Source organism: Gopherus flavomarginatus, chromosome 1, assembly GCF_025201925.1.
Source record: "Gopherus flavomarginatus isolate rGopFla2 chromosome 1, rGopFla2.mat.asm, whole genome shotgun sequence".
NCBI classification, from domain to species: domain Eukaryota; kingdom Metazoa; phylum Chordata; order Testudines; family Testudinidae; genus Gopherus; species Gopherus flavomarginatus.
In genome coordinates, this window is record NC_066617.1 from 135,476,613 (window position 1) to 135,764,970 (window position 288,358).

General features: G+C 45.0%; 2 protein-coding genes across 7 annotated transcripts in view; both read left to right on the top strand.

Moving 5' to 3' along the window:
* Window positions 1–1,100: 1,100 nt before the first annotated feature.
* ETV6 (ETS variant transcription factor 6) lies at window positions 1,101–183,192 on the top strand. Of its 6 annotated transcripts, none has more exons than XM_050966087.1 (8): window positions 1,101–1,553; window positions 61,725–61,854; window positions 142,415–142,579; window positions 146,887–147,021; window positions 153,692–154,237; window positions 175,048–175,190; window positions 177,222–177,322; window positions 179,050–183,192. In XM_050966087.1, exons 1-8 carry the CDS (start codon window positions 1,521–1,523, stop codon window positions 179,153–179,155), a joined length of 1,359 nt encoding a protein of 452 aa, XP_050822044.1. In that variant the 5' UTR covers window positions 1,101–1,520; the 3' UTR covers window positions 179,156–183,192. The 6 variants fall into 6 exon arrangements, with proteins under 6 accessions (XP_050822044.1, XP_050822054.1, XP_050822083.1 ...); XM_050966097.1 differs by having other exon boundaries at window positions 61,728–61,854; XM_050966106.1 differs by lacking the exon at window positions 1,101–1,553 and adding an exon at window positions 1,581–1,622.
* A 98,743-nt stretch (window positions 183,193–281,935) lies between these two features.
* BCL2L14 (BCL2 like 14) overlaps window positions 281,936–288,358 on the top strand; it is a 24,723-nt gene continuing 18,300 nt past the window's right edge. Inside the window, exon 1 of the mRNA XM_050966304.1 lies at window positions 281,936–282,178. The gene's annotated coding sequence lies outside the window, so the exon portion shown is untranslated. The remainder of the gene's footprint in view (window positions 282,179–288,358) is intronic.

The window sequence follows — 288,358 nt, forward strand, 5'->3', positions numbered from 1 at the left end:
ATACCAGACCCCATTTTTCGATGAGCTGGGAATAGGGCTTTGAATATCAGACTAGCCCTGGTGAGTTGAGGACATTAAACTCTTTCCCACCTCTCTCTTCTCTTAATCTCTTTGATTTTGCAATCAAATGGAAAACATTTATTTTAACATCTTGTATTGCCATTATGCTTCATTTAAAGACTCACTTGCAAGCCAGCAGCCGATTCTTTAAAATGAACAGCCCTGAAACCTAACCCATGCCCAAAGGCAGTTTAGTTCTCTCCTTTGGGAAGGGGAGTGTTACTATCCATTCTTTTTCTTATGCTAAATACATATTTTCTGGTAAGGAACTTTTCCACCTCTGATTTACTGCATAATTTCCTCTCTTCTTCCCCCCTCTGTCTCTTTGGCTAAAGGATTCTTTTCTTGTCTTATCCGCTCTGTCTCTTCACTGCCCCTTCATGCTTTTGTCTCCTGTGTGTACCTCTCTGCCCAGATTTCCCTGTGTGCAGTTTGTAACCCGAGCTCCCATTTCCTGGTAGATTTTCTTAAAGAGGCAACGTTCGGCAAGCAGAACAAAGCCTATTGTTTTATTTCCTCAAATCTTTTTGATCCTCACGTTGTGATCCATTTTCTTCTTTAGCCCCCGCTCCTCCTACACACACTTTACCGTTGTTAACGGTGTGTAATTTTTGAGGGGGTTGGAGAGGGCTAGTCACAATTCTGCAGTTATTGGAGCAAAGATCGATGTAACATTTCCAAGCCTGACTCTCCCCTCCACGCAGATGTTTCTGGGTTTAAATTTTAACAGATCTTCGGGCAATGGACTATCAATAAAAACAATCTGTTTATTTCCTTCTTCTATTATCCCATTTTCTTGTTTCCTGGTCTGTTTGTTCTGTCTGCACCAGGTTTGAGAACATAACTATTAAACTCCCTCTCCCTTTTCTAGTTTCACCATCAATTTGGACACCCTTTTGTGTCAGCAGATTCCCCCCTTTCTTTCTCCCTCTACCATGCCCTGCATTTATTTCCCTGTTGCCTGACGGTAACATGAGCTTTTATTTCCTGGTGGCAGGGCTCCTTTAAGAGGCAGAGCTCAGTGCTGGGAATTCACGTCAGTTTCAGCCCTGAAACTCTGAAGATCAATGAGCAAAGAGCTTTCTCTCAGTTCTGTCTTTCAGTTTCTCTCTTCCAGGAAGGAAAACATTCACGGAGAGGGGGAGAGAGCGAGAAAACCAGCCTCACCCTTCAGATCTCAAAACATAACACCGGCAAATTAAATCAAACATATTCACCCCTTCCTTCAAAGGGAAAAAAAAACAGCAAGCAAACATCTCAACAAAACTATGCGGGCTGCCTGTCTCAGGGACAGATCTGCAGGATCTTTGGGGTTATTTGGAAAGATGGTTGGAGTAACTTCTCCTTAAATGATTACGTCTGTCTGTGAAGGATTTCTGGGTTGGGGAGAGGAAAGGAAAGTGGAAAAAAACTGAGAACTTCCTGATCTCTCTCTCCTTTCCCCCCCCTTTCTGTGAGACATGTCTGAGGCTCCTGCTCAGTGTTGCATCAAGGTAAAAACCCATTTTCCCATTTTGAAACCTGCCTAGATCCAGACAATGTTTGCAGCGTGGAAGATTGCAGTGATTATATTTCTAACTGATCTCTCTTTGGGGAAGGGCGTGTGAACCGGGTTTGGGGGGAAAGATGCAGCCTGTTTTTGCTCTTGTGCGATACCTTTTAGTTTAACCTTGCTATCTATTTCCTTTGCTTCTTCTTTAAATAGACAATTCAATCCTTGGCATAAGCGAGCCGGGAAGTCAAGCTTGTCTTGTTTGTTTGCTGGTTGAGTTTTGGCAGTAAATACTCAGGGATTACTGGTTAAACCTGGTGTTTGTCTGTCCGTGAACACGAAGAGAGAATGTGAACTTTTTGTGCTTTTAGGAGGCGGGGGGCGAAAGAAAGGTCTCCTGCAGAAATGTAAATAGAAACATTTGCTGTATGAAAATGATAGTTTAGCATGATCAGGAAAGACCTGTTTTCTTAGACTATAGTAACTTACCGCAAATTTGAGCACATTGCGCTTGTCTTAGTGTTTGATATGCAAACGCCCTACATATGGTATCTTCACGGCGTGCAAAATGTACTAATTTTCAAAAGCTGATCGGTGAGGGTTTATTTATTTCGCCAGGCGTGCACGGCATCTTTACAACTATAAACAAGTCTCAAACTATCTTGATTTCCAGTGCACGAAGTGGGTAACTAGCACCGCAGTTTGGCCGTCAGGAATGTCGTTCTGTATTTGTGGATACGGGAGGTGGGTCACCCAGGGTAGAGGTAGTTGAGAGTTGGAGGCGTGATTTTCGTTGTTGGTGGATGGTTTAAATTAATACCTGGTACCTGGCCCCTTACAGTTTGGAGATCCTGGGTTTTGTTGTTGATGCTGCTGCTGTTCTAAAGTTTGTAGGAAGTTTGCTGTGGTGGAAGGGATGCAGTATTTGTATTTCCACAAGCAGTGGGTTGGTGCTGTTTTTTAATCAACTGATTTGTGGCTCTCATCTATGAACATGTAAGGGCAGTGTTGTGAGAGCAGAGTGCAGCACACTCTGCCTTGTGAGGGGCCTGAGCAGTGGGTTTCTTTGTGACTTGGCCTATTGAACATGCTACATGGTGAAGTTTCCCATTTTAAGTTGGAGGCGGTATAAAGCTGAGAGTAGAAAAAATAAAGTTTCCTCTCTTGTCCAGAACTTTCCTAGTCAGCAGATCCATATAGATAATGATTTCTGTTCAATTACCTCTCCTCCAATTTATGTTTTAATAAGTTTTTTTCTTCTTAAGGAGTCATTTTGTTTCACTCACAAGCTGGATAGGAATGTGTTCAGAAACATTTTATGATAATCTATGGGTAGAAAGAAATGGTGATTGCCAAAGCATTTGAAAGGTGGAACAGCCAGCAATAAAAAGTTATTTATCCCACTGAAAACAATGGAACCCTTTTTGTCCTGTATGTTTGCACATTTATGATGATAGTCCTGGATTCTGTGCAAGACAACTAGAATTTGAAAACTTCTGGGCTAAGTTCTTTTTCTGGGTAAACTAATTTCATCACAATGTTCTGTGAAGTCCTGTGGCACAAAGAATGTAGTTTATTTGACTTTTCATGACGTGGATAGGCAAACTAGATAATAGGGTTTTGTGTGTTTTAATAGTATGGCAAAACATTTTGATGCAGGGAAAATCTGTACTACTAACTAAGCCTACCAAGTACTACTAACATTGATTTTTCTAACAAATCCCATAAAAACATTATATATGCTTACTGGAGATGAGATCACAAACTACTATACCAAAAACAAGAGTGCTGCAAAGTAGCTCATTACTTTGTGTTAGAAATGGGGCATCTTCCAAATAAAGGAGGCTTGCTCATGCTTCCACATAAGTCAGTGACAAAAGTCTAACTGATTTACGATACAGCGTGCTTGGTCCCCACATATTACTTGTATATTTCTTACTCCATCATGCTAATAGTGAAAATATGGAAGTGTTTCATTATCTTAAAGGGATGTCATCAAATTGATTTTTTTTAAAGTGACTCATTTTAAAAAGTCCTCTTTAAATACCATGGCCTGAATTTTTGAAAAGACCCTTAACATTTTTATGAGTGTTTTTCTGCTCTCACATTGACACTGACAAGGATCTCATTAGCAAGAGAGAAACTGGTTGCTGTACAGGGGAAGCCCTAAGTCCAGCTATACACAGAGTGCTGTCACATGCACACAATAAACAACATGGAAAAAAAAAGAGATTTTTTTTGGCTGACTTCTCTGTTTATAATCATTTTTAGTTATTCCTCTTAAGTACTGAAGAGGAACTTTTCAGACAGAAATGTGAATTTCAAATAGATGATATTCCTTTAAAAGTCAAACCATTCTGGATAATTTTTCTCTTCATTTGATTGTTTACCGTCACTGTCTTTGGACATTTGTTTAATTCAGAATAGATTCAAAGTTAATCGTACATCAGTAACTGGAATCAAAAGAACATCTCTAAATGATGGTGTAACCATTCCAGTGCGATCCATTATTTCACTGTAGCACGATGCCAGATTGCAGTGTGGAGTGTTTACTCAACAGCATATAAGCAAGCATTACATTGTATTACAAGTCTTCTGCGACACTGTCTTGTACCTTGCTGCTGTAAACAGCAAATGTTTCAATGTTGAATTGTCTGCCTGGCAAAGGCATTTCATTAGGAACCTATGAACTGGAAGCAGTGTTGTTTATAGCTATAAGTATTTTGTTAGGGCTTTTCCCTCCCCCAATAAGGAGCAAGTCAGCATGCAATAAATTCCACAGCAACTAGTGTGGTGAACCATGGACAGCCAGAAAGAAGGGAGTGAAGGAAAGTGCTTTGTTTGTAGCTGAGACGTCTTACCTCACCAGAAAAGCACTATAAGAAGATTTAGGAAGGACTTCTGGGGATGAAGTTCTGGTATTACAGTGTTTGCTTGTCTGCTCTCAATCAATACAAATTCACAGTAATATCTCTCTCAAATGGCTGTTTGGGGGCATGCGCATATACTTATATATTGATACATTTTTGGTTTGCTGCAAGTGTGTGTGTGTGTGTATTTATAAAAATTTATTCTCTGGGAGGGGAAAAAATGAATGCTATGGCCCTGATCCTGCAAACATTGATGCACTTGCTTAATATGCTACATTGAGTAATCCAATTAACACTGGTCGAGTAGGAAGGCAATCAAGGTGAGCATGAACATAGGAGTTTGCAGGATCTTGGCCTAAGTCAGCGATGTCATTGAGAAAGTAAGATTTCAGGAAACACACAGTTAAGGTCAAACCCTTCATGTTTACTGTGTTTATGCTTTAAAAATCTGGCCTCTCTGTATCATTTTAAATTTGCAATTTATATATCAAGACTGGGAATCAGGAGATCTGTGTTTCTTCACCTGACTCCACTTCTGTAACCTTGGGAAAGTCACTCCACTGCCCTGTGCCTCAGTTTTCCCATCTGTAAAATGAGAATAATGATATTTTTCTTTGTAAGGTGCTTTGAGCAAAGTATAATTAAGATACAGTACAGAACACATTGTATTCAAACTTGTCTTGATTATTTTTTTAAAGATTGAGTGGCCTTTAAAGTTATAAATGTTTAACATTGAGTGGCCTAAAGCTTGTTATGGTCTCAAGTTTGAGATGAACTCAGCTTCTCTATGAACTCTTGAGATGGCCCAGTGTTCTAAGTCACTCGCTGTGAATCGATCTAAAAAGACAAATGAGAAAGATTCAACTTGCTGAACTTATACATTCATTAATTTAAAAATACAGAATTTCTTCCTTACAAACATAGATTCATAGACTCTAGGACTGGAAGAGACCTCGAGAGGTCATCAAGTCCAGTCCCCTGCCCTCATGGCAGGACCAAATACTGTCTAGACCATCCCTGATAGACATTTATCTAACCTACTCTTAAATATCTCCAGAGATGGAGATTCCACAACCTCCCTAGGCAATTTATTCCAGTGTTTAACTACCCTGACAGTTAGGAACTTTTTCCTGATGTCTAACCTAAATCTCCCTTGCTGCAGTTTAAGCCCATTGCTTCTTGTTGTATCATTAGAGGCTAAGGTGAACAAGTTTTCTCCCTCCTCCTGATGACACCCTTTTAGATACCTGAAAACTGCTATCATGTCCCAACTAAGTCTTCTCTTTTCCAAACTAAGTAAACCCAATTCTTTCAGCCTTCCTTCATAGGTCATGTTCTCAAGACCTTTAATCATTCTTGTTGCTCTTCTCTGGACCCTCTCCAATTTCTCCACATCTTTCTTGAAATGCGGTGCCCAGAACTGGACACAATACTCCAGTTGAGGCCTAACCAGCGCAAAGTAAAGCGGAAGAATGACTTCTCGTGTCTTGTTTACAACACACCTGTTAATGCATCCCAGAATCACGTTTGCTTTTTTTAGCAACGGTATCACACTGTTGACTCATATTTAGCTTGTGGTCCACTATGACCCCTAGATCTCTTTCTGCCATACTCCTTCCTAAACAGTCTCTTCCCATTCTGTATGTGTGAAACTGATTGTTCCTTCCTAAGTGGAGCACTTTGCATTTGTCTTTATTGAACTTCATCCAGTTTTCCTCAGACCATTTCTCCAATTTGTCCAGATCATTTTGAATTTTGACCCTGTCTTCCAAAGCAGTTGCAATCCCTCCCAGTTTGGTATCCCAGTTTGTCTTTAACTGAGACAACCTTAACTCCCAGGTGTTCTGAGCTAACACGTTTTTAGTAAAATTACTTTGCCTTTATGTTTTCTATATACAGAGTTTGAAGCTCTCTATGTATATTAATAAGTTAACCCTGGCAACCCCTGGCCCCCAAAGTAGGTAGGTATTACTACAGATAGGGAAACTGAGGTGTATTGAAATTAGAAGTATCTTGTGCAAGGCCACACCGCAAATCTGTTGCAGGGCCAGGAATGGAAATCACATGTCTGAGCAGCCTCTTTCGTAGTGTTGCCAGTTCTTGCAATTGTACTGTGAATCTAGTGATATTTGGTGTTTTACTTAAATTCCCAGCTCCAGGAATTATTTGATTCTGTGAGAATCAGGCTCTCCTGTTTGTGGATAGGAGCCTAAAACAATGACCTAAGCACACCAGAAAGAATCAAAAAGCAGAAGAACCCAGAATGTATTATTTATTTTAATGTTTTTATTAAAAAAATAAACTCTCCTGACTTTTAAGCCAATCTAATGATTTTGGGGAGTCCGACTCAATTTTTGAACACTTGGGTTGGAGATTCTGCCAGTTTTATCCACAAAACTGTTTTTCATCCCTTTTTAACAAGACTTTGGTCTCAGAAGTATCTGGTACCTACAAGTGTAACTAGAGTTGCCAACGTTTTAATTGCATAAAACCAAACACCTCTGCCCTGAGACCTCACCCCTGCCCTGCCCATTCTTCATTTGTCGCTCACTCTCCCCCACCCTCACTCACTTTCACCGGCTGGGGCAGGCGGTTGGGGTGCAGGAGGGGTGAGGACTCTGGCTGGAGGTGCAGGCTCTGGGGTGGGTCCAGGGATGAGGGGTTTGGAGTGTGGGAGAGGGCTAGGGTTGCCAACTTTCTAAGCACAAAACTGAATACCTTAGCCCTGTCCCTCCCCTGAGGCCCCGTCCCCTGCTCACTACGTTCTCTCCCCCCCTCCCCAGTGGCTCGCTCTCCCCCACCTTCACTCACTTTCACAGGGCTGGAGCAGGAGGTTGAAGTGTGGGAGGGGGTGAGGGCTCTAACTGGGGGTGTGGGCTCCAGGGTGGGGCCAGAAACGAGGGGTTCAAGGTGTGGGAAGGAGATCTGGGCTGGGGCAGGGAGTTGGTGTGCATGAGGGCATATGGGCTCTGGGCTGAGGGTGTGGGCTCTGGGGTGGGGCCAGGAACGGCGTCAGGGTTTTTAGCGCCCTAGGCTGGGGTCCTTCTGCGCTCCTGGTTATTGGCGGCAATTCTGCAGCGGGGGGCGGTCCTTCCACACTCCCGGTCTTCAGGGCACTTCGGCAGTGGGTCCCGGAGCGAGTGAAGGGCCTGCCACAGAATTGCCGCCGCCGACCCAGAGCACAGAAGGACCCCCCGCTGCCGAATTGCCGCTGAGGACGGCAAAATGCCGCCCTCCCAAATCGTGGCGCCCTAGGCAACCACCTAGGTCACCTAAATGGAAGCGCCAGCCCTGGGTGGGGCTGGAGATGAGGAGTTTGGGTTGCAGGAGGGTGCTCTGGGCTAGGGTCAAGAGGTTTGGAAGATGGGAGCGGGATCAGGGCTGAGGCAGGGGGTTGGGGTCCAGGGGTGGTCAGGCTCTGGCTGGGCATGCAGGCTCTGGGGTGGGCCCAGGGTTGAGGGATTTGGGGTGCAAGAGGGGGCTCTGGGTTTGGGGGGTCAGGGCTGTGGTAGGGTGTTGGGGCATGGGCTTACCTCAGGCAGCTCCTGGTCAGCAGTGCTGCGGGTCTAAGGCAGGCTACCTGTGTGTCCTGGCACCGCACTGTGCCTTGAAGTGGCCAACAGGTCTGGTTCCTAGGCAGGGGGGATGGGGATGCCAGGAGGCTCTGTGCTGCTCTCGCTCATGGTCACTGCCCCCCCGCCCCAGCTCCCATTGGCAGTGGTTCTCGCCCAATGGGAGTATGGAGCCAGTGCTTGGGGCAGGGACAGCACGCGGACCCCTGTGCCCTCTCTCCCACCGCCTAGGAGCCGGACCTGCTGGCCACTTCTGGGGTGCAGCGTGGTGCCAGGACGAGCAGGGACTAGCCTGCCTTAGACCCGCAGAACTGCCAACCAGACTTTTAAAATGGCCCGTTCAGTGGTGTTGACCAGAGCCGCCAGGGTCCCTTTTCAACTGGGTATTCTGGTTGAAAACCACACGCCTGGCAACAGATAAAATGCTTCCCAGGATTTTGCGGGCCAAACTGCTCTTGGTTTGAATTATCTTAAAAATCCAAATGAAAGTTTCTCTTTGCTGTTTTTCAAGGTCCAGCCTGTTAAGCTTGCAGATTAGAGTTTGTTCAAACCTGACTTGTGGTGTATATCTCATTGATGCTTAAAACGCAAGCTAGTTCCAAAGGCCACACTCTACTGCAGCTTTCTGCAAGTAACATTTCACACAGATATTCATCTTGGATGTTGTTGTATACTGTGTTGATTGATATAGGCCCTGATCCTGGAATGAACTGTATATGGCTCTCATGCCTGAATGAAGCCCCATTTATGTCAATACAGATCCTCAAAGGTGTGGAGCTTCACCTGAGAGATGCTTGTTTTAGGTCTGGAGCTAATTTATAATGATAAGAGGAGAGACTGTGTTTTAAATTTTAAATACAAGGGATCAGCGTAAAGGCTGTGCTGTCTACCTGAGTTTTGCTTTCCCAGATATCTTTTTCAGTGCTTTACTTCTATTTCATCAGAGCCTTTTTTTTTCTTTTGGGGAAGGAACTTCCATTTTTTTCTCCCCAGTTTGATGATGAACCTTGTAAATTTCATACCCTGCAACTATTCAGGTTGATGCCGGCAGAATCCTGCCACCCTTAACCAAGGCTGACTCTTTACTTGGGGAAGATATACCCCTTAATTTGTACTGGGAAACTTCTCTATTAAATGTGCTGATTCGTCTCACCTTGATGCCAATCAGAAAACTCCCATTAAGATCAGTGGATGCAGGATCAAACCACAAGAGACCAGACTTTAGAAATGCAAAGGTTTTTAACACCCGATTAATCACTTAACTAATTAGCACTAGCAAAATTAATCCTCATGAATCAAAATTTTGCTAATACTGTCCCAATTACACATTGGTCATTACTATTCACTATATATCCTTATAGGTTAAGTCAGTTTCCTGGGAGGCAACACAATCAAATAGCCATCCCAATCTAGCATGGCCCAATTACATGGAAGTCACTGTAATGGTAATTTGCATTTATATAGCACCCTGTGTCTCAAATAAGTTACATAGCTACATTGCCCTGGGGGAGCGGGAGGGGGGGAGAGAGGGAGACAGCCAAACAATGCATAGGTAATTAGAATGATTATAAGTAGAGATGAAATCTACTGTTACACTGTGGTAAACTCCATCTCTTACAAAATGCAGTAAGGGTTCTTTAATACCTATATTGAAGAGAACTTCAGTTTTTAAGGTCTTCTATGAAAAACTCACCTAAACTTCATGGCACTCTGCCTATCTCGAAGAAGAGTTGAGCCAACATTTTGCCTAGCCAAGAATGTGGTTCCTAGGAGGTTAAAAATCCATTTTGTCCATAGTTTAAGGCCAGAAGGGACCAGTAGATCATCTAGTCTGACCTCCTGTATAACACAGCATGTTAGTTACCCCAGTATTGAGCACAAAACTTGGATTAAACTAAAGCATTTCAGGCCTCAGAAAACAAAACTGTTGTGTGCCACAGGCACAGAACAGGAGAGATTGAGGTGCCACCAGTGCCCAAGTAAAAATAAAAGTAGCTACTGATTTTGGGTGCCTCAGTTTTTGGGTATTTTAGATTTATGTCTCAAGTTGGGCACCCAAAATTTAAGCCATTCAAAATTAGTGATCACTTCTGGAAATATTGACCTTGACATCTCTGTGCCTCCGTTTTTTCATCCGTGAAATGGGGATAATACCCACCTCCATGGGGGTGTTTTGAGGCTTAACTAAATACGATGTGCAATACATCATGTATGAGCAGATCATTTATTGAGACAGCCAGTGGCATAGAAGCTCTCTGATCTGTGCCCATTCCTCTCCATCATGTGGCCTCTAGGGAGGTGTCTCTTCTTTGCTTCATTTTACAATGTCCTAGACCTCTTAAAATGATTGTGATGTTTGCAAGAAATTAAATTTCCTTTCTTCCCACCCTCATGCAATCACATGCAGAACTCAATAAGGTTGAATAGATTTTACTGAAATTTTTCCAGAAATGTCACCCCTGGGTGGAGACCCACCGTGGAAAACTTCAGACTTAATGGAGTCTGTTTGAGAAAGTTATGATCAATCATAGGACAGGGGCTTATAATGGATTTTGCGTTTCAACCTATAGCTATTACTGCTTTTCTAATATAATAGACAAGGTGAAGTAATATCTTTTATTGGACCAACTCCTATTGGTGAGACAGATGTGCTTTCGAGCTAATGTAGCTCGAAGTTGGTCCAATAAAAGACATTACCTCACTCACCTTATCTCTCTAATATCCTGGGACCAGGACGGCTACAACTACATTGCATATTTCTAATATAATGGTACTTAACTCCAAGGGGCATTTTGGCTGGGGTACTGCAGCTGTAGGTGTTTCTTCATAAACATGGTTTTCTAAAGATTATTCCCTGTCACACCCCTTTGCTGCTTTGTTCCTTTGCTTCTCAGTTGTCACAGTGTTTTGAAAGTATTACCATGGTAAAGACAATGTGTGTTTTCTAAGAGGTCAAATCAGGGGCAAGAAAGAGAAACAGAGATGCTCACAGTGGTATCACATGGAAGATTTATACATGAAAAGCGGGTAGGTGGCCCTTTAAATTGGGCCACGTCCAGACTAGGAATTAAAATCGATTTTAGATACGCAACTTCAGCTACGAGAATAACGTAGCTGAAGTCGAATTTCTAAAATCGAGGTACTCACCAGTCTGGACGGGGCGGCATCGATGTCCGCGGCTCTCCGCGTCGATTCCGGAACTCCGTTCGGATTGATGGAGTTCCGGAATCGATGTAAGCGCGCTCGGGGATCGATACACCGCGTCCAGACTAGACGCGATATATCGATCCCCGAGCAATCGATTTTAACCCGCCGATGCCGCGGGTTAGTCTGGACGAGGGCTTGGATAAAGCTACATGGAATGCTGTGAGGAGTGGCACAGTGTGTGCCTTAGGCCACGTCCAGACTAGGAATTAAAATCGATTTTAGATACGCAACTTCAGCTACGAGAATAACGTAGCTGAAGTCGAATTTCTAAAATCGAGGTACTCACCAGTCTGGACGGGGCGGCATCGATGTCCGCGGCTCTCCGCGTCGATTCCGGAACTCCGTTCGGATTGATGGAGTTCCGGAATCGATGTAAGCGCGCTCGGGGATCGATACACCGCGTCCAGACTAGACGCGATATATCGATCCCCGAGCAATCGATTTTAACCCGCCGATGCCGCGGGTTAGTCTGGACGAGGGCTTAGAGAGTTATCCTGTACCTAGTAGGCATTAGAATGGCTCTGCTTAAATACTTCCTGACTGTCACACAGTTGACTTGTGGTGTTTATTTAGTGGATCCTGTAGTTGGATTTAGTGAGTGTAGTTTTTCTCTAGGGTTTTCCAGAGTTCTAATTCACCTTTCCCTCAGCTAAATTATTTGGTTTTCTCTCTCCATTTTTTTCCCTGGCGTCCTTTAAGATATTGCTTGATTTAGGCTGCACCTATCCTGGGCCAGAAGAAGAGGTCGGAAACACTGCTTATTTGTATTGTAATAATGCCCCTGGGCACCAATGAAGGATCAGGATGCATTTTGCTAGGTGCTGTGAAAACAGAAAGTGAGAAGACAATCCCTGCCCCAAATTGCTCACAGTGTCTAGGCTACGACAGGAAGCAGCAGTCAGTGAGATTATCAACCAGGGTAAAGGAAGGAGGAAGTAAGAGTAAAGAGAGAAAGTTGTAGTATACGCTAAGCAGAGGTGTGTCCAGCTCAAATTTTGAAACCAATTCAGCTGGCTAATTAACATGAAGCCACATTGGGCCAGATTTTCAACAGAGCTCAGGGCCAGATTTCCAAGGGCTCAGTGCCAACAGTCGAGGTGAGATTTTTCAGAATTGTTCAGCTACCCTGTAGGCACCTAAATAAGTGGCTGTATTTTCAAAAACTGTCAGCAGCTTTTGCTGTGATACCTACTGCCAGATTTTCAAAAGGCATCGACACCTGATGTGCTCAGCCCTTTTGGAAATCGGGCCACTGAGGTGCCTAAATTGAAGATGGTCTGTCTTAAAAATCTGGCCCAGAGTAGTTCAAAAATTAAATAAAATTCTAACCTAGGATGGCACCAAGGCAAGAACATAACTTTTCTATAGGACTTCTTCAGAAGGTACCATTTTCCATATGTAGATGTTTGGACCATTCTATTAAAATGTAATAAAAATATTACTGCTATAGATGGATATATAAAGAATCTCATTGTCTACTAAATACTGTAGGTTTTAAGAATACTTCCTATGGAACACAAATGATTTTATCTGTATTAAATTATATAGGATTTTCAATAAGGACAGTTTCCAAACTCAGCTGAAACTTGATTTGACCCAATCTGCATTGGTTGGCTAAATGGAGCATAATGCCTATCATCTTACTGTTTTGGATTTCCATGTTAAAATACTGCGGTATACTGACAGGATTGTAAGATAGATAGGTATTATGTGTGGACAGGATACCAAACCATGTTACAGAACTACAATAAAACCAACCCCAAACATTCAAAAATCGTAAGTCAGACTTCAAAAATAACAAGATTGGCTCAAAGAAAAATAGTAAAACGTTGGTTATTTTTATTTGCTTTTGGTTTCTGAGATCTTTGAGTGCACCAGGGTCACAATTTGAAGCTGTTCTCTGCAACTGAGTGCTATAAACTTCCATTAAAAAAGGGTAATCTGAAATTCTTCTCTAATCATATGACTCCAGGATCTGGGGCTCTAGGAAAAGCACTAGATATTGAGAGATTCACGATAAAATCTATGAATTGGCAAGACTGAAACTATGACAAATTCTCCAATTGGCAGGATTATACTCTGGGATGCTTTTAGCCCATTATTTGTAACCCACATGCCTTTTTCTTCCTGTAAAAATAGGACAATGTAAGGAAGGCCTAGATTACTCACATGAGTGTTGTGAGTCTCATTTCATTAAAATATGTAAATTGCTTTGAGAGCCTCCAGTAGAAGTTGCACAGTATCAGAGAGGTATTATGGAGAAACTCTTCCTGCTTTTTAGGAATTTTATTAGAGATATGTGCCAGGAATCCTCCCCTCAAAGGAAGTGATCCTTTTTTTCTGTCTTATTAGGATAGGAAAATGCTACAGCATGTTCTCTCCAGCCTGTTTCATGATATGGGATTAAACCCACACATGACTGAATGCTGAGTTTTACTTCACTTACATGGCTGTCAATGCCTCATTCTGTGTGAGGAAGCCAGGACTTTTGCAATTGTCAAGGGATTCGGAATGGCTGAGTGGGTGATGGGGATTGGGAAGCAGGAGGTGCTGTGTGGGGTGAGGGAGGCGCTGAAGTTGCGTATCTTAGATCGATTCCCCCACCCCCACAGTGTAGACCAGGCCTAAGACCCCACGGGAGACTGCTAGCTATTATACTGGAGGTGAGAAGGGCATGCAGGGGCTTGACCCTAGTTGTTTTCTCTAGGGAAGGGGAGTTTCCCATTCCTGCTAACAGTCCTAGGATGACAACTGGAGTACTAGCTCCCAGGGGTGGGTGCTTACTAACCCAGGAATGACTGGGCAAAGGTATGGCAATATTTTTCTCATTTGATTACAAAGGTTGTTGTGTCACCATCAACTGACTTCAGCAAATGGAGACTTTGGGAGAGGATCCAGGGAGAAGCATGGGAGAGGCCTGACAGGAGAGAGGGTTTCACACTTTCAAATGTTTAATGGCAAATGGCCTGAGTTACATGCTGTATGTTGCATTGTATTACCTCTGTCAGGGATCACCTGATCAAATGCACGGGTAATTTGACTCCTTGATCCAGACCTGATTTGAAAAGTCTGGGAGCTGAAAGGACTTTCACTGTCCAAGTCTTGCAGTGCACTCAGTGAAGAGCTAGTGCAAACATATGTGCACGCTGATACTCTTATCCTCTGAGATGCAGGGGAATCTAACTTGAGATGCATCCTTCAGATACGCATGGGAGAAACAGGGAAGTGTGCAGAGGATTCCAGAAGCACCTGGGAGGGAATTGTCCCTTTGGAGGCTCCAGAGGCTATGGGAAGGAGGTGCACAGTTCTCTCTTCTCTGCTACAGCGGGCAGCAAGCTGCCCCTTCTGTCACTGGCTTGGCAGAGCAGAGCTCCCCCACAGTTCACCCTCCTCCTTGGTGGGAACAAGGAGAACTTCCTCTCCTGTTTGGTCTACTTTAACCACCAGTTAAGAATTCGCCTTGCAACCTGGAGCCAAATTTCAGATAATGGCTCATGCAGTCCTGAATGAGTTTTTGGGTGAAGAAAAGAGAAAATTCCACACACTAAAAAGCTTGTCCAGAGGCCTCATAGGAGTAATCTCACTAAAACTGTTACTCAGCACTTAACCCTCCATCTTGGTCCCAAGCAAGCATCTGCCTGCATTCTTGGTCTCTCATTATTTGTAACTAGCAAGAGCTCTGAGTGAGAATGTGAATATTTTAAGAAGTCTAGTCTATTAGGCAGTGGACTAGAAGGAGGCTAGTTTTTATGGTGTACTTCTTCAGGTTCAAGAAAGGGAGTGAAAATAAACCCTTCAGGGATTACATGGAAGGGGAATTCCAGTTTAGCCTTTGAAAAAGCAGAAGTTGTCTGGTATTGAGGAAGAGGCATTGTTCACTTCCAGGAGCCATATTTGGGTTGAAGTATGCCTTTCCAAAGGCCTTTGAGTTCCCATTGCTATTAATTTGAAATGTGTTCCTGAACTCTTCAGCGCTAGCCCTCTTATGTACATGATAAATGGGAAGACAAAAGCTGGTATGGAAAATGACCTGTCTGAGAAATGAAGGAGATTGTATTTGTTGTAGCTCTTTTTCCTTTAGCTACTTTTCCCTCGCACTCCCCTCCCTCCAAAGTCTGTGTGCAGTGAACTGATGCACAGCTATGCTCCCTGTAATATTAGCCCCATGATCTTCCACCAGTTGTCATGCAGCTTCTCACCTGAAGTATACAGTTGTGCCCTGACTTATGTTTTCAGAGCAGGGCACTGAAGTTGCTGCTTTCACCGTCTGGCCATGAGTGGCAAGAGGTAATTGAGCTACTTTGTTCAGTAGCAACTGCTCCATTTGCTGAGACCTTTGGGCAGAGCTCCCATGGTGAAAAGTTAACAAGAGCGCTTTTGTCCCCCTTTATTTTATCCTTTATACTCAATTCCCATTTTGAATCCCAGCCATGGGAATCTTGTGCCTCATTCCTGCTGGGCTGAGGCAGGAGAGAGAATATGAGCATCACAGAAGTTACGCGGTCACTTGACGGAAGGGGCATTTTGCTGATTCAGCACCCACATTATTTAGATATGCAGTCTAGGACACAATCCTAAACCTAGCACAAGCCTCCTTGTTCAAGATCAGTTAATATAGTTCTAATGGATAGAAAAGAATAGACTGTGATTTTACCTAGGCACCTTTAATACAGAGTGTTAACCTGCTTCCTGTATGAGGTACTTATATGGCCGCCATTACCATGGTAACAGAGCACCACACCATCTTTCATATACTTATTATCACAATACCCTGGTGGGTAGGGAAGTGCTATTAATCTCTTCTCACAGGTGGGGAACAGATTGATTGAGGGTATGTCCACACAGCAACCAGACAGCTGCCTGTGCCAGCTGCCTTGGGCTCAGGCTGTGGGGCTGTTTCATTGCTGTGTAGACTTCTGGACTTGTGCTGGAATCCAGGCTCTGGGACCCTGTGAGGTGGGAAGGTCCTGGAAGCCTACCTACCAGTGAAACAGCCCCACAGCCGGAGCTGGGTCGGCTGGCAGGGGTCAGCCACAGGTGTCTAGTTGCTGTGTAAACATACCCGTGAGTGATTTGCCTGAGGTCACACAGAGACTTTAACCCATGTCTTCCAAGTCCTAAGCTGGTGTGCTGCCCTAACCACTGGACCATCCTCCTCCCTTTCTACTTAGCTATATCCTTTTAATGTGCAACAACTCCAATACCAGTGCTGAAGTGACCGTAGGCAAAACAGCAAATGTCCATGTTTAGCCGTAGCTCAGATGCTATCTTGGGTCTGAGAACCTGTCTTATTGGGAGAGAGAACACTGGTCAAAAGTTACCCCATATATTTTGAAAAAGGGCCAGGCTATCTTTTAACTGCCACCTTAACAGTCCCCATAAAATGGCTAGCATGGTGTAGAAAGGAGGGCTTCTCCAGTAGTGCCTCTTCTTCGGAATACTTACTGTGGGTAGAAAAATTATTCATTCTAAGATGTATAATAAACTAATAGTGACCATGGCTGGGGGGATAACCTTGAATAGAAGAGTGTAGTCTTATTTTCACTATAGGAGCTAGGACTATTCAGTAGACCTTGACCACTTATGGGATGGTCTTCATCCTATGATGCATCCCAGATAATAGATAAAATCTACCAGAGCTGAAGATGCACATGCTAAATGAATTGTCTCCCTGAAATAGGCATTGGAGTTCTCCCTTAGACACCAGAGAGAGAAAGGTGGGGCCTGTGCTATTTATGATAGTCTGGGGGAAGTGGTGGTAACAGAGAGATAAGGCATTAGTTCATTGGCCCACTACTTTATTCAGCAGACTCCAGACCTGCTGATTTTCACTGGTTCAGAGATCATCTGTGCTTTGCCAACTACGCCATGAAGTTTATTATTGATAGTGCCAGCTGCAGCAGAGAACAAACTACTGAACAGCTCTCTCATCTTGCCTGGGCTCATTTGGGTTTCCTCCCCTGGTACTCACTCACCAGCACCTGCTTTGCAGAGTAGACCTCAAGTAGTTGTCCCACTGTGGCGACAACTCTGAAATACTAAAGCCCCCATTACCACAGTATCAAAAGCACCTAACATTCTTTTAATGTATTTATTGTCACTACACCTCTGTGAAGTAGGGGACGTATTGTTAATTATCCCCCTAGGTACCTTAGAGTCCATCACCATTTTCTTTTCTTTTCTTTTTTTTTAGGTTGAATGATATCATGAGGTGAAAATATTCAAACAGCAGGGAGGTTGTTCCGATAGCTTCTAGACCAGAGGTTCCCAAACTGTAGTGTAGGGTACAACAATGATCTACAGAGTGTGTGTTTGTCTGTGGATGCTCAATTGGTCATGTGTGCTGGCTCTCCTATTTGTCTCCCATTGCTAGTTTAAAGAAGCTTTTCCTAATTATAATTTACCATGTAAGCAATTATTGTGGCTGACACAAGGCTTATTCAGTAGTGAACGGGAAGAGAGGTGGGTCCATGACATAATGAATGAGAACATCAACCAGACAGTCTCTCTGTTGGGATGTCGTCCATATTGTGCAAAGAGAGAAAACCCTCTTCACCCAGAGTTGGATCCTGCCCTGACTTACACATTGGGTATGTCTACACTGCAATAAAAACCCCTTGATAACACCGAGTCTCAGAGGCCAGGTCAGGTGACTCGGGCTCAGGCCACAGGGATAAAAATTTCAGTGTAGATGTTCAGGCTCAGGTTGGAGGCCAGGCTCTGAAACCCACCCTCCCCGTGGGGTCTCAGAGCATGGCTCCACCCCGAGCCTGAACATCTACCCTGAAATTTTTAGCTCCCAAGCCCAAGTCAGCTGACCCAGGCCAGCCGTGACTGTGCCACAGGTGTTGTACTGGAGTGTAGGTATCCTCATAGACTGAAGTCAATGGGTTGCTCAGGGCAGGGCCTGGCTCCCAATGCATGTTTAAAGCTGAGCATGGAAGTACAATTTTTATTCATATATTTAAAAAAGATTGTGGGAACATTCGGAAGGTAGGCTGCTAGAAACCAGAGGGGAAAAAGCTCCATTTTGGTTGCTGTACATGTAAAATCTACAAGCCAGAACAGGACCAGCCCTAGCATTTTTGACAGGTCAGTAAAACATTGTCACCAAGCCCCCAATATTACTTGCCCCACCCTCCTCAAAAATTAATTGATTAATCCTCCATTCTTTTGAACTAGATTAGGTAATCATGTGTCCCTGAAAACTGGGGAAGTTCTTGTTTTCAGAGCTTACCCCTGTCAGAAGTGTCCTGTCCTGGTTTTTGCAAGCCCCAACAGATTGGTCACCTGAAGAAGTGGCAGTTGGTCACCAGCTGAGCTGCTGAAATTGATAGGGGGTTGGGTGAACACCATGCATGTCATGTAATAAGAACACAGGATATAAAGCTAGAAGCTTCTTCCGGGATCACTGAGTTCAAGCCCCTGGTATGGCAGACAACCTTGTCGAGTAACTCCATAACGTTGACCCCCTGACCTCCATACAACTTCCTAGTCAGCACCCCCATACAACCCATCCTTCCCCACATGCAGTCAAATCCATATTTAGTCTGAAACTCCAGGTACTGTTACAAGTGCTGAGCCTGTAGACTGCTCAGATCCATACATAGATGGCTACTGATCCAAATAGGGATCTGGTGTCTGTACTTCTTTTTACCTGTCCTGAGCCACAGGTGAGAATGGGATTGTGGCACGTTATGCGGGAGGGTTAGGAAGGAGGACAAAAGGAGCAAGAGGGAGGAGACCCAAAGGACTGAGAGTCAATGGAATGTAGAAATTAATGGGTATGGCAGAGGGAGAGTGATATATAAGGAAGGGAAGAGTAGTTAGCTAGGAAGGCAAATGCAAGCTGTTGAGTCCACTGTGGATACCTCTATGCAAAGCTTAATGAGTTTATATAGTGCTCAGATATTAAAGTGATGGGCTCCCTAGAAATATCATTGAAAAAGAGAGAAATATTCTGTAAGAAATGATCATTTAGAAGCTGACCAGTATGGGCCAGGCCTTTTGATCTGTTTCTTTTGTTGTTGTTTTCCTCAGCAGCAGAAACCTGACACTGTAAGTTTGAGGAGAAATGATTTTTTTAGAAATGTTTGGGCCTTTATGATGACCCTTATCCCAACCGTTCAGAAAGTGTACATGGGCTTTCCTGTTCCTGACTCTGCTTCTTGACCCTGACCTCCTTTGGCGTAAAATGCTTTGATCTGTTCTGTTTCTAATGACCTTAGTCTCTCTTCAGAGTTTCTCCAGATCTGGCTGCTGAAGAGCATGAAAAATAATCAGATCCTTAATGGATTCAAATGCCACATGCCGTTTTCAGCCACATACTCCCTGTTAGCTCTTAAGAGACCTGTCAGTACAGCCTCATGCAACAATGTGTGAATTTATCATTAGTGAACCATGGCAATAAATTTTCTGCTGTGGATTCTTGGCCTGAATCGCCTGCAAAAAGTCCATTGAGCCACGAAGCTGTGCTATGCCCAGGATTTTGTGATCTTCTGTGTTACTGAGAAATCTCCTTGGCATTTCACACTTCTGGATAAAAAAAATTACAAGAGCTTCCGTGCTTCAGGTCCTTAGAATGTAAGCTCTTTGGGGCAGGGCCTCTCTTTAGTTATGTGCGTTCAGTACCTAGTACAATAGGGATCGGGGCTGCTATGCTCAACTGGGGTGCCAACCATAAGAGACTGGCAGGCTTCAGGATGGAATGTCCCCTAGTGTATTATTACACTGACACACATCCTGCATTTATTTTGTATTCTAAACACCTCCTTGGGGAAACCTGGCCGCTATCAGTGAGATGCTAATGGGCTAGATGGAGCATTGCTGTGTTCTGGCATGGTCCTTCATTTTAGTGTTGCTGAATAACTGCAATGAGCAGGTACTACAGTGGAGGTGTCAGTTCAGGCTTTCCCATATTACCCCATCAGTGTGTCTTGACTCTGCCCTGGAGGGCGCCTGACTAGATTTGATGGTTCCAACTCTATGCCCATGCAATCCTTGGCTTCACTTTACAGATTGCCAATAGTCAGGGCCATGAAAGAAGGAATAGTATTTGTTGGGTTGGTGATATTTACTTTTCCATGTAGACCAGTTAAGGAGGTAGCCAGGTGAAACCACCAAGAGTTTTCTCTCAAACACACTTTACCAGTAAGCGTTCATAGAACCCAGTATATATAAAGCTTTGCTTCTATGCAAGTGAAGCATCTATCTGCTCACGCTTGCTTTATTTAAATTCAGATGGCAGGCAACTGAAACTGAAAGGTGAACTGCCAAAAGAACAAATAAAGCCGAAATAGAGAGTGTGTATATGTATGTGTACACACACCCTTTGCCAAACTGTTAAATACATCTAATGCAGCAGTGTAGCAATTCAATAATGTGGAAACTCAGACTCGTGGTGAGTGATTGTCTTCCATTAATGGATTGAAATGGAGCCTGCATGGAAATACACTATTAATTTTAAGCATCAGAAAGCATAGTAAGAGGACGATACACACCTATCAATGATGTGAGCAATAGAATGTGCCAAGTCAAACCTATCAGCTTTAACCATATGGCTTAACACTGAGCTGCAGATGGGCAGCATTTGGTTCTGCCAAGTTAATAGCTGGGTTGCTCAAGTAGTACATAATAGCCATATCCTACAAGAGGTCAAGCATCTTCTACTTCCTGTTGGTTTCAGTGGAAGCTGAGCACTTTTCAGGAGGCAATCCACACCATGCAGGAGAGCACCCAAATCATCCAAGCAACACTGCTGCTTGCTGAAACGGAAAACAAGCTATCCATGCACAGTACCTCTCCTTCCCTCCCAGAATCTTTAAGGAACTGATATGGTGTGGTGTCTTTTTTTTTTTTTTTTTAATTTAACCTAGATATAGCCTAGGTCAGGGGTTCTCAAACTAGGGGTCGGGTCCCCTCAGGGGGTCATGAGGTTATTACATGGGGGGTCATGAGCTGTCAGCCTCCATCCCAAATCCTGCTTTGCCTCCAGCATTTATAATGGTGTTAAATATATTTTAAAGTGTTTTTAATGTATAAGGGACTGATATGTCAGCCTCCACCCCAAATCCTGCTTTGCCTCCAGCATTTATAATGGTGTTAAATATATTTTAAAGTGTTTTTAATGTATAAGGGACTGATATGGTGTGGTGTCTTTTTTTTTTTTAATTTAACCCAGATATAACCTAGGTCAGGGGTTCTCAAACTGGGGGTCGGGTCCCCTCAGGGGGTCACAAGGTTATTGCATGGGGGGTCATGAGCTGTCAGCCTCCACCCCAAATCCTGCTTTGCCTCCAGCATTTATAATGGTGTTAAATATATTTTAAAGTGTTTTTAATGTATGGGTGGGGGTTACACTCAGAGGCTTGCTATGTAAAAAGGGTCATCAGTACAAAAGTTTGAGAACCACTGTCCTAGGTTAATGGTAGAAGCCACAGATTATTGGCATCCAATTTCTGTTTGTCCTGCATAAGTGAGTTTTCCCGGTTTGGCTCTTTGTGGACATATGTCCACAAAAGCTACACACACAACTAGCAGTAATCACCACTTTTGCATTACGGTCTTGTCTGAGGGGACATCTATGCTGCAAGTGGAGGTGTCAGACGTTCTAAGTATGTACTCAGGCAGCTAGTCCCTCCCACTGCTGCAGCCATGCTGCTATTTTTAGCACGCTAACTCAATCACAGCTAGCAGGTGTACACCTACCTGAGCTGGGAGTTACACCTCCATCCTGCCTCAGCGGTCACTAGGTTCAGTTTTAAAACTGGATAGATTCTAAGAGGACAGACTCTTCTTTGGCTGTTCCAAAGTCTGAGTTAGAAAACTGAGACAGTGCATCCACTATCAAAACATGGTTACAAAAATCCAGGAGAATTCTTGAGCGATGCATACGACTCAGGGGCATGATGTTTCTCGGCACTAAAGTAAATTAGCTTTAATATTCCATAGAAACAGAATGTGTAAAGTAAAGCATTCAGCAGACAGGACATAAGTTTTCATGTACAAATTGATCTCTGAACCCTTGTGTATGCATAACACCACACTCTGCAGCTACATGATCACAGATTGTATCTCAGGTACTGCAGAATGTCGTTCATTCCCCTAGCCTCTAATATGCTAGCCTATAGCATAAACACCTGTCTAATTTTAGGCTGTTGATCTGACACTCAGGATTTTGGAATGTGCTACAATCAGTGGTGCCACAACCTTAAAAGTGGTGGTGAGCATACCGAATCCCAATAGGATGCAAAGTCCTCCTGTTATCTGAGTCACAAAGTAGGAGCTCAACTAAAGTCCTGGTTTAAAAACCAATCTCCCCCACAAAAAAACCTGCTTTATTTTGTGTCATTTTTTTTCAAGTAGAAGAGAGATTTGGAAGTGACAGTGTTCTATAGAAATGTGATTGTAAGTTGGCAGTGTTTTGGACCATTCATGGAAAATACTTATTTTTAATAGGCATGTGGGTGTCAGCTGAAAGGATAATCTCAGCCTTTTTGATTTCCCATTGCTGGCAGGTTTGTATAGCAGCTGCCCCAGGGGAAGAGACAATGCACAGATCCCAGTACGCAATAAGTAGTAGACTACTTGCATGGCTGGGTCATTAACTTCCTTCCCTCCATTTCTTGAGCTTGAGTCCTACTGTTGTGCATTGTTTGCCAATTATACAAGTTTGGGGATCATTAGGGACCTTGAAGTCCATGTACTTTTCCAGATGGAAGTCTTTTTTTGTACTAAGGCTGCTCCGTTTCTCTCTTGGTTAATTAAGTGCCTTGCTTTCCATTTGCCTGTTGGCTGTAACTCTTCTCCCATTTCCTTCCCTCTCTTTTGAGAGAAAAAGGCCCTGCTATTCCTGGCTTGCACCAGGTCTATTACTAGACTCTCTCCCTGTTATTTGTGGGAGCAAAACAGAAGTAGAAAGTGACTCACTGTAGTGCAGCTGGGCCAAAAATAGTTTGCAGGGGCTCACAAGTGGGATGCTTCTTTATTGCAGCACTGTGTATTCTGCCAGAGCCCCAGTAGCCGTGGTGGAGGTCTGTGTGTGAGAGAAGTCAGGAAAATGCTGCTCAAGGACCAATTCATAGTAAGCAGGGGGCATGGTATTGTGATTTGAGTAGGGGACCTGGAAATCAAGACTCTAGGGTCTGGTGTCTCCTGGGCTCACTTGTGGTGTGACCTTATCCTGATGTCTCTTCACCACTCTCTGCCTCAGCTTACCTCTGTAACATGATGTATTCTTATTTCCTACTTAACAGGTAGGAATTACTGCCATCTGATTTATAGTCCCTGAAATCAGATCCAATCCTGCTTTTGAAGATTCTCTCCTTTTTCCCTACAAGGACTGCTCCTTGAGCTTAGGCAGGGTAGGAGTTCTAATGCCACAGGAAAAGCAATCACTGATCATTCGCAGTTGTTGCTGTGAAGGAGAGGTTGCTGGCTGGGTCGGTGTTTGCAAGGAAACCATTTCTTCCTTCTTCTCTTTGGGCCAATAATTGCCAAGCTTCTCAGAAGCGCAAGTGAGAGCTCAGGTTAGTTTGTTAAGCTGAAGGATATGGATAGTATTATTTTCTTGTTGCATGGAGAATGTGTAAGTTTGACTCCTTGTATGTCAGGCTGATGCTGTACCAGGGTGAGCTGATGAACTGATGTGCTTAGGTTTGCTTTCTCTTTCTAAAAATACCTCTTGATTGTGCCCTTTATAGCTAATTATAGAAGAATATTTGTCACAGGGTACACTCACCGCTGGGGCGCCTCCTCGTGGCTATTAAACACAAGGTCCAAAGAGGGGTCAGATGTGTTGGTGAGGTGCGGAATAGGATGTAACACTCTAACTAAATTGTACCCACAAATCCCAATATATTGACCACAATCCTGAGTAGCCAGATATTTCTGCTGAAATGCTGACATTTAAATTATCATCATTAGGATTCAGAGTCAACACATTATGGAAACACTTCTTGCCTCTCCCAGCTATTGTTTCAGTGGCTGATTCAAGAAGACATCATCATGTTAGTTCATGTGTGGAAAGGTATTTTCACAACTATAAAAACTATGAATTTAATTTTCATTTTAATGAAAGCTTAAAATCTGCAGAATCTCTCCCATCAACGTTGTACACAGTACCAGAGAGAACAGACTCAACCTAACAATCTATCACTTGCATTACTGCTGGACATGAAACAGGGGCAGTTAACTAGGGTGAGGGTCAAGAACTGAGAACCCAGAGGCATTTCTCATCTGTCTGCCAAGGTCATTTCATAGCTAAATAGATGGAAAGGCCAGAAGAGACTATCAGAAGTCATGAGAGGAGTCTACTGTCACTCCTTATTAATCACTGCTTCACCTATGAAATGTTACCTCTTCTTATCTTATTTGATATGGGGAGGGCTGGCCAGCATTTTTTGTGGGCAAAATTTTCTTGTCACAAAATGTGGTTTTGTCAAAATCACTATTTTCTGTGGGGAAATGTTCATTTCAATTTCATGTTTTGGCTTTCCCCAATTGAGAAAATGAAAATTAAAAATGCCATTTCAAAAAGTTGAATCATTTCATTTTGATTAAAAGTGTCCACACTTTTTTGTTCTTGACACTTCAGATTCAGAACTTTTTGGAGTTTTTCAGTCCATGACATTTTGGATATTTCAACTCTGGGATCAGAAATTCATTCTGAAATGTCAAAATTTCCCATGGGGCAAAAATTCTTCTTCCCAACGAGCTCTACAGACAGGCACTAACACTGGGCAATAGTTACTTTCCATTACTTACTTATCACCTGCCAAACAAAAAGCTTCGGCCAAGGCCTGCTGAAGTCAATGGGAGCCTTTCCATTGGCTACAATTGGCTTTGGATCAGTCCCAGAAAACACCATTATCTGATCATCTTTGCTCAATGACTGAGTCTTGAAAATGGCTCCCCTCCTTCCTTGCATGCAGAAGTTACTTTCAATTTTAACTTCAGAGAGAAGTAACTTAAGAATAAAAAGAATAAAAATAATTTCTCATATTTCAGCCAGGGAGCAATGATGATAGCCTCACATGCTGTCCTATCAGCAGGGAGGAATTATTAAACTAAAAGTACAACACACACACATTAGCCTTGAGGGTCACATTGAGCAAGTCAGACATTCTACAGATTTTAAGCTTCCATTAAAATGAAAATTAAGTTCATAGTCTTTATAGTTGTGAAAATACCCTTCCATCCATGAACTTATGTCTTCTTGGGTCAGGCACTAAAGCAATAGCTCAGAGACGTGTGAAGTGTTTCCATAGTGTGTTGACTCTGGATCCTAATGATGATAATTTAAGTGTCAGCATTTCAGCAGAAATATTTGGCTACTCAGGTCACTGTGGGCAATATTTGGGACTGTGGCTAGCATAGGTATGTCTCCTCTAGCTGGGAACTACACCCCCAGCTAGACATACCTTCAGACAGCATGGAACATCATCAAGTAAACAGCTAAACTTGATCTTAAACATATTTTTCCCATTTGTTTGCAATTCTCTTGTACCTTTTTCTTTGGTCACAGACCAGAGACCTGATTCTCTACTGCCTTATACCTTGTGCGGTCATTAATGCTTATATAAAGTGGATGTAAAATAGTGAGATCAGAATGGTTTCATTTTACACCCATTTTGCCCAGGTGTGAATAAATACCCAAGGTTTAACACAGTGGAGAATGGGCTCCAGTGTTGTACCTGAAAGTGGATTCCAGTATGTGAGTTTTGGTTATCTGAGGCTGTAGTGTACTTTACATTAGCCTTAGCAAGAAATGGAGACACCCCTGCAGATTTGTTTTGTTTTTGTTTTAATATAAAAAGAAACATCTAGACTAAAAATGTGACTTAGAGTTAATTTCATAAATACGCATTTTAAAACAACCACTTCTAGAACTTCGTAGTTATCCAAACATCTGAAAGGAGAATTGATTTTTAATAAGAAAAACACATATCAGAGTATGAAAATCTTCCATTAGGATTCCAGTGCCCAACTTAACTTGGCCCTGGTGCCCCACACAGCTCTGCCAATGCCCCTCAAATATGTTCTATAACAGCTTTTGCTGTATCCGTACAGGAGCTTCACTCAGCTCTGTCAATGTACAGGAGCTCTGAACTTTAGCACCCAATCCAAATTCAGTCTTGTGCCCCCATTCTCTGTTCCCTGTTTTCTAGGTTGAGATAGTCGATCTTGACTCATAGGTGTGGAATTTAGGGATGCTTTCCAAGTGGTGGCAGCTTTTGATACAAAATCAGGATCCACCAAAGGCCAGCTGAGTCATGTAGTGATGGAGTTGGAGCTGCTACCTGCCACTGGCGCTGCTGGATTTGCTTATCCTCCTAGGATATTATATATTATTGGACTCATCTTTGATTTAGATTAGTTCAAGTCATTTTATTGGGTGATCTGTACATAGATCCATTACATGAGAAAAGGGGAAGGCAGGGGGAATCAGCACCATGGGGGGGAGGGGATTCTATGTCAGGCCTTAGGGTCAATTTCCTCTTTCTCTTCCCTACCACTCCATGAATTCCACATGAATCTAGATGCAAGTTTGAAGCTTCTCTGAGGCTTTATAGAGTTGAGGGGCAGGGAGGGGTAAGGAGAGGAAAACTGAACTGGCCCAGGAGCTCCCTTTGAACATTTTGCCATTAGACAATGAGGGTAGGAGAGCTTCCTGAAAGTGTGGAAGTGCAGAGGAGAGAGACTAAGGGCTTGTCTACATCACAAAGTTGCAGCGCTGGTGAGGGGGTTACAGCGCTGCAACTTAGGAGGTGTACACATCTGCAGGGCATCACCAGCGCTGCAACTCCCTGTTTGCAGCGCTGGCTGTACTCCTGTTTTGTCTCGGGTGTAGAGGATCCAGCGCTGGTGATCCAGCGCTGGTAATCAAGTGTAGACACTTACCAGCGCTTTTCTTGACCTCCGTGGAATAAGCAGGTATCCCAGCATACCTGAGGAAGCCTCTCCGTCAAGCAGGTCTCTTTCCCTGCGGTTTTCAGGGGGGTCCGGGGAACGCGAGAGCAAACCGCGGGGAAGCTGGTCTCCTTCCCCGGTTTGCTCTTGCGTTCCCCGAACCCCCAGTGCAAGCAGTTCTCCTTCCCTGCGGTTTGCTCTCGCGTTCCCCGAACCCCCAAGCAAGCAGGTCTCCTTCCCTGCGGTTTGCTCTCGCGTTCCCCGAACCCCCGAGCAAGCAGGTCTCCTTCCCTGCGGTTTGCTCTCGCGTTCCCCGAACCCCCGAGCAAGCAGTTCTCCTTCCCTGTGGTTTGCTCTCGCGTTCCCCGAACCCCCGTGCAAGCAGGTCTCCTTCCCTGCGGTTTGCAGAGGGGTTCGGGGAACGCGAGAGCAAACCGCGGGGAAGCTGGTCTCCTTCCCCGGTTTGCTCTCGTGTTCCCCGAACCCCTGTGCAAGCAGGTCTCCTTCCCTGCGGTTTGCATGGGGGTTCGGGGAACGCGAGAGCAAACCGCGGGGAAGCTGGTCTCCTTCCCCGGTTTGCTCTCGCTTTCCCCGAACCCCCCTTGAAGCCGCCCAACAGCGCTGCAGTGTGGCCACATCTAACACCACTTGCAGCGCTGGTTGCTGTAAGTGTGGCCACTCTGCAGCGCTGGCCCTATACAGCTGTACTAATACAGCTGTAACAACCAGCGCTGCAAAATTGTAGATGTAGACATACCCTAAGATAATATCTGTATGGTGAATTCAGAAAGGTGTGGGGATGGCTCCCTTCAAATGTCTCCTATTGTGTGTCATTCATGGGGCCCTGCTCCCCTGGGAGGGCCAGCCAGGAACTATCCCAACGAAAATGTGTGGCATGTAGGGTTTGCCATGCCAGATCAGATCGGGGCTCCATCAGCTCCTGGATCTTACCTCCAGCTCTGTGCCATATCAGATACTTCAGAGGAAGGTGAAATTCCCTGCCATAAAACACCAGGTCAGTTGTGAAATGGTGTATGTGAGGCAGGGAATTCCCCCCCAGTCACTGGTAGCAATCAGTTTATGTCTTGAAAGATTATGGGGCTTGACACAGCCTAATAGCCATTCCCTCCTTTTTTCTCCCCTGTTGCTCCCCCCATGGGTGGAAGAGAAATACTCCCTTCAACTATCCCCCCACATGGCAAGGTCAAAGGGAGATTAGATAATCCAGTCCATTCACTGGGCCCAAATAGCAGCTGGTTTCTCCTCCTAGTGATTATCTGGGAGATGCCCTGACTGCTGCTTGGGCTGCCCAGCTGCGAGGGGAGGATAGGAAGCGAAGCTGATGAGCCATACAGCTGCTGCATTGAGGGACGCTGCGTACTGAGCTGTAACTGGGCCCAGATCCCCCGACAAGGCCAGATCCAAGACAAAGTTCTAGTCATTAGCAGCCCTGGTCTCTCAGAGCAAAGCATTTAAGTAGGTGAGTAGCCCCACTGACATCCTTATTCCTTGCTGAGCAGCATCGCCAGAAATGTTTGCTAAATTCTGATCACAGAACTACACCTGGGCAAACTTGTAGTAGGATTACACAGGGTGTCACTGAGGAAGGAACTGGAAAATAAAAATTTGGTCGACAGAACCTGATACATGGGATGGAGGGGAGGAAAACAAACACCACCGCCAGCCCCCCTAAATTGACAGGACTGTCAGATTCTATGCTGAGCTGTGTTGAAATTTAAATCCTGGAGCTCTGAGTAGATGTTGAAAGAGACAAAAAGAGAAACACTAACGGACACTCACCGACTAAAAACTCTACCACAGCTACACAAAAAGACCCCATTAATCATGCCAGGAATATTTAAAGCACCTTTGTTTTTGTTTTTTTTAAACTGATGATTATTTCAATACATTTTCCTGCCTCTCTTCAGAAGAGAGCCTCAATATTTGCAGTTGCTCTGGCACAACATTTTTCACGATTATACTAAGAGGCAGGCTTAGGTCAGCAGAGGGAAGCTGCTTTAATGAATCCAAAGGTTTGTCAGCCAGACTAGCTTTTGTACTAGTACCAATAGGCTGTGCCAACAAAATGATCCCCTCCAGAGATTTCAAGTCATGGGCTGTTTGTGGGATTAGGATAGAGAGGGAAGAGAGTTACAACTCCATTTTCTACTTGAGTTCATATCATTTATGCTGCAAGTCACTAGAAGATTCCTTCCCTTTCCTCCACCCCACCACCAGATTTTTGGGATCCATACAATGGTCTTGATCCTGCATCATAAAAGTTAATGGGAAGTTTGCCATTGACTTAAATAGGAATAGGTCCAAAGTGTACGCTTGCATGGGGACTTAGTCAGATGGGACTACTTGTGAGAGAATGAGAGAATGAATGAATTTCAGGCTCAGATGCCTAGAGGATTTTCTTTTCTTTTCTTTCCCTGCTGGATAGACCCAGGGTTTTGTGAGCAGCAAATTCATTCTCAAAATTAGGACTCAATCCTGCTTGCATTGTAATCAGTGGGAATTTTGCTACTGTTTTTGGTAGGAGTAGGATTGGTCCCTTAAGGAAGAAACGGTGATTTGCTCTTGTGTATGGATTTAAGGTTTATTTAAAAAAATATTTATTTTCTAACATTAGGGAGTAATGCATGATAGTTGTAGCAGGGGTCTCTGAGATAGAATGACATGACCAACTGTGCCCCAGACTTTTTATCTGGTGAGGTGGTTGTACTTTCTGTGCCTCTGTTTCCTCTTGTATCACAGAAGGGATAAAGTACTCATATACTCAGGGGAATGCTGGGAGGCTTTAATTAATTTAGATCTGTGAAGTATTTAGCAATCCTCAGATGTAATGTTCCATGTACTGTAAGTGCAGAGTATTAGCAATAATATGACATTATTTTGTATTTATTTGTTAAACGGGATCATTTAGTTTCGAGGGTGGAGGGAGTTTAGAAAGAGGTGAAGAGGCATGTGAGAAAAGAAAAGTGAAGAGAAAGGAGGTAGATGGTTGAAAGATCAGAGAAAGAGACCAGAACCTACCCACAGCCATCAGGGTTTGTGGAGATGCCATCAAATTGAGAAGCATCAAGCTATCATTGAGCCTCCTTTTTAACTTGATGAACAAAAAATGTTTAATAATTAGCAAGTAAAATAATAAGCTCCCTGCCTTCCTTGTAGTCTTTAGCCAGATACCCAGAATAATTAAAATAAAGAAATATGGAATTTCCCATGTTCTGAGGGAACTACTTTGATTTTGGGAGTGGACTGATGGAAATGTAGAGTCCAGAAAGGATTGCTCACCCTTGCAGTGCATCAAGAGGTCTAGTTCACCACATAACAGGGCATCGCTGAAGAAGGGAAAAGAAATGCATGTCAGGAACGGTCTTGATAATACTTAGTCCTGCCATGAGTGCAGGGGACTGGACTAGATAACCTCTGAAGGTCCCTCCCTGTCCTATGATTCTGTGATTCCTAAAGTAACAAGACATTTGTGATACAAGTTGAGGAGAAACAGGGTGACTCAAGTTTGAGACTTACACTTTGTCTTTAGTTCACCCCATCATGCCCAGATAATTGCAGTACACATGGTTTGTATCAAAGCTCCAATGAACTTTCATAACCAGATGATCAGGATCTTGCACAACACACTTGGTGTCAGGTTTTGCTACAGCTCAGGCTTGGTCCATCTAAAGTTCTGCTGAGTTTTGTGCACCTGCTGTCAAACTTGTACTAAGCTTTGACCTACCATGGCTTGAGTGTCTTACGGTTTTGGGTTGAAATCATGCAAAAGCTCTGGTTAAATGTGATTTTGACCAGAGATGGGCCTAAACAAAAGTCCTTGATCTGAATGCTCCCAGACTTGGAGCTTTGATATCCAGATCTGCTTAGAACTTTTAATGGAAAAAGTTGGCTCTCTCTTCCCTCCCCATCTTTATGTAAATAAAAAATTATTAAGGGTGTTTTGCTTACAACAAAAAAGACCAAGCATTGAAAGATGAATTTGCTGGGAAAGTTGTGATTGAATCTTGAATCACCCAGCTCTCCTCAGTGTCCATCACAAGGTTCATGTTACCAAAAAAACTAGGAAAACAGGGAATGCAATGGGATTGAACATGCTGTGCGACCTTAGCTATGGGGTTCACCCCCAACTGAAAGCTAAGAGGCGATACATTACCCTTTCTGCTTCTGCAAAGTTAGACACACCAATGGCCCAGTTCTGCAAACACACATGTACAAGAGTCGTTCCACTGAGTTCGAGAAGATTACTCACGTGTCTACTCAAGTGATTTTCTATAAAAAGAAGTATAAAAAAATATACATGTGATTTAAATAACCTACTCTACATAGGCCTGAACCAAAACCCAATGAAGTCAATGGGAAGACTTCCACTGATCTTAGTGGGCACTGGAATCTGTTCCATATTGCCTATATTGAGAGTCATACGTCTCCTTTTCCAAACCAGGGTAAATGGCACTATTCAAGTCTCTTTTTACACCAGTGCAGCCAGGGCCAGCTCCAGTGTTTTTGCCGCCCCAAGTGGGGTGGGGAAAAAACAAACAAACAAAAAACCAACCCGCGATTGGCGGCAGCTCTACCCCGCTGCTTCATTCTTCAGTGGCAATTTGGCAGCAGGTCCTTCCCTCCGAGAGGGACTGAGAGACCCGCTGCCGAATTGCCACCAAAGAGCCGGATGTGCCGCCCCTTTCTGTTGGCCGCCCCAAGCATCTGCTTGCTGTGCTGGTGCCTGGAGCCGGCCCTGAGTGCAGCTTGTCTGCTTTAGGGTTTTACCGCAGTGCAGTTTCATCATTGTAGCTACCCATAGTAACCTAGTAAGGAGGGCTTTAAACTAGGTTCGACGGGGACAGGTAAGCAAACCCCACAGGTAAGTGGGGAACAAGACCTGGGAGATGGGTTGGAAACAGGAGGGAGCATGGGCTATAATGGCAGAGAGAAAGGAGGGTCAGAGCAAAGCTGGGAGAAAAGATCAAACCAGTATCTTAGATGCCTATATACAAATGCAAGAACTATGGATAATAAGCAAGAAGAACTGGAAGTGCTAATAAATAAATACAACTATGACATTGTTGGCATTACTGAAACTTGGTGGGATAATACACACGACTGGAATGTTGGTGTGGATGGGTATAGTTTGCTCAGGAAGGATAGACAGGGGAAAAAGGGAGGAGGTGTTGCCTTATATATTAAAAATGTACACACTTGGACTGAGGTGGAGATGGACATAGGAGACGGAAGTGTTGAGAGCCTCTGGGTTAGGCTAAAAGGGGTAAAAAACATGGGTGATGTCGTGCTGGGAGTCTACTACAGGCCACCTAATCAGGTGGAAGAGGTGGATGAGGCTTTTTTCAAACAACTAACAAAATCATCCAAAGCCCAAGATTTGGTGGTGATGGGGGACTTCAACTATCCAGATATATGTTGGGAAAATAACACCGCGGGGCACAGACTATCCAATAAGTTCCTGGACTGCATTGCAGACAACTTTTTATTTCAGAAAGTTGAAAAAGGTACTAGGGGGGAAGCTGTTCTAGACTCGATTTTAACAAATAGGGAGGAACTTGTTGAGAATTTGAAAGTAGAAGGAAGCTTGGGTGAAAGTGATCATGAAATCATAGAGTTTGCAATTCTAAGGAAGGGTAGAAGGGAGTACAGCAAAATAGAGACAATGGATTTCAGGAAGGCGGATTTTGGTAAGCTCAGAGAGCTGATAGGTAAGGTCCCATGGGAATCAAGACTGAGGGGAAAAACAACTGAGGAGAGTTGGCAGTTTTTCAAAGGGACGCTATTAAGGGCCCAAAAGCAAGCTATTCCGATGGTTAGGAAAGATAGAAAATGTGGCAAAAGACCACCTTGGCTTAACCACGAGATCTTGCGTGACCTACAAAATAAAAAGGCCTCATATAAAAAATGGAAACTAGGTCAGATTACAAAGGATGAATATAGGCAAATAACACAGGAATGCAGAGGCAAGATTAGAAAGGCAAAGGCACAAAATGAGCTCAAACTAGCTATGGGAATAAAGGGAAACAAGAAGACTTTTTATCAGTACATTAGAAGCAAGAGGAAGACCAAGGACAGGGTAGGCCCACTGCTCAGTGAGGAGGGGGAAACAGTAACGGGAGACTTGGAAATGGCAGAGCTGCTTAATGACTTCTTTGTTTCGGTCTTCAGTGAGAAGTCTGAAGGAATGTCCAATATAGTGAATGCTTACGGGAAGAGGGTAGGTTTAGAAGATAAAATAAAAAAAGAGCAAGTAAAAAATCACTTAGAAAAGCTAGATGCCTGCAAGTCACCAGGGCCTGATGAAATGCATCCTAGAATACTCAAGGAGTTAATAGAGGAGGTATCTGAGCCTCTAGCTATTATCTTTGGGAAATCATGGGAGACGGGGGAGATTCCAGAAGACTGGAAAAGGGCAAATATAGTGCCCATCTATAAAAAGGGAAATAAAAACAACCCAGGAAACTACAGACCAGTGAGTTTAACTTCTGTGCCAGGGAAGATAATGGAGCAAGTAATTAAAGAAATCATCTGCAAACACTTGGAAGGTGGTAAGGTGATAGGGAATAGCCAGCATGGATTTGTAAAGAACAAATCATGTCAAACTAATCTGATAGCATTCTTTGATAGGATAACGAGCCTTGTGGATAAGGGAGAAGCGGTGGAAGTGATATACCTAGACTTTAGTAAGGCATTTGATACGGTCTCGCATGATATTCTTATAGATAAACTAGGAAAGTACAATTTAGATGGGGCTACTATAAGGTGGGTGCATAACTGGCTGGATAACCGTACTCAGAGAGTAGTTATTAATGGCTCCCAATCCTGCTGGAAAGGTATAACAAGTGGGGTTCCGCAGGGGTCTGTTTTGGGATCAGCTCTGTTCAATATCTTCATCAACAATTTAGATGTTGGCATAGAAAGTATGCTTATTAAGTTTGCGGACGATACCAAACTGGGAGGGATTGCAACTGCTTTGGAGGACAGGATCAAAATTCAAAATGATCTGAACAAATTGGAGAAATGGTCTGAGGTAAACAGGATGAAGTTCAATAAAGATAAATGCAAAGTGCTCCACTTAGGAAGGAACAATCAGTTTCACACATACAGAATGGGAAGAGACTGTCTAGGAAGGAGTATGGCAGAAAGAGATCTAGGGGTCACAGTGGACCACAAGCTTAATATGAGTCAACAGTGTGATACTGTTGCAAAAAAAAGCAAACGTGATTCTGGGATGCATTAGCAGGTGTCTTGTAAACAAGACATGAGAAGTCATTCTTCCGCTTTACTCTGTGCTGGTTAGGCCTCAACTGGAGTATTGTGTCCAGTTCTGGGCACCGCATTTCAAGAAAGATGTGGAGAAATTGGAGAGGGTCCAGCGAAGAGTAACAAGAATGATTAAAGGTCTTGAGAACATGACCTATGAAGGAAGGCTGAAAGAATTGGGTTTGTTTAGTTTGGAAAAGAGAAGACTGAGAGGGGACATGATAGCAGTTTTCAGGTCTCTAAAAGGGTATCATCAGGAGGAGGGAGAAAACTTGTTCACCTTAGCCTCCGATGATAGAACAAGAGGCAATGGGCTTAAACTGCAGCAAGGGAGATTTATGTTGGACATTAGGAAAAAGTTCCTAACTGTCAGGGTAGTTAAAAACTGGAATAGATTGCCTAGGGAAGTTGTGGAATCTCCGTCTCTGGAGATATTTAAGAGTAGGTTAGATAAATGTCTATTAGGGATGGTCTAGACAGTATTTGGTCCTGCCATGAGGGCAGGGGACTGGACTCGATGACCTCTCGAGGTCCCTTCCAGTCCTAGAGTCTATGAGTCTATAGCACTAAAACTCCAGTATAGACAAGCCCATAGTATGGACTCAAGCCAATACCCTGATCCTCCAATCAGATCTGTGTAGGTGGACCACTGTGCCTTGCTGACTTCAGTGGGACTACAAGTGTTCAGGGATCCACTCCCATGGATCTGATTGCAGGAATGGGGCTCCATGTGAGCAAGAGTGCACGGATTGCTCTCTTTTAAGGGATGAACTTGGTGGGGATTTTGGGATACTGCCCAGCCAATTCTAAGCACTGGAAATATTTCTGTGATCCTAGGGCAGACCTTCCCAGTTTCACATTTTGATAGCTGCCCTATTTATGGAGACATTTATAAGGCAGCTACAGGAAAAGGTTTCATTAGCACCATCTCCTCCTCACACTATCACAGAAGCAGCAAAACACAGTAAATTAGGTCTAATCGTCATGAAAGTTTGCATGTTCATAGGGCAACAAAAATGATTAGGGGTATGTAACAGCTGCTGGATGAGGAGAGATTAATAAAACAGACTTTTCAGCTTGAAAAAGAGATGACCAAGGGGGAATATGACAGAGGTCTATAAAATCATGACTGGTGTGGAGAAAGTAAATAAGGAAGTGTTATTTACTGCTTCTTATAACACAAGAATTAGAGGCCATCAAATGAAATGAATAGGCAGCAGGGTTAAAACAAACAAAAGGAAGTATTTCTTCACACAACGCACAGCCAACCTGTGGAACTCTTTGCCAGAAGATGTTGTGAAGGCCAAGACTATAACAGGGTTCAAATAAGAAATAGATAAATTCGTGAAGGATAGGTCCATCAATGGCTATTAGCCAGGGTGGAAAGGGATGGTGTCCCTAGCCTCTGTTTGTCAGAAGCCAGGAATGAGAGACAGGAAAAGGTTCACTTGATGATTATATGTTCATTCCTTCTGGGGCATCTGACATTGGCCACTGTCAGAAGACAGGATAGTGGAGTAGATGGACCTTGGGTGTGACCCAGTATGGCCGTTCTTAAGTTCTATGTCCTATGAACAGGCTTTGAGTGAACCCTGAGGCTGTGATTTTCAGACTTCCCTGAAATTCAATAGGAGTCATGCATTCCCTTAGGCTTCTTTGACTATCCCACCCTGAAGCTTTGTAATCATTTTCTTCATTACATTTTTTACTTGTAACTTTCACTGTTTCTGCTGCATTCAGGGGAGCCTGCATTATACAAGTAGGTAAATAGGAGGGGCAGATTTACCATCCCTAAACCATTCATTATTTTCTATACCTCTATCACATCTCCTGTTCTTTTCTTCAGAACTAGACAGTCCCATTTTTTTCCTACCTCTCCTCATACAGAAGTCTCTGTTTCCTTCACCCATCTCTGGACCCTACTAGATCTGCTATTTCTTTTTTGGAGCTAGGGTGACCAGAACTAACCACAGTCTTGTCGGTTTTCATTGGGTTGTCTACAGTGATGTTAAGGTCATTTTCCAGAGGTCTTATAGCTAATTTAAAGTCCAGCACTGTGTAACTTTAGTTCAGGTTACTCCTTCCGAAGTGCAGTGCCTAGCTTTTGTCAACGTTGTAGTTCATGTGCCATCATGCTTCTCGTTCAAGTGCTATTATTCTGGCTAGGTCCATCTGAAGTTCTCTACATTCTTTATTCCTGACTAACCTTAAATATTTTGTGTCCTCTGAAGATTTTGCCCCCTCATTGTTCACCCTCATTTCCAGATTAAATATATTAAATGACACTGGGTCCAGTACGGTTTCTTCGGAAACCCTATTGCTAACCTTCCACCATCTTGAAAACTTCCTGTTCATTCCTATTGTCTTGTTAAGAATTTGGCCCAAAAGAACTAAATGGTGGTGGTGCCTTTAATTTATAATTCCACCCAGTGATCCCTTGCCTGAATGCTCATATACTTTTAAATTAGGCCCCATAAACACGTTTCAAAATAGTGTTTAAATGTGAGCAGGTCAAACTCACTTGCCAAGTAAGCCACATTCTAACACAGCTCTATCAAAGCCTGACCCAAAACCACTCTGAGCAGGGTTAGATGACATGGTGATAGAAATGCCTGAGCTGCGTCTACACCACAGCTTCTACCTTTGGTACCTTCAGTGAACCTGCTATGTCAGTAAATTGCAGGTCCCATTTTTGCCAGTGTAGACGAGGCTTTAAAGATCCTGGCCCCATCTGTAATATGATTTGCTTTACCAGCATGGAGGGGCCCAGACCACTATCTGGATCCCAGCAATCCCAAACTTTGGGGAACTGGGACTTCCACAGAGCTAGTTTTGCCATGGCCTCAACCTGAAATCCTCCAAATAAAGTTAAATGACAATGGAACAAAAAAAATGCCTGAGCCATGTTGACACAATAGTTTCTATCTGCAGAGCTGTGCTGGTGATGAACTGGGGATCCCATTTTTGTAGGCTGCCTGTCCAACCTTATTTTTCAAACATTGAAGACTTTTTATGGTTTGCCTCTGCCTAATTTTTTCTTGAAATCTTGCAGGAAGTTCAGCTTGCTGTGTCCACTGATAGCAGCTGAAGTATCAGGATCCAAACGAATATATTGACTACTTAGGTGTGTCATTTTAAATGAGCACAACATTACCGTGTTTTTATTTCAGAACAGCGTGACTTAGTGCACAGAGCACTGGTCTGGGACATGTTTTTTCCCCCAGCTCTGCCACTGGCCTGCTGGGTGACTTTGGGCAAGTCACTTTACAACTCTGTACCTCGGTTTCTCCATTTTTAAAATGAGGATAATGATACTTACCGGTTGCAAAATGCTTTGCGATCTATGGATTAAATGTGCTGTATAAGAGGGAGGTATTTTGTGACTGGTTGCATTTGTGCTTAAAATCTGTCCAAAAGTGCCATAAACTTAACTGAGGTAAAAGGGATGTTTTGCATTAAGCTCTCATTTCAATTATCTTTGTGAGAAAACGAAAGTGGGAGGCTGGTAGTACTGGCTAAAAACACTTCAGGCGTAATGAGAGCAACTGTGGCCCAAGCTTCCCACTTTACAGCTCTGTCAATGACTTGCAGCTGCCAGGTAGCTTTACCAGTGCGGTACAATACACTGCATCCTGACCTGCAGCACATCCTGTTCTTCCAGTCATTTGGCTTCTCTAGGACAGAGACTGCCGGTTATGCTGCATTGTGCCAAATTGCATAGTGTCTTTTGTGTGTGGATAAGTGAGGACTAGGAGAAAACATTTTTCTTGTGGCCTGGGTCTCCAGAACTGGGAGGCCAGTGTGTTAACTCATTGCATCAGCAAGGCCCCCTAGTTCTGCACGTCGTTTACAGGAGTACAGACTCCTGGTTTACAGAGTTGAAAGCATCTGATTCTGTAAAAGCAGACTGGGTTTCTAGACCTGGAGGTAATTGAAATTATCCCAGGGCAACTTTAATCAGCAGATAATTCATTGCCTTGATATATTTTCTGATCCCAGCATCGCTCAAGCTGACCTGTGACAATTGTTTTCTTAGCTCAATTGAGCAAAGTTACTGCTTTGAGGCCAGGAGGTCCTCTGTTCAAAACCAGGCTCCCCCATCTCTGCAGCTATTACACATGTGCTCTGACTGCTAATGTTAATTCACCCTCTATCCTGAACCCTGCAACATCTGTTCAGCTAAATTTTCATCCCACTAGTAGGAAAATAATTCTGCTGTGCAAAAGGGGAGAGAGAACTGGGAGCAAAGGATGTGTCGTTCTGAGAGTGCAAGTTGCTTCTTGCTTCAGATCCTTTATTTTATACTGAATTTAACTGCCATTTAGAATGAGAAGGTTGCTTTCAGCAACGAGCAGTCCATAAACCACCTCTGTTTCCTGCTGATTTCATGTTTCACTAGGAAAGACATTGCACAGGAATCGAGATAGGATTGACTAATGAGCATGGGCGTTTGTGGAACAACCACACTGGAGACAGGCTCATTCTCTCTCTCTCCCTCTCCCTTTCTCCCAACTCACTCTGAAGAGAGCTAGCTACAACTCATCTTCTAACAATAGGCCTGCCCTGAGTCCTTCTCTTGTGCCACAGTTTTGCCCTGTTCTGAAACTGCCGTGTCTCTGAAAATTCATTAAGAGCTCTATGACCCAGATGTTTGTGTGGTGACACTGAAGCAGCTGTCACTGCTTTAAAAGAAATACTTGGCAATATTTCTTCCAAAGACCTGCTAGTTCTTCCTGGGAAACCATGGGAAGCATTTTTTAATAGAGAAAATTGTGCATAGGCATAATGTTTACTAGACTTCTCTTCCCTCGTTTTTTAATGATGGGAGGTGTTTGCATGCAAACAGGATTTCTGTGTCTTAAGAGTCCATCTGCTTCCACTCCACCTGAAATCTTAACCCACTGCACAGAACAGCATGGAAATTTCAACAGCAGCTCTCTATGAAGAGAAGTCCTGAGTAATTGTCCCTACGGTGACGAGATTAAGAGTATTCAAGGCTCGTTTGGTCTATGGTTCGAGCACTTTCAAAGGGACAAACCACGTTCAGGTTGTTCACAGATCTATTTTCAGTCGAACCTGAAGAAACAGGCTAAAGTTCAACTAGAACTGAGGGATCTACAAAGGTGAGGGAAATGAATTGAATTGCTAACAATGAAAGTCAACCTAAGAATTAATTTCTGTAAGGTTTTCCATTGACTTCAATTGGCTTTGGATCAGATCCTATGTGCTTGGTGAGTGGGAGCTACTCAGGGACATAAGGGGACGGCTCTTTATACAAGTGCCTTTAGAGGTACTCATTTGTGTAGTTGAACAAGCTAGGGCTGAGCCAAACACAAACTTTGTATCTGGAGCTGAACTTTTCCAGAGCTTCAGCTCTCATTTTGGTTGGGACTCATCTCTAGAGCAGAGAGGTGACCATCTCAGACTTAAGCCTGGAGAACAAGAAGTTACATCAGAAAAGCAGTGCCCGTATCGGCACTAATGCATGTTCTCAGCCTTCAGGGCTTATGTTGGCTTTCTATGTGCTTTTTGCAAAGCACTGTATACACCAATAGTGCAAATAAAAGTAATGTGTGTGTGTGTCCCTGGTAAAGTCACACACGTAAATTTATGTAAAGATATGCAAATTAGGCCTGGCATTCTGGCCCCTTGTAAGTTGCCAATGCAGCCATTGTTTTTACACCACTGCCCTAAGTAAACAAAGATCTTGTTTTCATGCTGTCCCTGTACATCTGTGGCTGTGACTTGAATGGTGGGTGGGAATCTGAGTACTTGCCTCTTTAATTATCTGATTGGCATTAATGAGCTAACTAGATACACAAGTGAGCTGTCAGGTTCTTTAAGAACACTAGGTATGTCTTGAGTGCAGCTGGGAATGAACCTCCCAGCCCACATGGACTGACATGTTAGCTTTGCATGAGCTAGTGCACTAAAAATAGCAGTGTGCATGTTGTGGCACAGGCTAGCCACTCAAGTACAAACTTCCCCAACCCCTTGGGTCCCATACTCAGGTGGCTAACCCATGCTGCCGCCGGGGCTGCTACATCCACACTGCTATTTTCAGTGCGCTAGCTCACACAGAGCTAGTGTGTGTCTGTCTGTCTAGGAAGGGGAGCACGCTCCCAACTGCCGTGTAGACATACCCTTTGAGGGTATATATCTAAAGTAGGAAAACAGGTTTTTATTTTAAAATGTGTTCACCATGATCAGCTAGCACGTGTTAAAGTACTCTTTGCCCTGTCTAGGCCAGGGTTTTAAAACGTGTTAGCTAAACTGTATTAACTATCATATTTTTAAAGCGCTCTTTTGTCCTAATTTAGATTTACCCTAAGTGTCTCATAAGAGTTTGAGATCCCGTTTTAACCAGAGTAACTTGATAGTCAATTAATTAACATGGTTATAAATGCTACTCCAGACACTCTCCAACATTTGGTTTAGGCGCACACACTTGTGGTTTATTTTATGGCTAAAGCCCCATCCACTAGAGTATCCCCTAGGGTAAATTACAAATGTTTGTGTCCTGGAACACAATGTTTGTGTGGAGTAGCTACACTAGCATGAACAGTCGTGTTAGTTAATTTGAGTTAATTGGCAATCAGTTAATTACATTTACTACAGGACCACAAACTCTAGTCCAGTCAAACCCTAAAGTAAATATGAGATTGTCAGATTTCCTCCTCACAGTTTGATGGAAGGGTAGAAATCCTTTAACAAGGCCTCATGCATCACACAAACAGGGAAGAATTTTGCCAACCTTACTCATGGTGATTGGTTTCAATAGGGCTACTCCTGATTAGCAAGGGTGTCAGAATATGTGCCTTGGACCAGTTAGAAGGATGACGATGGCTGGGCAGTGGATTGAAGGACTGGGGGAATCCTTGTTTAAATACGGGTTCAGAAGAAACTGGCATTAATGGAACCACTGGCTGAAAAGAGAGTCTCCGGACCCTGGACTTATGATTGCCTTCATTTGAGTGACTAATTTTGCTGGAAAAAATAGAATCAAATCCTTTAAAAGACCGTATTCCTTCTCATATTTTGAAGTGCCCCACATGTCCAGAACAATGAACAGGAAAAGTGTGGGCTTTATTTGGTAGAATCCAATGGGATGTTTGGAGTTGCAGCTGACCTGTAGTAACTTGAATTAATTGATTGCCACTTAACTAAGGCCTGGTCCACACTACGCTGTTAAACCGATTTTAACAGCGTTAAATCGATTTAACACTGCACCCATCCACACTACACTGCTCTTTATATCGATTTAAAGGGCTCTTTAAATTGATTTCTGTACTCCTACAAAACGAGAGGAGTAACGCTAAAATCGATATTACTATATCGATTTAGGGTTAGTGTGGACGCAAATCGACATTATTGGCCTCATTCTTTTACAGTAGCTACCCACAGTGCACCGCTCCAGAAATCGACGCTAGCCTCGGACCACGGATGCACACCACCGAATTAATGTGCCTAGTGTGGACGCGCACAATCGACTTTATAATATCTGTTTTATAAAATCGGTTTAAGCTAATTCGAATTTATCCTGTAGTGTAGACGTACCCTAACATGACTGTTTGTGCTAGTGTAGACACTGCACATATGTTTGCTCCAGGACACAAACATTTGTAGTTTACCCTCATTCATTTTTAAGCCCTCCTGCTGTGCTTAAGGCTTTGTGATCCCACGATGAGAACCAAATGCAAATAAATGAATAAATTATAAGGCTGTTGTTTTACAGGCTTTTCAAAGTTAAAATGAGATGGTTGCTCACTTTGTTGCATGTGGAGGCCAAGTGTATCGCACACAGCAGGGGCTCCGCATCCCTCCATTCTCCCTGCTTCCCCCACTTGGCTTCCTAAACTCCCTGTGTGCCACCCTCCCATCCTGCCAGGAACTCCCTGCAGTGCCTCCCATGACCTCCTTCATGCTAGGGGCGCTCTCTGCCCTCCCTTCCCACCGCTGTCAGGATCCTCCATTATCTGGCTATGCCTGGGGCTGTGTGTGCCCATTTCCCCCTCCCCATTACTTGCCCCCAGCATCCTAGCAGTATGCCTGCGCTATGGAGACTATACCAGCATAGCTATGTCGGCGTAGCCTATAGTGTAGACACAGCCTATGCTGACAGAAGGAGTTTTTCTGTCAGTGTAGGACCACAGCCTCCCCAAAGAATGTTAACTACATTTACGGGAGCCCTGATCCGACTGGTAGTGAAGACATAACCTGAGAAAACGCGACTAATAAGAGGAGTTTTCACATACCTTTCAGCATGGCTTCCTGATCACCGTGCTTCAGGCAGTCCTTTTAACTAAAATTATCAATGTATTTGTTTTGTATATAGCTGTGTATATAATATCTGTGTGTGTGTGTGCATGCATGCGTGTGTGTGTGTGCATGCGCATAAAGATAGATAGATTAGACTGTGAGATCCAGTGGAACCTCAGAGTTACGAACACCAGATTTATGAACTGACTGGTCAGCCACGCACTTCATTTGGAACCAGAAGTACACAATCAGGCAGCAGCAGAGACAGAAAAGATCAAAATATAGAAAAGTAATACTGTACAGTATTGTGGTAAACGTAAACCACCAAAAATAAAGGAAAAGTTTAAAAAAAGAGTTGACAAGGTAAGCAGTTTCTGTGCTTGTTTCATTTAAATTAAGATGGTTAAAAGCAACATTTTTCTTCTACATAGTAAAGTTTCAAAGCTGTATTAAGTCAGTGTTCAGCTGTAAACTTTTGAAAGAACAACCATAACATTTTGTTGAGTTATGAACATTTCAGAGTTACGAACAACCTCCATTCCCGAGGTGTTCATAACTGAGGTTCTGCTATATCTGATCTTAGACCTGTCACTGGAAAAGGACTTATCCCATCCTGGGCCTTAGAACAGTGTAATTTTATGGAGGGAAGTTCTAAATTTCGGTGGGGCTAAAAGGAAACCTTTCAAAAAATGATAGCTACTTGGAAGCCACTCAGAGGTTTGTAGTGTTAAAATCATAGAGGCATAGGGTTAGAAGGGACCGCAAGGGTCATCTAGTTTAATCCCCTGCCAAGATGCAGGATTTGTTGGGTCTAAACCATCCAAGACGAATGTCTATCCAGCCTCCTTTTGAAAACCTCCATTGAAGGAGCTTCCATGACCTCCCTAGGCAGTCTATTTAATTGTGGAGATGGATTAGTAGGCAGCAGGCAGATGAGGAGCCATGGTCATTGGTGCATGATATGATGAGTGCAACCGATCACAGATATCACCATCTCTAAGTGATTGTGTGTGTGTGTAAGTACTTCTCTCTGATCCACACTGCAAATTTTTATTGCATATTCTCCTAGGCACCTCCACTCCCATCAGTGGAATGTCTGCATATTAAACTAGTGCAGAAGAGGCTCTAAATATCCAGAATGGGGAGGAGAGGTTTGTGTAAGTTGGTTAGGAGAATTATGCTCTTAAAGCCCAACCATTATTCACAGAGGCCCAGACTGTGAACCCTTTATTCTAGGGTTGCCAACAGTCCCTTATTACAAGGAACATCCCTTACTTGTTCATCTCTGTACAACAAGATTGTGAGTTGCAGAGTGCATCAAAAAAACCCCTGGGTGAATGTAGGTGCTGCTGCATTATATTATTTATTAATAAATGATAATATCTGGAGGAAGGGTGGGGTGGAGCTGTTAAGAAAACAGTTCATTTTTGAAATATGATGTTAGCAGCCCTACTTTATTCTCACTGATGAGCACTTACTTAAGTGAGTACTATTGACACAAATGGGATTACTTGAGTGAATAACTGTTCACCAGAGTGAGTACAGGGTTCACAGTTTGGCATATCCAAGGCTCCGGTCCAGAAAATATTTATCCTTGTGTTTATATGACTGTGAGCTGTCCCAATATTCACCACATGTCCATGGTTGCCGTCGTGCAATTGTGTGTAAGGACTGGAGCATAGCCTGTAAAGCACCTTGGGGTCTTTCCAGCTGACAGACTCTATATAAACATTATTACCCTGCCCTGCTGAGGTAGGTAAAGTCCAAATCTTTGGGAAAAAAAACTATTGCCAAAGAAGCAGGTGTGTCAGTTCAAAGTGGCCCACGAGGAGCAGCTATAAGCTTGTACTTTGCCCATTTACTGAGGGTTTTATCTGATCCTTGGTTATACAACCTGATGAAAATGAACATTTACTGTGGCAGTTCCTGCATAGCCTAATATGTAGGCTACTTCCTGAAACACTGAGCCATCTCTGTGATGGCCTGTGAGTATTTTGGGTGCTCCTACCACAGGGGTCAGCAACCTATGGCACGTGTGCCAAAGGCGGCACATGAGCTGATTTTCAGTGGCACTCTGCTGCTGGCGTGGGGTTCCGTCCGCCAGCCCCGCTCAGCCTGGCCTGCCTGGATGGACGGAACCCTGGTGCCAGCAGTGGGCTGAGTGGGGCTGGCGGCGGGGATCCCGGCTGGCAGGGGCCGGCGGACGGAGCCCTACACTGGCAGTGGGCTGAGTGGCTTAGCCTGCTGCCGGCCTGGCCCGGCCGCCGGCCCCACTCAGCCTGCTGCCAGTCTGGGGTTCCATCCACTGGCCCCTGTAAATGTAAAATGTATTACTGGCACACGAAACCTTAAATTACAGGGAATAAATGAAGACTTGGCATACCACTTCTGAAAGGTTGCCGACCCCTGTCCTACCAGCTAGAGAACTGATTGATGGGCCTGAGTATTCAAGGGGAAGGTGTGCTATTGATGCCAGTATAGATAACAGCACTTGAGTAAATTGTGGGTACCCACTGCCCTATGGGTAGGGTGGATAGTTTGATACATTTAGTTGTGTTCATTTCCTTAAACTTTTTCAGAGATGATTGGGAATTGGAATTTCCATTCCATTAGAAATTCCATCATCTTGAAGGGGGGAAAAAATCAATCTGCCTCAGAAAAAAAGCTGAAATTTCCCACAAGATGAAATGTTTTCAAAAATGTTGTTTCGGCTCAGTTGAAACATTTTGCCTCATTTTCACCCTTACGATTTTTGATTTTTTAAAATAATATAAAATAAATTTCAAAACCAAACATTATTTGAAAATAAAAAATCATCCCGTTGTATTCCAAACACTTTGAAACAGAATGGAAGGATATTATCAAAATGCTTTGTTTTGAACCCCTCCCCCTGAAAATTTCTGTTCTGACAAAACAGCATTTTCCAATGGAAAAGCATGCAGCTGCAAAAGTTTTGACCAGTTCTACTTTTCTCAGAGTCCTAATAATAGGTTTGTGGGTGGGCAGTTGTGATTGATCAGTGATTGTTTGTGCACTGCTTTGAAAATGTGCAGAGCTATGTAACTGTTTAGGTATTATTTTGGCACTGGAAGCAATGCAAACATATCCAGATATAGTAGCATGGTCTTGGTCATGTGTTATTTCATGTCTGTGTGCATAGGGAAGGCAGCATGGTCTAGTGCAGAGGGAACTAGAACTAGGTTTACACTACAAGCTAGGGATGTGATTCCCTGCTCATGGAGACATACTCCTGCAAGTCCTTATCTGAGCTAATGCACTAAAAATAGCAGTGTAGCCATGAGCAGTGGCAGCAAAGGCATGGTTAGCTGCCTCAAGTACAAACCTGCCTCAACCCTGTGGGTAAGTACTCAAGGCAGCTAGCCTGTGTGTCTCCTGGCACTGCCTGTGCTACTGTGGCTATGCTACAGCACCACACCCTTAGCTCGTAGTGTAGACACATCCTGAGGGTCAGGAGACCTACATTCTGTTTTATGGCTCTGCCACTGACCTGTATGACCTTGGGCAAGTCACTTTCTCTCTGTGCCTCTGTTTCCACTCCTGTCCTTTGCCTGCCGTATCTATTTAGATTGTAAGCAGTTTGAGACAGGGAATGTCGTTCGCTGTGTGTTTGCACAATGCAACCCTGGCCTTTGCTGGGGCCTCTAGGTGCTCCCATGATGCAAATAATTAATATAAATTAAAGCAAATAATTATATTAAATAATCTCTTGTCCTTGGATATTTGCAAAATGTTGGGGAGGTTCTGGTTGTTTTTGGTAGTGTATTCCCACTGCTGATCTTTGGAACTCTACCACTAAACTTTATTTCTTATTTACTTGCTGTTATTCTGGCATTTTGAAGGGCTCTGTGGAAAGAAAGCAGCATAAAATCACACAACCAGTTTGGCGGGTCCTGTTCAGACAGGACTCATGCTAGGAGAACTCATGTGCCTTTGTTGCCAGCTTCAAAAAAAAAACAACAAAAAATCCAACTAATATGCACATAGTGAGAACTTCAGACCACTAAGTGTAAGCAGTGCCACATGGCAGGCCATGGAGTTGCAAGAGATAATCTGATGCCTGCTAGATCTACCATGTGTCTCTGAAAATTGGTAATGTTCCCGTTTTCACTTGTCCCAGTAACTGTTGGTTGTGGGGGGAAAAGGGGATATTTTGTAAGGTTTTCTTTTTTACCTCCTGTGAAAGTCTAACAGGTCAGCTCAGTTTATGTATTAAACAGCCCTTGCTTGATTTGGTTGCTTTGATCGATGCCCCCTCTGTCTACACTAGCAGAACGCTATGCTGGTTTTTAAAGCAGTTTTGCTACCACAGTTTAGTCATGTAAAGAAAAACGCCTTTATAACTAGATCTCTGCAATCACATCACTCTGGGGAGCATTGTAGTATGTCCATCCTGGCTCCTACAGCTGGGAAGGGAGAGGATTCTGTAACTTGACCATAGCACTCTACACAGTGTTGAGGGCAGGGCCGTCCTTATGCATAGGCAGAATAGGCAGCCGCGTAGGGCCTCACACTGCCTGGGGGGATCCACTCTGCAGGCAGCCCAGACAGTGTAGAAGCAGGGCTGCTGAGTCCTAGAGAGAGCCGAATGCAGCACAGTCTGAGGAATGGGATTGGCTGCTGGGGTGAGGGTATGCTTACACGTTAATAAAACACCCTTGCCTGGCCTGTGTCAGCTGACTCAGGCTCACAGAGCTCGGGCTGCAGGGCTGTAAAATTGATGTGTAGATGTTGGGCTTGGGTGGGAGCATGGTCTCTGAAACCCCTGTGAGCCTGAGTCAGCTGACATGCGCCAGTCGTGGGTATTTCATTGCAGAGTAGACATACCTGTAGTCTGCAGGCAAATCCTGCTGCTCTGTTGTCTCTCCAATGATTTGAGTCAATTACATAATACTCTTTATTTCTAATGTGCCTACTCGCCATAGCGTTCTGGGGTGTTGTATGTACATCATAAGAACAATCATTTAAAATAGGCATTAAAAATGCAAAATGACAAGCCACCCACTAAGACCTTTAGATTGCATGTACTTGTCATCTATCTTGATTAATTTTATTTGTTAAATTCAGCTTTTCCCTCCTCTTTCATCCTTTGGTTTCCAGAACAACAGCCACCCAGCTTTAATTTGTGGTCAGTTGGATAGGGAGGAAAGATGGCCTTGTGGTAAAGCACTGGAGTGGGATTCAGGCAATCTGGTTTCAATTCCTGGCTCCCAAGCTTGTGAAGGATAACTGCATTTATGAGGCAAAACTTCCATCCAGCAGGAGGTCTTATTGTCCAAAATGGTGGGCTCTTTCCATGGTTTTGGATTCACTGTGATCCTGGAGTGCCCACTTGTCAAAATGAGCACAGGACAAGCAGAGTGAAACTTCAGAGCTTCTTTTTTTGCCAGGGGCAAAGTCACAGCACATCTACAGAACAAAATACCAATAACTTGGGAATTAAAAACAGAAAGGGAAAAGAAGCAATAAAAAAATCAGGGCAATGAAATCCAAGTGTACAGGAAAAAGTAGGAGAGAAGGAGAATAGTTAAATGGATACTTTGTACTTGTTCATGCAATTATCTCAAATCACTCTAAGCTCTTTTGCAGCCTTCCTTGGACACATTACTTATTATCCTCATTTTACAGATGAGGGAATTGAGGCACAGAATGGTGAAGTGAGTTGACCAAGGTGTCCCTGTGAGTAAGTGGCAGAGACAGGAATAGAACCATATGTCCTGATGCCAACTTCAGTCCTTTGGCTCTAACATGATCCTTTTCCTTTTGTCCTCTCACTGTTCCTATTTTTTCCCTGGCTGCAGCGCTACTCTTTCATTTGCTTTTCTGTATAGCAGCTTCTGCTCTGCTTCCTGGCTCAGACCTGCTCTGCAACATTACAGAAGATGATCCACTTTCCCCCTCTTCCATTTCCAAGGGCTGGGAGTGCCCATGGAATTCCCAAAGTGAATAAGGGCTGCGTGGGATGTACCATGTCACATGGACAGGTAATACCTGGAAGGCATCTCTCATTTTCAGAGCAATTGGGAAACAATCGCTAATAGTGATCCTCCTTACAAAACAAAATATTCAACCTGCTCGGTTCATTACTTGTTAGCTTCAGGCAGGAACACTGCAGATTTGTTACTAGTAATGGTCAAGTCATTAGCACATGCAGCATTAATGGAGGAGAAAGCATCGGATAAAGAGTCATCTCTTGACCATGTTTACATCCCTGAAGCACAGACCAGGTTGTTGAATTCAGTTCCTGCTCTCCTTTTGTCATATATACCTGCTAGAAAGGTTGTATGGAAAGGAAGCATCAGCCTCTTTTCAAAGACAGAAGAAAGAAAATCTTTTTTCCTTGTAAAACAGGAGTTCTGTGCCAGACCCGACCGCCTGTGTAAACATACAACATACATATTTGAAGATCCTTAATGTCCTGCCAAGATCCACAGTCCTGAGCTGGAGGGAACCACCTGTTATGGGAAATAAAGATTTTACTTTGTCTCAGGCTCTTGTCCAAGTTGTTAACATTACTTAGAAAAAGTAAACAGTTACAAATTATTGATACATTGATCTGGAAAGGATTAATTTACTTCTCGATTGCTTTCTCATTGCAGTAGTTTACTAACTGATTATTTATATGATACAGAATAATAAAGGTTAGGCCTGGAGGGACCCTGTGAACATCAGCAAGGCCAGTATTCCCTATGCCTAGTACAAATCACCCCATGCCAGTTCCTCCTGTGTATCATATTTTAGCCACTTCCCTTGATGTCCCTCGACCTCTCTCAGTGGCTCTTCCTCTGTTATTCCAGTATCTTACTACTAGGGCACTTTTCCTGTTTTCTTATGTAAACTTGCCATTCTTCAAATACATTCTAGATCAACTTCCAATGTGTCTTTCCCCTCCTTTATTATTATTTGCTTTTGGCAATGTCTAGAGATCTGTCATATTTCTCTTTTTTTAGTTGTTCCTTTAATCTTTACTTGCAAGACAGGACCTTCTGACTTTTATGATGCTTGTCCTTTTCTTTGTATTTTCTCTTCTATTTTTTATCCTTCTCAGAATGAAGAGCCCATCATATCATCTGCAGTATTCCAAGTGAAACCTCACCAATTGTCTTCATTTCCTCTTATCTTCACAATTTTTTCAGGCCTCATTGCCCTCATGTTGTTCTTGTTGAGATAGATGGCTAATTAGTGCTAACCATGAAGGGGAGGCCATAACTGATGTTCCATATAGATTCTGTATGGTAGAGGAGGTCAGTGCTAGGACAGTCTTCCCTTGGAGTTTCTTCTGCTGGGATTTCTGATGGGCAAGTAACCTTACTAATCCTTCTGATGTTTTCTGATGGCAAACAAACAATTTTCTATGTCATTTCTGGACTAGCTTATCAAGAAAGTTTTGGATAATTGCATTTTGAGATAGACCTTTGTGGATATGGGATATGTATGTGTGTGTCTATCTTTATTTAGTCTATTCAGCTCTCATGGACACCTAAATGGATCTATCCATTCTCATGCCTTGCCTCGTAGCCATTCTCTTTCAAGCTGGGGAGGACAAGATTCAACTCCCTCTGGAAAGTCTCTATGATATTTTAAAAAATTGATCAGAGGAGTTGCTGTTGAAGAATGCATAGCACACTTTGTGATGGAGTGTGTTACCGTCACAGTGTTTGCAGCTCAGGGGGTATGAGATTAGGCCCGAGGCATATGTCTAGCGTTCATCATGATTTTCCCAGGACTGTCTCAATTTTGGTTGGCTGTCCTTCATCCTGCAAACTATGGCTGGAGCCCAAAGAGTCATAAAATATTGTCATGGCCAAGGTAACAGCAGCAAGTCAATGCCATTTTTTCCTGGAGAGTAAACTTTTAAAGATGGCATCCCAATATGGGGTAAAACCTGGATCCATAGACTTGGCAACCACACTATTTATGGACTGTTTTATTTAAGAAAATGCCACAATGGCACTCACAGCTCGATTCCCTAGTTTTAAAAGTTCATCTAAATATCCACCCTCAACCCCCTTGCTTATCAGTGTTCTTATTGCCTGTTGCGAGTGTTAGCTGTCCTTTGTGGAGGGCATAAGAGCCTGTTCAACTATTTTTCTCGTGTTGTCTGGGTCTGGGATGGATTTGTGTGTGACTGACCATAAACAGCTTTACTTTAATTCCTTATGGCACTTACTTTGAATTTTGGGTGTGCCAGACTTTGCAAAAGATAATTGCTGTATTTCATGGTGCAAGTTGTTTTCAAATAGATATGCATATACGTGCTCATCAACCGGAGAGCCAACTTAAGAGATTTTGGGGAGATGGGGTGAGGAGCCAATTTGGGTGATTCTGCTAGGAAACAAACCTGTAGGCCAAGCTCAGATTTCACTTCCACTGGTGTTAATCTGGAGGAATTCCATTGCCTTAGTGGAGTTACTCCAGATTCACACAGATATAACTGAGATCAGAATGTGGCCATTCAACGCTACTGAGAAGGGTCCCACATTTCAGAATTTCTTAGGTTAGTGGCAATTCAGGGGGTGCATTTCAGCCTGTTCTGGCTCTCCATTTGGTTTCCAGCAGCTAGTTAGTGTCAAAAGATGCTAAAAACATATGAAATACTTTCCTAAGATTACTCTTCCATGTAAGATATAGCTGTAGCTGCCACACGGATATTATGTGATTGCTAATAAGATGGGATATATCCACATGACAATGTCTAAGATGTGGGCCACACTATGAAAACGTTTGTGGACCCCTGCTCTGGAGTAATCGGCACTGTAACTTAACTTTTTTCAAAGAAGTTATTCCTCCCTCCAGTAAAAGTAAAGAAAGCCCCTCCAACACTTGCTGAAATTTAATTATGATGTTAGTCCTGTGGATGCTTTGGGCATGCAGTAACATTGCATGTTTGTACTGGAGTGAAGATTGAAATGTAGCAGAGTGAAACCACTGTGTGCCGCTGTCTCATTTGTGACATGGTGGGGAAGGAGTCGTTGGGTGCAGCCCCACATTAGCTTGAGATTTGTGTAGCTCCTCAGACACTGTGATGCCAATCCTTCTCTCTGTCTTCGCAGCTCGGTTTCACGGCCTTCAGAAATTTTACAGTGAAACCATGTATACATGACTGCAATTAACATTAATCGGCATTCAGGGTTTGATTCCCATGCATGCAGGCGAGATTGCATAATCACCTTATGGCAGTAGTTCCTCCACTTTGCAGAGAGCAAGGATAGGAAAAAAATACTAAGAAATCTCTCTCCATCCTGCAGCTGTCCACGCCTGTTCTTTTACTGTACTGCCCTCTCTATGTGCAGCCCTCTCTCCCTGCCACCATCTGAGCCATTTCCCCCTCTGTAGATTACACCTTAAAACCTTCATTTCCCCCACGCCAGATTACAGTTAATGATCTGTGGTCATCCATTCTGCAGGGGTTTGCTGGCATAGCTATGACAGTCAGGAGTGTGAAAAAACCACACATAGCTGTGCTGGCAAAACCCCCAGTGTTGACGCAACTGTGCTGACAGAAGAGTGCTCCTGTTGGCTTAGCTGCTGTTGTTTGGAGAGGCAGTGTGCTATGCCGACACGCCTTCTGTCAGCATAAGCTCTGCCTACAGTAGGGGGCTGTGCTGGCATAGCTGTACTGGCAAAGCATTTGTATTGTAAACAAGGCATCTATCTCTGAAGCCTTTTTTGATACGTTGTGTTATGGACACTATAGGAATTGGGTATTTAGGAACATAGGAATGACCATGCTGCATCAGACCAATGGTCCACCTACCTCAGCATCCTGTCTGACAGCAGCCGGTAACAAATGGTTCAGAGGAAGGTGCAAGAACCTCTGTTCCCCCTGCCCTGCCCAATAATGGACACATTTTGCAGTTACATGCCTATCGAACGAAGCTGGGGGAAGAGAGAGTTTCTTTTTTAAGCTTGTCTCTGTCACCAGCAGAAGTTGGTTCAATAAAAGGTATTACCTCACCCACCTTGTCTCTCTCATATCTTGGGACTGACATGGCAACCGCTATACTACATACTTTTCTTTTAAACATCAGGCAGATGAATCCTGTTACCTTCTGCCTTGATACATTAGGGCCACTTGGCCTGTTCACAACTACCTTTCGCCTTGTGTAGTCATCAGTGCAAAATGGGTGTAAAATACTACCATTCTGATTCTGTGGTCTTGTACATCCCTTTGCACAAGGTGCAGTGCTACAGTTTTCTGGAGCTATCTCCCTTAGAAATTTTGCACTGGATAGTTAGCATATCTGTAGATAATACTCATACTATTCATATAAATGACCTTTTTAGAATTATACTGAGCTCTTTGCCTCAATAATATCTTGTAGTTTTACCTTGTATTTTCCCCTCACAGTATTTCTCTGTCCTTCTCTCCCACATATTGGCAATAGTCTCAGAGGGAAGCAACATTTGTGTGTGTGTGTGTGTGTGCTTTAGCTAGTTAGTGTCTTAGTTCGTATTTGCTAATTTGAGCCATTTTTGCAGTGCTCAGACAATAATGCAACCGTATCACGGCATTTTTGACAACATCATTGACCTCCGTTGGCTGCGTTTTCACAACACTTGAATGCATTAATATTGCTGTCTGTAGCATTTTAATATAATTAGAACAGTGGCTGTAATCATCTGGGGAAAAGCATTCACCCCCTCCTGCGTTGAACTGCAGCACCTCTGGTTTTCATTTGCCTGGGAAATCGCTGTAGCAGGGAATGAGAGGTGAGGGCAGGGCTCTCTTGCCCTAGTGCTTGGAGATTCAGATTCAGTCCAAAGGGAGGAGGTAGGGAGGAACTGAACTCCATGAAATCACTAAGGTCACTGAAACAATCTCTGCTGTCTGTGTTCAGGAAATGAGATGCTAATCTTTTCCCAGGGCTTCTTTGCATAAGGTCCATTCCAGAGAGCTATGTTTATTTTAATTTCTCTAATTACTGGCAGTATGCTGATTATGCTGCTGTAGATTTCTTGTGAATTGCTACAGTAATGGGATCAAAAATGTGCATGAGTCCACCATGGAAATTAACAAGGAGATAGAAATTGGGAGGTGGGGGAGATTTAATTCGCCCTCCAGTGCTGCAGAGTTCCTGCTTCCTTGTTGCAGGGCCTAATCTTCCTCCCTGCATGTAGTCAGAGAACATGGTCTATGGGCCTGATTCAAAGCCCATTGAAGTCAATGGATGTTATTCTGTTGACTTCAGTGGACATGGAATCAAACCCCATGTGCAGGGGCAGGGCTTGGAAAATTTTACCCAATCCTACACTTGCTCACCAGGCTAAAATCCACTGGTCCCCTAGAGCCATGCCCGCTCCTGCACAGTCTCCCCCTACTCAGGTAATCTCTGCTGCTTGGGCCCAGTGTCCCTGGTCTCTTGTTGGCTGAACTTTGTCTTCAATTAATGCCACTCTCCATGCAGAAATCTATCAGGTCGTGCTGCACCACACACAAAAGAGGTCAATGAATGCGGGATATGCTCCACCATCAACAAATAACCTATTTATACTGTTCACTTTACTAATCCTCGGCCGGGTTGCCAGTGTAGCATTGGTGAGGCCTCCCCACATGCAGCATCCTCTGCTGGGCTTGGTTGCTCCCCGCACTTCCTTCCCAGGTGGTAGCATCTCCCCTCACTCAGTGCCTCCTGTTCTATGGGATGGATGTGATGGCCTCCCAGTGCATGTACTCCTCCCAGCAGCCACCCAAGCAACAACTGCCATTCCCACCCCCAAGAGAACTCTCCACCTTACCCCTAAGCTTTGGCTGCTGACAGAGGTGGCAGCACTGGTTGTCTCTGCAGACTCAGGCAGACATCACTACGTTGGTTCCAGTCAGTTTGTACTTGGAACATTTACTTTTGCTACCATGTATTTTTCTTTTTTAAATGAAAGCTTGGATTCTGCAGAAGCTGATGGCCTTCACCTGGGAATAGGGTTGCTAGATGTCCAGTTTTCGACTGGAACACTGGGTCTAAAAGGGACCTTGGCGACTCCGGTCAGCAGTGCCGTTAAAAGTCCAGTCAGTGGCACAGCGGGGCTGAGGCAGGCTCTCTGCCAGCTATGGCTCCACATGGCTCCCAGAAGTAGCAGCATGTGCCTCCTCTGGCTCCTACATGTAGGGGCAGCCAGGAGGCTCTGCACGCTGCCCCTACCCCAAGCCCTGGCTCTGCAGCTCCCATTGGCTGGGAACCACCTGTGGACAGGGCAGTGCACAGAGCCGCCTGGCCACGCCTCCACATAGGAGCTGGACTGGGGACATGCTGCTGCCTCCGGGAGCTGCTTGAGGTAAGCGCTGCCTGGAGCCTGCATCCAGATCCCCTTCCGCATCCCAAACCCCTGCCCCAGCCCTGATTCCCTCATACCCTCCAAACCCCTCAATCCCAGCCTGGAGCACCATCCTGAACCCCAAACCCCTCATCCCCAGCCCCACCCCAGAGCCTGCACCCCCAGCCAGAGCTCTTAACCCCCCAACTCCTGCACCCCAACCCCCTGCCCCAGCCCAGAGCCCCCTCCTGCACCCTGAACTCCTCATCCCCGGCCCCACCCCAGAGCTGGCACCCCAAGCCCCTTAGCCAGCCTGATGAAAATGAGCAAGTGAGTGAGGGTGGGGAGATGGAGTGAGCAGGGGTGGGGCAAAGGTGTTCGGTTTCATGCGAGTAGAAAGTTGGCAACCCTACCTGGGAAAGATTCCTGCTCACCCCGATTGAGGGGATTTCTCAGTTGCAGGACAGAGGTACTTTCCTTCCTCACAACCTAAGAGCCGAGCTGGAATACCTGTGTAGCCTCGCTCCAGGACGGCACTGCAGCCACACGACTAAGCATTCCATGCCCATGGAGTGAGGTCAGTGGTGACAGAGTTAGAGTCCAGGAGTCTGAAGTCCTGTTCTTCACAGGGCAGTGACAGCAAATGTCCCTTGTAGGTAGTTCACACCTTCTGTTTCTCCTTATTGGCCTCCCGGTGATAGCTATCTAAGTCCAAATTACTGTGTCTCCACCTACTGGTGAAATAAGCTCATCAGGAAAGAAGAAGAAAGATTTTACCCCTTTGAAAGTCTAGATCAGTGGTTCTCAACCCCCAGCCTGTGGGCCACTTGTGTCCCAATCAGCACACAGCTGCAGTCCATGTGACATCCTCAGGGCCATACAGATAGTCTATAAACTGTGTGGATGCAGCACACATACCACAGAGAGCTGCATATGCATCCTGCAATGGTAAATAGGTTGAGAACCACTGGTCTAACAGGAAGAGCAGGGAGGCAGGCACGGAGGGTGACATGGAGATCAGCAAACTGGATGGCAAGCAGACACAGTACACTCCCACTTATTCGAATGGCCTGGGGGACATCCAAAATTTTTGGAGTAGCAGGTATTCAGTAAAATGGAAGTTCTATTTGAGGTGAAGTTTTGATACTTCATACTTTGCTAAAGGATAAAAATAAACAACTTTAAGTTTATTAAAACACCAAAATTGTGTAAAAACCGCTGTGAAAATAATTTTTCTGAATTATTAATTACTTGATTTACTGCTATCCAAATGGCAAGCCATTGATTAGCGCTAACAGGTGCTAAGAGGCTAACTGAGGAGTTATAAGTGGATGATTAAGTGAAATATAGCTACATGAGGGACACACTGTAGATCTGGATAATTAGAATTTTCAGGTAAAGGGAGTTAGGATAACTGGAATTATACTTCCACTGCTGGGAGCTAAGCCCTGGCACTGTGTGATATTGTTACATGTCGAAGAGTAGTGGCCTTTTACGCAATGACTGAGATTTGGATACAGGCCTCTAAAATATCCTTCTAGGGCTGCTGAGCCAAGTCAGCCATCTTGCTATCCTGAAAGCTACTGGGCAGGTCATGTGTCGCTTTGTCTCAGCAATTTAAAAATAGTCCGTTGCAAAATGCCATATTTCCATCTTCTTCAGATTGTCCTATGATTGGGGCTACTTTTGCATTTGCGTACTAGATTTTCTTCGGTGAGTGTTTCGCTTCTGCAAAAATACATATCTACTTTTGTGCATGCAGCTTGCGGTGGACTTGGTGTGTAGGGACAAAAATAGGACTGGTAGACTTTTACATTTCCTTGTGGGAACTGGAAGTTGGAGAGCATTACAGGCTAGGGCTGTGACTTCTGGGGCTACGGGGGCCTAATGTAAGTAGTTTTGAACCTTGCGAAAAGCTGTTATTTGCAATTCCACCAAATTTCAGATTTTTTGTTAAGTGTACAAAGTGTACTTGAATGTTGCTCCCCTCCCCACCCAAAACTGACCTCCTCTTCTCCCCCCAGCTCCTATGACTTATCCTGTGGTCTTCCCCTCCATATTCCTGACTAAAACTTTCAAACAACCCACAGTAGATTCTGTTGACAGAGGATTTTCCAAGATTTTCAGGCTGAACTCAGTGCATGCTGTGACATTACTTTGGGAGTTTAGTCAGTGGTGTGTGAATGCTTGTGCAGCACAGATGTGATCAATAAAGCTTATAGTTATCTCACTTATTGCTTTGATTTAAGGAGGTTCCAGTAACTGGGCACCAAATGTTGCCTGGATTCTGTCCTAGGTTCTGATTCAGGGAATCTCTTAAACACATGGTTAAATCCATCCCTACCTAGTAGAGCACTTAAACATGTGCACAAGTTTAAATCTAGTGGGCCTTCACCATCTGCTTAAGGGCTGTCCTGAATAGAGATGTATCCCTAAAATAGTTAGCAAGCCTGATATTTGGTTGGATGTCCAAATACTGCTGGGTTCCCTCTCCTAACAGACGGGGGGACAGTGGAATAAACCCCAGAGATAGGGTATCCCTGAAGGGTCTTAATTAAAGAATTAATTTATTTTAATCGGCATGAGGTTTCCCTGGAAACTTTCCTAGCTCACTGTGAGCTGAAGGGAAGCCTTCCAAAAGCCAAGACAGCAGGAATTGTGCCAACCTGTGCATCCTCCTCATGAGTTTATGGCTGCAGGCAAAATATTATGGAGCTGTGATTTCGAAATTGTTTGTAGATTGCAATTATTTGAGGCTGATCATTTTGTCACTTGTGGGATTCAGTATTCCCAGTCTATCACAGAAGCTTGTGAATCTGGAATGTAATAGCACTTTGGTCTTTTATAGCACTCTTCACTAGCAATCTTCCCTTACAAACATTAATTAATGGAGCTTCACAGAATCGATGGAATTTGCCCAAGTTCATGCAGCACGTCAGTGGCATAACTGGGTAACAGAACCATGCATTCTGATTCCCAATCTGGTCCTCTAACCACTACCTCACAGCCCCACCCGTATAGACTTTGCTGCAAAGGGCAATACGATACTAATTGATGACAAAACTATTTATTTCCCCCTGACTATAGCATCTGCCCCTTTTAAACCATTACAGACCAGCTCTTCAGTTGGTGTAAATCGTTGTAACTCCATTGACTTGAGGAGCTACACCAGTTTATACCAGCTGAGGATCTGGCTGGATAACCTTAAAATGATGATACCTACCTAATTTCCATAGTTTGTTTTATTTTATAGATCCCATAGAGGAAAGTTAAGTAATTTTGGAGATGTGAAGATTTCAAATGCATCCTAAAATGGAATGGATTTAACAAACACATCCTGAAAGTGTGGGTCTAAAACCGATTCAGCAATCAAATATGACCCTTTGCATTCACATTTTTATTTAACCAGAATGTTGTGTAGCAGCTGAAGCACAGGATTAGGGTAGGTCACAGAACTAGAACGATACTTGTTCCTTTCCCACTCTGTTGCTGACTCGCTGTATGAACCTAGCCAAGTCACTTATAGCCTCACTTTCAAAGGAGCTGAGCAACTCTACCTGCTGCTGACTTGCTCGGCACCTTTGGAAATCTGTCTAGTAGTAACTATGCAGTGTTTAGGGAGGGCTGTATTTTCAGGATGCCTTTGTTAAGTCTGTTCCACTTTAGGATGCACTTGCTGTTCTTTTTTTTTTAAGGCATCTTAGCTCTGAAATTGCTTAGCTGATTTGAGCCTTAGTCTTTCTGTAACTCAGGATACCCATCTGTAAAATGGATTTACCTAGTATCTTCAAAGTCTCTTTGATCTTTAGCTTAAGGGTGTTGTAGCAGAGCATAGTACTGCTATAGGAGGAGATTTTCAAAGCCACAAATGAGAGCTGGGAGCCTACCTCCCACCTGAGCATTTGAAAATCTCCCCTACAATTATGGCTGTTTCACAATCTGCTATTGTAGTCTGAGCTGTAATGGAAATATTGACTGTGACAAAATGATCAAGCCTATATTTTTTTTTCATAACAATTTTGGTGTCTTTTCTATCTGTCCTGAATATTGGATGCCACAAAACAGTGGATCAGATGCATTTACTTAGCAAGCTCTATGAAACTTCCTTTTTTGGTATAAATATTGTTTAAAGCACCATAGGCTAAATTATACCTCTAAGAGGTGGAGCTGTACATGGACCCCAAGGTTCCTCAGACCACAGGTTGAAAACCACAGCTCTAATGCATCTGTGCAGGGATAGGCATCATTTTGGCCCTATTTCAGCAGGGTTCCTCTCTTTTATAAATATCTTTTTGCATGAACAAAATGTCAATCGGTAATGCAGTTCAGAACCGTGGCAGGGAATGCTAGGAAGTGGTTGGTCTCATTGTCTACCAACTGTCCATTTGTTATGCATGCGCCAACTTTGAGAGGGAGCAAAGTGCCAGTGAAAGTGCAGAACTGCTCTGGAGTGCTATGGTGGGGACCTCTTGGAATGTGAAGCACTGAATCAGCCATCTGTGGTTGGGGCATGAATACCAAAGCTGAACAGTCAAACTCCATGTCCAGCTTTGTCCACCAGCTTTTTTGCCATGTCAGATATCCCCAGGGAAGACTATCTCAGGTTTTTAACTAAAAATCTGGTGTGAATTTAATGTTGATAAAAGGTGCTGTAATGAAAGCCCTGGAGACAGTACGTCTCCACAGAACAGAGCTAAGCCTGGGTTTTTTTCAGTAGAACCTTCTCAACATTGCTCTGCCAATATGCCTAAATCCAGAAGAGAAATTACATTGCTATAGGGGTCATTCATTCTCTGTGTATACTTGGTCCTTGGCCTTTCTGCTGAGTCCACCAGCAAAGATGCTAAAGAATGTTAATTGTAATGGTGGTTTTTAGAATGTTGATTTTTGTTTATGGGGAATCTGGACTGAGACTAACAATGCATTTCATGTGGACCACTGAGCAGCTAACTGATCTAGGTCAGATTGCCCTGGACTTGGTTTGAAGCCATGGCTAGAAGGTGAAAGGCCCTACTCTCAATTCTCTTTGTTGTCTAGTGCCCCTTGGAATTTTCTCCTTTCATTACTTTAATTTCTATTTGAATCATGTTGTCAGGAATAAGAAGAACTCTCACATTCCATTGAGATTAATTATAGTGCCAGCGTTCCGAACGTTCCACAGATGAGTGTAAGACTGTCATTCTGGTTCCATAGCATGCTATTGTTTGTAAAGGAAATAACTTTATTTTTCTTGCCGGTAAGTTTGTCCTTTTCCATTAGACAGACACTGTGGTAAGGGAGGGGCTCGGTGGTGATAGCTTTTACTGCATCCCTACTGAAATTATGAAATGAGCGCGCGTAGCTCCTTTTGTTCACATCCATGCTAGTTGTACTACCATCATCAAACTTGTCAGCACTCAGCACAGCGCTGGGAAATAGCACGTTGAACTAGCAGGGGAGTGTTCAGCAATGATTTCTGTGCTCCTGCAAATATTGTGGCTTAGTTTATTTACAAAGGATATAATTTGAGTTGTGATTACAGTACATGTTTAGAATATGGAGGAATTTTCCCACCAGATCAGATCAAGTTTTGATCTTAGGTTTCTGGACAAACTTGTTAGGGAATAAAACCGAACGAACAGAAGATTGTGGAACTTACATGACTTTTGCAGATCATCCCTCTGATAACTCTGCTTGTATGTTATATCCCTTTCTTCTGCTCAGTGTCTATCTCTCTGTTTTTAGACCTGATCTTGCTGTGTGATCCACATGGGCAGACTGCTCTGTCTGCATGGATTTTAATGGGGCTCTGTGCAGGCACTACAGTCTACCTGCATGAATCGCAATGCAGGACATGCTGTTCAGCACAGGGCCATATCTTACTCTGTGTGTGTGTGTGTGTGTGTGTGTGTGTGTGTGTGTGTGTGTGTGTGTGTAGAGTGCCTAGTGCAATGGGCCCTTGATCTTAGCAGGAGCTTTAGGAACTACCATAATACTGATACTATAATGAGTAGTAGTAATAATAGGAAACATCTTGTTTAACTGTGAGTTTTGTGCAATACTTAGATAAAAGTTACTGTATGTTTAAGAAAGTGGAAATGGCTCCTTTTATTATACGGATTTCTTTTTTGTTTAGAAAAATGCCTGCAGTCCTCTGAAGTAAATGCGGAAGTGAACAGCAATATAATATGGTTCTCTATAGCAATGTAAATACTACAACATATCAACTAATTACTCAATTTTGGTAAAATGTTCTGAAGATTTAAAGTGCTAAATATTTAATAATTATGCCCAGAGCACTGCAGTATGCTGTTATGAGATGTAGTGCTTTGAGCATTTACTTTAGAACAGCACACACATATATATACACACATACACATATACACCCCGCTATCAGATTTACATTGACTTGAAAATCCTCCCCATCTCTCCACCTCTGTCATTTCCCCCTTCCTCCTTCAGAAAACTTCTGAGAAAACCCAGAGAAACTTATTGGGTCTTAGCAAGATGAAAATCATCACCTTGAAAACTCTCTCTAGTCCCTGGCTGCAATTTGCAAGCTTGGAACTTCCAGGGATTTAAATGTCATGCCTGCAGAGCTATAGAGCAAGTGGACAAACTACACTCTTTGTGGTTCCCTAGCCAGTCGGGTGCATAATAAATGCTATTCGCCCCCACTACTCATACACACTTCCTTCCTTCCACCCACTTCCCCCTCCAGTCCCCTGTTTTAGTTTCACACCTCTGTTCCAAAGTTCACATTGTCCTCTTTCTCTCTCTCTCTCTCTCTCTCTCTCTCTCTCGCCTTCTTATTTTTAATAGCAGGAAAGAATTTCCTACACACCTCCAGCGAGCCCAGTAGTGAATTACCCTTCCTCATCACCACTACATGTCCCAGTGCCTCGAGCGATCAGGATGGAGGAAGACGCGATCAGACTGCCAGCACACCTGCGTGAGTGTTTGAGTGGTGGCTCACCTCTTGGATTGAGGAGGGAGGAGGAAGTGGTTATTCTGTAGAATGGGATGGGGGAACTCTGTGGTTAGACTTTGAGAAAGCACTAGCTGTTTATCTTTTAAAAACACTTTTTTTTTTTTGAACGAAGGAAATCGCTCAGAAACACAGCGAAAATGTGTTTTTCCCCACAGTATACGTTCATTTCACGTGGCAGGAAAAATGCAGAGGACTGAATTCAGCCATGACTTTCACTTCAGTAGAGTTACACCAGGGATAAATTTGACTCAGCAAGGTCACCTTGGGTAGGATGACTATCTCAGGGTTGGATCACTTTGGTGATGTACTTTGGCTCTATGTCAATACTTCTGGCCCGTGAGTGTTTTTGCACTAATGATGGTCCTCAGAGTGTTTACTGGTCCCAGTCCGGCTCTTCACTGCAGAGTGTGAACACCTGCAGCTGTAAAGCCGGAGGAGTGAGGCTACCACGGTGCTCACCAGAGTGCTGCTACGTCCACAAAGAGAAGCTAGCATTAGGACCAAAATGAGTTGATGATGGGGCCAGAGCCTCATCTCATTGAGGTAACTTGCTGGTTGCAGGGCAGGGCAGTGAGAGGTGAAAGAGTGAAAAAGGAGCCAGTGGAATTTTTCTTGTTTACATATGGTTATTAATTTGTTAAACACCATGTCCCCAGGTGCTTCGGCAAGACAGATAGTAACACTGTACTATAGTTGCCACTGGATTGATGTGGTGTGGGAATGACAAATGGAATTGAGATTTTTGGAGGGGAGGTAGTCCATGAGACAGTTTTTTTCTTAAAAAATGTCCCCATTATCTTAAATGCCTGCCCTAAAGTATCCTTCAGGCACACTCCTTTCCTCATCCCAGAGACAGAACCCAGTCTTTCAGTGCTTCTAGGGTCCTGGTCTTCCTCCCTCTTTGTCCCATGTTCACTCCAGGTATTAAGTCCTAAACTTGCCCTTAATTCACATCACCTATTTCTACTGCATCTACAATAGCCACGAGTTTTTGCCTGTTGCTTCTTCCTGTGCTGCCATTCAACCCGGGTGATACCGTGTGATTAGCTTGCTGAAAAGAATGTGTAAACTGTCACTCAAATTCACTCCCATTCGACCAGCCAGCATGAAGATTTTCTTCTGCTAGGAAACTTTTGATCCAACTTTGATAGGAAAGTGTGTTTGAAATCCACAGGGTATCCCCGCCATTAGTACCTCACATTTCTATACCGGTCTGATTTCTTGTGGTGAAAAATCATTACAGATTATTCAATACATTTATTTGGAAGATTCTTCTACCTTATCAGTCTGTCATATAGATTGTAAACTCCATGGATTCAGGGAACACATAGTCTTCCTTGTTCACCACATTGGAGACCAGAGTTTTGACTCTCAACAAATAGTTATTATTGGTTTATGTACTATATTGCTGAAATTCCTTGATTTTTGGAGATGAATATTAAGACCACAAGGGACCATTATGAACATCTAGACTAACCTCCAGAGTAACTTAGACCACAGAATGTCACTTCATGATTTCTGCAGCTAGCCCATAATTTTTATTTGAGCTATAGCACATCTTTTAGAAAGACATCCAGTTTTGAAATAAAGACTTTAAGTGTTGGAGAATCCACCATATTGCTAGGTAAATTGTTCCAGTGACTAATTACTCTCACTGTTAAAAATGTGTGCCCTATTTCTAGTCTGAATTTGTATAGCTTCTACATCCAACTATTGAATCTCATAATACCATTTTCCTGCTAGATATTATCAAAAGTCTCTTCTCCATATAGGAAGTTTTTATATTTTATATATATATAAATTGAGCTTTGGAACTCTGTCACTAGAATGCCTGGTTTGCAGACTTCAGATTATTCTTGTACCTCTTTTCTGAAACCTTTCCATGTTTTTTAACATCCTTTTTAAAGTGGGAACACCAGAACTGGACACGGTATTCCAGCAATGGTCTTGACAGTGCTGTATACAGAGAGAACTAATCTTTCTGGACCTTGGGTAATATGATTTAAATGGGATGTGGGACCGTAACGAGGTCTAGACTCACCAGTGCAGCGCCTCCTGCTGGTCCTCTTGGGAGTTAGCTTTTTTCCAGCATATAGAGCACCCTCTTCAGGCCAATGTCTCGCCTGCTGCTGGTCCTGTGTCCCTCCCAGATTCCAGTGCCCCTTTACCTCAGGGCTCTGCCCCAGCAGTACCCCCACTCTCTGGGTCTTCTCTCCCATGGGAACCCCCAACTTTCTAAACCCACCTTGCCTCAGTGGCTACTGCCAATCATCATCTAGCCCCACTCACTGGGGTAAACTGCAGTCTGTCATGGCCCTCATCATTGCCAAGGAGGTTGGACCAGCTGCCTCTGCCTCTGCCTCTGCCTCTTCCCAGGCTGCACCTCTGTAGCCACAGTACCTTTGATAGGCCTTCAACAAGGCCTGCAGCCTGGGGGTTTACCAGGTAGGAACTCCTCAGCTCCCCTTTGCCTCTGCTCTGCTTCAGTTACCTTGCTCCCAGGCAGCTAGCTCTTTTTACTCCAGGGCTAGAGTGAGACTCCTTTAGCATCTGGCCCCCAGCCCTCTTATCAGGGACAGCTGGGCCCTAATTAAGCTGGCCACACCTGTGGTCAGCTGCTTTCACTCCTTTTCCCAGCCACAGCCCTCTGTAGGGCTGCTTTCAGCCCTTGTTCTGCGGGAGTGGGGCAGCTGCCCCACTACAGAGACTAAGGGTTAATAATTCCTGCTGGCTCCTCTTTTATTAACTAAAGATAGATCCAAATATTGTATCTTAGATCCAAAGCTGGACTTTCCTCAAAACTTAGGTACAGTAGTTTGAATTGGGCATTTAATTCAGTCCATAATAGAAATAGGGGCTAGTAGTGACATTCAGATCCAGATCATGGTTTGGGTCTATCTTTGCTTTTAATCTTTAGCGCCTGGCTGAGATTCAATAGCTGATGATCTTTCCCAAACCCACTCCCCCTTCATACAGTTATTTCTGAAGGCAACAGGGAGATCTGGTACAGTTCTCACGTCAGAGCCACTGAACAGAACTATTCCCATAGCATAGTCTAATGACTTAGCAAAACGCAGTTAGAGCCCTGTTCTAGCCATAACAGACAAATTAATAGGGCTATTTTCTGCTTTCATTTACACTCCTAGCAAACCAGTGGGGTTCAATAGTGTAGCATGGGTATTACTGTGAGCATAATTTGCCCTAGGGATTGGTTTTGCCTTCTTGCTGCACTGGAATAGGCTCAAATATATTCTGCAATTGAAGGGAGAAGCTGGAACTGGAAAGGAATGTCCTTGATTAATATGAAATGGGCTCCCTGGATTTAGACAGAGTGTTTTATGCCTTTCTATAATAATGCCTCTATTTTAATTGTTAAGAGTACTCTTAAGGCAGTAACAGCCAATAGCACCAGGACAATTAAGACAGTAATTTCCTCCAACGTTGTAAATCAGTCCCAAGTGTTTGGTGAGCAAATGGGCTTCAGACAGGCGACAGGGAGAGGATTTGCTCCAGGAACTGAAGTAAGGGGAGTAAGAGTGGGGAAGGGGAAGGAGTGGAGTGCAACTTTCTCTCTGCTACAAGTATAGGGAGAGCTCCCTCGCCTCTGTGTTTGGTGCTGTTGAAAATCTAGGGAGAGTCCCCTCTGCCCTGGCTGGTGTGAAGAGCTCCCCCTGTCATTTCAATCTACTGTAAACCCTGATTTGCTCTCCTTCTCTGACCATTTACCCCCATCCCAATAATATGGAAGTACTATGTACTAAAACTCAATTTTGTACTGTGAGGGGCTGAAATCCTTTCTCCAAAAACCACATTCTTCCCTACAAGACTTTTGTCCTAGGCATCCAAACATATCCCTGCCATCTAATACTCATAATATTCCCCCTAACTTCTGCCTTTCTGTTGCCAGCTGCTATTATGGCATTTGCCGGCCATCAGCAAGGAGGGTAGAAGACCTGGTGTCCCCTACAACTAGAATTAATGTCATGCCAGGGCTCAAGCTGCTGGTAGACCCAGAGAATGGTGTATTTGCCAGTTTCTCCTTTGTCCTCACCATCTTTTGGCAGATCGAACATATCACTGTGACAGATGTGACACTATTCTGGACAAACCTTATTGAAAAAGCTGATGTATCATTGTTGGCCAGGGATTGTATGTAATCCCTTGCGGGAGGAGGGATCACAGCTCTCCAGGAACTAAGAACAGTGATGGATGGTTGGTCAGATTCACTCAGGTTGTAACATATCCAGAGAGCTACCCGCACCTGGAGAGAGGCTCAGATATACTGGTTCATACTGGATCCTCCAAGGACCAACAAACAAAGAAAGGAATTTTGTTTAAATAGCCTGAAATAAAACTGATGTGGGGCCTTCTTTCTGATCCTGCAAACGGACAGGGCCTTCTGTCCAAAAGGCAGGGCCGGCGCTTGCATTTAGGCGGCTTAGGCAATCGCCTAGGGCACCAGCATTATTAGGGGGCGGCATTTTGCCGGAGGGGGTGGCAGGAGGCTCCGGTGGAGCTGCCGCAGTCGTGCCTGTGGAGGGTCCGCTGGTTTGCGGCTCCGGTGGAGCTGCCACACTCGTGCCTGCGGACAGTCAGCTGCTAGCGCGGCTGCGGTGAACCTCCAGCAGGCACGACTGCGGCAGCTCCACTGGAGCCACGGGAGCAGCCGACCGTCCGCAGGCACAACTGCGGAGCTGGGGGACCAGCGCGCGGGGCGGCGAAATGGCCGTGCGCCTAGGGTGCTCAAACCCCTAGCGCCGGTCCTGCCAACAGGGCCCCAATCCTTAGGGAAGGGTTGGAAGGATTTGGCCTACCGAGGCCCCATAAGGCTGAGGGTGCTCGTTGTGAACTAATAGCTATAATGGAACTTACTGAAAAACCCTTTGGTGGTGATAACCACCAAGAGCCCTTGTTGGAGTGAGGGGGTGATCCCTGGTAAGTTTATTAGCACACATGTTGGTTCTTTTATTGTTTTTCAAGTGTTTTCTCAGTAACGCTTTCACCTTAAGAATAAAAGTGTTGGCTTAGAAAGATCCCTGTGGTAACCCACCTGTTTACCATCTCTGAGGAGAAAAGCAAAGCAGGCCTGCTTAGGGAGTCTGACTTTGCTGGGGAATTCACAGTATAGGCAGGGAACTGTGCAGCCTGGAAATTCCCTGGCCAGGAGTAAGACACCCTCAGCTGTCTCCACCCAACAGAGGTGACAGCTGAAGAGCTGGAAGCCTAGAGTGGTGTCCTTGCTGGACCATAGAGGGAGAATACAGGTGCAGTTACCCTGAAATATGACAGTCAACTCTGCAGTTTGTGTTTTCTCTATCAGCCTGCAGAGCTGATGGAGAGAAAGGGTGGTCCAGTTGTTAGTGAGTGCTTTTGGGCTGTGGAAGACTTAGATTCAATTTCCTTCTCTGTCACAGACTCCTTGTGTGATGTTGGGCAAATCGCAGTCTCTGTGTACCTCAATTCCCCATCTGTAAAATGTGGCCAATAGCACTTCCCTACCTCACAGGGTGTTATGAGGATAAATACATTAAATACTTTGAAGCACTCAGATATTGTGGTAATGGGGGCCTAATAAGTACTTAGATAAATAGATATCCTGGAGGTACTTGCAAATCCCTTTTCTGCCCGAGGGATGTGACAAAAATCCAGTTTCTCTGCATTCTGTGTTTAAAAGGGCTCCCCTCCCTGTCTGGTACAATGCCATTTAGTGCTGTCTTCCTGCACTTTGGGTGATACCCTGTGGTGAGTGGTTCTTAGAACAGGATAAAGTGTAAAACAGAGTACTTAAGAGAAGAGACGGGTCAGAAAACCTTTCCCTTATGTATATCATTATGCACTGAAACATAGGCAAACATATTGTAAAGGAGCTTTTCATTTTTTTTTACCATGCAAGAATAAAATGGCTATTTTGCCTTCTTCTCCACATTGTCAGCAATGACTGCTGTGATGGAATGTTCTAAACCTGCCATCATTCTCTTTGTACCCCCTTTGGATACAGAGTTTCTACAGCACGAAGCATAGAAATATTGAACCTATAGAAGGACAGGAACTGTTAACATCTTCTAGGCCATCCCCTTTTTCCCTGTTGTACCTGCTCTACCACTTTCTGCAGTCTAGTTTTAATCTTCAAAGGGTTTTCCCTCCTTCCCTTAAGAGGCTATTTCAGAGGCTAATAGGTTACAATCTAACACAGGAGTTGGCAACCTCTGGCACGCGGCTCACCAGGGTAAGCACCCTGGCGAGCCAGGCCAGTTTGTTTATCTGCCGTGTTGGCAGATTCAGCCGATTGCAGCTCTCACTGGCCGTGGTTCGCCGTCCCAGGCCAATGGGGGCAACTGGAAGCTCCACGGGCCGGGGGATGTGCTGGCCGCGGCTTCCCGCCTCCCCCATTGGCCTGGGATGGCGAACCGTGGCCAGTGGGAGCCGTGATTGGCCGAACCTGCCGACGTGGCAGAGAAACAAACTGGTCCAGCCCGCCAGGGTGCCAGAGGTTGCCGACCCCTGATCTAACAGGTCACACTGTTAAGAGGTTCCTCCTGACACTTCATAGTTAGACCCACCCTACACAGTTCTGCTCTGTTCTTCATGTTTGTCTTTCATATGTTTGGAGATGATATGTCTCCCATCTTAGTCACAGTGAGGCAAACTGTACATATTTGTCTCTTTTGAAAGTCATGAATCAATCATTCATGCCCTCTGTTTGTTGTTGTCACTCTTCTTAGAACTCCCAACAACTTGTCTGGTATTGCGATGCTCAGAATTGAACACAATATTCCAGGTGCTGTCATACCAAAACCAGGTAGAGAGGAACTCTGACATCCATGCTCCGTAATGCAAAGCATTCTCTTTTTTGGGTAGTGGGAGAAGAGAGACTTTTAGAATAGTTGGGCTCTATTCATCAGAGCTGCCCAGTACCTGCAGTTCCAACATACTTCAAAAGCCGTTGCAGGTACTCTGTGCTCTTCAGTTTCCAGCCCTTAGTGTTTTTTAGGGTCTGATTGGCTCTGATGAGCTTCAGTGCTTTTTAACAGTAGTAGTATTGTACAGCATTGAAACATGTCCATCTTCAGCCAGTGAGGTTGCTTGCTTCTTTAAACATGCCGGTGGTCCCTTGCTGTAGCAGTAATAATAGACTGTTCCATTGCCTCTGTGGCCTGTGGATAGGAGAGAGAGGTCACTAATTTTAATTCTCTACTATGAAAATATTAATGAGAAGTATTTAAATATCCGGAAGTGCATTGTATGCATCCAATTCATCTCTCTTTGCATGAGTAGTTGAATTCTTGATTCAGTTGAGACCAAACCATTTGCTTTTGCATGGTTATGAACTCCTTATGATCTCACCCAAATTGCCCATATGATGTCACTATTCTGTAAAAAGAGGCTTTGCTTGATCTGTTTATTAACTAAGCCATAATGTGTGGTGATGAGCAATACATTTAAAGGGCTGCTGGGTCAGATATATACTGAAGCAAAGCTGAGGCATTTACCAGATCTCAAATCCTTTTAGTTTGAGTGTCCTACTACTGACTACTCATATGCATCATTTGTTTTTAAGAACAACTGATTCAGTTTTAATTTTTTTTTTAAGGAAAGCAGGAAACAATTAGGAGATGGGTGAGAGACAGTCACACTGTCACAATTTCATGGGATCCATTTTTCTATGTAATGTCTATTAATTATGTTTCTCTATTTATTAATCCGTTGGCACCTGTTAATTATTCTGTAATTTTGGCTAGTGGTTGGAAAAGCCAATTCCAAGTGTTAGACATACGGTTATTTAGTGCCTAGAATCTTCAGTGCATTGCACTGTAAGTATACAGAAAGAAAGGAAGAAAAAAAGAAAAAGAAAACCCTTCACCCTAAGCCATATTTAGAGCAATAAAAATATTTGCTTTGGAAGGATCCTTGTGGAACAAAACTGGTTGACGCACATTCAGTGAAATAAAATAAAAGCTACATACAAGACAAAGGGGTTTTGAGAGATGCCTAGAATGTTAAATTAATGACTCTGGAACTAAGCCTGGTCTCACTGAAATTAGTGATTAAACTCCCATTGATTTTAACCGGACTTGGATGTGACCCTTTGTGTAATCTTTCTCTGCCATGTGCTGATTGGCTGGTTTGCCCATTCCCTCATAGCCACTTAATCTCAGCCTGGCTCCACATCTGCTCCTTGTACACGCCTACACTCCTCTGCCATGTCTTCCTTATACCTTTTCCTTCCACGGCCCCTTTCCCATCATTTCTCTGTCTGTTTAGCTAACCCACTTCTAACTAAACTTCAACCCACGCCAAAGAAAAATGTCCTGGCATTACCATGACTTTTGATGCCATTGCATTGTTCATTGTGTTAGACCCCTGCCCCCACCCAGTGCCTGTCTTGGTTAGTTAGATTGTAAATTCTCTGGGGCAGGGACTTTGTACTATTCAGTGGTTATACAGTGCCTCGCAGAATGGGGCCACAAGTTTGGCTGGCCCCTAAGCACTGCTGTACTAAACATGATGAATAATTTATTGGAGAAGGAATATGTTTCAGTGATTAACTCATGGGACTAAGAGTCAGAGGCTCCTGGGCTCTATTTCTGGTGCTGCTGCTGAGCCCCTCAGGCTATATCTACACTGCTTTGTAAACCCAGTTGCGTGGGGCCCGGTCTGGTGGGGACTCGATGTTTCCAAGCCTATGCTTGAGTGTCCACAGTGCACTGTAAACCTGGGTTTACAATTGCAGGACCTGGATCTTACAGCCGTGCTAATGAATCCATATTGTGCTGTGCAGACCTTTTGACTCAGGTCTTCGGCTTGACCTGTGACCACACTGCAAAATGACAGGGCTTGAGCCAGAGTCACAGAAGGACTCAGGCTGTAAGTAATCCACCCACCCTCTAGCAGCATCCTAGGTCACAGGTACTGAGTGCTTGCTGACTGGAGTCAGACTGATTTGTGTGTGGATGGAAGTGGGGCTTGGGCTCGAGCCTGATTCAGAGCCTGGCTCAGTGTGTAATTTAGCATAGACATCCTCCCGGAAATTAAGTGATTTAACCAAGAATGCTCTGTGTTTCATTTTCCCCATTTGAAAAACGAGGATTATACTGTAGCTCACACAGGGATAGATTTTCAAAGGCCCAAATGGCAGTTAGACGCCCAACTGAGTTTGAAAATCTCCCCCAGGTCTGAGGTGAGACTTGATTAATATTTGTCAAGTGCTTTGTAAAAGGCACTGTAGACTGAAGAGTAGTAGTATCATAGGGCTTTGTCATACAGTACTTGTTTATGTAATAAAAACGATACGTTTAACATTTACAAAAAATAACAGAATATTGTTTAGGCAGTTATGCTACTATTTTGCACTTCTCTCTGCCAGTTTCAAAACACTGGACAGATATAAATGAATTAAGCCACACAACTACCCTCAGACATAGGAGGAATAAAGCTCTGAAAAGTAAAGAGAAAAATGCAGTGCTTTATTGCTCTCCTATAGGAATGGCAGCGCTAAATCAATATGGAAGAGATGCAAAGAGAGACATTTAATTTGCAACAAGCTTAGCAGGGCAGCTCTTTGCTAGGGTTGAGCAAGACTTCATTATTGGCCCAGTTGGGAAAGCTATGACCTATGGACCAGGAAGATCTTCATTTGAATTTCCTCTGGAGTAACATGTGGACATGGGAAGTGAGTTGAACCACCTTGCCACTGGGGATGCCACTATGGGCCTGATCCAGTGCCCATTTATGTGTGTCACCATTGATGTAAATGGGCGCAGAAGTGAATCCCAAATTGGTTCCATCTCTTCTAGTATTGGCCACCAGGGCAGATGCATCACAATTAAAATTTAAAAAATTGGGGTTGGAAGGCATTGTGAGCAGGCTTCTGCTGTTCAAGCAAGTAGTTTGCAAATACACATGTTGTTGTCTCGCGTGCTTGTGACACAAACCCAGTTAATGCTGTGGTTATCCAAATTGAAATGCTTAGAAAGACACATGCCATTTTCATTCCCCTCTTGGCCCAGTGGGAGCTCATATGGCAAAGTTGGGAGGGGATAGGAGCCCTGTGTTTCAGAGCACAGACAACTGGCTGCTCAGGACCAGGGGTGCCATGCCAGTCTATTGCACACATGGACGGTCTCACCACTGAATTTTTAGTCTTTTAAAAGCACACATGCACACACAAATCTCTCTTCACAGAGGAAAGAGGGTGTTATCACTTTAATTTGGGATTCAAGCAGTTCGCTTGTGGAATTCCCCTAGAAAGTGTGAGGAAAAATCAGAAGCAAAAGCAGCAGGACATTTATGGTATTACTGGGCTTAAAGCATTTTTAGCCTTGTCTTAAAGCGATGATGTCAAGTTCAGTGAAACCTAAAATTAACTTGTTCTTCCCCTTCCACCCTCATATGTCTCTGTATATTTTTTACATTTGTGTTTTATAAAACAAATGCTTCAGGCCTCATTTTTTCCTAAGAAAAATGCAGTGTCAGCAGCTCAACACTCACAAATAACCTTATAATAAAAAAAGAAACAAGAAACTGTGTGTAAGCCATGACTAAGGGATCCTTCAACAACAAACCAGTGTGTGGTAAGGAACCCTTCAATAACAATACAGCACACATGCTATGGCCACCCGTCAATAACAAATAACTTGTGTTATGAGCAGCCTTACAAGGTCAAATGAGCATGCACTGCCCAGCACTCACAAGCAGCTGTATCATAGCAGACTAAGGCACACATTATATATGCAAGCAGGACAATCCATGAGGATGAATCAAACTCCAGTATCAAGGTTTCAAGGGTTAATATTAATAACTGAGCTTTTAAAAGTTATGCAGAATATCTTACGTGTCCTTTTTAATGGTTGGGTTTATTTCTGCCATATACCTAGGTCCTTATACAGCCCCCATCTCCATAGCATCGGAGTGCCTCACAAGTATTAATGTATGTAACACAGAACTACGAGGCTGAGAGGCATTATTATCCTCATTTTACAGATGGGGAACTGAAGAGCAGAAGCATTCAGTGACTTACCCAAGGTCACATGGGAACTCTGTGCTTGAGCTGAACCCATATCTCCTGAGTTCCAGTCCACTGCCTTTACCCGGAGACTACTCTTTCCCAGTCCCTTTCCAAAAATGTACGCTAGGCAAGAGCTTACGCACAACAGCTGAACACACAGCATCGTTCTTTTATGTAGCTGTGGCTTTTCAATCGGGTGGTGCCAGCAATGTGGGGGCAGCAGTGGAGGGTGCAGTTGCTGCCTGGCCCTTCCACTCTTGCTTGGTACATTAGCCAGCAGTGAAGTAATTAAATGAAAGTTTAGAAAATGCACACAAAGTTCCCAGTTCTAGCCTCAGCTGCCTGCACACAATTCCCATTCAAGTTAGTGGGCTTCTACCCATGTCTGTGAGGGGAGAATTTCTCCTATGGTGCTTGAGGGTGACATTACCCGCTTTGAATGTAGGTTTTGCTTTATGCAGACCCAGCGGTGCCTGTAAAACGCCTGCAATTCATGTTTTAAAAAAAATCTGAACGTATGAGTCATTCATCCTATAGAACTGGGCTGTAGTTTATGGTGTTGCAGGTTAATAAATAGCCACTAATGGCTGGGCTTTCCAGAGTTGGAACGCCAGGGATAGTCACTTGGCACCACTTCTTTGCTTGTGAATCTTTTTAAAAAATTTAAGACGGGGCTAGCACTGACCTGACAGGTTGGTTACATTTGTTTAGTGCATATGCCTGACAGGGTTCAATCTCTGTACACTCACCTACTGAAAGCTAGGCCTGCCTCACATGTACAGCAGGGTCAAGCAGGTGTTCAACACTTAAATAGAATAGAAAATGGAAGCTCTGAATTAAGAATCGACCAGTTGTATTAAATGTGTCCATTCTGGTGAGCAGCTTGAACCCTAAGCAACAAACTCTTTCCTGCTTGAATTTGAAGCACTCTGGCTTTGTCCAGGAGGTTTTGCAGCAGTAGAAGGAGGGCCTGATGGAATCCTTCTTCCCTGAGGCTGTAGTAAATTGCTCCCAACCACTACTGCTGTTTTTGACTCAGAGGCAGCTAAGCCCTTGCCATATGGGGGTTTGGCCAGTGGATCCTTGTAGCTGCAGCTCCACTGGGCAGGTGTTATTTATTATTTGTGTTTCACAATAATGTGTGAGGCACTATGTACGTACCTAAGAAGACATGGACCTTTCTCCTAAGAGCAAACAATCCCCCTCAGCTGGCCCTATCCCAGCCCTGTAGCATATTGACGGTGTGGAACCGCTGTGCAGGCTGCTCAGTGGAATGGCACTAGTTCCACTGCCTGTTGGATGGGGTAGGGGCTGGGAGGGGAGGTAGAAGCAAGGAATGGGGGACACATTTTTAAACACAATTAGCTGATACAAAACTGTACCCAATTTGTCTTGATCTGCACTAACTGGTCAGTCGCAGTCATTGTGTGTGTTAACTCGGCTCTTTACTATAGTGATTAATTGTGATGACATTTTCTAGTGAAGATATGCCCTAAGTGCATAAATAGTTGGGAAGGAGATGCTGTGTGGTTCAGGAATGGTGCTGCATGTACTAGAGAAAGAGGTTTTTTTAAAAAAAACTTATTAATGAGTTCTCAGCACTTTTCTCTTTCAGCGCTTTGGAAGGATTTTATGTTTCCCTCAGGTGTCTTAAAGGCTTCTAGCTTGCAGTGCAGACCTCCCACTGGGGCTGTGACCTGGTCAGAAGCACTGACTCTTCTTATTTTAAACCCACCAGCAACAAAAATACATAGTATATTTTTGAAGGGAAATTTCCTTTTTGGGTTTTTGTGCCTCTGAAAGAATTTCCGATGTAGGCAGACAGTAATTCCCAGCTACATGCTTCCTGATAAGGAAGCAGTTTCAATAAATGCAGCTAAAAATAACTACCTTTTTTATTTTAAAATACTTCGAGAGCTTTGTTTACCCTTTCTTTCTGTTTGCTGAGAGAGGGGTTGACTTAGGATCAGAATTTCAGGTTTGTCACCTTTGGGGTCCATAGGTCTACAACTTCAGATTCTAATTGCATTGACTGAGTCTTTTATCTTTACAAGGCAGATAAATTGAGTGATGTGAAGTTTAGAAGGTGTGTGCGTCCATCTTTTGCACAAGATCTTAAAAACCAATGTTCAATCACTGTTGCCTGGGGGACATTGAAGACCTCAGGGCACTTTTCACACAAGTAGACATTTGTCCAGTGTTTTGAGGAAAACTCATCCCGCCTTTGCTGTGTGCTGGCTTAAGCTCCAGAGGTGGCTGAATTTTGGTGCACCTGTAGGTATGTAGTTTCTTAAAGTGCTTCATGGTCTTTCAGAATGAATGACACTATATAAATGTCCATTATTTTTATGTATTTTGGAGGTACCACATAGTGGCTCCATAGTTCTGGCTTAAATAGGCTTAAAATTGGGCGTTCATTCCTGTTTTGTTCAGGGCCACCCGGGGGGGAGGGGCAAGTGGGGCAATTTGCCCCAGTCCCTGCAGGGGCCCCGTGAGCCCTGGGCCGGCAGTGGTGCAGGTCTTCGGCAGCATTTCGGCGGCGGCGGGGGGCCCTTCAGTGCTGCTGAAGACTCAGAGCGACTGAAGGGCCCCCCCACTGCCGAAATGCTGACAAAGACCCGGACTGCCGCCGGGTGAGTAGAAGCACAGCAGCTCTTCCACTTTGTCCCAGGCCCCCTGAATCCTCTGGGCAGCCCTGGTTTTGTTCTAAAAGTTGGTTTCCGATTGGTGTGGAATTTTGCAGAGTTCATTTTTAGGCCTTCTGAATTTCTCGTCTAGTTTTTGTTTGGTTTCTCTTCATAATTTTTAATAGGAAGTCCCTGAACTTGGGCTCTGGGTGAAATTTGTCCACAGCAGTACTACTTTTATTGTTGACCAATATATCTTATCAAACATTGTCTGTCTATACAAAACTTGATAGAGGGGGATCCTGAAGGGCTCTGATGCAATAGGTAACTTTAAAAAAAAATCTATTTTAAAGTTGGATTTACGGTCACTTTTACATATTGTTCATGTTATGACTGAAAATGTCTGGACTGTGCACACAAACTTTATTTTTTTATGGGGGTTGGGCCCACATGAAACCATCTCCCTCAGGAGCTACACTTCACTGTCAGATTTTATCCTACACTAGAGAAAAGTTCACGTTGTGCTGCTGACACCAGAGAGCTCATGTGCGGCTGTTGATGGATAAAATATAATCTGTCAGCAGCTGCACTTCTACAGCCCTCCCACCTCCCCTTTAAGCATTAAAAAACCTAGGAAATTAATACACAAAAAACTGTCCTGTGAAGCAGTTAAAGCTGCTATACATAACATACCAGACACAAACCAACAGAAATGAAATGAAAAGTTAAGCCACTTTAACAGCACATACCTTCCACTTACTCCACCCGCGAATAATTTACCATATGCACTACTACTCTACATCTCAGACCATGCAGTGCAACCTTAACTCTGCCCAAGTGGGCATACCAACCTTACATCACTCCCTTATACTGCCCTTCTGCTCACAACCCTGTACCAAAATACTTTCTTCCAACACAACCAGCTACTACATCAAACATCCACAAATGCTAGCGTTGTTGGGAAAATAATCTGGTCAAGGGGTACTTGCAGGAAGGGAATTAAAGGGGAGCACAGTTAAGGAATGGAAGGGGTCAGACCTATGGGATCATCCTGCTCATCCCACTAGTAAGGCAGGGTTGTTCTCTACAGCCACATACCAGTTCACCAGACTAAGACCTCACCTGCACTGGTCAGCACCATTCTAATTTCTCCTTTCCCTGCAGCCCGCAGATAGCGATGGAGGGGAGGGGTAGTGAGGGGTGTTGGCCAAGTATCAGTGGCAAAATCCTGAAGCATATCTTGGAGTGCTTTGTCCAGTCTAGTTCTTCATAGACCGGACTAAAGAAAGGTGAGTGACTCTTTCCTTTCACTTGTTTATTTCAGGAGGTAAGCCATAAGTATTGGCTTTGATGGATTCAGCATTGACTGGGTGCTTTTGTACCCCTTTTGCAATACACAGTACACTCCCTGCATTAAATAGTAGTGGCAAAGCCATTGGTAAGACTTCCTAGGCTCTGTGACTGAGGGTTAAATGAGCAGTTCCAACAGGTTCATCCAGCAGCGACTAGATCAAATAATTTCCCTTCTCCTCCCCCTCAGCTACTTCACAGGATAATATGACTTGTGGCCAACTCCTACCCAAAAAGGCATTCAGCTGCTGTCAGAGCCCCTCCTTTTGGCCTGTTGGTCCTGCTCTGGGCTGGCCCGGAGCCCAACATATTGCACAAGGGTGCAGCTGCTGGTAGCTCCCTCCTTGACCTCAGCCTTCTTTATTCACTGAAATGCCATCCAAGGGCTGAGCACTTGTCCCTTTAGACAAGTTCCTCATGTAACCTGTTGAGAATATAGTCTATTTAAAAAACAAAATACCTGAAGCTTTTTACCTTCTGGCTCCTGTGCTTTGGGGCTGCACAGAGTAGGCTGATCTGCATCTATAGGCCATACCATGCCTCCTCAACTGGCCCATGGAACATGCACAATTAATACGGTATTAATTAATTATGGGGAGAAGCTGCTGCTGGCACGAGAACCAAGGCTTCCAGTTCATAAAGTGAATGCTTTGATGCTGAGCTTTAAAGAATATTTCCATCAGCTCAAGCCAGCAGAAAGATCCTGTGATATTTAAACCCTCCCTCCTTTCAGACTCCAGAGTTCAGAGTCCTGCTACCCTGGGAACAAAAAAAAAGGGGGGGGGAGGGGAAGAAGGGGTGTTTTGCAAAAACACAGTGGAGGATGTTAGCTGGTGCTGAGAACATTTATGCTGGACTGCGAATGGGAGTAGGGGTTGGTGCTGCAGCCGTAGTGTAGTGGAAATAGATACCTGCTGAATGAAAATAGAGGGTGAAATCCTGGCCCATTGAAATCAGTGGGAGTTTTGCCATTCAGTGAGGCCAGGATGTTACCCAGAATTCTTCACTTCCCTGCATAGCTGCTGCTTTAGACAATGACTGTGGGAAGAAAGGTCCTGTGGGTCTTGTGCAATATTCAGAAGAATTTCTCTCTTCCATATTGCAGAAGGAAGTAGCCCTGGTTCAGGCAGGTCCACAAACCAATTACTCGTTTCAGTTCTGCCACTTAGTGTGGACTAAAGGATTTCCTGATGTGGAAATCTCCCTGGATGTATGAAGGTTCCTCCTTCCTGCTCTCTCTTTCATTCTGATTTCTTCCAAACAATCTGTCTCCATCAGTGTTTAACCCCTCACTGGCTTTCACTTCCTCAATGGGCCTTGGGGGAAGGCAGCTTGTCAAAAACCACCCTCTGTGTGCAGATACTTCTTGTTCCCCTATTTTTGTGCGTCACGCTTCTGACTTTGTATCCAACTTCCTTGGAAACTTCCTGAGTGACCGTATTGCCTCTGGGCCATTAGGTGCATTATTCTGGGTAGTCACTACTGTGTTGTTGTAAGTCTAATTAATCATTGGGGCATCTTGATCTTTTTTATGGGTGTATTTTTTTTACTACTGTTTAAAGCTAAACAAATAACTATTGATACTCAGAGATAATATGTATCATCATTACTGAACCTATAAGACCCAATTCACTATTGCCCTGCACCTTGTGGTGGTGTTTGCATCATTACAAAGTAAGCATAAAACACTACTGGATCGGCATGGTCACATTTTATACCCACTTTGCACTGACAACACTCATAGCAGAAATGGCTAATAGGGACATGTTGCAGTAGAAGTTAGAGGCCCCAGTCAGGTTGGAGCCCATTTTGCTGATGCTGTGCAAGCATAGTAAAGAACAATTTCTGCCTGGCAGAGTTTAAACACAATGGTCCCTGATCCTGCAAACCCTTATACCCATGCTTAACTTTAAGCCCATGAGTAATTGCATACAAATCGGTGGGACTGATCATCTGTGTAAGTGTTTGCAGAATTGGAGCTTACATTAAGACAAGATGCAACAAGCTAGTATGAAAAATAAGCAGAGGAGCTGGAGAAAGACAATTAAGGGAACACCTATAGGAAGGTATGGTTAGGTAGACTGGATATGTTCACAATTGACACGCCTAAGTAAATGAGACATTAATGATGTCAGTAGTCCCTGCTGTCCTCATGCCTTCCTGTTAGCAGCACAGGCATTAGTGCTGGACAAATCACAAAAAGTTTTCAGTCTGGTTTAGTTCTGCTGAACACCCAAAAGAAATAATAATAATACTACCTAGCTCTTTTCATCAGTAGATCTCAAAGTCCTTCACAATCTTTTAATATATTCCCTGTGAGGTAGGGAAGTGTTAGCATTGCTATCCGAGACACAGAGGGGCTATGTGACTCTCTCAAGGACGCACAGGAAGTCTGTGGTAAAGCAAGGAATTGAACCCAGGTCTCCCAAATCCTAGGCTAGACTGAACTAGGTGGTTGCCTTCCCAGACCTATTGGATATGCAAAATGAGGGTAGAAATCTCTTGTTTACAAGTCTTCTCATGAGAGTTCTGATAGCATCCAGTTGGGCCTGGGTTACTACACGAACACAGACTCTCACACAGCCTGTTGATACTTTGGGACAGAATTTGGAGATGCAGCAGAAGTGCACAAAAATTAAAGTTTTTGAAAATTCAAAGTTTGGGTTTGAGTTTTTGAAGAAGTTTCTAATTTTATCTGAACTGAGTCACCCATCCATCACTATGTATACATATGTAGGGATATCTCTACACAACAAAGAAAAACCCACTGCACCAAGTATCAGAGCCTGGGTCAATAGACTCAGGCTTGCAGGGCCAGACTGTGGTGCTAAAAGTAGCTGTGTAGACATTCCCATTTGGGTTGGAGCCCAGGTTCCAAGACCCGCTCCACTTGCCAGGTTTCAGAGCTGGGCCCTAGCCAGAGCAGTAATGTTTACACTGCTATTTTTAGCTCTGCAGCCCAAGCCCCATGAACCAAGTCAATTGACCTGGGCTCTGAGACTTGGTGTGGCAGGCTTGTCTTTGCAGTGCAGACACACCGTAGGTGTTCAAACCCCTCAGCGATAAGCCTGGTATAAATGCCTACAAAGACAGGTGTTATGCTTGCATGCACTATTTATTACACTTCTTTCTCCTCAGCTCTAATTAGCACCTACTGCATGATATAACCATTTATCTTGTACATATTTGACAGATTACTGCACTTGCTCAGAAACACTGTTCTTTCAAAAAACATGGTGGATACTGCATGGACATATCCCACGTTAACTCTCCCAGAAAGATTCAGAGTGCCATCATAGCTAAAATTACTATTATTATTATTTTGCATATGTAAAATATGCACTGGGGAATGAAAAGTTACTGTGTTTGTGAAATAGTGTTTAGATTTCAGCCAGTATTTCATCAGAGATCGTCTTCAAATTGGGCATTATAGTGTATGCTGTACAGTGGAGGCTCTAGGCTGAAACTGTAGGTGACGCACTGCAATTTGCCGTCACTGCACTTTGTGTGTGCTCATTAGTTGAGGATGCATTAGAAAGTGCCTGATATTTTCTGGGCCTTTTACTGAAGGCCCTCTGTTGCTTTGAAGCCTTTTAATGTAAGGCCTGATTTACACACCATTTCTGTACTACTTTAAATACAACATCTTACAAACTGACATACTTAAATTGGTATAACCTTGTAGTGTGGACACAGTATACCAGTATAAAGGTCCTTGTTGTATTATCCCAGAATAATTGCGTCCACTGTAGGGGGTTGTACTGTTGTAACTCTATTGTTTCCTAAATCACTATAGCTAAAGTGGCACAAAACCTGTGGTTAGACCAGCCCTAATGTGCACATGTGCATTATCCTAAATCACTATAGCTAAAGTGGCACAAAACCTGTGGTTAGACCAGCCCTAATGTGCACATGTGCATTATCCTATCTGGGGCACGGGAACAGCTAGCTGTACTTTGTGGATTTTGTCATCTGGAGAAGCAGGATCCATGTCTTCCTTTGTGTCTATACAGCACCTAGCATATCCTTACTATTTGAAATAATAACCCCCTGTTTAATTAACAGCTCTGGATCCAGATGCCACCTAGCATTGGGATAAAAGTAACTCTCTTATACTTTAATGTTATTGTCTTGTTTGTGTGGTGGCAGAGGCCCATATTCTCTGATGGCAGAGCACTCACTGATACAGTAGTGGGGACCACTACACAGGAAAATCTCATATCCAGAAGGAAAGCTGGGGGTGGTCCATCAGAAAGATAAATAAATACTCAGTGTGGGAAACTCCTTGAAATATTCACATGGTTTTACGTTACATAGTGAACCTCCCCTGGCTTCAGGTTTAACCCACATTAATCAAAGGATTCTGTTGGTCAAAAGTTAGCTGAAGTGCTCAAACCTTTCGAGCAAACCTGGGCTGATTTTATGCTTTTGCACCAAAGTTGTCAGAAATAGACAGTTTTGACACACAGACCACGTGAAACACAATGGTTTTGAGCGAGATTTTTTTGAGATATCGAGTTCATTCAAACCCAGTCCTCGGTGTGACACTTGGCAGTGCAAATGGAGCATGTCCAAATTGATACCAAAGAAAAAGCAATATGGCCAAATTTCATGCTGCCTTAACCCTGGGGTCCTACAGAGAGCTAGAGAACTTACAGGACTTAGTGAATATTCCAGTAGTCACTATTGTATACACTAGTGGTCTCATCTGCACTGTCATTTCTATTTTGCTGGGAACCCAGTGACTACAGCAGGGGTTGGCAAACTATGGCACATGTGCCGAAGGTGGCACGTGAGCTGATTTTCAGTGGCACTCACACTGCCCGGATCCTGGCCACCAGTCCGGGGGCTCTGCATTTTAATTTAATTTTAAATGAAGCTTCTTAAACATTTTAAAAAACTGATTTACTTTATATACAACAATAGTTTAGTTATAAATTATAGACTTACAGAAAGAGCCCTTCTAAAAACATTAAAATGTGTTACTGGCACACAAAACCTTAAATTAGAATGAATAAATTAAGACTCGACACCCCACTTCTGAAAGGTTGTCGACCCCTGGACTACACTGTGGGTCTCCAATTGTCCCTTGGGTGCTAGGGCAGTAGTATGAGTTCCCCCAGGCTCCCACCTTGCCTGACATGAGCTATATTTTAACTATGACAGGTGACTACGGTGTTTGTGCTGGGGAACCTGCTTACAGTAGCTGTCCAGTGTAGACATCATGTGAGCCTATATATTTTGTGTTTGTGTGTGTCTGTGTGAGAGAGAACCTGAAAGGCTGTTTTAGGTGGTAATTAACTCGAAAACTAGAGATCATGGATAAAAGGGAAGGACGGCATTTGCCTTCCAGCAGTTCTGACAAAAATATAAATCAATTGAAGAGGCAACAGGGCAGGTTATTCGGAGAAGGAAGGAACTGGAGAGAATGCAGCCAGCCAGCTGCTGGAATTTGGGGTTCAAAAAGCAGATCTCTGGGGCAAACTGACGTAAGCCTTAGAAAAGGAAGATGAGGTAAGGAGTCTCAGAGTTAATATGCACAGGCCTCCAGTGGATCATAAGTTCCCCTTATATCTTTCTTTGTTCCTTGGTATCTAATCTTTTCCCCTCAGTGTCATGGAATATGAAATAGTGTAATTAAATTGGTTCCTATTACCCAGCCATTATTGGCAATCTAAGTGGGGAAGAGATCCAGTTTAATCCTAGTGCCCTGTATATAGCCCTATCTCCTCCATCCAATACGTAATTTCAAGTTCAGCTCCACTTCCCATATTACTCAAACCCCAGCCTGCAGGCATTTCAGTTTCCTTGTCTCAGTCATTTTTTCAATTTCTGTTAACTGTTACTTGTGATTTGCAATGGGAAATTAAAAACTTACTGGAAGCTTCTGATCCATGATCCCTTTACTAAGGTGCTTCATGAAATACAGCATGTTATTATTCACTTGAGCTTGGTCGCTCTTGGCTCTCGGCCAATTAGTGATTCACAAGATCTCTGTGAGAATCATTTTTATAAGCCTGGCTCCTCCACCTCCCTACTTTACTTAAAAATCCTTGCTGTGAAAGTTTATTTTAAATAAAACCACCACAGATCAAGAGCAATTGGTAGTTATAAGGAACAGTAAACTGTTTCCAAAGTCCCATCAAATGAAGTCTAAGATTAGATGAAGAATTTGTCTCTGATTTCCAAGTAGGGAATTGGGGGGGGGCTTGGGGGGGCTGCAGTTCGCTCCCTCATCCCCTGTCACTTCTCAGCAATCCCAACTGTGTGTGTGTCCTGTGTCTCTCTCTCCTTTAGAACAGACTCAGAAACTAATCTCCTCTGAATACTCCTGGGTGTCTGATGTGTGCGCAGTGGGCACGAGGGGGAGTGGGAGTAAACCCAAATGCAGTGGACTCTCTACACGCTCATGTGAAAGCAGAGCTCTTGATCCTAGAATGCCGGCTGCAGCAACAATCCAGGGGTGTTTTCAGCGCTTGCATGCCAAAGTCTCTTCAAATGTCTCTGCTCAAAGGCATGAGCTGGGCTCACTTCTGAGGGAAATTTCCTTTTTGGGGAAGTTGCTGCAAAGGAATTTCCTGTGTGGGCAGACAGAGCTTCCTGACTTGAAGGCTTCTTGGAAGGGAAACCGTTTCATAATGAAATGACAAATTAAAGACATACCAGCCTGGTTCACTTCAAAACAGCTATTGAGAGAGCTCAGGCAGTGCACCATTATACTCCTGCGCAGAATGAAAATAAATTGCATCCTGACAGGATTCTCTATCCTGGAGAATATCCTTCCCTCCTGCCCCCTCTCCCCACTGGTCTCACTTTCTGCCACCCCCGTTATTAGCTGCCATCTCAGCTATCTTTTACAGCCCCCTCCAAACAGCAGGTAAGTGGGTGTATGGCTTAAGCTGCTATGTTGAATATCTGCTGCTGCACCCCTTCCCCACAAAGCATGCAGCATATGTCACTTTAAGGCCCATGGGGCAGTTTAAGCCATTTCAGGGCCCCTTCTGAAAGCATTTGATTGGTGTCTCAACTGCAAGGCTCAAAAATCCTGACTGCAGCCAGCACAAAACTCTTGTGCCATGGCAGCTGCGTGGGGGGGTGGAGGTGGGGTGGGTGGGGAATCGGTCCCATGGAATGTTGACAGGCATGTTTATGTGATCATGAAGATAGTTATGGGAATTGCAGGTATATATATATCATGTTAAATAAGAGGGAGTACACCCCAACCATGACACAATGAGGAGGGGAAGCATCCTAATTCCCCAGAGGGCCCAGGTTAGCAGCATGGAGTTTTCAGTAAGCACAAAGCAACATGTGTTCCTGCCCCATATTGCACAAAAGTGTGAGCCGTAAGCACCACACTGGCACTGATGGTTCTCCATGACCTGCAGGACCACTGTGGCTGCAAGTTTGCTGGACTGTCTGAACTGAGTCAGAGTCCTATTCCATGAAGACTACCAGAAACCATCCTCCCTGCTCTTTCTCTTACATGCACACGTACATACACCCACACAGAGTGACTGGAGACATGCCTTTCAGTTGGGGGGAAATATTTAGAGGCATTTTGCTTCACCTTTCTGTGCCTCAGTTTCCCATCTGTAGAATGGGGATGATAATAGTACCTATTTTTGTAAAGTGCTTTGCAGGCTACAGATGACAAGCTCTACAAAAGTACTTGGTAATGTTATATCCTTTGGCCAGCCTTCCCGTCTTTCTTTCCAGCCTCCCCCTTTGATCGATAATTAGAGTTACTCTAACATTCTGTGGCAGCCCCACAAAGTGTGCATACCGTATTTGGCCAGGTTGTCAAGCATGGTATTTAGTGCTTTTACTCTGTGGAAGACTCCTTGCCCTTTTCCATTGCTATGAGATTCTGCTGGAGTTTCTAACATCCAAATCACTGGTGCAACATTGCCAACTCTCACAGTTCTGTTGCAGATCTTGTGCTGCTTTTATTTTTCCTTAAAGCCCCAGTTCCTTCATGTTCATTTTAGTCCTCATGGTTGCAGAAAAAAACTTAAAAACCTGATGCGGAGAGGCTCAGAAATCAAAATGCAAATAAAAAGGACCCCAAATGTATAATTTAAAAACTCCTCAAGATTTTTAAACCAATCTTATAATTTGTTGGGGGCCTGATTTGTGTTTTTTCCAGCACTTGAGATTGGCAGTTCGGCAGGTGATAGTTTAGGGTCAGGACTTTGATATCAGTTTGTGGAGAGAGATGTTTCAGCAACAACAGTGCATATTTGTTTATCTCAGCAATGTGAGGGGTGAAGAAGAAAGTACTATAACTAGCACATTGCTTAGTGTGATTAGCATAACGATTTATCATGCATAAAGCAACACCATGGAGGCACATCTGATAGTAAGGCATTATCAGAAATGGTTCGCAGCAGAGAGAGAATATTACTGTTCCTCAAAGCAGAGTAGGGCCCATGGTGGGAAATGCCAGCCTTACAGCAAAAGCACAGGTGGTTAGTAGGAAAAACAGACATTTGCAACCGTGCAAATCTTATTCATTCCATGCTTTTAAGTATCACTAGCTCAGTGAGAAAAGAAAAACAAAAGGTGCACAACAGAAAAGTCCTCACTAGAGCTTGGGCTTGCATTCAAATACCCTTTGTCCTGCTTGTATTGATGACAATTCTGTGTAGTGGTCCACAGGGCAAAATTGGGTATAGCTCTACCTGGTGCCACAGATGTGCCAGTTTAGGAAGAAGGTGGCTGGGCCCAAGAGATCATGGAGCACTCAACAATGAGGGGTATTACAGAAGTGCCCGTTTGTTTCGTTTTTTCTTTTTAATCCATATTGTAGGTCCTGTTGCATTTTGGATGCTCTGATGTCATATGTGGAAGTAGGGCTCTCCAAAATGGCACCCATACCATAAGTGTGGGTCTGTGCTATTTAAAAAGGCTTAGAGACTAAATTAATAGTATTCTCTGAAAGTGGTCCCTCTAGACAGGGTTGAAGCATACTGGTGGGGCCTTTCGTGGAAGCTTGCACTGCTGCTACCCATGCTGTACTTGCTTATTATTATTATACTTTGCAGCACCCAAATGTGTGCTTGATGCTTCACGATGCAAATACAAAGAGTGAATAAACAGAGGGCTTATGCCTTTTCTTCTGTCACCACCTTTTTATAGCATTAAATTCATTATTAAAATCAACACACAAACGATTATTTTGTTCAACTAATCTCCACGTCAAGAAATTTCATCCAGATTCCTTTAGCGTCAGTCCCTTTGTTTGGGGGAATTTGTTTTTTTATTCTTAAACTTGACACAGGCTCAAACAGCTCTCTGATTTATCACCCCTCTTTTTTCCCTTGTTAAAATCCCTTAATCTCCTCTTCTTCCCCCCCCCCCCAAAAAAAAAAAAGGAATACAGACCTGGTTTCTCTAAGATTTTTGAATAAGAACTAAACAGAATTACTTTTAATCCACTCAGACCTCAAAACCAGGTAATATCCAGAAGTAGCAGCAGCCACCATCACGGGAGGAAAGCTGACACAATTGTTAAGCTGTATGTAGAACAGCACAGTTCCACTAAGCCTTTCCTAACAAAGGTTTACATTGCTAATCAGGTGCCACTCCAGGCTCACTGTTCAGTTTAACCATAGCAATTTCCAGCAAAATGCAAGAGGAGAGACTTAATTTGTGCTGCCTCCCTGCCCCCGTTGCCTTAAGGATACAGACTGGTAGTTCTTGGCATGAAATCAAAGCAGTGCTGGAAGGAAATGAGGTAGAAAAAGGACATTAAAATCACAGCCACAGGTCTGGCCTGACAGTCTATTAGTTTTGTTCCTACTTCCCTGAAGAAAATCCAGTTATGAGTCCTAGTGGTCTCTCTCATGAGCGGTGCGTGGACTGCTGGGTCAGGGAGCCAGCCCAAGCTGGGGCCACGGCACAGGGGAACTGGGAAAAGCGGGTCAGAGTGGGAAGCAGGAGGAGTCTGGAGGCAGAGCATGGGCGGGGCCATGCCTGGCTGTTTGGGAAGACACAGCCTTCCCCAGCCTATGATACCCGTTTGCCCACGGTCTCTCTTGCTTCTTGGGTTGGCAGGAGCTGGGACTTTTATACCCCACTTATGGCAGTAGTGTTTCAGTTGCTCACTCCTGACCCCTCTGATTAAGGAGTAGCAGCAATGGATTCTGCAAAGGCTTTTAGCAGTCCTTCTTATCAAAAAGATAGTAGCTCTGGGAGGAAAAACAGGAGATTTCAGGAGGGATGAGGAACAATGCACCAGCCACCCACATCTCCCAGTCATATCTGTGGTTTTAAAGCCTTAGCTCCAAATTCTGCCCTACACTGCATATGATGCAACCCCATTTGAAAGGAGGACAGAATTTGGTGGTGGGAAGGACCCATTAGGCCATCTGACCCCATCCTGTGCCAGTGCATGCTCCAGTGCTTTGTCCCATTTGATGGAGTTTCTATGACTCCTTGGGAGACTACTATACATAGATCCCACCCCAGGAGGAAGGTTTGCCTGATTCAGTCTTAATTTTCCCTTGCTCAGTTCAATCTCACTCCAAACAATCTCTGCCTTCTTGGTGTTAACACATATCAAATATTTGCAGGCATCTTCTTTCACCCCTTCCCCCCCACACCCCAATATACTGGTGGTATACATTTTCCTGCAGTGCAGAAGCCATGTTTTTGAGAGCAGATTCAGAATTAAAACAGTCCAGGATGTGTGTGCTTGTGGAGGGATGAGGGCTTGTCTTTTGGGGAGGGAGAAGGACATTCTCAAGTAGCCATTATTAGGATTGTTCTACAGCCCTGACTTCCGACTGGGCTGAGAGCAACTGGTATTTTATCTAGTTGAATATGACCCTCATCATTTGAAATGCTTCCTGTTTCACCTCGCTGGGAACTTACAATCACAGATACATTGCCATAGGAACGTGAACAGGAAAGACATAGAAGTAAATACTCTCTGTGTTTGACTTTCTTTTTATATCTATATGCTTGCACTAGAGGAGTTTATTCAATTAAAAAATAAAAACTTTCTGGGTGACTTCCGGAAGAACCCAGCTTTGAGTTTGGCTGATCTCTTGGGGATCAAGAGTGCAAAAATACTATGCCTGAATCAGTGCAGGTTTGCATGGTGCCAGAGCTATTGCAGTAACAACATTTCAACATGGTGCCAGTGACCGCTGTATGCAAGCAGGTCCAGAGCCTGAACGTGAAAAACATGGACATGTGTTTCCTTTCTTGCACAACCCGCATCATGGGATTTCAAGTTCTCAGCCTAGCTATAGATATAAAATGCTTATTCCCATGTATGCTGCTGGAAGTAACAAGTACATCCAGGGAATATGAATGAATTTGAATGAATGTTCCATTAAGGATGCAGGTGCAGAGAAAGGTTGAATAAAGGTGGCACTCATGCCACACATAATTACCAATGACTAAAGCCTAGGCGACACAGTAAATTAATGCCCTAGTCTTTTTTTCTGTGACAACCTGGATGCAAATGTAGATTAGGGCACCAATTAAATGAGTTGGGTAGCTGTCTTCCTTGTGCTGTCTCTAGAAGAAACATTTGTCCTCCCAGAGCTTCTACATGATTTGGGACCAGGAGAAGACTAATACAGTAATGTACAGGGTTCTGCGGGGCAGGACTGAAGATTATTGCCAAAGCTGAGTAGGGATCCAGAACTGGAATTGCACCTACTGCACCCATATCATCATGGTTTTCCTTGTTCCTTCTAAGTACAGCAAAGATTCAGCTCTGCTTACTTAGGAGGTCTGACAAGATGATAGTCCCAGGCGGCAATACCTAGAGTTGTCTGTTTTAATTGCTTTTCATGAGGTCCTCCAGATATTTCCAGAGGAACTGGGTGGGGATGGTCTCTTTTTCTGTACTCTGACATTGGCAGCCTGTTCCTGAGCTGGCCTGTTAAAGGTACAGAATGATACTTTGTTTCGGAGGGAAATTTCCTTTCTGAGGAAGTTAGTCATACCCAACAAATAAATAAAAAGTTCTTGTTTAAATCCAGTGTGGGTAGAGGGAGTGTCTTGATTGCACATTTCCTGGGAAAAGGCAGCTGTTGACATATCACTGACTAATGAAAAATTGCCTGCTAAAGGCACCTCCTTTCCATAAACTCATTCCAAGAGGCAGGAGTTCCTTAAAGGTACAGACCATGGATATTTCCTAGTTTTATTTTCAAACCTTTCTGAACAGGATTATTTGTATTAATGGATATATCTACATTGCAAAGAAAAACCTGCAGCACCAAGTCTTAGGGTACGTCTACACTACCAGCCGAATTGGTGGGCAACGATCAATCCAGCAGGGATCGATTTATCGTATCTAGTCTAGACATGATAAATCGATCCCCAAGCACTCTCCCGTTGACTCCTGTAGTCCAGCACTGCAAGAGGTGCAGGCAGAGTCAATGGGGGAGCAGCAGCAGTCGATTCACCGTGGTGAAGAAACCATGGTAAGTCGATCTAAGTGTGTAGACTTCAGCTGAAGTTGCATAACTTAGATCGATCCCCCCACTCCCACCCTCAGTGTAGACCAGGCCTTAGAGCCCAGGTCTATTGACCTTGGACTACAGGGCTAAAAATAGCAGTGTAGATGTTCCCGCTTGGCTAGCCCCTGGGTTCTGAGACCCTCCCCCCTCGCTGGCTTTCAGAGTCTGGGCTCCATCTCGAAAAGGAACATCTACACAGCAATATTTAGTCCCGCAGCCTGAGCCCTAATCAATTGACCCAGGCTCTGAGACTCATTGCCACAAATTTTTCTTTGCAGTGTAGACATACCCAGCCAGATTTCCCGTAAAAACCAGGATGATCCTTGACTATTGAGGAAGGCAACACTAAGAAATTCGACCGTTTCTGATCTTGGATTAAACCTGTAACTTTATGTCTAGATTGGAAATCCTTGGTAGTTCAAAGTGATACCTACCTACTACTGCAACATTTCCTAGCATGCATTAATGCAGTGTCCAGAAACATCTGGGAATGGGTTGACTGAGGCACTTTTAAATGCTACCTTGACTTTTATGTCTAAGAGAAGGGATTATGTATAACATTTAGTTCAACCTGAAATGACCTCAGTGCCTTACTGGAAGTTAACTAAAAAACACACCCCCACACCTTCTACTTCTACAGAAACCAGTCTTATTTTTTAATCTTAGAATCATCATCATGCAATTTTTTTTTACCCCAACAATATCAACAGAACACAATTATGCAAACAAGGAAGTTTCCATGGGCTGAATTGCACAATCCAGAGAGAGAATCTGAGCTGTTAAACAAATCACAAGAGCTGAACCCTTAGCTGCATTGTGTGGAAGGACTGTGTACTTGGTGCAGTTGTAGGAGTGGATGGAAGAAATATACCTTTCCTCCTCCCCACTCACTGACTGTGCATCCAAGTGGGCCTGAATAGAGTCTGCACCCCCGGAGTAGTGGGTGTGCATTCTCAAGCCATCTGAGGTTGTTCTGTGGAGTAGTGCACAAGGCCTACCGCAGAACCAGAGGAGTAGAATGAAGGATAGATACTCATGCTGCTGGATTAAGTGCTAACCCTGCACAATGAGTCTGAAGCACTGATAAAAGGACTCCATACTTTTCTAATTGGTCTGTCTACACTTACAGCTGACTCCGTATGTAACAGTAATTCCAGCTTCATCTCATGGCCTTCCATTTTTGTTGCAGCTCAGACACTTATCCTTTCCTGATCACCATCTCCCATCCTGTGTTTAGCTACAGGCCCAGACCTCCATTATCCCAGAGAGCTCTATAGTCTCACCTGCAAACTTGCAGCCCATCCACTAATTGGAACCCCTTCTCCTCCCCAGTAATGGTATGAGCCACAGTCTTGCAGTATCTTGCATGTTAACCTCTACGTACATTCACTTAGCTCATTGATGTGGGCTGAAGGCCCCATTCATCCTTTCAGTATTATATCTTTAATTATTGCAAAGCAGTCACATCCTATGCTGTGAAAAGGCCAGTAATTAAGACAAATAAATAACTTCTACCTACGCATGAATAACACAGGACAATTAATGTTTTGTGTATATCTGCAAGGCTGCTTCACCCACATCTAGGGCAAGGTTTCTGCAAAGTTGTTTGAGTCACGCCTAGGTCGGTAAAAGCCAAGTTTTACTGTGTTACCTTTTGCCTTCACATACTGCAAACACCTGTACTGTGCAAATTGCATGCATTTGGCGGTGGGGGGAATGTGAGACCCAGGAAATGAGAGGCAGCTGAAGAGGGAAAAGAGTTATGTGTGGAATTAGAGAACTAGCTGATAGATGTTTTCTGTGGAACTGGAGAAGGTCGAGGAACCCACAAATTGTCCCCAGCCTGGTCTGTGGTAAAGGGAGAGATGGGATCATTCCCCAGAGAGGAAGAGTTATTTCCAAAGATCATCAGCATGAAGTGGCCTGTACTCAGCATCATGCAATGCTGGAACATGAGCAGCAAACATCAGTTATAACTTCTGCAGGAGAAGGAAGAGTTTTTCTGAAGTTTCAGGAAATGAGTGCAAATGAGTCCATTTACCCATGAATTTTTATCTGCTGATAATCAACTGATCAGAATTATTAGCAAAGTGAGCAGTTATGGTTTCTTTATCTGACTCTGAGTGTTTAAGTGTGAGTCTCCGGGTTGTGGGAGTTTTCTCTAGACTTACACTGTTGTGCCTTGTTTAACAATCTAGCCTGGTCTAGAGCAGTGTTTCTCAACCTTTTGGATACCAGGGACTGGCTTGCTGCCTTCCTAAGCTGTGTCAGGGAGATCTCAGGGAGTCGCACTGGTCCACAGACCGATTGTTGAGAAACACTGATCCAGAGGTTGTAGAGCAATGGCCAGGGCTCCTGGGTTTGGTAACTGGCTATGCCACTTTCACTAGTGTGTGTGACTTACCTTCCTTATCTATAAAAAGGGGGAATGGCATTTCCTTGCTCCATAGGGTTGTTGTGAGGGTAAATATATTAATGGTTGTAGCATACTTCAAAATCCTCTGAGGAAAAGTTCCACTAAAGTAGACCACTAAATCCAAAGTATTAACCTCAATTCTATCTAGGGAGGAAAAGAGAGCAGGGAATATGGGTCAAATAGCATCAACAGCCAAAAGTCTTGTTTTCTACAAGTGGCCAGCCCTTAGTGTGAAACTCGTGGAGCTGAAACCACCAGACGTGCAGCTGGACATGTAGGTAAACAAAGCTCTTACGGATGTACTGATAACTCAGTGAAGCACGAGTGGACAAAAATTAAGATCCCTTCTCCCCCTTTGCTTTTCTCTTTTGCTGGAATCAGGGTTTTGATTTTCATTTTCATGTTCTTGTAGCTACATTATGGTTGCGTGTTTAATTCTTTTCAACACCCCTGCTGCTGAATAGTCATTAGAAGCTGTTTAAACTGACAGGGTGATGGCTGCTTTTTGGAAATGTTTGGACTCAATTACTGTAAATTTAAGACTTTTTTTTGGGGTAATGTTGGTGGCAATGACGAGAAGGAGAGGGTGCTGGGAACTTGAGAGGGAGATACTCTGACTCTGTTTCCTGTGTGGGATTTTGCTGTAGGTTTCTGTTCAAACACTTGAAAATAATTCCAGATTGCACATTTTCCAGAGCATTTTTTAAAAATTAAATGCAATAATTTTTAATTCATCCTAAAAAACATTGACTGTCTATATCTGATATAAAACACGATGCCTGAGTCTGATTTCACACTGGTATAAATTGGGAGTAAACTGGGAGTAAATCATTGGAAATGAACCAGTATAAAATTAGTGTAAGTGTAAGGGGACTGTTCCCCCTTACTAACATTAAGTGGGAGTGTTTGGTTGCTAGCTACCAGCACTAAAAAGGGAGGAGTCGATGGGAAATCAGGAGCCTGAGACTGACAGTCTCCAGGATCAATGTGGAGAGGCCAATGCTCCAGATCAGCCTGATTGAAAGGGCGGGCAGGCTAATCAAGGAGTCAGGAGGCCAGGGCGGTTCCGTCCTCCATGTGAGCTGGAATTGTCTGAGTCAGGTGGAGTGGGGCCGAGCTAAAGAGAGAGGAGGGGCCCAAACTAAGCTGCTGGGAGCAGAGCTGCAGTCCAAAAAGCCAGAGCACAGCCCAGAGAGAGCAGACCTGCCCTGGGAGGGGAGCTGCAGCAACCAGAGACAGAGGGGCCAAACAAGCAGCCCAGGAAGCAGGTGAGAGCTGAGAGAGAGTCACAGATGCAGCCTGCAGAGCAGACCTGCCCTGGGAGCAGAGCTGTAGCAATTGGAGCCAGAGAGGCCAGAGTAGCAGCCCAGGGAGCTGAAGGCAGAGCAGCAGCAGTAGCCGTGCTGAGGCAGTGTGGAGCTGGGGCTGGAGCAGGCCGGAGCTGGGTGCGGCGAGCAGCTGGGGAGAGCGAGGGGGACCCTGGGCAGTGGGCCCAGCACAGGGAGACGCCTCAGCCAAGAGGCTCTGCAGGCCAGACTTGGAGGGGGATCATAACCCTGACAGAGTGAGGGTGACACTGGGGAGAAGGGTCCTGCCACCCAGAGCCTGAGAGTGTGTGGCCACCGCCAGAGCAAGTGTCCAACCCGCAGTGTCCCTGCAGCACAGCCAGGGCCTGAAAAGGAGGCCTGGGACCTACAAGAAACAGACTGTGAACTGCCCTGACATTCCAGAGACACTGTTTGTAATGTTCTCTGCCACAGAGCAGGGTGATGTGTTTTCCTTTAACCTTTCCCATTTTTCCTTATTCTTTTTTAAAATTATTTGTTAATTAAATAACTTGTATTTGCTTTAAATTGTATGATGTGATCAGTGGGTCAGGGAGGTGCGCAGTGCAAAGAGAGTACCCCGAAGTGGGGACACCCTAGCCCCTGTCTTGGGTGACCACAGCAGCGTTGGGGGTTGAGCCTCCCAGGAATCCTGGGCCCAGCTTTGTTGGGGTTACGAGGACTCTGCCAGACAGGAGAGTGGAAGGGGAGTCCTCAAGGGCAGGGAGGCCTCCGGGTAAAGGAAGTGGGAGCGAGGACTCAGATCCTTTCGCCAGCCCACTTCACCAGGGTAGTGCAGAAGCCAGGAAAGTTCCCCACAATAGCAGGACCATTCCCCCGCTTACATAAGGGAATGGAGGATTAGATCCATATATTTTAGTCCACTATTTGTACATTATGCATATTACCATCTGTTTTCTTTTACAAGTCCTGGCATCTATTATATTTAATTATTTCCTCTCATGGCTTTAAATTGAGACCAGTTTCAAAACCTGGGAGGCTTCTTTTAATTGCTTTCCCCTGTGTCAAGGTGTGGCTATTAAATGAAGGCTGCTTCTCTTGAAAACTATTGGAGATTTTTTCACCTCTAGGTTGCTAGTTTCAACCAAGCCTGGGCTAGTGGTGACTGAAAGTTTTTCCCACTTGATGGCTGTTTGGTGGTCTAAGGAGGAGGAATTTGGAGGACTCTTAGTACATGAGTGTCCATGTTACATACAATGATAGCAGATCACAATAAGTGGAAGACAGTTAATGTCTTTCATGCTTCAGTGTTCCCAAGAGCTTCAGGGGAGTTATTCCAGAACAGCTACTCCTGATTAACTGTTCCATTGAGTCCAGACGTTGCTAGTGTTGGTGCAGTAGAGGGGTTTTAGAAGATCCTGTTCTTCATCACATCCCAAGTATACTGTAAGTGTGGAATTTCTTTACAGAATAAATAAGGAAAATAGATGGAAAAATACCCATTGCATTGGAGGAATTGTTCCAAAGAGTTGATCCATGTCCTTCAATGGTAATTTTCTAATGCAGCCATTGTCTATGACAGTAATGAACTTTGGCTGAATGAGCCACAGTTGCACAAGCTGAAGTGGCCTCTTGACAGCTTGACTCATCACATTTTTTCATGAGATTTAAACCAGTTTTAGAGACTGGAATCCTTATAACTTAGTCCTGTGAATCAGTTCCCTCCTTTTGTGTTTTTGTTCTTCCATTAGCGTAGGCTCTTTTCTCTGAGTACCTCACCCTAGCAGTTTCCCCAAACCCCACATAAATGGTCTAGCAGATAGAATACAAACTTCATGTAAATGTCATTTTTCATCCCACTCATGTGCATGAACCTTGTTGGGACAGGTTGGCTCAAGGGTTTGTTAATGGGATTTGTTTGGAGTCCAGCTCATGCTAGCAGTAACCGTAAGTAGTTAATATCGGATGATGCTTTGATGGTTTCTCTTAAGTGAACTGACTGTCTCAGTCCAGTATTTTGTTAATAGGTGTCCACATTGCAAAGCCCACCTTCACCATTATCATTAATTGACATCCCAGCAGAAAGATGGAATGGCCATGGAGAATGAAATAGCTTCTTATCCCTAGAAGTGGCTCCTCCAGATTGGAGGTGAAGCTCATTGCCAGGACAGGGCTGGGTAAAGTGGCTCTGCTGTTGCCCATGCTGTGCCTTTTCGAGGCATAGGCCAATCATTGCGTTCTCCAGGTCTGTCATTCTATGCCTTCCCGCAGCTCTAATTTTTTTACCAATATGAAAATGTAAAGAGAAATGATGGATAAAACTATGCTGCAGGGATAGGGCTGGGGAAGAAGACAGAAAGCTGAGAAGAACCCAGCTCTCCGCATAACCAATTAAATTGTTACACACACACACACAGTGTTCCACCTCCCCACATCCTACCCTCCATGAAGACTTTAATTGTTGGTAAAATGATTATAAGAAAACTTTTACAGTGAGTCCAACCATCATCTATCATATAATTCTCTCCAGCAGAGCAAAAGTCTCTTCAACGAGTAACCTTTACAAGAATAACCCTCTCCAATGAATAAATTGTTTGGTGTACCTAAGGCAGTTTGTCTGACATTATTTTCACAGGATTAAGGACCTTACAACATGTTAATTGTCTGTACCTGGCATACCAATGATATTAACACATTGCTACTGCTCTGAGTTGCCGACAAAATAGCAGTTGTGATCATTTGCTAACTCAGTCTTTGGATTGACTGATCATAATAGCTAGGGCCCTGCCGAATTCACAGCCAGGAAAAACACATCACAGACCATGAGATCTGGTCTCCCCCCTTGAAATCTGGTCTTTTGTGTACTTTTACCCTATATTATACAGATTTCATGGGGGAGAGTCGAGCATTTCTCAAACTGGGGGTCCTGACCCAAAAGAGGGCCTGGGAGGGGGGGTCACGGTATTGCCACTCTTATTTTGCTCTGCCTTCAGAGCTGAGTGACTGGAGAGTGGTGGCTGTTGGCCGGGCGCCCAGCTCTGAAGGCAGCGCCCCACAAGGAGCAGTGCTTAAGAAAGGTTGACAATACCATACCATGCCACTCTTACTTCTGTGTTGCTGCCTTCGCAGTTGGGTCAGGACCCCACAGTTACAACACCATGAAATTTCAGATTTAAATATCCAAAATCATGAAATTTACAATTTTTAAAATCCTATGACTGTGAAATTGACCAAAATGGACGGAATTTGGTAGGGCGCTAGTAAGAGCATTGTATTGCTATGATGACTTTCCTGTAAAGAGCCCAAAACTCTGAACACACATCAGTATTTTATAAAAAAAAAAAAACCAAACAACCCTACCTCCCAACAACTGTTAAGTAGGTAGTGCTAGTATTACTGCTACCCATTTTGTAGAGGGGGAAACTGAGGCATGGAGTGGTTAAGTGACTTATCTAAGCTCACACAGCAAGTCACTGACAGTGCTGGACCCAGGAAAACCCAAGAGTCTTTATAACAAGTTGTGAGAATACCCGCTACAATCTTGTAGGACAGAACCCTATTCCAACACACATCCCAAGAAATTGGCAGATAGACTATGGGTATGTCTACACTACGGGATTATTCTGATTTTACATAAACCAGTTTTGTAAAACAGATTATATAAAGTCAAGTGCACGTGGCCACACTAAGCACATTAATTCAATGGTGTGCGTCCATGGTCCGAGGCAAGCGTCGATTTCTGTAGCGTTGCACTGTGGGTAGCTATCCCGTAGCTATCCCATAGTTCCCGCAGTCTCCCCGCCCATTGGAATTCTGGGTTGACAGCCCAGTGCCTGATGGGGCAGAAATCATTGTCGCGGGTGGTTCTGGATACAGCCTCACCCCTCCTTTCGTGAAAGCAGCAGACAACCATTTTGCACCTTTTTTTCCTGGGTGAACTGTGCAAACTCCATAGCACAGCAAGCATAGACCCTGCTCAGATCAATACTGCAATTGTGGACTTTGTAAACACCTCGCGCATTCTCGTGCAGTCTATGCTGAACCAGGACCTGCAAAGGCAGGCGAGGAGGAGGTGGCGGCTACGGCAGCATGGCGACGAGAGTGATGAGGACATGGACACAGAATTATCTCAAACCGTGGGGCCCTGCGCTTTGGAGATCCTACTGGTAATGGGGCAGGTTCTAGCCATTGAACGCCGATTTTGGGCCTGGGAAACAAGCACAGACTGGTGGGACCGAATAGTTTTGCAGGTGTGGGACGATTCCCAGTGGCTGCGAAACTGTCGCATGCGTAAGGGCACTTTCATGGAACTTTGTGACTTGCTTTCCCCTGCCCTGAAACGCCATAATACCAAGATGAGAGCAGCCCTCACAGTGGAGAAGCGAGTGGCAATAGCCCTCTGGAAGCTTGCAACACCAGACAGCTACCGGTCAGTCGGGAATCAATTTGGAGTGGGAAAATCTACTGTAGGGGCTGCTGTAATGCAAGTAGCCAAAGCAATCATTAAGCTGCTACTACGAAAGGTTGTGACTCTGGGAAACGTGCAGGTCATAGTGGATGGCTTTGCTGCAATGGGATTCCCTAACTGTAGGGGGGCGATAGATGGAACCCATATCCCTATCTTGGCACCGGAGCACCAGGGCACCCAGTACATAAACAGCAAGGGGTACTTTTCAATGGTGCTGCAAGCACTGGTGGATCACAAGGGACATTTCACCAACATCCACGTGGGATGGCCAGGAAGAGTTCATGACACTCGCATCTTCAGAAGCACTGCTCTGTTTAAACTGCTTCAGCAAGGGAATTACTTCCCAGACCAGAAAATAACAGTTGGGGATGTTGAAATGCCTATAGTTATCCTGGGTGACCCAGCCTACCCCTTGATGCCATGGCTAATGAAGCCATACACAGGCAGCCTGAACAGTGGTCAGGAGCTGTTCAACTATAGGCTGAGCAAGTGCAGGATGGTGGTAGAATGTGCATTTGGCCGTTTTAAGGCGCGCTGGCACGCATTACTGACTCGCTCAAACCTCAGCCAAACCAATGTCCCCTTTGTTATTGCTGCTTGCTGTGTGCTCCACAATCTCTGTGAGAGTAAGGGGGAGACCTTTATGGCGGGGTGGGAGGCTGAGGCAAATCACCTGGCCGCTGATTACACGCAGCCAGACACTAGGGCGATAAGAAGAGCACACCCCGAAGCGGTGCGCATCAGAGAAGCTTTGAAAATGAGTTTCATTAGGGGCCAGAATACTGTGTGACTGCTGTGTTTGTTTCCCCTTCATGAACCCCCCCGCCACTTTATTGACTCCTTCCCTGTAAACAACCCACCCTCCCCCTTCGATTACAGCTTGCTTAAGGAAATAAAGTCACTATCGTTTAAAAATCATGTATTATTTATTAAAAGTCGTTCCCTGTAAGCAACCCACCCTCCCTCTTCGATTACCGTTTGCTTAAGTCTTCTTTTTCCTCCACCTTATCTGAGATAGCCTTCGGGATGGAGTAGGGAGGCTTGAAAAATGTGCAGCTGCTTGAGGGTGGGAAAAAAGGGAGAGAAGTATTTAAAAAGATACATTTTACAGAACAATGGTTATACTCTTTCACAGTGAACAACACTATTCACCTTACATAGCACATGTGATTTCACTGCAAGGTTGCATTTTGCATCTTAATATTGAGTGCCTGCGGCTCTGGTGTTACAGATCTCACAGACGCAGGTCCAGGCATCAGAATACAGCTTGCATGCGACCATGGTAAGCCATTGTCTTTCGGCTTCTCCAGCCTTCATATACACAGTGCCCTCTGATGCTCCTTTCCTGTTAACATGCTGCAGCAGAAGCCAACTGCCCCATCCAATTCTCTAAGATGATTGCTTTACCCCTCCCCCCACCGTATGGCTGGTATCATGGAAGATCACTGCTAATTACCCTCTTTTCCCCCCCCCCCCGCACCATGTGGTTGGTAGCTGGGAAGATTCCTGCTAGCCAAACGCAAAAAAGCTCAGCGCTATCCTTCCTCCCCTCCCCCCGCTTGGCTACGTTCAAGGAAGGATTTCTTTTAAGCAACAGCCCAGTAGGAAAATGGCCATCTCTGTCCCCTTAATTAAATTCCTGAATTTCAACCAGGTTACCGTGAACGATATCACTCTCCTGAGGATAACAGAGCGAGATAAAGAACGGATGTTTCTTGAATGCCAGCAATCACCGGGACCATACGCAGCTATGCTTTGTCATGCAATGATACCCGATTACTTGCTACATGCATGGCATGGTAAAGTGTCCTACCATGGTGGATGGGACAAGGCTGCCTTGCCCAGAAACCTTCTGCAAAGGCTTTTGGAGTACCTCCAGGAGCGCTTCATGGAGCTGTCCTTGGAAGATTTCCGCTCCATCCCCGGACACGTTAACAAACTTTTCCAGTAACTTTACTGGCTGCGAATGCATCCCAAGCCCTCATGGCAAATCAATCTTTAAAAAACGCTTGCTTTTAAACCATGTTTTATATTTACAAAGGTACACTCACCAGAGGTTGCTTCCATGGCTTCACTGTCTGGGCTAGTGGCTTGGGAGGGCTGGGAGGGTAATTCCGTCTGGGTCACAAAAAGCTCCTGGCTGTTGGGGCTAACGGAGTGCTGTGTGCTCGCTGCAAGGTCGTCCTCCTCTTCCTCCTCCTCCTCCTCACCTTCCCCCTCCGCAGAATCCTCAGCCATGGCTGAGATTACCACCCCCACCTCGGAATCCACGGACAGGGGTGGAGTAGTGGTGGCGCAGCCCTCTAAAATTGCATGCAGCTCAGCATAGAAGCGGCATGTTTTCGGCCCTGACTCGGACCTTCCGTTTGTTGCTTTGGTTTTCTGATAGGCTTGTCTGAGCTCCTTAACTTTCACTCTGCACTGCACTGAGTCCCTGGTGTGGCCTTTTTCCATCATGGCCTAGGAAATTTTTTCAAATATTTTTTCATTTCGTCTTTTGGAACGGAGTTCTGTTAGCACTGAATCCTCTCCCCATATAGCGATCAGATCCAGTACCTCCCGTGCTGTCCATGCTGGAGCTCTTTTTCGATTCTCAGGAGACTGCATTGCTACCTGTGCTGATGAGCTCTGTGTGGTCACCTGTGCTGATCAGAGCTCCACGCTGGCCAAACAGGAAATGAAATTCAAAAGTTCGCGGGGCTTTTCCTGTATATCTGGCCAGTGCATCCGAGTTCAGATTGCTGTCCAGAGTGGTCACAGTGGTGCACTGTGGGATACTGCTCGGAGGCCAATATTGTCGATTTGCGGCCACACACACTAACCCTAATCCGATATGGCAATACCGATTTTAGCGCTACTTCTCTCGTCGGGGAGGAGTACAGAAACCGATGTAAAGAGCCCTTTATATCGATATAAAGGGCCTCGTAGTGTGGATGGGTGCGGCGTTAAATCGATTTAATGCTGCTAAAATCGGTTTAAACGCATAGTGTAAACCAGGCCTATATTTCAAAGTGATCTCTCTTCTCTCAATGATTGATTTATGAACATAAAGCCTCTTCCTCACAGGTAGAGGAATCATGGGGAGAAAAAGCGAGAGAGCAGGCACTCAGCATGCCATCAAATTTATTTCCTTTTATAGAGGTTGCCAAGCCTAGTTTCCAATTTTGGAAGGCTGCGTGGGGTAAGGGGGCCTGTGCATATTAGCGTTTCTCAAAACTTGATCTTGATCTCCAGTCTAGATATCAGACTCCTGCATACAGGTAAACTAGACTGTGTTCTCTTTTTCATCTCTGTGGACCTCGGGTTTTAATTCTTTCTGTTCTTGGACGCACAAAAAAGGAAACCAAATGTGAAGGAATACTAATACTGTATAAAATCTCATAAAAAGAATAATAAAGTGGGCAACTCAGGAAAATGAGACAATTTCACTTTTTTAGAAGCATGTTTAGGGATCAACAGCCGTCAAGTAGAAATAAACTTCACATCACCAATCTGCCATACTATGTATCTGGGCAGTGTTTATTCTTATTTGTATAGTGTAGAAAAAATGCTAGGGTGCTTTATTCAGATGATGTCCTTACTTACAGTATACTGAGCAAATGTGTATGCATACACTTGTGTGGTGCATATATAAATGGGGATTTGTTATTTGTGTAGGTGGGTTCTGTGCATGCCCATTTAACCATCCTCCACTATGGGCTGTCACCATCGGCAGGGATTGTGAGCTGGGTCCTTCAGCTCTGATGGCACAGACCTCTACCTCTTGAGCTAAAGGAGAACTCAATTAGTTGCTAATGAAAATAGGCACTTACCTCTTTGTGGCCCAGCCACTAGAGGAGGACCCAGCTCACTTAGCTAGCATACTCCCCTCATCAGGAGAAGCTCTTCTTAAGAATCTGAAGCCCACAGGTGGGAGTGCAGATGCCTGTATAGGTCACCATTTTGTAATAATTCCCACCAAAAGCATGGGTCTTTGCTACTGAAGCCAAAGGAGTAACTCCTTTAGCTCCAGCTGATGACTCATGCATGTGTACGGTGTGGGAGGTTGTATTATTTGTGTGTTGTGGGGCAGGGTTTAGTGGAGGGTTTGTCCATTCTCTGTGTTTGGAGAGCGAGTATATGTTAACTTTTAGGCAGCTGCCCATACTGTTTGGGGTGAGAAATAAGGTTTAAATTACATAGGGGAACTCATCTCCTCACAGATTCCTTAGAATGGGCTCTTGGTGGCACAGTCCTTACTCTGCTGTACAGCTGGTGCATAGGGAGGGCTGTGCCAAGAATGGGAAGGAGAAGGCCAGGAGGACGTTCATCATTCTCCCCTGAGACTGTATTAACTCCTCAGCACAGTCACTCCGCACTGTAGAATCCTCCCTTCATGCTGGTATTAGGGCTGAGGACTGCCATAGAGCAGGGGGCTCCAGACTTAATACAGAGACACCAGGCCTCTGAAGATGACTGTAGCCTTTTGTGGATCCCTTCCAAACTCGGCGGATGTGGATTGGGAGGACAGAACCCTGCCCATTCTGTATCTGGGGGCGGAGGCAGGACAAACCCACATTCCACGCCTTTTCCATGCCCTCTGGCAGAATGCTTTGGGGAGAGGCTGCGAGGGGAACCCTTGCATCACTCCTGAACTGCCAGTCGCTTGCAGGAGGTAGGGTGACCAGATAGCAACTGTGAAAAAACGGGATGGGGGTGGGGTGTAATAGGCGCCTACATAAGAAAAAGTCCCAAAAAAATGGACTGTCCCTTTAAAAATATCTGGTCACCCTAGCAGGAGGGAATGCAATGATGGAAGTCATCCCTACTCTCCTGGATTACTGCAACTGACTCTGAGGTTGCTCCCACCATACAATTCCTGGTCAGATCCACAGCACCTATTAAACACATCTCATCTTTCGTTCCAGCTCTGGATTCGGGAGGCTGCTTATAATGAAAATCTTTTACTGCCAGTGCTTGTCCCTTTCAACTCTGAGGACTGCTGGCTGCCATGTGTGCTCTCCAACTAGGCACAGGACCCTATCTCCCTACCAATAAGCTCCTTATGTATTGGTTGTCTTTTGACTGGTTTCTCTGCTACTGGTAAATACTTGAGAGGCTTATATAGTGATGAATGTCACAGAATGCCTGAGAGGCAGCTAGCAATGTTTGACGCAGCGAAGGGCTTTATTTTCAGTTAACAGTTGGACTATTTGGTTATTGAGTTCTTTTAGGTCATTTGGGATACATCTACCCAGCAAAATAATAATAATAATAATCACAACAGTGAGTCTCAGAGCCCAGGCTAACTGACTTGGGCTTGTGGGGCTAAATATAACTGTGTAGACACTCAGGATGGAGCCTGGGCCCTGAAAGCCAGTAAAGTGGGAGGGTCTCAGAGCCCAGGCTTCAGCCTAACTGGGAACATCTACAATGCTATTTTTACCCCTGCAGCACGGGCCCAATTCAGTTGACCCAGGTTCTGAGACTTCCTGGTGAGGGTTTTTTTTAATGTGTCGATGGTGCCTTGGTCTGCATGTGTGCATTGGTGCTGTCAATTATTTGTGACCAGCATCCGAAAGTTATTACTGCCCACAGTAGTTCCCAAAAGATAGATTGTGATCAATCGTAGGTCATCACCCACCATATATCGTACATACCATATGTAATATAATGGCATGCCCACTTCAAAAATTGCCACTACATGCATGGTCTCTCTCTCTTTTTCTTGGTATTTATTTGTGGCTGGATCTGTTTGAGTATGTACTTAAGTTGGGTGAATATATATGCCTCACTGTCTGAGAATGGGAGAGGAAGATAGAGAGCTGCCAGTGAGGAAATAGTGTCTGAAAGCTAGAAGAGTGGAAATAGTGAGAAGCCAGGCACATTTTTAGAGAGACGCAATGGGGAAAACAAAATCCTATTGGAAATCTAAACAGCCCTGAGAATTTTGGAACAAAGTATGGAAACTCACCTCAGGTACTTCCATATGTACAAATGATCTGTGTACCCAGCTCCAAATCCTGTATAGATCATGCAGTACCCAAGGCAGATTGTTCAGAGTGAATGAGGGCAATGACTTTACTGGATGGGGCGTAGTACTGGTGCTTTTGACATACCAAGTGGTCTGGTCCAGAATCAAAATATTCCAGGAAATGGAGCAACGTAGCAACGGCATATTCAAAGACTTAATTAAGAGCCTAATAAAGCTTTAAATTACATTATTAGAGGTCCAGAACAATAAGTAAACACCGAAATGCAACAAAACTGCTTGGGCCATATGAATGTCTGGGGCAACTCTATTGACTTAAGTTGAGTTACACCAGGGCTGAGTTTTACTCCTTGCAGCTAAGTTAACTCTTGCAACATACAGTAAATCCCTTTGTGGCCTCAGTGATTTGCAAATATCTGGCCTGGAAAAAATTCTGTGGAGAAAATTACATATCAAAAAGATAAAAAGGTGTTATTCTTTGTTCTAAGTGATCCATTTACTTTACAGGCTAAAGAAAATCCTCTAGCTGTAAAACTTGCCTGTTTGAACTCCTTTGGTCACAATTGATCTGATATAAAGTTTGGTATTAGGGTGTAACATTTTTGTTAGTAGTACACGGACACCTATTGTTAGTTCTTAGTCTCTCAGACATGTGCATGCCAAAGGCTGGACCTTGAGAAAAGTTTATAATAAAGAACCTCTCTGCACTCCATGCTATTTGATGGCTATCCTTGTTCTGCTGTGTGAATAAAAGCAGTTAAAGAATTTAGATGGTGGCAAGTGCTGGGGACTGAATTGGATTTTAGTTTTGGAACTGAATTTCATAACAGTCATGGAATTCCATGCATTCGCTGAAATATTTCAAAGCCTGGTTTATGGAATATTATCTGCTCCTTTTGTTCTCCTAATTTAGTTCAGTTCTTTCAAAAGACACTCTTTCTAAGATGCAGCCAGTGAGCTCTAACTGTCCTACCATTTAAGAAAAACTCTGGGGGAGGTTTTTTTTTGGTTTGTTTTTTTAAGAAAAAGGGACTTCTGATAACAGCTTTCAAGGACAATGGGCACAATTCAGAGAGGTATGGAGGTGCCTAAAGATGCAGATAGATACCTAGTGGAATTTTCAAAGGTGTCTATGCAGGTTAGGTGCGTAATCTGCATTAGCACTGTTGAAAATCCCACTGGCTTCTATGGTGTCTTTAGGCTCTTACATACCTTTGAAAATTGAACTGAATGTCTACTTGATTGTTCACATCTTTAACCCCTTGGAAGCTTGAAGCAGCAATCTATTCCCCTACTGAAATTTTGTTAGCTTAATTGTGTTCATGAACATGGATTTATTATTGTAGCATTTTGATGATAGCAGTGTGTGGCTGGTGTTAATATAGCAAAAACTCATTGAAACATTTCTTCTTGAGTCAGATTTGTGTATAGGGCACCATGCTGCTCTCATACCAATATAAATCAGATGTAATTCTATTTAAGTTACTAATCAAGTTTAAACTGGTATGAGATCAGGATCAGCCCCAAAAATAATTACATGGGCTTTGCAAAGAGGTATAAGAATTCAGAGAAGAGATGTAAGAAATATAATGAGTGAGATCTTGGAAAAAGTATGTTCTGTAGATATCATACATTTTTTATGTCTGAATAATGTTTAAGATAATAGACCTCAAATTCAGCTCCACTAGTATTTATTTTCCTTCGAGACAGAGGCTACTTTAGTCATGCTTGTTGCCCCGACCATAATGCTTTTTCTGAGGCTGTGTTTGCTTTTGCTCTGTCTGTTTCTTGTTGTTCTTACTTAAGAACAGATATTTGCCAAAACAAATGTATGAGAGTGATAAAAGCCAAGAGGAATGTCTGTTGGACCACAGGAAATTTCCTGTGCAGGAAGAGATCTTGGGAGCTTCCTGTGGAGGAGTGCATTATGGGACTATTGGCAGAAGTCCCTTTACCACAGCTGCAATTAACCAGAAAAGGATGGAAAATAGTCAGCATCAGCCTTTTGCAGTCATATAACTTGAGAGAGAGGAGTCTGAACTGCAAAAAAAAAGTCTACTGCATGAGCAAACATTAAATCAAAGTTGTGGGTTTGCAGATGAATACGCTCATGTACAGGAATTGAGCAAACAAAAATGGTCCATTGTTACAGCTGGAAAAAAAAGCCTTGCTTTCTCTGCCATTGCTGAGGGATTTTCCTCCACTTTGAACTTTAGAGTAAAAATTTGGGGGACCTGCATGAACCCTTCTAAGATTAATTCCTAGCTTAGATCTGGTAACGCTGCCACCAGCTAGAAGTCTGTGTCTAGCACACTTCCTGTTCCCCCCAAACCTTCCCTGGGGAACCCAAGACCCAAACCCCTTGGGTCTTAAAACAAGGAGGAATTAATCATCCCCCCCTCCTTTCCCCCCACCAATCCCTGGTGAGTAGACTCAATCCCTTGGATTTTAAAACAAGGAAAAATCAATCAGGTTCTTAAAAAGAAAGCTTTTAATTAAAGAAAGAAAAGGTAAAATTTATCTCTGTAAAATCAGGATGGAAAATGCTTTACAGGGTACTCAGATTCATATAGACTAGAGGGACTCCGCCCCCCCCCAGCCTGAGATTCAAAGTTACAGCAAACAGAGGTAAAAATCCTTCCAACAAAAAGACACATTTACAAGTTAAGAAAACGAACATAAGACTAATCCGCCTTGCCTGGCTATACTTACAATTTTGAAACATGAAAGACTGATTCAGAGAGATTGGGAAGTCTGGGTGTATGTCTTGTCCCTCTCAGTCCCGAGAGCGAACAACGAACAAAAAAAACAACACAAACAAAGACTTCCCTCCACCAAGATTTGAAAGTATCTTGTCCCCTCATTGGTCCTCTGGTCAGGTGTCAGCCAGGTTCACTGAGCTTCTTAACCCTTTACAGGTAAAAGAGACATTAACCCTTAACCATCTGTTTATGACAGCCAAGTAGGGTAACTGAGCGCTTCCCTTACTCTCCCCTGAAACTCCATGCTAAACCCCTACTTTTCTGGTTTACTTCTGACTCTGAAAAATCTGGTTCCCAATTACTGTGGCTCTGGGTGAGAATGCTGCATAGAACTCTCTTTGCAGTTTAGTGCTGCTCCTTGAAGCTGGAGCAGGGATACTTAGTAAGATTATCACATGTCCCTAAAAGCCAGGTATATCCGTATCTGCTGGTCCTCTCCCAGCAGATCAGTCAGTTTTACAAAAAATGTTTTTTCCTGCTTGTATTTTTTAAATCAACTGAGACTGGTCCCCTGCCAGAGCTATTGGCTACATGTGCTAGTATAATTAACAGCAGGTTGGGTGAGAGCACCTGCCTTCCATCAGGCCTGTCAATGTTGATACCATATCTTCTTTGTGCATGTGGCTTCCCAGTGAATCTTCTGGCCAGCTTCACAAGTGATCTTGAGTTAGCCACATCCCACATGTACACTCAAGTTCACCTAGTCTTAGAGACTCATGTCTACACTAGAGAGCTTACAGCGGCACAGCTGCACTAATTCAGCTGTGCCGCTGTAAGATCTCCCGAGCAGCTGCTCTATGCCATCAACATAATTAAATCTCCCCCAATGAGCAGCAGTAGCTATGTCGGTAGGAAAGCATCCCCCCCGACATAGTGCTGTCCACACTGAGGCTTCTGTCAGTGTAACTTATGTCGCTCAGAGTAAGGGGGTTCACAGCCCTGAGCGGCATAAGTTATACCTACAAAAATGCTAGTGTAGACATGGCCAGTGCTACAAGTGGAAAGTCTGTAGGTAGTTCTGTGTTTCTAACATTGGCTGATGAGTGTCCTAGACTGGACTGTAGGGTTCAGGGAGACTGGTTTGGGAGAGTTGAGGAATGACAAAAAGCTGAGGAGGAATAAGAGACTGAGATAAAGTGTAGAAGAGAAAGTGCTGGGGTGACAGGCTGATGAGACTGAAGGGAGGTAGATGGAAGGAACATCAGAGAAGGATCAAGCAGAGGAGAGAGTGAGGGGAAAGGAGAGAAGACAAAAGTATGGTCATTTATAAGAAGACAAAACCCAAGAAGAGTTTATTTATTTTTCTTAACAGTATGTGCAAGGCAGGATCACATCCTAAATTACGTAAACAAAAGCATGTAGACACATAGGAGGAGATTTTCAAAGACACCAACAGCAGCTGCGTGTCTAATTCCCATTGAAAGTCCATGGGAGTTAGGTGCCTACCTGTCATGGGTGACTTTGAGAATGTATCCCATAATACACTTGGGATGAGATTTTCAAAGGAGACTAAGGTGATCAAATCTCATCATTTTTATCCACGGAACAATTATAACGTAGACACAACAATGCAGGGCCTTCCCACACAGCACCATGCCAATGTGTCTCATCCCTGGCCCCATATCTAGTGGGAAGATGATAGTACAGAAGTGGGCAAACGACGGCCCGCGGGACCCTTCTGCCCAGTCCCTGAGCTCCTGGCCTGGGAGGCTTGCCCTCAGCCCCTCCCCTGCTGTTGTCCCTCCCCCACAGCCTCAGCTCACTGAGCTGCTGGCACAATGCTCTGGGTGGTGGGGCTGTGAGCTCCTGGGGCAGTGCGGCTACAGAGCCCAGCCTGACCCGGTGCTCTGTGCTGCATGGTGGCAATGGCTGGCTCCAGCCAGGCGGAGCAGCTGTAGCACCGCTAGCCACTAGTGCTCCAGGCAGCACCCTAAGGCGGTAGGGAGCGGGGGGAGATTTGTTGAATAGAGGGCAGGGGAGTTCAGGGTGGTGGTCATGGGGCAGGGGTGTGTATAGGGGTCGGGGTGGTCAGAGGGCGGGGAACAGGTTGAATGGGGGCAGGGGTCCAGGGCGGGGCAGCCAGGAAGGAGAGGAGGGGTTGGATGGGGCAGCGGGGGGCAATCAGGGGCAGGGGTTCTGGGGACTGTCAGGAGACAGGGAACGGGGGGGTTGGATAGGGCAGGAATCCGGAGGGGGGCGCATCAGGGAGAGAGCAGGGCGAGTCGGATAGGAGACGGGGCCAGGCCATGCCTGGCACTTTGGGGAGGCACATCCTCCTCTGACCGGCCCCCCATACAATTTCTGAAACCCAGTGTGGCCTTCAGGCCAAAAAGTTTGCCTGCCCCGTGATAGTACATTCTTCATTCTCATCTAGTCATTGGCCTCTCTGGGGAAACTGCCCCTAAGGGCAAATATGGATTTTTGGTGCTGCATCTATTGATGTATTAGAAACTGGAAAGAAGCTATTAACTCAGTAAGCATCAGACTAATAATACTTGACCATTATCATTCTGGGCTGGATTCAAGGCACTGACCTAGAGGTAAAGGCTCTGAATTCAGTTACCAGCTTTCTGAGCCATCCAGCACCCCCAACTCTCAAACCCAGAGGTTTTTCTGATGCAGTTCTTGCTCTTGTGGACCAAAGTGTTGTGTGTAGCTACTCCCAAAGTCTGCCCATGCTGCTTCAGCTTTTTTCTTGCAGTTTTTGCTGTACCAAGACTCTTTGTTTGCTTGATAAGTCCTTCCCCACAGGAAATTTCCTGTGGTGGAAAACTCTGGGGAAACTTCCTGTCAGATGAGGTGCTGCAAGGGACAGATAACGGAGACACTCCAACCCCCAAACCACAGCAGCTGAGGAGGCGTTGTCGCATACCGCTTTCTTTAAGAGTAGGATGGAATGTAGGAAGAGCTGTGAGCTCTAACTGTCCAGAGAGTGGAAGTGTTCACTTGAAACCAGTGACTGCAGCTTTCGCTGGTGAAATTTGCATAAAGACCCATCATTGTGTGTAATTAAACTTCCTGCCTGTGTAATTCAAATTCCCTGTAAAGTGTAGAATCACTTGACTTGCAAGGGACTTCTGGGAGGAGGTCACCACAGTTAATGTTTCTCAATTCCTGGGGCAAGATAGGTAGATGCTTTGGATACCACAGGCTAAGAACCAAGCAAGGTTCTAGGGCTCAGAATGAGTGCGGGAAGACTCTCTCATCTCTCCTCTTACTCCGCATCACACAGTGTCTCTTTCAGCTCCAAGAAGAACCACGCACTATTAGAGCTTTGCATGTAGCCTTATATTTGTGCTAAAGATCAGGCTGCTGCTGTCGTGTCATCCTTAAGTCAGTGATCAGAAGCTGCTTCTGGGAGCTCTAGGAGCCCCAGTAGAAACCCCTCTAACTTACTGGGAAGCACCTCTCATCTGGAGAGGAAAGAGTGAGTGAGGAAGGTTGGTTCTATGGTGATCAGGAGATCTGGATTAAATTCTTAGCTCTGAATATGACCTTGGGCAAGTCCACAAGCCCAAGTCAAAAGGGGTTATTGGCCTGAGTCAGCCTAATTTCTGTGTGGACAAAACAGGGGCTTGGGCTGGAGTATGAGCCATGTAGACACACTTTCAGTTTTTCTGGGCCCCTCAAGTCCCTACCTGTAAAATTAGGATGATAGAATATCCCCACCACCACCACCACCACCACCATCATATGTCTTGTCTGTCTAGACTGAAAGCACTTGATAGCAGGGACTGTCTCCTACTACATATGTTGGTGTATCTTATTAGCGAGTCTGGTAGCACTGCCTATTATTAATGTTGCCTGACATTTTCCATTACATTATGTTGTTTTCATTTGCTTATAACTTTGCCAGATATTAACCATTTAGGCTGAAATTTTCCATGCTAAGACTGAAATTTTCTTTCAAAATTTTGAGTCAGTATATTTCAGGTGTATCTGAGAACAGTGTTTCTGAGAATGAAGTTAGGGGAAAATACACAATTTTATCCATATTGAGACTTTTTTTTCTTTGAAAAGATTTAGCACCTGCATGCTTTGGAACAGGGATTCAGAATTTCACAGGGTTGTGGTCTTTGTATCAGAGACGTGCCTTTTACCATCCCCATGAAAATCTGCCTGAATTCGGCCAAATTGTAGGTCTTTAAAAACTTGTAATTTTTGCACATGCTCAGTAGAGACTTCTTAGATTGTAGCAGCTAAATTTCCTGAAGATTCTGTCCTCAATAAGCATGCTGCAGCCCTGAGCTCTGCCATTGTACCTCTGGGTTCTGTGGGCTCTGCCAAGTCCAGGTCTGGGCATTTGATCTGATAACAGGGAGCCTGTGTCTGATGTGCCCTCAATGATGGCTCTGAGGGCCTCAGGCAGTGCGAAGGAGGAACATGCCTGATTTGAATGCAACAGCCAGACCTGTGGAGGTGGTAGATTGGGAGAAGGATCTGCGGTGTTGGGGAGGGGAAACTGAAGGCTTGCAGGGGGAGGGGAAGAGAGGGAAACTGGGATTGAAAATGTAAGTGAGGATAAAACTGACACTGGCTGGGCCAGGAGACAGCCCAGGGAGGGAGATTAGACAAGGAGCCCAGGGAGGGAGATTGGGGCTGGGAGCTAGTGGGAATGTAGACAGAGGATGAGGGTTGGGAGGGACTGGAGGCCGGGAAAGAGGGAGGGGGCAGACAGATCAGATGAGAAGCTGGAGGAAGAGGGGGATTTGGAATAGCTGTGGAATGAAATTGAAACTGGGATGAGAAGTTTAAGGAGTGGAGACTGGGACTAGGTAGGTGAGGAAAATGGGACTGGGACGAGGAGCTAGGAGTGGGGAAGAGACAGGGCTGTGACAGGTTGGAGGGGATGGGGCAGAAGGAATCCTACTTGGGGAGAAAGGGCAGAAGAGTCTGGGCTCACTACAGCACTCTCTACCAGTGCTTAGAATGGAACCCAAGATTCCTGAGTAACACCATTTCTCAGCTGTCAGCAAATATCTGTGAAACCCACTGGCAAAGTGTCCCCCTCTAGTTCTGATCCACATAGAAGATGACAACCTACTACTGCCCTCAGTTTCTCTGTTAGCTTAAGTGGCAGAGGTCTGTGTAGTGGACCCACCCTGCTGATGACTCATGGGTGTCAATATGCCATATGACAGAATTTCTGTTTTTTCAGGGATTTTCTTTTAAAAACATAGGAAATTAACCACACACACAAAACCCCTACTTTGGAAGTTATTAAGGTTGCAAAGTCAAACACTCAAAAGTCAGGAAATGCCTGAATTAAGGTTGCCTGTACAACTTTAATTCACTTCCCCGCCCCCTGTGCATGTACATCATGATACAGTCTTTAATCACATGTTTGCATGTGATTTTTTCCATAAGACCCCTGCCTCATTCAGTGCCCAGGATGGACCTGTTCTGGGAATGAATCAGGATTTTGTAGTGAAGGAGACTGTTTGCTGTAAGAGCCATGCCTCATTTGTTGCAGAAGTTGGAAGGTACCTAGTGAATGAGGCAGGGAATTGCAAAAAATGAAAGGACGGGTTCATGGTTAAGACAGATGAATACTGACATGGGGAACTACAGATTCTATCCCTGTCTCTGCCATAGAGTTCCTATGTGATGCTGGACAAGTCCCTTAAAACAAGTGTTTCACAGGTGGTCACTAACTGTGTGTTCCTCATTTTCTGAGTGCCTGACTTGAAACAATGACGCCTGATTTGCAGAAGTGCTGAACATTCACAGCTGCAACTGAAGTCAGTGGGAGCTTAGCATTATATTAAGTGTTATCTAATGCTACGTTCCCTGAACAATCAGTACCTAGACCACAAAACGGATAGCCAAAACCGGTGGATAGTTTTGAACTTAATCTCTTGGTTGCTTAATTCCTCTTCTGAAAGTGGAATGCTCCTGCTCCATCTCATAGAGGGGTTGTGAAAATGTATTGTTTGTGAAGCATTCTGATGTTATAGTGATAAGCACAATAGAGAAGCTTATGCTTACACACAAGGGAGCCAAAAGTAAGGTTGCCCGGACAATCCTAATTCTGATTTTTACTAGCTTTTGAGTGCTTGACTTTGCAATCTTCAGCGATGGGGATTCCATCGCCTCCCCTGGAAACCTAGTCCAGAACTTAACTACCCTTATAGTTAGAACATTTTTCCTAATATCTTACCCTGTCTTTAAAGGACACGGAGAACAACAATACCAGCATCTTTACCTCCTCACACATTGCAATAACATTTGATGTGAAGATTGAAACAGTGAGCCCGATCCAGCTCCCACTGAAATCTATGGGAGTCTTTCCAAGCACTTTAATGAGAGCTGGATTGGGCCCATGGTGAGACAACAATGCTGTTATTTTGACCTGCGTGAAGAATATAAGATAAAATAACATTAATATCTTTATATAGTACGGTTCATAGATGATTATAAAGCCTTTAACAAACCTTTATTGGTATTGGGAAAGAGATAAATTCTATTAGACTCATTTTACAGGTGGGAATATTGAATCACAGAGAGGATAAGTGACTTTCCCCAGGTCACAGAGCATATCAGTAGCAGGATCTAGAGTTGACCCCCCGCCCCAAACGTCCTATTATCTGTTCCCCAACTCTAACCGTGGTTCACACTCCCTCCTACCATGGCAGTCCTACTGCTTGTGCTACCCTACTTCTAACTTTAATGAATATCTTTTTATTTTGTATGGCAGTCTCTTCCTGGTTGTATTCATTATATGTGGGCTTTATACACCAAAACTGATTTACACCAGGTTACATAGGAAGCCTGTGGCAGAAACAGAAATTGAACTGAGGTCTCTGCTGTGCTCCAGTGTAGTGCCCTATCTACTAGACAATCCTTCCCTTCACAATTTCTTGGACTCCCACTCATACTCTCAAAAGTCTTGTGGCAAATAAGGCACTTGTTTACATGGGAAAGTAATATCAGGAAAGTATTTAATGTATTTTTAGCAGTCTTCAGTGTAATTTAGCAGATGGAAACAAGAAGAGACAGCATTTTCAAGAGCCACCTCTCTGCAGACCACCAGAAAGTGCTTTGCAGGCTATAGCTTGAAAACTGATGAACTAAACCATACATGAGAGACAGTCTTGTTGTAGCTGTGTTGGTCCCAGGATATCAGGGAGATAAGGCGGGTGAGGTAATATCTTTTATTGGACCGACTTCTGTTGGTTAAAAAGAAAAACTTTTGACCTTACACAGAGCTTTTATTCCAGTCTGGAGGAGTCCTGAAGCAGAGCTCCGTGTAAGCTCAAAAGCTTGTCTCTTTCACCAACAGAAGTTGGCCTAGTAAAAGATATTACCTCACCCACCTTTGTCTTTATAAATGAGAGAGGCAGATAGGCAGGGCTTATACATGCATATACCGACAAATTGTAAATTTATGTGAGGGGGAAGTCCTGAGTCACATGTATTCCATAATTTTCATCTGTTTATTGTTCCAAAATGAGTCAAGGACACTCAAGTCTACGGCAGCTTTTCCATAGAGTCCAATGGGCCTTGGGTTGGAGTGGGGCCTCGTTAGGTTGTGAGATTTCAAGGAAAGATCATGCCAATTATTATTATTAATGCTACATTGTCAAGTGCATATGATGCTATAGAAATAATAAATTACAATAGTAATAACATTCAAGATATATTTGGGCACATCAAACAAATATGCTAAAGAAAAATCCAGGATACTGCATAACAGATGTTATCGTTTATTTTGAAAAGTGTCATTTGATTTTAGTTTATGATAATACAGTCAAACCTTGCAATAACGCGCCCCGCCATAATGCGAAATCGCATATAACACGATCACAGGTTGGCTCCCCTTTAAGGTATAATACAGTATTGTACTGTACCAATGGTCCCCAACACCATGGCAGGGGAGAAAAGCTGCAGCCCCGCACCTGCCGGGGACAGAGAACTCCAAGGCTGCGGGCGCCGGTGCTCTCTATCCCGGCAAGCGTGGGTACACGGCTTCTCTCCGGCTTCAAGAGGAGCCACGGCTCCCCGCCTGCTGGGGACAGAGAACTCTGGCTGTGGGCGCCGGTGCTCTCTGTCCCTCGCAGGTGTGGGGCTGCGGCTTCTCTCCCACTTCAAGAGAAGCCGCAGCTCCCTGCCTGCCGGGGACAGAGAACTCCGGGGCTGCAGGCTCCGATGCTCTCTGTCCCGGCAGGCACGGGGCCGCGGCTTCTCTCCTGCTTCAAGAGGACATGCGGCTCCCCGCCTGCCAGGGACAGAGAGAACCGGCGTCCACAGCCCCGGAGTTCTCTGTCCTCGGCAGGCGGGGAGCTGCGGCTCCTCTCCCCTGCTGGGCACTAGGCACTAGTGGCACTAGGGGCACTAGGCGGCACACATCAATGCACCGCGTTGGGGACCACTGACAAACCCTGCTATACCACGACCCTGCATTTAGCGTGATCGAAGTTTTTGGACCCCAAACATTGCATTATAGCAGGGTTATTTGTACTTCATAATCTACTAGTAAGTGTTCTGTAGTATATTTTGTAAATATAATGAAACCGTGGTAAAATGAGAGTGCACTACAGCATCTGCTATTAAGTCATTTTAGAAAAGCAAGATGGAACTGCCCAGAAAGGAGCTGTGAGAATCATCAAACAGAATTATTATTAAACTGCAAATAAAAATGTTCAAGTTGAGCACTGAAGTCCTAAAGAAAACTTTTTGGCAGTAAAACTTGTTGAAATTTTTCAAATGAAAAGATTTCTTAAATCAACAAGCAGCCAGTTGTTGACTCTTGAAATTTCAATTTTTTCAAAAAGTCATACTTTTAAAAAAGTTTGCTTTAAAAAATGTCATTGAAAACATTCTTATAATTGTTATTGAAAATATTTATTTACCCCCAAAACCTGGCTTTTGACAAACAAAAAATTTTGGTAACCATTTCAATAACATTTTCAATAAAAATTTTGAAATCAAAATGGTGAAATTTCTTTTTTTGAAAGAATGAAACATGGTCTTATTTTGAAGATGTCAAAATGAAAACAACTTTGAAATGCTGATATTTTTTGTGAAACTGTCAAGTATCAGAGGGGTAGCCGTGTTAGTCTGGATCTGTAAAAGCAGCAAAGAATCCTGTGGCACCTTATAGACTACATGAATACATGCATCTGAAGAAGTGGGTATTCACCCACGAAAGCTCATGCTCCAAAACATCTGTTAGTCTATAAGGTGCCACAGGATTCTTTGCTGCTTTTGTGAAACTGGTTTGGTATATTTCAGCCAGTTCTGTTTGGCAGGCTCTTCTCTCTCCTGAGTCGCCTGTCCTCTTATTCACCACACTTCACCCTAGAACAAGATCTCGCTTCCCCTAAATAAGGTCCATTAAGATACCAAATCAATTAGTTCAGAACCAGTTTGTCATTTCTGGAAGTCCAGCTTTCACAAGTCAGGAGTTCTGGAAAAGAACAATAAATGGAGTCCTCCAAAGTAGTGATATGTAGAGCCATATGCGTACCGTGGTAGATGATGCTGATGATTATTGTATTTTATTTTGATTTCTTTTTTATTGTATTGTGGTAGCACCTAGAGGGCCCTATCATGGATCAGGGTCCCATTGTGTTAGGTGCTATACCCAAGAAAATGTCTGTGTTCTGTCCATCTCTAAAAACAAGCCAATACTCTCATATATTTATAGGCATTTTGCATTTTTAGGCTGCTATAATTAATGGGGGGAAGAGATTTGTATTTTAATTGAGAAGTTTTGAATGTGTGAAAATCTTAGCATAATCATTTCCAGAACAGAACAGCTAGACTTAAAGACACTATCATTTAAATAATCATATATTTAAAAATTTTTAGTAATAGAAGGATAGGTTGTTTGATGCTTACTCATACTGGTTGTTAGAATATAGATAGTCAGGCTGGGAAGTGTACGGTCACATAGAATCATAGGATATCAGGGTTTGAAGGGACCTCAGGAGGTCATCTAGTCCATCCCCTGCTCAAAGCAGGACCAATCCCCAACTAAATCATCCCAGCCAGGGCTTTCTCAAGCCTGACCTTAAAAACCTCTAAGGAAGGAGATTCCACCATCTCCCTAGGTAACCCATTCCAGTGCTTCACCACTCTACTAATGAAAAAGTTTTTCCTAATATCCAACCTAAACCGCCCCCACTGCAACTTGAGACCATTACTCCTTGTTCTGTCATCTGCTACCACTGAGAACAGTCTAGCTCCATCCTCTTTGGAACCCCCTTTCAGGTAGTTGAAAGCAGCTATCAAATCCCCCCTCATTCTTTTCTTCTGCAGACTAAACAATCCCAGTTCCCTCAGCCTCTCCTCATAAGTCACATCCTCACATCCCAAACCAGTCACAGTGAAATAAGGTGGTATTGGGCTGTTAGGAAGACGATCCTGTCCTGATAGTGCCCACCACTACCAGATAAAGAAACAGATTTTAAGATGGTTAAAGAAAACTTAGTTTGATAGCATCCTGTCTGGCAAGAAATCATTTATCAATGGTTGTGGCTGTGAAACCCTCATTTCTCTATTGTTTTATCTTTATGGCCCCCACTTTTCTATAGTTAATCTGTCTGGTTCTCTAACTGTTTCTGTTTGCTGTAAAATTAATTTTGCTAGGTGTAAGTTAATTACGGCAGTGGGATATAATTGGTTAGAGAATTATGTTACAATATGTTAGGATTGGTTAGTTAAATTTCAGTAAAATGATTGGTTAAGGTATAACTTAGACTATTACTGTATAAACTGGGGTCAAACAGGAAGTGGGGGGAAGGGAAATTGGAATCATGCTTTGCTAAGGCGGGGGAATGGGAATAGGGAATGGGGAACAGGGACACAGGCAAGACTCTGCGGCATCAGGGCTGGGAAGGGGGACACGGGGTAAACACTCTGTGGTGTTAGAAACCAACCCCAATAAACATTGCATTGTCTGCACTTTGGACTTCTGGTCATTTGCTGCTTGCTGGCTGCCTGAGAAGAACCAGGAAAGTGGGAGGGTGAAGGGAAAGCCTTCTAACACTGGCTTTACCCAAGCGAGGAGTCCATTAAAATCAATGGGATTATTTGTCTGAGTAAATGCTCACTAAACTAGCGTAAAGGTTGCATGATCTAGCCTGTAAGATCATAATTACTGAAACGGATCAATTTTAAAATTCTCTTTCCTTTTTACTATCAATGTGATTTGTCTTGCATTTGGCATTTCTCTCAACTTGACGATGAAAATATGTGTATCCCTTTCACTTTTGTTTAGAGTCACTTTCATTTTCTGATTTTCACACAATAAGACGGTTTTGACTGAATTTAAAACAAACTCCCCCGAAAACATTTTTACTAATAGTTGATTTTCATAAAATCACTTAAACCCAAGCAACATTGTTGTTTTTTCCATTCAGAGGACTCCAGTTTATTAGCATTGAACAATTAGGAATACCTAGATTATTGGCTTTTAAAAAAATATCAATAAACATATAACTGAGGGAGTGAATGTTGGGATTAGTTGTAGCAGTGGTCCCCAATCTTTTCGTCTGGCACTTGTGGCGGTGGTGGAGCACCTGTTGAAATGCCACCAAATTTCGGTGGCATTTCAGCGACGATGCCTCTCGATGACGTCACTTGTCGGTGGCAAGCGGTGTCATCAAGAGGCGTCGCCACTGAAATGCCACAGAAATTCGGCGGCATTTCGGCGGATGCTCCGCCATTGGGCAGGACGTGGGTGCATTTAGATGCCCCTGCAATCACCTTGGCGCCCGCGGGCACCGCGTTGGGGTCCCCTGAGTTGTAGTCTAAGTTTTGCCTGGACTTGTCTGACAGCTGGTTAAATATATGGAATGTGATGAACTGCAAAGAGAGAGAAGAAAAAAGACTCTAATGGGGGGAAAATATATGCAAAGCCACATGGGTAGAGTTATGCAAATGACCTTATCAATGTAACGAAAAGGCTTCTACACTGTGTCTGCCAATTAAGAAATAGCAGCTGTGGATATACTCAGCTCATTGTCTTGGTACAGATGTAGCTTTAGCCTGCGATGTTGGCAATCACAACGTGAAAGCAGATTAAAAAAATCCTCTCCTTCTTTAAGCCCTATTAAAGGGTTGGCTGGGATGTTAAATGAGACCTGAACTAGGCGAACACCCGCAAGATGCTTCTGGTATATTACAGTATAAGGCTTAGCTAATCAGAGCTGGGAGAACATCAGTGGTTTTAATTAAGAGGTATTTGTACAAAAAAGTTTTAGGTTTCACTGCTCCTTGGTTAATTCCTCCCTTCTTAGACCTAAAATTTAGATTGACCTAGCCATCATTGCTCAGAAGTGTGAAATATTCACACCCCTAAGCTGTAGTTAAACTGACCTAACCTCCAGTGTAGATGTGGATGGATGGACAAATGAAGTCTTCTGTCAATCTAGCTACCACCACTTGGGGAAGCGGATTACCTACAGTGACAGAAAAACCTCTTCTGTCTATGTAAGAAGCATCTACATTACGGCATTATAGTGGCAGCGCTGCAGCTGTGCCACTGAAGCAGCCATAGTGTAGATATAACCTTTGGGTGAGCTAGAGTTCACTTCATTTCCCATCTCCAGTGCCTTTAACAAAAAAAAAACAAAAAAAAAACCTCCCATAGAAAGTAGCTGGGAGACCCAGAGTTCAGTCTCTGAGGGTAACGTCTACACTACAGGATAAATTCGAATTAGCTTAAACCGATTTTATAAAACAGATATTATAAAGTCAATTGTGCGCGTCCACACTAGGCACATTAATTCGGTGGTGTGCGTCCGTGGTCCGAGGATAGCATCGATTTCTGGAGCGGTGCACTGTGGGTAGCTACTGTAAAAGAATGAGGCCAATAACATCAATTTGCATCCACACTAACCCTAAATCGATATAGTAATATCAATTTTAGCGTTACTCCTCTCGTTTTGTAAGAGTACAGAAATCGATTTAAAGAGCCCTTTACATTGATATAAAGAGCAGTGTAGTGTGGACAGGTGCAGCGTTAAATCGATTTAACGCTGTTAAAATCGGTTTAACCGCGTAGTGTGGACCAGGCCTGAGGCTTTTCAGCAAGGACTGCACAGGGTGAACCTCCCTACATTCAAGTCCCAAAAGGAACTAAAGAAATGAATTTAATTAAATAACTTTATAAAATCTTATGATAAAGAAACAAATAATAATCTAATTTTTACAGCATGACCATGGCTATTTTATAATCCACAGACATTACCTTCACAGTTATACATAAACATAAATAAAGAAAATACAGTGAGAAGAAAATGAGAGTTCCCAACAGGGCTGCCCAGAGGATTCAGAGGGCCTAGGGTAAAGCGGGGGAGCTGCGGCGCTTGTGCTCACCCAGCGGCGGTCTGAGTCTTCAGCTGCATTTTGGTGGCGGGGGGCCCTTCAGTCACTCCATGTCTTTGGCAGCACTGAAGGGCCCCCCGCCATCGAAATGCTGCCAAAGACCCGGACTATCGCCAGGCCAGGGCTCGTGAGGGGCCTGCGGCAAATTGCGCCCCCTTCTGGGCGTCCCTGGTTCTCAGAAGCATAGGTTTTGTTCACCTAAGCCCACGTCCAGACTAACCCGCGGCATTGGCGGGTTAAAATCGATTGCTCGGGGATCGATATATCGCGTCTAGTCTGGACGCGATGTATCGATCCCCGAGCGCGCTTACATCGATTCCGGAACTCCATCAACCCGAACGGAGTTCCGGAATCGACACGGAGAGCCGCGGACATCGATGCCGCGCCGTCTGGACGGGTGAGTACCTCGATTTTAGAAATTCGACATCAGCTACGTTATTCACGTAGCTGAAGTTGCGTATCTAAAATCAGTTTTAATACCCTAGTCTGGACGTGGCCTAAGTCTCAGTTAGAGGCTTTGATCACCAAATCTATAATGTCTGCTGAGTCTTAAACATCTTCCCTCCACTTGCTTGTAGGAATCTTCATTTGGAATCCGTGCACTGCTAGCCAGTCAGCTAACTGATTAACCAACCACTCAGTTAAGTGTACAGATGTAAAGAAAACCCTGCTGCAAAATGCTTCAGAGTTAGGGACAACAGCCTGCTGCCTGCTTTCTGCTCCTGGGCTCAGCTTCTCCCAGCTTACACAGGGCATATGGCTAGAGTGACCAGATGTCCTAATGTTATAGGGACAGTCCCAATTTTTGGGTCTTTTTCTTATATAGGCTCCTATAACCCTCCACCCCCTATAGGCGCCAACTTTCCCTGACGCATGCTTGCGCACCCCCGCCTCAGGCCCTGCCCTGACTCCACCATTTCCCCACCCCTTCCCCAAAGTCCCCGCCCCAACTCTGCCCCTCCCTGCCCTTATTGGACCCCTTCCCCAGATCCCCACCCTGGCCCCGTCTCTTCCCCAAGCGCGCAGCATTCCCCCTCCTCCCCACTCCCTCCCAGTGCTTGCAGCACAAATCAGCTATTTTGCGGCGCAAGCGCTGGGAACCAGGAGGAAAAAGCAGGCACACGGTGCACCCAGGGGACTAGGCAGAGGCAGAACAGAGGCAGAGGTGAACGAGGGGGGGCAGGGCGGGGAGCTACTGGTGGGTGCTAAGCACCCACCAATTTTTCCCCATGGGTGTTCCAGTCCCGGAGCACCCACGGAGTCAGCGCCTATGCCACCCCCATCCCAATTTTTCACATTTGCTGTCTGGTCACCTTACATATGGCCTTCTGCAAAGCAGCTGCCCTGACTGCTTGCCTTCATGGAGTCTGACCTCAGCAACAGGGAACCTATTGGAGCATACCCAAAACTACCACACCTAATTCCAGAAGCGTCTGGATGTGGAGTGCTTAATCTGCCTAGCAACAATGATGCAGACACAACTCACTCCTACATCCCCACAGTGGGTCTCTTAAAGAGAAATCTCCCTATTAGGCACATGGGTTACATTCTTCCCTGCTTAAATCACTGTGGTGCACCTGAGACACAATCCACAATATCTTGCCTTCGTTGTTCTTCAGAGTCAGTTAACAAGGAGAGGTATGTACAATAGGTGTGTATCAACTGCAAATCTGTAGTTTTTAGAATAGTGGGGAAGTCAAGAACGTAATCCTTATATTTAACTATACGAATTCTAATTCTACCAGCACTTCTGGTGTGGTCGGAGAAACAGAAGAATTCACACCATTTTCTGTGGGGAGGCCATTTTGTGAATTTCCCACATCTCGTCTCTCTTCCAATTCAGTTTCCTCAAAATGAACACTTTGGTTTGGATCAAACTCTCTTGCCAGTGGGTTAAGATCAGACTCCAGAGTCGAATCAAGTACAGATTCATTTTCATCCTCCATCTGAATTACCACTTTAGTGGTTTTCTGCCTAGGTTTATCACTTACAGAGTCTTTAACTAATTATCCTCCATTGATTTATGAGCAGAAATATATCCACACAGTCTTAGCATGTCCCTATGAAGAATTTGGATAAGGCCATCTCCTGATTCTGCCTGAACCCTGTAGACAGGGATATCTTCTTCTAGTTGCTCAGGGGCCATATGTACTACTGGCTCCCATCTATCTGCAAGCTTCTGCTTTCCTGTAAGACTACGGTTGCGTACTAGAACCCTATCTTCTGGTTCTATTGTTGACAGAATTATTTTGGCATCCCATCTTAATTAGTTGGTTAATTGCCTCCTTTCACTTTCTTTAGCAGCTAAGTCATATGCGTAACAAAGCCTGCATCATAAATCTCTTACATATTCCTGATGAGTCACTTCTTGTTGTCCTCTGGCTTTAATCCCAAAACACAAATCAATAGGTAATATAGTTTGCCTCCCAAACATCAAAAAATATGGGGAGTATCCTGTAGTATCATTTCTGGTACAGTTATATGCATGAACTAATGGTTTAATATACTTCCTCCAGCTGGTTTTCTTATGCTCTTCAAGAGTGCCTAACATATTTACTAGAATACGATTAAACCTCTCCACTGGATTTCCTCTGGTGTGATAAGGAGTTGTGCATGATTTTACTCCAGTGATCTTACTTACCTCAATAATCAATTCCTATTCAAAGCTGGCACCCTGATCACTGTGGATGCATTGGGGAAAACCATAGTGAAGATAAAATTCTCCCAGAGCACATTTGCTACAGTTCTGGACTTCGTATCCTTAGTTGGATAAGCCTGAGCATACTTAGTGAAATGATCAGTCACCACAAGAATATTCTTAGTGCTGGAAGCATCTGGCTCTACGGTTAAAAAGTCTATGCAAACCAGTTCCATAGAAGCATATACTTTAATGTTCACAAGCTCAGCAGCTTTTTCCACTCAAGCTTTTCTTTGAATTCAGCACTCACAATCTTACCATTTTCTTTCTACTGCTTTGGTCATCCTAGGCCAATAAAACTGGTCTCTAGCTAATTCCAAAGTTCTCTGAGTCCCAAGATGACCCGTTTCATCATGGATGCCTTCTAGCACTCTATCCTGATGAGTATAGGGGATTACCAGCTGGTCTATATCCTCTCTTCTTTGTTGTGCTTTCCAGTCGTCAGCGGGCGGGATCGAACCTGGAACCTCTGGAGCCTAGTGCATGAGCTAAAAGCCAACTAGCGCTTAGCTAAGGCTGTAGAGCAGACTCATTTTAGCTCTCTCTCTAAGTGGTCTTGGTGCCACTAGATGGGACAGAACATCACACCCAAAAGGTGTGAGGGTTACATACTTCCCCTAGCTGAGGAAGTGAATCCCGAGCTTCAGAGACTTCTCAACTGAAATCCCAGATGAGCCCCAACTTGTAATACCAACAGACCCCAGTCATCAGCGGGCGGGATTGAACTTGGGGTCTCTGGAGTTTAGTGCATGAGCCTCTACCAAATATGCTAAAAGCCAACTGGCTGTTATCTAAGGCTGTGGAGCAGACTCATTTGGTCTCGGTGCCACTAGATAGGACAAAATACCACACCCAGAGGGAGTGTGGGTTACATAGACATGGCCTCAGTTTTATATTTCAGATTTGAACAAAAACGAAAGCAAAATTCAGCATAAAACTTTCTGTTTGTCTCAGTACGATAAGCAGGCCCAGGTTCCCTTGAAAGGCTTGTAAGCCTAGTCTGTCTTCTGATCCCTCTCCTCTAGATATTTACCTACTTTGGATTAGATCCCCTCTGTGGTGTCTTCCCCCGTGCTGCCAAATGTAACAATATTACATGAAGGATATTATTACATGAAGGATATGCCAAATGAAGGATTTTAAAGCATAATTTTACAGCATTGTGCAATTTATAAAATGTTATGATATCTGTACATCTGAAAGACTGTGGAAGATCAACAGCTTTACCATAAATACGAGCAGTTCTAGACTCCTCATCAGAAAATCTTCCCTCTCCCCAGATAAATCTTGTTGCTCTTCTTTGCAACACAGGGCCTGGTTCTGAGAGGTGCTGCTGAGCACCCACAGTCCCCATTAACTTCAGTGGGAGATCCAGATGCTCAGCACCTCTCAGGATAAGGCCCTAAAACCAAAGTTTTCAAAAGCTTGGGCTGGCATAAATTATCTCCGGCGAGCACATCTATGGGCTCAGGCCAGAGTTGAGTGCTCAGAGGATTTTCATAGCTAGTATTAGATCATGCCCAAGTTGTCTGTATGTCGATGAGGGCACAACTGGGTGATGGGTACCTAAGTAATATTCCCAGAAGGTCCCAGGTATGCTCAGAGTCTGTTCCAGGGGTGGTTGTATCAGAGGCATGAGTAAGCCAGGAGGCACAAGATGGTCAAGCTGGAGCTCTCATTCACTGCTGCGCACCCTGAAAATGGACAGAGGAAGAACCCCCCAGCTGCTCACACTGGAGAGACAGGGAGAGAGACTTAAGGCTTGTCTACATTCCCCCACAGGTCGGACTCCAGGGGTGTGAATAGTAGTGCACATCCAAGCACTGCACTTTAACTCCCCTGTGCGTATGCTGCTGTCACAAACTAAAAGGTGCCTAGTTCAGATTAACATAGTCGTCTTCCAACAGGATTCCATTCAAGCTTTTAGTTTGCACCCGCAGTGTCCACACAGGGCAGTTACCGTGCAGCATGTTGGTGAGCACTGCTGTTCACAACCCCATTGACCAAACGCTGGGGCAATATAGACATGCCCACAGACAGAAAGAGAGAGATTAGCCCAGGGAAGGAGGTGGAGGGTCAGGATTTGGGTAGGGGCTAGGAGAGTCAATGAGGAAGAGGTAGAAAAGGGATAAGGCTCACATATTAGGGTTTGGGGATGGGAGTGGTAGGCAGCTCAGGGTCAGCCCTGGGAGAAGGCGGTGGTACAGCACCTAACTGTTTGGGGTGTGTATCGTGACACAACTCAAAGGAGAGTAGGCAGCATATATAGGTGGTCATGGACCAGAGGAGGAGGTGCCCTTTCCTTACTAACAAAGTCTTTGAGCCTTAAAGGAGCTTCCTCTACCTCACTGAGGCCTTGGCTACACTGGCGCTTTACAGCACTGCAACTTTCTTGCTCAGGGGTGTGAAAAAAACAACCCCCTGAGCGCAGCAAGTTACAGCGCTGCAAAGCGCCAGTGTAAACAGTGCCCCAGCGCTGGGAGCGCGGCTCCCAGCACTGCAAGCTAATCCCCACGGGGAGGAAGAGTACCTGCAGCGCTGGGAGACCTCTCTCCCAGCGCTGGCCTAGTGACCACACTCGCACTTCAAAGCGCTGCCGCGAGAGCGCTCCTGCAGCAGCGCTTTGGAGTTTTGAGTGTAGCCAAGCCCTCAGATACAGGTTATGCAAAGATGCAGGCTCATCCCGCCCCCATCCCACCAGCCAGCCAGCATTTCAGTGCTTAGCCAAAGGGAGAACTAGAAAGTTTGATTTAGAGGAGCCATGTCTTCTCAATCCCAGTTAGGGTCAACTCTGCACCCAGCTGCCTTGTCAAGCAAAAAATCCTGTGAACCTGGTAAGACATATGTGTATTTTTACAAACCACAACTCAAGAAATGCTGGTGCATTGCAGTAAACGTTGAACTAAATTCTATGCTGATTTGCCCTCAGTGATGCAATGCTATTAACTTCGGTGGGCAAGACATTGGGGTTTAGCCAGCACTGAATCTGGCCCTTTGAGTTTAGAAACACTTTTGCTTCTATATCACTTCTTTTCTGGATTTCTCTCCTCTTCTCACCGCCCCCTCCCCCCCCATTGCTATCAACAAAATTGCATGGAAACAGCATCTTCATTTCTTACAAACTACAGTCGCAATCTAGGGGGAGACAAAGTTGTACTATTTAGTTATGAAACACCCCCTGCTCTCTCCTTGTTCTCTTTCTCCGTCATAGCCAATTCCATCAAGGTTTTTGCACACAAACAAAAGATTCCTCTTGCCAAACCAACGTCATCCTCCTCCACCTCCTACCTGATTCCGTCAGCAGAGTTGCAAAAAGCATGACTGTGACTGCACTAAATGAATAAGGGTGAGGCTGATCAGACAAGAGAAATCTCCTCTTTACACACACAGACCTCAGTGATCGTGGGGGAGGAGGAAAGACATTCATAAGAAGTTCCAAATGAGGCAATAACAAAACAATCTGCTGTTTAAAGATTGTCACAGTGGCCCTTTGGAGTGTTAATTAGAATCATAGGACTGGAAGGGACCTCGAGAGGTCATCTAGTCCAGTCCCCTGCACTACTGCTACTCTGTCAAATAAAGCTCTGTTTAGGAACAGAACAATTGATATATTTGATCAAGCCAGTGGCCAATACCATCTGTTTTAGAAGAAAGTATAAGAAACCCTCCTGTAGACAATTATAGAATAAACTGCCACAACAAAACTTTCTTCCTAACCTCCATTAGTTAGAGTGCAGGAGCTTTTGGCTTGTGCGCATGAGGGTTTCTATTTTTTCTGATGTTACACTCATTTCTTCAGAAACTACTTGTGGTGTCACAAATGAGGGGTTATATCTGCATGTATATAATGTATATGTGGTATTTAAATTACAGAGTCATAGAATTTAAGGCCAGAAAAGACCACCGGATCACCAAAGCCTCCCAGCACACTCAACCCAACAACTAAAATTAGACCAAAGCACCACACCCCCCAAAATACGAGAGTACTTATGTGCTACAGGCAGAAATTAGGAGGGACTGAGGTGCATCGGTGGGGAGGCCACAGCAATGACAGGGAAGTGATTAAGTGAGATATGCCCTGATAATCCTGGCAAGTGACCTGCACCCGTGTGCTGCAGAGGGAGGTGAAAACCTGCCACAGATACTGCCAATCTGACCTAGGGGAAGTCTGTGTGCTTCAGGTTTATTACCTAACAGAGCTGGATCCCATTTATAACTTGCGATTTGCAGCATTTCCTGGGGAAATTTTTTTTGCCACTTTGCATCCTCTCCACACCTCAAAATGTCATTTTGTGTGAAATTGTTAATGAAATCTCTGCTTTCGGATTCACAGCATCGTCCATAACTGCAGCTTTGTGCATGTTGCCATGCAAAGCTAGAGGGTCCCTATAACTTGAAAAAATTTACATACCCAAAACAAATTTTCCATAGAGATGGCCTCCCATTTGCAAATTCTTAGCAAAAAGTGAAAGGACTTCAATTTCAAGTAGCTTTGTATTGATTCTGTGCCCTGTATAATACATTAGCTTAGCTTCCAACATGTAGAACCTGAAACTGATGAGGAACAGTACAGTCAGAGCACCCTGAGAAGCAGGGTCAGAGGGTATCCTCTCCTCAAAATCTAGTTCCTCCTCCTCTCTCTTGTCCCCTCCCTCCCCACTGTGTGTAAATGACTATCATTTCCTCCCTCCCCATTTATATGTCTCTCATTTTCCCCTCCCCTCTCTCACTCTCTCTCTCTCTCTCTCTCTCACACACACACTTTGGCCCACAGGATAAGAGTGGAGAAGTATGTGAGAGAGTGAGGCAACTCCATACAAGTCTGAATTTGACCTTGCGTCTCTTCTTTTTTCCATACTCCACTCTGCATTTCCAAAAGTTGCTCTTGCTGTCAGCAACTATTAGCAAAAGTAGCTTCCAGGGCTGCTTAACTTGTGACATAGCATTCTTTGTTGATGGAGCTGTACTGGCTGCAAGAGCCAATGACACTGGAGCAAGGATATCCAAATCCAGGCAAGTGCTGCAATGTGGGATGAGCGGACCCAAATGGTGTTTTTTTTCAGACGTTTCCTTTTGTACAACTTGTTTTTGGATTCAGATATAGGTAATTTGGGAGCAATTTTGAGTGAATGTGGAGCAAGCAGGTTTGGATGATTTGAAGAATGTGACAAATATGACTTAATAATAAAACTTGAAACTCACTCATTTGCAATCATGAGTGCAGCCTGATGTGGATTACTGAGTTTTGTGAAAAAGCTGGTGGATGAGCAAATATGCTTATAAATCTGGGTTCCTGCATCACGCAATGTACCTTGTTTATTTTGACAAATATAGTTATAGAGCTGGTTGAAAGTTGCCAAAATGAGCCAAGCTAATTTTTATTAACATTTTCATCAAAAAATTGATGATGAAAAAACATAGGGAAAAAATTTCAAGTACATTTTCTTTTCTCTATTTTAGGCCACCTATAGTAGTTTAGTTGCAATGACATCTGACAACACAGGATGCTAGTAAATGGCCCTTAGTGTGCTTTGCAGACCATCATATTTTTCACTCTGCTTGTATGTGAGATCCCTTCCCCCTGACCATTTGTCTGCCTTGCTAGTTTTGATTGCAATCTCATCAGGGCATAGATTGTCTCTTAGACTCAATTTTACAGTGCCTAGCACAATGGAGCACTGATCTCAGTTAAAGTCCTTAGGTGATACTGTAGTATAAATAATAAATACAAGTAATAAATTCTTAATAATTTGCAACCTCACTCACAACCCGGTAACCTTATAACTAGTCTGAAAAGTTTTTGTTTTTTGTGGATTAGCTCGGTCTTCTGTTTTTTGCTTGTGGCTCATAGCTTGATCCTAGGCTGAAAATGTATTTTGTGAATTATTTGCTGATATAGATATTATGTCGTTGTCTTGGGGGAAAAAATTCATGCTAATCTTTTTGGTTCTGGGAGCGAGCCTCTTGGGTCTGCCTCTCAGTGACAGCAGCAAGATCAAACTACTGGTGGTGCTGGAATAACGCAATGAAAGTGGTTGGAGTTTGGCTTTTAGTTTAATCCTTCCTGTCGTCCCATTTAGAGGCTTGGGACAAGTGTCCCCGCCCAATAGAAATGTGACTGAATTACTATTTCACTGAGTATATCGGGTTAGGAGGCAGTTTGGAATGCGTCTCAGCAGTCCCACTGTAATGCCACGTGAGGAAAGGCCTTGTCTAGTGCAGTCAGAGGTTATTTTGAGCCCCTGACCACGCCCTTAGGCACTGTCTCCTTGGAGTAGCAATTGCTTGCTAATCAAAGCAATAGGAATTTGGTTCAGTAAGGAGCCCCTGAGAAATTAGGCGGAGACTAGACCTTTTACCCACTTGGCAGCTGGGCTTGAGGCATGTTGGAGTGAAGAATGTTTTGCATCATGTTAGCAATGGCTCTTTCCCCTTTGTATTTCAGGATATGTGTACTGTTAGAAAGCTGAGCCACGGTGGAATCCCTGGACTTGCAGTTCACACCATTTGCAGAATGGTACCCAAGGGGTTAACGCTTAATGTCAGCTGAGGGCTTGCCTTTGCATAAAGGAGAGAGAGGAACTCATATATTGATCCAGTGTGGCAGGCTTTTACAGCCCCCTGGATCAGTAATCCAGCAGAAAAGGGCTGGAACGTAGAAACAAGTCCTGCAATGAAAAAACCCTTTGGGTCAAGTGTGCTCCATGTCTTCACCCTGACTGTAAGTGAAACCTTCTGTGCACTGTGTTAGTTAATATTTCCAGGCAAACTGAGCCATGAACTTGGCTGCCTTGCCAAGTTCTGCTTTTACAGTAGCAGAGCAAATGTGGCCATGACTCAGAATTATAGGACCCCAGATGCTGAGGAAGTGAGCAAACTTCTTGTTGTCTCACAGTGGACTCTTCTGTGACAAAATCAGTTTCATGTTCCATGGAAACAGCCTGGAAAATATGGTGATGTATTTTTTTTTCCAGTCACGGCTGAGTTAAGAACAGAAAATCTAGCCAAAATTCCTTGAAACAAAGGGACCCAAGGAACTTTTCACCATGATCTGGGCTTTTGAGAAAGAAATATCCTTGGGAAAAGACGGCAGCTCCTTAGCACAGGGGGTTTGCAACATCCCAATAGGCCACAGCTGGCATTTTGCCAGATTATGAAAGTGTAAGGCTTGAAAACTTCCTCCCAATTCAGAATTATGAAAATCATTTCCTGGTGCCTCTTTCTAAGCACTGAGATCTCCTTTGTGTTTACAGCCGCTGGAAAGATCACCGTGACCCAAAGGATGACAGGTCAAGTGATAAATTGCTGAAAGTGCCATCTTAATTCCAGCAATCTGATTCATTATAAAGGTGACATTTTCCTTGACTTTTAGATCCCTCTGATGTATTGTTTGAATGGCAACATGAAGCCAGTACTTCTGCTTCCACCACCATTCTACCTCATCTGAGCTGGAATAAGATCTTTACAATGAGAAGGAGTTCTGTTAAATGATTGGAGGGTAGGCAGGGGACTGGGACAGGGCATGAGTTCGGACTATGCTGATTAGTTTATTTATTTATTTATTTGTTCATTCATTACTTGTATCGTAATAGCTCTTAGAGGCCCCAATCTGAGATCAGGGCCCACTGTGCTAAGCAGTTCATATGTGAGAGACAGCCCTTGCCCCCAACAAATGTACAGTCCTTGCTTTACAATAGCATACACCAGATGGATGAAACAAACAGGTGGGGGAAAGGAGAAAGGAGGAAGAGGAGTTAGAGAAATGAGCAAGTTCTGGGGTGGTCGGGCTCCAGCTGTCAGCCCTGCACGGTGGGGCTCTGGCTGTCAAACACAGCAACAGGAGATGTAAGCAACTCAGCGCCTGCACTGCATCAACCGAATGTCATAAGCTGCCTTACATCGACCTAACTCTGTAGTGTAGACCAGACCTCAAAGGGAAACAGTAACACAATTTAGTTTAAGCCTAACATTTGACCTAGCTTAAAAAATTGCATGACTTAAAAATAAAATTGCTGAGAAGTTTAAAAGTACAAACTTCCTGCAGGACAACCTCCTCTACCCCTACCTGCAAAAGTGTGTGCTGCTATTGCTTGCTGGGTCTAAGCAATTAGTTAATGAACATTATTCCCAGAGCTCTCCTAATGTTCTTTAGGATATATTGGTGCACAAGCAAGGAAACAAGCCACAGAAGACATTTATTTTGGCTCTTTTGGAAGGTGGAATAGGGAAAGCAAAGTGTGCTCCATGGAAAGCGGCCAGAATCAGTTGGGAAGGAGTCAGCCGTGGATTAAGACTGTAGCTGGGACCAGATCCAACTAAACTTTCACCCATCCCCATCCCCTAGACAGCTGCATGTATTGCCCAAGTAAAAGTCACATGACCCCCTGCCGTCCTTATTTACAGTCACATTGTGACACAATGTGAATGACTGATAGGTCAGATGGGCTCAAGCAAATTTCCTCCTTCCCTGGGTATTGCCCCCACAGCAGGGAGGGAGAAGGTGACTGGCAGGAACGGGCTATGCTGTGTTTTCCTCAGCTCACTGGCCACTGCTGCATTAGGGCCTTCACTGAATGTGGTGTCCACATGCAAGGATCCTGCCTTAATCTTCCCTGGAAGAAATGGTATTTTCAGGCTTCTAAGGCCATGTCTACACTAGAAACCTTACAGCAGCACAGCTGTACCGATGCAGCTGTGTCACGGTAAGATCTCTTGTGTAGCTGCTCTGTGCCGACGGGAGAAGCTCTCCTGCCAACATAGTGCTGTGCACAGCCCCACTTATGCTGGTGAAATTTATGTTGCTCGTGGGGGGTGTGTTTTTTTCCACACCCTTGTGCGACCTAAGTTTTGCCAGCATAAGTGGTGTGTAGACATGACCTAAGAGGACTTTGCAAACAGTGCACAGGGGAGAAAAGGGAGCTGGAGGGGATAAAAAGGACTTTTAAAAAGTGTTTGATGAGGCTTCTTTAATGAGTTCCTAGAACATTAGTAGGTCCTTTCACTTACTGCTGTGACTGCTAGCTCCTCCTATTGGTAATTGCCCAGGCAGAATCCTGAACATCTGTCATGGCCACTTTAGTGCATAAGACATTGGTATGTCACTGTGAATGACAATGCTGGTGATGATGAAAGCATTGTGCTAAGATAAAACTTATAGGCACATCCAGTTTAGAGACAATGTAGAGAGAAATCCATACATGACAAATAGTGCTGTGGGTGGGTCTGACTATCTTCACAGACACATAGTGAGTGTTAAATAAAGCCAACGGAAGATAAAATCATTGCTGTAATTAATTAATTTCCGTGCTTTCTCAGAGTGCTATAGTATTCTTCAAGAATGTTCCAAAATGCTGCAGCTTACAATATTAGTTCTGCTACGGCAGGGCTAAGTCCTCAGGTGCACTTTTTACACTGGTTTTACTCAGTCCTGACTTAGGCAAACTCCCAATGAAGTTAGTAGAAGGAATAAAAACTGTGGGTCAAATACTGATGTCAGTTATAATGGTGTAATGCCATTGACTACGGTAAGTTACTCCAGCTTTACACTCACCGTCATAAGTGGTATCAGAATCCAACCCTGAGTAAGGACTTCAGGATTTGGCTTGTATTATTTTGGGGCGATTACTCTGGTATTTTATTTGGAAGAGAAGTAAGCAGTTCTGTAGTAATTTTGTAAGTGGGTTTCCTCAGCTGCTAATCTACATCTGTGAAGAAAAGTTCAGCTCTGGAAGGAGAAGGAGCTTTTCCCTTGTAGAATTTTGGAGTGTTTGGGCTGCCTGCCCCTGCCCCTGCCCTGTCTCGCTCTCTCCTCCCTTCTTCTTCCCCACCACATTTCAAGGTTTTTTTTTATTAATGACTTCATTCGCTCTCATTAATCAGTAAGCTATCTCAGGCTGGCAAGCTAATTTAGAGTCCTGCTTGTGCATTTGATCAGCAAATGCAAACCATGTGTAATGTCAGTAGAGGTGATGGAACATGGGATTTTCACTTCAGTTCCAGAAAGTGCCATAGCTGCTTCCAGGAAGCTGCATTTGGCACTGGGTGTGGGGAGCTGGAAAGATTTATTTCCCTGTACCAGAGCTCAGAGCCTCATCGTTCTACTCGAGCATTTTCCAATCAATACGTTTCTCACAGACTCTGCATAGGCTGTATTAGAAAAACAATTTGATCTATTTATTATTATTTTATTATATGATAGGGTAGCCCTATAGACCAATTTGCAGGGTCTTCACACAGTCAATACTCTTAGTGAGAAATTAAGAGCTTGTCATAGGGAGCAGAGTAAGCCCTCGGGCAGATATTAAAGCTGGTATTACCTGTGTGATCTGCAGAATTCTACTTCTCATTAATTTCTCTAGCACTTGTGCGGAAAAAAGCATCATGCATGGTGCACACGGGGCTCACAAGTAGACTGTGTGCACAAAGCACACCCTGTACTTGTGTTCAGTGGTGAAAGGAATTCAGTTGCCCTCTGCGCTTTCCTTTAGTCCCATCTTCCATTGCAAAAGGTCTGTGAGCCTCTTCTTGAATTTCAGGCGGTTGGCCTTTGCTGTTATTCTACAGCTGCTAGATTTCTGCCAGGACTATGGGGAACTTCTACGTCTTGACATTATAATTAAAGCCAGTTTTACAACATTTTTTTATGATGTGCAAGGCTTGTTTGGGTAATGCGTGCTAGTCCCCTCACTCCCCACCCTAGAACTCCTCCACTCCCCATCCCATCCCTTCTTTCCCAGTAAAGTTCCTCCCCCATCCTATTTGCTCTCCCCCACAAGACACACCTCTCAGTCAATTTCCCCTCCGCCAATCAATGCTCACCCCCCAATTAATTCTCTTTGGGGCATAGTCAGCCTGAGCTGAAGGTGGCCTATGCACACTTTGGCCTGAGGCTTTTTCTGAGGTACTCATTGACATGCTGTTCCTGCCTAATAGCTGGTGTCTCTGGGTCCCCATTTTCAGGACCTGCTTTCCATTAAGGGAGGGGACAATCCCTGCCTGCTGCAATAGCTCTGGTCCTGTTATGGTTACAATCCAGGTGACACTTGTCAAGAACAGGTAAGTTTAAGAGTCACCATTCACAGCCCTCTAGTCCCCTCGGGACACTTACCACAGTACATGGGCCAACAGGAAGGAGGCAAGTCCCCATTATGGGGCTGCATCACACACACCCTCCCAGTCAGCATCAAACCAGCTGTCCCAGCTCACTTGCAGTGCCGCATGCTTGTTTCCAGGTAGGTGAGCATGCCACAGAGCCATCTGTCTGTGTCTGTCACCAAACCCTTCTTCACCCCCAAGTATTGGGAGTAGGAGAAATTCCCTGTGAAGATAGGAATCCTTAACCATCCTGCTTTTATCATCCCTGGAACACCCTGTCTTAAATGCCTGCTGGCCTCCTGCTGCTGACCGCCAGTGCTAACAGCTACTGGGAAAGCATCCATAATAAGAATGGCAGAGCTGTTGTTTTCAATGGAGAGGGTTCAGTTCCAGTCTCAGGAGGGAGTAATTCCTCGCAATGGCGCTCAATTTGTGATTCAACTTAAAACCCCTTCAACACAATTAGCTTGATGCTACTTAGCACACATTTCCCCAGCCATCTCCATGGAACAGCTCTGCATGGTTTGTGGTCTCTAGTTCAAGAGCCAAGCCCTGGGCCTGCATCGTTCCTCTGAGCACTGGTAAGCTGGAGAGAAAGAGGAGTAGCAGGAAGGGAATGGTAGCAATAGTCATACTTAACATTTTTATAGCATTTTATTTTATTTTTTGATCTCCGTCCTCTGAAGCCTCCAGGATGACAGTGGCTGGAGATGGGATACTGGGCAGGGTGGGCCAGGGCTCTGAGGTGGCACCGAGCATTCTCTCTCTCAGGTGCTTGGTTGGCTTGTTCTTGCTCACATGGTCAGGGTCTAACCAGTGGCAGATTAGCCACTGAGCCAAGGGGCCTGTGCCCAGGGGCCCCAGCCAATTGGTGGCCCCCAGAAAAATGGGTGCCCCTCCACACCCCCACCCGCTGTGCTTGCCTGCCCAGTACTCCTGCCAGGGAGCAGAGTCAGGACACAGGGGCTTGCCCCGCACTGCCCGCCCGGCACTCCTGCTGGCGAATGGGGAAAGACTTCGCTGTCAGGCAAGAAGGGCGAGGGGGCAAGCCTTGGTGCTCCGACCCCATTTCCCTGGCAGGAGCCCCTGAGGTGGGGCAGGAGGGGACTGCAGGCAGAAGGGGTAGGGAGGGGGCCCCACTTGCTCTGACCCAGGGCCTCACAAAACCCTAATCCGCCTCTGGGTCTAACCATACATGGACTGGGAAGGAATTGTCCCCCAGCTCAGGTTGGCAGTGACCTGGTTTTATGCCTTCCTCTGTAGCATGTGGGTGTTGGTCACTGAGTATATCTCATTTAGTCATTTCCCTGCCATTCATTGCAGGGGCCTCTGGCATGGGCACACCTCGATCCTTCCTAGTCTCCGCTTGTGGCACAGAACAGTCTAGTCTCCTGAGGGTGGGAATAGTTTTGTCTGATGTTGGTTGTTGGGTTTTTAGTGTGTGGGTGATCTGTGACGTACAGATGGTCAGACTAAATGATCTGGTAGTCTCCTTCTGGCCTTATACTTTATGACTCTGTATTCAGAGCACTAATAAATCCTCTTCACAGCCCTTTGCATAAGGAAACTGAGACAGAAAGGTGAAGTGACTTCCCATGACCCCACACTGAATCAGTGGCAGAGCCTGAACTATGTCCCCCCCTCCAGACCACAGTACCTTAACAGTGGTGGGCAAAGAAACCCACTCTTTTGCCCCCACCTGCATCAAACACTTCTCTTTCTGCCACGGGCAGTGTGCTATGTGATGTGAGTAATACAGGACGTTGCAGATTATTAACAGCCCAGAGCCAGCCTCTACATCAGTTCAGAATGCGCCGGTTGCTAGCAGACGTTTGCTTTTTGTGAACATTTCCAGTGCTGTATTCCCACTGGTGAATTGTGTATTGGTCTGTAGTCAGGGCTTCCCTGCCTGACGCTGCCAGAGAGACGATGCTTGGGTCCCTGGGTGTACAAAACCAAGCTGCTGATTTGCATGTGCTGGTCCCTTTGTTGTTTGCCCAGCTGTGGTAAGTACTTTGCAGTGTGGGAGTGAAAACAATTCCATCTGCTCTCTGGAAAGGATGAATGAACAGGGGGAGTCTTTTCTATTTTTCCCCTTCTCTCTCTCCCTTCTTTTTGCCTATAAGGCAGTCAGGCATTAGGATGGAATCTCCCAGGCTAAACGGAACAAAAATATATGTAACGTACTTGTGAATGCTGTGTAAGTAGCATATGATTTATATATTGAACTTCTGACCTATTAACTCATATTGAAACTAATATGAAAAAGGCCTCTTTCATACTGTATACTACACATCCTACTCATACGTAACATACATCTAAAATACGTGATTTACTGCATACAGTATATATATGAAACACACATGTCCTTTCCTCTTACGGGAAACGGGAGATATTGAATGTTAGTGTTGCCACTGTCAGGGTTGGATATCTTTCATAAAAATGTGCCCTCATTCACCCAGAAATTATGATCTTATGCAAGAACTACTGGATGAAATTCTTTGGCTTGTATAATGCAGGAGGGAAGAGTAGATGATCATAATGGTCCTTTTAGGCCTTAAAATCTATGAATATGTGGGTTATTGTGGAGCACCTATGCAGCTCAAAGTTCTTTTAATGCGCAGAGAAAACACTTCTTTAGGGACCTGCAGTTGCCTCACAGAAAACTTGGAAAGCATGGCATTTAAAACCAGTTAATTCTGAAGTGTGTATGTGTGTGTGATTTTTTTCCCTGCTGTTTATGCCAGCTACTTCAAAGGAATGTGTAAACCACTCAAGCAGTTTCTTTTTGTTCCACCTATTTTTGTAATGCTACCATATCTAGGAGCTGGGAGTGGGTTTCTTCCTAACTCCAGGAGGTTATCAGTTTGTGTCCTGGAGCATGAGAGTGGATCAACCTCATCATTTTTATCCCAGCTAATGTAACAAATGTCAGAAGCGGGACTTCAGGTGAAGAATAAGTAACAGGAGTAGATAATCTATTAAGATACCAAGATCCAGCCTGCAGCGCCGGAAAGGCGAGTGCATGTTTTTCTCCCTGTTTAATGCATATGCTGCTTCAAGACTGTAAGAAGCACTATAAATAATTTTATTCTATTGATGCTAATGCTCAGGAGCTGACAAAAGACAGGCTAGCTAGAGAACGTGAGTCTCTCAGAGCCAGATTCTGCCATCTTTATTCACATTGAGTAATAATAACAATATCTAGCTCTTGCAGAGCACTTTATCCATGGATCCAAAAGCTTGTTACGAAAAAGGGCAGCATCATTAGCCCTATTATTATAGATGGAGAAACTGAGGCACAAAGTAGTGAAGTGACTAGCTCCAACTCACACAGCAGAGATGGGACTAGAACCCAGGTCTCCAGAGTCCCAAGCCAGTGCCCTCACCACCACTGCCATTTCTCTAACCTTGCTGGTTTAAATGGGAATTTTTAAGGAGAAAGATGCTGCCCAACAGGCTTGGCCCAATGCCCAGTAAGGTCAATAATTAACTGATTTCAGTGGTCATTGGATGAGGCAGAATTTAGCCTTTATTTTGTAGCACAGGTCTGATCATCCTCACTGTTTTGTTTGGTTTGGTAAATGCTTTTTGTTACTTTAATATGATGCAGTTAGCACCCTTTATTGAGAATAGAGGATAAGGGGGATGTAGAGTCTGTTTTCTTGCATAGTGTCCCTGATAATAAAGGTCAATGGGAAAAGAAATGGCAAAAATATAGAACACAGCATCCAAAAACATAAGCAGAGTTCATTTTCTTTTACAGAGAATATATGACAAATGTTTTCATGAAGTATCAGCAGGTCTGTGTAGTTAGGTTTCCTCTCTGCCTTAAAACCTCCTTGAGCTGCACAGCCCTCCCTTTAATACCTTTCTTCTCATGAAATGATCTGTTTTAATAAGACAAAAAAAAGAGGAAAAGAAAATATGTGATACCCCACAGGGCAGTATTGTTTCTGAATGAAGCTTTCCATGAGGTGTCAGCAGCTCTTTCAGTGACGTTAGCCTGCCTCACACTTACTCACATTGCAATATCTGCGCCTCCACAAAAAGCCTCTCTGGAGTGAATTGATTCAGCACTGCAAAGGAACTGTCATGCAGTGAACAGAGTGCTTTAAAGCAAATCGTTCCACAGGAAAGTGAGGGAGGGATGAGAAGAGAGAAGATCAAGGAAGAGAAGTAGTTAACTTGTTTTGTTGTCTTTGATAGCACTTTATATGCTCAAAACACTACAGAGAGACACTAATTCTCATAACACCCCCATCAGTAGGAGGTAAATAGTATTACCTCATTTTACCAATGAGGAAGTTGAATTAGAAAGTCAAAGTGATTCAGTGTCATATCTAGGAATAGACTGAACAGAGGCATACGTTATGAAATGTTACTGTGTCCGAACAACAGTTGGCAAGATGATGCTGAACATGGTTTGTTCTAGTCTATCCAGAGCAGTGAACTGTGTTCATCACTGACTCACCTAACACAAGTGTGTTCAGACATGGTAATACTTAATAGTATAGACCAGGTCCAGGGGCAGCTCTAGGTATTTTACCGCCCCAAGCATGGCAGGCAGGCTGCCTTCAGCGGCTTGCCTGCAGGAGGTCCCTGGTCCCATGGATTCAGTGGCACGCCTGCGGGAGGTCTGCCAAAGCCGCAGGACCAGCGGACCCTCCGCAGGCATGCCGCCGAAGGCAACCTGCCTGCCGCCCTCGCAGCGACCGGCAGAGCATCCCTTGTGGCTTGCCACCCCAGGCACGTGCTTGGCGTGCTGGTGCCTGGAGCCGCCCCTGACCAGGTCAAACAGAAAACACTCACATACCAGTTTTTGGGATCCGGGGCCTGGAAAAATAATTATTTTTATTGTTTGTGATATACTCTGTAAAGGAATGCACTGTAAATTATAAAATGTGCTGATCATATGAGATCATACTGGTGTGCCACAAAATGGAGAGGATCTTGTATTTTTTTACAAAAGCCACAAACCTTTTAGCAGAAGATGAAATGCAGTTGAGAAGTTTGGTGTCTTGTTTCATCTTTTGGATTGCTAATCAGAACTCTAGTTGGATTTCCATGTTACCAAAATGCCAATGACGAGTAAAGATCAAAATGCAGATATCTGCTTCTTCCTGTTTGTAATTAAATTGCACCAATTAGCTACCCAGAGACAATCACTGAAGTAGGCTTTAGACATGTAGAAGGTTACTCCACTAGCCTATCGCCACTGGAGAGACTGGTTCAAACGACAGAATAAGACACAAATTAAAATGAGCTTCATATTCTCATTTTCCACACGCCAAAACCACCACACTAACTGGAACCACTGGAAGCCTCTGTTCAGAAGAAGCTTAGAACTCTTCCAGGTCAGGACTGAGGTGCATTGACAGAGCTGAGTGAGGGTCCAGAAGTAAACAGCAGGGAGTGTTCCCTGTCAGGCCTGAGGAGCTTTGCAGTAGGGAACTGGGAGAAAGCAGCACTGGCAGTGAAAGAAGTGTCATTGCCCAGGTTTGAGTTGTATAGGCAGAGCTGGTTGTCAAGGCACAAAGACTAGAATAGCAGGGTTGCAGTTCAAGAGAGATGCGCTGACAGAATTGCATATAGGAAGCCCCTACAGCTTGTGCCATTACTGTTCTTGGCCTTAGCCTTGCTGACTCTCCCTTACTTCCACGAACCTGAATTAATTTTTGTTGAAAAAGCAAGATTGTTGGGGAGCAGAGTTTATTTATCATTAGAATTTACTATATAGCTCCATAGACACACTTGGTGATTCCCTTACAATAAAACCCAGATTCCATGCTCTAGAGCAGTGGTTTTCAACCTTTTTTCATTTGCAGACCCCTAAAAATTTTCAAATGGAAGTGCGGACCCCTTTGGAATCTTAGACATAGTCTGCGGAGCCTTAGGGGTCCATGGACCACAGGTGGAAAACCATAGTCCTATGGTAATGGCAACCTTTCATGGACCCCTTAGACACAGTCTGTAGACCCCCAGGGGTTTGTGGACAATAAATTGAAAAACACTGTTCTAGAGAGTACAGTCTAGTTCCTCTATGACACATACCTAATAGGTTTTCTCCTGCAGGAGGATACAAGTTTAACCTTTCTTGGGGAAATGAGGATTTAAAGCCTGGAACTTTGAGGACTAAACTCGGAAATGTTTTGGAATGCAGCATTCCCTAATGACATGGCTGTGTATGTAGAAAGCATTTTTGAGAAAGCACCATGTCCAAGTACAAGAGTCATTCAATCCAAGCAACATTGTCTCAGTGAATCAAAGATGAGATGCAAGTGCAAGAGGTCAGATTCAGGGGCAGCTCTAGATATTTCGCCGCCCCAAGCACGGCGACATGCCGCGGGGGGCGCTCTGCCAGTCGCCGGTCCTGCAGCTCCAGTGGACCTCCCGCAGGCGTGCCTGCGGAGGGTCCACCTGGCCCACGGCTTCGGTGGACCTCCCGCAGGCGTGCCTGCGGAGGGTCCACTGGTCCCGCGGCTCCACCAAAGGAGCCGCCTGCCACCTTCCTGGCGACTGGCAGAGCGCCCCATGCAGCATGCCGCCCCAAGCACATGCTTGGTGTGCTGGGGCCTGGAGCCGCCCCTGGTCAGATTAGATGGTCACTGGGGTCCCTTCTGGTCTTAGAGTCTGCTAATCTATGAATGAAGAAGGGAGGGGAGGGGAGGGATGTTGGTTGGAAAAATAAACTGGTGTTTAATAATTGAGGAAATGGTTGCCCTGGGAGAGGCCGACAGGAAATGCAAAGAAACATTACATAGTTTTTAAACTTCAGGGGAATATTCTTTGGTGTGTTTGTTACCGTCTGTATTTGTGTGGAAGGCAGGGAAAGTCACTTGTGGGCGTTTCAAGCTCTTTCTCTTCTTTTTTAATGTCCTTAATGTCCTAGATTTGTGCTGTATTAGACTCCACCTCATCCTCTGTATCCAACGACAAGAGATACAATTGACACGAGTGCTGCAGTTGGCAGTCCTCAGGATTAAACTCTTGGGGTCTGGAAACAGATTGTTTCCACTGGGAGGACCTTAGGCTGTGGAAGAGAGGAAGATGAGCCAGAGTCTCAACATTTTTTTAGACCATGGTGCACATCGCTTTGCATAGACCTTCTCCTAAGGATGGAGCTACAGAAAACACTCACCTCAGTGATCCCACTCTAACCAATAACTAAATTGCGGGAGGGCTAGAGAGTTTAGGTCCTCTTGCAGAGACAATTAGATGTGATTCTTTGTTTTGTAAGTGGTTCATAATGCAATGCTAAGAGGTACATTACAAATGAAGACAGATTTGATATGGTTTCTTTCTGCTGAGTATACTGCTGTTCAGATCAGCGGTATCTCGTTCCTTTCGGGAGTCAAGTACGCGCTCATCTGAAGCTCCAGAAGCTTGCTCTCAATTCCCCTCCTGACTCAGATTCAGTTCTGTATGCAACTTGATGCCGGGGCTTTCCGATTAGCTGCTTTGGGAATCTGAATCTTTCATACCAGCAGAACAGAATTCATTACCCATGACTTATTTTTTTAACCCTGGCAAAAGGGCTGCATATCATTTTTTTAAAAATAACTAACTAGGAGATTTGTAGTTATGCTTACAAAGATTGGGGTAATCAGTCTCATAGACTAGTGTGTCAGGAAGGAAACGTCTTCCCATATGCAGCAGCATACAATCAGCCAGGTGCAATATAAGGAAGGGTGGTTCATCTTGCTCTGAAGCATAAGATTTTAAGCACTGCCAGGGGCTATGTACCAAAGATCTGATCAGATATGGCAAATTTTATGTTTCCATGCACAGTGTGAAGCTTTCCTTTCTACATAACGCATTGTAACAAGTCAAACAATGAGTCATCTCATAAGGGGAAAAGGAAAGGAAGCTTTTATCTCCCAGTGGATAAGAGATAATCTGCCTGCCTATCTATCTAGGTATAAGCAGCTGCCTGAAAATTAAGCTGCTTTTTCTCCATGGGAAGGAAGCCATTTTAAAATTGAATGTAAAACTGATATTTTAATCTCACCCATCCCAGGTCTCATTCTGTGTCTAAGAAAATCAATGGCCAAACTCCCTTTGACTTCACTGATAGTAAGATCAGGCACCGAGACCAAACTTAAGCCTGGTCTATACACAAAAGTTGTATCATTTTATCCATATCAGTATAGTGAAAGTGACACAACCCTGCTTGTAAGGGAACAGTTATATCAGTACAAATGTGCTTGTAGTAGTACAGTATGCAGTGTTTTTGTAGCCGTGTTGGTCCCAGGATATTAGAGAGACAAGGTGGGTGAAGTAATATTGTTTATTGGACCAACTTCTGTTGGTGAGAGAGACAAGTTTTTGAGCTCTTCAGTGTAGGTTATTTCTATGTAGGAAGGGGACTAAACTATAGTGTATCTAAACTAGGAGTTGTTCCAGTATAATTATATTCATAAAAATCACACACACACACACACACACACACACACAAACCAACATAACTCTATGTAGACGAGCACAATCTCTATCCAGCCAGTTGAAAGCTGTGGTCTTGTGTCTTGTTTAGAGGCAGACACATGCTGATTAGCAAAGCAGTTCACAGTAAGGCATTGGGGCGTAGATGTAACTTTGTATTGCTGTCCCAGACCAGTCTCAGGCTTTGCATCCAAATGCAGTTACTGATTCACTAGTCTAGAGGTAGGCAACCTTCGGCATGCGAGCTGATTTTCAGTGGCACTCACACCGCCTGGGTTCTGGCCACCGGTCTGAGGGCTTTGCATTTTAATTTAATTTCAAATCAAGCTTCTGAAACATTTTAAAATTATTTACTTTACAAACAACAATAGTTTAGTTATATATTATAGACTTAGAGAAAGAGACATTCTAAAAACGTTACAATGCATTACTGACACGCAAAACCTTAAATTAGAGTGAATAAATGAAGACTCGGCACACCGCTTCTGAAAGGTTGCTGACTCCTGCACTAGTCCTTTCCTAGAATCGCTTGCCCTTTGTTCCAGTTTCTTAACATGACCACAGTGTTTCTATCTCCCACAGGCTTGCAGCCAGTTTACTGGAGCAGGGATGATGTGGCCCAGTGGCTCAAGTGGGCAGAGAAGGAGTTTTCTCTGAGATCGATTGACAGCAACAGTTTTGAGATGAATGGCAAAGCACTCCTGCTCCTGACCAAAGAGGACTTTCGATACAGGTCTCCTCATTCAGGTGAGGTTTATCTACACCAGGAAGGATGGAGCCACACGGGGTGCAGGAAAGAGATGGAAGCAGAGACAGACTCTGGGGAGGGAGGGAGGAAGAGAGCCATGAAAGGTGGGTTGCAGAGACAAGAAAAGACAGCCATAGTTGTTGGGGTGGGAAGGGAAAGACAAGGACAGCTATGCAGACTAGGCCAGGGGAAGAGTGAAACTGTAACATCCAGTGAAATAAGATCCAAACACCCCTGAACTTTGAGAGAGTTTAGATCCCAATCCAAACTGAGAGTGCCTGGCCCATCTCTAGTTAAAACCCTCTGCAAAACCCAGAGAGAGACTGCCTGGCAGCAGGTTAGAACATCCAGCCCTGTCCTTTAAAGGCTTATCATTTCATAGACCCAACTACAGTAGGGAGTTAATCAACTGCTCCAGCCTCTTAAGAAGCCTGCATTAGCATTCTGCCTCACAGTTGACTCGGCTGATTGTGCTGCTAAAAGCTTCAGCAAAACTCATCCCTGGGGACCTTTCCTCTCTTTTACAGCTCCTGTGGGCTTCCCATTACTCTGCCCATATTCTCTCACATGCTGGAGTCCAGCCCCAGGCAAAGCACAGGCAGGTGTGTGAATCAATCCGCCTGTTGCCAAATAATTTAGTCATGTACTCACACAGAAGATTCAGAAACATGTGTGTGTCACCTGCCTGTATTTATATTCCCTGCAGACTGTCGCCTCCAGCATTACAACCACACTGAAACTCCTTCCTCTCCTGTGTCAGGGTTGTTTAACTAAATTTGAATGAATGGTTCTAAATAAAAGTCGTTAGCTTTCTTTTTATGACCATACAGGGTACCCCTGCTAAATAAAAAGGCTTGTAATTCAATCAGCTACCAGAGATGATCATACAGCTTGAACTGAGTGCCTGGAAAATAGCTGCTGTCAGACTTCCAGTGTAAAGACACAGACACAGATACAGATACTGTTGCAAAAAAAGCAAACATGATTCTGGGATGCATTAACAGGTGTGTTGTAAACAAGACATGAGAAGTCATTCTTCTGCTCTACTCTGCGCTGGTTAGCCCTCAACTGGAGTATTGTGTCCAGTTCTGGGCACCGCATTTTAAGAAAGATGTGGAGAAATTGGAGAGGGTCCAGAGAAGAGCAACCAGAATGATTAAAGGTCTTGAGAACATGACCTATGAAGGAAGGCTGAAAGAATTGGGTTTATTTAGTTTGGAAAAGAGAAGACTGAGAGGGGACATGATAGCAGTTTTCAGGTATCTAAAAGGGTGTCATCAGGAGGAGGGAGAAAACTTGTTCATCTTAGCCTCTAATAGAACAAGAAGCAATGGGCTTAAACTGCAGCAAGGGAGATTTAGGTTGGACATTAGGAAAAAGTTCCTAACTGTCAGGGTAGTTAAACACGGGAATAAATTGCCTAGGGAGGTTGTGGAATCTCCATCTCTGGAGATATTTAAGAGTAGGTTAGATAAATGTCTATCCGGGATGGTCTAGACAGTATTTGGTCCTGCCATGACGGCAGGGGACTGGACTCGATGACCTCTTGAGGTCCCTTCCAGTCCTAGAGTCTATGAATCTATGAATACGGATGGTGTCACACTAACCAATCAAAACGTGGAGTAGTTCTGAAAGACACTAACCTTGTGGCTCTCCGAAGGCACCTCCCTCTGCTAGCATCCTCATTCAGGATCTGGCCCATCCTTTTTACATATAGGCCCCAATTCAGCAAAGCACTTGAACATGTGCTTAAGTCCCATTGACTGCTTAAGAAATAAATAAATAACCTGAGGCAGGACAACTTTTCTGGTGTTTTGTATGTAGCACTCACTATGCTGCATGTAACTGGCCTTCCCTTATCCCCAGCACCAGCTGTCTAGGAGAGACACCTCTCTTGTCCCTGCATATACTGTTACTGCACTTGTCGTCAACTGGATTTAAGCATCTGCGGGCTGGGGACTGAGCATTCATGGAGGAGAATCCTTGGCTCTAAAATTCATTTCCTCACTGTGAATGGAGCTCATACTTTGCTGAATGTGAGGCGTGATTTTACTGACTACTGATCTGTGAACTCAATTAAAAATTTTATTCTAATTTTTCTATGGTAGCTGTTGACAAACTTTTGAGAAAACATTCCATTCAGGCCTGCTAAATCTATGCCACATACAGCAATAACAGGCACAGAGGTCGCCCTTAAAACTTTTAGATGACTATAGATCACTAAATAACATCATCTCATATTTGAAGTATTTCCCAGATATTCCTGTATTAGAACTATAAGGAAATGAAGAATGCCATTTCTGCTCTAATGTTATTTAGTTAGCTAAGGGCTTCCATACACTCAAAAGTTGAACCACTTTAACTATACTGGCAGGGGCATTTCAGTGAGGGGTGTGATTTTTTTTGTTTTAAACCAAAACATTTATACCATTATAACCCATTGTGTAGATACAGTTATAGCAGTATAAATGTGCTTATAACCAGTATAACTTATTCCCCTTCCCTAATGGGAATAGCTATATCAGGATAAACAACATTCTACCAGTATAACCAATATATCCACACAAGGACTTGTACTGTTTTGTAGGAAATCACATCCCTCATGAAATCCCTATATTGGTCTAAAAGCTGTGTGTAGAGTAGGCTTAAGGCAAAGGTGGGAAGTTTTTAAGGATGACCACCCTATTCTCCTGAGTGATCTGGCACAATTTATGTGTGTTTCTCTGTCTTGCTCTGTAAAATACAAATTATGTGGTAAAATCCCTCTCTGGTCTCTCATTATGTATTAAATGTGGATAAGGTGACAGGATTCTTGAGGCTTCATATTTAATTAATTTTTCAGGCATTACAGACTCCTTTAAAAGTGCCCCAAAGTCACCCCTGACATAGTAAAGGCAGCCAAGACAGAGAAATAGAGCAAAAAGTCAGACTATGGAAATGAGGATGACTTAAGCTGAAATAGCTAGGAAATAAACAAAAAAGATTTCATATCTTTGACTGACATGTAGAACCTTGGAGTTTTGAAGTGGCAAGTGCTGAATATGAAATGGATTTATAGGTGCTATAGAAATAAGAACAATAACAATAATAGAAAATCCAAGGTCTCCTAAATGCCACTTTAATTAAGACAGTTAAAGGACCTATGAAAATTAGTTAATATTTCAGACAAAGTACCACTGTTGAATATTGTTCACTCCTGCATGTGGGGGCAGGAGATAGGCAAAGGGCTGCTTGTGGTATTATTAAGATTAATCACACACACCCCGGGGCACTTAGAATCACCTGCATTTTGTGCTTTGGTTAACTCTTTCTACTTAACTGCTTCATTTTCGCCAGCCATAAAAGGCAAAAAGCACCTCCACTGTTGCCCAGATGTACCTAGGTACAGCTGGAGGTGGAGGCGGTATGGGGTGTCACTGAAAGATGAAATATTCTCACAGTAAATTAATCACCACATAAACAATCAGTCTTCTGGCAACTGTAATATGTGTTCCTTTAAGGCCACCATATTGTTACCTGCAAACTCTAGCAGTGCTGGAAGTTATTCCCATGCCATGCTGACAGCCACAAGACAATAGAAGTTAGGTGCCTCGCTACCTTCACAGATCTGGGCCTGACTGACCTGCTAAATTTACCATGGGGAGAATTTATCAACATTCCATTAGATTTCCATAGAATGTCATAACAGTAAAGGAACATCACTGCCACAGCACACATACTAGTGTGGAGGAGCATCAGTGATGTTTTTTCAATGGAATGTATATCTTCTCCAGCATAAAACCTCATTATACAGTAAAACTTAAGGGAGGAAGTGTTGAATAATGGTCAAAGCAGAAGGCTCAGAGCCAGGAGATCTGTGTGCTGATCGTCGTTCTACCATGGACCTGCTGTATAAGCTTTGCCTGGGTGACTTAAACATTCTATGCCCTTGTTTGCCAATCTGCAAAACTGGGACAATAATAAGAGGAGGTGTGAGACTTAATTCACTAATGTTTGTAAAGTGCTTTGAGATCCTCAGATGGGAGGTGATGTGGAAGTACAAAATCTATCCACCAGACTATTAAGTGCAACTGGACTGAGGTTTATATTGCTCCCCCACTTTTCACTACTGTTGTCTCTGCGTGACATGCACAACTTTTGGACTGCCAAGAAGGAGTCTTACTCAGGAGTGAGAAAGATGCAAGTTCTTCTTGCAGGCACTTTTGGATCTGAAAATGGCACCCAGGAGCTTAGAATTCATGCATCCAATGGCCAAATGAGTCTTCTCCAACTTTTCATTTCCTTTAGCCACCTGTTTGTCTTTCAGGTGACGTGCTGTATGAACTCCTTCAGCATATCCTGAAGCAAAGGAAAGCTCACATGCTATTTTCACCTTTCTTCCACCCTGGGAACTCTATCCATGCTCAGCCAGAGGTCATATTACACCAGAACCACGATGAAGGTAATCACGTCTCTTTTATTACTGGAGGTGTCATTATGTCAGCAGTTTGGATGAGGCCGTCAGGAGGTCTTTTCTTACTCCAAACCAATAAAAATTTCATTTTAAAACAATCTCTCTCCCTTCAGAAGTGGAATAGTCCTTTAGTTGTTAGAATGTTCAGCTGATCCACCAAGCCATTTGGTTGAAAATTCTTAGTGCTTTATAATATTTCAGTCTTTTGCTTGTGTAAATCTCCATTTATTTTCCGCTATTTTGTCTTGCTACAAAGCCTGTTTAAAATATACTAGGTGTGGATAACTTTTCTGGAGCTTATATATAGAACCCACTCTGTTGCACAGAACTTTCCTTTCCCTAGTTTTCTGGGAAAGAAAACTCCTTTCCCACCTTATGTACTTTTATTGCACTTATGATTGGCTGGCTGTAAATTGGGGACTGGGAGACTTTGACTTTAGAATTCATTTCCTCTGGTGGATCTAGAGACTTTTGACATATATGGCATGGTGCCAGGCCCATTTCTTTTTAGGTCAACTTTTGCCTTAATTGTAAGGTTGGTAATTATTTTGTTTTCAAGGAAAGGCTGTTCTTCTTTATTTGTGTGTGTGTGTGTTTCTCTTTCAAATATTGCACCTGTGCCGTGTGTTTTTGTAATTAAGCACATTTTATAAATTAACAAATAAATAACTATCCTGACCATTAGATCTTAGATAGTGGCAAGCTCAAAGAGGCCTGTCATAAGCACTAATATCTTTTATTGGAAAACCCTAACTTCTGAGGTTGAATTGAAATTTCAACACATTGTCACTGTGATCAACACTAGATAAATAAGATAGACACATACATAGCTGGGGAGATGAAAGAAACATTTGTAGAACTGTTGCTTAAATTTAGTTTGTTTTACTATTGTGATAAAATCTGGTGGCAATATAGACAAATTCACCAATCTGTTTGCAGATATCTCCCCACGATGCATAACAAGTGGTGCTTTTTTGAATGGATTTGCTTTTATGGCATGGCAGATATTGGGCATTTTTACTCTTTATAAGAGCTGGTCAGAAAATGTTTGGACTTTTTTTATGATATTTTTCAGATTTGGAGTTTTTGTTTTTCTGGCATGAATTATTTTTTGGATGAAAACACTTTCCAGGAAAATTTGTGTTTAGTTGAAAACCCAATTTTCCATCCCAAAAAAGTTTTGACAGAAAATTTTCAACTCGCCATTCTCTGTATCTCCTATCTTTAATCACAAATAAAAAACAGTTTGGATTTCACCCTAGTCCCCGCTCATCCTAGAAGTGCACAATTTTGCAAAATTCAGATGAGGTATGATGCAGGACAGGATTATGGGGCATTGGCAGAGCTCTGTGGGAAGCCTAGGACTGGCATAACAGGAGGCACTGAAGGTAGGGGCTCAAGGGCACTGGCAAAGCTGTATGAGAATGTCAGGACTAGAATAACAAGAAGGTGATGCAAGTCAGGAGTGGGTTGCACTGGCAGAGGTGAGTGAAGGAAATTTCGAGTTCCTGCCCAGAATACCTGGCTTTAGGCAGAAGCTGTTATTAATTTCTCACTTTTGTGAGTCCTGTAATCACACACAAGGTTTTGTTGTTTTTTAATGGAAAACTGGGAATGGGCCAGCGGAACCCTTTGTGAAATATGTGTGATGAAGAACATACTGGGAAAATTTCAGGGTCTGAACATTTTGTACTTTAGTACTCAGTTCCTTTGGGCAAAATCTCTTAGGCTGGGGTAGCTAAGTCACAGGTGTAAGATGAGTATAGTAATGATTTTAAGCCTATCCAGTGATTTAAAGGCTATAGATTTAACGATCTAGTAGAATGTTTCCCACACCAACTGTCCCTTACTGCACACAACTCTGTCATCAATGGGATCACTTTTCCACTTATCACTGTACATAATTCCCACAGGAAGGGCCAACTCCCATTGATTTCTATGGAAGCAGGAATAAACCCAAGGTGCCTCAGCATCTACAAGAAACCTAACCATCTTTATATGCCCAGTATCTGCCAGGTTCTAATGGAAACACTAATAGCCCCTTACAGCTGCCTAAACATCCCAGACTAGCAAAAGAAGGGAATGGTAGCTCAGAATGATGATCCTCAGCTAGTGAGCACCTGGTTTCAATCCTGAGCTACAGAAAATTTCACAGTGTTGTTTGACTAGGCGTTCGCTTGCATCACTTGCTAAACCAAAGCTGATTGCTTCCTTTAAGTCCCCTCTCTTAAGGCGATTTGTAGCCCTATTTTACTTGGTCCTTAGAGCACTCAGTGCTGTGACGCTGGTTCCTTTCTTCATACTCATTCCCAACCACTACAATTAGCTTCATTTTATTATTTTTATTTTGATACCTATGGAATGATACAAATGTTTTAATTATGGACTCCCAGCCACATACTCTGGGCAGTGAGAGAAGCTCTTTATGCCAAGCATTCACAAGCAGCTAATGAGTGCATCTTGCATACGTTGACTCTCTTGCTGTGCCTCCTTTGTTGTCTCATGTTGCTGCGTGAGGAACTTGCCCAGCTAAATGTTTGCTGCCTTCCTGCATGTACTCTCTTTTTTTTTTTTTTTTTACTGTGCTGTGTTCTCTGCTGGGTATTCACCCCAGCTTAACTCACAATGACCGATGGAGAGGGGCCAGTAGATCCTTTGGCATGTGACCTTCCTCAAGCTTGATTTTCTTTAAGGCTTGTTTTACAGATATCAAATTGGTTTTTGTATCCCTCTCTGAGGAGGTCTCTCTCATTCTCTTTACCTCTGTAATCTCCCTTTCCCTGTTTAACTCTCCACCTGAGTCTGGAGTTGCTCCTAAGGATCATCATCATTTTAACGTCTGTTATGAAACCAGTCCATCCACAATCAGCAGTGGCCAAGAGTTGCTACAGCCTCATGGCTCTTCACAGCCTATGCAAAGTGAGTTTAACAGTCAGTTCCCAGTTTGTTCCATTCCCAGTGTGCAGGCATTCACATCTCTTACAAAAATGCCACCACAACTGGCGTTGGTTTGGAACCCCCTGCTGGCAGTCTTTTGTGGAGATACTAAGGGCCAAATGAGCTACAGAGACTGAATTAGCCCCTTATCTCTAGTGGTCCTTCAGAATCAGCACTGAGTGACTTGGGATGCTGTGGAGGAAGCTTGCACTGTTGTTGCCTGCACTTGTTCTGAAGCTAATCAGATGGCTTCAGTCACTAGCACTGTCAGTCCAGCAACTTTCCACCCCTTTTCCACCCACCCATCCCTGCAGGGAGCAGATAGGCCAACAACTTTCCACAGCATTCTGTTCACTTTTAAAAAGCTACATGGAATGGATGGTTTGAGGGTGCATTCCAACACAGGCAGATGCGTTCACGAATTCATTCTGGCACAAGCTGGTGCAGTGCATGCACAACAATGTTTAATTTATTAGGGCCAGATTCTTATTCCCTTACACACAGTGAGAAGCACCTTACCCCATTTGGTTTCATTCATTACAGTGGAAGTGCTCACAGAGTAAAGTGCTTTATTCAGTAAGGGCAGCCGGATCTGACCATCAGTGTGTTTTAACTGCATGAGTTTCCAAATTAAGAGGATGATGAAGGGAATTTAATGTCAAAGTGAGCCCTTTTCTGGTCCTATTAGGTTTGCTAGAGGAGTTGAGAGGGAGTCCCCTGAGATCCATTGCCCTTCACTAAAGGATCCTTATTGCAACATCCCATCCCCTGGTGAAGGAGGGGGATGAAGGTGCCCCTCTCTGGAGTCTGTCAATGTTGCATAATGTTTCCACCAGAGGTTTCAGTAGAGACCAGTGTAAGGCGTTCCTTCCTGCTCATGGGCTGAGTTCAGTCTCGCTACAGCTCAGTACACGGACTCAGCAGCACGGCACTGCTACTAGACATCAGGAGGTAAAGTCTATGAGTCTATGAGGAACTCAATGCAATGTCCCTGGTTGCTCTCTCATTTCTCAAGCATCTTTGCTTATATAGCACAAGAATGGGCATAATGCGTTTGAATGAGTATGTGGCGGTTTAATTGGGCAGCCCGCAGAAAACAGGGCACTGTGTATGACATGGGCCAGGTATTGGGGAAGCAGTTGTAACTAAATGGGTTTTCCTTGGGTTGTGGTTAATGAATGTTAGGTCCCATCTATGCTCACTGAACATTCTTCCCTAAGCACAATTTAAACTGCAGTCACTAGGCAGGATCGTAAACCAGGCTGTGGTTTTTGACCAATGTTTGAGCAGTGCGGGCCTTTCCATATCAATTGTTCAAACTCAAAACCATCTTTGGCCACAATGTACTTTAAACCTATTTTGAAGCCCCATTATTAAACTGTTTTTCATCCAGTGCAGTCAGAGCATAGCCTAGATCTGTAAGTTTCATTTCCTCCTGCCATTTCATTGTTCCTAACCTAATTAGCTACACAAATACATTTTTCTTGTTTATGACCTCGGGTGTGTGAATCATAAACAAACTCCAGGCAGGCATAGCTTCCTCATAGGCCTTCACAAGGAAACTGGTGGCTGCTGGCAAATCATATAGGTGCCCATTTTGGTGTGGCGGGGGAGGGCAGAGAAGTCAGTTTAAGGTCACTGAGCCAGTGCTGACTGGAATTGCATCTTCCCAGCTATAGAGCATTGCATGTTTAGGCTTTTGCATGGGTCAGTGCTGATTCCTCTACTGCAGCTTATGTGGATTCCAAGGTAGGCAAGGAGCCCATAGATTCCTTTCTGCCTGAATAGGGGCTCCCTTGACAGGAGAGAGCAAGGAGAACAAGCCTTCTTAAAGGAGCAGAGTGAATGAATGAACAAATAAGACAGTCACATTTACCTGTTTTGGTTGTTGATATGTGCCTAACAGTTTCCTGCTCTTATCACCTGAGGCTATTGGCAAATAGGGATGAAATTTGAGCTTTGTTTTTCTAGATAAAAACCTGTTAGCCTTTGCTCTCTGTTGTATGCAGGGCTGTTGTAGCCATGTTGGTCCCAGGATATTAGAGAGACAAGGTGGGTGAGGTAATATCTTTTATTGGACCAACTTCTGTTGGTGAAAGAGACAAGCTCTGAGTAAGCTTGAAAGCTCACGGACAGAAGCTGGTCCAGTAAAAGATATTACTTCACCCACCTTGTTTGCTCTCTGTTGGTAGCTTTCTTCTCAGAAAACTACAGCCTAAATCAGCCAAAATCAGTTTCTTCTATGTTAATTGAAGCAAATGTTTTTTGGTTTGTTGATGTTAACAACCCTTTCAGATGGTATTCTAAATGCATGCTTTCTGAGCTCTCCTTAAGTTTAAGGAAAAACAACGAGGAATCCTTGTGGCACCTTAGAGACTAACACATTTATTTGACATAAGCTTTCGTAGGCTAGAACCCACTTCATCAGATGCATAGATTTTTAATTTTAAGGGACACTGCTAGTGTCAAAAGGTCCACCCATACTGTTTTTTCCAGCATCAAACACTCTAAAAGGTTTTCATCTGAAATGATCCAGCAAGAGAAAAATCTTGGTGGAGACGCTTCTAGAGGGTTTATAGGTGGTGATCGGGTGAGTATCAGTCAAAACTTCCTGCCAGTGAAGTGTTAGGCTGTGATATTCACAAGGTGATCTAACAGGGTTTTTTTGTTTTGTTTTTCCCCCCCATCTCTGATTTCTACAACTTTATGACCAACGTAGCCAGTACTCGTCCCATGTCTTGAGCCACTCTGCTGCTGGCTCTGATCTTCAATATTAAGTTACAGGGTCTGCAGGCAGAGTAACATGAAAGACAAAACATGCATCCTGGTCGTTGTAACATATGCACAGAAACAAACCTGTTAGGCCTAACAAAGACACGTCTCCCATTAAGCTGCCATGTATGAAGTTTCTCTTGTCACCCTCTCTGATTTCCTACTATTAACGGAGTGCTTCCCACCTACGTGGCTTGGACACTCACACTATTAAATTACTGTAGAAAAGCCAGGTTATGTTGGCTTAGGACAAATTTATGTTCAGTTTTGAAGGTAGCACAAAGGAAAATGAATAATAATAACTTGTACTTACATCAGAGGGGTAGCTGTGTTTGTCACTTTTTACAGAGCCAGACTAAGAGTCCTGTGGCACCTTATAGACTAACAGATGTATTGGAGCATGAGCTTTCGTGGGTGAATACCCACTTCATCAGACATATTCACCAACAAAAGCTCATGCTCCAATATGTCTGTTAGTCTACAAGGTGCCACAGGACTTTTTGTCACTTGTACTTATATAACACTTTTCATCAAGGGATCTTAAAAACAAACAATAATTGTAATTCTTTTGAAAGGTGAGGGGACTGAGGTTCTGGGAGTACAGACCACTTGTCCAAGGTCGCACAGGAAACTCTTTGGAGAGTTGGTAATAGAACGGAGATGTCCTAACCACTAGTTTCCTACTCTCAAAGAAAACACTCCCTCCCTCTCAGATATAGTGAAGACTATGTTAAAATGTGTCAATGAGTTTGTAGATTCACAGAGGTGTAGTCCAGAACACACTACATCTAGAATGACCTCCTGTATATCACCGGACATTACATTTCACTCAGGGGAGCCCAATAACTTGTTCTAGAGCATATTTTCCAGAAAGACACTGAATCTTGAATTAGGTCCTGTGGTTCTGTCACACTCATCATGATCTATGTTTTTCACCTTTTGTCCCCAGACAACTTTGTCCAGAGACCTTCAAGACCATCCGCAGAAACAGTCCATCACAACCCCCCAACCATTGAACTGTTGCATCGTTCTAGATCGCCTATCACCACCAATCATCGGCCGTCACCAGATCCCGAGCAGCGGTCACTGAAGTCCCCATTGGACAACACTATCCGCCGCCTCTCCCCAGCTGATAGGGTCCCAGGGACAAGGCATCACCAAGAGAACAACCATCAAGAGCCCTACCCTCTCTCAGTATCTCCTATAGAAAACAACCACTGCCCGCCTCCTCCTGAAGTACTACAGAAGCCTTCCAGCCCCCGCCAAGAGAACACCAGGGTCATCCAGCTGATGCCCAGCCCCATCATGCACCCTTTGATACTGAACCCCAGGCACTCTGTAGAATTCAAACCATCACGGTTGTCTGAGGATGGGCTACACAGGGAGGTAAAGCCTATCAATTTGTCCCACCGGGAAGAGTTAGCATACATGAACCACATCATGGTGTCCGTCTCCCCTCCTGAGGAGCATGCAATGCCAATTGGAAGGATAGCAGGTAAGTAATATTCTCTAGCCCATGGTCTTCATTCAGAATTTGCCATGCACTAATCTAATGAACCATGTAATATCATTAGGAAGAATCTTTTGAGCTTCCTTTGGGTTTTTATAATCTTACCAAAGAGTACAGGCATCTTGTAAGCCTCACAACTTCCATTGCACAGGCTGGTAGGTATTACTGAAACCAGTTATACAGGTAGGTAAGCAGAGGGGCAGAGTCATGTGCTCAAGATTACATAACATTTAATCAGTGGAAGAACTAGGATTAGAATGCTGGAGTCCTGCCTCCCAGTCCCCAGCTCTACCCATTCCCAATTAGTTTTAAGATTAAACTCTTTGAAATAGAGCTTGCCCTAATGGAGTAGTTAATGGGCCTCTGAATGTTGAGAAACAAAGATCTAAATTTGCCCAGGGAGGGGAAAGTCCCATCAACAGTGCAGCAAAGTTAGAATGTCTGAAATAAAAGGTTTTATGATAATATTAATGACCCTTTCTGCAGTTTCCACAAGTCAATTAATGACTGGACAGCACTTTAAAAGCCTTTGGCTTTGTCTCAGACCCTTAAATCCTTTTGCCAGACATTTACTGACCAGTAAAAACCTCAAAATGGCTCATAATTACTGACATAATGCCTTTACTATGGGGGAGGTGGGAAAGGGAGGAACGTTCATCTCCAAATTCTACAATTGGCACTGCTCTATTATCTGATCAAAAGGAACAGTTGGCAACCTGTGTGACACTTAACCCAGATTTACTTTTCTGGCAATAAAAACAATAATTAATGCAATGCAATAGATTAAGCTAATATAAACAGAACCACCCCCTATCATTCCTCTCCAAGACAGTACTCCGCTAGATGTCCAGCTCTTTTCTTGGAGCCTCTTGGGAAGGCTACCACTTTCCTGGGCAAAAATTTTAAGGAATATTGCTTGAGGGACATAGAAGAGATGTCCCACTCACAATGGGGTTTGATCCTGCAAAATACTAAGGAACTGCTGGAAGGTGACTTGAATGAGAATTGGAGGCACTCTGCATTATCTAGGGAGTGCTGAGCATGTTGTAGGATCAGGCCCAATCTTGAGAAGTGGCCACTCTGGCTCTCCTCAGAGAGAGCTACTTTGTAGGCCTCTCTGCTGTACCTCATTACTAGCACTGTCCCTCTTTACAGATTCAAATTTACCTCCATCCCACACAAACCTCAGGCATTGTCTCACTTTTGTTATCGTAAATAATTGACATCACATCTGCTGAATCAGGAAACTGAGGTTACAGAAAATGTTTTTTGTGCGTAAAAGAGAACTGTAAATAGATCAGGGTGGGGGGAAATCCAACCGCTTTAGAAATATATGCTGAATGCCCCAAATAACCAAGTGAAGAGGACATTCCACACATTTATGCTAACATAAAACTTCAGAAAATATATGTAGGGCTTGTCTACATCAGAAAGTTGCAGCGCTGGTGAGGGAGTTACAGCGCTGCAACTTAGGAGGTGTACACATCTGCAGGGCACCACCAGCGCTGCAACTCCCTGTTTGCAGCGCTGGCCGTACTCCCGTTTTGTCTCGGGTGTAGAGGATCCAGCGCTGGTGATCCAGCGCTGGTAATCAAATATAGACACTTACCAGCGCTTTTCTTGACCTCCGTGGAATAAGCAGGTATCCCAGCATACCTGAGGAAGCCTCTGGTAATCAAGCTGGTCTCCTTCCCCGGTTTGCTCTCGCGTTCCCCGAACCCCGAGCAAGCAGGTCTCCTTCCCTGAGGTTTGCTGGGTGGTTCCGGGAACGCGAGAGCAAACCGGGAAAGGAGACCAGCTTCGCCGCGGTTTGCTCTCGCGTTCCCCGAACCCCGAGCAAGCAGGTCTCCTTCCCTGAGGTTTGCTAGGTGGTTCCGGGAACGCGAGAGCAAACCGGGAAAGGAGACCAGCTTCGCCACGGTTTGCTCTCGCGTTCCCCGAACCCCGAGCAAGCAGGTCTCCTTCCCTGAGGTTTGCTGGGTGGTTCCGGGAACGCGAGAGCAAACCGGGAAAGGAGACCAGCTTCGCCGCGGTTTGCTCTCGCGTTTCCCGGAACCACCCTGCAAACCGCAGGGAAGGAGACCTGCTTGTTCGGGGAACGCGAGAGCAAACCGCGGCGAAGCTGGTCTCCTTTCCCGGGTTTGCTCTCGCGTTCCCCGAACCACCCAGCAAACCGCAGGGAAGGAGACCTGCTTGTTCGGGGGTTCGGGGAACGAGAGAGCAAACCGGGAAAGGAGACCAGCTTCGCCGCGGTTTGCTCTCGCGTTCCCCGAACCTCCCTTGAAGCCGCCCAACAGCGCTGCAGTGTGGCCACATCTAACACCACTTGCAGCGCTGGTTGCTGTAAGTGTGGCCACTCTGCAGCGCTGGCCCTATACAGCTGTACTAATACAGCTGTAACAACCAGCGCTGCAAAATTTTAGATGTAGACCTGGCCGTAGATTTGCAATGTCTAGGCCCAGTGAGGGGCACAGGCTTGTATTTGGTATCAGACCCAGTTGTCCCTCATTTTAAGGCCTCATTCAGTCCCAAAATTCCTTGCAACAGATTTGGGGCCTCTTCACTTTTATTGTTAGTAATTATTTACATCAGAAACAAGGAATCATTGATTAATGAATTTTAAGGTCAAAAGATATCATTATGATCATCTAACCTAGTACATAATGTAGACCATAGACCTCACCCTGTTGAAAAAGAAGTTGCAGAATCATTTACATTACAAGAATGAATCCCACTGTATTTTAAGTTTCCTGCCAGAATGACTTTCTTATCTCTCTTCTTTTGGGTGTCATCATACATTGTGTCTCACATTTGGCCTGTAGCAGATTGACAGGTATGCATGGTGTAATGTCAGAGCGAGCACTCTGCTGGTGATATTATCTTAGGACTCTACCTTCCTGGAGACTTCAGGCTGTGCAATAGGGATGAGGGAAATCTTAAGGTTTGGGTTAGGTTTGTTTGTTTGAATAGTGTGCATTGTCTAAAATAGTTTTTAAGTTCTAAGATAAGATATAGTAAAACTTTGGAAAACTCTGTAATGTTTTAAAATAAAACAAAATTCCCTGTATTACAGTCAGCCAACTCTGGTCTCATATAGGTTCTGTAATGGGTGTGATATCCCCAAAAGAAAGTATGGTGGGCATTGCAGCAAGCGTCAGCACTGGTGTTATGTACTTTGCTCTTTACCCAACTAGCATTATGTAAAGGAACTACCTGTGTACAATGGGGTCGAAATAACCATGTTTATGATTATATACAACATGCAAGACCCTAGCTATGTATATACTGTGATGCTCTGGCAGAGTTTGGATAGTTTCTGAAACACAGGGAGGGCCACTATAGGCTCACAAACTCTTTACAGTGGATACATCTGAATTCCTGTTCACTACAGCCAGATACTACTCGGTGCAAAAGCACAAATGGCCTAAGGTTATACCTATGGAAGTCAAAGGAAGTAAATTTCACTATTAACTTCAATGAGAGCATCACTGGGCCCCTAACAGGAAAATGTTCTGGTAATTATGTGATCCTTCTGCCTGTCTGGAGTACTTGGCATAAAGTCATTTAATTTTGAACACAATCTGTTTTTATGTTAACCCTTTACGTCAAGATTAACCCGTTATCAGTTTGAGTTTCCCTCTCTTCATAATACTACTAGTATCAGGTTAGGTGCTTGGTATGTTGAGATATGCTGCTTTGACTTAGCAAAAGAACCTTGAGAATTATAATAATAGTAATAATATCATCTAAATTTTGTATGGCACTTTTCTTCGCTAGATTTCAAAGCACTTTACAGAGGAGGTCGATAGCTACTCGATTCCATATAGGTTTTTTTTGCTACGCTCATCATCATAGTATCTGAGCACCTTTCTACAGATGGCAAAACTGAGGCAAAGCTAGGTGAAGTAACTTACCCAAGGCCACCCAGTAGGCTTAGTAGCAGAGCTGGGAATAGAACCCTGAGTCCCAATGCAGTGCCCTATCCACTAGGCCACAATGCCTTCCTAGTATATACTCCCCAAAGCAACACTGAGGAACTAAAAATACTCCAGAAAACCATTCTAAATCCTTAGTGTTGTGAGTAGGTTAGTGAACAAAGGAGGGTCTTCTCAACTATTCACAAATGGATAAGGGCCTTATCACTGCATAACATGAAAAAAGGGCAAACAGCTTCAGAAGGGGTACAGTTGACCCATGGTGACTATCTAGGCAACCATGGCATTTTTGCATGGAGAAATGGATTTTGCAGGTGATCGTTGTGTCCCTGAATGCGCAGGAAGAATCCATTACCCCTGAGTGTAGGTGCTAGTGCAGAAAAAATGTCTGTGCCACTGTGAGCATGCTCTGTGCCCACAAGCAGAGGCTGGGAGTCTGCAAATGAGTCTGTTAAAATAGAGACCTCTCTAAAAAATTGTCATCCTCAAAATAAAAACATGCTTAAATTTTAATATATCAGAGGCCAAATTCCACCCTGGCTTACTACCGTTACTCCCACATCCCACTACCGTGAGGTTACAAAAGGTGGGAATCAGAGCAGAGTTTGGCCCTAAACCCTCCTCATTTAAAATTTAACACCCGCCCCCCCCCACAAAAAAAGAAAAACCTATACAGTTATTTATTTCTGTAAAGAAAATGTTTTCCTTTGCCATTATCCACAAACATCCTGTTTTCAGAAACCCAATCAATAGAACGCTGGATGGTCTGTCAGAAAATAATGACCTCCACCTGCTGGATGATTAATCTGTTTTACAAATTTGTGTAACATCATTTCTCAAAATAGTAATTTGACTGATGATAAAACACTTTCTCCTTTCAGCAAACATTTTAAAATTGTAGGGCCCAATTTTCATCGGCTGCTCTGAAAGGGTAAAGGGTTCTTAAAGTGGGCATATATGCTACACTTACACTCCATTTAATGCCCCATTATGCTACCAAGAGAGTAAAGAGGCCTTAATTTGCATGAAAATCAGGTCCATCTATCTTCTATTTATGCAAAACATGGGCATCTTTCTCACTGTCACTGGTATAAATCAGGAATAACTCCACTGAAGTCAATAGAGCCACATAAGTGTATAAATAGTTTGAGATCAGAATCAAGCCCTACAGCTGTATCTGTAGTTTGTTTGTTTTTTTACATGTTTCAGTGAGACACTTCAATATTCAATAGACCGTGTAAAATTACTCCTGTGAGTGTATAATAAAAAAACCAGGGCTTTAGAAGCTCTGGAGTTAATGCTTATTGAAATATACTGGGAAGGTATGTTATCTAACTATCTACGGCTAGATTGTGCTTTAAAGGCACTTCCACATGGCATGGGCATGGTCAGGGGGCAGTGTCTTGGCGGAAGCTCCTGCAAGCATTGTGCCTATGGGGGACACAATACCTATGATGGGAGCATGGGCCACTGCAGGATAAAATCCTGGCACTCTTGAAGTCAGTGGGACTTGTGTTATTAACATCAACATCAACACCAAGATTTTACCCGCAGTACCTACTAAATTAGTGCACAACATGCCCTCTCTGCATATGCACAGGGCCTGCTCAACTGACTGTTGCAGGTGGACATAAGAATGGCCATACTGGACTAGACCAGTGGTCTATGTGTGGCTAGAATCAGACACTTAAGAGGAAGATGCAAGAAACCTGGCAATATAAACTGTGTAATAATCTGCCCACAGGGGAAATTCCTTTAGTCAATTAGAGGTTGGCTTATGCCTTGAAACATCCCTTGTGGTACATGTGGATGTTCTTATTACTGATATAAATGTCCATTGCTGCTCCCAAGCCTCTCTGAGGAGCTCAAGTCACTGCAGAGCACCTTCGAGCTGCCAGTGAGCTCCCAGTGTTATTTTGGGGAGTGGCTGTGTTTCGCTATAGCAGCTCTTCAGGGGAGAAAAGTTAGTTCATTAATCCACAGCACAAACCCCATGACATGATGTTCACCCTTATCTCTGAGCCTGAGATTTTGGAAAGTGATGACATCCCTTTACCATACTTTTCCCATGGCTCCTCTGTAGTATAACTGAGAATTAGGAAGTGTAGTTTCTGTGAGAGGAGGTGTGTGATGGAGGGTGTCAGGAAGCAGTCTGATAACCTATAATTAGGTTGTGCTGAACCATCGTCATGGACCCAACAACTTCTTGTGGCTTTGGCCACCACAGGAACTTTATGGTAAACTCTGGGCTGTGGAAGCTGCCTGACCATATACAGCAAAAGAGGTACATCAATTTGTGCAGATAGTTTGGAAGCTCCAAACCATGCTGTGTATTGATATTCAAGCTCTGAGTAGGGTGGGCTTCAGAGTCCAAGCCACAACTTCGAAGCATTGTCTACAGTTATTTTTAGAGCACTAGTGTGAGCCCTGCTAGCTCAAGTCTGTTGATCCAGGCAAGGAGACCCTGTTTGGTCCAAAATGCTGTTTAGACATACACTACTGGCATGCAGTGCTTATCAGCCAGGTTACCGTAGCAACTGGGCTCTGTTTAGCTTCGTGGACTGACTGGTGTGTTTCTCCATTTCCAGGAGTCTTGGGAACAAGCACTGTTATATGTAAGCTGCTGAGAGGCACGACTTCCACAACATCAATGTGTTAGATCACTGCAACTGAATAGTGTAGTAATTCTTTTATAATAGCTGCCAGGTTCTGTACTCTGCTAAAGCTATGAGAGTGGGTTCTACTCTCAGCTCTGATTTGCAATCTCTGCCTCAGTTTCCCCATCTGTGAAATGAGGATAATGCTTATCTCCCAGGGTTGGTGGAAGGCACCTTCACTAACCAACCTGTGTGCTTGCTGAGAGGGAAGTTTAGTTCAGTGCAGAAGGCCAGCGCATGGGCTATGCGCGATTCATATTCCATTTAAGACTACAAAATAGAACTTAAAATGTGCATAAGCCATGTGCTAGTCCTCTGCAAAAGGATGAATTTCAGCTGGAAGTTCAGTAAGGACCTGATTTCTGGATTTCCTACCCTTTATATTCCTCTAAGGGGGTTTATAAACAGTCATTTTAGAAAATAAACAAACAATTGACAGTAGATCTTTTAAGAAAGTTTGAGCTGTAAACCCATGAATGTTGATTTTTTTAACTTTTATGATGAACTGAAAAGCTTATTTTTAAAAAATAAGAAAAAGAAAATAAACCGATTAAGATCCCAGATCAGTGACAGTAGATGTGTAGGTTTAAACATTGCAGATCAACACATTTCAAAAAGAAAAGAGCTAGTAATCGGTTCTTCTTTAACTTACCTGCCAAGACTTGAGTTCAGGGAGTCTCCTTTTTCTCTCTTAGGCCTCATTTACGCACATATTTTGTACCAGTCTAAATATGTCAATTAGGGGCTGATTTTTTCACTTATCTAGTTATACTGGTTCAACTCCCCTAGCGTGGACACAGTCAGACTGGTATAAAAGTGCATTATACCAGTAGACCTCATTCCCCTTTCTGTACAGTAATAAGCTCTGTGAGGCTATGTCTATGCTACGGCGGTAAGTCAACCTACGCTACGCAACTCCAGCTACTGGAGTTGACGTACCTTAGGGGTCTACTTAGGACGTACCTTAGGGGGTTGACTTACTGGGGTCTACATCGCGGGGGGTCGACGGGACAAACTCTCCCCCATCGACTTAACCTTACTCTTCTCGTTGGGGGTGTAGTACAAGGGTCGACTGGAGAGCGATCTGCAGTCAATTTGGTGAGTCTTTACTAGACCCGGTAATCGACCTCCAGTGGATCGATCTCAGAGCGTGGGTTTTAGCCCATGAAAGCTTATGCCCAAATACATTTGTTAGTCTATAAAGTACCACAAGGACTCCTCATTCTTTTTGCTGATACAGACTAACGCAGCTACCACTCTGAAACAGATCTCAGACCGTCGTTCCCATATGTAATGTAGACCTGCCCCTAGTATTAGCAGCTTTATACAGGTGTAACTGGTTCCACACTACCAGGATTGTACTGATTTAATTATATTGGTTAAGTTTTAACAGTACAACTTTTGTGTGCGGACAAGCCCTTAAAGAAATTGATATAATTAGCTTTTCAGCCTATGTAAGGAATGAACCTTCCTGCTCTGCTTTCAGTATTTGCATTATACTAGTGCCTGTAGGCACCACATAGGATCAGGGCCCCATTGTATTAGCTACTGTATAAACACACGAGAGACGATCCCTACTTCAAAGGCTCACAGACTAAATAGTCAGCCAATGGCAGGTGGGGCAATAGAAACACAGATGGGTGTAGTGACTTTCCCAGAGTCACACAGCAGGTCTGTGGTAGAGTGGGGAATAGAAGGTCCAGCTACACTATATCACAAAATGAAGGCATGTTTTAACCCGCTCTGTGTCTGTGACCAGATCCCCAAACACACATATTTTTAAATGCAAATGAAGCCTAATTTGAAGTCAGTGTTTCTGTAGTGCCTTGCATCCAAGGACTCCAAGCATTTTACAGATAATGAACCAAGCCTCACAATACCCTTTCATTATTATCATCAATTTACAAACTGGAGAAACTGAGGAACCTGAAAGTAAAATGTAAAGATGACCAAGGACACCAGTGCCCTATAACAGAACTTTCGGTGATTATGTTGCTGTCCACTGTCACAGCAAAAACTCAGAATCATGGGCTCAGGTCACAGCAGATGAAAAGCCTTTCAGTTCCCCTTTCAGTAATGACTTGTCTACATGGGGCAGACTGACTGACATAACTAATATAACACCAGTATTTTAAAAGGGCTCTAGAGGTGATCCTGGCAATTACAGACCGGTAAGTCTAAAGTCAGTACCAGGCAAATTAGTTGAAACGATAGTAAAGAATACATAGAAGAACATAACTTGTTGGGCAAAAGTCAACATGGTTTCTGTATGAGGAAATCATGTTTTACTAATCTATTAGAGTTCTTTGAAGGGGTCAACAAACGTGAACAAAGGGAATCCAGTGGACACAGTGTACTTAGATTTCTAGAAAGCCTTTGATAAGGTCCCTCACGAAAGGTTCTTATGTAAATTAAGTTGTCATGGGATAAGAGGGAAGATCCTTTCATGGATTGAGAACTGATTAAAAGACAAGGAGCAAAGGGTAGGAATGGTAGATTTTCAGAATGGAGAGGGGTAACTAGTGGTGTTCCCCAAGGCTCAGTCCTAGGACCAATCCTATTCAACTTATTCATAAATGGTCTGGAGAAAGGGGTAAACAATCAGGTGGCAAAGTTTGCAGATGTTACTAAACTGCTCAAGATAGTTAAGACCAAAGCAGACTGTGAAGAACTTCAAAAAGATCTCACAAAACTAAGTGATTGGGCAACAAAATGGCAAATTAAATTTAATGTGGAAAAATGTAAAGTAATGCATATTGAAAAAAAAACCCAACTGTACATACAATATGATGGGGGCTAATTCAGCAGCAACTAATCAGGAAAGAGATCTTGGAGTCATTGTGGATAGTTCTCTGAAGACATCCACACAGTGTGCAGCGGCAGTCAAAAAAGCAAACAGGATGTTAGGAATCATTCAAAAAGGGATAAAGAATAAGACAGAGAATATCTTATTGCCCTTATATAAATCCATGGTACGCCCACATCTTGAATACTGCGTACAAATGTTGTCTCCTCATCTCAAAAAAGATATACTGGCATTAGAAAAGGTTCAGAGAAGGGCAACTAAAATGATTAGGGGTTTGGAACAGGTCCCATATGAGGAAAGATTAAAGAGGCTAGGATTTTTCAGCTTGGAAAAGAGGAGACTAAGAGGGGATATGATAGAGGTATATAAAATCATGAGTGGTGTGGAGAAAGTGAATAAGGAAAAGTTCTTTACTTGTTCCCATAATATAAGAACTAGGGGCGACCAAATGAAATTGATGGACAGCAGGTTTAAAACAAATAAAAGGAAGTTCTTCACACAGCGCACAATCAACCTGTGGAACTCCTTGCCTGAGGAGGTTGTGAAGGCTAGGACTCTAACAGGGTTTAAAAGAGAACTGGATAAATTCATGGAGGTTAAGTCCATTAATGGCTATTAGCTAGGATGGGTAAGGAATGGTGTCCCTAACCTCTGTTTGTCAGAGGATGGAGATGGATGGCAAGAGAGAGATCACTTGATCATTGCCTGTTATAGTCACTCCGTCTGGAGCACCTGGCATTGGTCACTGTCGGTAGACAGGATATTGGGCTGGATGGACCTTTGGTCTGATCCAGGTTGGCCGTTCTTATGTTCTTAGGTTAACTATTCCAGAATAACTCCCTTGTGTGGACACTGTTCTGGAATGAAAGTGATTTTATTCTGGAATAATTACTCTGCTTTCTGAATGAAGTAGATAGTCACTGTTATTTTGCAACAGAGTGTCCATGCAGGGAGATATTGCAGAATAATTATGCTGGAATAGGTATTCTAATCAGTTTCCCTGTGAAGACAAGCCCTCAGGCTCTCCATTCAATTATGTACTTAGCTGTCAGATATGATTGCTGCTCCTCCCCACTTCAGCTCACCTTGCTGCTGAGCAAGAGAAAATGTTAACTTCATTGTGCAAACTGAGATGCTAGATAGTGAACTGTCTTGCAAGCTTCAACTCAGTAATTTTCTCCTCTTTGCGAGAGAGATGTTGACAGTTCAAGCTGTTCAGATTTGACTCTGCAATCCGTACCCTTATCTACATGAGGGACATTTTTGAAAAACTACTCACGGTTGTGCCAGTTAAGCAGTGTGGGAGCCTGACTGCGCGCAGGGCTTTGGCTGCCAACTCAATTTTCAGCACTGTGTTGATTAGATTTCCTCCCAGCAGGGTTAGACAGTCCAGTACAGAGAATGGTGTCAGCAGCTAGTGTTTACACTAAAATATAAGACCTTGTCTTCATTGCCAAAAGAGGTGTATTGTTTTTACCTCAGGGGTAATTAACTTTCCTGAGCTATCCTGAGGTAAAAACATAGTGAAGACCAGACACTACAGTTTTATTGTAAGGTAAACTGTGAGGTTAACAGCCTTATGTCTTATCCATGGTTAAGCCCATTAAAATTACCTCACCTAAAACTGAAGTGCCTTATCTTCACTTTGTTTTTAACTTCAAGATACCTCAGATGTGTTAGATACCCTCAAGTAAAAAAATACCCCCCTTTTAGCAGTGAAAACAATGCCTACCAGACTCCTAATGTTGCTAACGCCACTGCAGCAGAATCACTTTTAACAAGGATGTGGCCTGTGATTCTTTCCGCTCAACTGTGCCATCCAATGAAAGATCATTGGCCTTATTTAAATACTTGCCATTGAATTGTGGATTTAAGAGCCTGATTCTGAGGGCAGGTCTACACTACAAACTTGCACCTATGCAGCTGCGCCGCTGTAGCACTTCTGGTGAAGATGCTCTAAGCCGATGGGAGATCTCCTGTCAGCTTAATGGCTCTACCTCCACAAGGGGAGGTAGCTATGTCAATGGGAGAAGCTCTCCAGGCTTAGCACTGTTTACACAAGGGTTTACGGTCAGATTAACTACGGTACTTAGGAGTGTGGATTTTTCGTACCTTTGAGTGACAGTTATACCGAAGTAAGTGTGTCATGTAGACCTGGCCTCATTTACACGGTGGCCCCTTTACATTGTAATTTACACACACTGTAAGGGCTGATCTATATTGAGAACTCACATCTGCATAGCTACATGTCAGGGATGTGAAAAATCCAAACCCCAGAAAGACAAAGCTATGCAGACATATTCCCTGGTGTATACAGCACTGGGTTGATGGACGAATTGTTCTATTGACCTAGCTACCACCTCTCAGGAAGGTGGAATACTTACACTGATGGAGAACCTCTCCCATCAACATAGATAGCATCTACACGAAAGGACTACAGAGGCATAGCTGCAGCTATGTCGCTGTAACAGTTTTAAGTATAGACATAGCCTAAGGCCCCTTTGCACAGCCAGAGTGATGTGAATGAGACCATAAGGCAAGGTCTTCATGGGAAATTTTTTTCAGTATAACCTAGGGTGTGAATTTAAATTGATACAGTTATATAAGTATAATCCTCATGTCGATAGCCTTATTTCAGGATAAGAGTGTCTTTTTTCAGTTCAGCTTTTGTCACTTGATAAATGAATAGGAATTACTTGTTTGATTTCACTTGCAGTAGCATCCCACAGCTGGTCAGCCTTTGTCCTAACCCTGTAGTTACAGGGGCCACAGATTATATTATGGTCCTGTTTTGGTGAGATCGGAAGCCAGAAGCAACAATAATATTTATTTTTGCGTCTTCAGCATCTCTGATCCTACTGTGCTTCAGTGCCTAGGTGTTATGGTGACTGGCATTCCATAAATACCATAACTAGACAGATGGGATAAGTAGATGCTAAGTGTCTCCAATCCCCACTGAAGTCAACTAGGTGCCAAACCCTTCATAGAAGGCATTGAGTACCTCACAGTGGTCTAGCCCCATAGACTTGACATTGTACACTCCTGGGCTAGATTCACTTCAGTACCTCAGGCCTTGTCAATAGTTAACACCCTTATATAGACACACTTATTTGATTTAGGTTTTGTCTACACTAGCACTTTTGCTCTCCCACTGACATAGCTACTGCTGCTCCTTGTGGGTGGTTGAGTTATGCCAGCAGGAGAGAGCTCTCTGCCACTGGTAGAGAGCAGCTACACAGGAGACCTCACAAAGGCGCAGCTGCAGCAGTACAGCTGTGCCGCTGTAAGGTCCATAGTGTAGACATGGCCTTAGGAGTTGCTTAGGTTTAATAAGCTTAAACTAAACTGAAATAAACTTGGTTTAAACTAGAATAAAAATGTTTGCACCAGTTGAATTAAATTGGTTTCAATTCACACCTGTAGTTAAACTGCATATGGCCAAGGCCTCAAAGCCTACATGTTATACCCCTCTGTGTTGGGGGTGTCAGCTGTGCCCCATGACAGGATTAACCCCTGATGAGAGTCAGGAAGTATTTCTACTGTCATTCTCCGCAGGGGTTCTGCCAGGGGAGGGTATATGTAATTTAGTGCATCTGCGCTGCATCCTCTCTTCCAGGAGGGACTTCCAGGGGATGAGGTGTATCAGCAGAGTGCTAGCTATGCTCACTCTGTAGAGAGCTCCAGGCTCTCTGGTGTAGCGGGACTGTGAGTGCCTTGTGCTGTTGTGATCCCTCCAGCTGAATTTTCCATGGTTGTGAATCTGCAGGTCAGGTTACTATCGGAGAGAACCCAGAGGTAAATAGGGCCCCTAACGTAAAACACTGGAGCTTTTTGCACTGTACAGTCAAAAGCACGACCATTGTTGGGAGGGTTCTCTTTTACAGTGAAGTTGCCCTCGCTTTCTCACTCGTCTGAGATACTTTTAATCTTGAAGAGTCTTTGTCTTTTAATCCTTTCCTGTACTACATTTGGCTATCGAGCCACTTTCAGGTTTTCCTGATGTTGAATAAGATTGGGCCACACTGAGCATTTGGGGGGAGAACTTTCATTTTGCCCAGGAATATTCCATCAGGTTTGGATTGAATCCCACTCTTTCTTAGTCCCTGCCCTCTTTTCCCTTGAGAACAGGTGACAAAAAGCCATGAGAGATCTGAGGGAAATTTCTTTAGGGACTAAGTTAAAATGAGTGTTATAGCGGGGAAGGAAACAACACCTGACATATATACTGGAAATATCTGTTTGGTGTGGAGCACCATGCCTTGTATGAAGTGCTTTGCCTTCAGTGTGCTTGTTAGGATGTGAATTCCTTTGTTGCAGCAAGACAAACAACACAGACCAAAGCAGCAGTTGCATTTCTGCTGTTTGTTCCATCTTCGATGCCTCATGGGTGTGAGTTTCAGTTACCTCGTTTCCCAGTTCCTGGCACGCTTCTTATACAGCCCTGATTTTGAGCTTCCTGCCATCTTTCCACAAACACAATACAAAGGCCAAACGCCTTTGTGCCTCCCACCCCCACGTTCCCATTCCCAGTTGGATGAACCCAGACTTCCTCTTCTCTGTTCCCTCTCCAGCCCTACCTGTGTAAGGCCTGTTGTATTGTAAAATCTGGCAACCTTCTCCTCAGCTTTGATTTTACTGAACTGCATAAATAGCAGTCTGTCAAGCCTGTGTACACGCTTTCTCTCTCTCACACACATACACTCTCTCTCTTCTGTACAGAGGGTGAGAAAGGTTTCTTGATTCCTTGTTGACTTCCTTCCTCCCCCCAATAATTATTTTATACCCTGAAGCATGAGATTAGATTACTTTTATTATCTTAGCTGACATAGCAACAGATGGTTTTTAATGGTCACAAAATTAGACAGCCCTTTTGAAAATCCAGTCTCAGTATTTGTCTTAATGTAGCAGTAAATCCCACAGTAGAATTTCCCTTTTTCTTCTAAAAGTTTCTGTAACTGGGTTGACCAACAACCATGCATTAGCCTTGGCTGTGGACAGAGGTTTATGTGTGGATGTAAACTGTAAACAATTGCGCTTGCCCACAAGCTATCATTTTGTTAGAGAACTGCTGGAAATCTGGGGGAGATCCTGAGCTGCTATAAATGATTGTAGTTCCATTTAAGTAAAAAAATAGATTATGCCAGAGAAACTTTGGACTAATCTATACAGCAAGGAGCAGACCTTAGCTGGTATATATTGTCATAGCTCCATTGACTCATTGACTAAGTTTCTTTGGCATGATCTATTTTTCTATAAAACCATATTGACTTCCATGTGAGTGATTGATCTTTACTAAACATATTTATATAATGGTCTGCAAAGGAAGAGGATTTCAGCAGTGGATATCCAGTGGATATCCAGTGCGTAAGAAAGGGAGAGCTCGGTTTCTTGGCCATGGGACCTACAGTATCATCAGAGTGACTCCCTTACTTATCTCTAGTGAAATATCATATAACCTAGTGAAAATCTATATTCTGTGCACCCAAGAATCTTAGCCTGGTTACTAGCAGTGTTACTTGTTCCAAGAGTGGGTATGTTTAAGAGTGACCTAGTTATTGTGACATCAAGATCACTGGTCAGATATGCTACCATTTGAGGAATTCACACAAAAGTCCCTTTCCAATATCATAAGTTACAACCTTCAGCCCCCAGTGTTCTCTGGTCAAAGCTGACCATACATTCAGAATGCACAAATTTTCATGACACTCAAGTTTTAGGTACAATATAAAACCTTATTGCAAATCTAAGGGAGACTAGCTGACATTGCTATCAGCTCTTAACAGATTTTAGGAACGGTTTACATCTCACAGCTCATTCACACATATATCCAGAAATACATACAGGCAGAGATATAGCTAGATAATATTAATAATGTACAGAAAACTATAATCTACTTCTGTACTTCAACAATGGCTTCCATTTGAGGAGCTACAAACATTAATTAATGAAACTTACAAGGCAGGGAAATATTATCATCCCCATATTGCAGATGTGGATAATGAGGGAACAGATAGGACAATTGACTTGCTGAGGGTCACAATGGAAGTTTGACAGAACTACGAACAGAACTCAGATCAAGAGAATGTGTGTGGTACAAAGCTTTGACTGGGATTTCTACAATAAGCCTGTGTGGCAGAGCCAGGGGTGGGCTATGTAAATCATTCTAAGCCCAGTTAAAAACGTTATACTGTGTGACAGACCCAGACCAGTGGGGTACAGGAGTCTGGTCCTGTTGGTATCTAGGAAGTGGGTGGGCGAAGGCCGCCCACTGCAAAAGGACCTCCCCCCAGCCTAAGGAGAGAATCCACAGGTCTGTGATACTAAATAAATATGGGGGACAACTAAGGAAAAAAACAGGATCGGGAGTGAGGTTACAGGAGTCTGGTCCTATTGGTATCCAGGAGGTGGGTGGGTGAAGCCCACCCACTTCTAAAGTACCTCTCCTCAGCCTAAGGGGAAGATCCACAGGTCTGTGACACCAACTAATTCCGTGGGACAACTAATGAAAAAAACAGGATCAGGAGTGAGGTCACAGGAGTCTGGTAGAGGGCAAATATACTGGTCACTGGATGAGTAGTTTTCTGTTCCCTGAGTGACCAGAGCAGGGGCTGCACTAGAGTAATCAGGAACCTGCTAGAACCAATTAAGACAGGCAGGATAGTTAAGACACCTGGAGCCAATTAAGAAACTGCTAGAATCAATTAGAACAGACTGGCTAATCAGGGCACCTGAGTTTAAAAAGGATCTCACTTCAGTTTGTGGCATGTGTGAGGAGCTGAGAGGGAGTGGGAGTGCTGCTGGAGAACTGAGTACAAGTGTTATCAGACACCAGGAGGAAGGTGTTTGGAGGAGGCCATGGGGAAGTACCCCAGGGAGTTATAGCTGTCATACAGCTGTTACAGGAGGCACTCTAGACAGCTGCACCCACAGGTCCCTGGGCTGGAACCCGAAGTAGAGGGTGGGCCTGGGTTCCCCCCAAACCTCCCAACTCCTGATCAGACACAGGAGGAGTTGACCTGGACTGGGGTTCCACCAGAGGGGAAGATCTCTGAGGCAAGCAAATCCGCCAATAAGCGCAGGACCCACCAAGGTAGAGGAGGAACTTTCTCACAACTGTAACATCATTTTTAATGCTACTTGTACAGAAAAGCACTTTTGGAGAAATTTTATAGATTTTACAAAAATAAACCATGGTCATATAACTCCACCTGTAAAGCTAGTTTGTCTTAGTAACTACCTCATTTCTTAATTACCTTGCCCTGTAGTACAGATGGACAGGAGAGTTAAAAACCTTCTTTGAGGCCCAATCCTTTGTATTTAAGACAATGGGAGTTTTCCCCCTTAACTTCAATGGAAGGAAGTATTGGCCATTTATGTTTATTCATAAAATAGAAGAAATTGGAAAGCAAAACTGTGCCAACATACCACTTGTTAGCCTACTGTCATACATCCCATAAATGAAAGATGTATATAATCAATGCTGTTCAAGATACCTGAACTCTGCACCCACTCAAAATGATTCGGAAAAGATAAGAGCCCAGTATCAAAGATTCTAAAGGACACAAAAAAGTAAATCAAGGTTATATGTAAAATTTTGGGTCAGCCAAATGTCAGAGTCCTATAAATGTTAATCATAAAGTATGTAACCAGAGTTTGTCAAAGCAGAGACGTGATAATGTACCGCACACTCATTCTGGTGCACGTGCCCTATCCCAATCTGCTTGTAAAGGATACAACAGACTGAAGTAATCCCAGTGTATTAGGGATACAGTGTACCTTCAGGGATCAAGGTTTTGCCTCTTAGTAATTCTTGCAACAATATAGATTATTCTACTCTAGTATATAACTAAAAAAGAGTACTTCTCTGTACAGCTTCAGGGTAGAAATTTCAGAAGTGCTGACTGTGATCTAAGTTCACTTCCATTGAAATCAGCTTCCATTGACTTCAGTGAGAGCAGAGTTAGGCCAATGCTGAGTCTACCCTCAGCATTCTCTACTAGCTGCTCAATTTTTGAAAGCTTCCTGTTAGGCACAGGTGTATTTTCACCCTGCAATACATGTGCATACATTTCAGTTAGTGTAAAAGAGACTAGAATATGCAGGTTGTATTGCTAATCATACCACAGCCCATATAGGAAAAAAAACTGGTAGTTCACAAGGTGGAACATTTTATCCATGAGTGATCAAACAAGGGTGAAAACAATGCTCTGGAAGATCAGGGTCAGGAGGGGAGTGGAAGAAACAAACAGGATGAGGGGAGGGAGATTTTTTTAAAATTACGATTCCTATAGTAACATTTGTTTTGCCATAGTGTCTTCCACTGAAAGAGCTCAACGTTTTTCATAAATAGTAATGAATTATCTGTCTTTTTAGGTACTTATATGGGCCTCCACTCTTATAAAACAAGCACCTCCCAAATAATTACCAAAACCAAACAAATTCAAAACCAGAATTTTCCTTCCTTCATTGCCTGCAGGAGAAAACTGGAATAGGCAGTTTAATTTATTCACATTTTTAAATAAATTGTAAATGTAAGAGGGTGAGGCTGGCATGTGAAGTGTTATTGACAAAAAAGGTACTTGACGAACATTCATGAGCGGGAGGACCGTTCAGTAGTTATGGTGCTAGCCCAGGATTTGAGAGGCTAAGATTCAATTCTCTGTTCTGCCACAGACATCCTGTATGACCTCTCGGAAGTCATTTAAGATGGGATCCACAAAGGGAATGAAGCATTGCAACATTGAGCATCATGACGCCTAGAAAAATCACAGGAACAACACTGATCCACCTATGCTCCCTAGACAATGAATGTGGGGAGATGAGTGCCTTAGAGTGCACTCCACAAAGCCAGCATAGTAGGCAGGGACCTGCCTAAGCCAGCCAGTGGGAGATGCCAACTAGACAGGTGTGGCTTAAGCCCCAGATCTCTCTTGGATTTAGGCATGTAAGTACAGGCTGCAGAGAGGTGCCTATTTCTGCTTAGCAATACACAAATGGGAACCAGCTACCTGATTCCAGGCGCCTATGGTGTTTCTTGCCAGAATGAGTTAGGCACCTGCCTCATGCCACACAAAACAGTCAGAGGAGGAGACAATAAGTATCTTTGTGGATAGAGGCCTTAGTCTGTCTGTGCCTCAGTTGTCCATCTGTAAAAATAGGAATAATAGCACTGCCCTGCCTCACAGGGGAAATGCGAGGGTAAATATGTTACAGATTATGAGGTGGTCAGATACTACAGTGATGGATCCCATTTAAGTATCATAGTTGTGATTGCCAGGAGGCCTGCAGCTTGCTCTTGTCTCCAGTGAGAGTGAGTTTCAGGGGTCCATGTAATGCAAAACAGAGCATGCCAGTTGCTGTGTTGTGGGAAATTAGGAAAAACGCTTTATGGTTTTTTTCCCTCTGAAATTTTCTGCAAAAATACTCCAGTTTTTAATGAAAAACTGAATTATTGTTTTTAATCACGAGAAAATTTCAAATGGAATGAAGAATTTTCTGCTAAGAAAAACTAATCATTTTTTTAAAAGACAATTTCCCCCAAAATACCCCCAACCTTTGAAAATTTTGCAATCAACCAGCTTTGCCCCACATTCACAAGCCTCGTCGTATCAGTCAACATGCTAGGTTGCATTGTTCTTGTGGTATGTACCAGTTCTGGAAGGCATGATCACAGAGAGTCAACCTCTCAGGCAGGGCCAGTCCCATGGAGGGCAGAGAAACCTTGAATTGAACACTACATTTAGTGAAGAGAGAGGCGCACCAAGGTGCTGTGCTTATGGGGACTAGTTTTGCTAAGTAGCTGCTGCCATTTGTGTGAAATGTAGCTAGTTCTGAGTGCATGGCTTTGTTCCTCAGAGCATCCCTTATGAAGCAGGTTACAGAGGATGCACCAGCAACGTTAATTCTGGTTTTAGAGCTAGTACAGGTTTTCAGAGATCCTACATTTCTAAAGTGAGCAACACTACTAAAAATACTTCTAGACATTTTAACATAACTCACATGTATTAGTAATACTCCCACTCTGCATATTATTATCATCATCCCCATTTTAACAGATAGTGAAACCCAGGCAAAGAGGAGTAGAATGACATGCTGAAGTGGTGGGTCTAGAACCCAGATCTCTTGATGTCTCAAGCTGTGTTTTAACCATTTAACCACATTGTCTCTCATTAGTTTGTTGGTGAAAGTGGGCTTTTCTTTTGATTTCCTGATAAAAGGCAACTATGAGGCCATCTTAGGGTTCTGCCTGCACTCTTGTGGTTTATTCAGGACTATCCAAGGAATTGTGAATCTATAATTCAGAGTTGCTTGTTATGAAGCTGTACGTATGTGCCACATACACATCTCAAGGAAAAAATGGGGAGCAGCTCAGCCTCTTGGCTTCTTCTGCCATAAGAGAGTGCCTCAAAACATCAAGCTAAAACAGGGGTAGGCAACCTATGGCATGCATGCCGAAGGCAGCACGTGAGCTGATTTTCAATGGCACTCACACTGCTCAGATCCTGACTGCCAGTTGGGGGGAGGGCTCTGCATTTTAATTTAGTTTTAAATGAAACATCTCAAACATTTAAAAAACCTTATTTACTTTACATACAACAATAGTTTAGTTATATATTATAGACTTATAGAAAGAGACCTTCTAAAAACATTAAAATGTGTTACTGGCACGCGAAACCTTAAATTAGAGTGAATAAATGAAGACTCGGCACAGCACTTCTGAAAGGTTGCCGACCCCTGAGCTAAAACCTAAATACTGATTAGTGACTTAAGGAGTGTTTGCCAGGAGGGAATTTTAATTCAATTGTCCAAATAGAAGGTATTTAACCTCTTGCTCTCACATAATTACAGTACTTTGGTTTTCTTTAAAAAGCACATTTAGAACTGGTGAAAGGTGTCAGCTTTATAATGTAGAACACTGAAGCCTTCTGTTCTATAGGAAAGGTATAACGTGCACTCTTCTCACAGTATGCCTTAGCACTGACCTAGAGCGACCACCTGGAGCAGGGAGCCAGTAGTTTAGTCTCCATGGCTGCAGGGTCCTTGGCTTCTCTGAAGAGACAGCCAACAAAGGAGTCAGTTAAGGCTAATTGTGTCAGTGGTTACTGGTGTATGGGTACTTCTCTATGTAAAATAAGACTGAACCCAGTCTCTCATTTCAGAGAGCCTGTGAGCTGGTAATGACTTTCAGTCATTATTGATCTGAGAGATAGTCCTACCAGTGGCAAAAGCTTCTATCCCAGGCCTTTACTTCTGGTTGCTATTGGCTTGTTTCATCCCAAGGGCATGGAACGCTGAGAAATGAAGCCATAAATGGGGTCACTGTCTTTTATGCGAGCTCCCCAAATTCATCCCTGTTAGAAGTATCTGAATGATGTTATCTTGCCCTTCTCTTCACAGACTGCAGGCTGCTTTGGGATTACGTCTATCAGCTGCTTTCTGACAGCCGGTACGAAAACTTCATCCGATGGGAGGACAAGGAATCCAAAATATTTCGGATAGTGGATCCCAACGGGTTGGCTCGGCTGTGGGGAAACCACAAGGTAAAGAGCGGTGGGGTTTTCCTCCCAGAGAATGTTGCCATTTGTAATATTCTGGAGTTCATCCAGAAACATTAAAGAGAGAAAGTGAAAGAGTTATGGAAAGATTTAATCTTTCATTCTATTTGTGTCAGTTTACATATCTAAAGCATCCAACCTTCATCAGCAGGGACCACAGAAAGCCAGGCATTATATAAAGAGCCTGGTAGTTTGTGGATAAAGACATTTAGCAAGAAAATGATATGGACTCAGGTTGTAATAGTTCTGCTTTCTGAAGGTATCTCCCTCCTCCTTAGGTCTGACCCTACTGGGTGCTCAGGCTAGCTAGAGTGATGTCTGGAAGGGGCCATAATGTCTCTGGTATGGAGCTTTCTTAGGAAAACCACAGGTTAACAATTTAATAGAAATCTCTACTTGGGGACTCATCTGAGATTTTGACATTGCCTGTTTTCTCTTTCCAAAGGCTGAGCTGCTTCTCATTCCTTGCCACATTGATAAAACAGCTATTGCCTGGGAGGAGAAAATATTATGTTGTAAGAAACACGAAATACAATAGCATTAGAATCTTCCTTGTCTGAAAATGGTTCTGATTTGCTTACATTAAAGCAGTGGTCACCAGCCTGTCGATTGTGATCGACTGGTCGATCCTGGGGACTCTCCCAATCAATCATGCTCTCCGGTGGTGCAGCGGGGCTGCCACTAAGACAGGCTCCCTGCCTGCCTCGGCCTGGAGGCAGGGGCACACAGGGGTCTCTGCACCCTGCTCTGGCCTGCAAGCATCATCCCTGCAGCTCCCATTGGCCGGTAATGGGGAACTATGGCCAATGGGAGCTTTGGGGTCGGTGCCTGCAGAGAGGGGCAGCGCACAGACTTATGTGCCCCCGTCCTTCCTCCCAGGCTGTGATCAGAGAAAAGTGAATGGAGATTTGGGTGCCTCAGTTTTAGATGCCCAACTCTGAGATACCTTAAAGGACCTAATTTTCAGAAAGTATTGAGCACCCACTGTCTGACAGGCCACTTTTGAAAATCTTGGCCTTACAGCACAGGGAGGCTTTGGAGAATAGGCACTTCTGCTGGAGAATGAGCCTGCTGGCAGCAGAAGAACTTGGGTGAACAAAACCCAGCTTCTCCATTCTCACGCTCTCATTTGCCACTGGAGCCTTCCCTAAAGCATCACCAAGCCAGCCATGGCTCTCAATGGGAGGGGCAAACAAAAGGGGCCTTTTGAAAAATAAAACCAGAGTGAGGGATCTGGGCTAAGTTAAGTAAGCGACTGATGGTGGTTGCTCATGTCAGGCATAGAATGGGCAAGCACTGCACAAGCTTCCCACACACAGCTGTGCCAGCATATCTTATTTCAGACCTCTGACACTCTGCTATTATAGAGCTGCGCCCCAGCACAGCTCTGCCAATGCACCTCCTACTGTTCCAGAGCAGAGAGTCTCCTGAGCAGAGATTCCCAGTGTGCCAAAGTGTGTGGGGGGAGGGGCTTTGAAATGTAAACAGATGTACACATTAGTGGAATTATTCCTGATTTACACCAGAAAAAAAGTGAGGGGAGAAACAGGCTCTAGATTTCAAAGCGCTGTGTAAACATTAGCTAATTAATGGAGGGGAAGCCCAGTGGAGCACCACCTTTAACAGGAAGGAGTGCTGTCAAATAAAGTTTAGCTGTTCACAAGCTTATACAAAAGGCCATCATTGAAAGTAAATCCTACATGGGGTGATACTCTCTTTCATAACTAAGTCTCTTCTCGTGATGAAGGCCTTTGCTGAGCACAGTCCAATGTGACCTATTTAAAAATCGCTCCCCATTTTTGGAAGCCACCCTCATTCAAATCACACTGTGTGAAAAGAAAACCATAAAATGCTGGAGAAGCAAGATGCGCCTACAAACAGCAGAGGATCAGAGCAGGTAGCTTCTTTAACTAGCATGGTCATTTCGCCTCGCTGTGGTATTTCTATAGCTGCTTCCAAAGCTTTAGGAAGGGTGTACTGAATTGTGTCTCACTGCTTTTCTTTTGGAACAAACAGAACAGAACAAATATGACCTATGAGAAAATGTCCAGAGCTCTACGCCACTACTACAAACTAAATATCATCCGGAAGGAGCCAGGACAAAGGCTTTTGTTCAGGTAATTGTTCCTCTTTTTTTCTTCCCTCTTCTCCTCTTGGGGTGATTTCTTTTTGATGATAACAGGAAGTAGTTTGGGGCAGGTTGTTCCACTACCAGCCATGTAGCACCATTGTCAATGGGCATAAAACTGAAAGAGCCTTTCACACTGGTGCTTCCACACCTTCAGGGGGGCTGTACCAATGTACCAGACAAAGAGCCTGATCTACTGCTCACTGGAATCATTCCATTGACTCCAGCGGACACTGGATCAGGCTTTAAGACCTCAGTTGTGCGCCTCCCATTTGGTTTCACAGTTTAAGTCACAGCAGTGCTTGATTTAAACCCAGGTCTTTTGATCTCACCACATCGGAGCTTGAGCTACTTCAAACCTCCATCTTGTGATCACTCAACTGGGATTTGGGGTTCCCCTGAACACCAGCAGGGTTTATAACATGTACTGCGGAATGGGAGGTGTGCAGCGGCCGTGGAATGGGACCCAACATAGAGGCTTATAATGAACAGAGGAAAGGGGAAAGCTAGGCGAGCCAGTCACAAAACCTGAAGTACCAATATTGGCAATACATCCCAGTGTTTGGGAACCACTGTTCTAGACTGTGGGAAACAGAGATGTAGTGGATGTATATGTCTGTAATTTGTCAGTATCTAGGAGGAGCTCTGTATCTAGTGAGGCAGGATCACTGGAAACTGATCCCATTTTAGAGTCTGATGCAAAGCACCCTGAAGCCATTCGGAGTCTCTCCTTTGACATCAATGGATTTTGGAACACTCATTTTAACTGGAAGGCAGGGTTTTGTTTGGGGCTTCTTAGCATAGTATGGAAAAAGAAATAACTAGAGCCAGTCAAAATTACATTGAAAACATTTTTGATGGAAAAGAGTAAGTTCATGGAAACCTTGTGCTTTGGTAAAAAAAAGTTTATATAAAAAAGGACAAAGGAAAAAAGGGAGTAAATGGGGAGGGAAAAATCAATTATTTCAATTTTTGATGAGAAATTTTTTCAAAATTTCAAACTTTCCAATGAACAATTGATGTTTTTTAGCTGGCTCTAATAATATTGAAAGAGAAAAAGAGCAGCTGTAGAAAGTCACCCTATTCATTTTTTTTCCTCATATCAGTGTAGAATAATGCAGAATGTGACTTTGTGAACAACATGCAGACAGTTGTCTTAAAACCACCATGCAGAGTTGCTAACAGAGCAAGATGGAGGTAGTGAGAGATCTATAGTAGAGAGGCTGCATGTTTTCTGTAGCACGAGAGGTCAGTGCTGATACTTGGCCTTGCTTAATTCACCAGCATTTACTTACTATGAAGCTGGAGGCCCCACTCAGTACAGGTGGCTTCTCCTCTCCCTTTCATGTGGGCCTGCCTTCATATCCAAATAGTGTACTTAAACCAACAGTTAATTAAATGTTTTTCTGATTGTGTTCTAAGGAAGCCTATCAGTATCTGGGGGCTGCTAAGGGCAGGGCATGCAGAAAACACTCGGGTGCTGGGGGCAAAAAAAAGACTAGGAAGGAAGCACAGAGACTCTTACATACCTTTGAGGATAATGCCCATTGATTTCAATGGAAGTTAGGCACCTAAATACTTTTGAGCATCTGGGTCAGAGTAACTAGGGAGATGTTATGGCAGGGTATTAGGGATACTCAGGAGCCCAGGAAACTCAGGATCATAGTAAGGGTTAAGGGGGGAAACCATTGATTGACTTGTCACTTTGTTTTGAAGGTTCATGAAGACCCCAGATGAGATTATGAGTGGCCGAACAGACCGCCTTGAGCACCTTGAGTCCCAGGAACTGGATGAACAAATATATCAAGAAGATGAGTGCTGAAGGAACCAACATGCACCACCTCAGTGGGTCCGTGGGAGAAATGTCTGCCTGGGTGTCTGGAGGAGTTTGGGAAGGGGAACAAGAACACAGGAGCAGAATATGGGGTCAAGGCTTACCTTGAAGACCATGCAGGACCCAAAGCACCTTAGTAAAAATAAAAACTAGCAGAGGTGGTGGCGGCAGCAAGGTGGAGGAGAGAGAGCCTGGACTCATGCACTACTTCGTTGTCCCTACCAAGTCTCCCTTGACTTGTTTTTATTTTCCTTTTGTTGGTTTGTTTCATTCTTTCCTAATAAATATGCAGTTTGACTTTTCTTAATTCATGTAGGATGAGACGCCAGGTTTTGCTTTTTCAGAAGCCTTTCCTATGGAAATAAATGGAGCCCTATTATTTTCTGTGCAAGTCTCACAACATAACTATGGTGGCCGTGGCACAGAAGGGGTCACCCTACTGGTTCCATTTGCTCAGATCACATTTGCTCATGCTGGCACAAGGAAGGTCTCAAGCTACCAAGAAAATGTATCCACACACCCACCTACTAATTGAAGGGGGGGGAAATATATTTTGCTACAAGCCTGGGACCCAGCGTATGTTGGCCTGGCAATGGGCTCCTGTTAACTGCTGGCACATGGACCAAATCATCTAAGTGCTCTGAGGAGCCGGGGGGTGGGAAAACAAGGAAAACCTCAGACAGAACACAATAGACTGATGCTGGCTTTTGCCCTTTCTCTAGCAAAGAAGATTTTGAATAGAAGTGACAAACAAGGTGGACTTTCTTGTTCAAGTTTTCTATCAAAAAGTAAGAGCTGAAGTATTTGTGATTACAAGTAGTTGCAATTTCCACAGCAGCTAGCAGTTTTTGCGGTAAAGGTGAAGGGCTGCTTTTACATCTTAAGGAGAAGGAAAAATGAGGAAGATACAATTGCATATAATACTCAGAAGCCTCCCGAGGATCAGCCGGCACTGCTGGAGAGAAAGTGAAATCAGAAGCATGAAGATGTGGTAGACAACCAGAGACCAAATAGCTATACTGGTATCCCGAAACTGGTTATTGATGCCTCCCACTTCCTGCCCCACCCCTCCCAAAGGCAACTCTACCAGCCAGAGATCACTTCTCAGCTTACCCATTTTTAGCAGTTTATTTTAAAAAAAAATCCACCCCACTGCATTCTTGTCTTTTTAATTTTAAGATATTCTTGTTTTGGCAGCCCCAGTTTGGTGTGCAGCCTTTAGGGCAAGAGCAGCTTTGGCTGCTGCCTGCTACTGGTGGAAGAAAGAACCTTGCCTAGATTGCTATCAGCAGGAGCAATTGTCCTTTCATCCATATGGACTTTTATGTCAGAGACTGGGAAAACTATTTCCTTTTGTAACTGTGCTTTGGTTGGTCCCTGTAGGGATGAGAATTGGTGGTTTCAGGACAAGTGATGGATCCATCAGCCATCCCTTGTTAGTCAAGGAAAAATCTAGTTGCAAAATATGCATTTGGGAAAGGAGAAGATCATGTAATTTTTCAACAAGGAGATTGGAGTTTCTCTGCACAGGCATCATGGGATGTCCAAAGGAAAGGAAGCCTGTGTCTGTTCATTAATAAAATCTCTTTTGTAGATCATAGGAGTATGAAATTGAAGAAATCAAGGGATCATTAAATCTATCTTACCAAAAAGCCCAGATACAAAACCTGATCTTAACCAAATATTGAACAGGAATGTTGCTAAACAGAAAATTTTCCATTTGGTTAGGCATGGTACCCTGTATATTTAAGTATCTGTAGTCTAATTTCACTGCAAGGTGCACTGAGTCACATATGGCAGAGGGAAGGGGTTTTTAATGGGCATAGAGTGCCACACCCTGGAATGACAACAAACCCTTCCCAGTTGTCCTCACATGAAGAAAGACTGGGAATACATCTTCCCTCAAGCTTTATCCAGCCACATAATGAACTGTTTTTTCCATGCTCTGAGTGGATGTGCTTACAGATTGCAACACACTGTGTATTTGACTTTTTCCTGCATCAAAGAACAACAAATATCAGCAAAAGAGATGATCACCACCCCATCAGTCCTTGGGGTGGCTCTGAAACCCTTGAGTACAAAAAGGGTCATTGGGGGAGGTGCTGAGGAATTCTGGCTCTGTGGCCATGGACCTGAAACTGAAGGGAGAGAAAGCTGGTTTTGTTTGGTTTTAGCTAAAGAAAGTGACCTTGTTCAAGGAGATAAGTGGTGGTCCCTTCTCAGGAGCAGAGGCTTAGATAATGAGGGAAAATACCCTCTGGCTTAAGCCATAGCACACAGAGCTGGCAAACATCTAACCAAGAAAACTCAAGCCAAAAAAAAAAAAAAAAAAAAAAAAAGGGAGATTTCAACTAAGAAATGGAGAGGGAAACATCAAAAAGGCATCAGATTTAAAGGAAGTTCCTTACTCTTCACTTCCTTTCTACCATCTGAAAATAGAAAGAAAACAAGAGTTTGCTATTTTATCCGTTGGTACTCTGGCCATGACCAATAAGTGATCATCATTCATTTCCTCTGCTCCAACTACCTGGTTGGAAGGAGGAGGAGGACTCTTGTATTTAAGGGCTCTAAGCTACGTTTTTCTGCTGTGTTGGTATTTGTGTGCTGAGGAGTTTGCCAATTTGGTCTACACACCCTTGCCATTTGTGGTGGCAAACATGGTGAAACGTCATCATGGGGATGGTAAAGGGGTGGAAGGTAAGGAATCCTGAACTCACACCTATTTGCCCCAGGGTGAAATTTCACAGAAAAGTTTTTGCCTTTGACAATAATTGGTAACTGATACCTGCAGAAACCAAGAAATAATCTAGACTGCAAAAAATTTGAGCTATGTTTCCTTTCTGGTGTTATGAATGTTGGGAATTTTCTTTCACCACAGAGCTATGGCATGTGACTCCCATCCACTTTTAGAGTCCACTTCCTCCTTCACATCCTTAATGAAGAAGAGCTTTGCCAAGGAAGACCCATACAGACACACCAGTAAGAATGAACATAGTCTTTGGATGCACAGCAGGCCCTTAGCATAGTGAATTTTTCAGATAAGTAAGGTTGCCATCTTTCTGTCAAGATCTAAATGGCTTATGGAGTGGTAGAGCAAGTGCCAAGAGCTGGAGTGTTTGACTGAGCAGCCAGCCAGGCTGAAGGGACTTGCAATATCTGAATTTGAGGTGTCCTTAGTATCCTGGGGGCCAGTTCATTAGAAAAAGACTTCTACAGCAACTGTAGGAAATGGATTCCCTCCTGTCTTGCAGAGAGATCCATTTCCCACCTATACTGATAGTTCAGTCATGTTTTACCTACACTCCATAGGGCCTCCATTTTTGGAAGTGTGGTTATCAGGGAGAATTTTGCCCTTTTCACCTCCCTCAGCCCCTGAATTCCCAGTGTAGGATTTGCCAACTGCCACATAGCCCTAGTTTCTGCCCACTCCCTCAAAGGAAACTGGAAAAGGGAGAAAGATTTTAAGGAACCCCTTAACCACTGGGTGATGGGCCTTTTCTTGAAATAGCGTGGCTAGACAGAGCCCTCCCTTGCCATCAACTTGCTACAGATCTGTACAAGCCAGATCCTTCTGCAAACAGAAGAGGGACAATGCTGCTTGGGCAGGACAGATGGCAGATCTGTAAGTCAATAAGGAAGTCTTTTTGCAGTTAAAATCTCAAACCTTGTGAGGACTATCCATTGAGAAAACACTATTAGGGTCACCTGCATAAACACTAAGTAACTGCAACCACTTGCGATCTCCGATAAATACTGAGCATGCATTTTTCATGATTTCTCTTTATATGACTGCAACCATGTGCAAATCCAGAATGCATTTTTTTAAATTAATTCTAGTCTGTTTTTATTGATGGCTTTTTTTAAAAAAAAGAAAATAAGGTATGGGGTTAAGGGACTGAATCAAATGAATGTAAAAAAAACAAAACAAAAGCCTATTCTCAGGGCCAGTGAGTTGCAAATAATTTTTAAAAATGTCTGTAATTACATCATCTCAATAAAAAAAATGTTTAATATAAAAATGAGAATGCCAAGTTTCTGTTGATCTGATCATTGCGAGATGCAATTTTAAGCTATTACGGTTTCGGTGTGTAGGAACTGCTTTTCCACCAGGGGAATACACACAGAATGCAGCAGCAGTTTTCAGTCCCAAAAAGAAACCAGCAGGCTTGCCATTGCCATTGCCAAACCTACATGGGCAGAGTCTGATCTTTCATGCTTCCTTTGGTTTGCAATTTGAATCCAATCCCTCAGAGCATTCTCTCTGTTCTCTTACTTACTAATGGATCCCACCCCACTTGTTCACAGATCAAACAAAGTATATACCCTAGTTTCCCTTTGCTGCAGCACAAGCTGCTTTGGAGAAGGGCTAGAGAAGGAAAAGGCTGAAGTAACATGAGGAACCGGCGTTGCAGCTTTTTTCTGTCAAACATCTCAACAGTCATACAGAAAATAAAGCAGTCTGGGGACTAGGATTTCTCCTATAGATTGTTGATGGCCACAAAAAACAGCAACCAGCCGACCTAGGACCATAGCAGCTAATATTCTACACTTTTACCACATGGCAAACCCATTCCCAAATCCAGTCTCTTGGTCCCTGACTCAGTCAAGGCTAGGGTACTATGAAGGCAAAGTTGAGCCCTATAGGGCAGGTAGTCACCCTCATCTCACTGTGCTCCCACTTGGCTCACTAGGAGTCCGGAGAGGGGGGTTCTGGGCACTGTCTCCTCATAAGCATCCCCTTGCAGATCAGTGAGACTCTGTTTTAGCCTGCCTCAGATTCTCTTCCTTAATGGGGTAACAATGCAGTCACTTAGCCCAGTCAAGGAGAAGCCAAAAACTCTACTCTTTAGTCAGCTACCTCCCTTCGGTAAAGCTGTCTGAAAGGGGCACTTGTACAAGGGCTTCAAGGCTCTTAACTCAGAGTTCAGATAAAACTTAAAAGTCCCAGAACAAAAGGTCTCTAGATTCCCTTCAGTGGAACCAGTCACAGGCTAGGCATCTGATCCCTTGAAGGGGTAGCCTTCTGATACAGACCCAAACTGCCCATGTGACCTCAGCACAAGTTACCATCTGTAAAATGGGGCTCGTAGTGTTGGCATGCCTGTTGATGGGTAATTCATGAATGTTCTTAAAGCGCTCCTCTGGCTAGCTACTACCTTTGATGTAACAGCAGGTTCATTCGGCCAGCTGTGCCTGGTGCTTTCGGGGTGGCTGGCAGATGTTAAGATAAATTTGTGTTGTGAAGTAGCTCAAGACTCAGAGTTACCCACATACAACAATTATAATCTGGTGTGGAGTGACCTCCAACATATAAACTATCTACATAGACTGTTCATACATGGTTATAAAAAGTTTTTTGGGGGGAAATGCACCTGTGTAGCTAGGGACCCTGCCAAAAGGAGATTCCCTAGACTGTGTCATGCTTCTGGCCTCAGAGGTGTTTTCTTGCTTTTTAGCCAAGAAGCAAATTTAATCAAACACATTTACACAGCCTTTGGGCTGTTGTTTGAAGGCATTTGGAACAGTGGCAGGAGCAACAATTTGGGGATTATGATAGCTCAGTGATTTGAGCATTGGCCTCCTAAACCCAGAGTTGTGAGTTCAATCCTTGAGGGGGCCACTTAGGGATGTAGGGCAAAAATCAGTACTTGGTCTTGCTAGTAAAAGCAGGGGGCTGGACTCAATGACCTTTCAAGGTCCCTTCCAGTTCTAAGAGATTGGTATGTCTCCTATTATTATTAAGTTTTGGAATGGGAAGGAGATTCAGTGATTTGGGGTCAGGAATAGCTTAAGGACCAAACACTCTCACTTCCTCAGGGAGCTCAGGCCCAGAGCCTCTCAGAGAGTTAGGTGCCTAATTCCCACTGATTTCAATGAGGACAAGGCACCTATCTACCTTTGAGGATCTAGGTTTCAGTGCACCTCCCTTTGAGCATCCCAGTCCAGGGAAGGAGTACACACTCAACATCTTTATTTTGCTGTTATAAACTGCTGGTGGAAGGTCCCAGCCTGAGAGTTGGGGCTATGAAGTCATTTGCTTATTCACAGAACATGAATCACACGGTCAGCTGCTGTGGAAGCTCCGCCCTCCCTCCCCCAACATTGCCCAGCTCTGACTGGAGGGAACACATGTAGGCTCCAGAAGGGTAGTCAGTCTCCATGCCCACCAAGCTGTGGTGTCTCCACTGAGCCTGCTGGAGAGGTTGTCAATTATAAGGGTGCTTTTTATGATATGGACACAAGTACTTCTTACTGCGATTTTTTTCCAACATGCTTTAACATGGGGACTTGGCATACAAGCCAAGGCAGCAGCTTCCAAGCAAACTATTTCCTTGGAGATTTAGATAGATTCAGGCCATTTTTATTTCAACTTTAAACCCAAAGCTCTTCTCAGCTATCCCAAAAAGAAACCACCTAGGAAGCGTATGATTGAATCAGAAGAAAACTCATATTTCCCCAGGTGCTGAAAACCACAGAATGAGACAGTGTTACTCGCTTCAGTGAATGACTGTTCTCCAGTGAGGTGTATAAACGGTCCAGTACTAAAATGCTCCAGACCTTGGTAAAGCTGTCCCATTCCTATGCTGTAGCACCTTTTAGTATCTCAGTCCTGTATTCCTACTCATCTACCAGTATGCCTAAATCCTAATGTACCACACTGTGCGCTATTTCAAGTTCATAACTACCCTCACAGCTCTGCCAGCTTGCTTCTATCCTAGTCAGCAGTACACCCCACCCCCAATTTAGTCCACTTTTGCACAAATTGGAAATCATACAAATTTGGGGTTAATGTTCGTCAGATAAAACATTCACTAATGGTAGGGCTGAACCAACATAGGCATTTTCACTTTAGATCTAAGAGTTGTTTAAATGCAGATCATCCCTGCATTACCACAATGTGTCAAGTTCTAGCCCAACCAAATTTCTTTCCTTGTTGAAAGTTAGATAGCAAGCAGGTACTGGGGCATAAGGACAAGAGTAGCATTTCCAGCACTGAGCCTAACTAAGGTTTTATTTGGATGTCTAATATGCACCTTTTCATATTGATTTATTAGATTACCATGGTGCAGCAATACACAGAACAATGCAGAATTACAGCAGGTCAAAACGTTAAGCATATTCCATGAAAGCCTACCTCCAAAAGACATAGTGGCATGTGTTCAACTATCAGCCCTAGGCCCAGCATAAGGAGCGTGTCAGGGAGCAGAGAGAGTGGGGGAGGGAAGAGTCCGGATCACACTGTGCTCCAGCTATCCCCAGCTGTGGACTGGCTTCTTACGGACTGCTGAAGTCAGGAGGAGTTTAGAGCAGCACCAGAGGCCCTGGAGCATCACCAGGGAGGAAGGAGGCAGAAGAGTTCCAGGGAGCCAGCATTGCCTATGCCCAGAGGCACTGACTACTCGACCAACGCAGCTGAGGATCCAACTTGAAACATCTGAGCCCAGGGCAAGAAATAATATTCAGTGAGGAGAACATATTATGTTCTTTCCAAATTTCCTGTCTTTCTACAGCTTGAGTCAAGTTCTTACATTGAAACAAAAGCTGAGAAAGCACAAATATTAATCAGTTCTTCTTCGAGTGATTGCTCACATCCATTCCAGTTAGGTGTGCGCGCCGCGCGTGCACGTTCGTCGGAAACTTTTTACCCTAGCAACTCCAGTGGGCCGGCAGGTCGCCCCCTGGAGTGGCGCCGCCATGGCGCCCAATATATATCCCTGCCGGCCCACCCGCTCCTCAGTTCCTTCTTACCGCCGTGTCGGTCGTTGGAACTGTGGAGCGCGGCATAGCTGTCCTCCACGTCCCTAGCTCTCCTTGTTCTCTATCGTTTATCTCTAGCACTATTGTAGTTGTTAATTAGATTGTTAAGTGTAGATAGTAGTAGTTAAGTTAAGTAGTTTGTAAATAGTTCTTCGCCGGGGGCTTAGCCCTTCCCGGCACCCGGCACCAGGCTCATGCCTGGTTCGCCGGGCTTCAAGCAGTGTGCGGCCTGCAAGAAGCCCATGCCCACCAGCGATCCCCACGACGCGTGCCTGAAGTGCCTGGGGGAATCGCACAGATCCGACAAGTGCCGCATCTGCAAGGCTTTCAAGCCAAGGACTAAGAAGGAGAGGGATCAAAGGCTCCGGACTCTCCTTATGGAGGCGGCACTTGACCCGGCGGCTTCGCAGGCCGTGATCTCGGCGCTGGCACCGGATCGCACCGGCACCGAGAAGACTCCCCGGCACCGACCTTCTCCGGCACCGGGGACAGAGCCTAGGCCGTCGAAGTCTATTACTCCGGCTAGGCAGACCCGACTGGAGCGCCCGGCCTCAACATCGGCCGCGGCGCCGCCGGCACCGTCGACTCCGGGCCCGGCGGGTCCGTCGAGTCCGGTGCCGCCAAGCTCCCCCATGACATCTGGGGTTGAGATAGTGGTGCCATCCACACCAGAGACCTTCGCCTCGGCACAGGACCTCATAGCCATGACTGAGCCCACTCAGCGGCCACCCCCGGTACCGCCGGTGCGGGTCGTGTCCAGAGGCAAACCTATGATGTCGGCACCGTCCCGGGACTCACGTTCTCGATCCAGGTCCCGACGTCACGGTCGCTCCAGATCCCGCCGCCGCTCGCAGTCCCGGCACCGCTCCCCTCAGCGGTACCGGTCGCACTCGCGGCACCGGTCGACATCACGACGATCGCGGTCGGACTCCAGCCGCCGACACCGGCACCGCGATTCCAGGAGCCGATCCAGACTTTATTCGCCGCACCGGTCGACCTCCCGGCGCCGAGCTGGTGGCAGGTCCCGGTCCCGGTCGACCTCCCGGCACCGAGCTGGTGGCAGGTCCCGATCCCAGCAACGAAGCGGCGCCCGGTACCGGTCCAGATCCCGGCACCGTGAGAGAACCCGGTCCCGGTCCAGGCACCGATATGACTCCCGGCACCGGTCCCCGGCACCGAGACGATCGTCCGTACCGGCCCGCGCGGACCCTTACCATCCAGGGTCCGCCCCGCCATGGCCCTCCAGACAGCCGTCCGTATCCTCGCTGACGGACAGTGGGTACGCGCTGGGCACCGACCGGCAGGCAGCACTGTTCAGCGATCCGCCACAGCAGGACCAAGGCCCGCAGCAATGGGGATTCTGGACACCCTGGGCATATCATCAGGCCCAGGGCCCCCAACAGCTCCCTGCTAGGCCGGCGACTGCGGAGCGCAGGGCACCTGAAGCCTCCTTGTCTCGCCCCCCTCCCTCCCCGGATGGGGAGGAAGGGTCCAAGCATCAAGACTCCGCTTTGGCTCCTGAGGCAGAGGCGAGGGCCGAAGGAGACCCGCCGTTAGACACTCTCTTGCCGGGGGTCTCCTCATCCTCCTCCCCGGATGAAGCGGTGGCTGGGACCTCCTCCAACAGCCCCCCCCCGCTGGACCTCAGGGCGCACCAGGACCTCCTCAGGCGAGTAGCTCAAAATCTGAGTCTGCAAGCCGAGGAGGTCTCGGAGATAGAGGATCCAATTGTGACCATCCTCTCGGCAGACGCTCCCACCAGAGTCGCCCTGCCGTTCGTACGAACCATCCAGGCCAACGCCAACACCATTTGGCAGTCTCCGGCCTCCATTCCTCCCACCGCGAAGGGCGTAGAGAGGAAGTACATGGCTCCTTCTAAGGGCTACGAGTACCTCCACGTGCACCCGACCCCGTGTTCCCTGGTGGTCCAATCTGTCAACGATAAAGAGCGTCACGGCCAGGAAGCCCCAGCCCCCAAATCCAGGGAGGCCAGGCGGATGGATCTCCTCGGCCGTAAAGTGTACTCGGCTGGGGCGCTGCAGCTCAGGGTCTCCAACCAGCAGGCCCTGCTGAGCAGGTACGCCTTCAACTCCTGGGTGGCAGCGGATAAATTCAAGGAGCTGCTGCCACAAGACGCTCGTCAGGAGTTTACGGCCATTTTGGAGGAAGGCAAGAAGGTCGCACGCACGTCCTTGCAAGCCTCTTTGGACGCTGCGGACTCGGCTGCCCGTACCCTCGCGTCGGGTGTAACGATGCGTCGCCTCTCCTGGCTGCAGGTTTCTGGCCTTCCGCCGGAGCTCCAGCACACTATACAGGACCTTCCTTTCGAAGGCCAAGGCTTATTCTTGGATAAGACAGACCCCAGACTCAAGAGTCTGAAAGACAACCGAGTCATTATGCGGTCACTTGGGATGCACACACCCGTGACGCAACGCAGACCCTTCCGGCCGCAGCAACAACAACAGCGCAGGCCGTATCCCCAGTTCCGCCAGCGGCAGAACCTTAACAGGCGCCGCGGCAGGAACAGAAGGCGCAGGCACTCGGGGAACCAAGGGGGGCAGAACCAAGGCTCCTCTAAGCCCCCGCCTGGACCTAAGCCTTCATTTTGAAGGTGCGCCCGAGGGCGCAGTAACAGTTTCCCCAATGGATCCTTCCCCCCCGTTTTCCAACCGCCTTTCGTTTTTCCTCCCGGCGTGGTCCCTAATAACATCAGACCGCTGGGTCTTACGCACGGTGCAGTCGGGTTACCGCCTGCAGTTTGTTTCATTTCCTCCTCCCCGCCCCCCTTCCTCGTCCCTCTTCAGGGACCCCTCTCACGAGCAATTCCTTCGGCAGGAGGTGCAGACGCTCCTCGGCAAAGGAGCTATAGAGGCGGTGCCGGAGAACGAGAAAGGCAAGGGGTTTTATTCCCGCTACTTTCTGATCCCCAAGGCCAAGGGGGGCCTCAGGCCTATCCTCGACCTGCGAGAGCTCAACAAGTACCTGGTGAAGTTGAAGTTCCGCATGGTTTCCTTGGGGACCATTATCCCATCCTTGGATCCGGGAGACTGGTACGCCGCCCTCGACATGCAGGACGCGTATTTTCACATTGCTATCTGGCCACGTCACAGACGTTTCCTTCGCTTCGTTGTGGGGTCTCTTCATTACCAATTTGCAGTCCTCCCATTTGGCTTGTCCACGGCCCCGAGGGTGTTTACGAAGTGCATGGCAGTTGTTGTGGCGCAGCTCCGGCGCAGTCGTATCCACGTGTTTCCGTATCTGGACGATTGGTTGATTCGGGGCACGTCAGAACAACAAGTCTGCAGCCATGTCCGCGTGATCACCGACATGTTCGCCACTCTGGGCATCTTGGTGAACACAGACAAGTCCACCCTGGTTCCCACTCAAAGGGTGGAATTCATCGGGGCCGTCCTGGACGCCACTGTGGGCAGGGCCTTGCTGCCATTGCAGCGGTTCCAGGCCTTGTCGGCGATCGTGCAACGGCTGCGGTCAGCCCCCTTAACGTCAGTGAGGACATGTCTAACCCTGTTAGGCCACATGGCGGCTTGTACTTTTGTGACCAATTACGCTCGGCTCCGCATGAGGCCCCTCCAGTTGTGGCTCATCAGTCATTACAGGCCGACAAGACAGCCGCTAGATATGTTAATCACAATCCCCCAGAGGGTCCTAGATTCTCTCGGCTGGTGGCTAGACCAGTCAGTGTTGTGTGCGGGTCTCCCCTTCCACCCATCTCAGCCCTCGGTGTCCCTAACAACGGATGCCTCAGATCTCGGCTGGGGGGCCCACGTAGGGACCCTGAGGACGCAGGGCCTGTGGTCCCAGGAGGAGGTGGGGCTACACATCAACATGCGGGAGTTGAGAGCGGTCCGTCTTGCTTGTCAAACGTTCTGTCATCAGCTTCAGGGTCGCTGTGTCGCGGTGTTCACCGACAACACGACGACCATGTATTATATCAACAAGCAGGGCGGCACCAGATCCTCCTCCCTGTGCCACGAGGCGATACGACTCTGGGACTTTTGTGTAGCCCACTCCATTCACCTCATGGCTTCCTTCCTCCCCGGAGTACGGAACACGCTGGCGGATCGATTGAGCAGATCCTTCCTGTCACACGAGTGGTCCCTTCGCCCAGACGTCGCCCTCTCCATCTTCCGGAGGTGGGGTTATCCCCGGGTAGACCTCTTCGCGTCCAAGGGGAACAGGAAGTGCCAAGCGTTCTGCTCCTTTCAGGGCAGGGAGCCCGGGTCGATAGCGGATGCCTTCCTCATCCAGTGGTCGACCCACCTGTACTATGCGTTTCCCCCATTCCCTTTGGTCCACAGGGTCCTTCTGAAGGTACGCAGGGACAGGGCTCACGTGATCATGGTAGCCCCGGCATGGCCCAGACAACACTGGTACCCCATGCTGCTGGACCGGACTATAGCCGACCCAGTTCCCCTGCCCCTTCATCCGGACCTGATTACCCAGGAGCACGGGACCCTCTGTCACCCGGACCTGCAGTCGCTGCACCTAGCAGCGTGGCTCCTGCGTGGCTGACTGGCTCTGAGCTGCGCTGTTCCTCGCCGGTGAGGGAGGTGCTCTTGGGCAGCAGGAAGCCGTCCACAAGAGCGACATATTTGGCCAAATGGAAGCGCTTCTCCTGTTGGTGCGTGGAGAGAAATCTCCGCCCTATGGAAGTTTCGGTAGCCGATATCTTGGACTACATTTGGTCCCTTAAAGGGCAAGGTCTGGCCATATCGTCGTTGCGAGTCCACCTAGCAGCTATCTCCACCTTTCATCCGGGTGCGGATGGTCGCTCTGTTTTTTCTCACCCGACGGTGTCTAGATTCCTTAAGGGGTTGGAACGTTTATACCCTAACGTCCGTCCCCCTGCTCCAACCTGGGATCTTAACCTGGTGTTGTCCCGGCTCATGGGGCCCCCCTTTGAGCCGTTAGCCACTTGCTCCCTGCTTTACCTCTCTTGGAAGACGGCCTTTCTAGTAGCTATCACCTCGGCTAGACGGGTGTCGGAACTCCGGGCTCTTGTGGTAGACCCCCCATATACGGTCTTCCACAAGGACAAGGTGCAGCTGAGACCACACCCTGCTTTTCTCCCCAAGGTGGTCTCAGCCTTCCACGTCAACCAAGAGATATTCCTTCCGGTTTTTTTCCCGAAACCTCACTCCTCAGGCAGGGAGCAGCAGCTCCACTCGCTTGATGTCCGTAGGGCTCTCGCGTTCTACGTGGAGAGGACCAAGCCCTTCCGCAAATCCCCCCAGCTTTTCGTGGCAGTAGCGGACCGCATGAAAGGGCTTCCTATCTCCTCCCAGAGGTTATCCTCTTGGGTAACGTCCTGCATCAGGACCTGCTATGACTTGGCCCATGTCCCTACGGGCCGTGTGACTGCGCATTCTACCAGGGCGCAGGCGTCGTCGCTGGCTTTCTTCGCCCGTGTGCCCATCCAGGAAATCTGTCGGGCAGCGACCTGGTCATCGGTCCACACCTTTGCTTCCCACTACGCCCTGGTCCAGCAGTCTAGAGAGGACGCGGCCTTCGGATCTGCAGTGCTCCATGCCGCGACTTCTCGCTCCGACCCCACCGCCTAGGTATGGCTTGGGATTCACCTAACTGGAATGGATGTGAGCAATCACTCGAAGAAGAAAAGACGGTTACTCACCTTTGTAACTGTTGTTCTTCGAGATGTGTTGCTCACATCCATTCCACACCCGCCCTCCTTCCCCACTGTCGGAGTAGCCGGCAAGAAGGAACCGAGGAGCGGGTGGGCCGGCAGGGATATATATTGGGCGCCATGGCGGCGCCACTCCAGGGGGCGACCTGCCGGCCCACTGGAGTTGCTAGGGTAAAAAGTTTCCGACGAACGTGCACGCGCGGCGCGCACACCTAACTGGAATGGATGTGAGCAACACATCTCGAAGAACAACAGTTACAAAGGTGAGTAACCGTCTTTTCTAAAGCCAGAAGGGACCATTATGGTCATCTAGTGCAGTGGTTCCAAACGTTAACAACCTGTGAACCCCATTCACTAAAATGTCAAGTCTTGTGAACCCCCTCCTAAAAATGAATATTTCCCGGGATTTTCTCCTTTACCAGAGTATAAATTATAAAAGCAGTGACCTTGAAAATATAAAAATTGTTTTTATGACATGCTTATTACACACTATTTATTATTAATTATCATTACAATATTTTTATTACATTATGAAAACAGCAGTGCTCTTCCAAGATCTCACTTTTGTAGCTTGTATCATTTTGAATAAACCTGTTATAAGCAGGGCCGGCTCTAGCCATTTCGCCGCCCCAAGCACGGCGGCATGCCACGGGGGAGCGCTCTGCCGCTCACCGGTCCCACGGCTGTGGTGAACCTCCTCCTGCAGGCGTGTCTGCGGAGGGTCCGCTGATCCTGCGGCTCCAGTGGACCTCCCGCAGGCGTGCCTGCGGATGCTCCACCGGAGCCGAGGGACCAGCAGACCCTCCTCAGGCACGCCTGCGGCAGGTCCACCGGAGCCGCCTGCCGCCCTCCTGGCAACTGGCAGAGTGCCCCCCGTGGCATGCCGCCCCAAGCACGTGCTTGGCGCGCTGGGGGCCTGGAGCCGGCCCTGGTTATAAGATAAGGCTCCCATGTTTCATCAAGGAGCATCAGATGTGAAACAGCATGAAGATATTTAAGAAGCCAACTCAAAGAGTTCCTCCTACACAAGCATTCAGGTCTTGAGCAGTCCAGGCAAACAACACACATTACAACAAAGCTTAAACTTGTTCTTCATAATAATTTTACAAGCAATACTAGCTGCCTATTTCATTTTAAAAACAGCAAAAAGTATCCACCTCCTTTTCCATTTCTTATAAGGAGTGTTGAAGTTTAAATCTCCTCAGCATGATAGATATGCTTACTTTGATCTGCTTAGCTCTTCTAAGTCCAGGGGCTCTGGGCTGCTGGCCCTGTGGTGCACAGGGTCCCTAGGGACAGCTCTGTCCGCCATTAGGGAATTTTTTCCCACAAACACCCTGTAACATTTTGCAAACCCCCAAGGGGTTCATGAACCCCAGTTTGGGAACCACTGATCTAGTGTGACCTCCTGTAGAACACAGAGCATAGAACAGGAGTCGGCAACCTTTCAGAAGTGGTGTGCCAAGTCTTCATTTATTCACTCTAATTTCAGGTTTCACATGCCAGTAATACATTTTATTGCTTTAGAAGGTCTCTTTCTACAAGCCTATAATATATAACTAAACTATTGTTGTATGTAAAGTAAATAAGGTTTTTAAATGTTTAAGAAGCTTCATTTAAAATTAAATTAAAATGCAGAGTCCCCCAGACCAGTGGCCAGGACCTGGGCAGTGTGAGTGCCGCCGCAAATGAGCTTGTGTGCCGACTTCGGCACGTGTGCCATAGGTTGCCTACTCCTGGCATAGAACTTCTCCAAATCGTTACTTTCTTCCTTCCATCTTCTATGTGCAGGACATGTTGGTTATTCTCCCACTCTACACTCCCCAAAAAAGAGACATCTGAATACTAAACAACAAGCTGCCAAATGCCCACTGAAATGTTTGTGTGCAAGTATGCATAGCCATGCACGTGCTAATGCTGAGTGAGATGGGGAACCTGCCAATTTCTTTAGCTAGCCACAAGCCCGGATCTAGCTGTGAACTTAAGAGGAAAGTATTTTTTTTCCTTGTTGCCACAATGTTTTTTGTCTTTGCTGCAACATCCCTTGTTTACTTTAAATGAACACTGTCAATAGATTTTAAAAATAGCTTTCCACAGTGGATAAGCCATTGGAAGCTGGATCTACAGTCTGTTTATTTACAGACTGGTTTGCCCTCCACACACACAGCTCACTCTTATCGAGAGGTTACTCATGAGCACTGAGGCCATGTCTACATCTAAAATTTTGCAGCGCTGGTTGTTACAGCTGTATTAGTACAGCTGTATAGGGCCAGCGCTGCAGAGTGGCCACACTTACAGCAACCAGCGCTGCAAGTGGTGTTAGATGTGGCCACACTGCAGCGCTGTTGGGCGGCTTCAAGGGGTTTTGGGGAAGGCGAGAGCAAACCGGGGAAGGAGACCAGCTTCGCCGCGGTTTGCTCTCGCGTTCCGCGAACCACCCTGCAAACCGCAGGGAAGGAGACCTGCTTGCTCGGGGGTTCGGCGAACGCGAGAGCAAACCGGGGAAGGAGACCAGCTTCGCCGCGGTTTGCTCTCGCGTTTCCCGAACAAGCAGGTCTCCTTCCCTGCGGTTTGCAGGGTGGTTCGCGGAACGCGAGAGCAAACCGCGGCGAAGCTGGTCTCCTTCCCCGGTTTGCTCTCGCCTTCCCGGAACCACCCAGCAAACCTCAGGGAAGGAGACCTGCTTGCTCGGGGTTCGGGGAACGAGAGAGCAAACCGCGGCGAAGCTGGTCTCCTTCCCCGGTTTGCTCTCGCCTTCCCGGAACCACCCAGCAAACCTCAGGGAAGGAGACCTGCTTGCTCGGGGTTCGGGGAACGCGAGAGCAAGCCGGGGAAGGAGACCAGCTTGATTACCAGAGGCTTCCTCAGGTATGCTGGGATACCTGCTTATTCCACGGAGGTCAAGAAAAGCTCTGGTAAGTGACTATACTTGATTACCAGCGCTGGATCACCAGCGCTGGATCCTCTACACCCGAGACAAAACGGGAGTACGGCCAGCGCTGCAAACAGGGAGTTGCAGCGCTGGTGGTGCCCTGCAGATGTGTACACCTCCTAAGTTGCAGCGCTGTAACTCCCTCACCAGCGCTGCAACTTTCTGATGTAGACAAGCCCTGAGTTACACACAGTGGCTTGTTATCATGGGGCTGCTCTGCTAGGCATTAATTTAATTGTCCAATATATATAATGAATGAAAGAACTGTGCAAACAATGTTAGGTCAAATTTTGGGCATCTCCACATTTGTTTAATCTCCACCTAAATTTCAATTTGGCATATTTATTTTAAAAACATTGGCCCTGATCCTCAGCATGGGTGAATCAGCAAAGCATCATCAATTGCAATGGAGCAAAGCCAATTTACACCAGGTGAGAGCCGACCCAAGACGTATTGAATATAAAGACACTTACTGACCAGGCATAGTTCTCATCTCACTCAGCTGTTCTAGTGCTGAAGAACTACAAGCGACATTTGAAAGAGAACGAAGCACAATGCCTCGTGTAAGACAAAAGAAGTCATTATGCTTGATATGATCAGTTACAAAACCTGCAGGAACAAATCAATCTTTCTGCGCCCTGCAGACATCTGTGTGTAAAGTTTTCTAGCATCTAAAAGTGTTGGAAGAATGGCTGAAACAGGAAGAATGATAAAAGTTCAGCAATTATAATTGTTCTAACACTGACTGATGAACAGTATTAGCCTGAGGTCATTGATTTGAAGCCAAACTCTGCTCAGTGGGTAATGTTTTCAGATTATCCCATCTCAACGTTCATCATGGCAAAGGCAGGTAACTGAAAGGAAGGCAGCTCTAACAAGGCAGGTATTGTTCATTGTGATTTCAGAGGAACAGGAGATTCACATGCCCTAAGTCTAAAGTGAGACAAAGAAGCTAAGTTGGTACAAAGGAATTGGGGGAGTTACAGAGAGGCTCTATGACAGGGGACACTCACCTCCAGAGAGCCTCCTATTAGCTAGGTGAAGTGTTGCCATTTTTTTCCTTTCTCCTGGCACCCCCTGTAGGTTGCTGACCTTAATAGGCCGGTCTTCTGTGGCTCAGCCCTCCAGCCAAGTCACACAGGCAAAAAACCAACAACAACAACAACAACAAAAAACCTTCCAGGGTAGCAAAACCACTTCATTAGTGAGGGCCAAGGCCCACTCACTACTACAAACAGCCTCCATGTATTGCCTTTAATTCATCACTGCTGCATTGTCTTTGCCTCTACCCCTTCCTTACCTTAGGGATACAGTTCTTAGGTCCTCTCTCAGTCCCAGGTCCAGTAAAGACAGCCCATTACACTTCTTTGGACAGAGCAGAGTCCCCTTCCTTGCCCCTCTAGTCCCACCCAAGCAAAGCCCCCGCAGCTCCTTTTATCGGAGTCTACTGGCTCTGATTGGCTGTTTCCATGCAATCTCTCTAGGTAGAGTTGGAAGACCCACCTCTCCTGCTCCTTACTAGGGCAGGGTGTAGTAGGACCACAGGGCCCCCAGTAGGGAGCCAAAAAGGGCCAGGAACACCTCATTACAGGATCATTTAATAGATTCACAGAATTTAAGACCAGAAGGGACTATTAAATCCTCTAGTCTAGGCCTCCTGGATATCATAGTGTGACATTCTGTACCTCGGGGGAACACCCAGCACCCCCATGTTCATCCTTGTAAAATGATGGTGTGGTATCCAATTCAAAGTTTGTCATGCTGGGTGTCTTCAGAAGACTCATGACACACTGAGGATTGTTGTTACAGTAAAGGATACTCCGTTCCCTCCTTTTAAAAAGGATGTTGAAATATTGGAGAAGTTGCAGAAAAAAGTCACACAAATGACTTGAGAGCTGGAGAAAATGCCTTACAGTGAGAGACTTACAGAGCTCAATCCGTTTAGCTTATCAAAAAGAAGGTTGAGAGGTGATTTGATTACAGTGACTAAGTTCCTTCACTGGTTACTAAAGGTTCATTAGTCTAGGGAAAAAGACTAAATCCTGAATGTTTGGGATTGGTAATTTCCTTGTCTGTATTCTAGGAGTACCAAGGAAATTTTGAGGTTGGAGTGGCTTGGTTTTAGGAAGTGAATACAGGGCGGCGCCTGGCTGACCACATGGAAATCAGCCGCAACTATTTATTCTTGCTGTATTCTTCCACTGTAACTTTGTGGGTGACTATGGAGAAGGGGCCATTACCGGAGTCTGTTTGGGATTGAGCGAGGAGTGGGGGGATCCTTTGCCTGTCACAAGTTGTCCCCGATATTCTGTCTAAGGACATGAAGAACTGCAGGAAAGGAAACAGGAAAAAGCCACTCATGGATGTATAAGCTTTTCCATCTCTGCACAACTATTGTATAATTGCCCTCCGGTATTCTCTAGCAATAGGGCTGTTCCTATGTGGGGAAACCATTCTGTTCTCTCAGTCTAGAAGCACAATTTCCAGAAAAAATGCTGCAAACTTTTTAATAGTAAGTGCAGGACACCAAATCTTACTTTGATCTGTACCATGCACAGGTTCTCTGGCACACAAAGAGGCTTGTAATACCTAAAAAGGAAACAGGAGGCTAGTTAGCTATAGATGAATCATAACTGGGCATTTGTCTAACAGCTTCTGTACTGATGAATAATTGAAATCTTTATTACAGTTGAAGCACACACACAAGAAAGTGCTCCAGCCAATACTATGGTGCAGCAGCTGTTTCAAGCAGGGAGAATGCTGATAATCTAAAGAGATTTTCCTTTGGTTCCTAAATGTCTTTGCTGGGTTTGAGATGCTCAGATGGCTAAAGGCAAAGCAACAATCAGTGCAAACACTACTTTTTTATCCTCATGGCAGATGCTATGTGATGCAGATATTTTAAGGTGACATTAGGAATAGGAAATGGTGAATCAGTCTGGAATTAGCCCAAGTATCATGCTCCAGGTCATCAGCTGATCAGCAAAGGGTCAGGAGGGAGGCCCTCCCCCAGAGCAGAACACCATAGGCATTAGGCATGGGGCTGAACCATGGACCTCTGATGTCACTGGAAAGATGAAGAAATCTGGAGGTGAAGGTGGTAAAGAAACAAAAAAAAATTCACGTAGTTCAAAAATTTTCACTAAATTTTTCAGTTTTTCAATGAAACAAAATATTTTCAGGTTTCGGTTTTCAAAAACTGAAAAAACAAAAAAAAAAAGTCATTTTTCCTCCACACAAAAAAGTCACCCAAACCCAATATTTTCATTTTGGTCAAAAAGCTATTTTTCAGAAAGGAAAAAAAAAGAAAAGAAAGTTGAAAGGAAAAATGTTCAACCAGCCTGTTCTAGGGGAAGAGTGGAAAGGACAGCAAAATCTCTTGAACCTCTGAGCCTGTAGGGACCTACACATCACTAAGTGTGGGGAGCTGGTTAGAGCTGAAGACTGACAGTCTTGGGTAGGGAATGGCTATTGGTTCATTTCTTAAAGAGCCACTCCTGTGGTTTTGATTTGAGAAGTTTTGAGATAATCTGCTCTTTCTACTTCACTGTTATGTATTTATTTCAATTCTGATCAGTTTGTTTTCTTTTAAGGTGTGTGACCAGCCTCTGTCCTGGCCACATTTGCAAATATCCAATAAATAATTACCACCAAAGCCATAAAATAATAATGACTCTCCAAATCCTGCCAGGTCATCCTTTTTCAACTTCACTTTCCCCACTATGTGACCCTCACCCCTGAGGAAAAGCACAGCAGAATACATAGGCCTTGCTGTGTGACCTGAAGGTCAGTGGATTTGGGCTCTGGCAAACGGAAGCAGGGAGCTAGCTGAGAATCCTGCAGTGGGAAACATCTGCCCCTCACCTCCATTACAATTCTAACAAGAGGGTGTTAACACAAGCTTCTTGGCTGGTCTCCACTGCCATGATAGGACCTGGGGAGAGAGGTGATCTGTGGGTTAACCAAACTACTTTGAGTCATTACAAGTTAAATCTTAAATTGCCCCAGAAACAAAATGGTAGCCAGTACAAGTCATGGAGCACTGACGTACTTCCTATAAATCTTTTGCACCAGCAGAAATTACAAGGAGGTGTTAAGGCACAGCCCCATATACAGCATGTTACAGTAATTCCGTCCTGAGGTAACCAAGAAATTGGTCATTGTGGCCAGGTCGGCACCTGAAAGAAGATGATGCAGCCTGTTGGCTAAGCAGTTGTTAAATGTCATCTTGGCCACAGCTGCTACCGCCAAGAGTAGCTGCAGATCCAACTGGATTAAAAACAGTAGGTAACTGGAGGCCGCCGGTTTTCCATCTCTGCCAAGTCCTGTGACTAATTTCCTCAACTAACCTCAGTCTTATCTTGACTGACTGCTAGTAGCATCCTTCCAACACCTTTAGTGTCAAGTGTCATTATGGTAACCCTAAAACGCTGCCCTAGTTCCTCTAGTGCATTGTGAATTTCGTGCTCTCGTGCAGTTCTGGTGGGTTACCTCCCCCTTATGCTGCAAACCCTCCCCCTCACACAATTTTCCTTGAATGGATCTGTTCTAACTGCGTGATGCCTGCTCACGTTGTAATTCCAGTTCAAGGCACCTCATCTCAGAGCAAGCCTGACTGGATAACTGAATTCCAAGGCCTTGGAACACTGTTTTCACATCACAGAATAATAAACTAAACAGCTGCCCTGCCATCTAAATGGATGTGGACAGCTGGCTGATGTCCTTCAAAAGAACTCCATTCTGAACAATCATTTTTGCAAAACACTCCATGGCTTTTGACTGCAGACTTAACCATTATTTCCTCTCTGATGGTTAGTTACTTCCCTTTGAAGAGATGACAATCATGCTTAGCAAACAGGTTAGTAGCCAACATCTAGTAGCCCTGCCTCTACTTTAGTGAAGTCACTCATGATACTGGAGTTGGTATCTTTCATGGCCTGCAACCATGCAAGAGGGACACGACCAATGGGTCAGGGCAAAAGTTGTTCTGAAAAAGTGACAAATAGCACAGGGACTGTATTGCCCATTTACAACTAGCTGCTTCTTTTCTATCACAGACACCTTTTCCCCAGGGAAAGAGATTTCTTCTCAAATAAGCAATGGGGTGTCCTCTACTATTGTTCTCCTGAGATAGGCGAGCCCCAAACCCAGCCTCCATTACAAGACTTCCATTACAGGATAAAGTCTTTGGAGAATACAGTTCATTACAATACAGGGTCTGTCTGATTTCTCCAAACACATGCTAGACTCCACTTTGCTTTCCTGAGGACTTTGTCTTTCTCTTCAGACCAGTCAAAAACTCTGCTCTTTCTTCCTGGATGAGAACTTGGCCACAGGGATCAATGCTTTTATCACCACCAGACCGGGCTGCTTTCATTCACTGTATCTAAAGGCTCCTGTTGCGGCTGCCAGCCTCCTCTACTATATAGGCTGGGGCAGCACATCAAGTCTGAGCAGGTGTAAGAGGGGGAATGGTCCCGCTATTGTGGGGAACTTTCCTGGCTTATACATTTCCCCAGTGAAGTGGGCTAGCAAAAGGATCTGAGTCCTCACTCCCACTTCCCTTACCCAGGGGTCTGCCTGACCTTGAGGACTCCCCTTCCACTCTCCTGTGTGGCAGAGTCCATAACTAGGGTGACCAGATGTCCCAATTTTATAGGGACAGTCCAGATATTTGGGGCTTTTTCTTCTATAGGCTCCTATTACTCCCCACCCCGTCCCGATTTTTCACACTTGCTGTCTGGTCACCCTACTCGTAACCCCAACAAGGCTGGGCAGGGGCTAGGGTGTCCCCACTCCAGGGTGCTCACTCTGCACTGGATGCTTCCTTGACCCACTGATTCAAAACAAATTTTAAAAAATAAGGAAGAAATGGGAAAGGTTAAAGGAAAACACATCACCCCGCTCTGTGGCCCAGGGACACCACAACTTGCATCTCTGGAATGTAAGGGAAGTTCAGGCTGTTCCTCACTAGTCCCAGGCCTCCTTCTCAACCCCTGGCTGTGCTGCAGGGATGTTGCGGATCGGACACTTGCACTGGCAGTGGCCACACGCTCTCAGGCTCTAGATGGCAGGACCCTTCTTCCCAGCGTCGCCCATTGCCCTATCGGGGTTACGATCCCCCTCCAAGTCTGGCTTGCAGGGTCTCTTGGCTGGGGGCATCTCCCTGCACTGGGCCTGCTGCCCAGAGTCCCCCTAGCTCTCCCCAGCTGCTCACTGCACCTGGCTCCAGGCTGCTCCAGCCCCAGCTCCAGCTCCAGCTCCGCTCTGCCTCAGCATGGCTGCTGCTGCTGCTCTGCCTCCAGCTCCCTGGGCTGCTTCTCTGGCCCCTCTGGCTCTGGTTGCTACAACTCTCCTCCCAGCACAGGTCTGCTGTCCGGGCTGCTTCTGTGACTCTGCTTCCAGCTCAGCTTGGGCCCCTGCTTTCTCCTTAGCTTGGCCCCACTCTGTCTGACCCAGGCAATTCCAGCTCACATGGCCTCTCCCCATTGTTCCTGGGGATTCTCAGTCTCAGGGTCCTGGCTTCCCATTGACTCTTCCCCATTCTTTTGGTACTGGGAGCTAGCCAACCAGAAAAAACCCCACTGAGTTTTAGTAAGGGGCCAACAGTCCCCTTTCACAGGCATAGTGTGAATGATGTGATAAGTTGTCCATAGTCATTCAAGCGGTAGACACATTTCTGATGACTTTCATTTCCTGTGTCTATGCGTATTCTTCCTAGCAGTCACCATATAAATCTTGCTTGGCCTCTTGATCAGTATTGGGATCCAAGAGCAGTGCAGGGACATTTTTGCATTTGGCAACAGGTAAGCACAACATTTGGTACCATAAACTAATGAAATAGCTGCATTTTGAAATGTTTAAGGCTCCATTTCAGAGCACCCATGCAGCTGGGACATTCAGAGTAGGGACCAAATTTTCAGAACTTCTGGCCAGTCCATCCACCATTCTGAAAATTCCACACTGAATACTCCAATTCTCTGTTGTGCACGATCTTTGAAAATTGCCGTACATATGATTTACCTGAGATTATACTCTGACTCAGTGACTCAGCCAAGAATGCAAGCAAGGGCTCCTAGTCCCATTCTCCAGCTACCGTATTCCCTCACTTAAACATACCATGTGCATTCATTCTTCTAATATTGTTTTCTGCTTATATTTTTGCACCACAGTCTATACATACAGATCTTTGCTTGCATAAACCTTCAGAAGCTTCAGTCTCCTGCTCAGTGAGCCCCACAGAAAAACACAGGCATATGTCAAAAACAAAGTCCCTTCCTTAGATTCTCCTTCCCTTACGAAAACAATTTGCTAGGCAAGACGTTTATTGCAATAGGTGGCTGGCGTTCTCCCCTCCCACATATTTCTCTCTCTTATCCAACCTGCTATTTTGTCTCTCCGCCAAAGCCACTATGTCAGGAGCAATTTTAATAGAGATCAGGAACCTAGAGAAGTAACCTAAACAACAAGGCATGTATCTATATAAATGCAGCAACCAAGTGCTTCGTTTTCAGAAACAAAAGAGAGTCAGATGTGACCTTTGAATTGGCTTTCAGGGCAGCAACAGAACTGGCTATGCTCTGCAGGCAGGGGGCCCTAATAACAATGGGATAGCTAGCGTCACTGATGCATGCTGTTCTCCCAGTCTCAGTGGAGGTGGAAAAGGGTGTTCAGAAGCCAGCTATACAATGCAGGAGCTGAAGACGCAAGGAGGAAGTGCTTTATAGAAGCTACCGGTGCGTGCGCTCGCCTGAGAAGAGGATTCTGGATGAGACAGTGTAGTTCTAGAACAGCCTGTGATTCCTTGACTAGGCTTCTTCTTGTTCCCCAAAACACCTTGCAAATAAAACAGGCAAGAGCCTCAGCTGAAGTAAGCTGGTATAGCTCCATTGAAGTCAAACTCAGTTCACTTAACAGGACTTGCTCTGATGGGCCCAAAGCACAATGATTGGATCCTACCTTCCCTGAATATTGAGTGGATTTGGAGATAGGCCTGAGGTGCACAGATCAGACCCACAGCTGGAGCCAAACTTGACCAAAGTATGAGGAGATTCAGAGCTAGTGTTCTGATGTAGGTCAGTTTCTGCCTGCGATTTAATATTTGTGAGATCCCTGGGGGAGCCCATAGGAGGTGTTCCTCAATCCCCAACACTGTGCTTCCTCCTGAATTTCCACTAGCCTGATGAGTGTAGACAGCAGAGTCACCCCACAGTCCCCAGCACTGCATTTCCATTTGCATCTGCACCAGCCTGATGGAAAAGCAGCAGAGAGTCCTGTGGCACCTTATAGACTAACAGATGTTTTGGAGCATGAGCTTTCGTGGGTGAATACCCACTTCGTCAGATGCATGTAGTGGAAATTTCCAGGGGCAGGTATATATAGGAAACTACAATGCATTGGTGACCTTCCAGAAAACACCATCCTAGCCACCATGGATGTAGAGGCTCTCTACACGAACATCCCACACACAGATGGAATACAAGCTGTCAGGAACAGTATCCCTGATGATGCTACAGCACAACTGGCTGCTGAGCTCTGTGCCTTTATCCTCACACACGACTATTTCAAATTTAATGACAATATATATCTCCAGATCAGTGGCACAGCTATGGGCACCTGCATGGCCCCACAATATGCCAATATTTTTATGGCCGACCTGGAACAACGCTTCCTCAGCTCTCGTCCACTCATGCCCCTTCTCTACCTACGCTACATTGATGAAATCTTCATCATCTGGACCCATGGGAAGGAGTCTCTGGAAAAATTCCACCACGATTTCAACAGCTTCCACCCCACCATCAACCTCAGCCTGGACTAATCTACACAGGAGGTCCGCTTCCTAGACACCACGGTGCAAATAAGTGATGGTCACATTACCACCACCCTATACCGAAAACCTACCGACCGCTATGAGTACCTTCATGCCTCCAGCTTCCATCCCGGGCAAATCACACGATTCATTGTCTACAGCCAAGCACTGAGGTACAACCGCATCTGCTCTAACCCCTCAGACAGAGACCAACACCTACAAAATCTCCACCAAGCATTCTCAAAACTACAATACCCACATGAGGAAATAAGGAAACAGATCAACAGAGCCAGACGTGTACCCAGAAGCCTCCTACTGCAAGACAAACCCAAGAAAGAAACCAACAGGACTCCACTGGCCATCACATACAGTCCCCAGCTAAAACCTCTCCAACGCATCTTCAGGGACCTACAACCCATCCTGGACAATGATCCCACACTTTCACAGGCCTTGGGTGGCAGGCCAGTCCTCGCTCACAGGCAACCTGCCAACCTGAAACATATTCTCACCAGTAACTGCACACTGCACCATAGGAACTCTAGCTCAGGAACCAATCCATGCAACAAACCTCGATGCCAACTCTGCCCACATATCTACACCAGCGACACCATCACAGGACCTAACTAGATCAGCCACACCATCACCGGTTCATTCACCTGCACGTCCACCAATGTAATATACACCATCATATGCCAGCAATGCCCCTCTGCTATGTACATCGGCCAAACTGGACAGTCGCTATGGAAAAGGATAAATGGACACAAATCCGATATTAGGAATGGCAATATACAAAAACCTGTAGGAGAACACTTCAGCCTCCCTGGCCACACAATAGCAGACCTTAAGGTGGCCATCCTGCAGCAAAAAAACTTCAGGACCAGACTTCAAAGAGAAACTGCTGAGCTTCAGTTCATCTGCAAATTTGACACCATCAGCTCAGGATTAAACAAAGACTGTGAATGGCTTGCCAATTACAGAACCAGTTTCTCCTCCCTTGGTTTTCACACCTCAACTGCTAGAACAGGGCCTCATCCTCCCTGATCGAACTACCTCATTATCTCTAGCTTGCCTGCATATATATACCTGCCCCTGGAAATTTCCACTACATGCATCTGACGAAGTGGGTATTCACCCACGAAAGCTCATGCTCCAAAACATCTGTTAGTCTATAAGGTGCCACAGGACTCTCTGCTGCTTTTACAGATACAGATTAACATGGCTACCCCTCTGACACCAGCCTGATGGAGGGAGATGAGAGCACCAGGATGGTTTCTAACACCCCACATCATGCTGCCAGCAGCCTAATGGAGAGAAGAAGCTAGACTTAGAACCCCTTTGCCATACTCAGGGCCGGCTCCAGGCACCAGCGCGCCAAGAGCGTGCTTGGGGCGGCATGACACGGGGGGCTCTCTTTCGGTTGCCGGGAGGGCAGCAGGCGGCTCCGGTGGACCTCCCACAGGCGTCCCTGCGGAGGGTCTGCTGCTCCCGTGGCTCCGATGGAGCATCTGCAGGCACGCCTGCGGGAGGTTGACCAAAGCCGTGGGAACGGCGAGTGGCAGAGTGCCCCCCGCAGTGTGCCGCCATGCTTGGGGCAGCAAAATGGCTAGAGCCGGCCCTGGCCATACTATGCTCTATTTTCACACTCTTCCAACCCAACCCAACGTTCCTGTCAGCCACAGAGGTCACTCTGGCCATGGCAGGCCACTGGCTTATTGCTCTTTCTATTCCGATACATGGTAAAGCATTCTGTACCTCTCTGCCGGCACACCTAACCACATCACAGACAAGGAGGAATCTCCATAAGTATTCAAAACATCTGGATGTGATGTCATCACAGCAACTAACTATGCACTTTCTTTCTCACACAGTGCCTGGAGGCAAACAGGCAGCCTCCTGGGCCTGAGTTTCCTCATTGTCCAGATTAGTGATTCCAGGCTAAAAAAATGATTGCTAGCAGCAATCTTACCCATTTGTCTAAGCTGCATTTAGTTATTCTTCTTCCCTAGGGGGATTCTCTCTCACTGAGGATCTCCCCACACACACACACACACACACACACACACACACACAACTTTATACCCTCCATGGTGATCCATGGGAAATGAAATGCCTGAGATTTTTCTCTGCTCTGATCCCTTCTGCTTCCCTCCGCCCTCTTCACCGAGTTTTTAAATTCACCCTCTGCACAGGCATGAATTCCACTCTTAAAATAGGCTCTGATTCAGCAAAGCACTGAAGCCCTTGCTTAACTTTTAACTTTACGCTTTGCTGAATTGGGCCTATTTAAAGAGTGGAATTCATGCCTGTGCAGAGGATTAACACCAGGCCTATGCAACACAGAGGTCCCACTTCAGCCATTTTCTGAGGATCTAAGTTCTGGTCCTCTGTACAAGAAGGGAAGCTCACCCTTGGTGAACAAGAACATAAGAACGGCCGTACCGGGTCAGACCAAAGGTCCATCTAGCCCAGTATCTGTCTACCGACAGTGGCCAATGCCAGGTTGGGAGTGAACAGCTTGCGAACAGGGGCTGCTAACAGGGAGTTTCGCAAGGGGGTTCTCCAGGTGAAGGAGGAGCAAATACAGCATCTGTGGGGTAAGTGACTGTCTGTAGTGTGTGTGTGTTTGTGTTTGGGGGTTACTTGCTGTGCGCTGTGTGCTGAGCTAGTGTTTGTCAGTCTGTTTGGTTGGTTGGTTGGTTGGTTGGTTGGTTGAAGAACCGTGTGCTGTGGCTGGCAGTTGGAGGCCCTGAGCTTCAAAGGAAGGTTTGAAAGCTCGAAGCCTCTGGTAATTGCTGAGCCTTAATCAGTGGGCGGGCATTCATTCAGGCCAGGGCTTTACAAAGCCGTGCACAAGCGACCAGGGGCTGCTAACAGGGAGTTTCGCAAGGGAGTTGGGAGGGGAGCGGGGGTCCCTTGTCGGTCCTACCTGTTCCCCTGCAGGCCCCTTAAAACCTATACTCCAAACCGTATTCCAAAACCCCTTTCTTTAAACCCACCCTTTCATTAACTAGGAGACAATGCAGGCAGAAGCCCAGCAGCAAAGTGGGGGCTATCCAGTTTATTGCGCTGAGTGTAGCATGTGTGATTACCTGCCTTGTGGCCGGGTGGCTTATGTGTGCAGTCGGTGCAAGGAGCTCCTGGCCCTCAGAGACCACGTACGGACTTTGGAGGCCAAGGTGGCGGAACTGGAGGATCTAAGACAGGCAGAGAAGTATGTTGATGAGGGTTTTCGGGACACTGTAGAATTGTCCCACCTCCGATCAGACAGTCTGTGTGCTGTTGAGGTGGAAGAAAGGCCCAGAGAAACAGAGCTGTCAATGGGAGCAGAGGGAAACCTTCCCATAGTTGGGACCCTCCTTCCAGATGGTGCTTCAGTGGGGGCAGCCTCTGATCCTTTGTTTCTTGCTTGTTACTCTGTATCACATTGACTTTGTGAAGTTCACACAGAGTCTGAAAACACAGCAGAAGCACTTCCTACAATAAACCCATGTTATCTATGGACCCTTGTTCCTTTCAGCATTGGTCAAAGCATAGTTAAACTTGCACCTCCAGAATCAATAGGCTGTTTGTTTGACTCATGAGGTGAGCCATAGATTTTTTTAATATCATCTTAAAGCAGACATTGTGAGGCTTTGCTGTGGAGCAGAAATGTAAAGAAGTTGAAGAGGCCTGTATTTTCCATGGGTAGGATTTGGTAAATATTGTAACTTGGTGGCTGTCAACAGCCCCATCTATGGGCGGCCCTTGTGTGTTTTCTGTTACCACTCAATAGGGCTCCAGCCAAACTGGCACGTAGTTGGAACAGCAGGATCAAGGTGTTCTCAATCTTTGTGTGCTTGACATCACTCAGTTAAATTGCCAATACAAACAGAGGTAAGGGTAGATGAAGTGTCACTAGCTGTTGGGAAAATAAAGGACAATTCAACTGCTCTTGCTTATCTTGGATAAATCTGCAAGCTTGGATTCCAGTGTCCTGAACTGGTCATTTGGAAAGTTCACCTATGCTGCTTTATTCAAGTGTGCTGTTCCTCAGTATAGTTCCAGTTTCAGTCTCAGGGCTTTTTAAATGGGTATTTGAATAAAATACATTTCACAGCATTTGGAAAAAGAAATATAATAGACTTTTAATTTGTCCAGCATGGTCTGAATTCCGTCTACCTATGCCAAAGTTTGAGTGGCTGCTTTCAAATTCCTTTCACTTTTCTCTAGGTATTTATCTCATGCGCCTCACCATGGCATCCAATCTGAGCACCTAACTTGCCTAGTGAAGGGAATGAGCCATTCACATCCCTTGAGTGGGGACATATAGGTTTCAAGAGAGAAAACCCCACATCCCCAGAATAGGGAACCATTGCAACAAGGAGGTGATGAACTCAGCCACTGTTTCCCAACAGAGAATTTAGTACTGTTGAAGGTGCTGGGCTGACACACAGGGGGGAAGCTTACATTTTTTTGTTTGTCCAGAAGATAGTTAAGATATAAGCCACTGACCCATCAATATGCCTCAGTCCTGAGCTGGACGGATCCACCTGTCAGAATGAACAAGTTCATAGAATATCAGGGCTGGAAGGGACCTCAGGAGGTCATCTAGTCCAACCCCCTCACTCAAAGCAGGACCAAATCCCAGACAGATTTTTGCCCCAGATCCCTAAGTGGCCCCCTCAAGGATTGAGCTCACAACCCTGAGTTTAGCAGGCCAATGCACAAACCATTGAGCTATCCCTCTCCCTTCATCAGTGTTTGGCGGGAGGAAGCTGTCCAGTTCCAGCTGCACACCAGCCGTAGGAATTGCGATACCTTTGGGCAGATATCAAGGGACATGATGGAAAAAGGCCAGGACTGGGACGCACTGCAGTGCAGGATTAAAGTGTGGAGTGCCTACCGCAAAGCCCGCGAGGCAAACGGCTGCTCGGGTGCTCCCCCTGCAACCTGCCGATTCTACAAAGAGCTGGACGCGATACTTGGGGTGACCCCACTTCCACTCCGAGCACTACCATGGACACTTCAGAGTGGGAAGAGGAGTAGGAAAGTGGGAGTGAGGGTGCTGGGGTGGGAGGAGGAAGGAAGACACCCCAGAATCCCTAGATGCATGCAGCCAGTAGCTGTTCTCAAGCGAGGAGGAAGGTAGCCAGTCTCAGTGGCTGTTACTGGATGGAGGACAAACAAGAGCAGGTTCCCGATGAGCGGCTTTTTTTTCGGGAAGCAATCTTTTCGGTGCAGGCTCTTTGGGAGAGGAGGGTTAGGGCTGCATGCATGCCTAGATGTGGAATAGCGCATTGATGTGGTCTATCACATCACAGTAATCGGCCTCGGTAATCTCTTTGAAAGTCTCATCCAGAATGTGGGCAATGCGCTTGCGCAGGTTTCTTGGAAGAGCCACCGTGGTCCTTGTCCCAGTCAGGCTAACGTGTCCGCGCCACTGTGTCGCGAGGGGCAGGCGGACCATTGCTGTACATAGGCAAGCTGCATAAGGGCCAGGGTGGAAGCTGCATTGCAGTAGAAAACCCTCCCTTGCTTCCCAGGTCACCCTCAGCAGCGAGATATCTTCCAGGATGAACTCCTGTGGAAAATGTTGGGAGAGTGTTCAGTGCAGGTGTCCCCTGCAGCTGTTGGCTCTCCCCAAGGCACAGAAACCCAGAGGACAGTACAGCCATGAAACAATCAGTCCCCCTTACTCACCATTTTGGGGCTCCCGTGGGTTATGTGCACTCTTTTTGGGATGGAAAAATTATGCTTGTGTGTAGATTGTGTGTGCCCTCCTTAAGTGCAGGGGAATCATTACTCTATCTGGTAAGAAACAATGCTGCCTCTGTTAAGTGTTGCATTTTGCCTTTACAGATGCAACCTTGAGATCTCAGCCATCCATGTTATCACCAACTGAGAGACTGCAAAGACTCCAGAAGAGACCACGAAAAAGCAAAGATGATGTGCTGAAAGAAGGGATGCAGCAATCTCTTAAAGAGAATCAAAAAGCACAGGAATGAAGGGAGAGCGAAAGCAGGATCTCCCAGGAAAATGCAGCGCACTGGCGGCAAAGCACAGAGTACCAGCAGCAAAGCACAGGTCGGCTGATAAGCATCATGGAGCGCCAAGCAGACTCTATCCAGGAACTTGTAGCCATGCAGGCGGAGCACTACTGCCCCCCCCCTACACTCCCTGCAGCCCTTGTCCCAAAACTCTTTCCCTTGTGCCCCCATGTCACCTCCAACCCACTTTCCCCAACATCTGGGTTCTTATCACCACCAGCTGCCTCCAACACCTGTATCTTCACCACCCAACCCTGAAAACTATGACCCTTACCCACTGCACTCATCCCCCATCACCATGCAGTATACCCATCCTGAAGTGCAGCACTCATTGCACAGCACTCCAGACAGGACATAGGCAAATCTGTGATTGTACCATTCCCCACCCTCACCCCCTTGCCTTTTCTGATTCCCAAGTAGTTGTGTTTCTTTTCAATAAATGAATTTTCTTTTCAGTAAATGGATTTTTTGGCTTTGAAAACATTCTTTATTATTGCATAAAGTAAAAGATACCTTAGCCCAGGAAAGAAACAAATCAGCTTAGCAAACACAGATTCCTACTAACATTGGAACCACTGCACTTCACTCCCGTGCAGGGCGCCAGACATTACTGCTGGTTTTCAGCCTCAAATTGCTCTCTTAAGGCATCCCTAATTCTTGCAGTCCTGTGCTGGGCCCCTCTAATAGTCCTGCTCTCTGGCTGTGCAAATTCAGGCTCCAGGTGTTGAACCGTGGAGGTCCATGCCTAAGTGAAGCTTTCACCCTTCCCTTCACAAATATTATGGATGGTACAGCACCCGGATATAACCGCGGGGATGCTGTATTCGACCAAGTCCAGGTTCCCATATAGAGATCACCAGCAGCCCTTCAAATGGCCAAAAGCATACTCCAAAGTCATTAAGCACCAGCTCAGCCTGTAGTTGAACCGTTCCCTGCTGCTGTCCAGGTTCCCTGTGTAGGGTTTCATGAGCCATGGCATTAACGAGTAAGCAGGGTCTCCAAGGATCACAATGGGCATTTTGACTTCTCCTACGGTGATCTTCTGCTCTGGGAAAAAAGTTCTGGCCTGCAGCTTCCTCAACAGGCCAGTGTTCCGAAAGATGCATGCGTCATGCACCTTTCTGGGCCAGCCTGCGTTAATGTCAGTGAAATGCCCACGGTGATCCACAAACGCCTGGAGAACCATAGAGAAATACCCCTTCTGATTAATGTACTTGGATGCTAGGTGGGGTGGTGCCAAAATAGGAATATGCGTCCCATCTATCATCCCTCCACAGTTAGGGAAACCCATTTGTGCAAAGCAATCCACAATGTCCTGCACGTTACCCCAGAGTCACGGTTCTTCTGAGCAGGATGCGATTAATGGCCTTGCAAACTTGCATTAACGTGATTCCAGCAGTCAACTTTCCCACTCCAAACTGGTTCACGACCAATCGGTAGCTGTTTGGGAGTTGCCAGCTTCCAGACTGCAATAGCCACCCGCTTCTCCAGCAGCAGGGCAGCTCTCAATCTCATGTCCTTGCTTCGCAGGGTGCAGGCAAGCTCATCACACAGTCCCATGAAAGTGGTTTTTCTCAACCGAAAGTTCTGCAGCCATTGCTAGTCATCCCAGACTTGCATGACAATGTGATCCCACCACTCAGTGCTTGTTTCCCAAGCCCAAAAGCAGCGTTCCACGGAGCTGAGCATGTCCATGAATGCCACAAGCAATTTTGTGTAGTATGCGTTACATGACTCGATATCATCGGACTCCTCACTGTCACTTTGGATCTTAAGGAATAGCTCGACTGCCAAATATGACGTGCTGGCGAGACTCGTCAGCATACTGCTCAGCAGTTTGGGCTCCATTTCTGGCAGACCAAAATGGAACATAGATCGCGCTGCACAGAAACCGTTGAAAGATGGTATTGAAAGATGGCGCCAAATGTGGATGGAGACACAGGGATTGCTGGGATGCGAAGCGATGCATCACGGGGCCTTGGGACAGGACCCAGAATGCCCTGCACCCATGCCCCCTTCCCACAACCCATGGTGTCAGAATGGGAAGAGGTGCTTTGTGGGATAGCTGCCCATAATGCACCGCTCCCAATGCTGCTGCAAGTGCTGCAAATATGGCCACAACAGTGCACTGACAGCTGTCAGTGTGGACAGACTGCAGCGCTTTCCCTACTCAGCTGTACCTTGAAGGCAGGTTTAACTCACAGTGCTGTACAGCTGCAAATGTAGTCATGGCCTAAGCCAATCAGTCTTCCAGAGGGACATGCTGTGACCACATAGTTCCCAATGATTTGATTAATGGAGTAACCGGAAGGTGACTGAACATTTTGCCCTCTTTAGACACCACCTATGCTGATGGGATGGGTTCTCTTTCAGAATGTCACCATTTTAAACTCCATGGAGACAATGGGCAGAGCTGAGGCGGGGCGGGGGTGTTGTTATTCTGGAAGGTGTTAACAGCTGCCATCAAGTGTGTCTGCTCTGAAGGCAATCACAAACCTCATTTATGCTGATGGATCTGCTAGCCACCCTTCATTCAGGCAAGGGAAGAAGTAAGACTAGGTTTACACTAGCACTTTTGTCTAAGACTTTTGTTGGTCAGAGATGTGGGGAAAAAAAACTACACCTCTGACTGACATTGGTTTCACAGAGGAAAGTGCTGGTGTGGACAGGGCTGTCGTGGTTGGAGATGCTTTCCTGCTGACATAGCTACCACCACTTATTGGTGATGGTTTAATTCTGCCAATGGGAGAGCTCTATCCCGCCGGCACAGAGACCTTACAGTGGTACAGCTGCAGTGGTACAGCTGTGTGGCTGTCAGGTCTGCAGTGTAGACATAGGCTAATTAAGCTCCTTCATGGAGTAAGATAGGTGGGGATAATGCAAGCCACCTCCCAAGACTCTAGGCCACATACAAGGCTGATCAGCAGCCAAGCCATACAGGCCAAGGGGTTTCCCTAGCAACTTATTGCAAACACAGGGGCTGGGCACAGGTGGAATTTTGTGCATCTGAAAGCAAAGGAGAAAGCAAGAAGAAAACCAAGAGAAACGTATTGGGTAAAAGACTATGGTTTGGGGCTCATCTTGCTTGATGTAACCACAACAGCCCCTCTCCTGGGATGCCTCAGGGGTGATTTTGGCTTAGGTGGGAAGTGGAGAAATGAGTTTGGTGGTTTCCATCTAGTTTGCTTTACACTCTTCTCCACATCACCCAAACACAGCATAACACAGTGGCCCCCAACCTTTTTATCTGGCGGGCACCAGATGAAGGACTGTGACAGCAGTGGAGCATCCACCGAAATGTCGCCTAATTTCTGTGGCATTTCGGTGGTGATGTCTCTCGATGATGTCTCTTGGCAAGTGGCGTCATCGAGAGGTGTCGCCTTCGAATTTCTGTGACATTTCGGCGGTGACGCCTCTTGATGACGCCACTTGCCACTGACAAGCGATGTTATCGAGAGGCATCGCAGCCAAAATGCCTTAGAAATTTGGCGGCATTTCGGCAGATGCTCCACTGCCGGCCAGGACACGGGCACATTTAGATGCCCCCACGGGTGCCATGGCGCATGCGGGCACCACGTTGGGGACCCCTGGCATAACAGGCAATCTCTCTGCTCAGGCCTGGGAGCTGGAATGGCAGAGTCAGTACTGAAGTGCACCAGCTGGGTTATTTGAGGGCCCAAGCCTGGTGTAACAGAAGGTGCCGCTGGCCAAAGTAGTGTTCCATTGGGAAGGATGCGGTCTGTGTGGCTGTGGGGGATGGGGCCATTCTTGCAGTGGATCTGCAGAGCAGCGCTGAGGGAAGCACTCATCTCCCACTCTTCCCACATCCTATCAGCAGTGTCGTTACTTTAATTCTGCAGGATAAGGAGAGAAATCTCTCTAATAATTTTTAAAAAGCAGTGCAACCCGGGACAGCTTTAGGTACTACAGACAATCTGTTCAGAGCCAGTATTTAGTTTCCTACTAGCCTCTTCACTTGTGTCACTCTGCGTTTCAAATCACCTTTGAAACAACCTCCAGTACAAAGACTTTGAAGTCTGAACCAAGTGTGCTACAGAGATCGTTATTCAGAGTTGCTCTGATGGAGAGAGAATATTTTTCTTTTGCAAGGTCCTGCCAAACCTGTTCTTTGCTTTGTTTGCTTTCAGAGGCACCCCACTCATTCTTTAGGAAGAAGCAGGGCTATTTGGATCGAGAAGAGGGGAGGCCAGTAGGGGGCCAGACAGCAAATGTGAAAAATCAGGACAGAGGATGGGGGGTAATAGGAGCCTATATAAGAAAAAGACCCAAAAATCGGAATTGTCCCTATAAAATCAGGACATCTGGTCATCCTAGGGGAGGGGGAAGAAAAAAAGAGAGAAGAGAAAGGATGTTAACAGTTTGGCAGGAAATAACATTCAAAACTCATTAATGCAAAAGCACTATGCCTTTCCTACTGGAAACTGCTACTTCTTGGATACTCTGTGTAAAATATATAAGGAGCTCTATATACTCAATCCTGTGAGATGCTGCTCTCAGCTCCAATAGATTTCAGTGGGAGTTGCGGCATGCAGTGCTGTTAAGTCAATGGAGCTATTCGCAGTAGTCAGCACTGCCGCAGGTACTAAGTGTTTACAGGATCAGTCAGCAAGAAACCGAGGCAGGCCTAATGAGAGCAGTAACATAGACAGATTTTACAATACAAGGCTGGAGGCATTAGAATCTTATGTGGAGCTGTATGTGCAGATTTCTAGAATGGTTTTAAAAATATACAGTATAATGGCCCATGAACATTATGGACACTAGTCTGGGCTAATATCCTGTGTAATCATGATGTTAAAAACTCTGGGCCAAATCTGCTCCTGTTGAAGTCAATGAATATTCTTCCACTTATTTCACAGGGATGAGGACTGGGCCCTAGCTCGCTGGTTGCTTCTGCTCTTCCGTCTCTCTCTTCGCTACACCCATTTTCCCACCCTTTTTACTGCACACAGGTTTCTTGGTGCATTTTTTTCTTCTGAAATTTTTTGTTGTTAGGCCCAGACAAAATTTTCCTCTGAAGTTTAATCATTTGCAAAATGTCAATAATGTTTTTCACTCAACCCTGTCTCCTTTCTTTCCCATATTTGTCACTCTTTTAGGATCCTGCCTCTCTCTCAAGCTTCTTTTATTTCCTTCTGGAATTTTTCATGCTTGGTCTCTCCCTTTCTCCTATTTGGTATCATTTCAGATATATTTTTATCCCTTCACCTCTCTGCCCATTCTTAATCTCGCCTCTTTTCATTAAATCTCTTTCCCCCTTCTTTCTATATTCCCTCTTTTCCCCACCACCTCCTTGTCCTTCTGTATTTAGAGTTTTGTTCCCCCATATTTTCAGTTCGTTTCTACCTCAGGAACTCCAGCCTTCCCACCATGTTCTCTCATCCCCCTGTTTCCTGTTCCCCACCTGCATCCTCTTCAGTTTCCTCCTTCACATCTCTTGACAGTCTCTCATACTCTCTTCTCTTCACACCCTCTGCTGGCTTCTCTCTTTATTGCATACTCTGCCTTGCGGAGAAGAGCTGAAGGTCTTTATGGACCTTAGAGCATTAAAGGCTCACTTTTTTCAGGCCCTGCTGGTGTGGGTGTCAGGTGCCCTTCTAGACCTGCAATGAAAGAACCATCTAAGATGGCACGAACTTCTACTCTACTCTCTCAGAAGTCCCACAAGCGTCCCCATCCCTTAAAAGGAAGCCTCATTGTCCCTACAAACACAGCACCATTCCTTTATTATAAATTATTTAGTTTGATTGCAATAAAGACTAGGAGCACCAACTAAGGATCAAAGCCCCATTGTGTTAAACACTGTACAGATGTGCAGTTTCCTACTCCAAAAAGCTCAGTTTAAATTATGACAAGATAGCAACATGGAGGAGACAATGAGAAATTGAGGGGAGAGGGAAAGGGGGAAAGACAAGGTAAAAATAAAGCAAGCAAGTTTCTTTGCAATAATCAGGAGGTCTCAGCTCCTCTCCTGCCTGACTATTGTCAGGTGACTGTAGTTTGTAGGTATCGTATCAGACATGACTCCATGGTAGCAGTTTTGTAGATCATTGCAGGAAGCCATTCCCATTCGTGAGGGGAGAATTGGGAGAAAGTGTGGTATCTGCAGACGAGCGAGCTAGCAAGCAGACGATGATGGCTAGGAACTTTGGCAGAGCAAAGGCAGAGATCAATGTCACAGTAAAATAATAGATCTTGTTACCAAGGGTCATGGTGGAGTCTCCTTCAAGGACAATTTGTAGTCAAGATTGGATATTTTTCTAAAGATCTGCTCTAGGCATTAGCTTGTGGAAGTTCTATGGCCTGTGTTATGTAGGAGGTCAGACTAGTTGATTGTAATATTCCATTCTGGCCTTGGAATCTTTGATTCAGAAAGGTAGGGTGGGACTAACTCATAAAGGACCTAAAAGGTAACAACAAGAAGTTTGGGCTTGATGCCGTAGGCAAGAGGAAACCAGTACAGGGAAGCAAAGAGGTGGGTCAACGCAATGAAGCAGGAATGCAGCCTTAGCAGCAATGTTTTGAGAGGACTTGAAGGGGTAAAGCTGTCAGTATCAGGGCTAGAGAACAAGAAGCTTCAATGAGTAAGAGATGAGATGATGAGGGCCTGAATGAGACCTTAGGGAGATGATGTAGGAAGAAGCTGCAAGATTTTGACACAGCCTAGCTGTCTTGGTCTAGAAACCATGCTTAATCAAAGATTAGTTTCTATTTTAACTCCTTCACCGAAAGGTCCCCCCCATCCTTGCTGTAGCCCCAAATATCTTTCCATTATTTCCCCATCATAACTCCTATGCAAGACCCACATCAGAGCGGCTCACAAAAGTTTGGCCACTTGCAATCACAGAACATTTGGTTCACTGACTGGAATACTCTATTACGTATCCATTGAGGTCATTGCTGAATGAAGCGAGACATTGCCTCTCCTTCCAAGTCACACAGTGCATTCTCTCCAAACAGGGCACCAAGTGGAATCCCAGTCCCAAATCATCCTTTCAAATGTTCTGACTTGAGAAGCCCCAGTGCAAGATGCAAAACCTGAAAGCCTGGGAAATTTGAACTGAATGTGTGGTTTAACAATCACATGCTGAAAAATATGTGAAGTAGTGAAGATTGGAGGGCTGGACAGGGGTTTAGAAAGGTCAGACAGAGACTGCTGACTCTCAGCTTGTTTAGAAAGGCACATGCTTTCAAGCTGTGCATACATACAGTCCATTCCTCATGAAGTGCATCCTTAACATGCAGTTTCCAAATAATCCTAATTTTGTTAAATATGAACCAATCCTTTCCCAATTGACCATAGTAACTAGAACTATTTCCATTGCAAGCTTTTTAATTTCAGCTATTTTGGGCATAACCCCATAATAATTGTTTTTCTTTTCTTTCTTTCTTTTTTTTAAATGAAAAAAAAACCCATATCCCTCCTCCCTGAAATTTGGTGTTGCCAAGATTTTAGGATGCATTAGGTGGTGATAAGCAATAGTGGAACACCTTAAAAGGGCCTTAGAGCATTTAAGAAAATGCTGAGCACTTGTCCTTGTTAAAACAGGACATTTTAAGGAGTCTTAAATTAAGCACCCAGAAAACTGATGCCTCCAGAATCACTAGTCACTTTTGAAAGTCTTAGCCAAAAGTATTCAGTGTTGGTTGGGAGGGGTAGGGGAACAGAGAATAGCACTTGAATTATTTTTATATTGCTTTAGAATAAGATGGCACAAGGCTTTCAGCACAAAGACTACAGAGGGGAGGCATAAAGGCATTATCTCCCTGGAGGAAACAAGTGGCTTTAAATAAAATAGAGATCTCACTCATTATAAGGCTCTCTCAATATAACAGATGCTTCTCGCTAACTGCGCTTCTTGTGAATTTCTACCACAGATTCTTTGTTTATAACCAGTACACAAAGCCCTTATCTTCCAAGAACAGCCTTAGAGGATACAGAGGGCACACTGTCAAGAGAGAATGTCAAGGCTAATGCATGTGGGGTTAAACCAATGATGCAGCAATGGGATGCACCTCAAGGAAATGTTCTGCAATGAGGTGAAGCGTTCAGTACACACACAGCTGATGTCTACACATATTGTTTTCCTTCTGCCTCTCCACTGCCACTGGTTAGTTCCTGTTGCTCTGAAATTACACCTTGACCACCCGATCTCTGAATCACTGCTCTACAGCCAAAATGCTTCTGAAATAAATGTCGTCCAACTTTACTAATTCTGGGTCACTGAGAACGAAAATGATGCTTAAAATCGTTGATTGGCTCTAGTTTTCAAGGTATGCTATTGGGTCAGTATATACGACCCTTGACTTGGGAATGGCGAAGGATAAGTGAGTTATAAAGGGAAGGGATCTCAATTTAAACCAGAAATGACTAAAATACACCTTTGACTGGATCTATGAATAAATATGACTGGGTTTGGACAGTACTTGCTTTTTAGGCAAAACAATGAATGCTGCAATCTGAAGCTGGTATTGCGTCATACATGATATGAATTGCATCATGTTATTCCTAGAAGTCATGGATGATGCAATCATAACGAAGTTTACATCACTCTGCTGAACAAATTGCCCTATATCAGCTCTAGAAATCATACAGTGTTGTGCTCTCTTATTTGTCAGTGTCTGATTTTGCAAAGGGACACATTTCTGTTTAGCCAAAGTGAGCAGAGATGCCTCGTACTTGTGTTAACAGTGCAGATAACTTCTGCTATGTTTGTGGTGAAGTGACTTTTGCATCACAAAAGCGCAGTATAACCACTATGGTTAAGAGAGCCTATCACCTTTATTTTGGCTGCAAAATTGGAGATCAGGACAAGAGGTAGGCCCCACACATATGCTGCAACACTTGTGCAACAAATCTTCGCCAGTGGTTGAACAGGAAAAGGAAATCTATGCCTTTTGCAGTGCCAATGATTTGGAAAGAGCCAACAGATCATACCAGCAATTGTTACTTCTGCATGGTGCCTCCAGTTGGGAAAGGTGTGTCAAAGAAGAAAAAGTGGACTGTGCATTATCCAAACATTCCATCAGCTATACGCCCAGTACCCCACGGAGAAGGACTGCCAGGTCCTGATGCACCAGAATCATTCTCACTTGAGTCAGACGAGGAAGAGGAAGAGGATGAAACTTCTGGTCCTGAACCATCAATGTCACAGGACCCACATTTTCCCCCATCCTCCTCCTCTGAACCACACCTCATAACACAAGGTGAACTGAATGACCTTGTCAGGGATTTGGAACTACCCAAGAGTAAGGCAGAGCTGTTGGGCTCCAGACTACAGCAGTGGAATCTCCTGGCAGGCTATCAGGGTAAATGGAGCCCATTAATGCTTGCAGACTATTGCTGGACACTGACAAGAGATGCTCCATTTAATGAATACAAGAGACAAGCCAAGAAGCGCCGAGTAGACACTGAATAGGACTAAACTATGTACATAATAGTTTTTTGCCTTTTGTTTCATAATAAATTTTATTTATATGACCCTTTTGCTGATTTTTAAAGTGTTACATAAACAGGACAGGTGAAATATTATCATGTAAAGCAACCATAAACAAATGAAAAGACCTAGGTTTACAATTTATGATTAAAACTCTACTATCTACACAATATACATAGACATAAAATGTAAAAAATATCTTAGAAACAGTAGCCAATCAGTTGTTTTAATTGTCATATTTGAATTCAGCACATCAAAATACATAATATCACATTTTATCTCTGAAGCAGACGACTTCTCAAAAATTGTAGACCAGTGATATCTAGACAACAATATGAATCTTTAAAGCCACCTGGAATGTGGTGCTTATTGCATTGCTCAATGGACTGAACAGTCTACCACACTCATGCAGAGGAGAGGCCAGGGGCAGTGATTTACACACACACACACACACACACACACACACACACACACACACACACACACACACACACCAGTTTTGTGAACTAGTTATATGCCAATTTAGTGACTGTTTGGAAATTTGAATTGAAATTGAAACATTAATACACACTTTAAAAGCATTTACAGAGTATGATAAAATACATATATCTGAAAAAGTATAATAGATTTGAAAAGTATGAACATAGACTTCCTTATACAGCTGTTGTTTTTTATGACAATGTCAGTACATTCATTTCAGTGATGTTGGCCAACCTAATAATTTCAAATGATGATTTATGAGCAAAGTCTAAATGAGATTTCCCTGACAGCTAGTGCTGAGCTGGGGCTAGGGGGAAAGGCTTCAGGACCAGATTGTATTTACATTCACACCTAATCTACCTAGGTATCCAGCAAACAGAGCTGCCTTGCCCAAGTGATAGATTTTGGCTGGGGTTGGGTTACAAAATCACTTGAATGCGGGGGGAGGTGGTGGGGTGGGGAATGAAATGTTGTTGTTCTTATTGTGTGAATAAAGGGCAGTAGAACTGTACTTAGCCTGTGCTGATTGAGGGCATCAGGAGAGAGGGTGGGGACCTGTCCCTCGCCACTGTTTAAAGATGCAGCTGATTAGGCTCCATAGATAGTCTTTTGTTCTGTTAAGTGACCACTGCAGCTGAAATCACTGATAATCAGATCTAAGGCCATGTCTACATCTAAAGTTTTGCAGCGCTGGTTGTTACAGCTGTATTAGTACAGCTGTATAGGGCCAGCGCTGCAGAGTGGCCACACTTACAGCAACCAGCGCTGCAAGTGGTGTTAGATGTGGCCACACTGCAGCGCTGTTGGGCGGCTTCAAGGGGGGTTCCGGGAACGCGAGAGCAAACCGGGAAAGGAGACCCGCTTCGCCGCGGTTTGCTCTCTCGTTCCCGGAGCCACCCAGCAAACCGCAGGGAAGGAGATCTGCTTGCTCTGGGCTCTGGGAACGAGAGAGCAAACCGGGAAAGGAGACCCGCTTCGCCGCGGTTTGCTCTCGCGTTCCCGGAGCCACCCAGCAAACCGCAGGGAAGGAGATCTGCTTGCTCTGGGCTCCGGGAACGAGAGAGCAAACCGGGAAAGGAGACCCGCTTCGCCGCGGTTTGCTCTCGCGTTCCCGGAGCCACCCAGCAAACCGCAGGGAAGGAGACCTGCTTGCTCGGGGCTCCGGGAACGAGAGAGCAAACCGGGAAAGGAGACCCGCTTCGCCGCGGTTTGCTCTCGCGTTCCCGGAGCCACCCAGCAAACCGCAGGGAAGGAGACCTGCTTGCTCGGGGCTCCGGGAACGAGAGAGCAAACCGGGAAAGGAGACCCGCTTCGCCGCGGTTTGCTCTCGCGTTCCCGGAGCCACCCAGCAAACCGCAGGGAAGGAGACCTGCTTGCTCGGGGCTCCGGGAACGAGAGAGCAAACCGGGAAAGGAGACCCGCTTCGCCGCGGTTTGCTCTCGCGTTCCCGGAGCCACCCAGCAAACCGCAGGGAAGGAGACCTGCTTGCTCTGGGCTCCGGGAACGAGAGAGCAAACCGGGAAAGGAGACCAGCTTGATTACCAGAGGCTTCCTCCTTCCACGGAGGTCAAGAAAAGCGCTGGTAAGTGTCTACATTGGATTACCAACGCTGGATCACCAGCGCTGGATCCTCTACACCCGAGACAAAACGGGAGTACGGCCAGCGCTGCAAACAGGGAGTTGCAGCGCTGGTGGTGCCCTGCAGATGTGTACACCTTCAAAGTTGCAGCGCTGTAACTCCCTCACCAGCGCTGCAACTTTCTGATGTAGACAAGCCCTAAGTGCTTAGTCCTGCTGTGGGGACAATGTTTCTGTGGAAGAGACAGCCCAGACTGCACTAGCAGCGGGGTTCCCCCACTGAGAGTTCATCTGATATCACTGAGAGCTGGGTGGAAGCTCAAGAGACCAACTCATAAGAGGTCACAGTGGCAGGTGGGAGCAGAAGGTGACTGTGCAGGGCCATTGGCAACAGAGTGGTGGAGTGAACGGTGGCACAACAAACAGCAGTGGCCGGAGCTAATAGTGAGCAGTTGGAGGAACAAGCAAGGTGCCTTCTTACCCCCCATTTGGGAGGTGTACTTACTTGAAAGCACCTATGAACTCTGAGTCTCCATTGACCAAGGACAACATCGGTAGAGGGAAAAGTGAGAGGCATTTGAAATAAATATTTGTTTGTTGGACTATATTTTAGTGACTTTGCTCCAGAATACTAGATTTGTTACTGGGAATGGAAACTTATATAAATATGTTTCCTAGTAGGCCAAGATTTTTAAAATGCATTATTTGCCAAGGTTGTTATCTCACATCGTTGCTATCTTGAGAGGTCATTATGTTGGGCAGTTTCTGTACTAAATGTTTTTATGATTATTATTATTTTTTACATAAGAATGGTCGTACTGGGTCAGACTAGTGGTCCATATAGCCCAGTGGTCAAGGCCAGGTGCTTCAGAGGGAATGAACAGAACCGGGAATTATCAAATGATGCATCCCCTGTTGCCCAGTCCCGGCTTCTGGCAAACAGACTAGGAACACTCAAAGCAAGGTGTTGCATCTCTCCCCATCCTGGCTAATAGCCACTGATGGACCTATTCTCCAGGAATTTATCTAGTTGTGTTTTTAATCCTGTTATAGTTTTGGTCTTCACTCTTTGCATCCCCTGGCAAAGAGTTCCACGGGTTGACTTTATGTTGTGTGAAGAAGTACTTCCTTTTGTTCATTTTTTTTGAAGACCTGCTGCCCATTAATTTCATTGGGTGACTGCTAGTTCTTGTGTTATGTGAAGGATTAAATAACATTTCCTTATTCACTTTCTTCACACCAGTCCTCTATCATATCCCCCCTTAGTTGTCTCTTTTCTAAGCTGAAAATTCCCAGTCATTTTAATCTCTCCTGTTTCATACCTCTAATCATTTTAGTTGCCCATCTTTGTACCTTTTCCAATTCCAATATATCTTTTTTGGGATGAGGTGACCAGATCTGCACACACTATTCAAGGTGTGCACGTACCATGAATTTATATAGAGGCAATATGATATTTTCTGTCTTATTATCTATCCCTTTCTTAATGGTTCCCAACATTTTGTTTTTTTGACTGCCGTTGCACACTGAGTGGATGTTTTCAGAGAACTATCCACAATAACTCCAAGATCTCTTTCTTGAGTGGTAACAGCTAATTCAGACTCCATCATTTTGAATGTATAATTGAGATTGTTTTCCAATGTCCATTACTTTATATTTATCAACATTGAATTTCTTCTGCCATTTTGTTGCCCAATCACCCAGTTTTGTGAAATCCCTTTGTAACTCTTCGCAGTCTGTCTGGGACTTAACTATCTTGAATACTTTTATATCATCTGCAAATTTTGCAACCTCACTGTTTACCCATTTTCCCAGATCATTTATGAATATGTTGAACAGTAATGATCCTAGTACCGATCTCTCAGGGATAACGCTATTTATCTATCTCCATTCTGAAAAATGATAATTTATTCCTACCCTTTGTTTCCCATCTTTTAACCAGTTACTGATCCATGAGAGGACTTCCCTCTTATCCCACAATGGCTTACTTTTCAAAAGTCAATTTAAATTAAATACATTTTTTTATTATATATTTTTTTCGAAATCTAGACCTGTTATGTGTTTTGGTGTAACTTGCATAATCCTTATGTTAAATTTGCATTATCCTAACAAAACATTTACTTTATTCATATCTCTTTTATATGTTGCAGGTCAAAGTGAAAATGAAAAGACAAAAAAAAATACAACAATTTTTCCACTCAAAGGCCTCAAAAACTAACCAAGGCGGAGAACACATCAAGAACCAAGAATATATCAACATGTCATGTGAAGGTTGAAGTGGTATATCTACATCCGACCAGCCCGAAGCACAAATACAGCTACCTACTGAAGAAACAGTGTTTCCAAAACCTAAAGGCAGTTCTCGATGTTTGCCGGTCAAAGTGTTCCCATTTACTGAAGTTACAAAAGATGGCTACTGGTACACCTCTTGCAAAAAAGCTTACAAAGAAGGAAAGCTTCCCAATGCTATAACTGGTAAAAGTGGAGGAGCTTGGTTTGTCAAACTGATCAGCAAAGCCAATGCTGACAAAGTACGTGAAAAGGCTGCAAAACACCAGGCCTCTGGAGTGTATCAACATGCGGAAAGCCTTATGAGCCCGCTTTCAAAGTCAGTTTTAGAAGTACTTAGTGAGGCTGTTAAGAATGCCGGAGACACAACACAGTTCATGTGAACAAACATGGCTGTGGCATCCTGCTTTCTATTTAAGCAAGAGATACCACACACTACAAACTGGAGGCCTATGTTAAGTGCATTGTCACTTGTTCATCCTGAAGCTGAACACTGGTTCCAAACAAGACCAGCAAATGCTCACTATCTTACTGCAAGAAACTCAATTGACTGGCTAGAACAGTGGCTCTCAAACTTTTTTGCTGGTGACCCCTTTCACACGGCAAGTCTCTGAGTGCAACCCACCCCCCCTTATAAATTAAAAACACCTTTTTATATATTTAAAACCATTATAAATGCTGGAGGCAAAGTGGGCTTTAGAGTGGAAGTTGACAGCTCGTCACCCCCCCACATAATAGCCTTGCAACCCCCTGAGGGGTCCCCACCCCCCAGTATGAGAACCCCTGGGCTAGAAGCATGTGGTGCAACAGTGAAAGACTCAACAATTGAAAAAGTGATGAACTCTCTCATCACATTCAAAAAATTTGCATACATGGCTGATGAATGCACCAATGCAAGTAGGCATCAAGTATTAAGTAATTGTGCAAGTTATCCTGATTCAGGGTAGGCATTTCTAGATGCATTTCAAGATGTTCAAGTTATAAAAGACACATTGGCTGCATCTGTGACAACCCACATCTTAGAAGAGTTAAATGCTTGTCAGTTGGACCCCAAACAGATGGCTGCTTATGCATTTGATGGAGCTGCAAACTTCTCTGGAAGACATGATGGAGTACAAGCATTGCTCAGAGAAAAGTTTAACCCTAATCTTGCCTATACACACTGCAAAGGACATCTACTCCAACTAGCACTAGTACGAGCTACAGAATCTTCAAAAGACATTTAAAAAAGCTATAAATTTAATGTCTTAATTATATTCTTTTTTCAGCAAGAGTCCAGAAAGACTGAATATTTTGGAAAATATAGAAGATACACTGGGACTGAAGTTCAGATTAGTCCAACCTGGGAAAACCCTCTGGCTTTCGCATGAGCGATCCTTGGCTGTTGTTTTAAAATTCCTCCAGCTGTTAATACTGGCTTTGGAAAGTATCTACAAAGATGGGATGGATCTAAGTAATAAGGCTGGTGGATTACTTTTTCTACTACGTTCAAAGAAGACTATTGCCATTCTCTCTCTCATAAGTCTACTGTTGAAACCACTTGGGTTATTAAACAATGCCATCCAGGCATCTTCTTCAACAGTAGTAGATCTTTGTCCAGCAATAGAAGCTACATTTGGATCAATCTGCGAGCTATCCATTGAAAAAGTACTGGAAGAAGCAAAGACTTCAGTCCAGAGGTTGACTAATGAAGGCATTTATATTGAATCCTTAAGTGCAGAAGACAAGAAGTGTTTGTTAAGACAACTGAAAAAGTACACACACTTGATTCTTAAAAATCTACAACAGCGACTTCTAGATTCTACTCAACCTCTTTGTAGCTTTTACAGATCCCTGTTCTACAAAACACCAGCATTTGAGTGGAGAGAAGCACTACCAGCAGTGGGGCTGCCATGTGATCAGGACAGAATAGAGAATTCGAACACAGAGTGGAATATCATATGACAAATGAATGAAGAGTTGACTTCAGCTTCTTTTTTTTTTATCATCACTTGACCTGATCTTTGTATTCTGTTTTCTAGGATTAAAGAAGTAGGAATTCACCTCTTGCTACTCCCAGTCACAACAGCTACAGCTGAGAGTTCTTTTTCATCATTGAATAGAATTTTGTGTTTTGAAAGAAGTCGCCTTCTGCCTAATCACGCGAATGAACTAATGAGCATATCAATTGAAGGAATGGAAGTACCGGACACACGAGAAACCACCAAAGATGAACTCATTACATTCAAGAAGTTAATTAACAGAGTTGTGCAAAATTATAACAAGAAACCAAGAAGGATGTAGACGTAGTGCTTCATAGAAGGCTTGAGTAGCCAACTTCAATTTGTGTGATGACTTTAAAGCATGAGTTAAAATTAATAAAATGATCATGAAACATTTTTCAGTTTTTATTATGGTGCCATACAGCCCACTTTCATCCTCACAGTCTCACCCCTCATCGGCCTTGACACACACACCCCCATAAATTCAAACACCCTCCCTAATTTCAATTCCTGGGGAAACCACTGCCAGGGGATTGATCCACTGTCAAAACAGAGAGGCATTTATTTAAAACATTCTGGTAGGAAACCCTTTGACACTGGGACTGTCTTCTTGTTTAGGTCTTACAAAGAACCGAGCACACTGGCAGCATTTAAATCACTGTGGTCATTTTGGTAGCCAACTAGAATTATGAATATGGGCAACTGGCATAAACCATGTGAGAACCACAAAGCCAAGTAGCTCTAATGTTCTGAGAAGGCATGCCTGGGCCCTCACAGGACTGCAGATCCATAGAAATGGATTGTCTCATTGATATGCTAGCTGCAGTCCCAATAAATGCAAGAGAAAACCATTCACTTGCTTTCCCATGATTATTTTTTCATATGTTCTGAAGTTTTCACATTTTCTATCCAGAAAGATGGAAGTTTTACCAAAATCCTAATTGATAAGATTGATAGAGACATAATGTTCCATTTCTGATGCTCTATGAGTTGCAGTTTTGAAGCTCATGTTAGGCAAGGCACATTTGTTAGTATGGGATAAAAATCAAGCTGGAAACAACTCATTCTATCACCACCACATGTGAAAGATGATCTCAGGCCAGGGTGGAAAAAAATCAATTATTTAAAAAAAAAAGAAATTAACAAATCTGTTTTTATTGTATTATTTGAATTATAATATGTTTTTCTTTTTAAGAATAAGCCTGTTTAAAATGAAATCTGAATTTAACACAAAATACGTTAAGGCCAAAAGTCATCATAATCTCTTCAAATATGTAAATAAAAAATAAATATGCTGAATCCAGGAGCTTCTCTCAAAAACTTTGAATTAAACATTGCTTTTCTATATAAAGAAAGAATCAGGGGGAAAATATCTAACTTTTGAGGTCAAGCTTGATAAATATGGAACAATAGTCATGTACTGTGTGACAGGGTGCCTGGGATGGACCACACTGAGAAGGCCACACTCAGGGAAGACAGGGCAGACAATCCCCAAATCTGTTGATTCATTTTAGAATTAGATTTCAGGGCCGCCCGGGAGGGGGGGGCAAGTGGGGCAATTTGTCCCAGGCCCCACAGGGGCCCCCACGAGAATATAGTATTCTATAATATTGCAACTTTTTTTTATGGAGGAGCCCCCGAAATTGCTTTGCTCCAGGCCCCCTGAATCCTCTGGGCAGCCCTGTAAGATTCACCAAGCCACTAACAAAAAGAGTTTCTGCAATGTCGCCCTGGTTAAACAGAGGTCAAACAGTCCCCGTTAGGCATTTCAGCCCTTGGCTCCCATCGAGATAAACAGGTTTAATAAAGTGAGAGATTACTGGAAACCCAGTTCACCACATATGAAGTTCTTACTAATCCCAAAGGATCAGACACTTACCCCCAGGTCAATATGTATCTCAGATCTTACCCAAATATCTCGTTGTCAGCCAATCCTTAGTAAACTAATTAAAGATTTATTAAGAAAAGAAAAGAGTTAATATGGTTAATAGACCATATACATACAAATGATTGCAAAGTCCTTTTATCAGGTTTGCAGCAGTCATGGAATAGACTGCTGGCTTGCAAAAGTCTCTCTGGTAACTTCCAAAAGATTGCAAGGGCCTCAGCCCATAGCTCAAGGTAGGTACTCCTTTTAGTTGTAAATCCAGAGAATTTGGAGCAGGAAAGAGGCAAAACGGAATTGTCTCAGGTGCCTTTTATATCCTCTGCCATGAGCATGGAAAGTTACTGTCCCAAACAAAGCCCACAGCCCCTATGTATGGAATGTTACTGGCCCAAGATGGAGTCCAGGGTCACATGAGCATATCGCATGACCCTATATGTTTTGCTGTATCACAGGGGGTGGCCATTGGCTTTTTGCTGTCTGAGGAAGCCACTGAGTCAGTTCTGAGTCTGCTTCTATTCAACATCTTTGTCATTGATTTAGATAATGGCAGAGAGAGTATACTTATAAAGTTTGTGGATGATACCAAGTTGGGAGGGGTTGCAAGTGCTTTGGAGGATAGGATTAAAATTCAAAATGATCTGAACAAACTGAAAAAATGGTGTGAACAGAATGAAATTCAATAAGGACAAATGAAAAGTACTCCACTTAGGAAGGAACAATCAGTTGTACACATACAACATGGGAAATGACTGCCTAGGAAGGAGTATTGTGGAAAGGGATCTGGGGGTTATAGCAGATCACAAGCTAAACATGAGTCAATAGTGTAACACTGTTGCAAGAAAAGCAAACATTATTCTGGGATGTATTAGCAGGAGTTTTGTAAACAAGACACGAGAAGTAATTCTTCCGCTCTACTCCAATCTGATTAGGCTTCAACTGGAGTATTGTGTCCAGTCCTGGGCACTGCATTTCCGGAAAGATGTGGACAAATTGGAGAAAGTTCAGAGAAGAGCAACAAAAATTATTAACATCTAGAAAACATGACCTATGAGGGAAGACTGAAAAAATTGGGTTTGTTTAGTCTGGAGAAGAGAAGAATGAGAGGGGATATGATAATAGTTTTCAAGTACAGAAGTCTGTTAGAAGGAGGAGGGGTAAAAATTGTTCTCCTGAACCTCTGATAGGACAAGCAGCAATGGGCTTAAATTGTAGCAAGGGAGGTTTAGGTTGGACATTAGGAAAAGCTTCCTAACTGTCAGGGTGGTTAAGCACTGGAATAAATTGCCTAGGGGAGTTGTGGAATCCCCTCATTGGAGCTTTTTAAGAGCAGGTTGGACAAACACCTGTCAGGGTGGTCTAGATAATACTTAGTCCTGCCATGAGGGCAGGGGACTGGACTAGATGACCTCTTGAGGTCCCTTCCAGTTCTACAATTCTGATTCTATGATTCTATACTGGGCAGGAAGAGATTCTTCAATGGCCCATTGTGAGAGCTGAGTATACTTAACAGGCCACTAGCCCTGATGTAAATCTATCAGAGGGGTGTCACTCAGGCACACAACACATGTTTGAGATACAGATACATAGCCAATATTCATAACTTCAGATACAGTGATGATACATGGATTTAACCAGGATAATCATACTTGATAGATTGTGACTTTTCCGTTGATACCTTCCATTGATACCATACTTTGTACAAGATTTATTGCAACTTCGTATCAGTGGTTACCATATTAGTGTAATTAGTCATTTTTATACAGCATCACACACTGCATTAAGGGCCTGAACCTGTTGGTGACCCAGGAGCTGTGCTACTGTGTGCGATAGACTGGCAAAATTATCACAGGTGCTGAGACGCAGCCTCTGACTCCAGGAAACACCATCATGTATCTCATCATCCACTGAGCCAATCTGGGTGTCTCATATTACTATTTTATAGTTTCTCTCTACCTGAGCTCTGATTGGCTCAGTTCTCAAATTATGAATATTTATGACTCACTCACCATGGAAGCAATGATTACGTCAACCAATGAGAATGCATCTTTCTTTAGAAAATAACTGAAGTACATATGGAAAAATTGATTGAAAACAATTATTTAAAGCAAGGCTTTCCACTTGGTGATTTAAATTAACCCACCCTGCCTAAGACTTCTATATACTATATGTGAAAGTCTCAAACATCTCATTTTCTCCTTAGTATCAGACAAATTAGAGATGTAAAAGATCGGTTAGGTCAGCCTCCATCCCATCTCTCATTCTAGGAAGGGTAGTTCCCTATACTACACTTTCTGGGGTTTTGTGCAGACAGGTTTAAATGTGCCAAGTGACAGAGCTGTCACCACTTCCCTTGTGAAGCTATTTCACATCTCACCATTGGGAAGCTTTTCCTGAGAGTCAGCTAAATGTTACCTTTCTCAGAGAAATCCCATTCCTCTTAGTTATACCTTCTTGCCCCACTCCAAGTTATTTTGTCCGATATTTGCACCCTGAAGACGTTAGAAGCTGCTATCACATTCCCATCATTTAGCCCATTATAGAGACTATAGCTCTTAATCTCAGTTCATAAATCAATCCCCTCCTCACTTCAGTTGTTCTCTTCTGAACGCCTTCCTAGTAAGGCAGTGCCCAGCACTGAATGCAATATGCCAGGTGATCTGACACTAGAATCTCATTCGTGGTGGAGTGCCTTTACACTTGTAGTCTGAATCTGCACTGGCCATTTTCCCAGTTACATCCTATTGAATATTCATTTCTATTTTGCGGGCCATAATCACCCCTACACTTCTTTCAACATCACTTATTCCCACATTATATATTCGTGTTTTGGATTATTTTTCTGCATTTTTCCAAGTTGAAATTCATGTTGTTTTCTTCCTCCCACTTTTTCACCTCTCTTTAAGCCCTTTGTATCACTTTCCAGTCCTCACGGGTGTTCACAGCTCCTCCTAATTTAGTATTCTGCTTTTTGTTCTTTACACAACAAAATAATATGTAGAAACCACATGAGCACAGTGGGGTCCAAATAACTGTGGGCTTGGCTACACTGGAGAGTTGCAGCACTGGTGAGGGGGTTACAGGGCTGCAACTCAGGATGTGGCCACACTTGCAAAGCACAGCCAGCGCTGCAACTCCCTGGTTGCAGCGCTGGCTGTACACCTGGTCTGCCTCAGGTGTAGCGATTCCAGCGCTGGTGATGCAGCGCTGGTCAGCAAGTGTGGACACCACCAGCGCTTTTATTGGCCTCCGGGGTATAAGGAGGTATCCCAGAATTCCTGTCCACAACAAACCAGAAGAATGGCTGAACTTTTTAGCTACTTGCTAAAAAACAAACACAGCTGCTCTTTGCTCCAGCGAGCGAGCCAGCGAAGGCAGGAGAATTGCTTTGGAATGTTCAAAGCTGTTTGCTTGAGGAGAGAGGGGAGAGGGGTAATGTTGAGCAACTGTTTATGTGGTCTGACGGCTATTTAGGAGTGCATAATTAGCATTTAGTGAATAAGAGACAGGTGGGGGAAAGGTCAAAACTTTTTAAATGATTGAAGGTAGGCACTGTGTTTCTTCCAGTCCTTAGAACTTGCAACGCAGGGAGCTGAGAACAGTGTCAGCTCCAAAAATCCACTCTCTCTGTCTCCCCCACGCTCCCTGTCACATTCCACCCCACTCCCCTCTTTTGAAAAGCACGTTGCAGCCACTTGAATGCTGGGATAGCTGCCCACAATGCACCACTCCCAACAGCGCTGCAAATGCTGCATATGTGGCCACACTGCAGCGCTGGTAGCTGTCAGTGTGGCCACACTGCAGCGCTGGCCCTACACAGCTGTACGAACACAGCTGTAACTACCAGCGCTGCAGAACTGTAAGTGTAGCCATGGCCTGTGTTTACGAAATATACATAGCATACAGCGCTGCAACTTTCGCACTCAGGGGTGTGAAAAAACACCCCCCTGAGCACTGCAAGATACAGTGCTGTAAAGCATCAGTGTAATCAGGGCGGCAGCGCTGGGAGCTGCACACTACACCCATAAGGGATGTGGTTTACATGCAGCGCTGGGAGAGCTCTCTCCCAGCACTGCCGCTCCGACTACACTCACACTTCAAAGCGCTGCCGCGGCAGCACTTTGAAATTCCAAATGTAGCCATACCCTAATAGACACACTATTGCTGTCAAACTATTTAAAGGGATAATACTCAATTTACATACATAGACGTATCATCCATGCATTTTGCTAATATGCTGTTCACTCTGTTTTCAAGGTCTTTAAAGGCTGATTGTTTAGGAGCGAAACATTATGAAAACCATGATGCTGGCAGGCCAGGGGCCTGTCTTGCCCAGGCTGCAGGCAATAGCTAAGGACTGACAAACTTATAGCTGGTGACCAAACCAGTTCAGCTGTACGTTAGTTTTGCTCAAAATAGGAATTAATCTTAGAAGAATGCACAGATTCGATGAAATGGTTGTAAATTGCTCCAGGCATTAATCTCACTTGTAATGTCTGAAACTATGTAAATATTACTTTATAACTTTGAAAATGTTTGCTCTGAACTTGTGAGCTCGGGCATGGGAATTGTCCCTTCCCCCATCCAGAAGAACTATCAAAATCAGATGGGCCATCAAGGAACATTGCAATAGAAAGGATTGGTTAACGGCTTTGTCACACCTGGGAAATGCTACGTGCAAAGGAAGCTCGTCCTGTGAATTTGGAAGCTGAATGAAGGAAATAAAACAAAGCCAACAAAAATTTTTCCTTCTTTTTGGCTGTTTGAACTCTGACAGGGCCAGAGACTCTGAACTGAAGCCAGAGATCCCCAGCGGCTGACCTGACAGACATATTGAATTGACAGATCACTGCAACTCTGTCACTTAGGATTTAGATGGTAACTCATTTGTGTGTATATGTTCGCTTGTTTAACCTGTAAATCTCTCTCTGATTTCTTTTTCCTAGTTAATAAACCTTTAGATAGTTTATTATAGGGTTGGCTATGGGCATTGTCTTTGGTGTAAAATCTAGGGTACCAATTGATCTGGGGTAAGAGACTGGGCTCTGGGGATTGGAAGCAACGTGAATGGGGTGTGATCTTTTTGGTGTACCTGACCATTTTTCATGAAGTCCAGTTTGTCTGGGTCGCAGCATGGACTGGAGAGTCTAATCTAAGAAAACTGCCTGTGACTGCATGGTAAGGCTGTTATAGTGACTCAGGAGGTAACGTTTGGTGAAATCTAATTATAGAACACACCAACAGTGTGGGGTGTCGGTCATGAGCCACTCCAGGCAGCATGACAAAAACAAACAGTTTTTGTAACAATTTACATATATCTGCTTAGAAACTTGGATAGTTAAATCATTGCCACCTCCTAGTGCAGACTCAGCAATATTGATTAAAAGGGCTTATATCGATGTAGCTTATTTACATCACAAAATTTCACACAAAAACTGCGTATAGAGAAGCCCAAAGAAAGTTAAATCAGACTAAATCTATTATTGAAAATTTTTGGTACCTCTCTAGGCCCCCCCAGCAATATATTGCCATTTATTCATCACTCCTTGTCTATTGTCATTCAGGCAATTTCGGTCCACATGTGAGCGTTCTTATCTAAGCTGGTTTGAATTATTCCTTTCAACATCAAAATGATTTCAGTAGCAATCAAATGTGATGTTCCCAAGGGATGAGTATATAACCAGAATCCAGTTATTTGCAGTAGTTCTGGTTTTGTGTCCCCCGTCCTTTGCCTCGCTGCTGAAATTACCAGTAAAGGTGTTAATTCTGCAGGTGGTTGTTGGGATATTGACACCTGTCCACTAGGAACTAGACTGACAACAACAAAGCCCAGATCCTGAAAGTGGATCCCTGCACCTGCCCAGAACCCTCAGTCACTTCAGCAGGGTTTTGCATAGGTGGATATATCCACACGTTCAGAGCTGCTTGCAAGGTGAGGGCTCAGCTCGTTTCCTGTAAGCACCAAAAAGCAACCTGATGCTAAAATCGGGTAGAGTTAGCTGTGGAAAATGTTTGCATTGATTCTGTTACAAATAAGAGTACACATCCTTACCCAATTGTAATTTAAATTAGTATTTTGTGACCTATTAGCTACAGCAGCAATCTTGCTGAAGCGGGATTCCAACTACATAGAAGCTCACTGTGACTAACTGCAAATCAGTTTCCATCTTGCCTGAATTCTGCAGAACTTTCAATGGTTATTATTACTTGTGCTACCTACCGTATGGACCAAGAGAACACAACCAGACTAGGGGCCCATTCCACAACATGCCGTATATGTACATAGTACAAACTGGGTAGGAAGGAAAGGAAGAAAGACATTAACAGTAATAAGAACAGGAGTACTTGTGGCACCTTAGAGACTAACAAATTTATTTCAGCATGAGCTTTCGTGAGCTACAGCTCGCTTCTTCAGATGCACAGAATGGAACACACAGACAGGGGATATTTATACATACAGAGAACATGAAAAGGTGGAAGTATGCATACCAACGGGAAGAGTCTAATCAATTGAGATGAGCTATTGTCAGCAGGGGAAAAAAAAACTTTTGAAGTGATAATTAAGATGACCCATAGGAGATGTGAGGAGAACTTAACATAGGGAAATAGATTCAATTAGTGTAATGACCTAGCCATTCTCAGTCTCTGTTAAGGCCTGAGTTAATTGTGTCCAATTTACATATTAATTCGAGTTCAGCAGTCTCTCTCTGGAGTTTGTTTTTGAAGTTTTTTTGTTGCAAAACTGACACCTTCAAGTCTGTCACTGAGTGGTTAGAGAGGCTGAAGTGTTCTCCCACTGGTTTTTGAATGTTATGATTCCTGATGTCAGATTTGTGTCCATTCATTCTTTTGCAAAGAGACTGTCCGGTTTGGCCAATGTACATGGCAGAGGAGCATTGCTGGCACATGATGGCATATATCACATTGGTAGATGTGCAGGTGAATGAACCCCTGATGGCGTGGCTGATGTGATTAGGTCCTATGATGGTGTCACTTGAATCGATACGTGGACAGAGCTGGCATTGGGCTTTGTTGCAAGGATAGGTTCCTGGGTTAGTGTTTATGTTGTATGGTGTGCGGCTGCTGGTGAGTATTTGTTTCAGGTTGGGAGGCTGTCTATAAGCGAGGACTGGCCTGTCTCCCAGGATCTGTGAGAGTGAGGGATCATCTTTAAGGATAGGTTGTAGATCTTTGATGATGCGCTGGAGAGGTTTTAGTTGGGGGCTGTAGGTGATGGCTAGTGGCGTTCTGTTATTTTCTTTGTTGGGCCTGTCCTGTAGTAGGTGGCTTCTGGGTACTCTTCTGGCTCTGTCAATCTGTTTTTTTACTTCAGCAGGTAGGTATTGTAGTTTTAAGAATGCTTGATAGAGATCTTGTAGGTGTTTATCTCTGACTGAGGGATTGGAGCAAATATGGTTGTATCTTAGAGCTTGGCTGTAGACAATGGATCGTGTGGTGTGTCCTGGATGGAAGCTGAAGGCATGTAGGTAAGTATAGCGGTCAGTGGGTTTCCGGTATAGGGTGGTGTTTATGTGACCATCGCTTATTAGCACAGTAGTGTCTAGGAAATGGACAGCTTGTGTGGATTGATCTAGGCTGAGGTTGATGGTGGGATGGAAATTGTTAAAATCACGGTGGAATTCCTTGAGGGCTTCTTTTCCATGACTCCAGATGATGAAGATGTCATCAATGTAGCACAAGTAGAGTAGGGGCATTAGGGAACGAGAGCTAAGGAAGCGTTGTTCTAAGTCAGCCATAAAGATGTTGGCATACTGTGGGGCCATGCGGGTACCCATAGCAGTGCCACTGACTTGAAGGTATATATTGTCCCCAAATGTGAAATAGTTGTGGGTGAGGACAAAGTCACAAAGTTCAGCCACTAGGTTAGCTGTGATGTTATCAGGGATACTATTCTTGATGGCTTGTAATCCATCTTTGTGTGGAATATTGGTGTAGAGGGCTTCCACATCCATAGTGGCAGCTCTCTAACTCCACATTCTACAAGCCATTACCCTCTGATCCCACAGAGGATTACCAAAAGAAACTACAGCATCTGCTCAAAAAACTCCCTGAGAATGCACAGGAACAGATCTGTGCAGACACATGCCTAGAACCCCGACCAGGTGTATTCTATTTGCTACCCAAGATCCATAAACCTGGAAATCCTGGATGCCCCATCATCTCAAGCATTGATACCTTAACAGCAGGCTTGTCTGGCTATGTGGACTCTCTCCTCGGGCGATATGCTACCAGCACTCCCCGCTATCTTCGAGACACCACTGACTTTCTGAGGAAACTACAATCCATCGGTGATCCTCCAGAAAACACCATCCTGGCCACTATGGATTATTCTGAAGGAGGGGTCTCAAAGTATTGCCTTTATGGATTTTTTGGGGAGAGGGTGTTCCACATCTCTGGGCCAGCATTTAAATAAAAAATGACAATCCAAACAAAATGGACATGATCTGCATAGGTATTAGATCCTGGAGGAGGCTAGCTGGGATTTAGAATCTCACGTGATGCTTTCTTACTGCCAGGTTAGCAGCTTTTCTCAGCAAGCAGAAAATTCAGAAATAACATCACTTTCAGATTGATTTCACAAATCACATCCAGACCGAGAAGGGGATTCTGAGCATGTGAAATTTCAGAACATGGGGCTGAACAAAATAGGAGCCAACTGTCTCCTTCCACTGCTTCCCTTGGGATTGCCCAAGCTCTCCATATCCTTCCATACTCTTCCTGCTTTATAGCCTCTCCACTCACTTGCCTTCATCAGCACCACTGTCCTTCCAGCCATGGAGCCCAGGATGAAATTTCCCCCTGATCTTCTCATTAATGGGGCGCAAGGAGATTTGGTTTGACTCACTTGGGTCATTTTCTCCTCAGGAGTTGAGTGTACTGTTTACAGACACTGTCATTCCAAGAAACTCGAGACTCAGGGTGAAATCCTAGGCAACACTGATGACTTCACATCAAGGTTAAGATTTTACCCTATAACAATGATACTCAATAATTGACATACACCGTATCTTTCCTCCCAAATCTTTTAAATGATGCATATACAGCACCACTGAAATGCACCCAGTTCTGGGGTGAAGTATAACTACAGTCTAACAGCCATACTATCAATCATTTTAGGACCAAATGAGAAGAGGAACATGTCCTCCATGGAAAGGCCAGGAGGTAGCTTAAGTAAGCAGAATGTAATTACCCATCCTGGAATTTGGCCAGGACATTAACCCAGGACACACCTTTATTTTTATTAAACTTCTCATGAAATCTTTAGTTACCACATATGGTCAGATGTACTTTGATAATAGGTCTCACCCAAATGACAAAGGACTTGTCCACATAGGATGTTACTGTGCAGGAAGCCAAGGTGTGTAACTACAGCACACCAGTAATTTTCCGTGTGAACGCTGCTACAGTGCACTTAAAGTTCAGTTGTGCACTTTGACTTATTATACTGGTGCACTGTAGATTCACATCCTGGCTTGCCGCACAGTAACATCCAGTGTAGACAAGCCTGAAAACAACAGCAGTGTCCCTAAAACCATTCATTGGCTCAGTGAAAAGTGCCACCAAACAGATCAACAAGCCCACTAACTGTAGTGTCTTTTGCAGATTTTCCTTGCATGACTCCAGTCCAAGCATTCATCCACCCCAACATTGCTTAGCTTCAGACAGGATCACAGCACAGGAAGACATGCCTACAGGCAAATAATTACACCAGAGCTTCCCACCTGAAAATGCTCAGAACTAGCCTAACACCGCGGTTCGCGCCCCCAGCTAGTTTGGATGAAATTTCTTTTAATCTACAGTTCCCTGAATTAATGAACCTAACAGTGACGGATGAGGGCACATAGGCATGATAATTTGTACCCACATCACATCCACAAAGAGCTAGATCAAAGCAACATGCTGTGCTGAGATACTTGTGCCCATCTGCCAATTTACCTGTGACAGCAGGCACAGACACTCAGTGCGACAAAGTGAAGGTACCAGGCCACAAACTCAGTAACCAGGATACCAAGGCAATGGATAATGTAAGACAGTGAGTGTGCTAACTGTGCAGGACTGAAACTCCCTAGCAACCTGTGATGATTCACAATCCACTTATGTAGGCTACCTTTATTTTATTATAATTGTGATTGTGGGCTTTGTTGGCAGGGATAGAGGAAGCTATTCTGATTAAAAATAGTTTGGAGGACAGCTGGTGGCAGAATCAGAACAAAAGAAAGAAGATCTGGTTTGAGCTACATTTTCAAAGAATACATTTCAAGCATGTGATTGGGTGCAATCAAGTGCATGGATACATAGTATTGTTTCCTTATGTGAAGTCTAATACCCTGATCATGCCAGCTACTCTCCACAGGCAAAACCTGAGACAGGGTGTGAGGCCCTGGTTAAATCAGTGGGGTCCCACACACATACAGGGGTCTGCCTGTGCAAAGCAGCTTGCAGGACTGCTGGGAAAGGTCCAGATTTTTAAAAAGTGTTTAGGCACCTAACTCCCCGGCCCTAAGTGCTCAGGGAGACTGAATATCCAGGATTGTATATGTCCATCTGTGTGCTTTACCTAGGTGGAATTTGCACATGAACATTATGTCATCAGGTTATCAAAATAATAAGTTAGGGCCAAAAGGTTTTGGTCCACAAATGCACACTCATCCCTGCTGCTTCGTGCATTAACGTACGTGCTTCTCTTTCCAGCGGTGCTCTCACTTGCATCACGCAAGCAGCTTCTAATGGGTTCTTTCTTTCTCTTTCTTTTTGCCATCTACATTCAAACAAATCTCCAAAGCCAAAAAGGAAAATTGGTAGCAGGCAAAAGAACCAACAATTGTACTAGCTTCATGCCTGAGCTGGCAAGCAGAACTCTCTAAATTGTAACACTCATTTTCTTTATGCTCCTCTCTTAGTGCCTAACTTTATATTATCACAGGACCCTGGCTATCCAACTTCCAGTTCACCCCAACTCTCTAAGGTCCAAATCACCCTGCTGTCTAAGCACGAGTCTAAAGTCCCTTTTAACTAAAGGTCAGTTTTGTCTCCCCACCTTCACCTCCAATTCAGACCATATATCGCTCCCCTATTTATTATACCCTCATTGTTCTTAAAATTTTGGATGCCTCCAAAACTCTTTGGAAACATGTCTTGTACTGTGTCATTTGCCTGAAAACAGTTAAAAAAAAAAAAGAAATCCATTTGCCTATGTAGCCTGTTAGCAGAAGAAAACTGCCCTGTCCCTTTGGTCTCATATTTTTCAGTACATATGCTGAAAACATCTGAAATTGTTAGGATTTAGATAGGCTAATCCAGTAGTCTTTGCAGATTTACCTGGACTTTGAGATATAATTTGATTTCGGGTCTCACTTGCCTTCTCTTTGAGTAAGTTCTTTGTTATCGACATAAGAGTTTTTAGTGGATCAAACCTAGTATTTTTGTTATGGTTAGTGTGTAATTTCTGTGGGGCAGATGCTCAATTGATGTAAATCAATAAGCCAGGCCAATTTACACCAGCCAATGAGCTGGCCCTGTATTTTGATGCCAATTTTAATTTGTTCTTTTTTCTCTCACATTTAATGTATAATCTCTCTCCGTGGATTCTGGGGAATTCTGTGGTTATCCTTCAACTTTGACTCTGATTCAAAAGAAGGAACCTCCAGCAGCTCAGTGGTTCATGCCAAGGCACTGGTTTAGTAGTGATTCAAAGTGAAGAGTGACACCTACTGACACCCTGATTTTCCAGGACCAGTTCCATCAGGGATAGGAGTTACACTTCCAAAGGACACCGAGAGATGAAGCAAGAGTGTTTGCCTTTTTAACAAAGCCTTTAAATCACTAGATGTGCAGCTTGCCCCGTGGCAATAGGCAAAACCATGGGGAAAAAAGGGCATGAGTTTTTCATGTCTTATTTTTTTTTCTTCAGGTTTAAGCAGAAAAGTACACAAGGAGAGAAAAATGTGTTTAAAATGGAGAGATATACCTTTAAGAGGAAGGTAACAGGCAATGATCCATCCCCTCTACATAGCGACTCGCCTTGTTCTTCCACTTCTGGCTTAGAGATAATATGTTGAATGTCATTTCCTGTATCAGTGGTTAACCACTGGATGCTGGATCAGAGATTTACCAGAAGTGCAGTACTCAAAAGAGAACCTGCTGCTTTCAATAACCCTTTCATGCACCCTGTGGGAACCATTTAACCTTTGCAAACTAAAATAAATAAAATTTAAAGTCTGGATTTGGATAGGGAATTGGGTCACAGGATTTGTGCCAAATGCTCACACCTTGTACAGGAAGCCACAAGGATAATTCCTCCCCTGGTCCCTTTTTGTTACAATGCAGGGAGGGAAGTGGGGTAGTATAGTAAATAACTATATAGGTTATTTGTTAGCCCTCTGCTTTAACACTTAGAAATCAGACAGTGGGAGTCAAGGCTGTTTCTTTTGTATCTGTTTCCCTGCATTAGAAGCTCTGATATTTAGAAAACAGAGTTACACTGGAATCCAGAAACCAGGCTTATATTCCCTATCAGCCTTCACTTCTGATTTATTTTCCACTGAGGAGCAGAGCAATTCATCTCTCCAGGCTGTATCAGTTTTATTATTATTGTTATTGTCATTGTCACTTTTGTGGGGAAGGAAGTGAGAGGGGTTTCCTGTGATCAAAAATCATTTCGGGGACAGCAGAGTTATGAGCAGATAAAGAAGAGCCAACCAGGGCTACATTTGCAAAGAAAGCATTACACATTTGTATTTGGGTATAATTGTTTGTGCAACTGCCTTCCCAGCTAGAGAGAGTTGTTTTCCTAATTACATAATATTTGTATAACATTCAGAACATAAAAAGTGCTATTATTCCAGTAGACATGCTTCAAGATCTGAAAACAATGGCCAAATAGTTGTGACTAGAGTACAGAGATAACAGTTGCTTTTAAGCTTTGTTGGTATATTTCATACCCAGGACAGTGAGGATCCAATAATATTGACCATAGCCAGCTACATTGTGCAGGGAGCTGATGCCCACGCTGCCCCATACACAGCTTTGAATTGCAATACCTCCCACCTCCTCAGCCCCCTGCGTGCCTTTCAGCACCCTATACAAAAAGGCCCAGATTTTCAAAAGCATTTAGGCGCCTAACTCCCATCGATTTCAGTGGGAGGATCTGGGTCAGAGCTCTGACAATACAGCTCATGCTTAGAATGTAAATGTTCTGGGGCCGGGCTGGTCTTTGCCTAGCACAATCAGGCCCCGATCCCTGACTGTCACTTCCTGGCACTACTGCAATACAAGTAAATAGTCTTAGTCTCAGACTTTAAAGGAAGTGCCCCTTTCATGCCCAGCCGACAGACAACCTCTCCCATCTGTGACAATTATCATTATTATTTTATATTGTTGTAGTGCCCAGGAGCCGCGTCATGAACCCAGATCCCAGTGTGCTTGGCGCTGTACAAATACAGAACAAAAACACAGTGTCTGCCAAAGAGCTTGTGCACCTCTGATGTGACATGAAACACTGCCTGCCTTTGCAGCCATGAGTGTGATGCACAGCTTGACCTGCGGTGCCAGCTTTCTCCAGCCCCTATCTAACCTCCCTATCACACACACAGAGAGACCACCGGAATTAAGATCCGAAGCTTCCTAGGCAAACAAGAACAGGAAGTGGCACACAGGCAGCACATCTCTTGTTGCTCTCCAGCTGCGCCCGCAGCATCACTGATAGGCTCCAGAGGCAGATCCCTCCAGTTCTGCTCAGCATGAAGAACTGCTCTGCCTTCGAGAGCAGGTGATGGGGAAAAAAGGATGGATCCAAAAGGATTCCCTCAAAAAGCCAGTGAGTCCCCTGACTGCAAAACTCACACAGTAAACCTCCAAGACACTCATCCTTTCCCAGGAATCCTGCTTGGAAAAATCAAGAGGCCGCACTACTTTCCCCTCCACAAAGGAGCCCTGCAAAGCCGTTCATGCCAGCTGTGCTTGCTCTTGACAGAACTTCCTGAATCCACCCCAGTCTACCCAGGCTTGCCAAGCAATGCAAATATTTGAGAAGCCACCTTGCTTCCCCAGCATCTGATGTAAAAATCCACATCAAAACTGAGCAGTAAAGGCTGTGACTTAGAGCCGCTCAGCAGCCAGAAGTTCTGTGACCCAGCCCAAGCTTTTATACTGCAGGAGGTCACAGGAACACACTCTGGCTCACCTCTCCCCCGTTGATCAAAATAGTGGAACCCCTCAGAAATAGCTCTTCATTCGCTGCCCTGGACTTGCTTTCCTTTTTTAAAATTTCACACTAAGGAGCTGCTTTCCGGTCAGACAGGGGACAGACGGGTAAAAGACTGACATGGTACAACCTCTCCCGAGACGAGAAAGACCTTCCTTCTGGCTGACTGGTAGAACTTGTAACGCAGCCAGGTTCTCTAGTGTCACCTAGCAGTTACTGCAAGAATGATTGGGAGTCAGGAAACCTGAATCATACTCCTGACTCAACCCAGCTTTCTTTCCTCCTGTTACCCAATTCCGGTCACCACCAGCATGGGACCCAGCAAGATGGAGGTATACCGCTGGGGCCCAGGAGGCGGAGGTGGTATCAGTGTGTCACAGCAGGGTTGAGTCTCTGGAGACAAAGTGGGTGAGTGGACCATGAAGTAGCTAGCCTGCTTGAGGTGTTATGGCAGAGCTGGCAAAGTGGGAGTTCGATAGTTTTTTCTCCCGGGAAAATGAAGTCTCTGGGAGAGACATGGGTCTCCTGCTAAGTTCAACAAGCACACCATTCTTCATTACAAAACACCTCAGAAGAGCACAGTTGCCTTTGGTACTCTGAGAGTTAAACTTTTGGCTGTATTGCAAACCCCAAGCATTCAAAAGTCACGAGTCAGCTCCTCCTCCCCCCAAATCATACATTTGACTTAAAACCAGGAGATATTTTGGGGGGGGGGGGTTCTTTTGATTTGCCTTCTGATTTCCAAGCCCTTTGGGATGTACATGAATCACATTTTCAAGGTGTTTTTCCATGCAGACTTTAGGATTGAAAATTACTTGTTTTTTTTTTTTAAAGGAAAGCTGAGAGTCTCACATATTCACATGACTCTAGGAGCTGGAGTTTTAAGAAAAAAACAATAAATATGATAAGAGCTGGCAACACTGCTTTGGCTGCCCATTTAACAGGGTATGAAATGGTGGTGATACTAATTCCCTCATCCCATAGTTTCCAATATTTGAAAAGCACTATCAGATCCTTGGCACAGCAATAATATGAGTCAAAGAATTTCTATTGATATGTGGATCTTTAATAGGTCCTGTCAGGCAGGGGTGGCTCTAGACATTTCGCCGCCCCAAGTACAGCGGCATGCCGTGGGGGGCACTCTGCCGGTAGCAGGTCCTGCAGCTCTGGTGGACCTCCCGCAGGCGTGCCTGCGGAGGGTCCGCTGGTCCCACGGCTCCTCTTCAGGCATGCCACCGAAGGCTGCCTGCATGCCACCCTCCTGGTGACCGGCAGAGAGCCCCTCACGGCATGCCACCCCAAGCTCACGCTTGGTGTGCTGGGGACTGGAGCTGCCCCTGCTGTCAGGACATAGTCAGCTAATCTTGGGTTAAGGAGTAGCCTCCCACATAACTGTAATGTAGTTCAAAATAGAATCACTTGTGAATTTTTTTCACAATTAGGCCTTGTTTATGCCTCAAAACTGCATCAGTCAAATCAGTCTTGAAATGGATTTAAATGGGTGCCACTCCCTGTGTGGATGCAATGAAATTGATTTAAAACTGGCTTATATTGTTTTAGCCAGTAACTAACTCAATTTCCCTTCCAGAATCCTTCACATAGATCTTTCCATATCTTTCATCCCTTCTTCAGCAAGGGATCACAATGTTTCTTGCAGTAATGAGAGGCCAACTTTCAAGAAACTACCAAAGAACCTACAAAGGAGGGCCAAGTGACTACACAGGAATCCCTTGGTATTCCAGGTGAAGCGTTTGGTTTTAAACCAAGGATGGAGGAACTTACATTTTGTCTCACCAGTGGAGCTGCTTTTAAGTAGAGACATAGGAGTCAACATAATGAGAGCAGGGAAAGTCAGCTAACATCTAGGGTCAGCCCTACAGACGTATTTTCATACTGATGTCAGCCTATGCTGCCCTGAGCGGAACTAAAAACAACCCTTTGCCTCACATTTGACACCAGAAATGGTAAACAGCCTTGAGTGCCCTTCCTGATTTTTAAACTGGCCCATCTCATAAACCTTAGAAGTGTGCTTCCTGGCCTGCCAGGGTGTAAATGCGGGCTGCAGCATATGACAAAGGCCCAAAAGAAGGGACATACATTAGCCATGCAAGAATCTTAAAATGCTCTGCGATTCATCCCTTTAGTGGAAATGATTCTCTCTTTAACTTCAGTTTCATAATTATTTCCGAGGTAAACAATTTTCAGCAATAAAAAGGGGTCTCCACACCTATGTGGATCATTGTTAACTTTGGGACTACACTGAGTGACATCGCTCAGAATGAGCAGCAACTGTGAGGTCAGCTCAGCAGGGCTATTAAGAAAACTTGAACTTTCTGATAGTTGGCAGAGCCACGGTTATTCCTTGAAAAAAAATGTTATACCTTCCATTGAAATGGTTCTGCCTATAGAACATTGTTGTCAATAAAGCAAGAGAGCTAAGAAAGCAAAGTGCCCACAGAGTAGACAGACCTTTAGTGGCCTAATTTCTCAGAAGCCCCAAGCCCACACCTCTCCGGTAGCACTTCATATGAAAGGCTGGTCTCAGTGTTTTTAACCAGAATTTCCCCTCCTTCATCGTTGTTCAGCATGCCATGTACTAGTTTGCTGTAGCCTTTCAGCATGCAATGTACCTGTTGACTTTAGCTCTCCACCCCAGCACTAGTTGCATTCCTGTGGCTTTTTGCATCTATTGTATCTGTGGTATGTGAAGCACTCTGGAGTCTAGGGGGAAGAAAAGGTGCTATGGAAAATGTTAGCCAACTTATTTTGCATGAAAGCCACATTGTGTTAGAGTATTGGAATGTACAGCAGAGAAGCAGCCCCTTCTCTGGGGATCTCTTAAGCATTGTCAGCCTTAAGTGCTCAAATATCATGAGATTTAAAGTTCTTATTATTTGCCTTCTGTGATTTGAGTCTTTAGAAATCCAATTTTCAAGCTTTTGTCTACAAGCCTGAGGGATAGAAACTTATGTTTTTTTAATAGAAACAGAGTTCCCTATAATCAAATGATTCCAGGAGCAGTAGCTTTCAGGGGAAACCCACCCACACACCCCTATTATGTGAATCAGCCATACTGCTTCCTGGTCTCAACCCCCCTTTCCCTAGCCTGATTTTTCACACTTACTATCTAGTCCCTACTCTATTGACTCTGAGCACTGCAGGGCTGCACTCTTTAATAGGAACACAGTCCCAGCATGCCTTTCTTAGTTTGGCCCTTTAAATTAGGTGAGGCCAAACAGCTCCATGCCTATAGTGGCCATTTTGCAACTGCCTGTTCCTTGCTGTGTTTCCCTGTCCTCTCGTGGGTACATACTTGCTATGTTTTCCTTCTCTTTTTCCAGTGAATATGGTATAGTCTCAAGAAGCTTTGTTTCTTCTAAGGTTATGTTGCTCATTCCCCCACCAACCTGAAACCATAAACATCTGCTAGTGACCCAGAATCTTTTCTACAGCACTTAGTCTTGGTGTCCCCAATAGGGGTTGTGCCTTGAGCCTATGTCTTGGGAATGGGGTGGGGGAATGGGAAACAGCCTGTTTCTACTCAGATTCCCCAGCAGTAACAGTCCAGGGGGCTAGATGGGGATGTGCAGCCAATCATCTACAAAGAAAATGCTTTTTGCTACTTTCCAGGAGATATCAGTGAGCTTTGGAGCCAGGTCCCCTGCTTAGCCCCCAAGTGTCTAACCACGTGACACAGGGAAAAGCTATTCAAAGCCACTTCTGCAGATGCCCATGGAGTCTGCCAAGAAGCAGATGCCTTGGATGGTAAATTAGCTTCCACAGTCTGGTGTTTAGGGCTGCATGATTGCCATCCAAAAATGAGGAGCTGGCAGAGGAGTCACTGGCATTGAGCTCCTAACTGGCTAGCACCTGGCCAGTATCAGCCATTTCATTAAGAAACATTATGACATTTCAGTATTAACCCATCTGGTGCCTAGGAGTCAAGAATTCCCAGCATTGTGCAGAAGAAAGAGAGAAAAGCATAGAGATTTACTTGAGTAAAAGGAACCCCAAATAAAAACAGCTGTTGCCCTTTGACCTTTTCAGCAGGAATGCCTCCTGGAGAAACACAACAGGTAAACATGTTGAAATATAACAGATCCTTAGTGGTCAAAAAAACTAACTTCCTACATCACCATTTTAAACAAAAATATTAATAAAATCTGTATTTTTTTTCTAAATATGCATACACATTCCCAGCCTGTCTATGCCTACAAACATCTTCCATCTGCTGACATCCATGCATTCCAAACACCTCTGTTCATAATGTACGCCTACCCATGCCCATTCAGGGCTTTCTATCTGCCAATGCAAATCTCTTTTCTATCTCATGCTGTAGATTCAACTGCCAGATGCATTGTTACATTGAGGATCCCAAATCACAAATGACTTGCCCAGTAAGTAGCACATGCATGTTACCTGCCTTTTTAAAGTAGAGTCTACTTGTCTGTTTTCACCATTTAGAAACCAATCTTATCTCATCTTATAAGCAAAAGGTGCTTCCTAGGTGCAACATATTATTCAATATTATAGACAAACAAGTGGCAAATCCCTCTAAAAACAAGTGTGTTAGCGATATGGGCAGAAGTTTGTGGGGGAGGGTTGGGTTGTGGGTAGGGGTTGGTTGTTTGCTTTGTCACTTTAAACATAGGCACCAACTCCATGTATGTTCCAGAGCTGGAGCTCCCACAGAAAAAAAAAATAGTGGGTGCTTAGCATCCACCAGCAGCTAGCTCCTCCCTCCGTCCCAGAGCCTCCCATCCACTGGCAGCCACGCCGATCAACTCCTTCCTCTCCCTCCTATTGCCTCTCGCCTACTATAGTCAGCTATTCTGCAGCATGCGGGAGGCCCTGTGGGGAGGAGAGGGGACAGGGAGCGCTCAGGGGAGGGGGTGGAACTGAGTGGGAAGGTGCAGGGGTGGGGACTTGGGGGAAGGGGTTGAGTGGGGGCGGGGTCCGTGGCAGAGCAGGGGGTTGAGCCCCCCCCCAGGGGCCAAGAGGAAGCCTGCACCTGTGACTCTAAGAACATAAGAATGGTCCATCTAGACCACTATCCCATCTTCTGACAATGGCCAATGCTAGATGTTTTAGAAAGAATGAACAGAATAGAGCAATGATCAGGTGACCTGTTCCCTGTTATCTATTCGCAGCTTCTGGCTATGAGAGGCTATGGGACATCCAGAGTATAGGGTTGCATCCCTAACCATCTTGGCTAATAGCCATTGATGAACCTATCCTCTGTGAACTTATCTAATTTTTTTTAACCCAGCTATACTTTTGGCCTTCACAACATCCCCTGGCAATGAGTTCCACAGGTTGACTGTGCACTGTGTGAAGAAGTACTTCTTTATGTTTGTTTTAAACCAGCTGCCTATTGACCCCTGGTCTTTGTTATGTGACGGAGTAAATAACACTTCCTTATTCACTTTCTCCACACCATTCAAGATTTTATAGACCTCTATCATATCCCCCTTTAGTTATCTCTTTTCTAAGATGAACAGTCCCAGTCTTTTAAATTTAACCTCAGATTAAAGCTGTTCCATGCCCCGCAAACCATTAGAAGCTGCTTGTGTGGTGCAAGTGACAGCACTGCTAGAAAGAGACGCTCTGTTACCCTTCTTCAGTTCTAATAGATCTTTTTTGGGGATGGGGCGACCAGAACTACATGCAGTAGTCAAGGCGTGGGTGTACCTTGGATTTATGTAGTGGCATTATGATATTTTCTGTCCTATTATCCATCTCTTTCCTAAAAACTGTTAGCTTTTTTGACTGCCAATGCACATTAAGCAGTTGTTTTCAGAGAACTATCCATAACAACTCCGGGATCTTTTTCTTGAGCAGTAACAGCTAAGTTTGACCCCATCCTTTTGTATGTATAGTTGGGTTTGTTTTCCGGTGTACATTACTTTGCACTTATCAACACTGAATTTCATCTGCCATTTTGCTGTCCAGTCACCCAGTTTTTTGGGATCCTTTTGTAACTCTTCACAGTCAGTTTTGGATTTAACTATCACAAGTGATTTTTGTATCACCTGCAAGCTTGGCCACCTCACTGTTTGCCCCTTTTTCCAGATCATCTATTAACAAGTTGAACATCACAGTTCCCAGTACAACTCTTGGGGATCCTGCTATTTACCTCTCTCCACTGTGAAAACTGACCATTTATTCCTACCCTTGTTTCCTATTTTTTAACTAGTTATGGATTGATGAAAGGACCTTCCCTTTGATCCTATGACAGCTTACTTTGCTTCAGAACCTTTGCTGTGGTATCATGTCAAAGGCTTTTTGAAAGTCCAAATACACTGTAGCAACTGACTCACCCTTGTCCACATGCTTGTTGACCCCCTCAAAGAATTATTATAGATTGGTGAAGCATGATTTCCCTTTAAAAAAAGCAGTGTTGACTCTTCCCCAGAGGTGAAAGTAAGCCGGTACGGAGGATGGGTAAGAAAAGGAGACTGCCTGAGGGAGGGAGAAGCCTGCCTGTAGTGAGGCGGTGTGGCTCCCCCTCCAGCCTAGAGGAGGAAGAGTCCAGCTGGAGGCCAGAGAGGGCGGAGCTAAAGAGCTCTGAGCCTGCCCCTCAAAGGGTCAGGCGCTGACCCGGAACTATAAAGGCCGGCCCTCAGAGCTCAGTCGAGGCCCAGCAGCTGGAGCGAGCAGACGTTCCTCAGGGAGCTCGAGACTGGGACACTCCTGAGACCCAGGGCAGCCGCCCAGACTTGCCGGAGCTCTCCCGCGCCTGCACCTAGAGGAGATGCCGGAACTCCCCCGTGCCTGCTACCTGGAGGAGCTGCTGGAGCTACCCTGGGCCGACTATCTGGAGGAGCTGCCGGACCTACAACCCAGCCCCGGCCGCGATGAGCCCATGCTCCTGAACCCTGCAGAGGCCGACGTCAGGACCCTAGTAGGCCCCGAGGGGGAGTACGGAAGTAGCCCGGGGGCAGCTGACTCCAGTCTGGCTGCAGCCTTGCCAGAGCCTGTCAGTGTGTTGCGGCCTGGATCCCTACTGACTGAGCAACGGATCGCTAGCCACTGCTAGGGCCCCGGGCTGGGACGCAGTGGAGTGGGAGGGCCTGCATCCCCCCTGCCACCCATTCCGGGGTGGCAGACTCCCCCTCTCCCTGGCCTGAGGAGTCCGAAGCCGGTTTTTGTTGCTCAGCCCTGCCCAAGGACCTGAGCTTCCTGACTCAGTGTTTGCTGCCTGCCTTGACCTAGGGCCAGGCTCATAGCAGTTATTAGGGCTCAGCCCTGCCAAAGGACCTGAGCCCTTGCCCCACAGGGCAGGCGATTGCCGCGAGGACCGCCGGGCTATTTTCTCATACCCATCAGTGTGTATTGAGCCTATCATAAACAGATAGTTAAGGGTTAATAGAACAGGAGTACTTCATGTCTCTTTTGCCTGTAAAGGGTTAACAAGTTCAGTGAGCCTGGCTGTCACCTGACCAGAGGACCAATCAGGGGACAGGATACTTTCAAATCTGGAGGGAGGGAAGTTTGTGCATGTGCTGTTAGAATTTGGTGGTTGTTCTCTCTGGGTTCTGAGATTGACCAGATGTGCAACCAGGTTTCTCTCCAATCTCTCTGATACAGTCTCTTATATGTCCAGAATAGTAAGTACTAGGTGATAAGGCGAGTTAGGCTTATGTTTGTTTTCTTTATTTGCAAATGTGCATTTGGCTGGAAGGAGTTCAAATCTGTATTTTGCTGAAAGGATTTTAATTTGTACTTGTATACTTAGGCTGGGAGGGTATTCCCAGTGTCTGTAGCTGAAAGACCCTGTAACATACTCCATCTTAAATTTACAAAGATAATTTTTACTGTGTTTTCTTTCTTTAATTAAAAGCTTTTCTTGTTTAAGAACCTGATTGTTTTTTTATTCTGGTGAGACCCCAGGGGACTGGGTCTGGATCCACCAGGGAATTGGTGGGGAGAAAGGAGGGAAGGGGGAGAGAGAGGTTAATTTTCTCTCTGTGTTAGGATTACTTTCTCTCTCAGGGAGAGTCTGGGAGGGGGAGGGAGAAGGAAGGGGGAAGGTGAATTTTCCTCTCTGTTTTAAGATTCAAGGAGTTTGAATCACAGTGATCTTCCAGGGTAACCCGGGGAGGGGAAGCCTGGGAGAGGCAATGGTGAGGGAAAGGGTTTACTTTCCTTGTGTTTAGATCCAGAGGGTCTGGGTCTTGGGGGTCCCCGGGCAAGGTTTTGGGGGGACCAGAGTGTACCAGGCACTGGAATTCCTGGTTGGTGGCAGCACTACAAGTACTAAGCTGGTAATTGAGCTTAGAGGAATTCATGCTGGTACCCCATCTTTTGGACGCTAAGGTTCAGAGTGGGGAATTATACCATGACAGAGCCGGTGTGGCTCCCCTCCTCCCCCCGGAGAGGGTCAAGCCCCGACTGCACTCATGTACACGTGGTACCAGAAGTGGGGAGTCTGGACCCTTGACCCCTGTGAGAAGGGGCCAGAGGGGAAGATCTACCCTAGAGAACCAAGGAGATGGAGCGCCTGTTTCAGCTGCTGGTGGAGAACCAGGACCGTCAGCAGACCGCCAAGCTACAGCAGCAGCAGCAGATAGCTGCCCAGCTCCAACAGCAGCAACAGCGGGATGCTGCCCAACTCCAGCAGCAGCATGCCGCCCAGCTCGAGCAGCAGCAGCAGCTTATTCAGCAGCTCAGAGTCCAGCAGCAGCAGCTGGTGACCGCATTACCGCACCCCGTAGAACCGTCGGCAGGGGATGCGCTGGGGCACCATGATCTGCCGCCCCAGTGCAACTAACAAAGATGGGCCCTGACAATGACCCTGAGGCGTTCCTGATAACGTTGGAACAGGTGGCCCTCGTCGCTGGGTGGCCCCGGGACCAATGGGCCACCCTCCTGTCCCCGTACCTGACCGGGACTGCCCAGACGGCATACTGGGGGCTGGCAACGGAAGAAGCCAGGGATTATGGCCAACTAAAGGTTGCGATCTTGGATGCCCTGGATGTCAGTCCCGAGACTTTTCGGCAGCGATTCAGGAGCTAGACGTATCTCTCGGGAGCCCAGCCTCGGCTGGTGGTCCAAGCCCTGAAGGAGGCGTGTCAGCGACGGCTACAGCCAGAAACAAGGACGGCAGAGGAGGTCACTGAACAAGTTGTCCTGGAACAGTTTGTGCACACCCTACCGGCCTGGGGATGGGCCTGGGTGCTCCACCACCGCCCGGCAATGTTGGCCACGGCCGTCTCACTAATGGAGGACTTTCTCGCGGCCGAAACCTCCGTGGATCCCACCTTTCAGCCTCCAAATCCCAGATCCGAATGCCCTAACTCTGACAGAAAGGGAGACGCACCAACCGGGCTGTGAAACCCCGGCAGCGGGCAGGACTCCCGCCCTGGGCCTCGGTTCTGGCGCCCGGATCCGGCCTCTCGGTCCGGAACGGCACCCTCCAGGCTGGGGCCCGCGAGGGCCCATCAGAGTCCCCTCAGAAGTCCAAGGGGAGCCCCCTCCAAGGGCTGCCGCCCTGAACTCGTAACCTGTTTCAGTTGTGGGCAGACTGGACACCTGCAGCGAGACTGCACAGAAATGGGCTGCAGCTTCGGGCAGGTCTGTGCAGGGGACACCCGGGTTCGGCTACCACAGGCCCCCAAGATCATGGTCCCGGTAGTCGTCAGGGACCAGGCGACCCAGGCTTTGATTGACTCTGGCTGCGGCCAAACATTAGTCCGCCAGGCCTTGGGACCCCCGGCAGACCCCCGCCTGGGAACGATACACCTGCAGTGCATCCATGGGGATGTCCGGCCCTACTCTAGTGCTTGTGTCCTGTTGACAGTAGCTGGTGTCACCCGATGACTCGTGGTTGGCTTAACCCCTCAACTGGCATATCCGGTGATCCTGGGGCAGGGCCCGCCTTCGAGGAGGTCCTCTAATTGACACCAGCACTGGAAGGAGAGCGCCAGGAGGCCCTTCCGGATGAAGTGGATGGGACCCCGGGGGCCGAAGCGGAGAATGAGGAAACCGATAATCCTCGGCTGGAGCCCGCAGTCGAACCCCGTCTTCATACTGATTTTTGTCGGGACCAGAGGGCTAATCCTACCCTTAGCCAGACCTATGAACAGCTCACGGCAGTTGATGGGACCATCATCGACCCCCAGCGCGCAACCGAATGGCTCCACTTCGAACTGCGCCGGGACCGTCTCTACCGGATTGACCGTGATGCCCGCACGCAGGAACCCCAAACGCAGCTGCTAGTACCGCGTTGCCACCAGTGGGCCGTGATGAAGCTGGCCCACAACATCCCGGCGGCCGGGCATCTGGACCATGAGAAGACCCTCGCTCAGATCTTGACGCAGTTTTTTTGGCCCAGTATTTACCAGGAGGTTAAGAACTATTGTAACTCCTGCCCAGAGTGCCAGTTAGCTGCCCTGCCATGAGTGCTCAAGGCGCCCCTTGTCCTCATGCCTATAATAGAGATGCCATTTGAATGGGTGGCCATGGACCTGGTAGGCCCACTCCCAAAAAGTGCTTTCGGTTTCCAGTATGTCCTGGTCATCGTGGATTATGCCACCCATTTCCCAGAGGTCATTCCATTGTGGAGTACTACTGCCTGGACCATTGTGGGGGAACTGGTGAAGGTCTTTGCTCGAGGGGGTTTGCCCCGGGAGATCCTAACAGGTCAAGGCACCAATTTTACCTCCCGGTTGCTACAGCAGGTCTGTGAGCTCCTGGGGGTTAAATAGCTATGCACCTCCGTGTACCACCCGCAGACGGACGGGCTGGTGGACCCTCAAGGAGATGCTGTGGAAGTTCTCCCCAGAGGTGCTATGCCGATGGGACCAGTTGCTCCCACCCCTGTCGCTAGCCGTCCGGGAGGTCCCTCAGTCATCAACCAAGTTTTCCCCATTTGAACTATTATACGGTCACCGTCCACGGGGCCTGTTGGACTAAATGCGGGAGACCTGGGAACAGTCCCCCTCCCTAACCCAGGGACTCCTGAAGTATGTCCTCCAGCTGCAGGAGTATTTTGCTCAGGCTGGGGCCCTGGCACGTGGAAACTTAAAGACTGCACAGGACTGATAGGTACGGACCTACAACCAGGAGGTGCAGGTGTGTGACTTTGAACCTGGGGATCGGGTCCTGCTCCTCCTGCCCTCAAGCGAGTTGAAGTTACTGGCCCGCTAGCAGGGGTAGCTCGGAGGGTCAGGCCCGTCACGTACAAAATTCACCAACCAGACAAACGCAAAAAGACTCAGCTATACCATGTGAATTTGTTGAAGCCCTGGCGCAACCGAGAGGGCCTGCTAATCAATCCTTACCCACCCGAGTCGAAACTGGGTCCCCACGTGCCCTAGACAGAGGATCTCGCTGCACCCCTGCTCGGCGACACCTTTACGGAAGAGCAGCACAAGCAGGCCAACTGTCTCCTGCAGGCTTTCCAGGGAACCTTCACAGCTCTACCTGGGTACACAACCTTGGCCTATCATTCGATCCAGACCGAGCCAGGGAAGGTTATCCGGGAAACGACCAGGCCACTGCCGTACTGGATATGCCAAGAGGTCGAGGAAGAGGTGCAGGCTATGCTGGCCTTAGGAATCATTGAGCCGACCCAGAGTGAGTGGCGCAGCCCTGTGGTGTTCGTACCCAAGCGCGATGGCACCCGCCAGTTTTGTATAGACTTCTGGAGGGTGAATGCTATCTCCAGGTTTCACGCCTACCCGATGCCCCATGTGGACGAGCTGCTGGACCGCCTAGGGGAAGCCCGGTTCATTACCACCCTCGACCTCAGTAAAGGATACTGTCTTGTCTCCTCCCTCCCCCTCCTCCAGTCAGGCTGCAGACAAGGCTCTGCCTTCCTTCCCCCCACCCTCGTCCCCCAGCAGGGGTTCTCTTCTAGGCTGTAGCTTGCAGTAGGGAGACTGGCTGAGATGCCTGCTGCTGCTGCCTGCATAAGAACAGTTTAAACTCAGCTGTTCCCTGCGCAGTTCAGCCCCTAGCGTTGGAGCCGTTTCTGGCATCCTTGTTAATTTCATTCGCAGTTGTTGTTGGGCAGGGGAAGTGTGTATGTGACCATGGCAGGGGCAGTTCTTTTCTGCCCCTGGGATGAGGGGATCTCCTATACACAAAAAATGCAATCGAAATCAGGAACCATTTCCAAGTTCAAATCTATCCCATTCTCTTCCCAGCAGAGGATCATGGTTCTGATGTCCATACTGCTTGCAGATCCTCTTTGAAATGTTACTCAACTGAGCAGGGAACAGCTGAGTTTCAACTGTTCTTATGCAGGAGGCAAGCTTCTCCCTCCCTCAGCCAGTCTCCCTGCTTCCTGCTGCAAGCTAGAGGGAAGCCGCTGCAGCTGCTGAGTGCCAGGCAGGGAAAAAGCACGGACCCTAGTGCCAGCAGCCTGGCTGGAGGAGTAGGGAAGACACGGAGAAAAATGTGATGAGTTTTCACTTTTTCAGGCTTATTTCAATAGTAAAGTTTTATTGCAGACAGTACTGGTAGTAGTAATAGTAGCTTTATTTTCTCTATCTATGTCATGCAATGGGAGGGATCCATGAAGTACGTAGGAGAGGTGGGCTGCTTGCGATTGGACCTAATGGGTAAGAAATGTAAATTACTTTCACCCCTGCCCAAACCCCAGGGCTCCCAGCCACCTCTGCAGCTGGTAGCTCCGGGGGTGATTTAAAGGGCTCAGCTCCTAGCTTCAGCTGAATCCCCAAGCCCTTTAAATCCTGATTTAAAAGCCCTGGGGTTTAAAAGCCCCACCTCTTCTGATAGATGCCACGCCTCTTCCGGTTGAGGCCCCTCCCCCTCCGCAGGACTCTGGAGTACCGGTAAGTCCTTTAAGTTACTTTCACCCCTGCTCTTCCCCAATATATTGTTTTCATCCATGTTGTCTGATAATTCTGTCCTTCACTATCATTTCAACCAATTTGCCTGGTACTGAAGTTAGGCTTGCTGGCCTGTAATTGCCAGGATCACCTCTGGAGAGTTTTTTAAAAATTGGAGTTACATTAGCTATCCTCTGTCATTTGGTACAGAGGCTGATTTAAGTGATAGGTTACATATCACAGTTCTCAGTTCTGCAATTTCATATTGGAATTCCTTTGCCAGAACTCTTGGATGAATAACATCTGGTCCTAGTGATTTATTACTGTTTAATTTATTGATTTGTTCTAAAACCTCCTATATAGATACCTCAGACTGGGACACAAAAAGAATGGCTTAGGTGTGGGAATCTCCCTCACATGCTTTTCAGTGAAGACCAATACAAAGAATTCATTTAGCTTCTTCACAACAGCCTTGTCTTCCCTGAGTGCTCCTTTAGCACCTCGATCATCCAGTGGCCCCACCAATTGTTTGACAGCCTTCCTGTTTCTGATGTACATAACTTTTATTTTATTTTTTGACATTAGTTCTTGTGTATTTTGCCAGTTGTTCTTCAAATTCTTTTTTGTCCTGCCTAATTATGCTTTTACACTTGACTTGTCAGAGCTTATGCTTCTTTCTATTTTCCTCAGCAGGATTTGACTTACAATTTTTAAAGGATGTCTTTGGGAATCTAACTGTCTCTTTTACTCTGGTTAGCCGTGCTGGCGGTGGCGGCGGCTGCTGCTGCTGCTTTTTTTTTTTTTTGGAGGTGGGGGGGTCTTCTCACTGTGGTGCTTTGTTTTGTTTTTGTTTTTGAGGTATACATTTTGTTTGAGCCTCTGCATTTAGCATGCTCAGAGAGACTCATTCATGCCTAAGTTTCACTCACTAATGAAGATTTTATGACCAGATTATGAACCCCAGAATTTAGAGACTTATAATGGAAACAGAAGCTGACTTATCTATAAGCAGTGCTTATTAAACTGTCTCGTGAAATGCAGCCACCTCACGATGAAGACCGGTGTGCAGCTCAACATAGATTCAGCATTGTCTGCAGAAACACTGCTTTCTTTATGCTTTTGAAAGATCTTACACCACAATTTTATATACAAAGTGCAAAACATCTACTATTGACCTCGGTGGCTTATTTTAGATAAGCAGAACAACCAAGGAGAGAGAACAGAAGTAAAGTCTCCATAAGATAGCACAGTACGTGACTGCTGTCTACAGGCTGTTGCAAGTGTGTCACAGATCTGCAGCAGGAAGGGGAAATGTGTCTCCTTTTAACGGTGCAGTACAAGAAAGAAGCCACAAATAAGGTGACTATTTTCAAAAGAAAAAAAAACTGGGACAATTTCATGGTGACACAATTTTAGGTTCAAACTTCAGCATATGAAAGACAGAAGTATAGGTTGTTTTCTTTCACATGTTCTGGTGTCACAACTGCTAGCTTCTAACTCAGCAGTGACACATGCATGTTTCCCAAAGTGGATGATTTATTCCAGTAACTTGATGTCCTGAGCGAGCAGTGAAGAAGTGTCATTCACATGTACTCTGAGCAAAAGGGCAGCTTGGATAGCAACTGCTGTCGTTTGAGTTTTCTCTTCACTCCATGCTGTTTGTCTTGCTGAACTCTTGTTCTCCTGGACTGCTTGTTCCTGGCTCACGTGTGCGCACACACAGAGCAAATTCTGGTGTAGCAAGTAATCCTGAACAAACATTTTATAGTTTAAAAAAAAAATCCAAATGCTTTGGCTGATTGAATGAAAAACTGGGACATTTTAAGAGTCCCAAAATGATGTCCCAGAAACTTCAATGAAAAACTGAGACATGAGAAGTGATTACAACACACATAATGTGCAGAGACAATTTTGATTAGGATTTACAGAGAAGCTTAAGGAGATAGGTGCCTAAATCCCATTGGACTTCTCCACTTTAGTACACCATATGCTGGTCTATCAGAGTGGAGAAACAACGTCTTCTATTTTTAAGGATTTTTAAGTACAGAAATCGTAGGGCCTGGCTGACCAATCCCTGCCCTGGGGATCCCATTGACTTTGGGCTAGTGTGCATGCCTGTGAGAGTAGAAATTAACCTCGAGATTTGGGAAATCAGGCTTTAAAACTAAAATCAATGACAACACAACAAAACACACAGTCAAGAGCCAAAGTCAGAGTCAAGGGTAGGGCATAGGAGCAGGGCCCAGGAGCAAAGCAGAAAAGCGGGAACTGGGAACCGCTGGGGGTGGGGGATCTGGGAGGAGGAGAGGTACAGGCTCAGAGGTGAAGCTCAGAAGTCGGGCAAGAAAGTAGGCAAGGTCCATAGTAGCAGACAGCCAGGGATTCCTCTAGATCAGTGTTTCCCAAACTTGAGATGCCGCTTGGTTAGGGAAAGCCCCTGGCAGGCCGGGCCAGTTTGTTTACCTGCCCCGTCCACAGGTTTGGCCGATCGCGGCTCCCACTGGCCGCAATTCGCTGCTCCAGGCCAATGGAGGCTGCAGGAAGCGGCAGCCAGCACATCTCTCAGCCCACACTGCTTCCTGCAGCCCCCACTGGCCTGGAGCGGCGAACCACAGTCAGCGGTACCTGCAATTGGTCGAACATGCCGACGGGGTAGGTAAACGAACTGGCCCGGCCTGCCAGGACTTTCCCTACACAAGCGGCGTCCCAAGTTTGGGAAACACTGTTCTAGATGCTCAGACAACTTCCTGTTCCAGTGCCTCTTTCTTTTCTAAGTAGAGATTTCCAGCCAACCAGTGGGGCTGGACAGCTCCTCCAATCAGGAGCTTTGTGAGTGGGGCCCTGTGCAAGTGAGAGCTTTGCTAACCCTCTTCTCCTGTCATTCAGGTGAGCTGGTGGATGGCAGCCATGGTCTGAGTTCTGCCTGTGGACTGTGCAGATACTGCTGCTGTCAGTGCCAAGAAAGCACATGCAGTCTTCATGCCTAAGCTGTTGCTGCCACCTACAATGCCACCCACCCTGCAGCAAATACCTCCACATGCCCACCCTGTTGCCAAATGAAAGGCTGTCAGCTGGGCTAGGGAGCAGAAGAGAAGTTTGCTTCTCTGGGCAGAGGCCTCGGAGAGCCACAACCCTCGTAGTTCCTCCTTCTAGACCCAGAATCAGGCCTTAAGTAAAAGAACACCTTATGTTAAGAGCCTGTTATATGAGGATTTCCTGCTTTAGAGGGCAAAGGGATGCCCATGCCCATCTCCTCTTCCCTGAGCTTTGGATTTTTGCTTGCAGAAATAAGCCCACATCACTCTGTCCCTGTAGGTGAACAAGAGATTGTGGTTCCTGAGTGGGTGGAAAGTCTCCTTAAGGACAAGTAGGGTGACCAGATGTCCCGATTTTATAGGGACAGTCCTGATATTTGGGGCTTTGTCTTATATAGGCATCTAGTACCCCGTAACCCCATCCCAATTTTTCACACTTGCTGTCTGGTCACCCTAAGGACAAGTGAAAGGAGGATGGGTCGGAAGCAAAGGAAGAAAAAGCTGATGTTAATGGAATGTCCGAGTGGTTTGGCATTCTGATGGCTACATACAGGATTATGGAAAAGCAAACTGTGCCATAGCAACATGGCTTCTCTCTGTTAAAAATGTGCACCTTATTTCCAGCCTCCCTTTGTCTAGCTTCAAATTCCAGCCTTTGGATTGGTTCTCTGCTCGACTGAAGCGCCTGTTATTACATCTTTGTTTTCCATGTAGACTGTAATCAAGTCACCCCTTAACCTTCTGTTTGTTAATAGTCTGAGCTCCTTGAGTCTATCACTTGAAGGCATTTTTTCTAATCCTTTAATCATGCTTGGGGCTCTTTTCTAACCCTCTCCTGTTTATCACTCCTTGAATTGTGGAGAATCAGAACTGAATGCAGTATTCCAGAAGTGGTTGCACCGGTGCCAAATACAAAGGCAAAATAACCATTCTACTCCTATGCACGATTCCTCTGTTTATGCAGCCCAGGATTGTTTTAGCCCTTTTGGCCACAGTGTCACACTGGGAGCTCATGTTCAGCTGATGATCCACCATAACCAGGGCCTGTGCTACCATTTAGGCAGCCTAGGCAATCGCCTAGGGCACCAGAATAAATGGTGGGTGCCGTTTTGCCAGAGGGAGCAGCAGGCGGTTCTGGTGGAGCTGCTGCAGTGGTGCCTGCGGAAGGTCCGGTGCTCTGTGGCTCCGCTGGAGCTGCCGCAGTCGTGCCTGCGGACGGTCGGCTGCTCGCGCGGCTCCAGTGGACCTCCCGCAGGCAGGACTGCGGCAGCTCCACTGGAGCCACGGAACACCGGACCCTCCGCAGGCACCACTGCGGCAGCTCCACCGGAGCCGCGGGACCAGAGTGTGGGGCGGTGAAATTGCCATCCGCCTAGGGCACTCAAACCCCTAGCGCTGGTCCTGACCATAACTCCCAAATCTTTTTCATAATCACTGCTTCCCAGGATAGTCTTACCTCCTGTAATTATGGCCTACATTCTTTGTTCCTAGATGTATACATTTCCATCTGGCCATATTAAAATATATATTGTTTGCTTGCCACCTGCTTTACCAAGTGATCCAGATCGGTCTGCATGAAGTGCCCTGTCTTCATTATTTTACACTCCCCTCATTTTTGTGTCATCTGCACGTTATCTTCCACATTATTGATAAAAATGTTAAATAGTGTAGGGCCAAGAACTGATCCCTGCAGAACCCTATTAGAAACACACCCCGTTCAATTATGATTTCCAATTACATTTACATTACATTTTGAGACCTATCCATTAGCCAGTTTTAATCCATTTACAGTGTGCCTTTCTAGGTTTTTTTAAATAAAAATGTCATGTGGTGTCAAGCCAAATGCCTTATAGAAGTCTAAGCATATTATGTCAATATTTTTACTTTATCAACTAAACTTGTAATCTCAAAAAAAAAAATCAAGTTAGTTTGACAGGATCTATTTTTTCATAAACCTGTGTTGCTTGACATTAATTATATTACCCTCCTTTCATTCTTTATTAATCAAGTCCCATGTCAGCCTCTCTATTTTTTTAGTCAGGATTGATGTCAGAGTGACAGGCTTATCTATATTTACCCGCATCACCCATATACCCTTTTTAAACATTGCATATTCCCTTTCTTCTAGTCCTTTGGAACTTCCCCAGTGCTTCAAGACTTATTGAAAATCAACATTGATGGTCTAGCAACCTTCTCAAACAGCTCTTCACAAACTCTTGGAGGCTGATTTTAAAATGTCTAACTTTAGTAGCTGCAGTTTAACAACCTCCTGAGATACTAGTGGAATGGAAAGAATGGTATCAAATTATATCCCCAAATCATCCGTTTTTTGCCAAATGCAGAACAAAATATTGATTGAAAATGTCTGCCTTTTCTGCATTATTGATTATTCTACCCTTTCTAGCTAATAACATTTCAGAGGACTACAGCTTCCAAACCTTTGTCACGTGTCAGTCCCCCAGCTCACAAGTTAACATGAGTATGAAAGTTACCTACTTCCAGGGCCGGTGCAAGGATGTTTCGCACCCTAGGTGAAGCTTCTACCTTGCGGCCGTCCCCCCCGCCCGCGCCCCGCCCTGAGGCCCCCTCCACCCTGAGGTGCCCCCCCTTGCAGCAGCTCTCTGCCTTGAGGCATCCCCCCTGGCCCAGCTCACCCCTGCTTCATGCAAGAGCACCCGGAGCACGCCGTCGCTGCTTCACTTCTCCTGCCTCCCAGGCTTGCAGCACCTAAGCTGATTGGCGCCGCAAGCCTGGGAGGCGGGAGAAATGAAGCAGCTCACCCCTGCCCCGCCTCCTCCCTGAGCACGCCGTCGCTGCTTCACTTCTCCTGCCTCCCAGCCTTGCAGCGCCAGTCAGCTTAGGCGCCGCAAGCCTGGGAGGCAGGAGAAGTGAAGCAGCCACGGCATGCTCGGGGAGGAGGCGGGGCAGGGGTGAGCTGGGGCGGGGAGTTCCCCTGCGTGCCGCCCCCCCCTTACTTGCTACAGGTGGCCCTCCCCGCGCTCCCTTGCCCCAGCTCCCTCCACCTAAATGCCGGCCGCGATTGGGGCTGCCAAAGATCTGGCCGCCGCGGTTGCTGCTGAAGAAAAGGGTGCCCCCAAATCCCAGTGCCCTAGGTGACCGCCTAGGTCATCTAAATGGTTGCACCAGCCCTGCCTACTTCCCCTCCTCTTCTGCCATATTGCCAAGTAATAACAATGGTATAGGAATGGGGGCAAATGGCTTGAGAGTAATGTGTGGAATTTGGGGTGGGAAGGAGGAATGTAACTTTCGGGGAACTTGTGAATCTATGTTGAAAAGAGGTTGCTGGTGTGGCATAAAGGTGGGAGAGAGAGAGATTATTTTCTGGGCATGGCCTTTAATTGTCTAATAACTCTTTGAAACACAGCTGCTGGCATAAGCATGATAACTGCCAGGACTGTGTCTCTTGAGAAGAAAATTGTATATCTGCTGGCCCTCCAGGGCCCAGCCACATCCTGGAACTCAGCTCATCTGGGTACATCAGTCAGCTTCAAGCTTCCTTGGTAAATCAGAAGAAAATCCAGTGGCTGTCTGCCACACAATTAAATGGTGCATTTTTTCAGCATGAGTGAGCAGAGCTTTCCTTTTCTGAACAGGTCTCCAAAGGGGGCAAACCCAAGGTCTGCTGAAAGCTGATGAGATTGCTCATGCAAATGTGGCACCATCTGGTGCTGAGAGTTTGCCAAAGCAGCACCTCAGGGAATCCTTGCTATAGCTCCCATTGTACCACAATGAAGTTTCCAAAGTTTGGCTGAAAAGAAAGAGGCCTTTTGGAATCAAAGTTATAAAATGCGGTTATAACTAGACACCCTTGGAAAAATAATCAGAGAGTAGAAAAGGAATGGGATGCTTTGTGCACTGCCTGTGAGCTCTGGATCTATAGCAACTTGAGCCCCCTGCTGATCTCAGAAATCTCCCTCCACCCCACCTCACCCCAGTTCTAGCTCAGCGCCTAAGCTCATTGGTGCCGCAAGCCTGGTAGGTGGGAGAAGTGAAGCAGCCCCGGTGTGCTTGGGGAGAAGGCGGGGCAGGGGTAAGCTGCTTCACTTCTCCCGCCTCCCAGGCTTGTGGCACTAATCAGCCTCAGGGCGGAGGGTGGGGAGCTGCCGCAAGGGGGCCCCCTCAGGGTGGAGGGGGGGAGCTGCTGGGGAGGGGCGCCTCAGGGCAGGGGTGCGGGGGGAGGAAGGTGCAAGGTGGAAGTTCCACCTAGGGCACGAAACATCCATGCACCGGCTCTGCCTCTGCCTCAGCCCTGAGCCCCTTATCCCCAGCCCCACTCCAGAGCCTGCATCCGACGAAGTGGGTATTCACCCACTAAAGCTCACGCTCCAATTCATCTGTTAGTCTATAAGGTGCCACAGGACTCTGCTGCTTTTACGGGGTGTGGAGTGAAGACTCTAACTGGGGGTGTAGGCTCTGGAGTGGGGCTGGGGATGAGGGGCTCAGGGCTGGGGCAGAGGCAGGGCTGGTGCAAGGATGTTTCTTGCCCTAGGTGAAACTTCCACCTTGCGCCCTCCCCCCACACATCCCTGCCCTGAGGCACCCCCCACCCTGAGACACCCCTCTTGTGGCAGCTCCCCACCCTCTGCCCTGAGGCTGATTGGTGCCGCAAGCCTGGGAGGCAGGAGAAGTGAAGCAGCCACGGCATGCTCGGGGAGGAGGCAGGACGGGGTGAGCTGGGGCGGGGAGTTCCCCTGCGTGCTGCCCCTCATTTACTTGCTGCAGGCAGCCCTCCCCGCGCTCCCCTGCCCTAGCTCCCTCCGCCTAAATGCTGGCGGCGACCAGGGCAGCTGAAGATCTGGCCGCTGAGGTTGCTGCCGAAGAAAATGGTGCCCCCCAAATCCTAGCACCCTAAGCGACCGCCTAGGTCACCTAAATAGTTGCAATGGCCCTGGGCAGAGGGTTGGGGTGCAGGGAACTGAGGGATACAGCTGGGGGTGCAGGCTCTGGAGTGGGGCCAGGGATGAGGGGCTTGAGGTGCCGGCTCCCGGGGGCTACAGTGGGGAGAGAGGACTCCCCCCAGCTCTCTCCCTCTGCAGTAGCACTTGGACTGTTGGGGAGAAGTGCCTCTCCCCACCACGGCAGCTCTGGCGCTGGGGCTGTAGGACAGGCACCTCTACCTCAGCCACGGCAGGTCTGGGCTGGGTTGGGGCCAGGGGAGGGGTGCCTCTCCCCCAGCCATGGCAGGCACAGGTCAGGTCTGGGTTGAGGCCAGGGGGAGGAGTACCTCCCCCAGCTGTGGCAGGGCTGGAACTGGAGGAGAGGTATCTTTCACTACCGCAGTCCTGAGTCCCTGTGTGGCACTTAAGAGGCTGCTGCGCGGCTGCACAGCTTAGAGAGAACTTAAGTTCCCAGTAGCCTGTGTTGCTGAGGAGAAGTACTGGGGTGTTCTGTACTAGGTAGCATTTCTTAAGTGTCAAGTCTTCATACCCAGGTATACGCATTGATTTAATCCAGCCGAGAGGTGACAGACATGCATAACTGAGGCCAAGGCTTTGTCATCCAGGAAGAGTTTCTTAGCCAACTGGAGATGTGGAAAGCATTACTCAAGGATGCTGCTATGTGAGAGCTCAGTGTCAGCCAGGAATCAATAAGTATTTCTAGACTATGGACTGAATTGATTAATTGTGGTATGTCTCTTTAACCAACAGCAACTGCACCCTGGCCGCAAGCTCTGCCAAATACTCTCCTCTGACCACCAGCATCACCTCTGTCTTGCTTGGGTTCAACTTCATCTAAAAGCTGATCTCATCCAAGCACTGTACTATCCTGGTAGCAGTGGTGCAGTCATATGTGATGAAGGATAGGTACAGCTGTATATCATCTGCATATAGCTGGCACTTGCATCCATGCCGTCTGATCATTTCACCTAGTGGCTTCATGTAGATCAGGGGTCTCAAACATGAGTTATTCCCTGTGACCCGCCATAGGCACCAACTCCACCGGCAGCCAATCTCCAAGCTGTTAGTGTAGATAATCAGTGTTACTGACCATATAAGGAATAATTACAGGTTTTTATATTTTATTAAGCCCCCTTCTTGCATTACAGTTTTTAAAAAGTTAATACATTGACTTTTAATAGCATACTATATTACTCTTCATTTTTTTCATTTTTGATTATACTTTTGTATCACCGTATGAAGAGGTTTCAGTGATGTGGCCCTCAGGCCAATGTGCTAGTCCTTATGTGGCTCTTGTGATAATTTGAGTTTGAGATCCCTGATGCAGATATTGAAAAGGACCAGAGAGAGAACTGATCCTTGTGGAACTCCAAGAAAGGGGTCTAGGTGCAATTTCCCGTCATGACTTGTTGGAAGCATCCTTCCAGGAAAGATTCAAATGATTTTAGTGCATTACCTTGGATCCCTGCCACCTCTCTCAGGTGAGACAGCAGAATTTCATGGTCAGCAATGTCAAATGCTATAGAGAGGTCCAACAGGATGAGAATGTCCTCTGTTCATTGACAGGAGGAGATCATCCATCAGTGCTACGAAAGGGTTTTGGTTCCATGTCCTAGCTTGAATCCAGACTGCTGGCTTCCAGGCCATTCCACAACAGAAATGATGCATCAGCATTAGTTCTTCTCCAAGTGCAGGAGGGGAACATACAAGCCCTAATTTGTGTACCAATTGGCTAAGTTTATAGAGAGCTTTGGAGTGCTTCCAGGTGAAAGATGTTCTGTACTGTAAATGTAAGTTGCTATTCAGGGGTGTGCTTCTGAACCTGGGGTAGGGGATGAGCAGATAATCCTGTATATGGAAGATAATTGCACATCTTCTCACTCATAGCCCTCCAGTGACTTCATTTATCTGCTCATTCTAACCAGCAACAAAAGACACAGAAAAAGCAGTAGGCTCCCCATAGTACAGTATGAAGGTGGTCTTTTGCTTCAGAAACCACGTTCCTCGTTCTGTTGTGTGCATAAGGAATGGCAGCATTCCTTATAACTGTGTGTCTCTGGACTGTGAGAAAGGGTACCCTCATGTGGTACCCCAGGTCTAGGTCATACCCTGGGGATCCCATCACACTGACAGTGACCTCTCTGCTTGAGTTTTTTATCTGTAAAATAGGCAAGTTTTATTATTCCCATCCATGATGGTCAGGGCATGGAAAGGATAAATTAGTTGATGTCTATATATGTCACGTTTTGAACAGACTAAGTTTTATGTAAATTCCAAGGACTTGTCTACACTTAAAATGCTATACCAGCACAGCTGTACTGCTGTAGTGCTTCACTGTAGACACTATCTACACTGACAGTAGGGGGTTTCCCATCAGCATAGGTAATCCACCTCCCCAAGAGACGGTACCTAGGTTAACAGAATTCTTCTACAGAGACTTAGGTTGGCTTAACTATGTTGCTTGTGGATGTGGATTTTTCGCACTCCTGACCAACATAGTTAAACCAACCTAAGACCAGACCTAAGTCTTACTCAGTTCTGAGTTTTAGGTCACATTTTTCAAACTTGTTATCTAACATTAGGCATTTAAATAAGTGACCTGAGCTTGAGGGGCTGCACACTTACAGCTCCCACCCAAATTTGTCCAACATTTTTTTTCATCAGTGTATCAGTCAAGGCTCCCAGAAATCATGAAATTCTTGGCCAAGATTCAGGGCTAGTCTTAGGGAAAGTGGTGCCCTGGGTGAACTTGCATTTTTGTTCCCCTGACCCCCACTGCCTCGCCAGTCTTCCCACCCACCCTACCCCCTCCCATCACCCTGGCCCCTGCTGCCTCCCCTGGATCCCCACCCAACCCTGCATCACCCCTGGCCCCTGCTGCCTCCCTTGACACCCCCCCCCGGCCATCCCCTGATCACCCCTGGCTCCTGCTGTCTCCCCTTCCATCCCTCCTATAACTCCTGGCCCCTGTTGCCTCCCCCCTTCCCTGAGTTCCCTTATGTGGCCTCACACCCAGGCCTATCCTGCTCATTGCCTCTTGACCATGGCACCCCCTTCACCATGGAACCTGGGTGGTTGCCCACCCATAAGGCCGGCCCGGCCAAGATTCCTCCTCCCCAAGGTTGCTGTGAACTGCTGCTGAGCAATCCTTACAATGACTGCCCTGATAGTATCTAACATGTGGCTTTTCAAAGGGCTGTGAAAAACCTTGAGGGTATTGTGAAGAAAGCTTGTCTCCCAGGGTCTGCCCACAGGCAAAACTCCACCTGCCTGAGATGCCAAAATGAGACATCACTCACCTTGAAGACATTCAGACTAGGGCTAGTCAGAAATTTTCCAATTAAAATACCTGTTTGTTGAGCCTGAAAAATTTTGCCCAAAACATCTGGGTTGGATGAATATTCAGTGAATCCAAGACAGGTATCCCCCAGAGCCCAACTTGGATTCCTGATGAACTGCTGAGCACCCCAGTGTTTCTAAGATCCACAGCTCAGGAGCAGAGGCCCACTAGGAGATTGCCCGAGCACGGGGGAACCCAGTGATTCTAGTGTCAGTAGCTCAGGGCAGTCTGCCATGCCAGGGCTTCCACAGTTTTCAGGCTCCCTGTTATGGGTCGGGAGCCTGAAAGCCCCAACTCCAACTGGGGCTTGGTTTCTGGATCCACATGAGGGAGCGTGGAAGCCCTGAGAACCCTGACTTGAGCTGGGGCTTTCAGGGCGTCCAGGCTCACTGTCATGGACAAAGGAGTCTGGAGCTCTTGGGGGCTCCCAGAGTTTGCAGCTCTGAGGCAGCCTCACCATGCATACTGCCAAGGATACCAGGGCTTCCAGACTGCGGGCCTGCCCAGGAGTCAAAGTCCTGGTGTCCCAACCCTAAATCAGTCTGCAGGGAGCTGCTGAGTGGAATTCTCTTGTTGCTGGGTCACTCTCTAACTTTTCATCCAAGGTTCTCAAAGTCCTTTAAAAACACTAGCTACTTGCCACCAGATAGGAGATCATTTCACCCCCAGCAAATGCAACCATCTCTGCAAGGAAAGACAGCTGCTAACAGCACCAGTGAACTCCATGCAACAATTTTAGGACAAAGTGAAGATGAGTAGCCTACCCACTGAAACAGCTGAAAGGCTAAGATAAAGGGAAGATAATTACCTGAGTTGTAATTTGACCAACCTTGTCATATGACAAGTGCCACGGGGAGCTTCAGTGACTGCAAACGGGAAGAGTTAGAGCTGGTTAAACAGTAGAAAAATTCTTCACAAATTCTCTGGCAGGGAATGAAAATGTGAGTTGCTTTGTTGACTCTGGTTCAACCAACCAATGGGCTGAGAGGAAAATAGCTAGTTGCAAATACTGTTTGAAGAGCGTCTCACTGGTTATGTGAAAAAAGGGATGGTGATCATCAAACTTGCAGCAGAACCAGGCTTCCTAGCACCAGCCTAAGACTCTGATTCAGTGCTGTCTAAGAGGGAAAAGAGCATCCTAATGAGTTACCTTCTGCAGCACCCAGGTATATTTCCTGGCCATTCTGCTTCATCTATTGCTCAACCCTGCTTAGTCTGGGAGCACTGGAGTGAGAGCAGTGTGTCCTGTGGGTAGGGCTCCAGGCTGGATGCCAGGAGCAGAACTTTCACCTGCTGTGTGACCTTGAATAAGGTACTTCACCTCACTCTCTGTTTCCCCCCTCCTGCTCTTTGCCTGTCTTGTCTATTTAGGCTGTAAAATTCTGGGGGCAGGGACTGCCTGTTATTATGTGTTTGGGTAGCACAAGAGGGCTTTGATCGTGGTGGGGAAGTCTGGGCACAATTGCAGTACAAATAAATAATAATGGCAGGATAACAGCACAAGAGGGATTGTCAGCAGCATCTAAATGAAGCTGATGTTTACAGTGGGCCTTAATGCATTTCCAGCTATGTTACTGTGCATGGGGCCCACTCCACATGTATCTTATTACTTAAAAATCCTTTATTTCAAAACCATTTTCTAGGCAGAACGTATCAGGCACTAGGAGAAATGTTTTCATGAGCAACCCATTGCTTGTCTGCCCTGTTGGCACAAAAATTGGTAGAGCAGGAACTGGAACTGAGCTTGCATGTGCACAGCCAGGAGTTCCACCTCATTCACAGTTGAAGAAATGCAATGGAAGATTCCTTTCGGGATAAAGGCAGCTGTGGTCCAATGTGAGCCATTAACAACCTGCCATTTTTTCTGCTGGGCTAGAGAAAGGGAAAAACGAAGTCAAATGGTTAGCTAAAGAGAAAAGGAGGTCAATTTAAAATGAGAGCTGGTGATAATGAACGGCTGAGTGATGTGATTGAAGGAGAGAGGATATATATTTTTAAACCAGAAAGTTGTATGTTTTATCTCTCTCTCTCCTTGCCTCAATCTATCACTCTTCTTTTGAGATTGCAAGCTCTTCCAGGCAGGGACTGTGTGTAGGCAGTGCCGAGTCTGTGGCAGGTGTTACTGGAATACAAAGAGTTGATATTCAAGCCCAAGGGTTGCCGACAGGTTGCCTCAGTGTCAGATTCAGGACACTGCAGGTTCCAGGAGATAAATTGTTTCCATGCATTTAATAACAGTGCTTTGAATTTCTCATGTTTTTATTTAAATCCAAATCAGACTGGAAAACAAGTATGAAACAAGAGAAGTTGTTGTTTTTAAAGGAAAATAGCAGTGTCTAGTTCAGGGGTAGGCAACCTATGGCATGTGTGCCGAAGGCGGCATGCGAGCTGATTTTCTGTGGCACTCACACTGCCGGGTCCTGGCCACTGGTCTGGGGAGTTCTGCACTTTAATTTAATTTTAAATTAAGCTTCTTAAACATTTTTAAAATCTTATTTACTTTACATACAATAGTTTAGTTATAGACTTACAGAATGAGATCTTCTAAAAATGTTAACATGTATTACCGGCACGTGAAACCTTAAATTAGAGTGAATAAATGAGAACTCGGCACACCACTTCTGAAAGGTTGCTGACTCCACTCTAGTTAGACCTTAACTAGATAGATATTTACTAAACAAAAAAATATACACTCCGTATAAAAGGGCATTTTCACAGCAGCTTTCCGAAATGCCTTCCAGTGTTTCAATATCTGCATCCAGCAAAGGGGGCTATTGTGTCTCTCACTTGGCTGCCATTTTAAAGATACAGCACTGTATGTTCCAGCAAGAAGCCCAGAGTTGCTTGTATTTGACTGGAAAATTCAGACTCCATCAGAAAGCACTGGGCGCACATTTAAAAAAAGAATGGAATTTATCTTTTTAAACAGTTTTGAAATTCTTTGGGGGAAACTCAAATAGCTTTCAGAGTAGCAGCAAGGCACTGAATTTAGCTGTATGGCGTGGAAATCCATTAACTTCATGAAAAAAACTCAAATAGCTTTGACCACCTTTGTGAATAGAGAAAAGGTCTGAATTCTGCATTGCCTTACACCTGTTGAAACATCACATAAGCAATTTTGAGGGAACCACTAGGGATAACACTTTCAAAAATGCCTAACTGACTTAGCATTTTCGAAAGTGACTTAGGAGTTTAAGTCCTTTTTGAAAACGGGACTTGGGCTCACAAATTACTTGGGCATTTGTGAAAATTTTATCCTAAGTCACTGAGCTAGCAAAGGGTTGTCATTTACCAGAGTTTTGCCAAAGAATGAAGTCTCTGATAAGACTGTGCACTTACCCATACACTGCTGTTGGCTAGGTAATACAAATGTAAATTATTATTATTATTTCTTAAACAGAAGAATAGTGTATAAAGGAATGAGGGACAGCATGTTTTAGTACATAGTGCACAGGACTGGGAGCAGAGCTGGGCAAAATTCAGACTTTCTGTCCCATGGGGAATTCTGATATTTCAACATTTGTTTTTATCCCCAATCAGAAAGAAACACTGAAATATTTAAATTTTTCACGGACAAAAATTGGATCAAAAATGTAACATTTCAACATTCCTGAAACAGACATGTTTTGTCCCCATTGGAACACATTGCCTTATGAGAGTTGTAGTTCAGGAGCCTGATGTCCCCGTTCTCCCCTATAGGCCGGTCTCCCTGTTCTGACTACATCTCCCATGATGAAAGAAAAAGGGGCAGAACTACAAATCCCATGAGGCAATGTGCTATAATAGGAAATCAAGATGGGTGAGGTGGTATCTTTTATTGGACCAGCTTCTTTAGTTGAAAGAGACGAGCTATGTCTCTCTCATATCCTGGGACCAAGACTGGCTAGAACAACACTGAAAACATATAATAGGGTAATGCAGTTTAATGTTGAGATGATTTGAAATGAAACATTTCAGATCAGTTCAATGAAACAAAATATTCCAGTTTGGTTTTCCTGATGGAAAATAGAAAAATTTCCAGCAAAATTAGAATTTTCCCACTGAAAACTGTCATTATGTGGTAATTACACTTTGCATTGGAATGATTTTCCCGACCAGCTCTCAGTCAGAGCACGGCGATTACAACAGTGCTCGCTGCTATGTTTATCTATGGACAGTGTCAGTAGATGGCACTCCAGAGTAGTTAGCACTGCTCCTGGCTTTTATAAGACCCATAAAACCCGTTGTTGTGCACTGCAAATGAGTTCCCTTGCACAGTTCGTTACATCTGTGGTAACACAACGAATCTGATCCTTGTTCTACCACTAACAACTTCTGTGCCTCAGTTTTCTCAGCTCTAAAATGTAGATAATAAAGTTTCTGTTGTGAAGAAGAGGACATTAGGTTTCACTCCTGCAAGTTAGTCTGCACAGGTGGCCCCCTGCGTCTGCAAGGGGCTCTACAGGAGCACAAGAGTCCTCACACTTGGAGTAACTTGCAGGAGTGAGGCCTTCTTGTTGCTTTGAAGATTTAAGGTTTTATATAGGTGCTAAGTCTTATGATTAATTGAATAAGAAATGCCAAAGAATCAGGAAGATTGGAAATCCATCTCAAAAGGAAAAGCCCTGATGCACACAGATGTTAGGCTTTACCTTAAATGGAAAAAGCAACTTTTATTGTCCAATTAAAAAACAACAACCCTATGGGAATAATGCCAAAGGAATGCAGAGAATAGAAATCCCAAAGTTTCACAGCCATGCTCCTTTCTCATTTAGTACAAATTGACAATCAAGTTTGAATATTTTAACGATGTAGTCTGCCATCTGTGGCATGCATTTAGGCTTTCACCTTCTATTCACTGCACAAAGAGCAACAGGTCAGCTCATTCTTGGAGCAGCATCTTTGGTCTGAAGATTAGTATATTTCTCTTATTAGAATATGCTACAATAGAGCTCGTTTGCAGAAATCCAAACCGAAATCAGTATTGTCGCCAACCCATACATATACAATAACCATCACAGACTGGAACTGTACTGCATCCATCTCTGATCCCCTTGATTCATATGGTTTCATTCAGCTTGTGGTCTCCAATTCTATAATCCCATTTTATAACATTTTGCCTTTACAGCCATCAACTACAATAAGTCAAGTGCATAAGAATATCTTTTTATTATTACTCATCTCTCCTACCCAATGACTGTACAAAAAGTTCAATTAAAAAAAAGATATCTCGGTTTGTGCCATTGTTCTAACAGGAGGAAGTAAAATATTATGCACAAAATGAGAGTTTACAAAAGGAAAACATGGATGCTGATGCCATGAGCACCAAAAGCAATGCTGGGAGCATAGGAAAAAGCTTTGCTATGGGTGAGAGATTTATCATTTATTTAGGCAGAGAGCAAATAACATGCACAACACATGCTGTCTGAAAACTGGCAAGGGTAGGACTCAGACTCAGTGTAGATCAGTGTTGCTCAGCAAAATGAAAAACCTCTGTGGGCAGAGGGACCAGTACAAGTCTTATACATCAAGTAAGCCCTTGGTGCTATTCTTTCTACATAGTTGAATTTCAGCCCTCAGTGTAGCTGCACCAAAGGAAAACCTTAGAATAGACAAGGCAAGCTGGGATTTGCATGAATGGTATTTATCACTGCATGAAATTGGGATCAGCTTCACTGGTACTAGGGTTGCCAACTTTCTAATCACACAAAACTAAACACCCTTGCCCCATGCCCTGTCCCAAGGCCTCACCCCAGCTCCATGCCTTCCCTGAGGTCCCACCCCCCACTCACTCCATCCCCCTCCCTCCTTCTCTCACTCTCCCCCACCCTCACTCACTTTCCACAGGCTGGGGCAGAGGGTTGGGGTGTGGGAAGGGGTGAGGGCTCCTGCTAGGGGGGTTGACTCTGGGGTGGGCCAGGAATGAGGGGCTTGGGGTGCAGGAGGGGGCTCAGGGCTGGGGCAGGGGTTTGGGGTGTAGGGTGCAGGCTCCAGGAGGGAGTTTGTGTGTGGGAGGGGGCTCAGGGCTGGGGTTGGGGTACAGGAGGGGGTGAGGGGGTTCCAGCTGGGGGGTGCTTACCTCAGGAGACTCCTGGAAGCAGCCAGCATGTCTGGCTCCCAAGACTGAGGGGCCAGGGGCTCTGTGTGCTGCACCTGTCCGCAGGCACTGCCCCCAGAGCTCCCATTGGCCATGCTTCCCTTAAACCCACTGTGCCGCCAACTGGACTTTTAGTGGCCCCGTCAGTGGTGCTAACTGGAGCTGCCAGGGTCCCTTTTCAACCAGGCATTCCGGTTGAAAACCGGACACCTGGCCACCCTAATTGGTACCCAACCCAGCTTACCCTAATGCCACTAGGGCATTGCACAGGTGCAGATAGTCTAGTGGCTAAAATCAGGGCTAACTGCAAGGGTGCTGACATCAGGTTTTGGCAGATGTAGGGCTTTATCCTGTGCCACAGCAGCTTTGTGGTTGGCTCTGGTGGCCCCTGGGTAAAGCGGGAAATTACTTTCAAAAGGCAGTTATTTGTGCTTGGAAGCTCATGCCTGTATTTCATTAGTGACCTGGGGTCTTGAACAGTTTTTTAAAGAAAATACTTTTTCAATTTCTTAAAAATAAAAGCCATTTCACCAGGCCTCTGGAGAATCGTCTTGCTTAGAGGGATCCTGGGATGGGAGAGTGATTCCCAACGAATAGAACAACCCCTTGGGGGCAAAGGGCAGCTGGTGTCAGACGTCCATCCTGATACAGATTGTCTGAGGAATAGCCACTTTTGCCTCACCGCTCCTAAGATGTGCTGCAGCCCAGGACCTGATCCAAAGACAATGATGTACAGAGCTGACCCCACACACACGCTCCACCCCAAAAAGCCAAAAAATTAAGCTTTGCGGTTTGTTTGTTTTTTTGAGGTATTCTCTCCCCACCACAACCACTACCCTGCATGCAGTAAAATGAATAATGCCCAGGATGGCTTTTCCTCTCTTTTTCTCTTGCTTTCTTCCCCCTTCTCACACTCTGTAACTTTTGAAAAGTTGAGGGAATTTTGAAAAGTTAGAGTGGAAAAGTTAGAGCTTAATTTTTCCATATGTCCCTCTGTGGAGAAATTTTGAAAAGTTAGGGGTTGGCTACACTACAGAGTTGCAGCGCTGGTGAGGGGGTTACAGCGCTGCAACTTAGGATGTGGCCACACTTGCAAAGCACGGCCAGCACTGCAACTCCCTGGTTGCAGCACTGCCTGTACACCCGGTCGAGCCTCGGGTGTAGGGGATCCAGCGCTGGGGATCCAGCGCTGGTCAGCAAGTGTGGACACCCACCAGCGTTTTTATTGACCTCCGTGGCATAAGGAGGTATCCCAGCATACCTTAGAAGCCTCTCTGGTAATCATGCACACTCCACTGCCCTGGGCTCAGCTGACCCCTCCTTTAAATGACCCGGAATTTTAAAAATCCCCTTCCTGTTTGCTCAGCCAGGTGTGGAGTGCAATCAATCATTCAATCAATCAGCGACCATGCCTCCACGCACCAAACGAGCCCCAGCATGGAGCAATGCAGAGCTGCAGGACCTCATCAGTGTTTGGAGTGAGGAGGCTGTGCAAGCACAGCTGCGCTCCAGAAGGAGAAATTATGATACTTATGGGCCGATATCGCAGTCCTTGCTGAGAAGGGGCCATGAACGGGACGCGTTGCAGTGCAGGATCAAAATAAAAGAGCTGAGGAGTGCTTACTGCAAAGCCCGTGAGGGAAATCGCCGCTCAGGAGCTCATAGACTCATAGACTCTAGGACTGGAAGGGACCTCGAGAGGTCATCGAGTCCAGTCCCCTGCCCTCATGGCAGGACCAAGTACTGTCTAGACCATCCCTAATAGACATTTATCTAACCTACTCTTAAATATCTCCAGAGATGGAGATTCCACAACTTCCCTAGGCAATCTATTCCAGTGTTTAACTACCCTGACAGTTAGGAACTTTTTCCTAATGTCCAACCTAAATCTCCCTTGCTGCAGTTTAAGCTCCCCCCACGACCTGCAGTTTTTACCAGGAGCTGGATGCCATACTTGGGTGTGACCCCACTGCCAATCCGAGAAGCACGATGGAGAGTTCACAGCAGGGAGAAGTGGGGGAGGGTGTAGAGGAAGCTGACAGTGAGGCTACTGGCGTGGAGGGAGACACCCCGGAGTCCCAGTACACATGCAGCCAGGAGCTCTTCTCAAGCCAGGAGGAGGCTAGCCAGTCGCAGCAGCAGGAAGTTGCTGGTGAGGAAGAAACTGAGGATTGTGCTCGGGGTAAGTAGATTTTTATGTTTTGGGAGAGGAGGGTTGGGGTTATGGCTGCCTGCATGCATGCCTAAACGTGGAATAGCCCATTGATTTGCTCTATCACGTCTCTGTAATCTGCCTCGGTAATCTTTTGAAAAGTTGCAGCCAGAGCGTGCGCAATGTGCTTTCTCAAGTTTATCGGGAGAGCCACCATGGTCCTTGTCCCGGTCAGGCTAACTCGTCCGATCCACTGTGCAGCGAGGGGTGGGGGGGGACTATGGCTGCACACAGGCAAGCTGCACAGGGGCCAGGGCGGTATCCACATTGCTGTAGAAGACCCTCCCTCTCTTCCCAGGTAACACACAGCAGTGATATGTCTGGCAGTAGGAAACCCTGTTGAGAATTTAGGGATACTTGAGTGCAGGGCGCCAGGTTTGCGGTTCCCCCCCCCAGCCCCGCAGTGCGCTCTGTTGTTCCCCACCCCCCCTCCCAGCATGTAGCTAGCTCCGCGGTGCGCTCCGGTGTTCCCCCACCCTCCTCCGAGCAGGCATCCAGCACTGCGGTGCGCTCGGGTGTTCAACAACCCCCCTCCCAGCACGTAGCTATCCCCGCGGTGCGCTCCGGTGTTCCAAGCACGTTGGTAGCCCCGCGGTGCGCTCCAGTGTTCCCCCACCCTTCCCAGCAGGCAGCCAGCACAGCTGTGCGTTTCCCCCCCTCACCAGCAGGACGGCATAAACGCGGACCCCCCCCCGTCAGCAGCTCACCACCTTCCTGTTCACTACTGTCCCCTGTGCAGGACACCAGCTACGTCCTGTACCCAGTGCAGATAAACCCCAGTGACCCATCGGTGAATTCCCCCTCCCAAGGGGAACTCGGGGGAAAAACACTCACCCCATTGCTCGCCATGACTTAGCTTCCCTGGCCTCTCTGTGTTATGTGAGGTATGTGAGAAGGATGCTACCAAAAGTCTAAAAAGTCCTTCACTGTGTGATAATAAACAATGTAGCCTCTGTGTATTACATGGTTCTATCTTTCTTTTTTCTAGTGACCTTGACTAATGCAGCCAGATCACCGGCCTCACGTAGATTGCAGAACTTGAGAAGAAATCCCAGAAAATCAAAAGAGGAATTGATCAAATCAGTTATGAATCACTACAACAGAGAAAGTAGGAAAACACAGGAATGGAGAGAGAAAATGCATGAATGGAGGCAAACAGAAAGCAGGAGAAAGGAATTGGCTGCCAAAAAAACCTCAAAGCAGATGATAAGCCTCCTGGCTCGCCAAACTGAGTCTTTCGAGTCTCTCGTAGCCATGCAGGCAGATATGTACTGTGGTAACCCACAGCCCTCCCAAAGCTCTCTTTCTTGTTCCCCAGTATTTCCACAAAACACCTTTCTCCGGCAGCCAGTTTCTTATTACCCTCAGCTGCCCCCAACACCTGTACGATCACCTACCAGCCCTGATAACTATAATTCTTACCCTGTCCACTCCACCCCCATTACCCTGCAGCATAGTAATCCTGAAGTGCAGCAGACATTGAACAGTAATCAAAATAGGACATATTCAAACCTCTGAATGTACAGTCCACCACCCTAACCCCCCTTGCCTTTTATGTACTGTATGTTGAATAAAGGATTTTATGTCTTTTTCACTTCGTTATATTATTGCAGGAAGTGGTAAATATTGTACCTCAAGGTAGAACAAAGCACAGCAAAGGCACCAAACATTACTGTTGGCTCTCAGCATCAAATTGCTCCCTTAAAGCATCCCTAATCCTTGAAGCCCTTTCCTGGGCCTCCCTAGTAGCCCTACTCTCTGGCTGAGCAAATTCATCCTCTAGGCGTCGAACCTCGGAGGTCCATTCCTCACTGAATCTTTCACCCTTCCCTTCACAAATATTATGGAGGGTACAGCACGTGGATATAACAGCGGAGATGCTGCTTTCCCCCAAATCTAGCTTCCCATAAAGACAACGCCAGCGGGCTTTCAAACGGCCAAAAGTACACTCCACAGTCATTCTGCACCGGCTCAGCCTGTAGTTGAACCGGTCCTTGCTCCTGTCAAGCTTCCCTGTATACGGTTTCATGAGCCATGGCATTAAGGGGTAAGCGGGGTCTCCAAGGATCACAGTGGGCATTTCGACGTCCCCTACTGTGATCTTGCGGTCTGGGAAAAAAGTCCCGGCCCTCAGCCTCCTGAACAGGGAACTGTTCCGAAAGATGCGTGCATCGTGCACCTTTCCAGGCCATCCTGAGTAAATGTCAGTGAAACGCCCACGGTGATCCACAAGCGCTTGCAGAACCACAGAGAAATACCCCTTGCGATTAACGTACTCTGATGCCAGGTGGGGTGGGGACAGAATAGGAATACGCGTCCCATCTATTGCCCCTCCACAGTTAGGGAAACCCATTTCTGCAAAGCCATCCACAATGTACTGCACGTTCCCAAGAGTCACAGTTCTTCTTAGCAGGATGCGATTAATTTCTGTGCAAACTTGCATCAGCACCATTCCAACGGTGGACTTTCCCACTCCAAACTGGTTCGCCACCAATCGGAAGCTGTCTGGAGTTGCCAGCTTCCAGATTGCAATATCCACCCGCTTCTCCACTGGCAGGGCAGCTCTCAGTCTCGTGTCCCTGCGCCGCAGGGTAGGGGCGAGCTCAGCACACAGTGACATGAAAGTGGCTTTTCTCATCCAAAAGTTCTGCAGCCACTGCTCGTCATCCCAGGATTGCAGGACGCTGTGATCCCACCACTGACTGCTGGTTTCCCGAGCCCAAAGGCGCCGTTCCATGGTGCTGAGCACGTCTGTTACTGCCACAAGCAATTGAGTGTCTTCAGCGTCAGGCGATTCAATATCATCATCTGACTCCTCACTGTCACTTTGCAGCTGAAGGAATAGCTCCACTGCCATGCGTGATGTGCTGGCAACATTCATCAGCAAGGTCCTCAGCAGCTCAGGCTCCATTGATAACAAAAATCTCAGAAATAGCGCTGCAGAATCACAATGCCGCCAAACTGCTCGGAATGTGTAGCAAAGCACCACGGGGCGTTGGAACAGGAAGCGGAAAGACCCGCACACTTCCTTCCCCTTCCCACAAGCCACAGCGCCAAAATGGGACGAGGTGCTCTGTGGGATAGCTGCCCACAATGCACCACTCCCAACAGCGCTGCAAGTGCTGTAAATGTGGCCACACTGCAGCGCTGGTAGCTGTAAGTGTGGCCACACTGCAGCGCTGGGGCTACACAGCTGCATGAACACAGCTGTAACTACCAGCGCTGCAAAACTGTAAGTGTAGCCATACCCTGAATTTCTCAGCTGAGACTGTAGAGTTGCCAATCCTCCAGGATTGCCCTGGAGTCTCCCAGAATTAACATTGATCCCCCAGTGACAATTGAAAGCAATCTGGGAGATTTTAATAGGATATTTTAAGAAAACAACATATGTTGGGGGGGTGGGGAGGGCAGGAAATCTCCCAGTATAACTTCAGGCAGAGCTGACAACCCTTTGAGACAGGCATAAGGAAGCCAGTTGTGAGGGTGGATTTTTGTGAGGTGGTGTCTTAGGTAATAGAGACTGGACTATGAACCCCACCAATTCATTTCACATGTTTCGAGGGAATAAAATAGCTGTTGGGAGCTAAATGGGAGTACATTTCAAAATGCTGCTTTGCATTTGTACTGAATAGTACCTTCCAGTCAAATAACTCAAAGCCCTTTACAAACATTCATTAAGTGGGTTGCACAGTATGTATCGTAGATATTTACATATAGGTAAACTAAGGCACAGAGGATAGCTGATTTGACTAAGGTCACAAAGTAAGTCAGAGCTTGTCTACACTTAAAACACCACAGCTGCAGCAGTGCCACTGTAGGGCCTCAGTGTAGACACTACCTACACTGATGGGAGGAGTTCTTCCATTGCCGTGGGTAATCCATTTCTCTGAGAGTTGGTAGCAGAAGTTCTGTGTACACAGGGACTTGAGTTGACTTAACAACACTGCTCAGGGGTGTGGATTTTTCACACTCCTGACTGACATAGTTAAACTGACCTAATTTTTTTTAGGACAGGCCTGGCCTCAGCAACAGATCTGAGAATAGAACCTACTTTTCCTGACTTCTGCTTTTCTAACCACTTCATTAACCTGCTTCCTTAAGAAACAAAACTCACAATTTTTTAACCCTGCAATCTCTTAATCACACTTTATATCACCGCAAGACAAGAACATTCATGTGCTAATGTGTTTAGTAAGCTGTGCTAGCAAAACATTCCATATGTTGTGGCTATTATAACCTGTTGACTACATTGGTCTCAGGGCCAGCCTTTGCTTTTTGGATCGTATGTTGCCATAATTACATGGGATTTATCTAAAATACTTTAAATGCCCCTCATCACTGTAATAGGAACACTTCACAGTGGGGTGTTTTTTCTTCAGTCTAAGAATTTGACCTTTTCCATATTGCTCTTAACAATAAAACAATCTCTCTCCCCCCACGCCTTACAACAGACTCACTTTGAACTTCTTGTCCACGTTCTCTCTCCCTGAGTTCTTATTCCTCAGATTGAAATCAGACTAAGTTCTTTGTAGACATTCCATCTTGTGTTTGTCATGCCAGGTAGCTACTCTCCCTCCTGCACTTTACCTTGGTGTATGCCTGTTGGGTTTCTTGCATTTTCTATTTGCCTTTCATCTGAGCTGACTGCTTTGCTCCAGCTGGAGCTGCCCCATTCTTAAATGTATCCTGTGTCTTCAGCTCAGCCAGCCAAAGAACTCCTGAGGCTGCCTCACCCACAAATCTTTAAAAGGGAGCAGCTGGTGTAAATCAGGGTAGCTCTCTTCAGTTTGTGTGTTTCTCTTGGTGCCTTACCTTGATTTGCTAGGATTGCAAGGGAATGTTTACTTGTAAAAAACAGTGGTTTCTGTTGCCATTAAAAAAAAAGGCCTGAAAATATTCTGTTGTTGTGTTTTTATTTATACATGTCATACACAAGGTGGGTTTTCTGTGGTGGCTTGGAGTAGTTTGGGTGCAGGTGCCTCTTGTATAACAAAGGGTATTAAATAACTGTTCTCCTTTGTCCAGGGTGAGGCTTAGGAGCACTGGCTGGGCTGTAGCACATGGAGGTTGTCAGGTGAAAGGGGGGTTTCTCCTTGGTCAGGGGTTATTCACATACTTGGACATCTTAAGGTGGGGAAGAAATCTGTCTAGGGTCCTTGGTCGGGGTGGTGTCGGGATGGCTTTTCCAGCAGCTAGCAGAGGATCAAAGTCTATATAATTCCTTCACTTAAGTGAAATGTTTGCCTAAGAAAAATTCAGTTAAAGCCACACCTGGTGAACTCATAACAAAACTCAGTTGACAGTGAGCTCATAAAACAGTGGCAGGTTGTTTCAAAGCATTGCAATATGCAGGTTCAATTATAGTGAAGTCCTGCTTAGGCTGAAATGAAATCACGCCGCAAAAATAATTTTACTTAAAAAAATGGTCCGTTCTATACAATTAAAGACACAAAAACCTTTGTCTGAGGAGAACAGAAAAGTTGTACAGGTAGAACAATTCTGGTTAGGGCATTGAGATCTTCATTGAAATAGTTTTACTAGCATAAAGTCCTAGTGTGGACGAAGTTATAAAGGTAATCTATAGAAGTATAGCTGTATCCACACTAGCTTTGTTTATTTGGTTTTTTTGGTTTGTTTTGCTGCTTTAACTATACCACTCTATCTGTGTAGTTAATGTAGCAAAAACCAAAACACCCATTAAACAAACCAAAAATCACATATCAACTATACAACCATGGCACAAAACAAAACACCCTAGGGTGGACCAGGCCTTAGTTTTACAATTTGATAGAAACAGATCAGTAATAGATTTGGATTAGCTGTGATACCTGGTGGGCAGATAGATCTAATACTGGTATACTGCAGATCCTGCTTCTGAGGGTATCGGTTATGTAATTGCTACTACTTCATCACTTCCTACTCATGTTTTCTGGCTCCAAGTCTGATGAGCAGACAGATGGACAACCGAAAGTTTTGCCTTAAAAATACAAGCCTCTCTCTTCATAAATAGCTTACATAAATTAACCAGTATAGCCATATCTCCATGACAACCAAACTCATAAGACAAGAATGAGATTTGGTTCAGTCAGCCATTGGGAAAGAATGAAACCAATCAGACATTCAGTAGAACATCAAGAAATATTGCAATTTTATAAATGTAAGTAATAGAGAGGAGAGAGAATATTTTATACCAGTGATAAAATGACTCTCCTTGGCTTTTCTTAGGTGTGTGGAGTGGGGGCAGGGCAGAGTGGTGGCATCAGCTTTGGAGGGACAGAAAAATAACAGACATATTTAGTTAAAGTTTAACTGACACAGCCTGATTACAAATACACATTCCTACACAAGTTAGGAAAAAGTGATTGGTAAATGGGTGAGAGCATGGATGAGACTGAGTTTAGGTTCTGTTCCTGACTTTTGCCTCATCTGACATTTTTCATTTGATTTCTAAATGAAATTTTCATTTAGGTTTTCAAAACTGCAATTTTTTTCACAAATTCAAGTTTTTGTCATCCCTTTCTCCCTCACCCCCTCCCATTTTTGGCCATTGAATGATATCTGGGGTTAGGGAGAAGCTCTACTGTTTTGTCTTCTCTCTTTTCCTTTTTACATTCTTACTTCTAAAAGCAGCCTCCCCTCCCCCATCAGAACTGAGGCCCAAAAGCTGCAGGAAAAGCTTGTACTGCCACTGCACCTGTCCTGTAGATGAATGCAGAATTTCATTCTCCTTGGCTGTCAAGTTAGCACCTTTCACAAGCACTAGGCCCACATCTACTCTACAATAGAGTAAGGGGGCCCAGTTACAACACAACAGATCCCGGACCTGATGATAACCACAGTTAAACATTTCTGTGTTCAGGGGACCTAACCACTTCTGAGAACTGGGTTAGAACTTTGGGCTGAGAGCTACAGCAGCAGCATAGACCACCCGGCCTGTAGAGAAATATGGTGTGTCACTGTTAAGAGTGATTAATCAATATCTTCTGTGGCCTTTGAATAAATGCAAGCGAAAAAGAAAAAAATTATTTTATTTTTCTTAGTTTGTAGGAATATCCCCAGAATTATTATGAAAAGAAGTACTTTATCAAAATGGTGGTGCAATCTGACCTACATTGATGAGACATGGCCATTGAATTAGATGGGTGTTTCATCTGGAGAAGAGTGCAAATGTTTGCCCAAAAGCACAGTAGCTGCCACAGACTTTTTGCTTCCCTAATATAAGGAAAGTCACATGGGCACCATCAGCCCCACCCCTTAGCTGCTCTTAATATAGATTGGCAAGTTTCTGCAGTCTCTCTGATAAGGAAGTGAAGGACACTCTCTAAAGTGCAGCTCTGCCCTTATTTGTAGCACATAAGCAAATGTTTTAACAAAAGGCTGAAATTTTAAAATAAAAATATTACCCCCTTTTCTTTGAAGGAAAGCCAGGAAGATTACAAGACTCAACCGGTTTTAACGGAAAAGAAATAGTGACTGGAAAAACATAAGGAAGTGCTCAGCTCAAGAGACTTTTTAAGGCCTGTTGGTGCAACTTCAGTGGAAGGTAAAAACAAAGCTAAAATAATAATTTATGCTGATCTTTTTTTCCCCTTCCACTTAGTTTTCTGTTAGACTATGCTAGGCCACTGCTCACTGTTTGAACAGTCAAGTGCTGTATATATGAACTTCATTCATGTTTATAATGTAACTGTTTATAATATATTAGTGAAACAGCTGTTCCATTTTGTTCTTTTAACTCAATACTTCAAAAAAATGATTGGGCTAGAAATGGAAAAAGCTGGAGTCCCTTGGGATCTTTAGAACCAAAATATTCAGAGCTCTTACACAGCTGGCTTACAAAACTTGTGAAAAGATTACTCAGTGTGCTTTAAAAGAAAGTTTTGTTTGTCTAGCTGAACAGGGCAAAGTTCTCCTCTACAATCCATGCTGTGTTTACCTGTTGTGTGTAGGACTTTAATTCACGTAAATGGAAGATTCACCCAGAATGTGCATCTTTACCTCCTTGTTCTGTGAGACCAGCTTAGATCTCAAAGGCTACACAGGTTGCAGCTGCGTCAATAATTGCATGAGAGATTTCTCCATCTCTAACCAAAATAATCTTTTAAATCCTGCCCCTTAGTAGTAGTAGTGATTCATTCTTCTCTCTGAGTAATAATCACTAAACCAGGCCCCAGAAAGGAATTAACAATCACTATGAAGCTGAAGATTTGATGTATTGGTTGTGGCATAAATATGAACTCTTAGCCATTTGTGAGTGTATTGAAAGTCAATTTATATGTTCTGTTTAAGCTGTCAGTCTCATGTAGAGTCCCTGACCTTCCTATTACCTTCCCTTCAGCTCTAAGTACAGGAAGTTCCTCCTGGACAGCCATAAACTAGGCAGGGAATTTCTCCTCTTCTGTGAGGAATATACAGTACCTGAAAGTATGGTCCTATAGCCTGGATTTGTTGTATGTCAATTTCTCTCCTGACTCATTGAAAAGCCAGTGGAGGTTTGCATAAGAATAGGAGGGTTTAACTTTAGTGTCCTGGTGAAATTCAATTTTTGTTAATTATAAATAACCCCTTCAGTTGGGGGATAGATAAGATGTCCTTAACTTCCTGCCCTAAAAAGCTGCTGTGTTCTATCCTGAAGCAACTGTGTGTCAGTAGTAGGGGAAGCTGATGCTTGCCAACCTCCATAGGGATGTTATAGCTGACTTAATGTTGGGTTGTAAACTGGGTTGAGATTCTTGGATGAAGGGTACTGTAAAAGTAATGCTTAGATACCACAGTGATGGGCGCACTAGGAATACACAGTGGCATTGCTTCCAGTTCTCCTTTACTGGCAGGACCAAGGTTGGCACGTTATGGGGGCTTTTAAGGTGGCAGAGGAGGGGCTTATAAGTGAGAGAGCGTCCTAAAAGAAATCTAAGAACTGCCCTCCCCTTTAAAAACAAAACAAAAACTCTGGTGCCCAGTTCTGCTTTCAGTCACATTAGACAGTGCATCTGCATGTAAACAGGGGCAGAACTGAAAGAAAAAAGCACGTGTGAGCATGTGATAATTCAGTGAGAGGCTGTTATCTAGTCAGTTTTTCCTGCGCTGCCTTATGTATGTTTTTCAAAACAGGTTTTACAGTAAATCATCCAAGCTTCTTGTATAACCCGAGAAGTGAAGCAATAAGATACAGACTAGAAATCCAAGCTGGACTTTTTAATCTATCTTTATCTGGGTTAGGGGCTATCGATAACTCTGTGTACAGCACCTAGCACAACAGGGCCCCAACGAGCTACTGTAATTCAGCTACATAAGGATACAATAACAATCTCTATTTCTTGCATTTATCTTTCTCTGGAAAAACAAACAAACCCTTCATTCTCAAACAGACCTGTTCTGTCCTAAAGGAAAGGCAGCACAGCACCATTGTGACAGTGTACCCCATAATGCTTTATGGGGTGAGAGTGCTCATAAATGTATGTATGATATAACTGGAATAGGGTTTTGCTACATGTAAAAGTTATGATCTACTGGTTATGTTCATCCTAGTTGTATGCAGGCACCATTTGTGTGTTCAGAGTTATGAACATTGGCTGTATAATTGCTTGATTTCAAGTAGCCCTTTTGGTCACTTCCTGGGAAAGGAATGTGCAAATTAAGTGCTCAATCCAGAAGCACTTAACAGACAAAAGAGCTTGGAAGTCTCCAATCCACATAAGAAGTCTACCTGAGGACATTCAAGGTAGCATGTGGGTAATGACTGCTGCCTGCAGGTCCTGAGTCATGCATGGACATGTGACTTGCTGTCATGGTATAATTCCCTACTCTGAACGTTAGCGTCCAAAAGACGGGGTACCAGCATGAATTCCTCTAAACTCAATTACCAGCTTAGTACTTGTAGCGCTGCCACCAACCAGGAATTCCAGTGCCTGGTACACTCTGGTCCCCCAAAAACCTTGCCCGGGGACCCCGCAAGACCCAGACACTCTGGATCTTAACACAAGGAAAGTAAACCCTTTCCCTCACCATTGCCTCTCCCAGGCTTCCCCTCCCTGGTTACCCTGGAAGATTACTGCGATTCAAACTCCTTGAATCTTAAAACAGAGGAAAATTCACCTTCCCCCCTCCTTCTCCCTCCCCCTCCCAGACTCTCCCTGAGAGAGAAAGTAATCCTAACACAGAGAGAGAATTAATCTTTCTCTCCCCGTTCCCTCCTTTCTCCCCACCAATTCCCTGGTGGATCCAGACCCAGTCCCCTGGGGTCTCACCAGAATAAAAAAACAATCAGGTTCTTAAACAAGAAAAACTTTTAATTAAAGAAAGAAAAAAAACAGTAAAAATTATCTTTGTAAATTTAAGATGGAATATGTTACAGGGTCTTTCAGCTATAGACACTGGGAATACCCTCCCAGCCTAAGTATACAAGTACAAATAAAAATCCTTTCAGCAAAATACAAATTTGAACTCCTTCCAGCCAAATACACATTTGCAAATAAAGAAAACAAACATAAGCCTAACTCGCCTTATCTACCTAGTACTCACTATTCTGGACATATAAGAGACTGTTTCAGAGAGATTGGAGAGAAACCTAGTTGCACGTCTGGTCCCTCTGAGCCCCCAGAGAGAACAACCACCAAAAACTAACAGCACACACAAAAACTTCCCTCCCTGAAGATTTGAAAGTATCCTGTCCCCTGATCGGTCCTCTGGTCAGGTGACAGCCAGGCTCACTGAACTTGCTAACCCTTTACAGGCAAAAGAGACATGAAGTACTCCTGTTCTATTAACCCTTACTATCTGTTTATGACACTTGCCCATGTGATTCCAAATCTCCATTTTGTGACTGGATTCTACACAGGGTGAGGAGGTGGTCTCCACCCATAAGAGAGAGTCTATTTAAACTCCTGGGAGACCCTTCCATTTTGTCTTCAGCTGGCTAAACAAGGAGCCTCTCCACCACCTCAGGATACTTAAAGGAAACTGAAACAAAGAACAGTAACTGCAGGGGGTGTGAGTGATTGTGGACCCAGGCTAGACTGTAAAAGGGAGCATTCTGGAACTGGTGAGGATCTTATCTGTATTCAGTTTGATTAGACATAGATTTGCACATTTTATTTTATTTTGCTTGGTGACTTACTTTGTTCTGTCTGTTACTACTTGGACCCACTTAAATCCTACTTTCTGTATTATATAAAATCATGTTTTACTTATTAGTTAACTCAGTGTAGGTATTAATACCTGGGGGAGCAAACAGCTGTGCATATCTCTCTATCAGTGTTATAGAGGGCGAACAATTTGAGTTTACCCTGCATAAGCTTTATACAGGGTAAAATGGATTTATTTGGGTTTAGACCCCATTGAGAGTTGGGCATCTGGGTGCTAAAGACAAACACACTTCTGTGAGCTGTTTTCAGGTAAACCTGCAGCTTTGGGGCAGGTAATTCAGACTCTGGGTCTTTGTTGAAGTAGACAAGAGCGTCTGGCTCAGCAAGACAGAGTGCTGAAGTCCTAAGCTGGCAGGGAAAACAGGGATAGAAGTAATCTTAGCACATTGCTTGGCAGCTCCCAAGGGGGTTTCTGTGATCCAAACCGTCACAACCATACCACCATAAAAGGAAAGGCAAATCAAAATATTGTTATCCTATCCTGACACTTCAGTGCAGCAACAGGGCATGACTCAAAGCCCACACATCACTTCCACATCAAGAACGATGAGGAGAAGGTAATCCTACAGAGCAGCGTAGATCATTTTGGAACTAGGTCCATTCAAACAACATGGATTATGTAATGGATGCTAGAGTGGATTATACTGTTTATCTACAGTATAGATGGAAATGTGTAAAATACCAAAAGCCATACCTGGCACAGGATCTTGTGATGAACACAACTGGTGTGGCTATAAGCAAGCTCTGTGGCCAGTCCATATCTGCTACCAAGGAACATGACATAGAGGGGAGCAGTGAGAAGGAAAATGAAGGTGTGTGGTGTTTTTGTTTTTGTTTTTTTAAAACTTCTGAGTACCGCACTGGAGAGAGTGATACTGGAATACTGTGTCCAGTTCTGGTGTCCACATTTTGAAAGCTATATTGAGAAACTGGAGAAGATACAGAGACAAGACACAGAAATTATTTGAGGTCTAGGAAAAATGTGTTGGAGCAAGAGATTTAATGAGCTTAATTTGTTAAGCTTTATCTAAAGGAATACCAAGAGGTGACTTGTTTAAAGTGCACAGATATCTTCATGCAGAGAAAATACTGGATAATAAAGAGCTATTAAATCTTGCAGAGAACAATATAACAAGAACCAATGGCGTAAAGTTAACCAGAACAATTAAAATTTTAAAAAGGCTCAAATTTTTAACAGTGAGGGTGATTAACCATTGGAACAAAACACCAATGGAAGTGGTGAATCTTCCGTCTCTTGGTGTCTTCAGATTAAGACTGGATGCCTTTCTGGAAAACGTGTTAGCCAAATACATGTTATTGAGCTCAATACAGGAGGAACTAGGTGAAATCTATGGCCAGGGTTATGCAGGTGGTCAACACAGATGATTTAATGGTGCCTTCTGGCCTTAGAATCTATGAATTTCACCCATACTGTTGCCAAACTCAAGCATACCAAAATAATTATAAATAACACACATTTTAGTCTGGGGGCGGGGAGTATTTGATGGGTGGGATTTTTTGTGTTTGTTTTTTGTCTTTTTCCTTTGTCTTTCAGACTCTAATACGCACTTGTTTCACACTTCCAAGCTTCTGTGTAATCGTGATGGCTAGAAACTTTTTACTTTTAAAAAAACAAAAAACAGCTGGGATTCACATGGGGTTTGAAACAATGCTTACCCAATATCACTGGTTGACAACATGTCAGCCAGTTCATGGGAAGCACCACAATGCCATGACACTTTTTCAGTAAAATAAAAAACAAAGGCTACAGGAAAATAAAGGAGGGAGGTAAACATTGTGTCAGCTCAGTTGCCTGTGAACTCCAGAAACTTTGAAAACAAGGCCAGGCAAACTGAGAATGAACCAATATCGGGTCTCCCCAAATCATCCTCAATACAAACGTTTCCTCCAAGATACTTAAATTTCAGCAAAGCCTAGAGAATAATATACTAGTTCTGGTTTCAGCTTCCATCAGGGATTCCTGAGCATGAGAAAAGACAAATACACACACTAAAAAGCCGTCTTTTCAGAAACTCTCATCTAAAAGCATCCCTGGGGAAATGAGCTCTCTCATGTAACAGGCCGAGTGAGTCTCTGTTCAGAGCCCACCTGTGATGGTCTAGGAGTGACATAGTAAGGAAGAGGAAAGTATTCTGTAAACAACAATTCTAAACCACAAATTCAGACTTAAAACTTTTAGCTAAACAATGTAATAAACTAATTATGGATTTTTTGCTCCTTTACTTACCTTCCAAGACCTGGATTTAGGTGCTCTTCCTGCCATCTACAGTAGTGACCTTTCTGATGCCTAAAGCAATTTAGAGAATATGGCTTCTCACTTCAGGGGGTTGGTTTCACTGTTTTAACATGAGTTCTAATTAGAGTTGCCCCTAACTCCAGTCCCATCCACACACAAAACAGTGGGGTGACATGGTGTTTTTAACTCAGGTGGGCTGGCCAACTGGGGGGAGATATAAGCTACTACACGAGGGAGCACTATTAGTTGGCTGCTTACACAGCTACTCTGTAGGGTGGACACAAGCAAGCATTGCTAGTCCTCCAGTACTTTGTCGTATTTC

Bases quoted from the DNA above. Each gene is read 5' to 3' on its own strand.
- ETV6 (XM_050966087.1), top strand. From the start codon at position 1,521: ATGTCTGAGGCTCCTGCTCAGTGTTGCATCAAG. The intron at 154,238-175,047 runs GTAAGTAATATT...TTCTCTTCACAG, and splicing joins GCCAATTGGAAGGATAGCAG to ACTGCAGGCTGCTTTGGGAT. The intron at 175,191-177,221 runs GTAAAGAGCGGT...TGGAACAAACAG, and splicing joins GGCTGTGGGGAAACCACAAG to AACAGAACAAATATGACCTA.